General features: G+C 43.7%; 1 protein-coding gene across 1 annotated transcript; it reads left to right on the top strand.

The window, feature by feature from the left end:
- Nucleotides 1–142,430: 142,430 nt before the first annotated feature.
- On the top strand, nucleotides 142,431–277,779 carry LOC124711578 (UDP-glycosyltransferase UGT5-like). Its single transcript, XM_047241724.1, has 6 exons — nucleotides 142,431–142,666; nucleotides 193,108–193,348; nucleotides 209,186–209,763; nucleotides 240,440–240,662; nucleotides 252,594–252,813; nucleotides 276,190–277,779. Exons 2-6 carry the CDS (start codon nucleotides 193,108–193,110, stop codon nucleotides 276,488–276,490), a joined length of 1,563 nt encoding a protein of 520 aa, XP_047097680.1. The 5' UTR covers nucleotides 142,431–142,666; the 3' UTR covers nucleotides 276,491–277,779.
- Nucleotides 277,780–283,450: the final 5,671 nt, after the last annotated feature.

Here is a 283,450-nt window from a genome sequence, read left to right as displayed (position 1 = left end):
CTTACTGCTAAAATACAAATATCGAATTATTTTTTTACGCGAATGACCACAATCACGGCTGAATGACTTACACGCCAGAAACGGCAATTATATAAAAAATTCAGAAACCTGCTGCAAAACAGCAAATGCAAGCAAAGGTCAAACAAGCAACTGACCACCAAACGGGTGAAAAAAGATGATGGTAACCTTGTAACACATCCCTTACACTGCTAGATTTATTCCATAAGGCGGACGGAACTACACATACATAACCTTTAATGTAGGCATTACAAGGCATGGTAATAAATAATACAATAATAAAACAAGGGACCAATCACAGACGGTACTCCAGGAATCGACCTCTGAGAAAGTCTGGCAACAAACACTTTCGCAAGCGATGAGATAGGTATCTAAGAGTTGCATTCACTTCACAAGATGGTAACTCAGACTAGTGGCAGAGTAACGAATGACTAATGATAATCTTGCTGAAGCAACCTGACGTCCGATAAACCAAATGCAAAGATGGAACAATACCCCAAATCCGGAACCAGCGGTCTGCACTAAGTCCCCAGAATACTGTGTTTAGAGCGCTGGAGCGAGAAAGGAACCACTACCAGATTTCAGTCAGATTCCACAAACCCGAAAATCTGAACAAACAAGTCATAGTACAGAACACCAGACAAACTAGCAGTAACTCGATTTGCATGCGAGGCAGAACCGAAATGTAACCAACCAAAAATCAGCAACCACACGTCATTGCGGAAACAATCGCAAAGTGAGCCAAAGCCAAGTACCAAATGAGTGACATCAAATTCATTAGGTACACAAACGCATACTGAACTTACTGTGACAACTCTGACGACGGTTGGCAGAATGAAACAATTCTCTTCACTGCTTTATTAATTCACAGTTGAGTTACCACACCGTCTAATCACTGAGCCAAGTGCTTTTAACACAGTGCGGTCTTCAAGTACTAATCGATACGCAGATCCACCAAACTCCACATGACGGCATGATGATAATCTGTCACATCATGACATACGTACTACGGGGCCCTACGGGTGACTGACTCTGCTCTACCTGGATTGAAATGCACTCATCTTAAAGCTTGCTGGATCCAGTTTACGACGAGGTCGTGCACCCTCGTGACCATAGCCCGTCCATCCAGCAGTCCATGCGTGCCGCCAGCAGTCCCGGCGTGTTCTCGTACTGCACGGACCTGGTTCCTCCTGAGTCCCTAACCGAACTGGCCCATTCACAGGACCCAGAAAAACACGACGTCGCCCCAAAAATAGGGCAACAGTAACTACATATCGATAACCGTCGCTGCTGCCACTAACGGACAGGCAACGCTTGCGAAACGAGTGGCGCCAGTCAAGAAGAGAAGAAGACAAACAACCGCAACCATGCCAACTGGAGGATACGGTCTCGCCTCCAACAGAGGGCGGAAACCTACAAACAGCACCAACGCGAGCCGCGGCACGGCTCACATACATAGATAATTTTAGTCTGATAATATAAGCATTACCAGTTTTCTACAAACGGGTTCCACATAATAAGACGCACTTTGAATGCCGTGTGGCCAATATTTAGGCACATCACAGGCTTCATAGGCTGCTGCCATATTTTGTTAGAGTGCGTGTGCCGTAGTTGGACACAGCTTGCAGATGAGGAAATGATCCATGATTAGCTCTTCTCCGCATTCATACTGGGTGGAGTCACAAGAAAATCGCGTTATTCAGATTGGTCTTACACCTACCGACTCCTAATCTTAGCCTGTTGGGCGTTAATCCATGTCAGCCAGCGTTCTTCACAGCCAGAAGGCAGATTATCACATGGCACCATCCATTCTGTGATGTTGTGGTCACGGTTACGTCAGGAATTTAATCTAAATATTGAAGGTTGTTCAGTGAGGGCTCTGCAGTTTTGAGGAAGCTTCGGTCACAACGTCGTGCGCTCTAACGGGCGACATAGCGACACAGAGAACGATAGTATTACTATAACCTTATTGTAAGAGACACGAAATGTGTCCTAAACCAAATACGAGAGTTGACTGACTTCTTAGTGGGTTAAATTTCAGTGTTGGATGTTCGGCCACCTTCTTGCCATCTTCGACTGTTTCCGGCCCGACGTCGTCTCGGCAACTGTTACATAAAACTTTTAAATTAATTAAAAATGGAATTGGTAAAAGATATTTGTAGGGGTATTTGTCCCTTATTCGACATCAGTGGCAGCTCAATATTTTGCTTTAATTTTTTATTGACAAATTCCATTCTGGTGACCATACTGCAAGAGTATTCCGCCGTCTGGATAGTATTTCTCCCTATGAGGACGAGTGGCGTTCACCTCACTATGCTCTGTGAATGAACCATCAGCTGCACAGGTGATGCCTGTGCATGAATACTCCAGATTATTATTACTTGGAATAAAATGACTAAAGTGCACGAAATGTCCAGAATGATGTGACGGGAACTGTCACAGTACCGTTGGCATTAGAAGTCACAGTCTACGTACACGTAACTTACATTACGTACAGCGTTGGAAACCCTCTATGACGGACCTCAACAGCGTTGTAGTGGAATAGGAACACAGTACGATGATTTCCATGTCAAAGTGGGAAAAATAACCAGTATTCACCTGCTAGTCAAAAACAGCATGGGAGAGCAAGGCGAAGATTCTCAACCTATCTCATAGATAGCTTTAACGTCAATGAAATGTTATTAGGATATGTTGCTACCCACTGTCATCGCCGTCGTTGGGATAGCTTGCGTGCGTCAGCATACTGATAGCCGTACCGCAGGTACAACCAAAGCTGATGTGTATCTGTTGAGGGACCAGACACACGTGTGATTCCGAAGAGGGCAACAGACTTTTCAGACTTGCAGAGAAACAGATTCGCCTTGTAACACTAACCAAAACGGTCTTGCTGTGCTGCTACTGCGAACGGCTGGTTACAAGATGATGGCATCTGGTAAAATATTCTAAGATAAAATCTCCGGGCGGGAACTACTCAGGAGGATGTCGTTATCAGGAGAAACAAAACTGGCGTTCTGCGGATTGCACAGATAGGTTAGAAATTTTAAAAAGGGAAATGGGCAGGTTGAATTTAGATACAGTTGGAAACAGTAAAGTTCGGTTGCAGGAGGAACAGGACTTCTTATCAGGGGAGTACAGGTTTATAAATACAAAATTAAATGGACGTAATGCAAGAGTACATTTAATAATGAGCAATTAAATAGGAATTCAAGTAAGCTAGTATGAACTACACAGTGAACGCATTATCGTAGCCAAGATAGACAAAAGGCCCATACTCACCATATTAGTACAAGTTTATATATCAAATAACTGCGCAGACGACGAAGAAACTGAAGAAATGTATGATGAGATAAAGTATTCAGATATATAAGGGGGGCGGAAATTTGTGATGAGGCATTGCACTTCGATAGTAAAAAAAAAGAAGAGAAGGAAAAGTTGCAGGTGAATTTGGACTGGGGAGAAGGAATGAAAGAGGAAACCGCTTGATAGAATTTAGCACACAGCATAATTTAATTATAGCTAACGTTTGGTTTAATGATCATTAAAAAGGCTGAATACGTTTCAGGTTGATTATACACTCCTGGAAATTGAAATAAGAACACCGTGAATTCATTGTCCCAGGAAGGGGAAACTTTATTGACACATTCCTGGCGTCAGATACATCACATGATCACACTGACAGAACCACAGACACATAGACACAGGCAACAGAGCATGCACAATGTCGGCACTAGTACAGTGTATCTCCACCTTTCGCAGCAATGCAGGCTGCTATTCTCCCGTGGAGACGATCGTAGAGATGCTGGATGTAGTCCTGTGGAACGGCTTGCCATGCCATTTCCACCTGGCGCCTCAGTTGGACCAGCGTTCGTGCTGGACGTGCAGACCGCGTGAGACGACGCTTCATCCAGTCCCAAACATGCTCAATGGGGGACAGATCCGGAGATCTTGCTGGCCAGGGTAGTTGACTTACACCTTCTAGAGCACGTTGGGTGGCACGGGATACATGCGGACGTGCATTGTCCTGTTGGAACAGCAAGTTCCCTTGCCGGTCTAGGAATGGTAGAACGATGGGTTCGATGACGGTTTGGATGTACCGTGCACTATTCAGTGTCCCCTCGACGATCACCAGTGGTGTACGGCCAGTGTAGGAGATCGCTCCCCACACCATGATGCCGGGTGTTGGCCCTGTGTGCCTCGGTCGTATGCAGTCCTGATTGTGGCGCTCACCTGCACGGCGCCAAACACGCATACGACCATCATTGGCACCAAGGCAGAAGCGACTCTCATCGCTGAAGACGACACGTCTCCATTCGTCCCTCCATTCACGCCTGTCGCGACACCACTGGAGGCGGGCTGCACGATGTTGCGGCGTGAGCGGAAGACGGCCTAACGGTGTGCGGGACCGTAGCCCAGCTTCATGGAGACGGTTGCGAATGGTCCTCGCCCATACCCCAGGAGCAACAGTGTCCCTAATTTGCTGGGAAGTGGCGGTGCGGTCCCCTACGGCACTGCGTAGGATCCTACGGTCTTGGCGTGCATCCGTGCGTCGCTGCGGTCCGGTCCCAGGTCGACGGGCACGTGCACCTTCCGCCGACCACTGGCGACAACATTGATGTACTGTGGAGACCTCACGCCCCACGTGTTGAGCAATTCGGCGGTACGTCCACCCGGCCTCCCGCATGCCCACTATACGCCCTCGCTCAAAGTCTGTCAACTGCACATACGGTTCAGTCCACGCTGTCGCGGCATGCTACCAGTGTTAAAGACTGCGATGGAGCTCCGTATGCCACGGCAAACTGGCTGACACTGACGGCGGCGGTGCACAAATGCTGCGCAGCTAGCGCCATTCGACGGCCAACACCGCGGTTCCTGGTGTGTCCGCTGTGCCGTGCGTGTGATCATTGCTTGTACAGCCCTCTCGCAGTGTCCGGAGCAAGTATGGTGGGTCTGACACACCGGTGTCAATGTGTTCTTTTTTCCATTTCCAGGAGTGTATAAGGGTAAGACAGAGATTTCGGAACCAGATTTTAAAGTCTAAGACATTTCCAGGGGAAGATGTGGGCTATGAGCACTATTTATTGGTCATTATCTGTAGATTAAAACGAAGAAAATGAGAAAAGATAGGAAATTAAGGAGATGGGAATTAGAATAAGTGAAAGAAACAGAGATTGCTGAGAGTTTCTGAGGGAACATTAGGCAACTATTTACTTGAAGATGGGAAAGGAATATAGTAGAAGACGAGTTGGTAGCTATGAGAAATCAAATAGTAAAGGCAGCAGAGAATGAACTAGATAAAAAGAAAAGGCCTAATAGAAAACCCTAACTGATTATACGAGAAAATATAAGAATACGGCAAATTATACAGGCGAAGTGGAATACAAACGTGTAAAAAATAAGATTGAGAGGAAGTGCAAAATTACTTAGCAGGAGTGTCTAGAGGAGAAATGTAAGGATTTAGAAGTAGGGGAAAGATAGACACCGCCTGCATACAAATTAAGGAGGTTTTTGTCAAGCTCTCAGATGGAAAACCAGTCCTAAGCAAAAAAGGGACAGCTCAAACGCGGAAAGAGTATACTCGGGTCTATACAAGGAAGATGAAGACAGTACTTATAGAAATGGAAGTAGGTGAAGATGAGATGGAAGGTATGATACTGTGAGAAGAATTTGACAGAAACTTGAAATATCTAATTCGAAACAATGCCCCTAGAGTAGATGACATTCCGTCAGAACTATTGACAGTCTTGGAAGAGCCACCCATGACAAAACTCTTCCATCTGGAGTGCAGGATGTATGAGACAGGAAAATTACCCTCAGCCTTCAAGAAGAACGTAATGTTTCCAGTTCCAAAGAAAAGAGGTGCTTACATGTGTGAATATTACTTTTTAATAGGTCGTGGCTGCATAATACTGACACAAATTTTGTACAGAAGAAAGGAAAAACTGGTAGAAGCCGACTTGGAGAAGATCAGTTTGGATTCCGGAGAAATGTAGGAACACGGGAGACAATACTGACCCTACGAATTATCTTAGAAGATAGATTAAGGAAAGGCATATGAACGTTTATGTTGTGTCTAGACAAGACAGCCTAGACACAATGAGAGGAAGCCAAAAGGAACGCGCTACGCTCACGCAGATGGGCGTGAGGTCTGAAACAGGATACGTAATGAATGCTATAAAGAAAAGTACGTAGCTTCTGGAATACTTAACTTTAATCCATCCTTTTGGTACATCTCGAGATTGTGGCGATACAAGTGAGACTCTTTAGATACATGCAATGTTACTAATGGCGCCTTGCTAGGTCGTAGCCATTGACTTAGCTGAAGGCTATTCTAACTATCTGCTCGGCAAATGAGCGAGGCTTCGTCAGTGTAGTCGCTAGCAAAGTCGTCCGTACAACTGGGGCGAGTGCTAGTAAGTCTCTCGAGACCTGCCTTGTGGTGGCGCTCGGTCTGCGATCCCTGACAGTGGCGACACGCGGGTCCGACATGTACTAATGGACCGCGGCCGATTTAAAGCTACCACCTAGCAAGTGTGGTGTCTGGCGGTGACACCACATTCCTCCCCCGCAAATCGGTGAACGGTCGTGTTATAAGGCTTCCGCCCGCCGTGGGGAGGACCCCATGTTGACGTATGCGATGAGGTGGGGAGCCTAACAACAGGCGAGGCTGTGCCACCCGCACCCGGACATTCGGCCCGAGGGGATCTAGGAAACGCCTGAAAACCTAGTCCAGGGTGCACGTCAACATGCGGTGTATGCGCCCGTAAAGAGACAGGAGGGGCCGAAGAGTCGACCTCCATTGCGTCGGGGTATCCGACGCGCGATGACGTCATGTGGTCCGGAGCGGGCAAGAGTTCCATGGTGGAGGACAGCTGGTCACGGGATGCGATCGGCGACGCGTGACCCAGGGAGGCGCTTGGCGGCTGCAGCGAAGCGTCCACTGCGGGCGGCGCCGGTTGGAGGACAGGCGGCGGCGGCGGAGGCGGCAGCGGCGCGTCGCCATGGGGCAAAATGGAAGGCATCGTCGGTAACACCTGGGGATGAGGCGAGCCAGTAGATGGGTCCCCAGGGCGCTGACCTGACGGCAGCGTCGCTGAAAGCAGACGGGGAGCGGCAGAACCCGTGCGACGACAGAGGCGCAGCTGATTGAGATGCCGACGCACCTCACCAGAGGCCCCCAAAACCAAATTCATCGCGCGGCCAAGGCAGCGAAGAATGCGCCCTGCGAGCCAACGCCGTGAACCGCGAAAGTTGCGATAGAATACAACGTCGCCTGGAGCAAAAGCAGGAGTCTGCCGCTGCACAGGAACCTGATGCGGCGGATGCAGCAAAGACATCAAGGTTCGATGAGGACGACCGTGGAGCAACTCAGCCGGCGAGCGACCATCTCGGGGCTGAGAGCGATACGAAGACAAAAAGAACAACAACGCGTCCTCCCGAGAATGCGACTCTTTCAACTTCAACATCTGTGACTTGAAAGTCCGGACCAATCGTTCAGCGGCACCGTTTGACTGAGGCGAAAACGGCGCGGATGTCAGATGTTGAATACCACTGGCCTGGCAGAATGACTGAAATTCTGCGGACATGAATTGTGGGCCGTTGTCGGAAACAATAGTCTGCGGAAGACCTTCAATGCAAAAGATAGCAGACAACGCCTGGATGGTGGCAGATGACGTCATGGAAGACATCCGGACAACAAAAGGAAAATTACTGAAGGCATCTACCACAACCAACCATCTAGCATTCCAGAATGGACCAGCAAAATCGATGTGCAAGCGTTGCCAAGGGGAAGTGGCTTTTGGCCATGCAAAGACTTTCCGCGGCGGTGCGGATTGTTGTTCGGCACACGCCATGCAAGAAGAACACATATTCGTAATCGCAGCATCGATTCCGAACCAAGTACAGTGCTGACGAGCAAGTTGTTTCGTTCGCACTATACCCCAATGTCCTTGGTGAAGAAGCTGTAAGACAGAGGACTGTAACGAACGTGGGACCACGACTCTGGACTGATCATTATCAGAACGCAACAACTAAACACCACGTCGTACAAAAAGTCTCTCCTTGTGAGCAAAAAATCGGCGAACCAACGGATCCTCGATCCTAGACTTTGACAAAGGCCATTGCGTAACAACAAAACGCAAAACGGTAGCAAGGACCGGGTCAGCAGCTGTGGCTGTAGCTACACGACGAAAATCAATCGGAAACGATTCGACCACGTCATCGGTTTCCGAATCAACGAACATGCAAGCAAGTTCGGAAGAATCGAATGCTCTATCCTCAGCAACAGGCAAACGGGACAACGCATCGGCGTTTCCGTGCTTAGCAGTGGACCGATACAAGATATCGTAGCGGTACTGCGAGAGGAAAATAGACCAGCGAACGAATTTCTGGGCTGTACGCGGAGGTACAGGCTTGTTCGGATGAAAAAGCGATGCCAAAGGTTTGTGGTCCGTGATGACGGTAAAGTGACGACCATACAAGAAATCATGGAACTTAGTAACACCAAACACGAGAGCCAAAGCTTCTTTCTCTATCCGTGAAAAATTTCTTTGCGCAGACGAGAGCAATTTGGACGCAAAGGCAATAGGGCGATCATGCGACCCATCTCTGTGTGCAAGCACAGCACCGATCCCGAAATCCGATGCATCTACCATCAACAAAAGGGGTTTCTGGGGATCGAATGGCGTAAGGCAAGTATTAGAAAGCAACGCCGATTTCAACTGGCGAAAGGCGCGTTCGCATTCCGTCGTCCAGACGAACGGAACACCTTTATGGCGTAAGTGATGAAGCGGAGCTGAAATGGAAGAGGCATTGCGCAGAAAGCGATGATAATAGTTAATTTTACCCAACACACTCTGTAGCTGCTTCAAATTCTGCGGCGAAGGCAAGTCTTGTATGGCACGGAGGTGCTCTGGACTGGGATGTATGCCTTTTGCATTTATGACATGTCCCAGATATGGTAAGTCACGAGCAAAACACACATTTGTCCTTCCGCAAGCGAAGACCATTTTGTCGCAACACTTGAAATAATGTTCGTAGGTGTGCTAAATGCTCATCTGCTGTCTTTCCGGACATCGCAATATCGTCCAGATAGTTCGCTGCAGTAGGGACCGACACACAAACAGTTTGTAAATATTACTGAAACAATGCAGGGGCGGATGCACACCCGAATGGCAGTCTTTTGAATCGGTACAAACCAAGATGCGTGTTAACCACCAAGACGCGCTGGGATTCTTCGTCCACTGGTATTTGCAAGTACGCATCTGCTAGGTCCAACTTCGAAAAATATTCACCCGGGCACAGTTTATCAAAAAGATCTTCCGGGCGGGTTAATGGAAAAGTTGCAATCACCAGTTGTGGATTCACAGTGGCCTTGAAGTCCACACAAAGTCTCAATTTTCCGGAAGGTTTTGGCAAAATTACTAAGGGTGTGGCCCAGAGAGAAGCCTGCACACGTTCGATTACACCTTGTGATTCTAAATCGTGTAATGTTCTTGCGACCTCATCACGCAATGCATGGGGAACATTGCGCGCTCTGAGAAATTTCGGTTGCGCGTGTACTTTCAGTTCCAAATGTGCTTCATAGTTCGTAGCGCAACCAAGGCCCGCTGCAAAAATGTCTGCAAATTCTTCACACAGACGAGAAACACTGTCTGAAGGCACAGTCTGATTCACTGATAGGACCTGATTTACGATAGACATGTTAAACAACTGAAATAAATCTAAACCAAACAAGTTCACTGCAGAAGAAGAATGAAGAACGTAAAATGACAAAAGTTTTGTTTATCCCTTATACACTCCTGGAAATTGAAATAAGAACACCGTGAATTCATTGTCCCAGGAAGGGGAAACTTTATTGACACATTCCTGGGGTCAGATACATCACATGATCACACTGACAGAACCACAGGCACATAGACACAGGCAACAGAGCATGCACAATGTCGGCACTAGTACAGTGTATATCCACCTTTCGCAGCAATGCGGGCTGCTATTCTCCCATGGAGACGATCGTAGAGATGTTGGATGTAGTCCTGTGGAACGGCTTGCCATGCCATTTCCACCTGGCGCCTCAGTTGGACCAGCGTTCGTGCTGGACGTGCAGACTGCGTGAGACGACGCTTCATCCAGTCCCAAACATGCTCAATGGGGGACAGATCCGGAGATCTTGCTGGCCAGGGTAGTTGACTTACACCTTCTAGAGCACGTTGGGTGGCATGGGATACATGCGGACGTGCATTGTCCAGTTGGAACAGCAAGTTCCCTTGCCGGTCTAGGAATGGTAGAACGATGGGTTCGATGACGGTTTGGATGTACCGTGCACTATTCAGTGTCCCCTCGACGATCACCAGTGGTGTACGGCCAGTGTAGGAGATCGCTCCCCACACCATGATGCCGGGTGTTGGCCCTGTGTGCCTCGGTCGTATGCAGTCCTGATTGTGGCGCTCACCTGCACGGCGCCAAACACGCATACGACCATCATTGGCACCAAGGCAGAAGCGACTCTCATCGCTGAAGACGACACGTCTCCATTCGTCCCTCCATTCACGCCTGTCGCGACACCACTGGAGGCGGGCTGCACGATGTTGGGGCGTGAGCGGAAGACGGCCTAACGGTGTGCGGGACCGTAGCCCAGCTTCATGGAGACGGTTGCGAATGGTCCTCGCCGATACCCCAGAAGCAACATGGTCCCTAATTTGCTGGGAAGTGGCGGTGCAGTCCCCTACGGCACTGCGTAGGATCCTACGGTCTTGGCGTGCATCCGTGCGTCGCTGTGGTCCGGTCCCAGGTCGACGGGCACGTGCACCTTCCGCCGACCACTGGCGACAACATCGATGTACTGTGGAGACCTCACGCCCCACGTGTTGAGCAATTCGGCGGTACTTCCACCCGGCCTCCCGCATGCCCACTATACGCCCTCGCTCAAAGTCCGTCAACTGCACATACGGTTCATGTCCACGCTGTCGCGGCATGCTACCAGTGTTAAAGACTGCGATGGAGCTCCGTATGCCACGGCAGACTGGCTGACACTGACGGCGGCGGTGCACAAATGCTGCGCAGCTAGCGCCATTCGACGGCCAACACCGCGGTTCCTGGTGTGTCCGCTGTGCCGTGCGTGTGATCATTGCTTGTACAGCCCTCTCGCAGTGTCCGGAGCAAGTATGGTGGGTCTGACACACCGGTGTCAATGTGTTCTTTTTTCCATTTCCAGGAGTGTATGTTGCAAGAAGGCTGCACTGTCCTAACACAGGGATATTCTGACCTGAATAACTATTTAACTTAACATTTGCGGCACGCAATGGAGGTTTGCCCAGTTGTTTGTACGTGTCATGATTGATCAATGAAACAGCAGATCCGGTATCGAGCTGGAATGCTATCACGTGGCCATGAATGTCCAAATCTACAAAAAGTTTATTGTCCTGCTGACGACAAGAGCGACTGTCTCGTGCAAGTTGAACTGACACTGGTACAGAAGCACTTGCGACTTGACGTAATTTCCTGCGACGTCGACACACACTATTTGTGGGACGAATACAGTCACTGTTAGAGACAGTGGCACTGGACGAAGGGGAATTAACTACATGAATGTCCATGGGCGAAGGTTCACGAGCCTGAGTATTCTTGGTTCGATTCCGGAGCGAAGCAAAGGGCCTGGAATGGTTGTGAGTGTCTGATCTGAGCTTTTTCTGTCAAACGCTTTGAACATGTCCTGTCTTATTACAGAAAAAGCAAATAGCTTGGCGTGCCGGGCAATTTTCACGCGAATGTCTAGTAGCACACCGCGGGCATGATTTCACTGCATTTGTATGCTGGCGCAGCACACCTGGTTTAGAGCGTGGCGGCAGCTGCGTGGACGTGTGCGAGGGCAGTTTACCGGACCGTGCAGCGCGCCCGGCGGGCCGGTTAATGTTACACACGGCTGGCGAAGTTGCAAATGATTCCTGAGCAAAGTCAAGCGTGTCTTGTCTATCCAATATGTCTATCACTTGTTGAAGGGAGGGATTGACGAGTTTCAAAATCTATTCCCGTATGCGAACATCAGAAACGTTCTGTGCTATTGCATCACGTACCATAGTATCTGAATAAGGGAGTCCACATTCACACTCAAAAGCACAATCCCTTGTAAGGCCTTGCAATGTTGCAACCCACTCCCTATTAGTCTGACCGGCCGTACGTTTCGTACGAAAGAAAGTATACCTCTTTGCAACTACATTAACTGTTTCCTTGAAATAGGCATCTAAAGCAGACAAAATCTCTTCGTAGGACAGAGTTGCTACGTCGCGTCGGGGAAATAATTTCACTATCACACGGTACGTTTGCACCCCTACACACGCCAATAAATGAGGCTGCCGCTCGTTACCTTGAATTCTGTAGGCGGCGAGATGAAATCGAAACTGGCGTGACCACTCCGTCCGTGTGTCCTTAGCAGGTTCATAGGGACGAAAGGGGGTGCAACTGCATGTTGTGGCTGCAGTAGCGGTGAAGCGGCGGCGGCCGCATCGTTTTGCAGTGCACGTTGACCCTGGACGAGCTGTCCAAGGGCATCCAATAACGCCTGCGTCTGCTGATTCTGCAAGCGATAAAATTCGGACAGTACATCTGGCGAAGCCATGACACAAGTAAATGTAAGCAATTAGAAAGAACAAGACCCTTTCCGTTGACTCGTCGCCAAAAATGTTGTGTCTAGACAAGACAGCCTAGACACAATGAGAGGAAGCCGAAAGGAACGCGCTACGCTCACGCAGATGGGCGTGAGGTCTGAAACAGGATACGTAATGAATGCTATAAAGAAAAGTTCGTAGCTTCTGGAATACTTAACTTTAATCCATCCTTTTGGTACATCTGGAGATTGTGGCGATACAAGTGAGACTCTTTAGATACATGCAATGTTACTAATGGCGCCTTGCTAGGTCGTAGCCATTGACTTAGCTGAAGGCTATTCTAACTATCTGCTCGGCAAATGAGCGAGGCTTCGTCGGTGTAGTCGCTAGCAAAGTCATCCGTACAACTGGGGCGAGTGCTCGTCAGTCTCTCGAGACCTGCCTTGTGGTGGCGCTCAGTCTGCGATCCCTGACAGTGGCGACACGCGGGTCCGACATGTACTAATGGACCGCGGCCGATTTAAGCTACCACCTAGCAAGTGTGGTGTCTGGCGGTGACACCACAGTTTATAGCACTTGTAGACTTAGAGAAAATGAATGTTAATTGCAGTACTCGATTTGAAATTCTGAAGGTAACAGGAATAAAATGCAGGGAGCTAAAGGCTGTTTAGAAATTATACAGAAATCAGGCAGCAGTTATAACAGCTGAGAAGACTGAAAGGAAAGAGGTGCTTTAGAACAGCCTATCCCCGAAGTTGTTCAATATGTACAAATTAAGCTGTAAAGAAAACTGAAGAAAGATCTGGGAAAGGAATTAAATTCCAGGGAGTTGAAGTGAATATTTTTTAGTTTGTCGATGACAATGTAATTCTGTCAGAGACAGCAAGCGACTTGAAAGAGCAGCTGAACGGGATGGACAGTGTCTTTAAAGGAAGATGTAGGGTGACGATCAGCAAAATCAGAACAAGAATAATGGAAAGAAGGCAGTTAAATCAGGTGACACTGAGGGAATAAGATTAGGAAACGAAACAAAGTAGTAGATGAGTTTTGTTGTTTGGGCAGCAAAATAACTGGTGATGGCCGAAGTAGAGAGGATATAAAATACAGACTGGTAATGGCAGGAAAAGCTAATTTGCTAATGTGGAATATAGTTTTAAGTGTTAGAAAGTTTTTTTTTCTGAAAGCATTTGTACGGAGTGTAGCAATTGTATGAATCTAAAACATGGACGATAAACAGTGTAGGCAAGAAGAGAATAGGAGCTTTTTGAAATGTGCTGCTATAGAAGAATGCTGAAGATTAGGTGGGTAGATCACATAGTTGATGGGGAGGTACTGAATAAAATTGGGGAGAACAGAAATTTGTAGCACAGTCTGACTAAACGAAGGGATAGCTTGATAGGACACTCTGAGACCCCAACGGATCACCAATTTAGTACTGGATAGAAGTGTGGGAGATAAAAATTGTAGCTGGATACCAATAGATGTATACAGTAAACAGACTCAGAAGAATGTAAGCTGCACTAGTCATCCGAAGCCGGTCGGAGTGGCCGAGCGGTTCTAGGCGCTACAGTCTGGAACCGCGCGACCGCTACGGTCGCAGGTTCGAATCCTGCCTCGGGCATGTGTGTGTGTGATGTCCTTAGGATAAGTAGGTTTAAGTAGTTCTAAGTTCTAGGGGACTGATGACCACAGCAGTTAAGTCACATAGTGCTCAGAGCCATTTGAACCATCATCCGAAGATGGAGAGGATTGCACAGGATAGAACAGCATGAAGATCTGCATCAAACCGGTACTCGGATTGAAGAAGAAAACATGTTGCCACATGTACTATAACGCGATCTCTGAAGTACGTTTGGCGATTTCTTTGCATAAACTGGAATACCGTACGTCATAAAATTCTTCGCTTATCGACATTATACATGTCGGGAGACAGATATATGATACAGCCGAGTGATTTGGACTGTTTTTCCACTCTAAGACTTTCATGTACGTCTTAGCTCGAACCGTTGAGATTGGTCCTATTATAATCCGCTCACTTAGCTTTAAAATCAGTTCTGTCTTTTATCTTGTACTTTCGGCTGAAGATAGCGTGAATTGATCCGAAACCAGTCCCACTCTTCGAACGTAAAGCCAACGCCTCACATATAGAGAGCGGTATTCAGTTCAAAGATGTGTCCTCTAGTACTTATCAACTTCGTAACCATTTTTCCTCCACTCTGCCCCTGTTGTGCTAGCCCCATCTCGCTTCGTCAGCTGACCTGCACCGAGCTGTCCGTCTGCGTTACAGGATTATTGAAGTACGGGGCAATCTAATGAATCTAATATCCATGGAAGAAAAATAAAGAAACCATTTATTGTTTTGAAAGTAATCTGTCCGGAACCAAGTGGCTGCTACGGTCGCAGGTTCGAATTCTGCCTCGGGCATGGATGTGTGTGATGTCATTAGGTTAGTCAGGTTTAAATAGTTCTTAGTTTAGGGGACTGATGACCTCAGATGTTAAGTCCCATAGTGCTTAGAGCCATTTGAACCATTTGAAAGTTATTTGCTCACACTCTTATCCTGTTGCTAGACAAGACGCTCATTGCGTTCCTTCAAAAATGCGGTTGCTACGGAACCACGATTGTATATAGTGTGTAGCAGTCGATGGCCACTTCGTTGTTCTCAAAAATGTGGAGATCGTACGGTAGAGGCTAGGGCTGTATGAAGGATGTGTGAGGGTTACGAAGTCAAGCTACTGCAACGTAGCCATGAACATACAGTTACGACGATTGCTATACAATAGTATGCAATTTGCATACATTTCTACGTTTATACTGTGGCCACGTGACCGCCTCTCAAAATAACTTTGGGACTGAAGAAGACGACTGCGAGAAAACTACTAGATGTACAGAAAACAGACGTATCAGAGGACAGAGCAGCTCATCAACGTTTTAACTCACGTACAGGTGTACGATTATACAAGATGTAATGGGCGCAACTGTAGCTATTTATGTTGGTGACAGGATGGTGTACTGAACGACATTACATCAGCATTTCTCCCATTCTCAGACTAACAACTGTAGTTGTTACAAGTCATAAGTTTTTAGGTTGGTTGGTACCTCCAAGTATGTGGGCAAGAGCGAGCCATTAATGTTTATTTTCCCCTGGGAATCAGATCAGATGGTGAAGCGTGGACGTGTGGATGCAAAACGGTCAGTCTGTACTGATAGGCGTAGTCCACTTAGTAGTGACGCAGCTTCATTTTGACTTGGTAACAGGTGGTTTGTGGCGTTCATCCTGCTAATATTTATAGAGCAGGTGCTGCCACTCAAAGTTTTTGTTATATAGATCAGGCACTGCCAGTGCAGGTATGTTTGTGTTCAAATCATAAATTTCTGTTACATTTGAAGTTTTTATTGTAATACCACTTTTACATTCACTGTACACTGACAGCTACGTACTGTTTTTGTAGCCTCAGTGAACCAGGCTTGAAAATAACCTGTAAGGGTTCGAAATTAGTCGTCTAATAAATATCTGCTACTGTTGAAAGAATCATTAAGAAACGCTTTAAGGAATTTAAATGAAATTGCTGTCCTCTGTCAACGAAATGTTGAAACTAAAGAGCAGTCATTACAATCTGAGAATATAAAATGAATTTTTCTGATTAGATATTTTGCTGTATACGACAGTAATCACTCAGTTTACACACTGCCTGGACAACAGTTTCCTTATTTGGTGTGGCACCCTATGTATAAAATGAAGCCTTCTAATCGTCACAGTGGTGATCACATAGGCGCTGTAGAGGTCGGAGGCAGCGAGCGTACACTATCTACAACAGAACCATGCCTAGCAAAATACTAAGCTGCGATGAGTTCTTTTTCTTTCTTAATCATCAGATACACTGATAAGCCAAAACATTACGACCACTGCCCACAGCGACGTTGAAAGCCGCCTGGTGGCATTGAGGCCACGTGGCGCGTAATGAAAGTACGTAAGAGGAACAGACACGGAATGGGGACCACCCTAGCGAAGGCATGGGCTGCAAATGGGGAAATCCAGTGAGATAACCGAGTTTGACAAAGGGTAGATTATTAATATGCAAAGCTTGTGAATGATGTAATGTTGTTGCATTAATTTGTTCTGAAAGCGGTGCTGATATTCAAGACCATAAAAGTGGGTTAAAAGCTGTGAGCTATCTGAGGAAGTTAACCCTGCATTACTGCGCAACTGTTTCACCAGGTGTCCAGTCTAGCTTACCAAAGTCCCAGCCAGACTAACATTAATTATAATCTTTTAGTACTCATCTTACGATAACCGGTGTTATATATATATATATATATATATATATATATATATATATATATAAGACAATTTAAATAAAAAGAAATAAATCAGTTTATATTTGGACATTTAACATTGATCATTGTTCTGTTAAAATTTCAGCATATCAAACTTGATTCATAATTAAACTGGTGCCTTATTTAGGATTGTGAAAATGTGAGTTTGTAATCTTACGGAACACATCAAATAGGGAGCCAAGATTGGGAGACTACATACAACACCGCATTCATAAACTAATACACGAAGAACGTTGAAACATATGCAAGAGGAAACTAACCACAACCAACCGATTCAATTTTCACCCAAAGAAGTTACGTTCGTAGCGCAATCCTGTCCGTCATGAAATTACCACACACTGGTATATTAAATTCATACTAACTCTCTGTGAAATCTTCCCGAAAAGAATAGCTGAGGGCTACTTTGATGCTTACACCACGTGGTCAACTTGGTTTACACGAAGAGTGTAACTCCACAATAATTTTGGTAATTAAAATAAATTACATCGAACGCGATTTACAAAAGAAAAACCACGAACTGGTTACTATCGTCTTACTATTAACCTGATGGGTCAAACAATTGTATAAGCCCGTGGTACTGGTCTCACAAAGTACACCGCATGTGGGTTGAACATAAAGAAAAGTTGCTATATTGAAAAATATTGTCAAGACGAGACGTTATAATCTCACGCACATTCGCATTTAAGATTTATGAGTTACTGATCAACACGTGGTTCCACTTTACTCACAAAGTAGAGACAAAGCAACTACTGGAAGATATTCTGAACTTCACACTCGAATTACACTGCGTTGCAATTTAAGATAACATAAGATATTTTAGATCTAAACCTGAAATAAACGTGATTAAATTTTCAGTTAGGCTGAACTTAAGAAATCCATTGTCCTACGGACTTAGCAGACACGCGCTTAGCCGGAGATCTTACCACTTCAGACGCTCGCCGCGGACGGACTGACCTGCGCTCCTACCGAGCATGCTTAACAGATAGAAACGGAAGTGACCAGAGAGGCAGCTTCATATACCAACATGACAAGGGACGGACAGGACCATACTAAGAATAGAAACCTCTCTGCTTTTAGAAAGCGTAGCTACCTGTTCCGAAGTTGGTCCTACTGTTCTCTAGCAGACAGGCTTGTCTGCTACCATCAAGCATGCAACTAGAAATACATTTGCTCATTCATCCTCTCACACAGAAGGGAAGGGGGATGACAGTATCTTATCATATACAGTATATAATAGAAAGCGGATGTAGGTTCCGTATGAGACTGTGTGACATGAATTACATATAAACTGTGTTTTAAAGTGTAGTAGTGTGATAGATCCTTCTTGTTTATGTGTAAAAGTAACACGTTTCACTGCTCAGTCTCCTCCCAGATAGTCAGAAACACCACAGTAAATTTAGAAGAGGAATTTATGCCGTAAATGACAACAGATTTAAGGAATTAACATGAAAGGAATCCAACAGAGACCTTTCAATGAGCATACCGAAAACATCGAATCTGGTCCAATGTTCATGTGCTACTGTCGTGAGCATCTACAAAAAGAGTAGTAAGAACAGTGAAACTACTACTAGGCGCTAAATGGTTGGGCGTACACGACTCTTCACAGAACGTAGAGTTCGGAGACTCGTATGGTCTGTAAAGTAGAATAGATGATGATCTGTGGTATCTCTGCCGAAACAGCACAATGCTGGTGCACGCACAAGTGTTTCGGAGCACACCGTTCATCGTACATTGTTGAACATGGAGCTTCGCAGCGGACCACCTCTACATGTTGACCCAGCGGCATCGCCAGTTATGCCTGCAGTGGGCACGGGACCATAGGGATTCGACTGTCTATCAATAGAAACGTGTCAGTTCTTCGGGTGAATCACATTTTTGCTACATTGGGTGGATGGTCGTCTCCACAAATGGCGTTATCAAGGCAAACGTCAGCTCGAAACGTGCAGCGCACCATACTGTTGTATTATGCTATGGGAGACATTCTCCTGCGCTGGCACATGACCTGTGGTAGTAATCGAAGACACGTTGACACCTGCGAACCACCTGCATCCCTTCATATTTGATGTCTTTCCCGACGGCGACATTTTTCTGCAGTATAATTGTCCGGTCTCGGATCCAGAACCGTGCTACAGTTGTTTGCGGAGGTGATGGTGAACTAACGTTGACATCACGGTGACCTATCGGGTGCCATCGCCGCGTATGCAAATCAGTGACCCCTTATTTACGGAAATTACTTGACCTGTGCATTGACATCATGCCACGTACCTCCGCAAACCTACCACCAAACTGTCGGATACCTGATACGCTTAATCAGTGATGTATTTCGTTCCAAAGACGGACGAACAAGCTATTAAGCAGGTGTTTAATACTTTGGCTCATCAGTATAAAGGTATTCTGATTTTTAGTGGAACTTCATTGTCACAAATCAACTGCAATTTTCTCAAAAGCAGTAAATATTCCAATATTCAAAACAAGAACGGCTGTCATTATGAGCAACTCGGAAGAAGATACCATTAGTGTAGGGTAGCAACTTAAATTACTGAATAAAGGAAATTATTCCGCTCCAGGTTGTATACCAGTTACATTAGATTCAGATGATGAAATGGTTCCGTTGTTAGCAATCATTTACAACCGCTCATTCGGAAGAAATATTCGTAACTCAACAAGGGTAGGTTGTGTAGATCACGCCAGCACAACAGGAAAGCAAATAGGAGTATTCCGGTGAATTTGAAGGTCCATATCATCGACATACATTTTAGTAGCATTTTAGAACATATACTGTGCTGTAACAGTACGAAATACCTCAAAGAAAACCATTTATTGACACACAACGAGTAGGGAATTAGAAAATGCTATTCTTATGAAATTCACACGAAGTATTGAGTGGTATCAATATTTCAATATTTCCAGAAAGCTTTTGACAGCGTTCCTTACAAGCGACTTCTACTCAAATTTAGTTCTTATCGACTGTCGCGCGGCAGTGGGATTCGGTTCGTCATTTCCTGTCAGAAAGGTCTCGGTTCACAATTACTGACGAGAAGTCATCAAGTGAAATCGAAGTTATATACAGACATCAAAAGAAGGTTTGCATCACCTCGGTTCCGAGAGTTCGGAAACCTGTACAGAACACTGGAATAAAAGTCAACATAAATATCAATTCCACCCGTTTTATTGATCATGAAAACCACACATTGCATGTTTTACCACCATACAGTGAGACATTCAGAAGTGGTGATCCAGATTGTTGTACACACCGGTGCCTCTAATACCCAGTAGTACGTCCTCTTCCATTGATGTCCGCCTGTATTCGTCGTGGCATAGTATCCACAAGTTCATCAAGGCACTGTTGGTCCAGATTGTCCCACACATCAACGGCGATTCGGCGTAGATCCCGCAGAGTGGTTGGTGGGTCACCTCGTCCATAAACAGCCCATTCCAATCAATCCCAGGCATGTTCGATAGGGTTCATGTCTGCAGAACATGCTGGCCACACTAGTCGAACGATGTCGTTATCCTGAAGGAAGTCATTCTCAAGATGTGCACGATGAGGGCGCGAATTGTCGTCCACGAAGACAAATGCCTCGCCAATATCCTGCAGATATGGTTGCAGATCGGTCGGGGTATGGCATTCACGTATCGTACAGCCATTATGGCGGCTTCAATGACCACCAGCAGCGTACGTCGGCCCCACATAATGTTACTCCAAAACAGCAGGGAACCTTCACCTTGCTGCACTCGCTGGACAGTGTGTCTAAGGCGTTCAGCCCGACCGGGTTGCCTCCAAATACGTCTCCGACGATTGTCTGGTTGAAGGCATATGCGACACTCATCGGTGAAGAGAACGTGATGCCAATCCTTAGCGGTCCGTTCGGCATGTTGTTGGGCCCATCTGTACCGCGCTGCATGGTGTCGTGGTTGCAAAGAAGGGCCTCGCCATGAACGTCGGGAATGTAGTTGCGTACCATGCAGCCTATTGAGCACAGTTTGAGTCGTAACACGCCGTCTTGTGGCTGCAAGAAAAGCATTATTGAGCAGAGTGGCGTTTCTGTCAGGGTTCCTCCGAGCCATGATCCGTAGGTAGCAATCATCCACTGCAGTAGTAGCCCTTGGGTGGCCTGAGCGAGGCGTGTCGTCGACAGTTCCTGTCTCTCTGTATGTCCTCCATGTCAGAACAACATTGCTTTGGTTCACTCCGAGACGCCTGGACACTTCCCTTGTTGAGAGCCCTTCCTGGCACAAAGTAACAATGCGGACGTCACCGAACTGCGGTATTGACCGTCTAGGCATGGTTGAACTATGGACAACACGAGCCGTGTGCCTCCTTCCTGGTTGAATGATTGGAACTCGTCGGTTGTCGGACGGTCTCCGTCTAATAGGCGGTGCTCATGCATGGTTGTTTACATCTTTGGGCGGATTCAGTGACATCTCCCAACAGTGAAAGGGACTGTGTCTGTGATACAATATCCACAGCCACCGTCTGTCTTCAGGAGTTCTGGGAACAGGGGTGATGCAAAACTTTTTTTGATGTGTGTAAGCATGGGGTTCCACAAGGAAATGTTAAAGACCTTATGCTGTTCTTAGCCCGTACATTTTAGGATAAAATCTGGGCTGCCTTTTACCAACTAATGAAGTCGTCTGATGCCAAAAGAAATTACAGAATGATTTAGACGAATCAGCTGCGTTATGCTAAAGCGGCAGCCGACACTGACCAATAAAAAATTTGAAGTTCTTGACATGAATACAAAAATGCGGTTAAATTTCGGTTACATGATACATCGGACAAATTTGAAGATTGTCATTTCAAATAAATATCTAAGTGTTACAAATAAGAATACCTTAAACTGAAACCATCACCTATAAAATTTTGTGAGGTAGGTGAAACAGACAGCGTTATGTTGGCAGTACACTCGAAGGGTGTGAAAAATCTACGAAAGGGACAACCTACACTACGCTACTCCATCCTATTCTGGTGTCTTACGGCGCGATATGGGATCCTTACCAAAAAGAATTGACTGAGGACGTCGAAAAAGTTAAAAGAAAGGCTGCTTGCTTTGCATTTTCGCGAAATGGGGGACTGAGTGTTACGGAAATGATACGTAGGCTGAGGTAACAATCGTTAAACAAAGGCGTTTTTGATATGACGAGATCTTTTCAAGAAATTACAACGTTCAGCTTTCCACTTCGAAAGCCAAAACAGTACCATCGTGACGAAATAAATCAGATCTCGAGAGTGAAACGACAGAGAATAGTCTGAAACAGGTTCTATTCACCCTCACCAAACGTTTAAGCGTGTATTGTAAAGCAATCATGCAGATAATACGAAGCGCTGTGGAAACGTCTCCGCCTATTTCAGAGGTCCTTCCCCTCTTCCAAGGCAACATGCTTCGCCACTGTGTAAGATGGTATGCCTACTGCAAGGCGCGCATTGTCTATCATTACAGATGCTACACTAAATCTGACAAGGCGACCGCGCCTACTCGTCATAACCAATTTCTTCCAAATCAATGGCATACGCAGATCTTAGACAGAAATGAAAGTGACATAATTGGGAGCTCCAAACGGCCAACTTTTTAGAAAAAAATAGCTCTTTTGTCTTGGGTCGAGCCAAACATGAGCCATTTATGAGTATGTTAACGTAGTTTCCATGTCGCGGCTCGCGCAGCAGAAAGAGTGAAGAATGGTAATTGGAGGGTTGTGACGTCGAGTCATTCCGTTGACTTGTTTTTTCAGTTTTTACAGGACCAACGCCTATTAATCAGGTAAGTCGAGATTTCTCATTCATCGATGTCAACCGAAATACTGTTTCTAATGTCATGTATAATCAAAAATTAAATTCGTATGATCTCTTTCCAGGTAGTCAGTACCAATCACCTATAACGGTAATCTGTACCATCGAGGAACAAAAGTAATTCTCGTGAGACGACTGAATATGAACAAAGAAACCCTCTACTATACAGCGAAATATACTATAAACCTTTCTGGAAAATTACTGCCAACATTCTACGTTTGCCTAAAAGAGAGTATGGGTTCTTTCTGAACCAAGCATTCAAAAAAATGATGGATGATTACGCGTCAAATTATAGGAATAACGTCACTACTTCTACATCTGCGGAACTTACAACGGTCTTATACAAATAATTATGAGTGAGGTGATGATGCTCTAAGTGCAGGAGCACTAACATCTTCTGTTTTCTGAGTCGTGGCGAGGATAAACAAGTCCGCAAACATACGACGAGATATTTTAAGATGGAGGGTTGCCATAACGCATTATCAAAGTAATTCCCTACAAATGAGCCCCGCTAGTACAATCTTGCGAGGTCTATTTTGGTCTTCAGGCAGATAATTTGGTGTAAATGCTACAAAGCGTCTCTCATACCAGCAAGAGACAAAAAGAAAACATGTCCCGCGAAAACTGCACTGCAATATATTCCATTTTACATCATCAGCTATCTTCGCTAATTTTTGGTGGCGAAATGATGCATTTTATGCGTTGGTTCGCTGCCAAACTGCACAATGAGAGAAAAGTTTTTATGATTGTAGAAACTTTATAAAACAACGACATAACTGTGAAAATGCGGCGTTTATAACGTGTGCAAGATGCCGAGAAAATTACTGCTTTCGCCGTTTTTACAATCAGTATCACCCCAGTCTGTAAATTAATAAAAATATCTAATGTAAGTTGCCAGTTTCGCACAAAACGAGGCTGGCAAAGTTTCAGCTCAGCTTAACAACTTTAGTCCGTTCCTGTTTGTTTAGAAAACCTACAGTTTTGTAGCAAAAAATATCGCAGATTTTCCTCCATTAAATGGAGACTGTTCTAGCTCAAAATCACATTTTTGTCTTAATTCATGGCAAATATTACTGCCTTGCAGTTTTATTCTCATCGTGCTTTTGCTAAAATATGTGCATTTTGTGGTGCATAGCAATTTTCAGGAAAGGACGACGCTCATGTCGTTGCGACCTATTACCCATTTACGTGGGGCCCGGGTTGTATGTGTGGTCTCGTGTTATCGAAGTCTTCCGGCTCTTGGCGATTTCTGTGGCTTTATCCCATTCCAAGTCTCTCTCTCTAGCCGCAATTTGGCCATCTGTCTGTGTTACATGAGGGCTTGTCTCGTTACATTCTCAAAAACTATTTATCATTTTTTTGTCTTATGGGACCAAACTGCTGAGGTCATAGGTCCCTAAGCTTACACACTACTTAATATAACTTAACTTAGGCTAAGGACAACACACAACCATTCCCGAGGGAGGACTCGAACATCAGACGGGGGGGGGGGGAGCCACGCCGACCGTGACAAGACGCCACAGACCGATCAGCTAATTTATCATTCGAAGGCCTGTAACTGTTTCCATTAGTTAAAAATTACGTCTACTGTTCAATTTTTATTATTTGCATTTTAAGTTTTGTGCATTAAAAAGGGATAAGATGGAGGTGTTACCAAAATCAGATGCAACAAAATCCAAAAATCCAAAACCGTACATATCACTTACTGTCTGGAACGAATCGCTGTGTGTTTGTTTGTGTGTTAGGGAGGGGGGGGGGAGGGTAAAAACGACATACCAACAAAACGGTTTGGGGTGGGGGATGGAAAAGAAGTGCAGCCCACGACGCGCGAATATCCATATTTTATTCATTCAGTATTCAAGAAAGAGAGCACTTAGCGTCTTGCTAGAAATTTTAGACAAAATTTCTGACCTTTACGAAACTTTTACTTGCTGTGAACCCCCACAAGTTCATGAAAGGAAAAGAGTTTATTACTTAGTACTTTCTCGCTTTCACGCAGTAAATCTGCTGCGTAACCCATGGCGTTTTAATTTGTTACTTCTTTTCTGATATCTGTAATCACCACACATTTTGGAGACAGTATTATCAGATACATAGGTGTAAAATTATAACATTGCACCACTGATAGTTGAGGAGATATGACGTCATAAACACTGAGATTCCTTATAAGCTACAGCATCAATCATGACGTTTAAATTTATTTCTTCTTTGCCACAAACTCTGGCCGCAGCACAATCGCAGACAGTATCCATATATCCTGCTGTGTGCACGTACAACTTTTTATCTCTGTACGACTCATAGATCAGAAGATATGACGTCATAAACATTAATCTGCTTGAAAACGAAAACGTCGGGCGAAGTTTGCTAGAGGGACAGTACAAGTGTATCGCGTGTACAAATATGTGTGACATATGTGTGACATGCACGTAGGTGGGGAAAACCGCCGATAAAAATCTGCTCCTAAACCTCTTGATCGATTTCAACCAAATTTACTGCTGGAAATAATACCATGGGGTAAAAAACAGCAACCTCCGAACGGGGATAAGGTGCAGAGAGAAGATGGCAGCAGGGAATGAACGCAGATAGGACGAAAGAGGAGATAGACAGAGAGAGGAGAGGAAGAAATGGACAGGGAAATGGAAGAGGAAGAGGTGGACAGTGAGGAGGGCGGGAGGAGATGGACAGAGAAAGGAAAGAGATAGGCAGAGAGCTGAGCAGGAGTCGACGGACAGCGAAAGGCGAATAATGAGGTGAGCAGTGTGAGGGGACAAAAGAAGATGGGCAAAGAGAGAGGGTAGGACGTGACAGATTTAGAGGAAGTGAGAAGGAAATAGAGGGCGAGGGGGGAGGAGAAGGACAAGGAAGGAATATATGTCCAGAGAGAGAAAAGCAGATGGCAAGAGAAGGAGATGGATAGAGAGGTGGGAGACGGAGAGGGCTAGAGATGAGCTGAGTGGGAAAAGAAGATAGATTAAGAGAAAGGGTAGTACGAGATAGATTTAGAGGGAGTGAGTTCGAAATAGAGAGTGAGGGGGGGGGGGGAGGGAATGAGGACGAGGAAGTAATAGATGTCCAGAGGGGGAAAAGCAGATGGGAAGAGAAGGAGATGGATAGAAAGGAGGGAGAAGGAGATGGCCAGAGAGAGTGAAAGAAGGAGATGGGCTAATAGGAGATTGGAATAAATACGTACCCAGACAACGCCTCTTCTTTAGGTACTTAATAGTATAGGAATCCAGAGAATCGAATGGGCGACGTGGTGCAACAATACGACGCTGGACTCATATTCAGGTTGGTAGCAGATGGAATCCCATATGGACACAAAGGTTTAGGTTTTTTGATTTCCCTAAGTAGCTTAGGCTGAATGCCGAGAGAGTTCTCATGAAGTGGCACAGCCTATTCTGAACTTGTGCTTCGTTCTTAATACCCTTGCTGCAGAATTTAATTCTCGTAAAAAAAGTAGAGTTCGAGAAAAACAAACATTATCTTTTCCAATCAATGATGAACTTAAACTAATGTGGCAAAACACTATTGCTACTGCTCCACGCAAGACTGAATGCCTGTTTGCTTTGCAGTTCGTGTGGTGGTAAGGAGAGTATGTAAGCGAACCTGAGAAGAATGGAGGATCTTTCTGCGGTATCGGGCGCCGTCCGGTCAGCCACACTTTCAAATACCAGCCGTCAACTGCGCCGCTCGGGCATGGATGTGTGTGAAGTCCTTAGGTTAGTTAGGTTTAAGTAGTTCTAAGTTCTAGGGGCTGATGACCTCAGATGTTAAGTCCCATAGTGCTCAGACCCATTTGAACCATTTTTGTAAACAGCCTTTCGTTCTCTGTAAAAATTGGAAATTTGCGTAAGGCCTTATGAGACCAAACTGCTGAGGTCATCGGTCCCTAAGCTCACACGCTACTTAATCTAACTTAAACTTACTTACGCTAAAGACAACACACATACACATGCCCGAGGCAGGACTCGAACCTCGGACGGGGGGAAACGCGCGAACCACCGTGCCAAGATGTCCCTAGACCGTGCAGCAACGCCGCGTGGCCCGCTTCCTGTATTTTACCCCTCCTACCTCCAGAGTTTCAAAGAGAGTATTCCAGTCAACATTGTCAAAACGTTTTTCTAGTGTCTACAGATGTTATTAACATTGCTTTCCCTTTCCTTAATCTATATTCTATGAGAAGGCGTAGGGCCATGAACGCCTCTCATTTTCCTACATTTCTCCTGAATCCAAACTGATTTTCTCCCAAGGCCAGCTTCCACCAGTTTTTTCCATTCTTCTGCAACTGTGACTTATTAAACTGATATTTCGGTAATTTTCATGTCTGTCAGCAACTAATTTCTTTGAAATTAGAATTATTATATTCTTGTTGAAGTCTGAGGGTATTTCGCCTGTCTCATACATCTCGCTCTCCCAAGGCTATCAGTAGCTCTAACGGAATGTTGTGTACTCCCAGGGACTTGTTTCGAGTTAAGTCTTTCAGTGCTTTGTCAAATTCTTCACGCAGAACCATATCTCCATTCTCATCTTCATTTACGTCCTTTTCCATTTCCATAATGCTGCCCTCGAGTACATCTCCTTGAATATATATATATCCTGCCACCTTTTTGCTTTCCCTTGTTTTCTTAGGAGCTCTTGATATTCATACAGGTGGTTCTCTTTTCTCTAAAGGTCTCTATAATTTTCCGTTAGGCAGCATCTGTCTTACTCGTAGTGATGTATCTCCTACCTTCTTACGTTTGTGCGTAAGCCATTCCTGCTTAGCCTTTTTGCACTTCCTGTCGATCTCATTTCTGAGACGTTTGTATTACTTTCTTTTGCTTCATTTATCGAATTTTTATATTTTCTCCTCTCATCGATTGAATTCAATATATTTTGTGTTAGCTCAGGGTTTCTACTAGCCCTCGTCTTTTTACCTACTTGAGCCCCTGCTGCCATCACCATTTCATCTCTCAAAGCTACCCATTCTTCTTCTACTCTATTCCTTTCCCCCGCTCTTGTCAATCGTTCCCTAATTCTCCCTCTGAAACTCTCTATAAACTCTGGTTCTTTCAGTTTATCCAGGTCCCATCTCCTTAAAATCGTCCCTTTTTGTGGTTTCTTCGGCTTAATCTGCAGGTCATAAACAGTAAATTGTGGTCGGAGTCCACATCTGCTCCTGTAAATGTCTTACTGTTTAAAACGTGGTCCCGAAATCTGTGTCTTACAATTATACAATCAATCTGAAACCTTCCAACGTCTCCAAGTCTCTTCCACGTGTACAACCTTCTTTCATGGTTCTTAAACCAAGCATTATCAATGATTACCTTATGCTTTGTGCAAAATTCTACCTGTCGGCTTCCTCTTTCGTCCTTTCTCCAAGTCCATATTCACCTACTACTTTTCCTTCTCTTCCTTTTTCTCGTGCTGTCAAATTCCCTTAACTATCTGAATAATTTCTTTTATCTCATCATACATTTCCTCAATCTCCTGCTCATCTGCGGAGCTATTTGGCATATAAACGTGTACTGTTGTGGTGGGTGTAGGCTTCGTGCCTATCTTGGCTACAATAATGCATTCCCTATACTGTTCGTGACAGCTTAACGGCGCTCCTATTTTTTATTCTTTATTAAACCTACTCCTGCATTATCCCTATTTAATTTTGTATTTATAGCCTTGTATTTACCTGACTAGAAGTGCTGTTCCTCCTGCCACCGAGTTACAATAATTGCCAGTATATCTAACTTTAACCTATCCATTTCCCTTTTTAAATTTTCTAACCTACCTGCCCGATTAAGGGATCTGACATTCCACGCTCCGATCCGTAGAACGCCAGTTTTCTTTCTCCTAATAATGACGTCCTCTTGAGTAGTCCCCGCCCGGAGATCCGAATGGGGGACTATTTTACCTCCGGAATATTTTACCCAAGAGGACGCCATCATCATTTAATCACTCAGTAAAGCTGCATGTCCTCGGGAAAAATTACGGCTGTAGTTTCCCCTTGTTTTCAGCCGTTCGCAGTACCAGAACAGCAAGGCCATTTTGGTTAGTGTTACAAGGCCAGATCAGTCAATCATCCAGACTGTTGCACCTGCAACTACTGAAAAGGTTGCTGCCCGTCTTCAGGAACCATACGCTTCTCTGACCTCTCAATAGATGCCCCTCCGTTGTGGTTGCACCTACGGTACGGCTGTCTGTATCGCTGAGGCACGCAAGCCTCTTCACTAACGGGTCCGTGGCTCAGGGGGGGGGGGGGGGAGAGGGGGGGGGATCTTTTGTATCTTTACATATATCTACACTCACATCTAGCGTTAGCAGCTGAATGCTGCAGCTTCAGCAACAAATTTATATGTTATTTTTACTCTTTTATATTACAGTATACGTAGAATAAATTGATATGTGAATTCTCTGTTCATGTACGGCATCTGTTACTCGCTCCTGTATTCACTAAAGTATCACACAGTGTGCAAATGTCATTACACCTTATAGCGACGATATAGGCCAAAGACGGGAAAATCCACTACATGAGAGAGGCCGGCGAAGGGAAGATTTTTATGGCACAACGCCTGTGAGCGAGCGTCTGTGGAAAGTGGGGAGTGTAACCGCAAGTACACGACAATGCGTTGGACTTTTCCACAACTCGTCACTGGACCGGGAGACCGGAGGCTTTCCTGCTCTGTGAAGCAGAGTTTGTGGCCATCTGTGTCAGATCTGACGACGAACTACAATGTAGGGACAAATGTTCCGTAGCACACCGTTTGGCGCACATCGCTGAACATCGGACAGCGGAGCAGATGATCCGTACATATATCTTCCTTCAACCAACGACACCGTCGATTAGGATTGCAGGGGCACGGGAGCAGCGAGTTTACATCAATGAAAAATCCCGGTAGGATGAATTACAGTGGAGACTGAGTTAACCGGACCAGTTTTGTTAACCTCAGAAAGATGACCGAAGTCACTCGCATATGTTAAACTTATTAATATCAACAAAAATCAATGTTTGTTAAGAGATTGGAGACAATTTTTCATATGTGCTTACAGGTTTTCTTAAAATCACTAAAATACTGCAACCTTAATAACGAAATACTTAACACAAGTCGTATTTAATTCTGTTTAGCATGTTTGGTAACTGTCATCAGACGTTAACAATTTTTTCTCTTCACATCTGCTAAATCACGAAATCGTTTTAATTAAAGGAAACTCACACCGTATTTCTTTTTTGAACAATTTGAAAGCTGTTCCAAGGGCTTGAAATGCTTCCGCACGACATGGTCTTGCATCATATTCTGCATCTACGCTTTCTCCTGATTCGTCTTCTTGCATTTCCTGCTATTCGTCTACCTGCAATATGTTTACAACAATTTCGTCTTCCAAAATGATCTGTAAACATTCATCATTACCGTCACAAATGAGCCATTCTTTCATTTTATCTGTAAGCAACAACAGCACTGTCTTGCTCTTTGACACGGCGCAGCGGTGTAGCGATTAGCAACGAACTAGAACAATAAAGAAACGCTTGGGGCGCAGATCGCGCGATGCGCGGTCGTGTATTGCCACGGACTGCGCAGCAATGATATTTATTCGCGGTTGACGAACCGGACATTAGCGAATACGTTCAATTGAAGTCCGTTTCTTATTACACCAGGTTGATGGTGGTATCCACATTCGTTGTCAAATCAGGCGCACAGTCTGAAAACACGCACCACGCCACGGACGCATGCTGGAAGGGATGGTGTTATGCTATAGGGACACTTATTTGGGCTTCTATAGTACACGTGCCATCTAGATTGTAAGCCACGTGACTTCATTGCGGACTACGTGCATCCCTTCATCCGTGGTGTCTTTCGCGACGACTGAACCGTGAATGTACTTTCAAGACTTTTTCTTAAGAATTTACTTTATTTACTAGCGAATCATCAAGAACATTAACATATTTAATCACACTATGTGAGCGTGGAAGTAGTTGCCAGTGGGTAACTGATAAAAACAAATCAAATTTCTTTCAACAAATGGAAATTTTATTCCTAAAAACCCTTTTTTTTAACAGATTTAAAATTATATTCAGAAAGCGCCCTCTAAATATCAAGTTACAGTTTATTCAGAGGCAGAAAGAACAAATTTTTGACAGTATGAACAGTATGATCTTTCGGGGTGAGAACCTTACCGCTCCCTTTTGACACGGCCGTAGTCACGACCGCTCACAACAACCTCTGAAAGACTACACTGGTGCAAATCTGCAACACACCAGATTACTTTAAACTAAAATTTTTAACAACTCACACAAGCACATAAACTATGCACCCCGTAGGAGGGATGGAAATGGTACAAAACACTAACATTAAAAGATTAACTTGCCACCGAAGGTGCAACTTGATCTTTTAAAAAAAAACTCTTACAGTGGAAGGGTGGCAACTTTTTATACTAAAATAACCATTTAAATAAAAACCCATGAAATGCAGTCTTACATAAAATATACAAGGTTAGCCAAACATGCTCTACATTACACATATACCGCCTCTAAAGATGATAGGCAAGATAAAAACATATCAGGAATTCGGCCGTTACACTTCAAGCAATAAATTTGCTAACACGGAATCCGATAAACATGACAGAGGCAGCTATTAACGTACGGCAGACTGACCGACAGACAGACAGACAGACAGACAGACGCTAACTGCTTAACAAATGCGGACGGGAGACAGACGAGCAAGCTGGGGACGAGAGACTGACCAAGAAAACAAGTAGAATTTAACAAATAAATGAAACAACATAACACGAATCACTTAACTTCTAATAAACTGCGATGTCTGGCGAAGACCTGGCGCAGCACCCCCAAAACGCTCTCCCGAATCGTCCGCTGGCAGCCGCTTCAATTGACGCAGGAAGGCGCGCCGATCTCCCGTCTCACGGCGTCGCAGCTCGCCACGGCCTGACCGATGTCGTGGGTTGACTCCTGCTGCTCTCGTGTCGGCCGCGAAGCCACTACCCCTCGCTATATGGCGCGGCCCACTGGACTGACGTGGCAACCTCACATGCGCCGACGCTCAAGACGGACACGTCATCTTGTGTCTCACTGCGCGGCCGACCAACCGATCGATCCATTCGCCAATGACCATTGCCTGAACAAACTCGAGCAGACTGGTGGCCTAACACATAATAGCACTCCGGACGACAGACAGACACCGACTGCGCCACACTGACCCGGCTAACCAACTGACCGACTGGCGAGCTCATAGCGCCCTTAAATGCACGTGAACAGGCAACCTTTCTCCTTTCCCAGCAGAGGGAGACACCAATGATGTGATTGCCACAGCGGCGCCACCGCCAGAAACGGAGGGCGACTGCTTCACAGTACGCGCTGCGGCGCGCTCTTCAAAACAGCAATTTTTACCACGGCTCAACGACAAGGGCTTCTTTCAGCAGGAAAACTGTCCGTGCATCAATGCCGGAAGCATGCTGAAGTGGTTTGAGGAGCGTGACAACGAATTCATCTCGACCTGTTGGCCACCAAATTCGCCTGATGTGAACCTGGTGGAACCATAAGGGGCGGCCGCGCGGGGTAGCCGCGCGGTCATAGGCGCCTTGCCACGCTTGGTGCGGCTGCCCCCGTTAGAGGTTCGAGTCCTCCCTCGGGCATGGGTGTGTGTTGTCCTTAGCGTAAGTTAGTTTGTTAGATTAAGTAGAGTGTAAGCCTAAGGACCGATGACCTCAGCAGTTTGGTCCCATAACAACTTGCCACAAATTTCCAATTTCCATCTGGGACGCTATCGTGCGCCAGGTTCGTGGCTACGCGTTCCCGCTGTAACGTACGGGAATTGCGTGCCCTTTGCGAAGACACCTGGTGCTACACACCTCCAGAGAACGACTAAGGACTTGTCAAATCCATGATACTCATAATCACTGCATCATTGCGTTCCATAGGTAAACCAATGCTCTTATAAGCACGTAGTCACAAACTTTTGGTTCATCACCATATAGGAGAATCAATGTTATTCTTACATGCCTTTCAAATCATTTTTCCTCGTTTCCTACACTGAATTACAATTTTTGTGTTAAGCTTGTTCTGTATTTCGTCTTGTGCAGCTCATATTAATCATTTGGAATTTTTCTAATATATCTGCGTGACAACAATTGGTTATGTTCATTTTAAATTTAAAATGTGTGTTTAGAGTACCTTGCAAAATTCTGTGATGGCATGCTCAATATAGAAGGTTCTCTGCTAATAACTGTGTAAGGTGTGGACATGAAGCAGGGTTCAGATGGAGATATATTCATGTATTTAGAGCCTGACTTGTGCATGAGAAGTGCCTCGACATCGTAATGTCGTTAAAAATGGCGAGTACTGCCACCTGAACGCACTTCCAATTGATAGTAAAATAAAATGTAGTAATTACGGAAAAGTTATAATGGCGTTTTCATGATGTATAGTATCAAAATGGTTTAATTAACATTGAGTTACGCACAACACAGTACCAAATTATTCATCATGAGCGGATCGCTAATATTACTTTAAAATTCGCGAGCGCGTTTACAGTGGTTCAAATGGCTCTGAGCACTACGGAACTTAACTTCTGAGGTCATCAGTCCCCTAGAACTCAGAACTACTTAAACCTACCTACCCTAAGGACATCACACTCATCCATGCCCGAGGCAGGACTGTAGCGTCTAGAACGCTCGGCCACCCCGGCCGGCGCGTTTGCAGTGGGGAAGGTGGAAGAGACAAAGGAAACGTAAATGCATTCCTCTCCAATAATTGGGACTCTAAGCTCATTTAAATAGATAACGCCAGAAATAACTGCTAGGATTATCATGTTATGAGCAACGGTTAATTATGCGTTAACCCTGCAAGAGCTGGCGGTTTTCTAGTTTTCCATCCAAAATTGTGGGACATTTTTATTCGATAATTAGAATAGTTGTAAAGATAGAACTATAGAAATGTAACAAAAAATTGACGTTTAACATAAATAATATAGGAAACGCGAAAATTGTGTTCAACTTATAAAATTACAGTAAACTTATTGATATATTTTCTGAGTATTGTATATCTTAAAGCGAAATTCCAAAAGGGAGATCAGGAATTTGATTACAAAACTGTTGCCACGTGTATATGTGTAAGTATTTAAATGAGACTGCAGAATGCGAAGAAGGAGACTCCCGATGTTTCAGACGGGAAAATAGCGACCTCCGTTGTTCCAGAGCGACAGAAAAATGTTTAGTGCGAAAACAGCATCCTACGATGTCCCAGAGCAACAGAGAACTATTCGATGGGAAAATCGCAACTCCCGAAGTACAAACAGAGTAGAAATTAACGTCCGAAGCAATAATTGCGGACCCCGCATAATTTTCTGGAAAGGCGGTTAAAAGGAAGTCAACAGCACGCGTTAGATGTTTATATGAGCAGTACATGAGGGAAAAATATCAAGAGCAATTCATTTGTGAATTAAGAAACAGAAGGTTACGGGCATTAAGGGAATTTATCTAATGGAAAGTTCAAGTATCAAAGTGAGCAAAGCCTAAACATATCTATCACGCAGCTGACAGAATATTGCCTACTGAAATTGGTCTGGCAGTCCATCTGGACCCGAGATACTCTAGATCCACCAGCAGTCATCAGAATTCTCCTCACATAAATGTCTCAACCAGGGGTCCTCGCACCTAACGTTGAAGTCCTTCTTCTTCCGAAACTAAAAACCGAATGCTTACTGCCATTTCCTATCTGAGTTGCACTTTGGCTCTGCCTATGAAATGAGTATGTTCGTTCTCTGGCCAATGGCGTAGCAAGAACAATTGCTGCGCCGTGCAAAAGCGCGATTTTGCAGTTTATCTCTTCTCCAAAGTAATATTTAGTGTCTGTGCAACACCGCAGAGAGAAGCAGAAATCCTGACCCCCCTCCCCCCCTTCCCCCCTCCCCCCGCCGCCTGACAGCAAACTCGAATGGAAAATTACCAGGCACCACCAGAGGGAGAAAGAGGGTAGTGGGAGATAGTGCTTATTTGTGTTCCCTAAGTCCTTCACCAACTTTACTGAGGCATTCGGTCTTCTCTTACAAAACACCTCGATTCTGAACTGTAGTGGGAGTCTCTCCTTCCATTATCTGCATCGAGACATGACTGAGTGCCGTTTTAGGAAATTTAATTGTTTTGCCAAGCCCTCTCCTGTCACAAACGGATTGCGGAACGCTTTCTTTGTTAAGCGTAGAGAGAAAGCTTAACTCTGGCGGTTCGACAAGTGCCGGCAAAGGATTTGTCTTTTGTCCTCGCTGGAACCACCTATATAGCATACGTAACTCGTGGTTATTGACAAGAATGACGTCCCATACAGTGCCACGGCCAGAACCGCTTACACAGTGTTTGGTAGGGCGGGGACGTGTCTCCAGTGACCGATGCGCCCATCCTTCGCAAGGAACTCGCTATCTCGAGGCTGAGGCTAGGAGCCAACGTCTACGGAATTTACACGGTCCCACATTAGCGTGACCACCTGTCAGAAGCCTAAATAACGGCCTGATGCAGTGATGACCTGCAGTAAGCAAGTCAGCGAAGCTCTGGAAGGTACCGACAGGATATGGAGCCATGCCGATTCTAGTGCTGTGGCCAGCTGTGCTATGTTTCCCGGTTGAGAATCCATGACGGGAACAGCCCGATCGAGGTGGTCCCACAGAATGAGGGTTTGGCAAACTCATCCAGGTGTTCTCAGAAAACACACATAACTGCCAGCTGTGCGACATGTAGCATTGTCCTGCTGGTAAATTCCATCATGCCAGGGTAAAAAACAAACTGCTTATAGGGTTGGGCGTGGTCCCAAAGCGTAGATGCATACTTGCGTTGATCCCTTGTGTCTTCCACAAAGATGAGATCACGAAAACATTTCCCAGACCCTAACTCTCCCTCCTACGGCCTGTACCGCTCCGACGATTGTTGCAGGGCCGTACACACCGACGGCCATCTGTCCGATGGAGTAGTAAAACGAGATCTATCTGAAAAGGCCACTTGTCACTACTCACTGGACGTTCAGTCGCGGTATTGTCGTGCAAATTCCAGCATTTGTCGGTCATGAACAGCAGTCAGCATGGATGCCTGAAACAGGTGGCTGCTGCAGAGGCCTGTCCGCAGCAAAGATCGCTGGATGGTCGTTGAGAAGGTGCAGTTGATAGCCCCTTGTTTCACCTGGATGGTCAGTTGCTCAATAGTCGCACGTATATTTCCCCATACACAAGTAACAGACAGAGGGGGATCCTGGCACAATTTTGATATCAAATTGATATGCAAATTAATTAAATTGATCAATTAATAACCCACCACCACCATCCACCCACCCCCAAACACACCCCCTGATGAAGTCATGTGCTTTCCACAGCTGGCACGCGGGTCTCCCCATCCCCCTCCCCATCCTCCTCCCCCTCTCCCTCCCCCATCTCACCTACCCTAATCGAGGGAATTTCGAATTTTGCAGGGAATTTCGTTTTGGCCGGAATTTCTTGGTCCAAGGGCTGTGCTGATGCCCCACCCCAACCTGCACCGGGAACTGGCTGGAAATTAAAAATGGCTGTGTCCTTTCCGGGGCTCTAACCCCAGTCCTTCTGGATAGAAATCCCAAAAGCACACACTGAAACAGTTGAGACGCAAGAGAGTGAAGTTATGTTAGCGTACTTTTTTTAAATTTTGCTACTGAAGTAAAGATCGGTCCTAATTACGTAATTAATCACAAAGATCGCTCCTAATTACACAAATACATCCATAGCGCTACACAGTGAGCGCCTAAACTCACAATGCAGTTCAAATATTGACGATGTCACGCAACTGGTGTTATCCTGCTGGGAAAAAATTTCAATTTACCACTCGAAACTACAGGCAGACACACTCAAGTTCTACCCTTCACCTACAAGCAGGCGGGAAAAAGGCTGGAGTGGAAGGTACTGTCTTTATTTTTTGGTGGGAAATATGTTCACCTGATGAGATGCTGATGTTGGGCAGAGAGGAGTTTAATAAGTGTATTACCTGTAAGCATACAACTGAGGATTGTGTTTATCGCTGTTTGACGTCAAAGTCACTACAGACACCTCCCGCTGCATTTCTCGAGAATCACCCCGCAGCTAATCGAAATTCAGGAAAGCCAACACACTCTATCACAACTAATGAAAAATGCTACGCTGTTCTAATTACACATCCAAACTGTTGTGAACAAAAACCGGCACTGGTAATCAATGGCTGATATTGCAACACACCATGGAAAATGGTCGTCTCAAAAGATTGCAGCAGGAAAGAGGATCGGTGGCTGAACATGTTTTCTCATGTCAATGTGTGTTTACATGTGTGCAGAGACTCGAACTCGGGACCTTTGCCTTTCACGGGCAAGTGGTCTACCAACTGAGCTACATCAGGTAGAGAACTTGCCCACAAAAGGCATAGGTCCCGAGTTCGAATCTCGGTCCGGCACAAAGTTTTAATCTGCCAGAAAGTTTTATATCAGCGCACACTGAGCTGCAGAGTGAAAATCGCATTCTGCATTTAGTGTGTTCTCTTAGCGAGTTCTGAACCTACATCCGCCGCTTCAGTACCTCGCCCCAATAGTACATAAATCCTGATTCCTGAATGTGAGTGTACTCTCCAGTATTCCAGTTACCATATATATTCATTGTTTTTCGGTAATTGCCAGCACGTACAGAATGCTATTCCAGTACCACAGGGGGTTACCGGCTGTTGAACATTGCACGTGTATCTGAGAATTTCTCATTTTTCGTGTCGAACTATTACATTTTCAGTCGTCCCCCCTATTTTGAACCCTTGGTCTGAGCGTAAATCTGCAAGCAAACGTTTACTACTAGACGCATTTAGACTTACGTTATATAAAATAGCATCACCTTAACATATGAGGTTTTCCATCTTAGCGGTCTGCCGAGTGGTGTTGATGATGGTGATAGCGGGAACTCAGTGTATAGGAACTGTTGATGTTTACCGCTGCACTGTGGCACACGATTAATGGATAAATCTGTAGGCTCCGCATCTCTGCTGGGAAAAACATAAGTATCTGATAATAACAATGTCGTTCTTTTACGCAATGCAGATACGTTGGCGCAGATGGGGCCCCATTCTAGTGGTAAAACTTTTTTATAAATAATTTAGGTCATTCAGAGCAAACTGCCTGAGGGAGTCCCCTCGAATTACTAACTAATACTGCTAATACAAATACTCACTTTCAATATTCTTTCGCTTTTGGGAGGCAGAGAGCGGTCCCCACTGATAGCGTTCTTCTCAATACACAGCACAGAGCTCAAATCCTCCCTAAGGGCGAGAGCAAAACAGGGGGCGGAGGACCATGATTCCGACTGATGGAACTATATATACATCCCTCGAATGGCCGACGTTCACTCTTCCGCCCTCCTGACCCTCTTATTCCCCCTCCACAGGGGATACCTTGACATGTGTCATCAGTAATCTTGAGTATGACATTCAGAATTGCGTCAGCTGTAATATAACACCAAATGTCATTTGATGGATATTTCATACGCCCACTCACACCTTATTTAAATTACATACATTATCTTGGGTCATCTTTTAGCTGACTAATAATTTCTGCAAAAAATTCAGCACCTAGTTCGCATACTAATGCTAAATGGGATTAGCAAGCAAAGTACTTGTGGTAACAGACGATTATATGGCACTAATTTACAAACAAAAAATTCTGTGTATAATGTGGAATCATTGCAGAGCGAAGTTAGTGAAGTGAATAAAGACACAGGAATATGCACTACTGGCCATTAAAATTGCTACACCAAGAAGAAATGCAGATGATAAACGGGTATTCATTGGACAAATATATTATACTAGAACTGACATGTGATTACATTTTCACCCATTTTGGGTGCATCGATCCTGAAAAATCAGTACCCAGAACAATCACCATGGCCGTAATAAAGGCCGTGATACGCCTGGGCATTGAGTCAGACAGAGCTTGGATGGCGTCTGCAGGTACAGCTGCACTTGCAGCTTCAACACGATACCACAGTTCATCAAGAATAGTGACTGGCATATTGTGACGAGCCAGTTGCTCGGCAACCATTGACCAGACGTTATCGATTGGTGAGAGATCTGGAGAATGTGCTGGCTGTGGCAGCAGTCGAACATTTTCTGTATCCAGAAAGGCCCGTACAGGACCTGCAGCATGCGGTCGTACATTATCCTGCTGAAATGTAGGGTTTCGCAGGGATCGAATGAAGGGTAGAGCCACAGGTCGTAACACATCTGAATGAAATGTAACGTCCACTGTTCATAAGTGCCGTCAATGCGAACAAGAGGTGACCAAGACGTGTAACCAATGGCACCCTATACCATCACGCCGGCTGACACGCCAGTATGGCGAGTAGGAATACACGCTTCCAATGGGCGTTCACCGCGATGTCGCCAAACACGGATGCGACCATCATGAAGCTGTAAACAGAACCTGGATTCATCCGGAAAAATGATGTTTTGTCATTCGTGCACCCAGGTTCGTCGTTGAGTACACCATCGCAGGTGATGCAGCGTCAAGGGTAACCGCAGCCATGGTCTCCGAGCTGATAGTCCATGCTCCTGCAAACGACGTTGAACTGTCCGTGCAGATGGTTGTCGTCTTGCGAACGTCCCCATCTGTTGACTCAGGGATCGAGACGTGGCTGCACGATCCGTTACAGCCATGCGGGTAAGATGCCTGTCATCTCGACTGCTAGTGATACAAGGCCGTTGGGATCCAGCACGGCGTTCCGTATTACCCTCCCTAACCCACCGATTCCATATTCTGTTAACAATCATTGGATCTCGACGAACGCGATAAACGGCAATCGCGATAGGCTACAATCTGACCTTTATCATAGTCGGTAACGTGATGGTACACATTTCTCCTCCTCACACGAGGCATCACAACAACGTTTCACCAGGCAACGCCAGTCAACTGCTGTTTGTGTATGAGAAATCGGTTGGAACCTTTCCTCATGTCAGCACTTTGTAGGTGTCGCCACCGGCGTCAACCTTGTGTGAATGCTCTGAAAAGCTAAACATTTGCATATCACATAATCTTATTCGGGTCGGTTAAATTTCGCGCCTGTAGCACGTTATCTTCGTGGTGTAGCAATTTTAGTGGCCAGTAGTGTAAAAGTGAATGGGACAAATTCAAATGGCTCCAAGCACTATGGGACTTAACATGTGAGGTCGTCACTCCCCTGGACTTAGAACTACTTAAACCTACCTAACCTAAGAACATCACACACATCCATGCCTAAGGCAGGAGTCGAACTGCGACCGTAACCGTAGCAGCCGCGTACTTCCGGACTGAAGCGTGAATGGGAGAGAAAATACGGTAGATGTGAACAAATGTTTGTGAGAGTGAGGTAAAGGTTCAAAGAGTAGAGGTACCGAGCTGTTATCGATAATATCAAACTCAAACAGACTACGTTACAATTATATTCTAAGACAAAAGAAAGACGCACCGCGAAGGAATTAACAGAATGAGAGAGAAATCGGCATATGTTATCGTATATGCACAAACATGGCTTCCATTCAGTCCTTTGTTTACCGGTCTGGTGTGGCAGTTGGAGACAGCAAAACTAAAGTTGAAGTTTTAAATTTCACGTTCAACGAATCGTTTACGCAGGAGAATCGTACAAACATACTGTTATTTGACCATTGGACAGACTCCCATATGGACGACATACTAATAAGCATGCGTGGCGTAAAGAAGCAACTGAGGGATTTGAAAACAAATAAATCAGCACCTCAGGATGGAATCCCAGTTCGGTTTTACAAGGAGTATTCTTTCGCACGTTACCAAACTTGCATTCATCGTGAATCTCTCGCACGGCATAAAGTCCCAAGCGACTGGAAAAGAGCACAGGTGACTCCAGTACATAAGAAAGACAAAAGAATGGAACCGACGAAATTACAGGCCAATATCCGTAACTTCCGTTCGCTGCAGAATTCTTGAACCTATTGTCAGTTATAATACAATAAACTTTCTTGAGACTAACCGTGGTTTTACAAGGCATCGTTCTTGCGGAACTCAGTGTGCTCTTTTCTCACACGATATACTGAGAACTATGGATAAATGGTTTACATCAGTTTACAGCTTGAACATTTAGCTATTTTTTCTAATCACCATTTCTGTCGATGCATTTTTGTAGACGCTGTAGCATTTTTTGTATGCCCATGTCATAGCAGCCTGCAGCCTTGTTGTTCAGAAAGTTGTGAACCTCTTCTTTCACCTCGTCGTCGGAGCTGAATCGCTTTCCGGGCAAATGTTGTTTTAACTTAGGGAACAGGTGATAGTCCCTGGGCACCAAGTCAGGACTACAGGGTGGGTGGGTGATTATGTTCCACTGAAACCGTTGCAGGAGACGAACGGTTTGCCGAGAGATGTGTGGGCGAGCGTTGTCATGGAGCATGTGTACGGCCTTGCTCAACATTCCTCTACTCCGGTTCTGAACTGCCCGTTTGAGTTTTTTCAGTCTCTCACAGTACCTGTCAGCGTTAATTGTGGTCCCAGTGGGCATAAAGTCGAGCAGCAATACCCCTTTCCGATCCCAAAAAAACGGTTGTCATGACGTTACCGGCAGACTGTGTTTGATTGAATTTCCACGGCTTTGGCGAAGAAGGATGCCGCCACTGGCGTGATTGTTGCTTGGTCTCAGGTGTAAATTGGTATGTCCAGGTTTCGTCACACGCGACAATTGAGTCCAGAAAGTTGTCCTGTTCGGCTGCGAGGCGGGTCCTTAGTCAGCATGCGTGGCACCCATCTTGCACCGACCTTCCGGTACTTCAATGTTTCCGTTAAAATTCTGTGAGCGGTGTTTCGGGAAACCTCAGGAACCAACGTGCAGACATCATGCAGAGTGATCCGCCGATCTTCGCACATGCTTCGATCAACATACTACACTGTCTCCTCAGAAATTGACGGTCTCCCGCTCCTTTGTCCGTCGCGAATTTCGGTCCGATCAGCTGCAAACTCTCTACAACACTTACGAACATTTTTGACGTCCATGCACGACTCAGCATACACTTCCGTCAATTGGCGATGGATTTCAATCGGCGTAGTGGGCTTTGCGTTCAAAAACCGAACAACTGAGCACAATTCGCTCTTGGCGGTTCAGAATGGTTCAAATGGCTCTGAGGACTATGGGACTCAACTTCTGAGGTCATCAGTCCCCTAGAACTTAGAACTACTTAAACCTAACTAACCTAAGGACATCACACACATCCATGCCCGAGGCAGGATTCGAACCTGCGCCGTAGCGGTCGCACGGTTCCGGACTGAAGCACCTAGAACCGCTCGGCCACACAGGCCGGCCTTTCGGCGGTAACATCCAACGGGAGCTCCATTCTCAACGGCTGCCAAGCCAAGACAGAGCGCCTCAGCGCGGCGTGCGCATGTTTACACACACCGCGTGAAGCACTCTTCATAACAGTGTGACCAACTGCTACGCAAACAGAGTTCTGTACTTACAAAAAAATAGGAGACCTTACTTTTGGGATTACCCTCATACATTGCGCCTGGGGATCACAAAGGTAAGATACGAGAAGTCAGGGCTCATACGGAGGCGTACAGACAGTCGTTTCTCCCTAGCTCTATTTGCGAGTGGAACTGGAAGTGAAATGACAAGTTTTTTTTGAAATGTACACTACATTTACATCTACATCTATACAGATACAACGCAAGCCACCGTACGGAGCGTGACGGAGTGTAACCTGCGCCACACAGGTTACACTCCGCCACGCTCCGTACGGTGGCTTGCGTTGTATCTGTATAGAGGTAGATGTAAATGTAGTGTACATTTCAAAAAAAGTTTTGGACCATTTATTCAAGAAAAACAGCTCCATGAATTGAACAAGTTAATACCGCGTTGGTCCACGTCTGATCCTTATGCAAGCAGTTATTCGGCTTGGCATTGATTGCTAGATTTGTTGGCGGTCCTCCTGAGGAATATCAGGTCAATTCTGTCCAACCGGCACGATAGATCGTTAAATCCCGAGTTGGTTGAAGGGCCCTGCCCATAATGCTCTAATCGTAATCAACCGGGGAAGTATCTAGCGATCCTTGGCATACACGAAGCATCAGAAATTCTTGCCGTGTGCGGGCGTGCATTATCTTGCTGAAATGTTAGCCCAGGATGGCGTGCCATGAAGAGTAACAAATCGGGGAGCAGAATATCGCCGACGTATCGCTATGCTGTAGAGGCGCCACGGATGACAATCAAAGGCGTCCTGCTGTGAAATGAAGTGGCAGCCCTGACCTTCACTCCTGATCGTCGGGCAGTTGATCGTTGACAGTCAGGTTGGTATCACTATTATCCAGGGTGTCTCAAGACACGGCTTCGCTGTTCTTCGAGACTCAGATCTAAGCGGGTTTATCACTGAAGACAGTTCTACTCCAGTTCATGAGATTCCAGAATTTTCTGAAAATGTAATCATTTGTTTGTCTGTACATGTACGTCACATCTACTAATTTCCATCTCATTCGGATTTTTATTTTTGGCGCCTGTTTACTACAAGAGGCGTTCAAAACGTTTTGCACAGTCGTCTCTATTTTTTTTTATTTTTTGCACGAGGAGAATGAAATTGTTTGCGAACATGCTTGGAGCATTTAGCTATAAGTTGGTATATAAAAGTATTTTCTTTTATTTACAGGTGAGCTATAAAGGACCGTGAAGTAGATGTCAGGTTGCGACTTTTATTAGAAAAAGCATCAATGGCAACATGATAAAATTTGTCCCTTCAAGAAGGAGCTTCACCATTAATGGAGCAACTATCATTCTTCCATGATGATACTATGGTCGTATTATTATTAATTACAGTAATGGTAGGTTATGCCCTAAGTTACATACTATTTGTTGCCTATACAAACCGAAACATACTTCATTGACATTTAACTGAAACCATCTGAACAGCATTACCAGCAATTACCCTAAGTTTAATTGCTCTCCCATCACTACGACTACTTTATTTACTTGATGATTCACTAGATGATGGAGTTCAAGACCGGCGATGACTCTGCCGCCTCGATTCACTGGAAGTTGCGCCCTGTTTATGGGGAGGACACAGTTGATCGCAGCAGTATCCAGCGGTGGTTGCAGAGATTTAAAGGTGATTTGTCTCTCTACTGGACAATCCACGATGCGGTAGACCATCGGCGGCAGTGAGTGATGTGAATAAGGAGACCATTGATCAAATCATCCTTTCTCTTTCGAGCTGCTCTTTACTTTATTCTAGTAAAAATGTATGATGCAATTTATTTTGATGTTCGCTTCATATACAGCTGATGTCAGAGAGTACAAAGACTCCTCAAATCGAATTGTACCGCAGTAATCGAGTGTCAAAAGTACCACGAGCATTCGAGCAGAATAGGCCGACGTCATAAGGAAATCAGCTGATGGTGTCAATTTTTGGGGGCACGTTTGGTACGATATGGTGATACTAAATAGTCTTGATATCTATCGTACGTCAAGTGGAAATCAAACCAAATTTTTTTATACAGATGTACGGTAAAATTTAAATTGTTGCTGTGGTAAAATAACATATGAAGGATATTACTATGTCCAGTCTCTACGAATCGTGAACCTTGCGTATATGGGATGGCCTTCGCGCCTCTACGATACATAACGAGTTACCGTAGGGGTAACCATATCAGAGTGGCATCTCCGGGGTGGACATGCGAGCATATTGTTCCTGAAGAGGGGCAGTGGCCTTCTCAATAGTTGGCAGGCTGCTTGGGTGATCTCGTCTTGTAGCATTAGTCACTGTGGTCTTGCTATATTGTTACTGTGAGCGGCTGAAAGCAGGCGAACACCACAGGCCTTATACATCGTCCAGTCACATTAATGCGACCACCTTCAAACACCTGAATAATCACATATTGCAGTGTGTGTGTGTGTGTGAGAGAGAGAGAGAGAGTGTGTGTGAATTCCTAAGGGACCAAACTGCTGAGGTCACCACCCCTAGACCTACACACAACCTAAACTAACTTATACTAACTCATGAAACTTTCTATCAGATTAATACTGTGTGCCGGACCGAGACTCGAATTCGGAACCTTTGCCTTTGACGGGCAAGTGCTCTACCAACTGAGCTGCCGAAGTACGACCCATGTCCCGTCCTCACAGCTTCAGTTCTACCAGTACCTCGTCTTCTACCTTCCAAACTTCACAGAAGCTCTTCTGCGAAGCCGGTCGTTGTGGCCGAGCGGTTCTAGGCGTTTCAGTCCGGAATCGCGCTGCTGTTATGGTCGCAGGTTCGGATCCAGCCTCGGGCATGGATGTGTGTGATGTCCTTAAGTTAGTTAGGTTTAAGTTGTTCTAAGTTCTAGGGGACTGATGTTAAGTCCCGTAGTGCACATAGCCATTTTAACCATTTGGCATCTTCTGCAAACCTGCGCAGAAGAGCTTTTGTGAAGTTTGGAAGGTAGGAAACGAGGTACTGGCAGAACTGAAGCTGTGAGAACGGGACTTGAGTCGCGCTTGGGTAGCTTAGTTGGTAGAGCACTTACCTAACAGATCAAAACGAAAATTTCTGTTCCGACACTGACAATGTTGAATGTTTATGGAAAAAGTTCAAGGCAATCGTAAAATGCGTTTTAGACAGGTATGTGCCGAGTAAAACTGCGAGGGACGGGAAAAACCCACCGTGGTTCAACAACAAAGTTAGGAAACTGCTGCGAAAGCAAAGTGAGCTTCAATGCAAGTTTAAACGCAGTCAAAACCTCTCAGACAAACAGAAGCTAAACGATGTCAAAGTTAGCGTAAGGAGGGCTATGCGTGAAGCGTTCAGTGAATTCCAAAGTAAAATTGTATGTACCGACTTGGCAGAAAATTCTAAGAAGTTCTGGTCTTATGTTAAATCAGTAAGTGGATCGAAACAGCATATCCAGACGCTCTGGGATGATGATGGCATTGAAACAGAGGATGACACGCGTAAAGCTGAAATACTAAACACCTTTTTCCAAAGCTGTTTCACAGAGGAAGACCGCACTGCAGTTCCTTCTCTAAATCCTCGCACGAACGAAAAACTGGCTGATATCGAAATAAGTGTCCAAGGAATAGAAAAGAAACTGAATTCACTCAACCGAGGAAAGTCCACTGTACCTGACGGGATACCAATTCGATTCTACACAGGTACGAGAAAGAACTTGCCCCCCTTCTAACAGCCTTGTACCGCAAGTCTCTAGAGGAACGGAAGGTTCCAAATGATTGGAAAAGAGCACAGGTAGTCCGTTTTCAAGAAGCGTCATCGAACAGATGCGCAAAACTATAGGCCTATATCTCTGACATCGATCTGTTGTAGAATTTTGTAACATGTTTTTTCCTCGCCTATCATGTCATTTCTGAAAACCCAGAATTTACTCTGTAGGAATCAACATGGATTCCGGAAACAGCGATCGTGTGAGACCCAACTCGCTTTACTTGTTCATGAGACCCAGAAAATATTAGATCCAGGCACCCAGGTAGATGCCATTTTCCTTGACTTCTGGAAGGCGTTCGATACAGTTCCGCACTGTCGCCTGATAAACAAAGTAAGAGCCTACGGAATATCATACCAGCTGTGTGGCTGGATTGAAGAGTTTTTAGTAAACAGAACACAGCATGTTGTTCTCAATGGAGAGACGTCTACAGACGTTAAAGTAACCTCTGGCGTACCACAGGGGAGTGTTATGGGACCATTGCTTTTCACAATATATGTAAATGACCTAGTAGATAGTGTCGGAAGTTCCATACGGCTTTTCGCGAATGATGCTGTAGTATACAGGGAAGTTGCAGCATTTGAAAATTGTAGCGAAATGCAGGAAGATCTGCAGCGGATAAGCACTTGATGCAGGGAGTGGCAACTGACCCTTAACATAGACAAATGTAATGTATTGAGAATATATAGAAAGAAGGATCCTTTATTGTATGATTATATGATAGCGGAACAAACACTGGGGATATGCGTACGGAACGATTTGAAGTGGAATGATCATATAAAATTGTTGGTAATGTGGGTGCCAGGTTGAGATTCATTGAGAGAGTCCCTAGAAAATGTAGTCCATCAACAAAGGAGGTGGCTTACAAAACACTCGTTCGACCTATACTTGTGTATTGCTCATCAGTGTGGGTTCAGTACCAGGTCGGGTTCACAGAGGAGATAGAGAAGATCCAAAGAAGAGGGGCGCGTTTCGTCACAGGGTTATTTGGTAAGCGTGATAGCGTTACGGAGATGTTTAGCAAACTCAAGTGGCACACTCTGCAAGAGAGGCGCTCTGCATCGCGGTGTAGCTTGCTCGCCAGGTTTCGAGAGGGTGCGTTTCTGGATGAGTTATCGAATATATTGCTTCCCCTACTTATACTTCCCGAGGAGATCACGAATGTAAAATTAGAGAGATTCGAGCGCGCACGGAGGCTTTCCGGCAGTCGTTCTTCCCGCGAACCACACGCGCTGGAACAGGAAAGGGAGGTAATGACAGTGGCACGTAAAGTGCCCTCCACCACACACCGTTGGGTGGCTTGCGGAGTATAAATGTAGATGTAGATGTAGAAGGCAAAGGTCCCGAGATCGAGTCTCGGTCCGGCACACAGTTTTAATCTAATGGGAAGTTTCATATCAGCGCACACTCCGCTGCAGAGTGGAAATCTCTTTCTGTTAAACTAACTCATGCTAAGAACAACACAAACACCCATGCCCGAGGGAGGACTCGAACCTCCAGCGGTAGGGCCGCGCAATCCGTGACATGGAGCGTCAAACCGCGCGGTCACTCCGCGCGGTGTTTTGCAGTGGTGACCGTGCGAGACGTGAAGGAAGAGAGTCAGTGAGGTTCAAGAAGGGATATGGAGCCATGCAGACTCCATTTCCGTGGCCCGCTGCGACAGTTTTCTTCGTCGAAGATCCATGGCGTATGCAGCCCGACCGAGATGATCTCGCTGATTCTCGATTAGGTATAAGCCAGGGATTTGATGACCAGGAGAGTACGGTAAACTCATCCTAGTGCTCTTGGAACCTCGCACGTACACTGCAAGCTGTGTGCCACATTGTATTATCCTGCTGGTAGACGCCATCACGCTGAGGAAAAACAAACTCCATGCGGAGGCGGACATGATTCCCAAGGATAGATGCATAATTGTGTAGATCCGTTGTGCCTTTGAGAATGACGATATCACCCAGGTAAAGCCATGAAAACATTCCCTAGACCATAACGCTCCCTCCTCTGGCCTCGACACTTCCGATGATTGTTGGAATGTGTTTGCTCACAGAGGTTTTACGCCGTACACGCCAGCGGTCATCTATCCGATGCACTCATCTGGAAAGACCGCCTGTCATCTGACGTGCATGCTCTAGCCTTCGTCGTCGATGAACAGTAGTCACCATGGGTGTGAGAACCAGGTGCAACGGTCGCTGAACAGTCGCTGAGCATACATTACCGATTGTCCTTTGGTTCTTCTGGGTGGGCGGTTGATCAACAGATGTACGCACGGCATATTTTAACCACAGCGGCGCGCAACATAAAAATGGCTCTAAGCACTATGGGACTTAACATCTGAGGTCATAACTCCTCTAGACCTAGAACTACTTAAACCTAACTAACCTAAGGACATCACACACATCCATGCCCGAGGCAGGATTCCAACCTGCGACCGTAGCAGCAGAGCGGCTCCTGACTGAAGCACTTAGAACGGCTTGGCCACAGCGGCCGGTGGCAGTTTACCAACTTATTCGTTTCCGAAATGCTTCCATCCAAGGCCCGAAATCATTGGTCATGTCCTTTCGGACATCAGATAACTATAATTCCCACAGTTTCCCCAACAACAGCATTGTTTTCCGCGCCCCGCTCCCCCCCCCCTCCCCCTTACGACACGCTACACGGGTTGTTGCCACAAGCGGGAGCAAAAATTTAACACGACAAAAAAATTCCCCACTGAACTATTTGAGGTAGCTAACCTGGGGTCGGAGAAGCCAGCTTAGAGAGATAATAGAAATAAAATCACATTACTGTATACTTTTACATTCACATTAGTTAACTGCAAATACCATCACTGACACAATGAACGTACCATTTGTACTGTATCTTACAAAATGTGCTGAAACTGACGGTCATCAGCCTCAATGCCAGCATGATATCGGCGAACAAGTTTCTGACACATCCCGAGAAATATCCCTGGTGTGTTTCGAATTACATGACAGGCAGCTACAATTCTAGCAACTAATTCCATCTCCGTACACACAGGGGTCTCATACACAACTGACTTTAGGTATCCTCATAGGATATAATCAAGGGCCGGCCGGAGTGGCCGTGCGGTTCTAGGTGCTACAGTCTGGAGCCGAGCGACCGCTACGGTCGCAGGTTCGAATCCTGCCTCGCGCATAGATGTGTGTGATGTCCTAAGGTTAGTTAGGTTTAATTAGTTCTAAGTTCTAGGCGACTGATGACCTCAGAAGTTAAGTCGCATATTGCTCAGAGCCAATTGAACCATTTGATATAATCAAGGGGATTCAGGTCGGGTGGCCTTGCAGACCTCCGCTTACAATCCAGAGACCAGGAAATACTGTACCGGTACTGCTCCTTCGTTTGTACTGTAGTACGTCTCTGAACAGTATTGAATAATGTCGTTGATTCACAGCACTTTCTGTCGTGGGGCAATGTAAACGCGATACAACAGAGCCACCTTATGGACAAGTAAAGTAAACAAAATCTGAAACATGAGTTCTCAGTAATCAGGCTCGTCTTCCTTGTTTCCTTGCATTAAATGAAGAATGTACAAGTAAATAAACAGTACAGAACGTGTAAACTTGTACGCATGTTAACTGAAAAACCGTAATGCTATACAAAGTGGTAGACAAATTTGCTTCCATATATCCCTAAGCTGGCTTCTCCGATCCAAGGTTCCCTATCTCAAATTGTTCAGCGGAGCATTCTCTATCTCCTGTTACATTTCTGCGCGCTCTTACGGAAAGACCCTGTGTACAGGGTGGTCAGAAATACTGTGAAAAGTTTGTAAGGGTATTGCATGGTAGGTTGTGTTGAATTATAATAGTTAAGAAAAAAATTCGATAAGTTGCGCCACTTCTGGGTTAATAACATTGAAGTTAGCTAGTCCGGCCGTTCCACACGCATATTCAGGTGTACCGCCGGACACAATTAGTGTAAGTTGCTCTCACAGCGTATATGATGGCGCACGAGACCATTCAGCTTTTGGCTCCGGTTCGATCCTTATTACCGTCCCATGTCCGTTTTTTGTACCGCCTTCTTGTTCGGTTTTAGGAAACCAAACTAAGAATAGGTTTGGCGACACCGTTTCTGTCAGGCAGCTTGAATTTTCGATGCGCAACGGCCTGGTTGGCTAACTTAAATAGTAATGGCTTGCAAACGGCACACACAACAATTATTTTTCTTAACAGTTATTTCTCAGTACAAATCTCCTGCAACACACTTGCAAGTTTTTAAGACTGTTTCTGACCACCCTACGTAACCTCCACTGCTAGTATTGCCATCTTCCGTTTGTGATTGGCCACATTAATATGACTGAACCATCTGTTTTCCTAGGACATGTAGTTCTACTGCATTAGTGTGGAGACTTGCATCATATCAGTCTTCACCTGAAGACTACAACACGAAAATTGCTGCATACCTGCTGGAGATTTTCCTACATACTACGTAATTTTCAAGTTGTGCAATTTAAATTCGATAGGGGGATCAAAGATGAAATGAGCTCCATGAAGTGTTCAGAAGATACACTGCTAGAAGTCCGGCGTATCGGGCCGCTCTGAGTATCTGACATACAACCAGCAAACTATTCGTTCTGGGGCAGGTGAGAGCTGTACAAGCAATATCCTAGAATATGTGGTAGGATTATGAAGAATATTCCATATGTTATGGAGTGTTTTCTCTTGCTCGATTTGTTTTTGGATACTGAATGATGTTCTGTATCCCAATTAGCGCAACTCTCTCCGCGATTGGTGTCTAACCTGCTTGAAGATGTCCGATGATCGTCTACATCTACATCTCATCTACACGATTACTGCGCTATTCACACTCAAGTGCCTGGCAGAGGATTCATGAAACCACTGTCACACTATTTTTCTACCGTTCCAACAACGTGCGGTGGGAACGAACACTTAAATTCTTCTTATCTTAATTTACTACAGTGATCATTTCTGTAAACAAAATATTTTCACATTCCAAGGAGAATGTTGGAGATAGAAATTCCATGACTAAAAATGCCTTAGTTTTGATGATTACTGTTCCAACTCGTTTATCATATCCGTGACACTCTCTCCTTTATTTTGCGATGGTAAAAACGAGCTATCCTTCCTTGAAGTTTTTCGTGTTTGTCGTCAGTCTTATCTGGTAAGGATCCCAAACTGCACAGCAGTACTCTAGCGGAGGAAAAGCAAGTGAATTCTAGGCACTCTCTTTAGTAGATCTGTTGCATTTTCTAAGCGCTTTGTCAGTAAAACAGTCTTTTGTGTGCCTTCCCACAACATTATCTATATGATTGATCAAGCTCAAGTTGTCCGTAATCGTAATTTATGGATATTTAGTTGAATTCACAGCCTTTAGATTTGACTAATTTATCACGTAACCGAAATTTAACGGATTCCTTTCAGCAATCGTGTGGATTATTCAGGGTCAATTGTCACTTTTCGCACCATTCATATATTTTCTTAAATCATTTTGCAATTCATTTAGATCGTCTGATGACTTTAATACACAGTAAACGACAGTATCATCTGCAAACAATCTAAGATGGCTGCTCAGATTGTCTGCTAAGCCGTTATCGTATATATAAATTAGGGACATCAGGGGGTCTTTAACATTTCCTTGAGGAGCGCCAGATATCATTTATATTTTTCTCGATGAGTTTCTGTCAATCACTATGGACTGTGATCTTTCTGACAAGAAACCACAAATCCAGTCGCACATCTGAGACGATACTCCATAGCCTAATAATTTGATTACAAGTCTCTTGTAAGGAACGATGTCAAAAGCCTTCTGGAAATCTAGAGAGATGGAATCAATTTGAGGACACCTGTCGATAGCACTCATTACTTCGTAAGAATAACGAGCTGGTTGTGTTTCACAAGGACTATATTTTCTGAATCGGTACTGACAGCGTGTCAACAGATCGTTTGTCTGAAGGTAATTCATAATGTTCGAGAACAGTATATGTTCCAACATCCTACTGCAAATCGACGCCAGTGTTATGGGTCTATAATTAATCCCCATCTATAATTAATCCCATTCCCTTTCTTATGTAATGGCGTGACCTGTGCAACTGTCCGTTTCCTTGGTACAGACAGCAACATCACCAAATACGAACACTGTTTGGCTTTACTTTTTCTCATGGGGGAATTTAACTGCTTTGGCTGAATGTCGTCTATTTTACACCATCAATACCCTGCAGTATCTTCTTGCAATACCTTGTACTTGGGTTTAAATAGCGTTTTTGGAAATTCACATATATACTCAAAGCGGACTCCATTCGATTGTGTTAGCAGTGACATGAGAACATTTGCCTTCTGCAGTTTGATGGACCTACAATTATCACTCTTATGATATTGGGTAGGAGTATTCCCGGCCACGACACCGACTGCGTCAGATTTTGGTGTGCAGCGGGCTTTTATAGAAAATACAAACACTTGTAATAATAATAATAATAATATATGTAGCCACCACAGGGTAATCATCTTTACGAGTCAGCTACAGCGGCTAAACCATACATTATATAATGATGGGGTAGTTAAATAAGAAAAAACAACATAGATTTGTGATTATGTCTATTTTATTTACATTCCAACAATAACAAATAGGCTGCATTACGTCAACAACATCAAAACCAAGTGACTCATTTTTCACAGTATTACCCGAATAACTGTTTCTTGATTGAAGTAATTTCAGCATGCACTCCTCTCAAACTGATGGCAGTTCCTTTAACTTGTTCGTTTGACGCCGTATTGATGCACTGTTCCGTATCATCTGCATGCGCACTATATGTACAGAGATATTTCACGATGTCTTTATACACAGTTTGAAACGCATGGCAGCCCATGGTTCAGTCTTTCCAGCACAAGAGATAGCACTGTCCATAGACCAAACAAGTTTGTAATGGTGGGGTGTTGCAGATAAATGGATCGACCTCCAGATTTCGCCATGAGTGTCACGCCATTGTACAATGGTGTTAACAGAAAGCGTCAGTAAATGTCTGAAGATGGAGAATATTCAGAGGTCAACTGTTGGTTGGTGTAATGATCTGCATGATACAGTCCATCCCATACCACCTCCGTAAACCACACTTTAACACTTCTCATTGCATTTTCAAACTCTAACACAACACGCCAGTCATTGTCATCTGAAGCTTATAACAGAATATTTTAGCGCTTTGAACCACTAGCTGTTAAATTGTAAGTTGAAGTGAAAAGCAGTAAAGCACTGGGAGGAATCAGCAGCTCCTTATCCCTCACATAAACCCTGTTCCCTGCTGTAACACCGGAATTTTCTGGGATGGTGTGTACAACCCAGTACCGGCTCACTCCATGGGTGTAGGACCCACAGAACAGTACATCTGAGAGTCAGAGACTTGCTGGGTGTCTAAATCAATGAGCAGGATGGAAAACGGCAGCCGGTTGTCCTGACACATGTGCTACAGGATCCCACGGCGCTGCTGCCACCGCTGATCTTGACAGGCCAGAGTTCGCTGCAAGTCCCGATGAGTCGATGGTGGCTGTTGCTGCTGTAGAACCACAGAGGCCACTGAACAAAGAAGAAGAAACAATAAGAATGCATAGACAATGACATAGAATTGAACAAAGAAAGGGAACTTGACAAAGAAGAAGAGGAGGAGGAAGAACTGCTACATGCACTAATAGCAGCAATGAACATAATGAGTAAGTACATTTATGCTTCCTCTGTGATAGAGAGGCAGACAAGGATCTCAACTGTTCGCAAGGTTTCATGGTTCTCTTTCATCCAGGGACTGACTGCGACTGGGAGCAGTGAGCTATTGCACCCCTCCCCCATTATCCCCTACGTTATGATCATATGACCAGAAATTAATTACTCAATCAGTTTATTGACTACAGCGGCATTTCTGGATCAATTCTCAGTCAGACATTTGCCTTGGAAAGAGTTTTCACATGATTCCATATTCCGCAGGGAGCAGGTTTGGGGGTTTACCAGGTAAACACTGCTTTGTTTGCAGCTTGGTCCAACCGCGACCGACTGTGCGTGCATACTACAGTAAGAGACCATTCGAGAAAGAGAAACAGAGAGAGAAAGAGTGTACGTGTTTCGACAGGAATTTCTTGGGTATCATACATTAAAAGTTTGCACTACCTGACGCTTTTGTTCATGCTCAGGCATTAGCGCAACACCTGGTCTGTCAGTCACGGGGCCTGAATGGACACATCTTGTTGGACACCATCATCCGAGGTGGCCACTGATGGACAAGTTTATTTGCAGAACCCCAAGTGGATGGCTGATGGTGGACAGTGCGTGCTTCGCGATTGAATGTTTTTTAACTGTTTAATTAATCCTGTGATGACTATTTCATGATGCTATTCCTTGCACAATCGGAATAAAAAAAACGATCGATTTAATTACTTCTTTTTTTTTTGTATTTTACAAGACTTGCATCTTTCCAAACAGCAGAAAATGATGAGCAAGAGAGAGCCAACCCCTACAACCTGAATTTTTTTAAATAAATAAACAGTATATGTTTGGTTACGTAATTGAATTTCCTGTCGTGAGATCCTTCCTCTCCAGGTATGGTGAGGAGTGAGGGACAGGGTTGGGGGATGTACCAGTGTGGGAGAGGTTAATTAATTGATTAATTTACTTAAATACTCAATTAAATTGCTGAAGTGAGAAGGGACTATTCGAATAACTCAGGCCTGAAAGTGTACCTGTATCAGCAAGGGAGAGGGGAAAGGTTGGTTTCCTGAGGGCCTGGGAGGAGGAGGATGAGGAGGGGGAGGGGGAGGGAGAGGGGGAGGGGGAGGGGTACGGAGGGGGGAGGTTTCTTAGAACGACAGATTATCCCCAAGGGGTCGTAATCCACTTAGTAGAACAATATGTTAGGGATCTGTAAGTCAAAAGAGAACAATAAATTTGCTCCTGAATGCAGACAACCAGCACTAACAAATTGTGCTGATACCCCCCTTTGTCCACTGTCATTTGCGACTTCAGTGATTTCAAGTGAGAGGTAATAGGAGAGCAGGGTTGCAGTCCATTCTGTTTTCTGATGAAAGCTGGCTCTGCCTCAGTGCCAGTGATGGCCGTGTGTTTGTTAGGAGGAGACTAGCTGATGGCCTGAAACCAACCTGTCTGCATGCTAGACACACTGCACCTACACCTGGAGTTATGGCCTGCAATGCGATTTCGTATGACAGCAGGAACATCCTCATTGTTGTCCCCAGCAGCCTGACTACCGACTTGTACGTCAGTCTGGTGAGTCGACCTGTTGTGCTGCCACTCATGAACCACACTCCAGGGGCTGATTTCCGACATGATAACGCCCGCCCTCATACCGCTCTTATTACCGAACATACTCTACAGAGTGTTGATATGTTCCCTAGGCCTACTTCATCACCCAATTTGTCTCCAATCGAGTAGATATGGGACGTCATTGGACGACAACTCCACCATCAACCACTATCAGCATTGACTGACCAAGTGCAACAGGCACAGAATTCCATCCCACAAACTGATACCCAGCACCTGTACAATGCTTGCACGTTTGCATAATTGCATTCAACATTCTGGCGATTACACTGGTTTTTAAGGTACCTAAATTTCACATTTGCAATGGCTTTCATTAACCTATGATCTTGCGACGTTAAGTGCTTATTTATGTCACCTAGACACGTGTATTCCTCGAAATTTCATTACTCTACAGTAGTTATTTTTTGATGTCGCGATTTTTTCCTTAGCGTAGTTTGTACATTCACGTGTATGAGGTTGCCATATCATGTACTCTTTTGATGTAAAGTAACGTGTTTTCGAACAAGATTTCAAAACATAGTCGGCAACCGTGAACCCCTCGTCCTCTCTTGTTTTCAATAGCCCTGAATAGAAGGGGCCTGGTTGTGACTCCGCAGTGCAGTTCTTTATGCTGGGGCATTAGGTGGCTGCAGTGGGATACAGCAAGTGAAAGCGCAAATGTTTGAAAGTTATACATCCAAATAGTCATAACTGCATATTATCAGAAATACGGCCGAAATTTTCGTGCAGGATCGATTTCAGGGACCCATATCTTGCAAGTGTGCTTTTTTCTCTTAAAATATGGGGTCAAATTGATGTTTCCTTGTGAGCCTAAATGCAGTACGAGAGCCAATCCATCTTGATGCAGCTGGAAGCGCTCAGTGCACGCCTCTAGTCCTATAATGAATAAAGCACATGCTTTCTCTTGTTTGCAAGGCTGAAGGCTGTATCCTGCAGAAATTCTGCAAGTGTGGTATGAATAAATTTCTTATAGACATCAACTGCATGATTTTTTTAATTTATTGTCTGGAATCACATGGTTGCATACAACCCAGACTCTATAGCTTTCCGAAAATTCATAAGGAGGGTGTATCTTCATAGTTTAGACAAGAAGAGAATATAAGCTTTCGAAATGTGGTGCTACAGAAGAAATCTGAAGATTAGATGGGTAGATCACGTAACTAACGGGGAGGTATTGAATAGAATTGGAGAGACGAGAAATTTGTGGTACAACTTGACTAGAAGAAGGGATAGGTTGGTAGGGCATATTCTGAGACATCAAGGGATCACCAATTTAGTATTGGAGGGCAGCGTGGAGGGTAAAAATCGTAGAGGGAGACCAAGAGATGAATACACTAAACAGATTCAGAAGGATGTAGGTTGCAGTAGGTACTGGGAGATGAACAACTTGCAGGATAGAGTAGTATGGAGAGCTGCATCAAAACAGTCTCTGGACTGAAGACCACAACAACAACATCTTCATAGCCAATAGTAACCAACGTTGGTGAACGTACACGTGATCTAACGAAGCGTCTAGTTTCTTTGCTGCGGCCACTGGTAGGTAAATGATCACATTATATAGGTAACTTGGCAAATTTAATAAACATCCATTTGGATTTTTTAGTGAGTCTTGATGTAGTGTGACCTCATGGAAAAGATAAATTAATACAATTTTTACATGACCTCGTCTCCATTTTGCATTAAATCGACAATGAAATAAAGGAAGATGGTTGTCTGCCTTTCCGGGTCGTTTTGGTTACACAGAAAATTGATGGCTTACTCATTTAGATTTGTACTTACAATCGTCAAACTGTCATCAATAGTCGCAAATTGTGAGTCTTTTTAGAACGCATGCACACAGAGTTCACACAGTCTCCTATCCACATCGTTTGTCTAAGAGGTCACCCACCTAAACACTAAGCTGAGATAAAATGAATATTCTACCCAGTATACTGATATTGCACTATTAGTTAAAGCAAGAAACCAAAAACTAGATAAAGCAGAGAACACAGTAGAAAAATCTCTAGTAGCTTTTCTTCTATTTGTTGGCAATATTTCGTTCAGCATAGCCAGAATCCTCCAGAAATTTCAGATGAAAGTGGTTTTCCGTCCACCGTCTAATAATGCAGACGACCCTCTGTGATCAGAGAAAAACGACTTGTTATTTGTGGAAGGCTGGAATTTAAAAAACATCTTTCCAAGGTGATACTATTAGCGTAGGCCAGAATTCGTGCACCTTGCAAGAAAGCTGCACCGAATATCAACCCTGCACTCGCCAACCCAGTCTGCTGTTGCTGAACGTTCTGTCTCCACCGAGCATTCAACGAAGTATGATAACACAGCAATTATGAACTACTGAAACATCTTTCTAGCGTTCCATCATTAAATAATGCATGGGAAAAAGCATGGAGGAAAATCTTACAGCTGGCCGGGCTCTGATAGCTGTTACCAGATGGTTAATGCTTGCAACTCCGTCATTTCCACGATTACCTGTGAATAAAGATGACACGTAACAACTATGGCTAATTCACCCCTGAGGTAAATGTAATGTGGTGCAATATGGTTTAAATCCAGCTGGTCAAGATGTATTGCGTCGTGATGCGTTGTGACACACACTAGTTGCATGTGTGACATGTGAAACGACAGAGAAGGTGTGTCGGTGATCACGTGAAAGAACGAAGAAACACTTTTTCTCGTCTCCCACGGGCTATGCCTTAAAAGGAAGCGTTGCCTTTCCTGGCTTTTAACTGGATGAAAATTGAAAACAGAGACTACAGTATAACTGGACACCAGGTTTGCGGCCTCATGTCAGTTTTGGGAGTTGAGTTTGACATTCAGTCTTGCCAGTTAAGTTTGTAAGTTTATGTGGTCACTCTGGTACGTACAGTACGACAGTTAGTTTTCTAATTCATTTGTAATCTTAGCTTTGTGATCATGACGAAGTGTAGTGGCTCACATTGCAACATGGCAATAAATTAGTCTGACATTACAAAGTCATTCAGCAGATTTAGAAAATCCTTAATCCTCATTACAGTCACGAAGGACATAATCAACAGGTCTACGACAGTGCAAGGTCTTCTAGGAGAGAAACACAACTACTGCAAGATACGAGGTGAGTGGACAGAATTTTTGCGACGTGTGCTTGAAATGCACAAGTCCAAGCACAACTCCTACGTGAACTGTTAGTCTGTAGTAAACAGTCCACATGGGCGCGTTTTCAAAAGCAATTTCGAGTGGCCATGGTGAACGGGAACTCTGAAGACAACTGACGGTTCCACTGTTCCACCAGTGTTGGCGCTATCCAACGGGTAGTGTGATCAGCCATGACCGCAGTCCTAACACATGTGCGGAATACACACAACGCGATTGTCAACTGCAAGACATAGAAAGTCTTCGTCAGTCTTAGGTGGCTCAGCTGAAGATAACTAGTCGAAACATAGTGGAGCTTAGTAAATGACGACTGGCTGCAAGCCCGAAATATCTTTGAAAAATATGGACCTTCCAGTTATCTGTAGTCCAGTTTGTATAATAATATTAGACTAATGTTGGTATTTAGATTGAATTGTACCATGAGCATCTGACGCACCCCGAGACTATCAGTTTTCAGAGTGCGAATGCCAAATTGGTGCCCCTCCCCCCCCCCCCCCCTGCCCCCCTGCCCCCTTCCCCAATGTTGAAATTAAATTCAGCGGTGAACAAAAAAATGTGGAAACACCAAAAACGCAACACGCTATCATGAATAGTATGTAGCAGCAAAACCGCTGAGATTCATAACGGCTTCCAGTCATTTCGGAATGTTTAATTACAGGTACTGTATGGTTTTCAAGGGAATCTTACGCTACTGCACCTGAAAAATAGTGACAACTTCAGGTGAAGATGATGGAGGTGGATAGCGATTACGCACCTTTCCCTCCAAATTAGGTAAAAAAGGCTTAATAATATTGACGTCTGCTGATTCTGTTGGCCAAGAAAGACGCGAAAACTCACCCTTGTGCTCAGAAAACCTGCCCTGGACGATGCGAACCGTGTGAGTAAGGGCCCTGTCGTCTTAGGACACAGATTCGCAATTGCGAAACAAATATTGTACCATGAGATGGACGTTATCAGTCAAAATGGTCATACAGTCCTGGGAAGTAATGTGACCTTACAGAGTAACCATGCGGCACTTGGAATACCAAGCCCACAGGTAATGTGAATTTGATAATGACACAAAATCTGTCTCTTGTCTCCTGATTATACTGAGTGCAAAAAAGCAGAACATTTGTTTCTAGAATATTCGCGGAGAGAGAACACGAATGGAAGAAGAAGACAGGCAAACTAACGCCGCCTCCTGCTGCTATTGTTTTTGCTACAAAAGAAACATATCTCTGACTCTCGGGTCGGTGAACCAGAACAGAAAGAGTCAGCTGCTGCTGAACACCTCAGAGCAGTTTTTCCTCACCCCCCTCCTCCCCCACCGACCCACCGTGGTCCATAATGTGTGTCTTACAATTCCACATTGCCGCTCTGCACATGTGTGGTGCTTAAAGGGACATTGGCAACGATCCCTGTCTCCTGCTATTATTATTGACACACAGTTTGCCGGCCGTAGTGGCCTTGCGGTTCTAGGCGCTACAGTCTGGAGCCGAGCGACCGCTACAGTCGCAGGTTCGAATCCTGCCTCGGGCATGGATGTGTGTGATGTCCTTAGGTTAGTTAGGTTTAATTAGTTCTAAGTTCTAGGCGACTGATGACCTCAGAAGTTAAGTCGCTTAGTGCTCAATACCATTTTGACACGCAGTTTAGTTTCTGGAACAGATCGAGAGGAAGAAGGATATTGTTTTCTGCATTGTACAGCGGCTATTCATAAAAAATTTTCTTCTTCTTTCCTCTTTTGAGGCTAGATGTTAGCACTTTTGCTGCAGCAGGAATGCTGTGACATGATGAGGAAAAGAAAATGATACTCAATCACACAGAACTAATAAAACGAGATGCTTTTCAGAGAACTGATGTCAGTCGACATTATTCCACCGAGCAGCTTTTCGTTATTGCCATCTCTGCGTAATCAATCTTACTGTGGTACACCGGATAACAGAAGTTTCTTATCACATACACATACACTATGTGATCAAATGTATCCGGACACCCCCAAAAACATACCTTTTTCATATTAGGAGCATTGTGCTGCCACCTACTGCCAGGTACTCCATATCAGCGAACTCAGTAGTCATTAGACATCGTGAGAGAGCAGAAAGCGACGCTCCGCGGAATTCACGGACTACGAATGTGGTCAGGTGATTGGATGTCACTTGTATCATAAGTCTGCAAGCGAAATTTCCACACTCCTAAACATCCCTAGGTCCACTGTTTCCGATGTGATACTGAAGTGGAAACGTGAAAGGACACGTACAGAACAAAACCGTACAGGTCGACCTCGTCCGTTGACTGACAGAGACCGCCGACAGGTGAAGAGGGTCGTAATGTGTAATAGGCAGACATCTATCCAGACCATCACACAGGAATTCCGAATTGCACCAGGATCCACTGCAAGTACTATGGGAGTTTGGCGGGAGGTGAGAAAACTTCGATTTCATGGTCGAGCGGATGCTCATAAGCCACACATCACGCCGGTAAATGCCAAACGACGTCTCGCTTGTTTCAAGGAGCGTAAACATTGGGCGACTGAACAGTGGAAAAACGTTGTGTGGACTGACGAATCACGGTACAGAACGTGGCGATCCGATGGAAGGGTATGGGTATGGCGAATACCCGGTGAACGTTATCTGCCAGTGCGTGTAGAGCCAACAGTAAAATTCGGGGGTGATGGTGCTATGGTGTGGTCGTGTTTGTCATGGAGAGGGCTTGCACGTGTTGATGTTTTGTGTGGCACTACCACAGCACAGGCCTACATTGATGTTTTAAGCACCTTCTGGTTTCCCACTGTTGAAGAGCAATTCGGGGATTTCGATTGCATCTTTCAACACGATCGAGCAAGTGTGCATAATGCGCGGCCTGTGGCAGAGTGGTTACACGACTATAACATCCCCGTAATGGACTGGCCTGCACAGAGTCCTGACCTGAATCCTGTAGAATATCTTTGGGATGTTTTGAAGCGCCGACTTCGTGCCAGGCCTCACCGACCGACATCGATACCTCTCCTCAGTGCAGCACTCCGTGAAGAATGGGCTGCCATACCCCAAGAAACCTTACCCTGCGAGAGTGGAAGCTGTCATCAAGGCTAAGAGTGGGCCAACACCATACTGAATTGCAGCATTACCGATGGAGGGCGCCATGAAGTTGTAAGTCATTTTTACCCAGGTATCCGAATACTTTTGATCAAATAGTGTACAATATCAAGTGTCTTAGCAAGAACTTTACAATGATACCAGCCACAGTAGCAGTAAAAAAAAGAAGATTACATGATGTCACCGTTGACTTTTCTTTCTTTCTTTCTTTACCAGAATGAAGACAGCATTCGTAGATCCTCTAGGATTCAAAGATGGTGCAAATAATATTGTGCTTAAACGAGCGGCTGCTATGCTGGTAGATGGAAGGCATGTTATTGCAGAGGAATGTGTCACTATCGCTCAAGTTGTTGCCTTTAGCAGTCTATCAGAAGAAACTCAGAAGATAAACTGATGACTAACACGTAATCACCATGTGCAGTGACGAACGGACGATGTGTCGTACTTACTGCGAGGAAGACTTTGCGGAAGTTGTGCAAATGCTATGTTTATGTTATGGTAATGGGTCAAAGAAAAGCAGAATGGACATCTGCTTTACTCGGTGTGCATCGTGGAAGAGTAGTAAACATGCGATCTTTCGACTGTCCCTCATTGAAAACTCTGAAAAAATCTTTCAGTTTTCCTGAAGATCGACGTTTGGCAAAGACTAACGCAAGACTTACTATGACGTGGAACTTCGAGAACAATAAAAATTCCTCTTAGAATATATGTGTTTTCGTTCATTTTCTTCTGCTCCTTCATTTTTTTTCCCAGCACTCCAGTCCATATAAGCAAACGTTTGTAAGAAGGCTGTTTAGGTTTTTATGTTGGTAACGCCATGTAGCGCTCTATATGAAAATCACTGACTGTGCTGTGTGTAGTATGTGGCTGGTTTGCATTGTTGTGTTGCTATAGTAGTGTTGGGTAGTTGGCTGTTAACAGCGCAGTTGGAGGTGAGCCGCCAGCAGTGGTGGATGTGAGGAGAGAAATGGCGGAGTTTTGAGAGCGGATGATCTGGATGTGTGTCCATCAGAGGCAGTAAATTTGTAAGACTGGATGTCATGAACTGCTATATATTATGACTTTTGAACATTATTAAGGTAAATATACTGTTTGTTCTCTATCAAAATATTTCATTTGCTTACTATGCCTATCAGTAGTTAGTGCCTTCAGTAGTTAGAATCTTTTATTTAGCTGGCAGTAGTGGCGCTCGCCGTATTACAGTAGTTCGAGTAACGAAGATTTTTGTGAGGTAAGTGATTTGTGAAAGGTATAGTTCACTGTTAGTTAGGGCCATTCTTTTGTAGGGATTATGGAAAGTCAGATTGCGTTGCGCTAAAAATATTGTGTGTCAGTTTAGTGTTGATCAGAATAGGTAAAGAGCGAAATGTCTGAGTACGTTCAGTTCTGCTCAGCTGTTTGAAAATCAAATAATGTAAGAAGTTTATCAGCACAGTAATTCATTCATTTTTCTAAGGGGACGTGTTACGTTTTATAAAAATTTTGTCATTTCAAAGGTATATCCCCTTCCATAAGGAACGGGTTAAGAAGAGAGCGTGATGCAAGCAGCCATTGCTCATGAGCTTCATCGTCTTGCCCGCCGAACATATCCTAGAAGGGCAATCATCACAGAAACCCTTTAACGCAAACTGGTCCACGGAAAACTCCAAAATACAAAAAGTGCAAGAAACCATTCCGAGAACATATCTCTTCGAAGATTACAGTTCTCAGCCGATGGCTGGAGCTTTCTATGTTGAAGAGCTACAAAAAACAAAATATCCGTCAACATATATTATTGAGAAAATTATACGTAAGAAAGGAAGTAATGCTCTGGTAAAGTGGCTTGGATTCAGCAATACACACAGCAGCTGGATTCATTTGCAAAAATTTGAGTAATTCATGTTGCGTGACATTTTACGCCGATTTAGGGGTGTGTGCGTGCGTGCGTGCGTGTGTGTGTGTGTGTGTGTGTGTGTGTGTGTGTTTGTGTGTGTGTGTGTGCCCGCGTGCATCACACGTGCGTAGCGGCCCAGGGCTGCTGTCAAGCTTCCGGAAGGCTGCCAGACTGGGATGTGATGTCATAGATACGTATATAGGGTACGGTGCTAACCTTAGGTGCGTATATACAGCTCGAAAAGTGTGCCAAAACACCCGTTACTATACTACCAATGTGAACTACACACTCGATGTCACCTAATTAAGAAATCCTTCAAGGACATCTCTGCACTTCTAAAGATGCCCAAGACCACTCTTGGTGATGCGCTTATGAAGTGAAACGCGAAGGAACACCAACAGCTAGACTAAGACCAAGCAGACCTCATACTCTGACGGACAGAAACCAACGACCATTGAGGAGTATTGTTGTAAAGTATCACATAAAGTCATCGGAAGATGTGACTAGTGAGTTTCAAGGTGCTATCAGCAGACAGTGTACGTCAGGTTACCTGCCATTCGTACAGCGGATGCACTCAGCTACTGTATGTGACTCATAAATTAGAGAGTCCAGCAATCAGTCGTCCTTTTAAGATTTTTTTTATGCAAATCCAGATTTCGGCTAGTAGCTAGCCATTCTCAATGCGCTATTTTTTATTCTCAGTGCATGTAAGTCCCTGTTGTTCGGGCGTCAGTCATAGTTCTTTGAATACTATTCAGTTCAAAGAACTGTGACTGACGCCCGAACAACAGGGACTTACACCATTGAGAATATAAAAAAAATAGCGCACTGAGAATGGCTAGCGACACTACTGGCCATTAAAATTGCTACACCAACAAGAAATGCAGATGATAAACGGGTATTCATTGGACAAATATATTATACTAGAACTGACATGTGATTACATTTTCACGTAATTTGGGTGCATAGACCCTGAGAAATCAGTGCCCAGAACAACCACCTCTGGCCGTAATAACGGCCTTGATACGCCTGGGCATTGAGTCAAACAGAGCTTGGAAGGCGTGTACAGATACAGTTGCCCATGCAGCTTCAACACGATAGCACAGTTCATCAAGAGTAGTGACTGGCGTATTGTGACGCACCAGTTGCTCGGCCACCATGGACCAGACATTTTCAATTGGTGAGAAATCTGGAGAATGTGCTGGCCAGGGCAGCAGTCGAACATTTTCTGTATCCAGAAAGGCCCGTACAGTACCTGCAACATGCGGTCGTGCATTATCATGCTGAAATGTAGGGTTTCACAGGGATCGAATGAAGGGTAGAGCCACGGGTCGTAACACATCTGAAATGTAACGTCCACTGTTCAAAGTGCCGTCACTGCGAACAAGAGGTGACCGAGACGTTTAACCAATGGCAGCCCATACCATCACGTCGGGTGATACGCCAGTATGGCGATGACGAATACTCGCTTTAATGTACGTTCACCGCGATGTCGCCAAGCACGGATAGGACCATCATGATGCTGTAAACAGAACCTGGATTCATCTGAAAAATGACGTTTTGCCATTCGTGCACCCAGGTTCGTCGTTGAGTACACCATCGCAGGCGCTCCTACCTGTGATGCAGCGTCAAGGGTAACCGCAGCCATGGTCTCCGAGCTGATAGTCCATGCCGCTGCAAACGTCGTCGAACTGTTCGTGCAGATGGTTGTTGCATTGCAAACGTCCCCATCTGTTGACTCAGCGATCGAGATGTGGCTGCACGATCCGTTACAGCCATGCGGATAAGATGCCTATCATCTCGACTACTAGTGATACGAGGCCGTTGGGATCCAGCACGGCGTTCCGTATTACCCTCCTGAACCCACCGACTCCATATTCTGCTAACAGTCATTGGATCTCGACCAACGCGAGCAGCAATGTCGCGATACGATAAATCGCAATCGCGATAGGCTACAATCCGACCTTTATCAAAGTCGGAAACGTGATGGTACGCATTTCTCCTCCTTACACGAGGCATCACAACAACGTTTCACCAAGCAACGGCGGTCAACTGCTGTTTGTATATGAGAAATCGGTTGGAAACTTTTCTCATGTCAGCACGTTGTAGGTGTCGCCACCGGCGCCAACCTTGTGTGAATGCTCTGAAAAGCTAATCATTTGCATATCACAGCATCTTCTTCCTGTCGGTTAAATTTCGCGTCTGTAGCACGTCATCTTCGTGGTGTAGCAATTTTAATGGCCAGTAGTGTACTAGCCGATATCTGGATTCGCTTAATAAAATCTAAAAAGAACGACAGATTGCTGCACTCTGTAATTTATAAGACAGTGTACGTGTTATCTCACCACCACATCTGGAGATGATTGTTTTCCAATTAAACCGATAAGCACAATTGTATCTTTCGATAATGATAAATAGAATTTGTACTTCGTTAACGTACTTGTACTAATTTATGAGAAATCTGGCTCCATAGACCAGCTGCATTTTTACGTATCTGATAAATACTTCCAAACCCGACCTACACAAACCCAACATTCCTATCACTCCATTTCGAATTCAATCATAAATTCACAAAAGTACCTTCAGTCGTATTCGAGAGAAGGACGAGCTTCCCGTGCTTTATTGGTTTTAAGAATTCACTGAAAAAATCTCCTATTAGCATACATTAGCAAACAGAAGGTTATACACTGTACTAAGTGAACTCTGTATGTTGGCATTATCTGTTATAACTGTGTCATTCGTTTTAGTCTCCTTACAACGCACACTTCCCCCTTTCAAACGGGTAAAAGCACTTAAAAGGCCTACCGAAAGTCAACATCATGTTTCAAGGTATTAGATTATGTCCACATGAAAAGTTGTCCTTTTTCGATTAAATAGTTGCTCAACATAATGAAAATACCACCAGTAAATTCGCCCAGAAAGCAGAACTGATTATCGCACAAATAAGATGCTCTGAGACAAACTAAGAAATGACTCATTACAATGTGAAATAAAATTCGTCAGACATACACGTTGTGAATAACCAACTTAGTAAGTGCTGCGCATTGTTTTACTTTTTTAGGCGAATTTTCCGACGTTAATTCTCTCAGAAGTCACCTGTTCTGGAGTTTAAATAATGTCCTAGTTATTGAAACACATTTTACAACAATTTAAATGCGATTATGCCTCCCCTATTACTCTTTTTTAATCACAATGAACATTATATCCGCTATAAATGGTAACTGTCAGACCCGGGTCTTGTGGGGGGGGGGGGGAGGAGAGGGGGAGGGGGAACCGGTGTATCTGCCCCGGGCGGCAATGTCAGGGGGCGCCAAATTTATATTATTAAAGAAAAAGGATCTTGTTTCACAAAACGCCTATCATTCAGCATTCTTTGGTCTACCGATTATTCAAATGATTTTGAAGCGCTTCACAGTTGGTTTTTGAACATTTTTAACACATTCTAAGTTAATTTCTGAATGAATCGTAAGCTGATTTTTGAATGCGTACATAGTGTACGAGATGTCTCTGCCAGGAGAATCCCCACCGCATCTAGAAACAAAAAATTTCGCAGCCGACAAAAGGGGTTGGGGCTATACAAGCTGAGCCGAATAAACCTGACCGTGGCTGTTTGTTTATGTGGGTGATTGGGCGTATGAATGATTAGCGTTGATATAATTAGTAACAAAATCCATATATTCAGACTACCAGAGTGGAAATAAACAACTAACAGAAATAACAAGTTAGAAAGATTACATAATACGTTCCAGATGTATCAAAGAAAATGAAATTTTGACAGAAAATTATTGCTGGTTCCCTACGCTACTAAGGGCCAGATGTACACTCCACAGTTAGTACCCAAGTAAGTTGTATTCTTGGAATAGCGTGGAAAATGCGTTGTACGAACACGTAATAACGCCTAACAGGAGAATCAACGAGAAATCACTGAACTGGTGAATCTGACATGTGAAGTTATCCAGAGAATGAATTTTGAAAACGGCAGGAATAGTTACGGAATTAGTAATGACAAGTTTGTCTGTTACAACGAGAAAAGACGAGAAACGAAGACATCACACAAATTATATATAACAATATGACGATTTCAAACTTATATAAAAATTTCATAGCACTATTTTCGAACTCATGCTTGAGAAACTGGAGCACATAAATGAAATGTGGAACTATTCCCTAATATAAAAATTTCTGCTTGCAGTAGGCCTATAGGCATATGATATTGGTGTGTGTATTGTATATTAAATTGCGGACCTACAAACTACGGAGAGGCTTCGTCCTCCTGTAGAGCTCAGTGGATCACAACCCCACAACAGGCCACAGCAGACCACCCACACTGGTTGCGGTTCGGCCCCCGTCTCACTCATACCAGATGGGTTGCGTGGTAGAGTAATTGTGGTGTACGCGTACGTGGAGACAGTGTTTGCGCATCAATCGCCGACATAGTGTAACTGAGGCGGAATAAGGGGAACCAGCCCGTATTCACCAAGACAGATGGAAAACCGCCTTAAAAACCATCCACATCCACAGGCTGGCCGGCACATCGGACCTCGATACTAATTCGGCAGGCAGATTCGTGCCGAGGACCGGCACGCCTTCCCGCTCGGGAAGTAGCGCGTTAGAACGAGCGGCCAGCTGGGCGGGCTATGATGTTGGTACTTCGTGAATCATATTCTGTCGTGTTATTTATGTAAATCAGATACATGAAAAGGACCATTTGTCCCAAAACAGTCTCGCATATTTGGCATGTGTTACAACTGCTGCAATATTGGAAAGGTCTATTTCGTTTTATCTAGCAGACAGCGACGAAATAGACGTAATCAAATCGAGAAACCACACTAGTCTTGGGTACTGTTCGTATTAACAGTTTTTTCAGTATTAGACGACAACATTTTGATTTTTCGTGTAGCAAAACGTTTCACGAACTTCGATGAGGTAATAGATTCTTAGATTCTTTCACAGAAAGGAAAGCACGCCTTGTAAAGCTGTAACAATAAAAGAGAGAAAAAAATGCTTCCTAACGGTTGAAGAAATGTGCGCTATGCTGATTGGCTCTTGTCTTTACTGGTTTTATGTTTCCTATATTTAATTTTATGTCACATTAAAAAGAAAGTTGTTAGCTAATACGCAATAAAAAGTGAAGGTTTTCAGAAGAGTTCTTATTCTCCCAGTCGCAAATAATCTCACCTAATATTAATTGTGATATTTTTTTTAAAGGTTAGGATGTCCAACCGGCCGACTGGGAGCAGGAGAGATCCACAGGGAATTTCAATTTCCACTGTCCTGGGTGCAGCCTTGATGGCCTCCATTACAAAATATACTTGTTTGAATTGCACAGAGCGAAATACAGTAATGTGCGATAGAAGAATGCTGTGTGAAGAGGCGTGACACCGCACAGTGTTTTATACACTAAACCCTTCAGAAATATGTGCGCTACAAAATGAACATATTTTTGAAAAGTCGGTAGATCAGGGGCTAGTAACTGTACAATATATTTTCCGAAGACTTTTTGGCAAAGTTATTGGAAAGATACCATAAATTATTTAGGACCAGCACACTACTAATTCTAGTCTGTTGCAGCAACATCGGCCACTGTCACCAGTGGAAACTACAGCTTCAAGGGACCCTCGCACGTATGCAATGAATTCATCCTTTCACATCGGTGGAACATCTAGTATGAAAACGAAAACTGGCAGTCACATAGGCAACAAGGCGATTGCGTAAACAAAATAAATTCACCACGTAGCCCAGGTGCACAGACTAATCTTACCTCTGGCCTAACGTGTTATTGGACCTTAATCCACATTTACGGTAACCGGTGCTGGCTTGAATTCAAGTTTACATAACTGACAACGACCTAAGCCACAATCTCGAGTCGTACACCTCAAGAGTAGCAGATAAGGTTACGCCGCCGTACAAGTGTTAAAAGCGGTGTAGGGAATCACTCCTCATCGATATTTTTAAAATCGTGGACCCAGTTTACAGCGAAACCACATATCTTCCTTTCTCACAGAACAGGAAAAGATCTCGCTGCATACTTTTAAAAATAACCTCGATAAAGAAGCCTCACTGCTTCCTATCGTACCTAGCAAACAGATTACAAAGGGTGAAACATCAGACTAGGCTAAACTTTTACTGAAACGCTTATCAGAAACAAAATACATTAATGTAGGAATTCCTCGAGGCAGCGTGTTTGGACCAACATTGTTCCTTATCTTTGTCAGTGACTTTCCCGATAGTGCTTGTCATTGAGAAAAAATTCCTACTTGCTGATGACAGAAATGTTAATGTCACTGAGAAAACATGAGAACTCCTTGCAGAGAAAACAGAAAAAGGGAGACGGGAAGTTTAGTGTTCAATGTCCCGTCGCCATCGAGATCATTAGAGGTGGAGCACAATCTCATAGTGATTCAGGGCTGGGGAGGAAGTCGGCAGTGCCCATTGAAAGGAACCGTCTTGGGATTTGCCAGGATCAATTTAGGGAAGTCACTGAAAACCTAAATCTGGACGATCTGACGCGGATTTCAACTGTCGTCCTCCCAAATACGACTCCATTGTGCTGACCACTGAGCCAGCCCGCTCGGAAAGAAGCCGTATGAAACCCTCAAGCAAATTTAGTTTGCCCAATATGCAATAAAGTTACAGGGTGACAATTATTGAACTATATGAAATAAAATCGTCATCACTTGTGAACAATTTGCTTTAGGACGTTCAACCTGAACGGTTGGGCGTGAGGCATGATGGCAATTGGTGTGCGCATGTATGGTTTGATTTAGCGACGAAGCCCACTTTCTTTTGGATTGGTTCGAAACAAGCAAAATTGCCGCATTTATGTGACTGAGAAGCCGCTTTTCGCGATCGAGAAGTCTCTTCACCCTCAGTGGGTGACTCTGTAGTGTGTAATGATCAGTAATGGAATAATTGGTGCTATATTCCTTGGTGGCACGGTGACAGCCGAACGGTACGTGAAGCTTTTGGAAGATTATTTCATTCCCATTATCCAAAGTGATCCTTATTTCGATAAGATATGGTTCATGCAAGACAGAGCTCGACCCCATCGAACTAGGAGAGTGTTTGATGACCTGGAAGAGCACTTTTGGTACCGCATTTTGGCTCTAGGATACCCAGAGGCCACCGGTAGAGACCTCGATAGGTCGCTACGTTCTCCGGATCTGAACACATTTTACTCCTTTTTGTGGTGCTATATTAAAGACAAGGTGTACAGCAATAATCAAAAAATGATTGCTGAGCTGTAAAAAGCCATTAACTGGACACATTAACTGGACACATGAATATTAAAAGCAAACATTGCTTAATATTAGAAGGAAAAAAATTTACCAAACTTATACGGTTCTGGCAAACACAAAGAGATAGGAAGAACATAGAGACACAAGAGTACACATAAATATAGCGGACTAACACAAAAGGAAATGACAGAATCTGTTTTTCAAGTGTAACTGTGTCAACGTGTAAGTGTAAACGTAAACATTTGATACTGCAGTACTTGTACCGTGCATTTTATACCTCTGTTTCGTTTTCTCGTTTCAAGAATATCTTTCATGCATATCTCCTTTACTTATAACCTTCTAACCAAAATTACTTCATTTCCATCCAACACTTCATCTAATTCTCGCAGACCTCGCTTACTTCAACATTTGTTTTCACTGAAAATCGTATCTAAGAATGCTAACTGTATTTATACTTTCAACCAGTGTTTGTACTTCAATAGTTTTCTCACCTCGCCATTCGTTTCCAAGAAGATCCTACCTAAACATCTCGTTACTATACCCTACTTACAGCTATTCATTTCCTCTTTCAAAAAATATTGTTTCTCATTATACAGTACTATTTGACCAGACCTTTTCCTTATAGATTTTCAACGCATTTCTTCCCAACACGTTTTCTCATATAGCATACCTCCTGTTAAGCTAACTTAAATCTACTGAGCTCAGATACATAAACTAGAGAACGAGCCAATGCAGCAACGCCAAAAAATTAACACAGACAACAATGACAAAAATGCAAATAGGAAAAGCAAACAGCAGCATATCTAAATTATTAAAGCAAATGCAACATCACATCTACATCTACATCTACATCTACATCCATACGCCGCAAGCCACCTGACGTTGTGTGGCGGAGGGTACCTTGAGTACCTCTATCGGTCCTCCCTTCTATTCCAGTCTCGTATTGTTCATGGAAAGAAGGATTGTCGGTATGCTTCTGTGTGGGCTCTAATCTCTCCGATTTTATCCTCATGGTCTCTTCGCGAGATATACGTAGGAGGGAGCAATATACTGCTTGACTCTTCGGTGAAGGTATGTTCTCGAAACTTTAACAAAAGCCCGTACCGAGCTACTGAGCGTCTCTCCTGCAGAGTCTTCCACTGGAGTTTATCTATCATCTCCGTCACGCTTTCGCGATTACTAAATGATCCTGTAACGAAGCGTGCTGCTCTCCGTTGGATCTTCTCTATCTCTTCTATCAACCCTATCTGGTACGGATCCCACACTGCTGAGCAGTATTCAAGCAGTGGGCCAACGAGCGTACTGTAACCTACTTCCTTTGTTTTCGGATTGCATTTCCTTAGGATTCTTCCAATGAATCTCAGTCTGGCATCTGCTTTTCCGACCATCAACTTAATATGATCATTCCATTTTAAATCACTCCTAATGCGTGCTCCCAGATAATTTATGGAATTAACTGCTTCCACTTGGTGACCTGCTATTTTGTAGTTAAATGATAAGGGATCTATCTTTCTATGTATTCGCAGCACGTTACACTTGTCTACATTGAGATTCAATTGCCATTCCCCGCACCATGCGTCAATTCGCTGCAGACCCTCCTGCATTTCAGTATAATTTTCCATTGTTACAACCTCTCGATATACCACTGCATCATCTGCAAAAAGCCTCAGTGAACTTCCGATGTCATCCACAAGGTCAATTATGTATATTGTGAATAGCAACGGTCCTATGACACTCCCCTGCGGCACACCTGAAATCACTCTTACTTCGGAAGACTTCTCTCCATTGAGAATGACATGCTGCGTTCTGTTATCTGGGAACTCTTCAATCGAATCACACAATTGGTCTGATAGTCCATATGCTCTTACTTTGTTCATTAAACGACTGTGGGGAACTGTATCGAACGCCTTGCGGAAGTCAAGAAACACAGCATCTACCTGTGAACCCGTGTCTATGGCCCTCTGAGTCTCGTGGACGAATAGCGCGAGCTGGGTTTCACACGACCGTCTTTTTCGAAACCCGTGCTGATTCCTACAGAGTAGATTTCTATTCTCATTATACTCGAACATAATACGTGTTCCAGAATTCTACAACTGATCGACGTTAGAGATATAGGTCTATAGTTCTGCACTTCTGTTCGACGTCCCTTCTTGAAAACGGGGATGACCTGTGCCCTTTTCCAATCCTTTTGGAACGCTACGCTCTTCTAGAGACCTACGGTACACCGCTGCAAGAAGGGGGGCAAGTTCCTTCGCGTACTCTGTGTAAAATCGAACTGGTATCCCATCAAGTCCAGCGGCCTTTCCTCTTTTGAGTGATTTTAATTGTTTCTCTATCCCTCTGTCGTGTATTTCGATATCTACCATTTTGTCATCTGTGCGACAGTCTAGAGAAGGAGCTACAGTGCAGTGTTACTTAGTACGCAGAGGTTCAACTTCAACGCAGTTATCACGTGGTATACGTCAGATCCCGTAAGGTCCATTGTAAATCAGAAATAATTTGTGACTCAAATGTTAGTTCTTATGTGACCATGAATGAGCTCTAACGAGAACTTTTGGAACAATGTGTGGTTTCTTTGCATTTGTTTTACTGTGTAGTTTTCTCCTTTTATGTGCAGAGGATTTTATATTTTTAATAGCCAAATCAATTACGTCTTTATGTCGAAGTTTACGTGTACTCGGAAAAGGTACAAGCTCTCTGATTCTGTTCGGTGGTTCCTCATTATTCAGTACAAGAACAGGTGGTAAAGCAGTGGAGTCATGAGGCGTTTCGTTCAGTACATTTTGAAATAAGTGTTAGTACCAGTCCCAATACTGATGCTTCCTGTGACAATAAAGTGTGCAAAGATTATTAATTTATTTCAAAATGTATTCAGACGGATTTCAATGTGGAGAGTACAATGAAATTAAAACGGGTTTGATTTTACGATTTCGAAGCATGCGTGACCAAATAGCAGATCTGAATTGTGGTCCGTCACCTGAAATGACCTTGTCAATATGTCCAACTTCAAGTAAGAAATTTTTAAGAAAGGCGTTGGATATAGAACGTCCAGAAGCTTTGCGTAACGGTGTAAAGAAAAAAAATTTGAAGTAAGTTCAGTTGCGATGACAACGTACGAAAACCCATTCATTGTTTTAACAAGGGGTCCCAGAAGATCAACAGCAGCTAATTCTTTTAATCTAGTAGGAATAATAGGAAACAATGGAGCACGATGTGAGATGGTAGACGGTTTAGCTTTTTGACGAAGTATGCAAATAGACATAACTCTCCGAATTCTCATTTCCATGTTGTTAAAATAACAAGTCGTCCGAAGAATATGATAGCATTTTTGTGGACCAAAATGTGCGTAGCTGAAATGAATGTAACAGATGAGCTTAATAACAAAATCGTCAGGAATAAAAAGTACCCATTGCTTATCATAAACAGCGCAGCCTTTGAAGAGTACCAATAATGACGAATCTGCGTGTGTCTTTTCATGCCATTTACTTCTAATATCTTTCCAAATTGGATCTTCGTTTTGCTTACGAGCAATGTCCTTCAAGATGTAGTGACGAAGTTTTCAAAAGCTACTTTTTGAATGTAAAGAACACTGAAATTTTTCTCAAGGTTAGCTTCTGTGTTGCTTTTCTCAAGGCCAGGAGGTGCACGTGAAAGTGTGTCCACAACAATGTTTTATGTGCCAGGAATGTAGATTACTGTGAAACGGAATTCTTGCAGAAACAATGCCCAACGTTTCAGCCTGTCATGATTTAGTTCTGATGACATAAGAAATTGCAGCCTCGATTATCACAATAAACTTTTACATACTTGCCAGAAAGAACGGTGCGAGTCATTGTCTATTATCTCTTCGTTGTCGCCCGTCGCTGCTGGGATTTGGAGGTCTCTTTCCTACAATTTCAACTTATCGAGGGCGTCCTGCCGAATTTGAATTACGCCAGTTCTGATTAAATTCAGGTCCGTTGTCATGACTAAAGCGTCTGTCATCTTGTCGGTAATTTCAGTAATTTCTTTCTTGTCGATTAAGTGGTGGAGAATTTCTCCCGGAATCGTAATTACGAGGTGGATTGGTGCGTCTGATGTCTTTTTTCCTGCCTCGATAATAATTATTCTGGTTCCCATATTGTCTATTTCTTCGGTTGTCTCTGTCATAGTCACTACCACGGAAGTGTGATCTTTTTCTGTAATTATTGTAATTCTGCTAATGATTGTCATACGGGTGGTGTCTGTTTTGGTCGCGATTTGCGTTATGTTATTGTTTCTGTCCTCACGAAATTGTGATGGATGAGACCAGTAACTGTTGTTTTTCCTGTTTTTGCATCATACAATTGTCCGTGTCGATTTCCAGTTCTTGCAAAAATCCCTGAAAAGCTTCGATATCATCTATACAACGTCCAGCCAAGATAATTTTCTTAAGTGTTCAAGCAATTTGTTTGAGCAAATGCGAATAAGTTCCGAGGGGCTATACAGGTTTGACAAAAACTGATTCTTGTGTAACACATCTTCAAAATATTTTACACGGCTGGAAAATTCAGACTGCTCTAAATGCCTCATCATTGTGATCCTTTGTTTTGCTCGATCTTGTGTAGCCTGACACCAATATGCAAAAAGGGAGGCATGATAAAAATCTCCTTCACTGTGACAGTCGCGAATAACCGATCGCATTCTTACAGCTGGCCCATTTTCTAAATAGCCACACATAAATTCTAATCTATGCTCTAATGACCAATTAGGATTAAAAAATGAGAAAATTGATGAAGCCAAGCTTGTGGATGTATGTCATTACGAGAGTTCTTCACTATTTCAAATTTATGCGTTGTGATGAAGAGATTATAGTCAAGTCATCGATGTCGCCGAGTCGCAAAAAGGTGATCGTAACGTCTTGTCGGCGGTTCCACCTCAAGGCTCGGTGTACCCTGCCGACTCCTTTCAAGATCTCCGAAATACCAAGTAATATTACTTTGTGACTTTTCCGTATTTCTAAATCCCTCTTCCCGTGTCGGAACGCGAGTATCCTCTGGAGTATGTAGTTGTTGTATCACTTGTGCCAACTGATCTCGTACTTCCCGTATTTCTATTTTGTACTGAGGATTAATTTGTTTCTGACTCTGTCTAAATTTCCTAATTTCCTCGTACTCCTCTGTGTCAGTAAAGGCTATCGGTCTTGTATCATTCAAATCATCATCTACCTTTGTAGATAAATTTGTTAACGAATCTGAAAGCTCGGCTACTTTTTCCGATAATGTGCTGGGTGTTTTTATGAGCCAAGTTTTAGAGTGTACATTTGTGTCGTAATCGTATCTACTGTGTCACTTAAGTTTTCCTGTTTTTCTACAAGTTGCGAGACCGTATCGGTAGAGGCAACAAAGTCTATTTTAGCCTGCAAGGTGTCGTGATTCTTGTGTACAATGATATGCACTTTTTTTATTGCTGCTTGATGGTTCTGTAATGTGTCTTCATGTCGCGAAAAAATTGGCTAAAATATTTCTCATTTTGAAAAGCAGAAAGTGTGTCTTGACTTATTTGAGAAAAGTGTATTGATGCAAAACCTGAATCTATGGTATTTGCAAGATTTTGATCTGTTATTTCGCATGCCTGAGGCGAACTTTTACCGACCGATCGATCGACAGTAGTTCCCTATTCACAGATTGTTTCAATTTCCACCCCATTATTTGCTCCGTGTCCCTATGCACTATTACCGAATTATTGTCTTGAACATTTGACAATTCGTTACTAGGTGATGCTAACAAGCTACGGTCGTCGTCACTGTCATTTCTCAATTTACTTTGCAGCCTAGCGTTACGCTTTTCATTCGCATGATTGTCACACTACTTTGCACAATAACACACAAACAACAATTTGAGAATAAAAAAAGAGGGAATACTAAAATAGCACTAAAATATCTAATTAGTTGCAAAAGCGAATGCGAGATACTTAGTGCAAATCCACATGCATGCCACAACTACTTTGCTCACGACAGTACAGTACAACAATAAGAAACTACAAATAAAAAAGGGAATTCCATACAAACAATTATGCGCTATTAGTAAACAAAAACTAATTTCTAATCATGCACTAATTATTCAAACTACAAAGAAATCAGAAAATTCTATTGAAGTATCCACTGCTAAGGATCGACAGGTGCAACTACTGACTCTTTTTATCATTTAAACACTGACCTACAGAATTTTCCCTGACAAAGACAACTCAGACTTAACCTATTCATTTATTACCCACAATATACAAGCTGACTGCTATACAGTGACAACATGACTTCCAATAATTAACGCAAAGAATGGCCCTGAATTGCAAGAAATCCTAAAAATAATAATTATTCAAAAAACATGTGATTTAAGAAATGTGAAACTATCTCCAACTCTGTTAATTGCCTAAACTCATTTCAATAACGAACCATTCTTTATTTTATAATCACTTCACAGAAAATTTTCATAACATGAACAACAGCAGTTACAGCAAGCAGCAACTACAGCCGGCTAGATAAAAAGATTCTAACTACTATAGACTCTGAGTACTAGGAGGCATATGGTTAGCAAAAGAAAGATTTTGTTGAAGAGCAAACAATATATTTAGAAAATTTTACCTTATTCATCTGACATCCAGTTCTAAAAATTATATAGTTGTCAATAACTAATAATAAGTACTATCAACAACATCCATCCTCATTTTACATTTCCTTGCGTCTCACTTTCCAATGCATGTCCTACCAACACAGTCTCCACTAAGAAAAACATGTGCCTACACTTCTCTGTCTACACGCTAACTGCTAATCCGTCCAACCACAGAATCTCTTGCCGAGGGCGCAGAGCGCTGTCAGCGATATTAACACAGTCTATAGCGCTGCCAACATACAAACAGGCTACTCACAAAGAGGCAGGCAATATCAGGCGTCCCCTAGGGTTCGATATTAGGTCCTATTCTCTTTTCATGGTTTGTCAATGATGTCTCACCAGTTTAAAATGAGCTTAGGATATAACGTTCAAGCTCAACTCATTCAAAACCCAAGCAGTACTGGTTGGTCGTTTTAGGCTCATTAGCGTGAAATATCGGAAATCGCTGCCAACTTTAACCCTAAATGGGACAAATATCTTCTCTCACCCAGCAAAGAGTCTAGAAGTAGTAACAGATGAAAGACTCAATTGGACTGAGTACATAACTGCAGTGCGCTAAAAGGCATCAGCATCTCTCCACGCCTTACAAAAATATAAAATCTATTCCCTCTTGACCTGAAAAAGAAACTCTTAGAAACGCTTATAACTTTAGTTATTAATTATGGCGATGTTATCTTGCAAGATCTTTCTCAGGAAAGCTCACAGCGCCTGACACTAGTGAAGAATGCGCGTGTTCGTTGTATCTGTGATGTTCGATTCTTTGATCATATTTCACCATCATATGCACAGCTATCCCGGCTGCGTGCAGACAGGTGCAGAGATTTACACCCTCTCAGTCTTTTCTTCTGTCTTATCAATGTATACTGTCCCTCATATCTATCCTCGAACTTAATGCACTTGTCTGAACAACACGGCAGAAACACCTGTTCCTGTCAGAGCAAAATCCGTTCTGATTCACTCCATAATTCAGCCACTTTCACGAAGTTCTTCTCAGGGACTGGGCCACAACACTGGGATAACTTCCTGCATTATGGTAGAGAACTGAATAACATCTCCAGCTTGAAAGATAGCTAATAACATATCTACAAAAGCAACAATAATGATTACCATTGTCACTGAACGCAGTCGTTACTCCCATGCATGCTTCAGATCTTCCTCATTTCCCAGTATTCGAGCTGGTGCAGTCTCCTTAAATTTCCTTTCACAGAATTCGCTATATCATAAAACATCTACTTTGTACACCCCAAGCCTTTATATCTGACACTATCATTATTGTTATTATTGTCATTATTATTATTATTATTAATTATTATTATCACTATAGTGAAAGCAGCAGCAATAGTACAAGTCCTGCCAGTAGTAACGTTTTTAGCTCAGTGTTTTCATTATTGACTCACATTTTCACTATAGAGAATCAATCATTTTAATACTATCTGTCGTATTAAAATTGTCGTTTCTTAGTAAAAAAGGGTACTGTTTGTGCAAAACCCTGCTCCGATGTAAAATGTATGTAGCATGTGCATTGTGTGGTAACCAGTATAGAGAAATGAATGAAAAGTGCAGCATTAGCTTTTTCAGTAAACAACTCCTTTCCAAAACAGTACTTTAAACAAGGAATAAATCGATTGAGGTAGCACTGTTTTGAACAGTCTGGCCATGTATTCGGGAGGGTGATTGCTTCAGTCTCCATACAGCCATCCCGATTTAGATTTTCCAAGGTTTTCCTGAACTACTTCAGACAAGTACTTAGACTGTCCCTACTATAAGCCCACTGTCCCTATCAAACTATCATGTAACTATTTAAATGCCATTTGGATGAATTAAGTATTTTTTTAAACTGTACTACCATGAAATGTCCACTGTTCTTACGGAAGTGACACACCGATGAATGGTTCAAATGACTCTGAGCACTATAGGACTTACCATCTGAGGTCATCAGTCCCCTAGAACTACTTAATCCTAACTAACCTAAAGACATCATACACACCCATGCCCGAGGCAGGATTCGAAACCGCGACCATAGCGGTCCCGCGGTTCCAGACTGAAGCGCCTAAAACCGCTCGTCCACCTCGGCCGGCCACCGATGAATGAAACTACTACTTCCGTCACTACACCTGACCGAAATTTTATGACATACAACATGATCCTTATTTGCCTTCATTTTCATATTGGTACTGGCTTACGTATACGCACGCGGTGCCGATGTATGAAGCATAGGAAAAATACACTCCTGGAAATGGAAAAAAGAACACATTGACACCGGTGTGTCAGACCCACCATACTTGCTCCGGACACTGCGAGAGGGCTGTACAAGCAATGATCACACGCACGGCACAGCGGACAAACCAGGAACCCCGGTGTTGGCCGTCGAATGGTGCTAGCTGCGCAGCATTTGTGCACCGCCGCCGTCAGTGTCAGCCAGTTTGCCGTGGCATACGGAGCTCCATCGCAGTCTTTAACACTGGTAGCATGCCGCGACAGCGTGGACGTGAACCATATGTGCAGTTGATGGACTTTGAGCGAGGGCGTATAGTGGGCATGCGGGAGGCCGGTGGACGTACCGCCGAATTGCTCAACACGTGGGGCGTGAGGTCTCCACAGTACATCGATGTTGTCGCCAGTGGTTGGCGGAAGGCGCACGTGCCCGTCGACCTGGGACCGGACCGCAGCGACGCACGGATGTACGCCAAGACCGTAGGATCCTACGCAGTGCCGTAGGGGACCGCACCGCCACTTCCCAGCAAATTTGGGACACTGTTGCTCCTGGGGTATCGGCGAGGACCATTCGCAACCGTCTCCATGAAGCTGGGCTACCGTCCCGCACACCGTTAGGCCGTCTTCCGCTCACGCCCCAACATCGTGCAGCCCGCCTCCAGTGGTGTCGCGACAGGCGTGAATGGAGGGACGAATGGAGACGTGTCGTCTTCAGCGATGAGAGTCGCTTCTGCCTTGGTGCCAATGATGGTCGTATGCGTGTTGGGCGCCGTGCAGGTGAGCGCCACAATCAGGACTGCATACGACTGAGGCACACAGGGCCAACACCCAGCATCATGGTGTGGGGAGCGATCTCCTACACTGCCCGTACACCACTGGTGATCGTCGAGGGGACACTGAATAGTGCACAGTACATCCAAACCGTCATCGAACCCATCGTTCTACCATTCCTAGACCGGCAAGGGAACTTGCTGTTCCAACAGGACAATGCACGTCCGCATGTATCCCGTGCCACCCAACGTGCTCTAGAAGGTGTAAGTCAACTACCCTGGCCAGCAAGATCTCCGGATCTGTCCCCCATTGAGCATGTTTGGGACTGGATGAAGCGTCGTCTCACGCGGTCTGCACGTCCAGCACGAACGCTGGTCCAACTGAGGCGCCAGGTGGAAATGGCATGGCAAGCCGTTCCACAGGACTACATCCAGCATCTCTACAATCGTCTCCATGGGAGAATAGCAGCCTGCATTGCTGCGAAAGGTGGATATACACTGTACTAGTGCCGACATTGTGCATGCTCTGTTGCCTGTGTCTATGTGCCTGTTGTTCTGTCAGTGTGATCATGTGATGTATCTGACCCCAGGAATGTGTCAATAAAGTTGCCCCTTCCTGGGACAATGAATTCACGGTGTTCTTATTTGAATTTCCAGGAGTGTACAATCATCAGCTGTATATTTTGTCCATCAGTTAATTTCCTTATGTTGCCACTGAGGGAAACTGGCCTCCCGCAAGGTTTTCCCTAATCGCTGAGTTCTGCGCTTCGCCAATATATGACACTGTTGCCATTTTTCTTTCTCAACATTTGTCAGTCACTCGCCTTTTTGTTTCGATATCTGCTACCAGCGGCCTTTTTTTCTCTCAACAATGCCATACTTCTCTTTTGTCTGCCAGTGTCTGCTGATTCCTCTTTGTCGGCTGTAGTGTGTAATCTTGCTGGTCTACATGCTTACTGGCTTTACTTTACTTTACTTGTGGCAAGATCCTTATCGACCATATGCGTACTCTAAGGGCCTTTTCGACCATATGCCTTCTCTATGGTCCTTTCCATTTCTTCTTTCTGCCAAGTGCCCAATTTGTCCATTTGGTGTTGATGCTCATCCTAGCTGTGCCCTCCCACCTAATTCTAGGTCTTCCTGTAGCTCTGGCGGCCACTGTGGCCGAACGGTTTTAGGCACTTCAGTCCGAATTTACCCACTGTCATGTTTGTAAACACAGAGAGACAAGCGGACGCGTAACGATCAAAGTCAACGCTCACACAGAGTATCTCCCAAGTGGCTGTTGCCGTTTCCAAGCTCTTTTAGTGGTGCTGCTAATTTTAGTAGTGCCGTCACTGGGGTCCACACTCAGTTGTGAGAGAAAAGAAGAGCACAAGTAACTGTACACTCATTGCAGAGGACATGGTTTGGCAGTTACTGCCACCAACTGTAAGAATGAATATCCTACTCATATAATAAAACGCACATTGCATATTGTTAAGGGCATTCATAAACTTTTTCATGCTACTCTTAAATGGATAAACGAGTGGGCTTCAGAACAACCTCTTTTGAAAATACTTGAAGCTGTTTGCATCTATTGGCTAGGTATCTATCACACAGTTCATGCTATATTCTTACGGTAGAAGTTCATTATGATGGCATATACACAAGTATGGTGTGCAGTTAGCAAGTTTGGTTGGAGGATATTGTTATAAATGATTAGTTACAATATCATTATTCCTTACCTACAAATAGAAAAACTGGTAGAAGCGGATCTCAGGGAAGATCAGTTTGGATTCCATAGAAATGTTGGAACAAGCGAGGCAATACCAACCCCACGACTTATCTTAGAAGATAATCTAAGGAAAGGCAAACCTACTTTTCTAGCATTTGTAGACTTGGACAAAGCTTTTGACAATGTTGCCTAGAATATTCTCCTTCAAATTGTGAAAGTGGTAGGGGTAAAATACAGGGAGCGAAAGGCTATTTACAATTTGTACAGAAACCAGATGGCAGTTATAAGAGTCGAAGGGCATGAAAGGGAAGCAGTGATTGAGAAGGGAGCGAGACAGGGTTGTAGCCAATCCATCATGTTATTCAATCTGTATATCGAGCAATCAGTAAAGGAAACAAAAGAAAAATTCGGAGCAGGAATTAAAATCCATGGAGAAGTAACAAAAACTTTGAGGTTCGCAGATGACATTGTAATTCTGTCAGAGACAGCAAAGGACTTGGACGAGCAGTTGAACGGAATGTACAGTGTCTTGAAAGGAGGATATAATATGAACATCAACAAAAACCACACGAGGATAATGGAATGTAGTCGAATGAAGTCAGGTGATGCTGAGGGCATTAGATTAGGAAATGACAGACTTAAAAAAGGAGACGAGTTTTGCTATTTGGGGAGCAAAGTAACTGATGATGGTCGAAGTAGAGATGATATAAAATGCAGATTGGCTATGGCGAGGAAAGCGTTTCTGAAGAAGAGAAATTTGTTAACATTGAGTATAGATTTAAGTGTCAGGAAGTCTTTTCTGAAAACATTTGTATAGAGTGAAGCCATGTATGGAAGTACGCTAAATAGTTTAGACAAGAGGAGAATAGAAGTTTTCAAATTGTGGTGCTACAGAAAAATGCTGAAGATTAGATGGGTAGGTCACATAACTAATGAGGAGGTGTTGAATAGGATTGGGAGAAGAGAAGTTTGTGGTACAACTTGACAAGAAGAAGGGATCAGTTGGTAGGACATGTTCTGAGGCATCAAGGGATCACCAATTTAGTATTGGAGGGCAGCGTGGAGGGTAAAAATCGTAGAGGGAGACCAAGAGATGAATACACCAAGCAGATTCAGAAGGATGTAGGTTGCCGTAGGCACTGGGAGATGAAGAAGCTTGCACAGGATAGAGTAGCATGGAGAGCTGCATCAAACCAGTCTCAGGACTGAAGACCACAACAACAACAACATTAAATGGTGTGTCAAACTTAAGTGACATTTTACAAAAACAATGACTCAAAATTTCAACTCCCTATACTTGTTTCTGGAACTATGGAACATTGAAAATATATTAACTGTCTCTGCATTCCAATGACCATAGTGCGCAAAATGAAACATTAAGTAAAATTAAAAGATGACAAGTGGATGCAACAGTAGCTAAAAGTGGGTACAAGGAACAAGAAACAACCTATGGGAAATGCAAGGAAATTTGTGAAAAGTGTGACTAATAGATTTGGGTAATGGCTTAGTGCAAGGCTATCAAAGTGATAGATCCATGTTCATATTTTGAAAGCTTTAAAACTTTTAAGAATTTAGTGATAATGTTTCTAAAGAACTGTGCTTGACTTTACGACTTTAGAATGCTGGTGTGGTCTTTTAAGTATTTTATAAGTATGCTCATAATAAATCAGAAGATTTGTCTTTGATGTTGCTTCTTTTATCTTATGGGCTGTCATCAGCGTGAATCGCTAAGGACACTGACTGAATGGCTGCTGTGAATTTTTGTTTCCACTACCAGTGTATCAAGGTCATTCAGTGCAATGAATAGGTGATGTCAAAAGTAAGAAATAGAATGGGTCAGGATACACTTCAAGCTTTTTTGAAGGTGTCAGCAGAAATGGAAGAGGAACCCACAGAAACTTTCATTGATGATGTTAACAGATATGCTGCAAAAATTCCTGAAAGCATTAGTTGGCTGTAAATGTAAGTTACTGTATGCAACAACATTAGTTTATTGCTGCCCTTAAAATTTTATTCTTTAAGGTGATTAATTAACTTAGGCTAAGACTATCTATTATTTACACACAATTTAATTAAATATTAGAGATTAATGGAAATTTTTAAATATTCATACCACTGCTATTTTTAAAGTGTGATATCACTAAAATTTGGAACCTATAACATTCCCTTCTGCCCCTCCCCCCAGCACTGTCAAAATAATATCTCCCCCCTCCCTCCCCCTCCCCCCGCCCCTGCACAGGAAAGAGAAAAGTGGCTATATTCATCTCTGCCACCATTAACTAACGATAGTATGCTTGAGAATACGTGACCATTGAGCAAATCCACATATAATTAGAGAATGAGTCTAAAACATTTTTCGATAAGAAAAACGCGAAACAGAATCTAAGAATGGGAGGATAGTATCACTCTTCCTGCTCCAAAATCATGTGAATGATGCAAAACATGGCTGTTAACATGACCATTATGAACTGTAATATAGAGGCTCTACAAACTAATATTACGACTGAGATCCAGAAACTGGAGACTGAAATTTAAAATTAGACCTAAACTGGGAATCAGAAGACGGAGTCTTACATTAAAATTGATGAACCGAAATTGGAGACTAGAATCTCTTACCTAGAATATAACTTAACAAACAAGATAGATATGGATTGGGTTATACTGAATTTACGGAGCCGAAGGATTACTGAACTCAACACTTGATTTCCACAGTAAAAGGAGACTAAACGAAAGTGAAGAACCAAGTTACACGTATCAGAGAAAGATTTGATACTGAAATAAGAAGAATAGAAGAAAATGTAGAACCAACCGTCGGGAATAAATTGCAGGGCCTCGTCCTGGTCATAGAGACAGAAATTACAGATGAAACGTAAGTTAACTTTGTGGACCTCAAAGACATCGTGACGAATGTACAGTTTGGTGTTATGCAATTACAAAGCAGTGTAGGTGACGTAACTATACATATTAGTAATGAAGTAGAGTCATCATATACAGAATTGCATAAAAAAGCGATTAATATTCCTATACTTGCGCAAAAATCACAGCTGTTGAGCAGATAGAAGAAATAGAGTCCGCAGACTAAACAGGGAGTGCTACCAATCGATACGAGTGATCAGGAAACAATTAATTCAGCAACTGATGCTATGGCAAGTTGTTGCAAAGAAACGTCGTTTGAACTTAGAGACGTTAAATATTGTGTTCTCGGAGCTCAAGGAGGAGTTTTTAGAGGAATTTTGATTTGTGCAAAAACAGGATATATTGTGGCGTGAGTTCAGTGAGGCAAAAATACTACAGCATTACAGGATGTTTCAAAAAGGACTTTACAACTTTAAAAATTCGTATAAATTTATTGAAAGAAGATATAGAGAGGAGTTTAGTGTTATTTGGTAGGAAAACACATCAAGTTTTTTTTTTTTTTTTACCTTAAAGATTTGGTATGTGGCTTCCATTGGTTATCCTGCACACACCCATCACCAGTCAATTTCTTCCCAAACTCACTGTAGCATTGCAAGGGTAACATGCTCAGTGGTGACGTAAATTCTGCGTCTAAGTTCATGTAGAGCAGCCAGCACAGGAGGTACAACACGATATCATCGATGAATTCCTCTTTTTAAAAAATCGAGTAGAGTCAGGTCTGGGAAACGTGGGGGCCATACAATTGGCACATCATGGCCAATCCATTGACCTGGAAAGCAGTCACTGAGAAAATCCCAGACGTCAGCCAGGTAGTGGTGTGGTGTGCCATCTTGAATGAAGTAAACATTTCGTTCTTGGTCATCCTCATCGATCTGTGGTATCAAAAATTGTTATAACATATCCAGGTACACTACCCAGATGGTTCTCTCATGGAAAGAAAGGGGCCGTGCACTTTGTCCTTGTTCAGTGCACAAAAAGCGTTCAGTTTAGAGCTATCACGAATATGTTTCAATGTTTGATATGAATTTTCGCTGCCCAAAATTCTACAGTTATGAGTGTTAACCTTTACACTTAAGTGAAAAGTTGAGAAATGTTCATCCTCTTGTAATCGATTTAACATATCGGCACAGAATTTCTTGGGAGCAAGTTTATCAGTGTCTTTTATTGCTTATACGATCGTCAGTCTCTACGGTTTCAAAGGCAAACAGTTTCTCAACACATGCAAAACAGTCGCATATGAGATATGCAGTTCACGAGATGCACGCAGGGTTGATTTCGTAGGGCTGTTGACAAAACGTTGTCTCACTCGCTCAATGACGTCGTTAAGTGTGTTTGGATGCCCCGATGATTTCCCAATGTCTTACCGCGCACCCTGTTTCTACAAAACATTTGTGCCACTCATAAATTGTAGGCCTACTAGGAGGATCTTTAGCGTACTTCGATTCTTCAAACCAAAACACACAGCCAGCACGCTCGGGTCCAGTGAAGGCAGCATCTTTAACACAACTGCCACTAGTGCTCCTTACGGTGCGATTCGACATTAGCGAACTACACGAGACAAAACTTGATGTATTTCCCTAAAAATTCATACTACAATCACCTCTGTAGGTACTATGAATTAATTTATATGAATTTTCAAAGTTGTGAAGTCTTTTTTGACTTTGTATGTAGTATCATTAAAGACTACTGTGACTAAAGAGCTTAGAGTATTTAAAACATATACATTGAAAGTCAGAGATAGTGTGGGAATTACGGAAGAAACTGCCTGATGATTTGAAATGCTATATCGGTAGCAATCATAAAACGGCCGACGAGTACTTAAGTAAGGTCAATCAAGAAATTATTCCTTTCTGGCACTGACGGTATAGACTGTTCCGCATCACTGCCTCTCATATCTTGTTCGACTCTCCCATTTTCAACCCGTTACATATTTTCAAAGTTACCCAAACCAAGTGGCATTGTTCGATTCCTCTTCTGGGCAGCACTTATTGTTACCTTCTGCAACAGTATGAACCTTCTTTGGTACTTCCAGACCATCCTCTTCCTAATCCATGATGGCTGTTTCTCTTCCCCTTATAGTACTTAGTTCCGTTTGATCATTTTCAACCTCATCTACCTCCTTATCCATCGATTCTTCTCTAATTGCATGTGTTTGCATCCCAACACATCTTTGGTATATAGATTTTGATTAGATAATACTATTCTCCAAACGCGAAAAATGACTAGAGTAGACTTTCAAAAAGAAGGTAGGTTTTAAAGGACAAAATAAACATGATCCAAGAAAAAAATTAATAGAAACTCACTCCGATTTCCACGTTTACTGAGTAGAGGCGGAAATTCATCCCAATACAAGCGATTCCGAAGACGCATTTCTACTAAAGTCAAGAAAATGTGGAAGATACAATGTAAGTGCAGGATGAAGAGGAAGATTAAATGTATGATTGTGATAGGAATTTTCTAGAAGAGGATGAAGAAGGCAAAGAGATTTATCAATTAGACAATAAATTTCTAGGAGCAGGTCACACAAAAAAATAAATAAAGACAGAGTTACATCAAGAGAACGACACAGCTGAAAACAGTGACGATGACAAGTTTATCTTTCCTCTCGAAGAAATCATAAATTGAAGCAGTAATAAACTGTGTAAGGAAAATAGCAGGATAACTGCATTGTTGTAAGAAGCCATAAATGAAGTTAATGAAACACTGTAAAATACAGAAATAATATTGGACGAATAGAGTGAAGTTGATGACGAAGGGGAAGAAGATAAGCAACAAAGGGAAAAAGTGCTCAAAAATGTAGAAGAGCAGAGAAACAGAAAGCTCCAGATAAAGGACGAGAAGTAAGAATAGGACAGATTCCTTGGCAACACCTGGCTAGTGAAAAGTATTTGTTATGATATAGCGAGAAGAACAGGACTTTAGGAGGATATTAGCTAATATGGGAGATATCCTGAGAGATACATGCAAGGGCTTGGACAGTTATATCGAACTTACCGCTACAAAAACCATCGATATCGAGGAAAATACCTAACAGAATTTGTATAAATAATGAACACATTCAGTCATGAAAGTATGGGTTTTCGCTCCAAATGAAATATTATTATATTTATTGTTTCTGAAATTTAGATTTCAATACTGCATGTAACTATGTGGAGATATTTTATTAATCTGACATTGTTGGGCAAGGTTACTCTGAAATGCATGTAATGAAACTGAAAATCGTCTGTGTATGGAAAGAAATATTTACTGCTGTTTATGTTGACAAATTTTTTGATGTTGATGTTAAAAGAATATTTTGTTGTTATTGTTCTGGTCTTCAGTCCTGAGACTGGTTTGATGCAGCCCTCCATGCTACTCTATCCTGTGCAAGCTTCTCCATCTCCCAGTACCTACTGCAACCTACATCCTTCTGAATCTGCTTAGTGTATTCACCTCCTGGTATCCCTCTACGATTTTTACCTTCCACGCTGCCCTCCAATACTAAATTGGTGACCCCTTGATGCCTCAGAACATGTCCTACCAACCGATCCCTTCTTCTAGTCAAGTTGTGCCACAAACTTCTCTTCTCCCCAATCCTATTCAGTACTTCCTCATTAGTTATGCAATCCACCAATCTAATATTCAGCATTCTTCTGTAGCACCACATTTCGAAAGCTTCTATTCTCTTCTTGTCCAAACTGTTTATCGTCCATGTTTCACTTCCATACATGGCTACACTCCGTACAAATACTTTCAAAAACGACTTCCTGACACTTAAATCTATACTCAATGTTAACAAATTTCTCTTCTTCAGAAATGCTTTCCTTGGCATTGCCAGTCTACATTTTATATCCTCTCTATTTCGACCATCATCAGTTATTTTGCACCCCAAATAGCAAAACTCCTTCACTACTTTAAGTGACTCATTTCCTAATCTAATTCCTTCAGCATCACCCAACTTAATTCGACTACATTCCATTATCCTTGTTTTGCTTATACCCTCCTTTCAAGACACTGTCTATTCCGTTCAACTGCTCTTCCAAGTCCTTTGCTTCTCTGACAGAATTAAAATGTCATCGGTGAACTTCAAAGTTTTTGTTTCTTCTCCATGGATTTTAATACCTACTCCAAATTTTTCTTTTGTTTTCTTCACTGCTTGCTCAATATAGAGATTGAATAACATCGGGGAGAGGCTACAACCCTGCCTCACTCCCTTCCCAACCAGTGCTTCCCTCTCATGTCCCTCGACTCTTATAACTGCCGACTGGTTTCTGTACAAATTGTAAGTAACCTTTCGCTCCCTGTATTTTACCCCTGCCACCTTCAGAATTTGAAAGAGAATATTCCAGTCAACATTGTCAAAAGCTTTCTCTAAGTCTACAAATGCTAGAAAAGTAGGTTTGCCTTTCCTTAATCTAGCTTCTAAGATAAGTCGTAGGGTCAGTATTGCCTCACGTGCTCCCATATTTCTACGGAATCCAAACTGATCTTCCCCGTGGTTGGCTTCTACCAGTTTTTCCATTCGTCTGTAGAGAATTCGCGTTAGTATTTTGCAGCTGTGACTTATTAAACTGATAGTTCGGTAATTTTCACATCTGTCAACACCTGCTTTCTTTGGAAATGGAATTATTATATTCTTCTTGATGTCTGAGGGTATTTCCCCTCTCTCATACATCTTGTCACGAGATGGTCTACTCCTGTGGCCTTGTTTCGACTCAGGTCTTTCAGCACTCTGTCAAACTCTTCATGCAGTATCGTATCTCCCATTTCATCTTCATCTACATCGTCTTCCATTTCCATAATATTGTCCTCAAGTACATCGCCCTTGTATAGACTCTCTATATACTCCTTCCACCGTTCTGCTTTCCCTTCTTTGCTTAGAACTGGGTTTCCATCTGAGCTCCTGATATTCATACAAGTGGTTCTCTTTTCTCCAGAGGTCTCCTTAATTTTCCTGTAAACAGTATCTGTCTTACCCCTAGTGAGATAAGCCTCTACATCCTTACATTTGTCCTCTAGCCATCCCTGCTTAGCCATTTTGCACTTCCTGTTGATCTAATTTTTGAGACGTTTGTATTCGTTTTTGCCCCCTTCATTTAATGCATTTTTATATTTTCTCCTTTCATCAATTAAATTCAATATTTCTTCTGTTATCCAAGGATTTCTACTAGCCTTCGTGTTTTTACCTACTTGATCCTCTGCTGCCTTCACTACTTCATCCCTCAAAGCTACCCATTCTTCTTCCACTGTATTCCTTTCCCCCCTCCTTGTCAATTGTTCCCTTATGCTCTCCCTGAAACTCTGTACAACCTCTGCTTTAGTCAGTTTATCCAGGTCCCATCTCCTTAATTTACCACCTTTTTGTAGTTTCTTCAGTTTTAATCTACAGTTCATAACCAATAGATTGTGGTCAGAGTCCACATCTGCCCCTGGAAATGTCTTACAATTTAAAACCTGGTTCCTACATCTCTGTCTTACCATTATATAATCTATCTGAAACCTGTCTATCTCCAGGCTTCTTCCATGTATACAACCTTCTTTTATGATTCTTGAACCAAGTGTTAGCTATGATTAAGTTGTGCTCTGTGCAAAATTCTACGAGACGGCTACCTCTTTCATTTCTTAGCCCCAATCCATATTCACCTACTACGTTTCCTTCCCTCCCTTTTCGTACTGTCGAATTCCAGTCACCCATGACTATTAAATTTTCGTCTACCTTCACTAACTGAATAATTTCTTTTATTTCATCATACATTTCTTCCATTTCTTCGTCATCTGCAGAGCTAGTCGGCATATAAACTTGTACCACTGTGGTAGGGGTGGGCTTCGTATCTATCTTGGCCACAATAATGCGTTCACTATGCTGTTTGTAGTAGCTTACCCGCATTCCTATTTTCCTATTCATTATTAAACCTACTCCTGCATTACCCCTAATTGATTTTGTGTTTATAACCCTGTAGTCACCTGACCAGAAGTCTTGTTCCTCCTTCCACCGAACTTTACTAATTCCGACTATATCTAACTTTAACCTATCCATTTCCCTTTTTAAATTTTCTAACCTACCTGCCCGATTAAGGAATCTGACATTCCACACTCCGATCCATAGAATGCCAGTTTTCTTTCTCCTGATAATGACATCCTCTTGAGTAGTCCCCACCCGGAGATCCGAATGGGGGACTATTATACCTCCAGAATGTTTTACTCAAGAGGACGCCATCATCATTTAACCATACAGTAAAGCTGCATGCCCTCGGGAAAAATTACGGCCATAGTTTCCCCTTGCTTTCAGCTGTTCGCAGTACCAGCGCAGCAATGCCGTTTTGGTTAGTGTTACAAGACCATATCAGTCAGTCATCCAGACTGTTGCCCCGGCAACTACTGAAAAGGCTGCTGCTCCTCTTCAGGAACCACACGTTTGTCTGGCCTCTCAACAGATACCCCTCCATTGTGGTTGCACCTACGGTACGGCTATCTGTATCGCTGAGGCACGCAAGCCTCCCCACCAATGGCAAGGTCCATGATTCATTGGGGAGGGGGGGGGGAAGAATATTTTATGGATTTGAAATTTTACTGTGTCTAAATATTATGAAAGTAAATTTGCCTATGGAAAGATTCTTAATGCTCTTTTGAAACATAATTTTTACCAGTGATCGTTATTATATAAAAAGAGGCATGATATTTTGTATTACTGCTGTTCTGAAACAGTTGCAGGTAAATTTATCTGGATCACTGTTATTTTGCGTAACTTTTGTGGGATTAGGAAACAAACTTTGGTCTTTACATCAGAGAAAAAGTCAGACTGAAAATAATTGTAATAATAGAAAGAATATCAAAACATTTGAAGTATTTGTAAGTGAAAAAAATAGAAGGTATGAAATTTTTACATTTTTTGCAAGCAGTTACAGCTTCATTACTGTTGTGGTGGCATAGTGATAAAAAGGCTTAATGGAGGATGATGGTTGTCAGATCAAAAGATTATTAATACAGTGAGACTGATGGAAAGATCAATTGTAAAAAGGTTCTTGGTTTAATGTATACAATGTGTTGTTATGAGTGAGGAATATGAATTATATTCAGAGCAGTTTTCTACTTGAAGTACTACTGCTGTTTGAGGAAGCCACGAAGAAATATTTTGTGGTACAGGTATTGTGAAGAGGTTTATGATATTCTGCAATTTAAGGTACGTATTGTGAAGATGTTTATGATGTTCTGTGATGTATATAAGGATAATGATGCTCATAAGGCAGAGAATTTGATGTGTTAGGGACTTATTGGTGCTTCCTCTCATTTATGATGGTATGCTATATATGATTCTGGAGGATGACTCACGTGAATTTATGCTATTTGTTGAAGTAAAATTTTAATTTGTTACTATGTTGTTGATTTCTGTGCAATGCTTGGAATGAGTGTGGCATATTTGTGTTACCTAAATTTCACTTGAGAACTTTATTGTGATGACATAGTTTTGAATACAGGTTGTTACTAGAGTGATTTATGTGAAGCAATAAATATAATGTTGTCACCGACTATAAAAATAAACTTTGAAACTGTGTGACATACTGAATACATAGCTAAACATAAATAGAAATGAATGTTTTATTCAATGTTAAGCAAAATGTGGTAGTAGGTAGTTCTTGTTTACAGATATCAAAGATATGTCATGATCATAATAAATTTAACAATGGCAGAATCAGTCTGGGTGATACATTTTCCATTTCAAATTATACTGTGAGATTACATAAAATAGAAATTGGAACTATATCGTTCTTTTTCTCCATATTATTGTACAGATGAGGGTAATTTTGCATAGGCTGGGTAATTAAGTCAGTTTCTCTATAATGCAAGTTCACTAAAGTCTAACCAATGCATCTGTCTCTACCTTGTCTTTTATACTTGAACCTTTTAAATCACAGTAAACTAGTATCTCAGTATTGTACTTTAACTAATTTCATTACCATATGCTGTCATTATGGCACTCTGTCTCTTGCTGTTCAGAACTAAATATAATCTGCAGTACACAAAATTTATTTGTTATATTTTTGATAATGCTTCATGCATTTTACTTGACAATAAGTACAAAGCCAAGAAAAATATGCTGGTTGATATGGAAAAGGAAAGAAGATTGTAATTACTGTATTTTCATCAAAACACAATAATTCTATTTGACTAAAAACAAGAAGTTAAAAAATATTACAATATGTCCCATCATAAGTTAGAAAATGTAGAGAAATCACTATTTTGATTACACTATATGGTGCATAATGCCTACTTCATCACAGTAGTGTCACTTGTCTTTTCGTGAATCATTCCATTCTTTCACTATCCTGTCCATAAATTATAAGGAACTTTTGTGATTTTCTAGTACTAAGATTTTTTGAACCAAACTATATTTGCCAATATATTGTAAAATCCTGCCTCTAGAAACTAAAAATTCTGAATCATCTCACTCATGAACTCTAACTGTATTTTGTCATATTGTTGCTTAAAATATTCTTTGTAAGTTATATTTCCTCCAGTTTGCTTCGAACACCTGCTTGTTAGAGGCTTAGTCAAATCAACATCTTCAATTCTGTATGATCTTTTGTTATAAGGTTTAATTACTATGACTGCAACAATAACTTTTATAAATGCCACATGGTAATCCCTATCTCAGTCACATAGTTTTGTAATAAATACAGAAGACTTTATACTGATGCATAACATAAAAATTAATTTCTGATACTGTGATAAAGAATCACATACGTAATGATCTTTTACAAATTTAAAACATGTCATTTTGACATGGCATAAAACAAAACTGGGGTTTGAAGCCAAATTATTTAAAATACAGATTTGTGTGTAAATATATGCTTAACAGAAAACTAAGTGCTGTGACTATTTGAATAATTTTAGATGTTGTTATTGATACTTCACGCATTTTGTTATAATATAAAATATAAAGATGTTTGACACTGGTAGAACAGGAAGAGAAAGGAAAGATATTCACAATTTTATTTCATCTAAATAAGAATGTACTTGTTGTAGTTGTCAAGGAACAAGGAATTCAAATAATTTTTGATATTTAATCCATTGTTGATTAAAATTACTTTTAAGAAAATAGTATAGTAAGAAAATATTCATGTTCTTATTTTTGGGTTTGTTGAACATAAAATAATTTGAAATTATGTTAACTTTCATGCATTTGCATAATTAATTAAAAATGGAGTTCATTAATTTTATACCTTAAAACATGACAGCTAACTTTTCCTTTAGGCTACCTTCCATTCGGAAAATGGGTGCACTCAGTGACCATTATGTGGCTTTGAATTGCAGAGTGCAGCAATCAGTTGTCCTTTTTACACAAATTCAAAGAAATGTGAGTGATGCCCGAACAACAGGGACTTACATGAATTGAGAATAGAAAATAGTGCATTGATAATGGCTATGCACTAGCCAAAAATCTGGATCTGCGTAATAAAATCTAAAAGAGGACGACTGACTGCTGCACTCTATAATTTATAAACTTTTCCATTACTGTCATTAGTATCTCATAGCCTATGTATCTAAATTCTCTGTATGACTTGACTATTTTTGTTGTGTACTGACCAATATTGATTGTATTATGTATTTTAGATTATTGCCAAGTTGTGATGAAGTGCTGGACTTTAGGAGTTAGACTTCAAACAAAATTTTCACTAATAAGGTTGCAACTTCAGGAGTTCAATTTCAAACAAAATTTCCAGTAATAAGGTTGCTTAAGTCACATCAGGGTCTTATTTACAATTCTTTTTTCTGCCAAATATTTCATTTTTCAGGCCTTCTCCTTTCACTTCTTACTCTATTGCCTTATTACTGTTGCTATCCTTTCTTTCCTCTTCTACTGATAGGTTTTGGCTGAACTTCTTCAGAAGTACCAGTTTTCCATCATTCTTCCCATCCACTAAATTTGAGGACCACACTTCCCTTAGAGAAAAGTTTGAACAATACTTTACTCTTTAAATCTAAGGGTAGTGGGTAAAATTGATCTTTTGTTATGAAATCTTATACTTCTGTGTTGAAATAGTTGTTTATTTACGAAACACTATCTTATTTTATTCAATATGAACATATTTATTTTAAACTGAGTGTATGTAGATATGTCTGCCAGTTCTCCACCCTAACAAAAGAACTAAGTCACTGGAACAAGCCCATAACACCTATAACAAAAAGAAGAAAAAGAATGTTTGTTAATGGGCGAAACTTGTGATTTGTTGAGTACAAAAATTTATTGTTCATTACACATTATTAAAAAAACAATTTTTTGTTTCAAATATTTTCACTTTCATAATTAAGTTGGACATTTTTGCACACAGAATTTGTCATGGACTGCATGGTTATAGATTTTCAAAAGACTAATGAACTTTTCTGTACACTTAAAAAAAGTTTGATGCAATGGCTCTTTTTGTTACCATATGTACAGTAATGGTTACTTAAAAGTAGTTTTTAAATTTTTAGAATTATGCTATTTCTGAATAATCAGTATGTCATTTTATATACTGTTTATAAAATAAATTTAAATTTTTTATGATTTCCATGAGCTTTAGTCTTAGTAGATAATTCTAGATAAACTTTGCTGCATAAAAATTTCAGTTTCTAAAAAATGTTCATAGAGCTCTTATTAGATGGTTATTCAATGACCATGTATATCACTTGTGTTGTGGTGTCATAACTAAATAATTTTCTACATTTAACATCTTAGTAAATTACAGACATAAATGTAAAAATTTTCCATGGGTTCACATTTTTCATATATGTTCCATAAAATCACACCATCTCATGCACAATGTGTGAGGGAAATTAGAATCTTATGCAATTTCTCTTAATAATGGGAGTTGATGATACCATTTGGTTTTTAGACATAAAATGGTTCAAATGGCTCTGAGCACTATGGGACTCAACTGCGGAGGTCATTAGTCCCCTAGAACTTAGAACTAGTTAAACCTAACTAACCTAAGGACATCACAAACATCCATGCCCGAGGCAGGATTCGAACCTGCGACCGTAGCGGCCTTGCGGTTCCAGACTGCAGCGCCTTTAACCGCACGGCCACTTCGGCCGGCTTTTTAGACATATTTACATCCATTTTCATTTGTAAGGGACCTGAATAATGTTTTTCAACATTTGTGAATGCTACTTACATTCAGGCAAAGCTCTGGCTTACATTTATGTTTTACTAATTATGTAGCAATACCAGCTTGTAATATGAAAACTAGTTTTCATATCACAAAAAACTTACAAGGAACAACCTAATTTTTACTTCTGTTTTGTAAAATCATTTTAACATAATTCATGAGAGATTTCAACAATATTTTCACTAACTTGTTTCATATTATGTTTCATTGACATTGAGGCACAACAATGAAGTTTCCAAAAATGTGTAATTTGCTTTGTTACTCTCATAAATAACTTTTACTGTGATAGTAACTGTAACAATTTTCTATTTGTAAAATATAGAATATTTTGGAATTATGACAAATCTTAAAAGCTCTAGCCTATAAATTGTTAATTTGAGTCATTAGTTTTTCATATTTTTTTGGAACAGAGCCTAATTAATATAATTTGCAGATCTGACACCGAAAGTACCACCAGTATTTCGACAATGCATATAACTACATCAAGCATTTCACTAGGTATCAATGAACAACTATGCATTATCTCTTGTAACATAATTCTGAACTTACTGGGTATAAGTAGTGCTTATGACTTTGTGCTAATTGAACAACAAGAAGTGTAAATAAATGGCAGTTATGTAAAAATTGAACGAAGATACTTCAGCCTATTCTGTTGAAAAAACCCTTGATCTAATCCTTGTTTTAATATGGTTATGCAGACATCAGAACTCTTGGACACTGGCGCCAACTACAAGTTAAGTGAAAGCTTCTAAATCATCATAGACTTTCCTCTTAACTTACTACAAATAATGCTGTAGTAGTGGTACACACTAGCAGGAGATACGTTTGGACTAATTTAGTTTGTCATGGTGTTAAGGGTTCTTTCATAATCTGGAAGAATGTTCTAAAGGAAGTTCCCGAAGATAGCATTGAATATGAAGAAACATAGTGGCAGTCAAATTAAAACAAGCCAGATGAAAAAAAAGTAAGTAAACTATTTATTACTTCAGAAGTTATCGTAATAACTGGTAATACACTTACCCCACAAAAAAAAAGGTGGTCAGTGCCTTCATGAAAAAATTTTCTCAGTTGCCTGTGGAACCATAATTCGACCCAGACGTGCAGATCTTCGTCCAAAGGTAATTGACAGCCACAAATGTCTTTCTTCATGCCTCCAAAAATAGTGAAACAGCATGGGAAGATATTGGGACTATATGGAGGATGTATAAGAGCTTCCCAGCTTGCCTTCGATAGTGTAATCGGAACAACCAGGCTACATGTGGGCCTGCCCAAAGAACCAAACTGGGAAGTACTTGCACATCCTCCATACAGTCCCAACCTCTCCCCATGTGATTTCCATGTTTTTGGAGCCCTGAAGAAATACATTCATGGCTGACGATTTACTTTGGACGAAAATATGCACACCTGGGTACAATCATGTTTCCATAGCCACAAACATTTTTCCATGCAGCCATTAACTATCCTGTCCTGAAATTGGATAAATCTGTTAACAATTGTGGCGATACTCAGCATCTCCCTCTCACTGACGCTGTCTGTATATTATGTCTCCCACTTTCTCCTATTCTCCCATTCATTTACAATATATCCCACTGCCACTATCTCCTCTCACAATACATTGTCTCCTTTTGTCTTTCTTTTCCATTGCCACTGTCTCCACCATATCTCGGCAGGCAAAAAATTCTGGGGCATCCAACGTATTTTTTTTCTTATATCCACATGCTTAATATTTCGGCCCCGTACCTCAGTGTTACAGTTCGCTGGTCTGAAGGGAGAGGGAAAATCCTAATCCCCCCAAGCCTATGTATGCTCTCCACTCACCTGTGCGTTTCATTTTCTCTGTCTCCTCTATGTTGTGCAGCAACTGCTTCTATTTCCACCCATCTCTCTTTCTCTTTTGCTGACGCTGTCTCCCACTGGCCATCAATATCTCCTGTTTCTTTGGTTCGCACTGCTATTGTCTTCATCGATCTCTTTTTCTCTTTCACTGCCACTTTCTCTCTCCCACTCTCAGACACTGACTCCGATCTCTGCCACCATCACTGTCTATCTGCTGTTGTCTTTTACCACAGAAGAGCTTAAATAAGTTCGCCTGCTAAAATTTTTGGTGAGCAGGGCGGAAAGATGACTTCTTTTTCCCTGCTGTAACAGGGTGTGCTGCCTATACAAAACGAATTCTATAGGTCAGTAAAGTTTCATCAGTTTATTAAAATACTTGGATATATTTATATGCTTGGAAACACGTAAACAACAAGTAAGTATACATACTTTAAGGTTAGCATAGAAACATTTGCTTTACATTTTTTCTGGATACTTTGCTTCTCGATTGCAATTCATCGAAAATGCTCAGTTTATGATTTGGATCTTAAAAGATTTAAAATGTTATTAGAAATAGAGCGGTTTTCAAATCTCGACAGCAAAACCTCAGCATCGAATGTTTCATATAAAAAGAAGCAAAAAGAATATCATCTTAAGAAGACATCGTAAAAATTTGGACGTTCTGCCACGAAAAAAAATTATAGAACAGGCCGTCGTCACAACTCGTACTCAAAAATCATGCATTTTCGAGGTTTTCTCAGAAACCGTACAAGAACAAACGGTGCTTTTATAAGGCGCCTAAGATCCATCCTAGACCACACATAATGCAAAAGAACCAACTCATTTGCTCAATTTGCGTGGGCTCGAGGAAGTGTCTTATGAAACTTCCTGGCAGATTAAAACAGTGTTTACTTCGGCCGCTGTAAGTGCCGTTTTCCTTCTAGACCACCATGGCGTACAACTATCGGAAGAAGACATTACGTTTCACATTTTGTTTAGACTTCACCCGACCCAAGGCCCTGGAGGTAGAACGATTCCTTCGCGACGAAGTTAAAATACCACCAACGGAGCTAATTGGTATCCACCTGCCCATAGTGAGCAGTACGGTATACGTCAAAATGATCAACGATGCGGCTTGCGACAAGGTGCATCAAGAGGCAAAACGTGGACCCGTTACCGTCGATCACGCAGATCTCGGCACACGAAAGATAATGATTTTCGAACTGCAGTTCGAACTACCTGCAGACGTCGTCATCGCGGCTCTCCATCCTTATGGCAACGTTCAGGAACATGCCGCCGAACGATGGCTACTATTTCAAACCTATCCCGTTACAAACGGTGTCAGACAGGCACGCATCGAGCTGTAGAAACACGTGCCTTCCTATCTACGTATCGGAGGCTGCCGTGCCATTATAATGTACGACGGCCAACCTCGCACCTGTTACGATTGCGGGAAAGAAGGACATTTACGGTCTGAATGCATTCAACGGCGTGTCGCGCAGCTCCCGTTGTCGAAAGCGCCCGTCACATCCATGATGACCGCCCTACCAGACACTTAACGCAGCGGCTCTCGCCACGTCTACAGTTTTGTCCAGCCCGTCGCTCGGTCCCTCCGATCTGTACATCCCACCGTCCCATTCACCTATGGACGGTGCAGACGTCCCACCTGAGAACCTTGCCGCCGAACAGGCTCCCGCACCGGACGCTGTGGAGACCAGTACTTCTTCACAACACATGTTTGACAATTTCATTGTACCCACCGACGCCTTCAAACCAGGTCGACGCTCCTCCTTGCCGTCGTCCGACACTGAGGAACACGTGCCCAAACAACGGTAGCCACGTAGGCGCAAACGCCGCCACCGTTCACCCAAGGGCTCTCAAAGCGTCGCCACCCAAGACGACGAAGACGACACCCAATCAGCCGACATTTCCACGCAGAGGTCGGCGGACAGCTTTCACGATGAACAAGACGTTTCGCAGGATGGGACCACCATGGAGGTCGCCGCGCACAATGAAACGATGAGTACGCAGGTTGAGACGCCTGTCTCCCCGCCGTCAGCTCCAGATCTCTCTCACAACGATGCAATTCCCATGGACATTGGACAGACCCACGGCACAGGAGCATGGGCCGACGACATTGAGGAAGATACGCCCCCTCCTCCGGATGAATTGCCTCCCCTGGACGAGACTGCCTGTTAACATCAAAAGCGAGGCACTGCAGCAGATGGGACGGGACTTCCTGTCGGTGCCCTCCTCACACTTCCCTTGGTGATGGTAGATGCGCGTCCACCACCACTGAAGCAAACGTACCGATTCGCCACACAGAAAAACATCAATATGATCGGCACTGCACCCAAGCTACAGCTCCTATGTGACATGCTTCTGGCCTCTGACGTAGACGTCGCCCTTGTTCAGGAAATACGTGTTGCCACACTACCACTGGTCTACGGCTACGACTCGTACACGTCCACATGGAATCAGTCAGGACGTGGAATGGCTTTCTACATACGCGAAGGAATCCCACTCGTGGACACGTCAATCCTTCCCTCTGGTCGGGGCATGGCTGTTACCATCTTCGACACACGCGTCATCAATATCTACGTCTGGCTCCACGAACCGTCGGCAGCGGTCTACTTTTTTCGGACCTGACGTGGCGCCCCTGATTTCTGGGCGCTATGATTGCCTGATCATGGGAGACGATTTCAACTACGTCCTCCACCCGCAGGACCAAATTCCTGGTTATTCGCCATGCCCGGCGCTACTCACCTTAATCGAAAATTTTCATCTAGTGGACGTTTGGGAGAAAATTCATGGCTATACCCCCAGTTTTACCCATTATACAGCACATTCTGCGAGCAGACTGGACCGGTTTTATATCTCTGCCCACCTTGACAACGAAGTCTCCCAAGCAGAACGATGGTCCCTTGCATTTTCGGACCATTTCGCCGTCATTTGCTCCCTGGCTTTGCCACCTCAGTCAGTATGGCGCAATAGAGGTTACTGGAAGCTTCATACCTCCCTCCTTAATGATCCACGCTGCCGACAATGTATTGCCACTACATGGGCGTCTTGCGAAAGACGCCTCCCGCAGTACACATCTACGTTTCATTGGTGGCTCAAATGTGCCAAAACTGCGATCAGAAAGGTCTTCATGCAATGTGGCAAGGAAGTAGCAGCATGGCATCGAGACACCACAAATTTTCACTACGACGTCCTTTGTGAGCTCGTTGCGCTCCCTCCATCACCTGAAGCCCATAGGGAACGACAGCGTACTAAAGCTCGTCTCCTCTCTCTCCAACGTGCACGACTGTATGGAGTCAAGGTGCGTTCCCGACGACAGGACCTCCTCCACGATGAAACGCCATCCACAATCCATGCCGCATCCGACCATCGTCGTCGACGTCGACTTTTCGTTCCCAACATCACGACCTCTGACGGTGTTCACCACACAACACATGCGGCAGTGGTGTCTGCCTTTGCTGAACATTATCGCCAATTTTATGACTACGAACTGATGGCAACGCCACTTTCTGATGATCTCCATCCTTCCCCTCATCGGACACTCACCGTAGCGGAGTCCGCCATCACCGCAGAAGAGGTGGTAGATGCGATTAACAAGGCCAACAACAAATCACCAGGACCGGGTGGTCTCCCCGTGGAGTTTTACCAGGCGTTCACCACGTTAATGCTTCCTCACTGGACGGAAATGATTCAGGAACTCTTCACTCCGTCGTTCCCAATTCCACCCGAATTCGTCACTGGCATTCTTCTACCTGTGCCTAAGCCGAAGGGAGGGTCTCATGTCTCTGCATATCGCCCCCTTACATTAACGAATGCAGACTATAAAATCTATGCACGGCTCTTAGCAGCTCGCACACGCAGCGTCTTACCTTCGGCCTTTTCACTGGAGCAGACTGCACATGATTGTGGGGCCACCTTACAAACAGCCCTAGGAGAATGCCGTGACCTTATTGCGCTGGCGGCAGTTTGTCGCCTTCGTGCAACACTTGTATCCATCGATTGCACGAGTGCCTTTGATCGCGTCTGACACCCATTCCTCCTCATGGTGGCTACACGTATGGGGTTCCCATTTTTCTTTGTCGATGCCATTCGCCGGTTACTACTTCCCGCGATCTCGATGGTACAAGTCAATGAGAGACTTGTAGGACCGATTCCTATACGCCGATCTGTGCGTCAAGGATGCCCTATGTCTACTTTACTATATGCCACTGCACTTGAGCTCCTCGTCACTGGTTTACATCTAGACTGCAGGGTCTCACCACTGCGGGGCTTATGCGGACGACCTCATCTTTCTCATTTGCTCCTCCACGGAACTCAATGACGCCATCCAATGGATCCACCGATATGGACACCTTTCGGGTAGCATTCTTAATGTCCGCAAATCGACTATGATGCACATTGGGCGCGGCCTCCCGGTTATGGCGCCGACCCCACTCCCAGTCAGTACCACCCTTCGTAACTCGGGTATCGAATTTACGAGCTCCACACACCGCACAGTGGCCCTCACTTACCGGCGGCTTTTGCTGTCGATGCGGCACCATGTCCGCGGTCAATTGCACCGTAACTTAACCAACTTCAAACGTGTGTCCTATGTCAACATATATGTCGCCCCTAAACTGGTACACGTCGCCCAGATCCTCCCAATGCCGTTATTTCTTGGCCGCTGCAACTAATCAGTCTTTGGATATTTCGTGTCAGCAGGGGCACTTTTCAAAGTCCGCTACAACACTCTAACACTGCCTCCTGCAAAAGGTGGCCTCGGACTCGCCAACGTGCGGACACGATCTTCTGCACTCTGTGTCCACACTCCGTTGCGGCACTGGCAGGGGTGGGTCCCGTCCTTAACACGCAGTCTCTTAGATATCCTCCGACCAGCTTCTCTCGATCCATCGATCAATGTGGCACCTATTTCTCCATTATTGTACCAAGTCGCCAATTGTTTCATAGAACTCAGCTACGTTCGGGCCGATCTTCCAGTCACCCGTCCTTCCCGTGCAAAAGACTTATCGTTTGTTTATGCTGTCCAACCTTTGCGACCCCATGGTGCTACAGCACCCTGACATTAACTGGCGAACGGTTTGGGGGTGTGTGCATGCACCCTTTTTACCGTCTTCTGTATTTGCACTCTGGTATGTTTTAGTCTATGGCAAATTCCCGACTAACAGTCGACTTCATCGCATGGGACTGGCCACCTCCCCGCTCTGCTCTGACTGTCAGCTCGAAGACACCAACGACAACCGTCTTACGTGCCCCCCAAAACGAAACGTTTGGCTCCTCATCCAACGAAGCAGGGGCTCTTACCTCCGTGCCCCACCAATGACGGTAACACCAGATCTTTTGTTATTGCCCCAGACATTTCACTATCCTCTTGCTAAGCACCATACCATAATCTGGTTTCGAGGACAGGCTTTAGAATACCTCTTTCAGAGTGGCCCGCATAAAGTCCTCGACTTCTGGTACAAAGTTGTGACCACGCAAAGCACCCTCACTCGAAAACCATCTTACCGACAAACATTTTCCGGTTATCACTGCAGCGTCTTCCTTGACCCCCTCAAAGTTGGGGTGTGCCATGCTTACCTGTTACATGATGCAACATCCTTATCCACGTTCTCGTGCATCGAAGAAAAAACAAAAAAAGAAGACACAATGTGTTATATATTGTTGTATTTAATATTTTTCTGATATTTTTTTAAACTAAAAATCACTTCTACACTCCTGTAAATTGAAATAAGAACACCGTGAATTCATTGTCCCAGGAAGGGGAAACTTTATTGACACATTCCTGGGGTCACATGCATCACATGATCACACTGACAGAACCACAGGCACATAGACACAGGCAACAGAGCATGCACAATGTCGGCACTAGTACAGTGTATATCCACCTTTCGCAGCAATGCAGGCTGCTATTCTCCCATGGAGACGATCGTAGAGATGCTGGATGTAGTCCTGTGGAACGGCTTGCCATGCCATTTCCACCTGGCGCCTCAGTTGGACCAGCGTTCGTGCTGGACGTGCAGACCGCGTGAGACGACGCTTCATCCAGTCCCAAACATGCTCAATGGGGGACAGATCCGGAGATCTTGCTGGCCAGGGTAGTTGACTTACACCTTCTAGAGCACGTTGGGTGGCACGGGATACATGCGGACGTGCATTGTCCTGTTGGAACAGCAAGTTCCCTTGCCGGTCTAGGAATGGTAGAACGATGGGTTCGATGACGGTTTGGATGTACCGTGCACTATTCAGTGTCCCCTCGACGATCACCAGTGGTGTACGGCCAGTGTAGGAGATCGCTCCCCACACCATGATGCCGGGTGTTGGCCCTGTGTGCCTTGGTCGTATGCAGTCCTGATTGTGGCGCTCACCTGCACGGCGCCAAACACGCATACGACCATCATTGGCACCAAGGCAGAAGCGACTCTCATCGCTGAAGACGACACGTCTCCATTCGTCCCTCCATTCATGCCTGCCGCGACACCACTGGAGGCGGGCTGCACGATGTTGGGGCGTGAGCGGAAGACGGCCTAACAGTGTGCGGGACCGTAGCCCAGCTTCATGGAGACGGTTGCGAATGGTCCTCGCCGATACCCCAGGAGCAACAGTGTCCCTAATTTGCTGGGAAGTGGCGGTGCGGTCCCCTACGGCACTGCGTAGGATCCTACGGTCTTGGCGTGCATCCGTGCGTCGCTGCGGTCCGGTCCCAGGTCGACGGGCACGTGCACCTTCCACCGACCACTGGCGACAACATCGATGTACTGTGGAGACCTCACGCCCCACGTGTTGAGCAATTCGGCGGTACATCCACCCGGCCTCCCGCATGCCCACTATACGCCCTCGCTCAAAGTCCGTCAACTGCACATACGGTTCACGTTCACACTGTCGCGGCATGCTACCAGTGTTAAAGACTGCGATGGAGCTCCGTATGCCACGGCAAACTGGCTGACACTGACGGCGGCGGTGCACAAATGCTGCGCAGCTAGCGCCATTCGACGGACAACACCGCGGTTCCTGGTGTGTCCGCTGTGCCGTGCGTGTGATCATTGCTTGTTCAGCCCTCTCGCAGTGTCCGGAGCAAGTATGGTGGGTCTGACACACCGGTGTCAATGTGTTCTTTTTTCCATTTCCAGGAGTGTATATGTTTAAATTGTACCTTGAAGAACTGTTGCATTGTGCATGTATATGTACTGTTAATTTGTCAAATAAAGATTACTGCAAAAAAAAGTAAGTAGAGCACTACAAGACAAAGGTCCCGAGTTCGAGTTTCCACCCTGTACACTCGACAGCAAAAAAAGTGGGTCACCCCTGAATTCCAACGTGTAGGCTGCACCTGAATGTATGCAACCAACACAGCATATCTGTGTTGCACATAGTCGCAACCCTCCACAGTACAGTCGTTGTAAGCTACACAATGGGTACCGCTAGAGACTACTAGAGAAGACCAGTCTTTATGTCAGTCCTTCCAGATGTAAAGTAACACCACGATAGTACAGAAGAGATCAGACAGTCCTTAACGTTTGTAAACTAAACTTAATTACAATAAGTGACATTTCAAATGTTATGGGACAACTAGTTTTGTCACATAAATCGTTCAGTAATCCTTAGGCACAATTAAATAATTGAGACAGTATATGGATTTACAAAGTTGTATGGCAATTGGAAACAAGTTCTTTGCTGTCTAAAAAGTTTACCCAACACATGCTGAACGTCGTTCAACGTTCAACGGGGAGTGGTTTCGCATCAAATTTATGTAATACTAAGCAGTTAAAAGAAAACGTGATTAACGGCGGCAACCACTCTACGGAAATCCCAACATTAACAGCGAATCACAAGTAATATCATTGTTCACATTACTCATCAACTGTTAATTGTACACGAAGTTGTACTTTAAATGACATGACCAACGTCTCCGTTCTGGATCCGGATGCAAACCCAGAATGTAAAGCCATTGTTAACCAAGCAAAGTTTTGTGCCTTATCGAGATTCGATCACTAGGCAGAAAGAGACGTCAAATATTGACGTTTGCACCAGTATCAGTTATCAATTCTCAACTTGAATGTAAATGTCGATAATGTTTGTACGAAAGCAGGAACCCTAACATAACAATTACCTTCTTGGTGATTAACCTCGAAAGACGTTGTATAGTGTTGCATTGTCAAGGAATAAAGGATACACATGTTTAAAATTGAAATGCCATCATGTAATGCTGGGGACAAGTATGCGAACCCAGCACCTAATCGGATTGTTCAATAAGTACGTCAAATCAGAATGTAGATATCACAGCTTGTCACCAGTAGTGGGGTTGGAACCTTAAATGACGACTGAAGTTGTATTGCCTGACCGGGATTCGAACCCGGCGCCTACCGGCGTCGTTGTCTAACCAGGAACAGACGAGAAATGTCCAATATTGGTTCACCATCAGCGAGATGTGCACACGTTTAACTAGAAATAAGGTGACGAAAGCCTCTATGCTGATTGAGAGTCGAACGCCGCACACATGGTTATGAAGACACGTTAATAATCAACTTCATAATCAGTAGTAGCTAGGAGTAGCATGTTTAGTTGCAAACCTTAAGGCCTTACTCATCCCTAGTAACGTTGTGCCTAATATCTGTGATATCATGATGTTAATTCGCAAGTGGATTGACTGCCGTAAAGAGCAATGTTCTCTAGTAGTCGTGTATCATTGAGACGTAAATGAAGTGCCTCAGCAGAAAGTAATTTCCGTCGTGCACCACGTATTGTTTCAGAGACACTGAGTACATGTTATAAGTGCACAAAACGTGTATTATATACTAAGTATATACTATTATTTGGAGGAGCTGCCGCCAAACCTGTTTACTTTTACATTCCGCTTAGTTGTCGTGGTTGAAAACAGGTTTTCTTAAGGCTACATCTAATGCACAGCGCTTACAAGAAAGTATAGTTTCCTGCGTCATGCTATTGCTAGCTAGGTGAAATATTTTGTGTTAGCTATGTTTAAAATGAATGTATTTTTGAAAGTATTGTTCGTCAAATATTGGAATAAATCGTCAACTGTAGGTGTGCCTGCACATGTTATAGCATAATAGCTGTGGCTGCGTTAGTTTGTACTACAGACTTAGGTTAGGTTAGGTGTAACTTTTGATCCTTCAAGGGGTGATCGTGGCCATGCGGCCCGGGTCTGTACTAGCCGCGGCTCGCGAGCTACGGGCCAGCCAGGCTGGCCGAGGCGAGACGGAAGTGAGCGAGCTGGCGGTGGCGTTGGTGTGCCAACAGCCCGGGACGAGCCAGCACGGCTGCGCCGCATGCCTCTGCCTCTGCCTCTCCGTTTGACTTAAATAACCTCCTCTCCTGGAATCAGTATAAGAGCGGCAAGCAGAAATACACATCAGGCTGTCTGCCGTAATGGCTGTTTTAACAACACTAAAAGGAACCTTACGAAAACTGTGCACTGTATTGTAAGAAATGAAATAAAACTACCCTCGATAACCTTACGACGAAAGTAAGTCTGTTTTAACAAAACTGAGTATCTGTACACAAGTGTGCCTCTATCTGCACGAATTAGTAAAACACTACTCACTTAGATTTCGATTGTGTCTGTGTTTAAATGGTTTGCTGTGTCATACTCAACAGGTATCCAAATGTGGCATTTCTTTAAAGTTATGTATTCTAGAAACCCAAAATTTGCTTGTCAGCAGCGGAAAGAGGCGTTACCTGTTGTGCAGCATTGTAAGTTTTTCACCATTGCACTTTGAACTGAAAGTATTTTCTAGCGATTTGCTAATCAATTTATTTCCTTCATACTTATCACCCTGGCATGGGAGTCTTAAGTGAAGAACATTATTGAATTTCGTATCGTTGACGGTCGATTCGAATTTCTTCAGAGACACTTGTATTGTATAGCAGCTTGGCAGTCAGAAAACCGAGATCTACGACCATTATCACAACTTACTGAGTCGAGCTGCCAAGAGGATTTGATGTGTAAAGGTTTTCTTCTGATTTTGTTACATAATTTTTTCTGGGAATTCGCAGCTACATGAAATAATACACAAAAAAAGCTCGCACGCGCTGCCGCTACCACGGTTAGAACTGACGATTTTCTTAACCGTTGGAACACGACACACGGGCGGTACCACTGGGCTACGGACACACTGCTGCCAATACGCCACTCTCGTCATCGTATTGGTCGCTCTGCCTCATAACGCATCTTGAAAGATATTAAAAGTTGTCACTTATGTGAAGAATAGCATTTCTTTAGCCAAAAAATTGAAATTTCTGTCTCAGTGTCTTAGTTTATGTGAGGATTATATAGCACGAATCATTCAAATGGAAAGGGAATATCAAGTGAATTTAGCGAGTCAGTTCAGTACCAAACGCGGAAGTGACTGCACTGTCACAGTGTTGCCAAATGTCTGTGACGATGTTGCCAATTCTCAGCTGTGCTAGGAACAGCTCTGTAGCGTTATAAGAGGAGAATCCTGTGCTCGTGTCATAGGAGGATTCGGAGAGGAGGCGCGGGGTTTGGTTAATATGCAGCGTTTTCTCCTACCAGCTGTGTCAAACATTCAGGTGTGCAATCTTCCATACGATTACAGTTTCCCAAAAAATATATACGAATAAAGCACTTACCTTGTTACTTTGTTACAAAAGATTATTTCAGTACAATAAAAAGTCTTAGGAAATCAACTTTGCCCACCTGTCACGAAAAGTAAGATAACAAACACTATGCACCTCGAAATCGATTGCATATATGTGCAGTCTTGTGATCATACAAGTAGAATTTCATGAATTGCACGAGAATGTAGAAAAATGTTGGTGTGAATAGAAGCTGTAAGAAACACAATTACCTACTTATTCTGTACCACGTAATAATCAATTCATTTGATAATTCAGAAGAGAAGAAACTAAAAATCATGCCCATTAAGTTAGAAACTAAAGTACAGATGCGGGCACTGTGCAGATCTGTGCTTTTTCATCTTCAGATCTATACAAATAATGTATACTAACCAACGTATTCATTGCTCTCGTAATGTTTCCCTCTTGTTTAGTCTTCTTATGATGAACTGGATCCACACCCATGAGTCTGATTTTTTCTTTGTATCCTTCCATCTACTATCTTTGTGTGTTATTGCTCGGTGTTAAAAAAGCAAAATATTATGCCTGCTCCCACGAGGTATTAAAATGGGGTCGCAAAAAGGCTAACGAATTATAATCAAAATAGAGTGAGACGCCAATTTGTCTGTCGTCATGGTGTTAAGTGGACAGAAATAGTTGGGTGTTATTGGCGTGTTTTCTTATTGAGATTTTCATATTACCCTGACATAAGACGCCGAGATAAATGTGTATATTCTCCGTGACGAAACATCCCACATTCCATTCATCCTGATCCATTTGTTACGTGCATCGGCGGCAATGAGTGATAGGAAAGCTGTTGTGGGGTGACGAATAACAATAACAATGGTAGTAATTACAAATCAATAATCAAGGATGTTTACTGCATTACAGACGATTAACAAAATAACCAAGAATGGCTGAGTGTTTAATTGGCGCACTGAGTAGGTGTTCTTACCACTTTGTTACTGAATTCTGTTCTAGTTGTTTGCAGAGAGAAAACAAGGAACCCCGTAGCCATACATTTTGCTAGTACAACGAGATATTACCTATCAACTATCCTTGCTTTACATCACGAAACGAACATGGCGTCACTGAGCTGATATTTGAAATACATTTCTGTTTTCTCTCTCTCTCTCTTTTTATTTTTATTTTAAATTTTTGAGGAAAGTATCGAGAAGCGCGATAATAAGCAAGTGGGCATATAACCTGTTTACAGTTATTTTCATCGGGATACATAATGCAAAAATACAACTTTTAAGTGTGTGATTGCATAATTCCAGTTATTGACAGTCTATTTGTGAGCTTGCTCGCATTCAGTGGGGTGAAACCTATCACAGAAGCAAGCAAACCACAAATATTTCTTGCACCATGCGCAACACATAAACGAAATCTCGCTGCACTGACGTGTTGTCCGATATATTTCACGGAAAACATATCTGATTCATGTTGCTAAATACAGCTCGATCAGATACCAATTTGGAAGCGTACCAAGTGTATAAAAGTATATCTTGAAATACGCAGAAAGGCCCATAGAGGTATTCGACTGAAACATAGCCATGACCAAAATTGTAACTGGGGTCGACAGCATCGTCGTCTACCACCTTGACAACTCGAACGGTGATAGTGCTCGGCCGGTTACTTACGTTTACTGGTGCCAAAGCTACAGCATGAAAACACAAAAATGTTAATAACCCGAAGATCATTAGTTTTGGAACCCATAGAAAGTAAAGCAGTCATCAGTCGCAAGAGTGGTTTGAACACCACAGTGCTTTAATAGGCACGGTCTTGTTGGAGGTGGTATGCTGTTGCTTTCATCCGACCTTTGAGTTGACTTACCTAGCCAGTTAATAGGAGAACCTACAGTTTTACGTGGCTTTCGGACCACAGTGCAACTCGGAATTTTTCACATCAGCAAACACTGCCCCAGGGGAAATATGTGTAAAACGGCACATAAAAATCGTGGGGCTGGTGAGGGATCGAACCTGAGACCTTCGTATCCGTAGTCGTGCTCTTTATCACCTTGCCACCATGCAGCCAAAACTGTGGTTTCTGCTTGCCATTAAAATTAAGGATCTCTCGTTTGTGCCTGCGTTGGCACTTGCGTGCCCCTTAGGAGACCTTACCTTTGGGATTACCCTCATATACGGGTGTGTAAACGCCTTCCAATGCCCACTCAAGGAAGACAAGGATACCTAGTCTAGCTTCAATATTACAAACACGCCTCAGTTTGTGGATGAACGCAGACTTAGGTTGATAATCATTTTGAATATTTATCAGTACTGTACCCATTGGTGTGAAACTCGTTTTCTACCAATGATTCCCACAGCTACAGGAAAACTACTTTAATACCTCTTGCACAAAATACTTACGCGGTGCTATCAGACGAAAAGATCAACCTGACACAAACTGTGGGAAGTTTGTTTTACTACCTTCGTACCTGGATAAAGAGCATTTCCTATTTGAGATATCTGTGAACGTTGCTGCGTAAGACGATTTAAGAAGAAACTAAATTCCTTCAGCTACGCCAATGTTTAAAGAAATCGTGTTAACGGCACTAAATCGTGGTTTGTAAATCGTTTACCAGCCGTACTCTGCCGTATTTCGCTGGTTCGAAAGCAAAAAGCTTACTGACAAATTTCACAGAAGGAAAAGGGAGACGAAATGTCTCCCACTCGAAGGTCATGTTGTTTTACTTAAATGATTACAAAATCGGGTAAAACGAACAATGAGGTTGTCAGTATAAGCACATTATTGTTGTCAATATGATGTTGCACCGCCCAGGGCCTGTAATGATAAAGGGCCCGTTTAGGTCAGGCATATTGTACACAGAAGTGGAAGAGAGAGCACCACTAAATTCTACAATCCGTATGCATTGCATACACACAGAAATTACTGTTACAGTGTACCTATGGAGCCCAATGAGTGAATTGCATATTTTCCGGTGAGAAAGAGCACTGGCAAACAGTATTCGTTACATTAGGTTACTTAAACTGGTGTCACTTTGAGCTAGAATTTACGCCCAGCGACTAAGTGTAAGGACAATGAGTCGGATGCGGGTTTTGCAAAAGTGAAATACTTTCCTTACATTATGGAAGCGAATATTAAATTTGAACTAACATTGCGAAAATTTTGGACTTGGATAGCTTAGAATGAAAATCTTTGTTTATTGCAAAGGAAAACAATTGATTTTCTAAAACATTCTGTGTCATACACAACTTGAAACGGGTCACGTCGACCAAATCATGTGGAAGAACCGACAGCGACGTATATTGGAAGGCAGTAAGATATCTTGGCTTTTGGTTTGGCCGTATTCGACAGCCATTTCTAGGCTCAAGTAAATGAAGAAAGGCAGCGCGTTTTCGGTATCAAGTAACGTCTTCATCAATTACTTTAGTTTTAATGTGATCTACGAGTAATTGCTGATGTTTGATATTAATATGAAAAGGATTCCGTAGACAGGGAAAGAACATGTTCTTGGGCAACTACTTCTATAATGACCAAAAGGACTTAAATGATCTTCAAGCACATGTGTTCCAGAAGCGGTATGAAGAAACTGATAGTAATAATGACGGTGATAATCGAATTATCCGGTAACTTCACACTTCACAGTGGATTTTCTCGAACTAAGAAATTTCCTGAATTAGTGAAAATTTCAAAATGGCTTCAAATCGAGGCTATGACACCTAGAAGAGTCTTTACATCCTGCTGACATGAGAATATCATAGTCTCCACGTCAGAAGCTTGCTTCTACTTAACCATTTAATAGACTCGCTTTTTTTTTCACCGTGGTTAGTTTAGTAAGCTAAGCACATCATCCATTACAGCACACTCCTGGGGCTGGGAAATGTGGCCACAGTGATCTGGTGGAACGAACTATCACAAGTGCAATGCGTGGGTTCAGGAATTTACTTTTAAGAGGCACAAACAGATTTACTTTATCTCTGGTAACCTCAAGAGAAAGCTGTTATAATCCAGAATCCGCATTAAACATCACGTTCCTTCATTCCAAACTGGGCAGAGCCGGTTTACGTTGGAAAATGACATAGGTGGAGGTCAGGGTAAACAGAAATACTGTCACCAGTAAACTTACTTACACTAGAAAATTTTATTTTATTTGATAAACTGATAGCCGTCTAAAGGAACAGGGCTCTTATTTTACTTGTACTTGATTGAACTAGAGACGTTGAAAAATTTGGTGCTGGGCTGTGATTCGAATTCGCATCTCCTCTTTCGAAGATCTGAATCTCTCGGAACAGTATAGTTCAATCATTTCATTCCTTTTCCCAAGACTGCAGTCTTCTCTAGGTCTCCTCCAAAGGTAAATATGTGGGTCCGAATCCTGATCCAGTACAAAAATATTCATAATTTCATTTCAAGGCCTATCACGTGCACACCAGCCTGCTAGTGAAAATTAACGTGCTTTTTTAATGTCTGTTCATGTTGCCAACAATTTCTGCACAAACAAGCGCACATCTTACTGTTGGTGAGTAAGCAATTGATGCTTAAGCAATATTCGTGGACAATAAAGAAGAACGATAGGAGTGCGGTTCGACTGTCGCTCAGGCACAAAAATTTGTGTCCTTATTGTAGATTAAACACCTAGCAGCTGGCAAGAAAAACCAGTACGTAACATTTGATTTTACTTAGTTAACAATCCGATTACGTCTTGGGTTCGTATCTCCGTCGCAGAACTTCACATCATGCGCTTCATCTTTAAATTCATACACACTCCGTTACTTCTGAATTGAGGTATATCAGACATCTTTCATGGTTAGTTAACAGGGATAAAAGAGTCTTGATAGGAGTCCCTGTTTATTACAAAAACTGTCGTCTTTTTTTTTCGAGTTTAGATTTGGTTACTGATATAGGCGAAAATTTCGGTACTTCATGACTCTTCATGGATAGTCAGCAATATAATATGATTAGATTAGATTAGATTAATACTTGTTCCATAGATCATGAATACGACATTTCGTAATGATGAGGAACGAGTCATTTTAATGAAAGATTTCTTTACATACCAGTATTAAATTTCTTTACAACAATTTTTTACCCTCTCTCTCCCTCCCCCCCTCTCTCTCTCTCTCTCTCTCTCTCTCTCTCTCTCTCTCACACATACACACACACACATTCTCTTTTTATTTTTATTTGTTTGTTGTGCTCGACTATCGGCGAGGCACGAAAACGTTCGTGAATGAGCTTCTTAGTTTTCAGTACAGTAACGAAAGAAATATAAAAACAACTATGAGAGTTACTGGTTAATGATGCTTAGTATCAGTCAGTTCTGAGTATTATTAGTAACTAAGCTCCAGTCCCTAAACCTAGTTACAGAAATGCGAATCAGACGCATTACGTATTCCAGGCCATAGCAGCCGCGTCTTTGAGACGCCAGCTATGGTCACTTCCCAGCCCGCTGTAGGATCACATCGGTTCGTCTTCTTCCTGCGGGTAATGTAACTGAGATTTGGCAACAACGCAAGGTATGTTTGGCAACTTGCATGGGGGCTTAATTAAATAAAATGCAAATATTTTTTAAATTTTTAGTAGCTGTATGTCCGATTACGCTGTGTCTCGTAAACGGTTGGCCCTGACTAGTTTTAGTACGCAATCTGACTGCATAGAACAACAACAAAGAATGAAATGAAAATTTTCGTTAATACAATTAATTAATTAAGTCCCCAGCGACTATAAAACCTACGAAGCCAACAAAGCTCAAGTGTAGCTGTTCTGTGTGTGGAAGTGTGATTCAACGTACACATCTGGCACGGTTCTTCTTCACTAAGACAAGAAATTTTAACTATCATTTATACTGAAGTAATTAAAAAATAGAAATACTATAATTGCGTAAGGAAAGCAGAATTACACTCTAATACAAGAACACAAGCCAGATGCTTTGTTGACTGAACCTGTAATGAAGCATTATTTAAGACATTGAGATAATAAAAAGAAAAGGAAAATTTTTTTTCTTTTACCTTCATATATTGACGAAAAGCACTCTAATCATTACAATATTTCCACACCGACTCGTTACTATCACATCTCAACAATAACTTTTCAGTATCACATCTCAGCAAGCACTGCCTACTACGAGTTCTCCCCAAGCACTTTTCACTAGCACATCTCAACAAGCACTGACTACTACGAGTTCTCCCCAAGCACTGCCAGTGGAGGCGGCTGAATAATACTCTTTGGCGCAATCTCTGGCGCTGTGGCTCAGTGTAGCTACCTTTCAAACTCTGTGATCGACGAGTTACTTCCTGGTGTGCACAGAATTAAGCCTCAAAATTCACTTGATTCCTCGTGTCATTTCCATTGAACAAACTGAGTAGTTATCGCTTGAGGTGTAACGGAAGATTGTAAATTTACGGTTTTCAGTCCAGCAAAGTCATCGAACGTGGATATCGCAACTAATCTCGTCCTGTAAAAAGCGGTTTACGAGTTATAGCCACTATTGGCCTCGTAAGAGGAAGGCGCAAACCATATCTATCCGCTAGCTCTGCGTTGACGTCCTAACCTGTAGAAACGCGACTGTTATGGTTCGCGGTTCCAGCCTCGCTGAATGTAACGTTTTTATGCCTTCTGTGTAAGAGCTGCAAGCAGTCAGATCAAACATCGATAAGCAAATCGTAAGAAAATACTTTCACCTTATGGTGCAATGGTGAAAAACTTACAATGCTGCACAACAGGTAACGCCTCTTTCCGCTGCTGACAAGCAAATTTTGGGTTTCTAGGAATACGCAACTTTATTTATGAAATGCCACGTTTGCATACCTGTTGAGTATGACACAGCATACCATTTAAACACAGACCCAATCGAAATCTAATTGAGTAGAGTTTTACTAATTCGTGCAGATAGAGGCACGCTTGTGTACAGATACTCAGTTTTGTTAAAACAGACTTACTTACGTCGTAAGGTTATCGTGGGTAGTTTTATTTCATTTCTTACAATACAGTGCACAGTTTTCGTAAGGTTTCTTTTAGTGTTGTTAAAACAATACTAAACATGAGAGAGAAATTAATCATCAACGATATATGCGAATTCTCTGATGTTATCTATAACTGTCTGACAATGCACATGCAGTTTATTGATTACGTGCATGTAGAAAACTTGTTCTCAGTTAAAGCTGTCAAACAAGGTTTGAGGAAGAATAAAATGCCACTACTAGACGACAGCTAATGTAGAAAATACTTTTCTGACTATTTTGGCACGATGCGCTCTCCCCATACATAATACAAAAGCTTCGTGCGCATCTGCTGCCTGGCCGTCTATTAAACCTGAAAAGAACAAAATGTCGCAGAAGTTAGCCTTTTTTCCACATGCGACTATTTTGGGTTGAGAAGTGAAGAGAATTATGTTCAAAGTTCCATTAAATTGTTAACTTCAGCAGACAGCAGAATTGCGTTTTAAAAAATGCAGTAGCGAATGTAATAGAACACGCGACGTCTTATCAACAGTGCGCGACGCATACGTCACGCTACTAGCTGTGACGTAGCTACAGCACCTATGGAAGTGAACAACAGTTCCTCCAGAACTTCGGCATTCCACAGTGCTGTTAGATAATGGATATGGCTGGATGTAGACTTCTGAGAGACAGACTGTTACAGCATTTCTTTTGCACTGCACGATGGTTTCAACAAACAGATAGCGCAATAGAGTAGCTCAAATGGAAAGGAACACTTCCTATTTAAATTTCTGCATCCTACACTGTTGGCAGTTCTGTGTAGGTGGCAATTAACGTTATTTTATTTCGGTGATTACAAAATAGAGTCGAATGTATGCACGGGGTAGCCAAGGCAGCTAGTTCTTGTCGATTCGGTCATCCAAGTAAATGAATGTACTGAACATCCTGCAAACCACTAAAGGGAGCCTGTGTGTCAGAATTTTCATCTTGTGTGCCGCAATGGTATTATGATAGAGAAATGAGTCGTAGAGAATAGGGTTTAGTGGTCTGTTGGGCTGATGATAGTTTCATATGATGTTGGTCTCGGTTCGATTCCAACATCTGCCGATGTTTTTTGATAGGGAGAGGCAGATTCTATTCTCTTCTGGCTACGTGAAGAAGGTATAATGGCATTGTGGTCTGAAAATCACATTAAACATGATTTCCTTCTCTACCAAGTAGACGTTAGGTGGAACCACAATAAAGTAAGGAGTTGCGACATGTTGAAACTCTATCACCAGTAAACTTTCTTATACTAGTTATTTATTTCTAGTGACACAACAAACCCTGTGTATGGTCACAGGACACTTATTCCGTCTTTTATTTGAGCTTCTGTATGTCGATAAAATTGGTTCTGAACTGGGAATGCAACTCAGACCGCCCTTAACGCGGAATTTGATCCCTTCGTAACAATACAGCTCGACTACAACTTGTTGTTTGTTCAAAACTGCAGATTGCTCAACACCTCCACATATTGCGCATGAATGGGTTGGAATCCTGGCCCAGCACTAAACTTTTCACTATGTATTATCAAGCTCTTGCATGAGAACACGTATTTGCTGGTGGACAATAATTTTTATTTTTACTGCATTTTCATTCGTTGTCAACACTAACGATATCTGACGTTTTTGACTCCCAGTGAGACACAGACCTATTTGCGAGATCACTGTAAGTTCAAGGATGTTATTTCGAGCTGCTGGTGGAGAAAAATTCGGTAGCTAACGTCTCTTTGTGTGTAGTCAACAACGATATGTGTGGGGTTCGATTCCTAGTCAGCACTGAACTCTTTGTCATATTATTTCTAGTTAAAACATGCTCACATGTTGCTGCTGGTGTAACAAACCCATACGTAACGTTCATTTTCTCTAGAATATAACGGCGATATGTGCCGGGTTGGAGTCCTGGGAAGGAAAAAATTAATGTTTCGTCATTTCAGTTAATACATCTAGCTACTGCCGAGAAAATCCGATATTTGAAAGTTGATTGTGCTTCGATAACAATCCGATTAGGTTCTGGGTTCGAATCCCTGTCCAACACAAAGCTTTACCTCACTGCAGTTCAAGTAAGTTACTTGTGAAGAAGCAGTATTTAACATCTCTCGTAGTTCGTTAACAGGGACGATACATGCTGGGTCGGAATTGGCGACCGTTAAAAACGTTTACGTTATGTAATTTAAAGTTGATATTTGTTAACAGATACTGTCTAAAATCGAGGTATATCACTCTCTTTATGCCTAGTCAGGAATGACTGTTAATTTCCGTCAGTCACGAAATCTTAGTTTGCATGACCTGGGTTTGAATCCATATGCAGAACGAGTCGGTTCGTCGTGTCATTTAAAGTTCATACATATTCTCAACTAGCTGCTCGTGAATAACGTAAATTTTTAAAGACATTTTGTGTTAAATAACAAGTATGATATGTTACTTTGAAGAGGAAATCATGAATACGACGAACTTACTACGTGCATTACATATCTGACGTAATAATGAGAGTGCTAACATTTCAGGTATGTCAGTTATTGCAATAAATGCGAGCTTACAAGCCTTAAGGACAGTCTTATCTGTGATGAGGTGTTCGCTGATATTTTTAGTATCGTGGTATTACTGTACATCCTGAGTTATTGCGATACAGAGCAGTGTTTTCTAGCGGTGACTTGTTGAAACCATTTTCAATAGTCAAACGACTGTATCAAGGAGCGATTAGAGGACCTGCTAGACAACTGCGTTATGTGGGTTGCATGGGAATCAGGCGAAATGCAATTCAGGTCGTTCGGATACTTTTGAGCATGACTGTACTTCGTTAACAATCCGATTAGGTGCTGGGTTCGCATCTCTGTCACAAGCGTTATATGATGGCATTTCAATTTTAAACATGAGCATACCTTGTTCCTTGTGAATGACATCATATTAAACGTCGTTGGGGGTAGTTCCCAGGACGGTAACTGCTATGACACGATTCCCAGTTCAGTGCAAACATTTTCGTCATTTGTTTTCAGGATCTGAATTGATAACTGATACTGCTGGAAACGTCTATACTTCACGTCTCTTTATGCCTAGTGATCCGGTCTCAATAAGGCACAAACAAAGCTTAGCTTAGTTAGCAATGGCTGTAGGTGCTGGGTTTGAATCCAGGTCCAGAACGAGGACGTTGGTCATGTCATTTAAAGTTCAAATTTGTGTACACATAGCTGTTGATGTGTTACAAGAACAATGATATTACTGGCGATTCGCTGTTAATGTTGAGATTTCCTTAGAGCGCTTGTTGCCGTTAATCGCGTTTTTCTACTGTTTCGTCCAATATCCAGTTTCCACAGCCACTCGCCGTTGAGCGACCTTCACCACGTGGATGGAAAACCTTTTAGAGAGCGAAAAACTTTTTCCAATTGCCGTACAGCCTTGTAACTCCATATATTGTCTCAAGTATTTAATTTTGACTAAGTATTACTGTACGATATATATAAAAAAACATTTTCTTAGAACTTTTGGAATGTCACTTGCTGTAATTAAGGTTAGTTTATGAGTGTTATGGGGTGTCTCATCGCTAAGAACGTGTTTTCTAATATGTTTTGTATGACGAAATTAGTTGACGCTTAGACTGACTGCCATAAAGATCTTTGGTCTCTTAGTAGTCTCTTGCAGTACCCATTGTGTGTAGTCAAACGACTGTACCCCACAGGGTTTTGGTGTGTAGAGGACCTGCAACACAGCTACGTTATGTTGGTTGCATTCAGCAGTGACCCACTTTTTTTGCTGTCAAGTGTACAAAGTTTTAATACGTCAGGAAGTTTCATACCAGTGCACACTCCGCTACAGAGCAAAAATTTCATACTGAATTAAGCTATGTTTAGTCTTGACCTTGTACTGTGTGATAGCTACAGTATGCACATTCTTCCCATAGGTATACAAATGGTTGCTAGGTCAAGGGTTATCCAGAACACTAGAACACTCTGTCTCTCTGATGAAAAGAACCAAGTTATAACACTCCTGAAAAATCGCATTTTTGTATGCGGTTTTTTTTGGATTACATTAGCACCGTGCACTGTCAGACACGGACCGATTCGCTTCGCAACACCCGCCTGTAATATTATTAAGCTATTATACCAGAACTCAAAGACTGTTCCAGGTTGCCTATCTAATGGCTTCCAGGGAAAAAATATTATTGGTCGAATTTATACATTTAAGAGTCTGTAATAATTCATTAAGATGTATAGCCTCATGTTAAAAGTGTAACACATTAAGACAAGCATTATGGTTATAGCCTGTGTGGTTGTCTTGAGGAAGCCTAACTGACGATGTCCAAGTACCCTGACTTCAGTCATCTATTATTTGAGAACAGCAGCACCTAGTGACGTCCATCAAGCCTTACACGTAATATTGAAACGTTTACGAAACTTCCTCTTGCTGACAGCTCTCACAAAACAACGAGAGGAAAAAAGTTTATAGCTTACTACATTTTCACTGTTCATGCAGTAGAATACCAGCATCAGACATGACGTTATATTTTATTATTTCTTCCTATCGGCTTTATACGTAACACGTTTTGAAGAGGAGGAGGAGGAGATTATTGTTTAACGTCCCGACATTAGAGAAGAAGCACAAGGTCGGATTAGGGAAGAATAGAGAAGGAAAGCTCGGACTAGGGAAGGATGGAAAAGGAAAGTGTCCCTACCCTTTCGTAGGAACCATCACGACATTTGCCTTAGCGACTCAGGAAAATCACAGAAAACCTAAATCAAGATGGCTGGACGTGGGTGCGTCCTCCCGAATGCGAGTCCAGTGTGCTAACCACTGCGCTGGCCCACTCGGTACAGTTTGCAGACTGTATCCACATGTACCTGCAAGATTATAGACGTCATAAACACTGAGTTGCGTAAAAGCAAGCAACATATACCGAAGAGCCAAAGAAACTGCCTAATATCTTGTAGGGCCCCCGCGAGGACGCAGAAGTGCTGCAACACGACGTGACATGGATTCGACTAATGTCTGAAGTAGTGCTGAAGGGAATTGACACCATAAGTAATGCAGGGCTGTCCATAAATCCGTAAGAGTATGACGGTGGAGATCTCTTCTGAAGGCAACCCGGATATTCTCAATAATGTTTCTGTCTTGGGAGTTTTTTGCCCAGCGGAAGTGTTTAAACTCAGAGGGGTGTTCCTGGAGCCACTCTAAAGCAATTCTGGACGGTTGGGGTGTCGCATTGTCCAGCTGGAATTCCGCAAGTCCATCGGAATGCACAATGAACACGAATGGAGGTACGTGCTGGGACAGGGTGCTTACGTACGTGACACTGTGAAAGTCGTATCTGGACATATGAAGGCTCCCATATCACTCCAACTACACACGCCCCACACCATTATATAGACTCCACCAGCTTCAGCAGTCCCTTGCTGACACGCAGGGCCCATGGATTCGTCACGTTGTCTCCATACCCGTACACGTCCATCCGCTCGATATAATTTGAAACGAGACTCGTCCTAACGGGCAACGTGTTTCCAGTCATCAACTGTCCAATGTCGGTGTTGACGGGCCATGGCACCACGTAAAGTTTTGTGTCGAACAGTCATCAACGGTACACGAGTGGGCCTTCGGCTCCGATATCCCATATCGATGATGTTTCGTTGAATGATTCGCACGCTGACACTTGTTGATGGTCCAACACTGAAAACTGCAGCAGTTTGTGGAAGGACTGCACTTCTGTCATTTTGAACGATTGTCTTCAGTCGTCGTTGGTCGCGTTTTTACAGGATATTTTTCCGACTGCAGTGATGTCGAAGATTTGATGTTTTACCGGATTTCTGATATTCGTGATACACTCGTGAAATGGTCGTACTGGAAAATCCCTAGTTCATCGCTACCTCGGAGATGCTGTATCCCATCGCTCGTGCACCGACTATAACAGCACGTTCAAATTCACTTAAATCTTGAATAATCGATCTAAGAACTGCGCCAAAAACTTGTTGTCTTACACAGACATTGCCGACCGCAGCGCCGTATTCTGCTTGTTTACATATGTCTGTATTTGAATACGCATGCCTATACCAGTTTCGTTGACGCTTCAGTGTATTTACGATGCAATTCAGAGCGTAATATAAACAAGAATTCGTAATCGGAAACACAAAAGTAAATATGGATGACTTTAATCAAAATGGTTCAAATGGCTCTGAGCACTATGGGACTTAACATCTGTGGTCATCAGTCCCCTAGAACTTAGAACTACTTAAACCTAACTAACCTAAGGACATCACACACATCCATGCCCGAGGCAGGATTCGAACCTGCGACCGTAGCAGTCGCGCGGTTCCGGACTGCGCGCCTAGAACCGCTAGACCACCGCGGCCGGCCGACTTTAATCGTCTAGAAAGAAAACGGGATAATAAAGGACTGTTAAACTTCAGCTCTCCAAGTAGACTGGCAGCGAACCAAAGTCTTGTTACAGGAAGTCCCTATAGAAGTTTCATCCCAGCGGCGAGCAGCCGACGGATGGAGTGAATCGGTGCCCGCTCGGAGATCGCAGCCCACAGTACTGCAGCGGTCCTATTTAAAAACTGGACTAAAAAAACGTGGTAGCTCTTTAACTCTCAGACTGAAATTGGTTATGACGACAGATTTTACCGAGTCACTGCGTAGCAGACAGTCCGAAGTGCACAGGGCACACAAACCACAGCGGGTCTACGTCACCGCCTGAGGTACATTGGCACCGACATCTGTCGATTCCGCCGACGACCGACCTCGGCAGAAGATGGATACTTTCCCAAATCATTACGGTAGTACGTGCGCAGTCACAGTGGAGCCGACCTCATCGTCCGAACGTGCAAACCTCGGGCGACAGTCGGTGAAATTCAAATATATTTTCTTCCGTCGAACTGGGCGACGTTCTCGCACGCGAACTAGGGACTGTAAGAAACAGATAAGTTTCGTCCAAGAAAGAAGGAATTTATGGCATCCTACGGATGAAAAATATAATTGGGACATAGTTCTAAATCACTGGGTTGATATCGTAGTTTTGAGGCCACTTTACATACATTAGTGACGCAACAGTGCCATGACCAGCCCGCTATGCCGCCGACATGTTTGATGGTATTGTTGTATGAATTTAAAGTGCAGTTTTCACGCTCGCCCCTTGTGTGGCCGTGACAATGCAAACTACTTTCCTGCCGACTTCCTCAGTTCACGGCCACGGCGCTGTCAGGTCGTTGTGTTGCAGTACAGCAGTTTTCCTTCATAAACATGAATGACGAAAAACTTACTGAATTAGTGCCGAACAATCCTCTGTTGTATGATCACTCCCTCCTCCCTCCCCCCCCCCCCCCCCCCCGCAAATACATGGACACAGAGCTTCCACTGTGGATTAAACTAGGAGCAAAACTAAAAACAAGTAAGTACATAGTGCATATTTCGGATTTTGGATTTTACGTCAATGAATACAGCCAGCTAGGTAAAAGATTGTTGTATCAGAGTGTTGGCTACAGCTGTAACATTTTCTTCCCATATGCTCTGACATCGATGGCAATATAATTACAGCTAGTGTCTACAAGAGGTAACAAAGCTATGGAGAATGTATTTGCGTAATTGGAAAATGTCTTTGTGTAATTAAATAATAGCTATCCATGATAAAATCTTCTCTGGTTGACAGCCGAGTCACTGTGTTGTTTTCCAGCGAGGTTTCAGCAAGTTTCTTACTTTCCATCTTCAAGCGAAGATGCCATCTTCGCCTGACGATGTCAAGTAAGAAACTTGCTGAAACGTCGCTGGAGAACAACACATTGACTCGGCTGTCAACCCGAGAAGATTTTATCATCGAGATCCGCCGAGAAAGCCTGCATTCTCATATAATAGCGATCCAGTTTTAGAAGGAGCCTGAATAGAAACATGTTTCCCATCCACATGACCTATGAAGTTACGAAAAATGCCGCATTTCATAAAAATCTTTAGCGACGTTCTTCCACATTTCTTCTGTCGGAGTAAGCATCAATTCGCCAATCATATTTTCTGTGATTATCTTGCAGGTTTCTCGTCCGATCTTGTCAACCGCACCCTGCTCCATGCGAAAACTTAACGAAATCGTGTCCAGCGCATCTCCAATGACCAAATATCTGAAATAGGTAGACATTAGGGATAAAACAAATAAAGATTTCACAGGTAGTCTTAGAGGTAGTGAATCGGTATCGCGTGAAACGGAATAAAACACTCAAGACTATACAACAGAAACCAATAATGATGAACGTCGATTTCATGTATTTAATTACTAACTGCCAAAGTGTGTGTTAATATTATTATGAAACAACTAATCTCAAGCGAACGGTGAAACGTTTTCTTAGTGTGATGGTTTTTCTCCACTGTGTGTTTCGCTTTTTCGGATAAACTTCAAAGTTGTTCAATAGTAAGCTGAATGAACTTTCTGACGTTCTGAATATTCGTAAAACGTTGCACCATTGTACATCAATTCACTGTAGAGAGTGGTAAATTCCTCTTCTATTGCTCTACTTTTCCACACCTTATTAACCCACTTTTTCGTCGTCTTCATCCGAAATCACAGCAATCAGCATGAGATTGTTGTCCGAGAACTTCGCCATCCCAGCCGCTCAAGCGCACTGGCACAGGCTGGAAGAGACACTGACCACTGTGAATTGACGTCACTGTGGCTTCACGGCAGTGGCGGATACGGAAAAACCTCGAGGAAGCGGCGCTAAAGATATCTTAACCTACCTTTATTTTTGGATTGGGTTATTTATGGGGAATAGAGCAAACAGCGAGGTCATCGGTCTCATCGGGTTAGGGAAGGAAGTCGGCCGTGCGTTTCAAAGGGACCATCCCGGCATTTACGTGGAGCGATTTAGGAAAATCACGAAAAACCTAAATCAGGATAGCCGGACGCGGGATTCAACCGTGGACCTCCCGAATGCGAGCCCACTGTGCTAACCACTGCGCCGTCTCGCTCGGTACCTTTACTTTCGCCGTAACAAAAAATAAAGTTACATGCAAAGTTTAAGGAAGTTTTATTTAAACTTATTATACACATATACAACACAATGCCATCTAATGACATAAAAAAGTTACAATTGTGGTTCTCTTCCTTAAATAATGAATTCTATGGACCTATCCTTCCTGGCAAATTGGTTAATTACATCGTCAATAAGACAATCAATGTCACGGTGAGTGTTCAACAGAGCTAAGCCAGTGATAGGTATGGGAAACTATTGTTACGAGTCTCGTAACAATATTTTTACTAAGAAATTACTATGAATTACTATTATTAATACTTCACAATCAACTGATCACTGTCATTCTCGACTAATCTTCACACTTGCACTTGCTACAAGTAGGTCTTTTTACTTGTTCATTCTTCAGTCTTAATATTTCTGCTTTTGAATGTAAACTAGCTTCCTATACGGCGAATAGTCAGTATTTATAACGCTAGTATCGAAGTATCTCTGAACAAAAAAACAGTAGAATATTCGCGACTTTTCTCGAACAAATGCCAGGCAGAATAACGTATCGAGATCACTAGAATGCCCGCGACTTTTCTCGTAGGTATGCGTTAGCTCTGTGCCAGACAGAAACTATAAAATACGATGACGCGCGTGTTACGTATGAAAGATGCACGGGAGAGTGGCGTGGCGTGCGGACGTGTTCAGCGAGAGCTCCGCTTCTTTTCGTGTTTGTGGAGGGAAAAAGAGGTCCGAGTGTGGTGCAAGTTTGTGCTTCGGTAGCTAAAAGTGTAATCTGTCACGTTGCACATTAAAGACTATTTCGGAGACTGTAGTTTGACCGTGATAGGCCTTTTTTCCCTTGGTAGTTAATGTATTCTTGCGTGCCGTGTGGCAAGTTTCGTCGGCGGAACGGGACGCCACTGTCTTCTCTGTGGGCTGCGACGCGTTGGGCTTCGCGGAGGATGCCGACACCGCGGATTGCGGCGGGTTGACTGCGCGAGCCACAGCTGTTCGCTGCGTCAGCTTCAAATGCCTCTGAGCATTATGGGACTGAACATCTGTGGTCATCAGTCCCCTAGACTTGCAACTGCTTAAACCTAACTAACCTAAGGACGTCACACACATCCATGTCCGAGGCAGGATTCGAACCTGCGACCGTAGCAGCAGTGCGATTCCCGACTGAAGCGCCTAGAACAGCTCGGCCACAGCGGCCAGCGCTGCGTCAGGCGTCCAGACAGCAGCCACCGACTCAGCAGACGCCGTCTGCGGGAAGCTGTCATCAGATATTATCAACTAGCGTGTGGCTTTTATTTCCTGATGATACCGAGTAACAGCGCGGTAAACTGTGGAAAAATCATAGAGCGTACTGCGCTTATTGGAATTGGTAGCACTCTGGTTAGAGAAGAAACTACACTACTGGCCATTAAAATTGCTACACCACGAAGATGACGTGCTACAGACGCGAAATTTAACCGACAGGAAGAAGATGCTGTAATATGCAAATGATTGTCTTCTCAGAGCATTCACAAAAGGTTGGCCCAGTGGCGACACCTACAACGTGTTGATATGAGGAAAGTTTCCAAACGATTTCTCATACACAAACAGCAGTTGACCGGCGTTGCGTGGTGAAACGTTGTTGTGATACCTCGTGTAAGGAGAAGAAATGCGTACCATCACGTTTCCGACTTTGATAAAGGTCGGATTGTAGCCTATCGCGATTGCGATTTATCGTATCGCGACATCGCTGCTCGCGTTGGTCGAGATCCAATGACTGTAAGCAGAATATGGATTGAGTGGGTTCAGTTGGGTATTAGGGAACGCCGTGCTGGATCCCAACGGCCTCGTGTCACTAGCAATCGAGATGACAGGAATCTTTTCCGCATGGCTGTAACGGATCCTGCAGCCACGCCTCGATCCCTGAGTCAACAGATGGGGGCGTTTGCAAGACAACAACCATCTGCCGAAAAGTTCGTCGACGTTTGCAGCAGCATGGACTATCAGCTCGGAGACCATGGCTGCGCTTACCCTTGACGCTGCATCACAGACAGGAGCGCCTGCGATGGTGTACTCAACGACGAACCTGGCTGCACGAATGGCAAAACGTCATTCTTTCGGATGAATCCAGGTTCTATTTACAGCATCATGATGGTCGCATCCGTGTTTGGCGACATCGAGGTGAACGCACATTGGAAGCGTGTATTCGTCATCGCCACACTGGCGTATCACCCGGCGTGTTGGTATGGGGTGCCATTGGTTATACGTCTCGGCCACCTCTTGTTCGCATTGACGGCACTTTGAATAGTGGATGTTACATTTCAGATGTGCTACGACCCGTGGCTCTACCCTTCATTCGATACCTGCGAAACGCTACATTTCAGCGGGATAATCACAATACGCCAGTCACTACTCTTGATGAATTGTGGTATCGTGTAGAGGCTGCATAGGCAGCTGTAGCTGTACACGCCATCAGAGCTCTGTTTGACTCAATGACCAGGCGTATCGAGGCCGTTATTACGGCCAGTGGTATTTGTTCTGTGTACTGATTTCTCAGGATCTATTCACCCAAACTGCGTGAAAATGTAATCACATGTCAGTTGTAGTATAATATATTTGTCCAATGAATACCCGTTTATCATCTACATTTCTTCTTGGTGTAGCAATTTTAATGGCCAGTCGTATACAAGCCTAACGTATCCAGAATTTGGGAATCGGCTGCTGGTCTGGAAATTTCGTCCGGTGCGCGGTCTCTTTGCCTCACTTTGTGAAGAATTTGGGACGTGTGCACCGGCTTGCGACAAAATTAAGATCCAGGTCCGCGAGTATACGCGGACACTGGAGCCGCTGCTACTTTGGAAAATGCCGAACACGCTCCCGGAATCAATGTGAGCCACACATCAGTCGGAGGACGTCGGAACAGTGACGCGACTCCGAAGGGTGGGAGCAATAAGACGAGTGGTATCCAGCGAAGAGTTAATTCCCAAAAGAAAGAAAATGGAAACTATAATGATAAAAGCTGTAGATCACATCTTAGCGGAGTTCCAGAATCAACTAAAACAAAAAAGGGCGTCAGCTACAATTACATCACAGAGACAAAATTTGGGCACTCACACTAGGTCAAGCAACGCTTCGTGGACAAAATGAAGGGCTCAGAACAGAAAACGCCAGACTCAGAAAAGAAATAGCGGTTGCAAACGCACCAGATGCCCAGGAACGCATTCAGCGCATGCAACAAGAAATAGCGGAACTCAAATCCGAAAATCAGAGACTAAAGTCAGGAAATAAACCCCTCTCACTTTCATTTGCAGCGGTTGCGGCTGCTGGTCCCAATGCAAAATCTAAAAGCAAAGTACATAAACGCATTCAACAAACAAAAGCTAAACAGTCCAGCACACTTTTCTTCAAATCAGATACCAACCAATATGCGAGAACCATTAGAGAAACCATCAATAAAACAATCAACCCCAAGCAACAAAAATTAAAAATTAAGTCAATCAGATCAACAGTAAACATTGTTACAACTGAAACAGAATTACAAGTAAACAGCACAGCTTAAGGGCATTAGGTGTGAAGAACTCAATAAGTTCAGACCCCTACTGCCAGTGCACAATGTCTCAACATATTTAACAGATCAGGAATTCTTAAAAGAGCTCTACAAAGTAAACCTGAGTGAACATATACTGAAGACGAGTTCGATAGCGAGGTTAAAATAAAATTTAATACAGGACAAAAGGGCAAAAGGACAGTAAACAATATTGTAGAAGTGTCGGCAAGAGCACGTTACTCATACTTCAACAAGTAAGGGTTTTAATTCATTTTGTACCTTTGTACATTAACAAGTTTGTTGCTGTATAAACATGTTTTAACTGTTGGCGCTCGGTCACCCATCGAAGCGTTGCGATAAGGATCCAGTACACGGGAGATGTGCGAAACCGGGACACAAAAAGGCAGAATGCAGGCGGAGAATCCTGTAATCTGTATACCATTCAAATACAGAACATCCGATAAGGCAGGGGCTCAGACTGTCCTACATATAAACAGCTCTACGAAAGGCAAATAGAGCGCACCGAATACGATGTTCTGTACAACGTCCATTAATAAGGAGAGCTACCATAACTGTAAGAAACCCACCCCCGTAACACACGCAGAAACAGACGTAACTAGTAACACAAACAGGCGAAGATACAAATCGCCGTCGACTAGGATGAGAGTCTGGTGGCGAGCCATTGCCTGGCGGCAACACAAGGGGATATTACAATCCCCAAATGCAGATACTAATACTAATGTAATACCTCAGTTCTGGGAGACAATACAGTTTAGGTACTTCAGCATTACCGACTATATAGACGATACGTGCGTGCAGGGTACAATTGAATATGAATTACCAGACACCTGAAATATCACATGTTTGATTGGGCCATCTTCCAGGCTGGTCTCCTTTTACGAGTTGAACTGGAAGACGAATTACTGCGAGATAGTACAGAGAAATGTAACGACGTCCTTGAACATCCTGAGAATGAAGATGTCACTGAGTTCACAAGAAATCCAACACCCCAGACAAACACAAACAAAAACAACTGCACACTACCTGCGCAACAAGTACAGGGCTATTACAAATGATTGAAGCGATTTCATAAATTCACTGTAGCTCCATTCACTGACATATGGTCACGACACACTACAGATACGTAGGAAAACTCATAAAGTTTTGTTCGGCTGAAGCCGCACTTCAGGTTTCTGCCGCCAGAGCGCTCGAGAGCGCATTGAGACAAAATGGCGACAGGAGCCGAGAAAGCGTATGTCGTGCTTGAAATGCACTCACATCAGTCAGTCATAACAGTGCAACGACACTTCAGCACGAAGTTCAACAAAGATCCACCAACTGCTAACTCCATTCGGCGATGGTATGCGCAGTTTAAAGCTTCTGGATGCCTCTGTAAGGGGAAATCAACGGGTCGGCCTGCAGTGAGCGGAGAAACGGTAGAACGCGTGCGGGCAAGTTTCACACGTAGCCCGCGGAAGTTGACAAATAAGGGAAGCAGGGAGCTAAACGTACCACAGCCGACGGTTTGGAAAATCTTACGGAAAAGGCTAAAGCAGAAGCCTTACCGTTTACAATTGCTACAAGCCCTGACACCCGATGACAAGGTCAAACGCTTTGAATTTTCGGCGCGGTTGCAACAGCTCATGGAAGGGGATGCATTCAGTGCGAGACTTGTTTTCAGTGATGAAGCAACATTTTTTCTTAATGGTGAAGTGAACAGACACAATGTGCGAATCTGGGCGGTAGAGAATCCTCACGCATTCGTGCAGCAAATTCGCAATTCACCAAAAGTTAACGTGTTTTGTGCAATCTCACGGTTTAAAGTTTACAGCCCCTTTTTCTTCTGTGAAAAAAACGTTACAGGACACGTGTATCTGGACATGCTGGAAAATTGGCTCATGCCAAAACTGGAGACCGACAGCGCCGATTTCATCTTTCAACAGGATGCTGCTCCACCACACTTCCATCATGATGTTCGGCATTTCTTAAACAGGAGATTGGAAAACCGATAGATCGGTCGTGGTGGAGATCATGATCAGCAATTCATGTCATGGCCTCCATGCTCTCCCGAATTAACCCCATGCGATTTCTTTCTGTGGGGTTATGTGAAAGATTCAGTATTTAAACCTCCTCTACCAAGAAACGTGCCAGAACTGCAAGCTCGCATCAACGATGCTTTCGAACTCATTGATGGGGACATGCTGCGCGGAGTGTGGGAGGAACTTGATTATCGGCTTGATGTCTGCCGAATCACTAAATGGGCACATATCGAACATTTGTGAATGCCTAAAAAAACTTTTTGAGTTTTTGTGTGTCTGTGCAAAGCATTGTGAAAATATCTCAAATAGTAAAGTTATTGTAGAGCTGTGAAATCGCTTCAATCATTTGTAATAACCCTGTAGAATTAATACAACCAAATGTAGACCCTATATTACACCAGTTCGATTTGTCTACGGGGGTAGCACACAGTCACTACGAAAAACAAAAAAGTAAGGTAGCTGAACAGAAAGAGTGTGCGCTGATATGAAACTTCCTGGCAGATTAAAACTGTGTGCCGAACCGAGACTCGAACTCGGGACCTTTGCCATTCGCAGGCAAGTGCTCTACCAACAGAGCTACCCAAGCACGACTCACGGCCCGTCCTCACAGCTTCACTTCTGCCAGTACTTCGTCTCCTACCTCTCAAACTTCACAGAAGCTCTCCTGTGAACCTTGCAGAACTAGCACTCCTGAAAGAAAGGACATTGCAGAGACATGCCTTAGCCACGGCCTGGGGGATATTACCTGAATGAGATTTTCCATCTGCAACGGAGTGTGTGCTGACATAAAATTCCTGGCAGATTAAAACTGTGTGCCGGACCGAGATTCGAACTCGGGACCTTTGTCTTTTGCGGGAAAGTGCTCTGCCAACTGAGCTACCCAAGCATGACTCACACATCATCCTCACAGCTCCACTTCTGCCAGTACCTCGTCTCCTACCTTACAAACTTTACAGAAGCTCTCCTGTGAAACTTGCGGAACTAGCGTTCCTGAAAAGAATGGATATTACGAAGACATGGCTTAGCCACAGCCTAGGGTATGTTTCCAGAATGATTAAGTGAATCCATGTCTCCGCAATATCCTTTCTTTCAGGAGTGCTAGTTCTGCAAGGTTCGCAGGAGAGCTTCTGTAAAGTTTGGAAGGTAGGAGACGAGGTACTGGCGGAAGTGAAGCTGCGAGGGCGGGGCGTAAGTCGTCCTTGCGTAGCTCAGTTGTTAGAGCTCGAGTCTCGGTCCGGCACACAGTTTTAATCCGCCAGGAAGTTTCATATCAGCGCACACTCCGCTGCAGAGTGAAAATCTCATTGTGGATACAACAGTCACCTTTCACGAACAAATCTCCGGTAGACATCAAAAACAACAAGTCACTATCATGGGAAGTGCTCAGCCAAAACACATCAAACTACACTACCAGAAACCATAAAGGAGGAAAGACATGTTGCACTACAGAACTGTTCGAAATCGGAGCAACAAACAAAGTCAATTACACCAACAAGACACAATCAAGGACCCCAGGCTGAATACCGTTAATCACGTAAACTACGAAAACTTAGAAGCTGACCTACGGCTTAGCAGACTAGAAAATGAGGATTTATTTCGAACAGCTCTTCGCTTTGTAATACGAACTAAGCATGAAAACGGGGATAAAATCTGCTTCCCAATTACAGAACAAACTGACAGGATGATCCTAAGGGTTGAAAATCTGCCAAAGAACCCCAAAGAACTTTGTAAGCTGTTAGGGAGGCATGTGTGAGAAGGGGAGAGCTCCTAAACCTAGATAAAGTATATAAGGACTTCGTGAGAGCACACGAACGTGTGTAGAGTGTTTTTCCTTCACTAGATATCCCTTCTAAAGGTAATACAACTAAACTGCCAGGTCAATACCCTACTAAACATGGAACTAGGTAGGCTCTTAAGAGAAACAAAAGCAGACATCGCCTGCGTTCAGGAGCCTTTTCTGCGAGGCGGGAAGATTTCAGGGCTCCCCTTACATTACATCACAATAGCAGGAACACCAAACGCGAAAGCCGCGATAATAGTAGTTAATAAAAAGCTCACAGTAACATAGATCACCCTGGTTTGCCTCGAACACATTGCCACAGCGGAAATAACAGACGGACAGAATATATGGCCCATGTCTTCTATTTATGCTCAGTACTCGTGCGATACAGAACTTTTCTTAGACAAAATAAAAGACATTGCATGACACTCAGAAAGAAAAAGGCTGCTCATTCTAACCGATACCAACATAAAATCCCTCTTGTAGAACTCAGATAGAACTGACGACAGAGCGCAACTAGTGCTTGACGTGGTAAATGAATGCAACCTTTTCATACTGAATAGGGAGGGTCAGTCACCTACCTACCGTGGAGACGCCGGTGGTGTAGGTATCATAGACGTTTCTGTAGGGAACGCAAAATCTCTTCCACTTGTCAACACATGGAGGGTATTAGATAGAGCCATACACAGCGACCACAATGCAGTCGCCATAACCACGGACATATATGTCAATACGGATAACATGGACTTTGAACAGCAGCGTTTACTCATAGGAGGAGATGACTGGCAAAAAGTTCGAAATATTGTTGAGGCATCGTCATTACACACAGTTCAAGGCAGTATAGATTACAAAACGCATGTACTGACAGAGATCCGACAAAGAGCACAGGAAGCAGCTATACCACGAGCAAAAACTGGTTGGGGATAGAAACAACCGCGGTCGACAGAACTGGCAAGACTAAGGAAGGATTCACGGGGCAAAAGAAAGTACTACCAACAAACAAAGACAGCTTCTGAAAGACAGATAAGACTCGACCTATATCGTGACGCTAAACAGAAATACCAAAAACAACTAAAGACAACAAGGCAAGACTACGGGACCAATATTGTCAAAACCCAGCTGTATAACGACATCTGGGGACAACCGTACATGATAGAAACAGAACGAGTTAAGACACCGACAGTTCCGTCAACACTAAAGCAAGCTGACGGTATAATGACCAGAGGATGGAGACTCACAGCAGAATATCTTCTGAACAGGCACCCCCCAGATGATGACCCCCCATAAGACGAACGACAACACGCTGACCTGAGAGAGAGGATAAGGCAACCGTAAATCAGTGACAGTGTAACCATGCCACTCGCGCAAGAAGTCGCGACGGCAATCAGCAGGCTTAAAAACCGAAAAGTACCCGGCCCAGACAAAATACTTTCAGGAACATTAAAACAAACAGTAACACAGATCACACCTTTGTTACTAATAAGTTCAACGTGGCACTACTAACAGGCAGAATTCCAAACCTCTGGAAAACGGCTAATCTAGTAATAATCAGGAAATCACAAGACAAAGAGCCAGCAGAACCCAAAACGTACCGACCTAACTGCCTCTTAAACACTCTCGACAAGGTACAGGAAAGGCTCCGGCGTGACCGTTGACAATAGCACAGATGCCTCCTCGACCTAACGCCCCATCAATTCGGCTCCAGGGAAGACAGATCAATAGAAGACGCCGTCAATCGAGCACTGACAGTTATAAATATCATCTGCGACAAATACGTGGCCGCCATTCTAATCGACATATCAGGGGCTTTTGACAAGTTGTGGTGTCCGTCCCTCTTCACCAGGTTAAGGTAAATGAGGCTATTGACTTCCCTCTACAATAAAAAAATGGCTCTGAGCACTATTGGACTTAACATCTATGGTCATCAGTCCCCTAGAACTTAGAACTACTTAAATCTAAGTAACCTAAGAACATCACACACATCCATGCCCGAGGCAGGATTCGAAACTGCGACCGTAGCACCTCTACAATAGCCTCCTCGACTACTACATAGGCAGAATGGCGGAGTGGAGGGCTGGTACACGAAAGATTATCAAGAGAATAACAAAGGGATGCAAACAGTGCTCTATTTGCGGACCAATATTCTGGGACATCGCAATCGAGCCCTCGCTGAACACCCTGAGCAGTGACGACAGGGTAAGAGGTGTGGTGGCTTACGCAGAATAATACATAGTGGTGTCAGCCAACTCGGGGGCAGCACTGGAGACAAGAGGTACGCAACTGCTTCAGAAAATTAACAGTTGGTGCAAAGAAAATAAGTAAAAATATCTTCCAACAAAACTGTGTATTTAATGCTTAGTGGGACACTACAGAGGAAGCCAATTCTAAAATTCGAAAATACAAGCATACAGAGGAAGCAAGACACACGTTATCTAGGACTGCATCTTGACGAAAAACAGACTCTCAACCATCATATCAAACTGACGAAGCCTCGAAAATTATGCACAGTCTAGCAAGACTCAACACAACTCAGTACAAATTACCTATTAAGACCACAAGGATCTACCACATTGCGATATTTGAATCCATCGCATGCTTCGCCGCAAGTGCTTGGGCTCACAGACTGAACATACAGACTAACAACACAGTTGCAAGATGAGGTCAACGTAGTGTACTCCTGAGAACGAGCGGAGCCTTCAACACCACGTCACTAGAGGGACTTGGCGTTGAGATGGGGACCTGCCCTATAGACATAACAAAACGTTACTGAGCTGCACTTTACTGGCTTAAGAGGGTCAGGCTCGATGAAGTCATCGAAATTACGGGAACGAACATTATGAACAAAACACAAATGAAACAATGGCGGATTCAAACATGGCAGAGAAAGTGAGACGCATCCGACAAGAATCGCCGAGTACTCTCTTTCTTTCCTGACGAACGCGAAAGATTACAACTGAAACATGTCGACCCAAGCCGGGGAATGGGCCATTTCCTGACGCGCCACAGACCGTATCCGGCACACTTAAACCGCACATTGAGTTAATATCTCTGGAGTGAGCATTCACATCGCAGAACAGATTTTGTGTTGTTGCCGGCCTGGTCTTGTGTTCTCGGGACGTCGTGTGTTTGTCCGTACAGCGCCCTGTATATTTCGAATGTCACTACATCCCTAGTACAGACGGATTCTTTTCGTACGTGTCGTGGATTATTTATACATGTTGCGCAGACATTTTAACATTATCCATTTGATATCGGGAATAAACCAGCTACGTAACTTTTAAGGGCAAGTGATATTGCATTTTGCTTCTTTGCAATAAGTGTCACAATTCAGATGCACTCGATTTTTGGTGGTTTTCGGTATTTTATAGTATTACAGAGCCTGACGTACATTTTTGCACTGATAGTCTTGCAAAACGACTTGACAGTATGCTAGGACTTTTGCAAGTGTCCTAAAAGCACCGACTTTGCCTCGCATTAGCGATTATATCCCTGCTAATTCGTCCTTTTTTCTGCTATTTCTGCGTATTTATTTTCTCGTTTTTGCGACCTAAAGCACTATTTTTCTTAGTGGTGACACTATGAAGTGTTTAGTTAACGCATTTTACGTACTTTCTCCCAGTTCATTAAATAAATAGTAGACTGAGTAAGAAGGGGGAAAAAAAGGCGATCGGAGAATAAATGTAGTGCAAATATTGTTGGTCATGTAACAGTCAACCGATATAACACCATTAAGGGAAGTAGAAAGTGACACAAATGAAAGAGTTTGAGGACACGTTTACTAATATTTTACGCCTCTTAATCAAATGGCGAAAAAAATAAATTGAATGCCAAATACACCAAAGAAGATGAATGTGTACTTTGATTAACTACACTATTGTATTTTTATTTGATTTGTGCAGAAAATTTATTTAAGCTGAATGCAGAAATTGGTAGTAGGGGCTGTGGAAAATTAAAAATAGTTGGAATAGCATCTACCTTCAGCCACACACGTCCAAATTTTTCTCTTTCTAAACATTCCTCTTCGAAGTGTTTTGAACATACTTTGGAATATTTTGTGGGGACAAAATTACTCCTCCTTATTTTCAGAAGCCACATCTTTACTCGTTGTTCATCCTTCGTGAAACTGAAATATAAATCGCACACAATCATTCTCCATGTCCGAGACACACTTAACATGGTCTCCTACTGTAACTTTAGAGTAAACAAAAATGTTTCGACACACATATTATAGGAAGACAATTACAGACTCCCGCTCTATTGAATTTGTCTGTCTCCCGTCTTTCAAATCTATATATATAATCGACAAGTCACTGATAAATTCATGGAGGATAGTATTTGCTGAAACAACTAACCATTCCCTTTCCTGTTCCACTAGCAAATTTACGAGAGGAAGCGATTGTTTGTAAGCTTTTGTACGACCCGTAATATCTATTATATAGTCATAAAATCGTAGAAAAATAGGTCTACAGAATCAAGCCTTAATTATAATGCGTCTCGAAATTTTTAAAATGGCTCTGAGCACTATGGGACTTAACATCTGATGTCATCAGTCCCCTAGAACTTAGAACTACTTAAACCTAACTAACCTAAGGACATCACACACATGCCCTTGGCAGGATTCGAACCTGCGACCGTAGCAGTCACGCGGTTCCAGACTGAAGCGCCTAGCACCTCTCTGCCACAGCGGCCGACACATTCGTAGCAACAACAGTAATTTACCATCGCTATTACACTATCAACAAACGGTGAAAACACAACAAAAACTCTTGATATAATTAACTTCAAACTCTGAGGAAAGCAGACACGCACAGTGAAGTCCCGAAAACACGTGACAATCCTGGTTTAATGTTGACAACATGCGCAGAACGCAATGCTCACTCCAGAGATATTTACTCTATGAAACCGCACGGGACTAACTAACGATGAAGTATGCGTTTGCGGAGAAACTGGGACACCAGGACATATCACACTGCTACGCGACACCCTAGCACAAGTGAGACCTATACAGAACGACAATGACATCGCCAGAATAATACGTAATCCCGATGATTAAAACACAATAAATAGCGTAGCCGATATTGTATCGAACACTCTGCAGCGCCAAACCCCATATGGAAGGAGGTGTAGACAAGCACAAACAACACAACAAACCACATGGGAGGACACAAGCACGACCACAGATTCCGAAACCGAGGAAGGAACGCTAAGCAAATATGACTCAGAAGGGATCAATACGTGAGGGACCCAACCCAACAACGCATGACACTGCAAGCCACAACACAGTCACAAACAACACAACAGGCAGAAACAATCATAAAACAGACACCGACGCCACATTCTAAGACGGTAGTAATAAGGTAACGTCGCTTGGGAGGAGAAGGCTCGAAGAAGTTTTGTTCTGAGGCTCTTCCTCCCCAACGACATACTGCGTAGTGTTTAAAGTATACTGCACACGAGCAGTAATGTATTACTCGTCTTACTGTGTGTAGACAGAAGTCTACAGTATTCAAAGATACAATCAATGAATTTTATATATCAAATATATTTTCTGTATAAAGTATGTAGAAAAATAAAAATGTTATGCATTAAGTTATTTAAGGAATAATGCATTAAAGTAGCAACGAACTACATTCTATTTCTGCTAAAAAATTTACAAACATACTGTAAGTGTATTTTTTCGAGTAAAGCTAGAATTCATGTATCCCGTGTACGAAATGCTCAATCAGTATTTAGTCTGTATAATACCAGGTGTAGGTATCTAAGGTATCACACAGAATGTACCACAGCTACCAACAGTAGGACAAACAAACAGCTGCTGAGTATCATGAAGTGTCCTGACTTGCAACACTCCCCGTAATGTACCAATCCACACAGACACAGTGAACATACATAACCACAAACCATTTCAGATGAGAATAGATCGATGTTCTACCGAGACCCTCTCACCTTCAATTAGCAGAAATAGGCCATTATGAACCAACATGCTACTTAGAGCTGGCCGAAGTGGCCGTGCGGTTAAAGGCGCTGCAGTCTGGAACCGCAAGACCGCTACGGTCGCAGGTTCGAATCCTGCCTCGGGCATGGATGTTTATGATGTCCTTAGGTTAGTTAGGTTTAACTAGTTCTAAGTTATAGGGGACTAATGACCTCAGCAGTTGAGTCCCATAGTGGTCAGAGCCATTTGAACCATTTGCTACTTATACTGTATTACACATCCAAATGCAGTGTAACACTTCCCTCTACCTCTGCAAATTACACTCCTGGAAATGGAAAAAAGAACACATTGACACCGGTGTGTCAGACCCACCATACTTGCTCCGGACACTGCGAGAGGGCTGTACAAGCAATGATCACACGCACGGCACAGCGGACACACCAGGAACCGCGGTGTTGGCCGTCGAATGGCGCTAGCTGCGCAGCATTTGTGCACCGCCGCCATCAGTGTCAGCCAGTTTGCCGTGGCATACGGAGCTCCATCGCAGTCTTTAACACTGGTAGCATGCCGCGACAGCGTGGACGTGAACCGTATGTGCAGTTGACGGCCTTTGAGCGAGGGCGTATAGTGGGCATGCGGGAGGCCGAGTGGACGTACCGCCGAATTGCTCAACACGTGGGGCGTGAGGTCTCCACAGTACATCGATGTTGTCGCCAGTGGTCGGCGGAAGGTGCACGTGCCCGTCGACCTGGGACCGGACCGCAGCGACGCACGGATGCACGCCAAGACCGTAGGATCCTACGCAGTGCCGTAGGGGACCGCACCGCCACTTCCCAGCAAATTAGGGACACTGTTGCTCCTGGGGTATCGGCGAGGACCATTCGCAACCGTCTCCATGAAGCTGGGCTACGGTCCCGCACACCGTTAGGCCGTCTTCCGCTCACGCCCCAACATCGTGCAGCCCGCCTCCAGTGGTGTCGCGACAGGCGTGAATGGAGGGACGAATGGAGACGTGTCGTCTTCAGCGATGAGAGTCGCTTCTGCCTTGGTGCCAATGATGGTCGTATGCGTGTTTGGCGCCGTGCAGGTGAGCGCCACACTCAGGACTGCATACGACCGAGGCACACAGGGCCAACACCCGGCATCATGGTGTGGGGAGCGATCTCCTACACTGGCCGCACACCACTGGTGATCGTCGAGGGGACACTGAATAGTGCACGGTACATCCAAACCGTCATCGAACCCATCGTTCTACCATTCCTAGACCGGCAAGGGAACTTGCTGTTCCAACAGGACAATGCACGTCCGCATGTATCCCGTGCCACCCAACGTGCTCTAGAAGGTGTAAGTCAACTACCCTGGCCAGCAAGATCTCCGGATCTGTCCCCCATTGAGCATGTTTGGGACTGGATGAAGCGGCGTCTCACGCGGTCTGCACGTCCAGCACGAACGCTGGTCCAACTGAGGCGCCAGGTGGAAATGGCATGGCAAGCCGTTCCACAGGACTACATCCAGCATCTCTACGATCGTCTCCATGGGAGAATAGCAGCCTGCATTGCTGCGAAAGGTGGATATACACTGTACTAGTGCCGACATTGTGCATGCTCTGTTGCCTGTGTCTATGTGCCTGTGGTTCTGTCAGTGTGATCATGTGATGTATCTGACCCCAGGAATGTGTCAATAAAGTTTCCCCTTCCTGGGACAATGAATTCACGGTGTTCTTATTTCAATTTCCAGAAGTGTATTTTCAGCCCACTCATTGTATTAAATTTTCTTTTTTTTATTTTTCTTTGGCATTTGCATTATATAAATTATATTCTCATCAACTAAGCAGAAACAAATTATATGGAACAATTTTATCAATTGTTAAGCATCTTTATATATTATGTTCTTTATATTATATAAAAAAAGAAAAAGAAGCATTAACAACTCTACACCAATAAGATTGTTACAATGAGAAGTCTTTGATTTTAGATTTAGAAGCATCCGACCTACCTTACATTTCAAGGCGGTGGATTACTCCATACTGATAATGAAATAAATAAATAAATAGGAAAGTACAACTACTCGATAACTCGATTCAGTCGAGTCGACTGACGAAAGAGATGAACGAATAACTTGCAGGCTAACTAACTGGCGGGTGTGGCGTCGGTGGCAATTTGTGCGGCCCCGCAAGGAGGGGTGAGGGAGGGGGGGCGCGTTTCCCCCCCCCCTCATATGTATCCCCCACTGCGACCATGGCCGGTGCAATCACAGACCGGTCAGGGCACTGGCAGGTGATATGTGTGGAGCGTCCATTAATGGAAACTACGCCATAGGCAAAACCTTTATGAGAAATTTTAGGCGTAAATTATAACGTCAAAAAATTATTATTTTTTTAAATGTGAAATGTGGCATATCTTAAATTACTGTAGTGGATATTTTTTAGGCTGAGATGGGTGACCATTAGCTGTCTATGAATTATAATTCCTATTTACTGATGTTTTTGTGCCTGTAGGGTGGTGATTCTGTTATTCGAGATATTTTGCAAATGTGGCGAATGTGTTTCCCATTTTTTCAGAGCTTTTGGTTTCGGAGTATCTTATTATAAATTTTACTTTTGTCTTTCACACGTACGCTGAAAAGCACTCATCGAAAGTGTGGTGTTACCGCCAGACACCACACTTGCTAGGTGGTAGCCTTTAAATCGGCCGCGGTCCGTCAGTATACGTCGGACCCGCTTGTCGCCACTGTCAGTGATTGCAGACCGAGCGCCGCCACACGGCAGGTCTAGAGAGACTTCATAGCACTCGCCCCAGTTGTACAGCCGACTTTGCTAGCGATGGTTCACTGACAAATTACGCTCTCATTTGCCGAGACGATAGTTAGCATAGCCTTCAGCTACGTCATTTGCTACGACCTAGCAAGGCGCCATTATCATTTGCTATTTATCTTGTGATGCATGTACCATCAGACCGATGTTCACCCATTATGGATTAATGTTAAGTATTCTAGAAGCTACGTACTTTTTTTACTAGACTCAACTCCTTTAACTGTTCCAGACCTCACGCCAACCTGCGTGAGTTTAAACGCGTGCCTTTCGGCTGCCTCATAGTGGCTTGGCTGTCTTGCCAAGTCAAAACAGAAAGTTAATTGACATGTTTCTGGTTCGCTGAAAATGGTTCAAATGGCTCTGAGCACTATGGGACTTAACATCTATGGTCAGCAGTCCCATAGAACTTAGAACTACTTAAAGCTAACTAACCTAAGGACATCACACAACACCCAGTCATCACGAGGCAGAGAAAATCCCTGATCCCGCCGGGAATCGAACCCGGGAACCCGGGCGTGCTGGTTCGCTGAATTTGACGTTGTGTAGAATCTTTGTAATTTTGCTTTTCACATGGAGGCGGCACGACCGTGGGGTTTGGGATTTGTCCGAAATTTTGTGTGGTGAAAGAGGACCCCTAACACCTCACGTGGTTAAAATATTAGGGCGCACTACCCGGAAAATCCCGAGAAAAATCGATCCAAAGTTTCTTAGGTGCCGTATGAGTATAAAATGTTAGACCATTCCCAATTCGCCGTTTGGCCTACATGATTAGCGCTCGGACCATTACGCTAGAGGTCTCATGTTCGATTCCTCCTCCCGCACTTTTTTTATCTTCTGTTGCTTGCAAAATTGCAGTGCATTGTTAGAGGAGAATCGTGAAATTAATTCCCGGGAAGATTCTATAAAAATTCATTCCATAATTCACCATCAGTTACCGTCACCAATATTCCGAGACATGATTCAATATTCCTGGTTTGCCTCAAAATTATCAGAAACTCAAAACATTTTCGTAAATGTTAATTGGGCATGTTTTTGTACAAATTTATTGTAAATGCCCTGTGATTTTAAAAATCCGCTTTTATATGTTGCGCAAGATGTCACAAAAATTATTGCTTTGTTTGTTTTTACGATAATTACCACTGCGGTTCTTGTTTATAATTATTATATGTATAAAAATTGAATGTTTCCCAATCGACTTTGTTATTCTGATTAAAAACCCAATGTTTTTTCTTCATATACTTTACAGTGAAAAATGGAAAACCCACCAGCATGAATTGTGTTGTTGGACATAAAGAAAATAATTTTTATTCAAGAATGTAACTAATTTGTTAAAGATAATGTAGGTTTGGGAAACTTTCTGAATAATTGGCGGAATAACAAAAGAAAATGAAACAGAAGAAAAAAATGTGCCAGAGGAGGAATCGAACCAGAGACCTCTGGCGTAATAGTCCGAGCCCTAAACATCTAAGACAGACGGCGGCTCGGCAATTCACTAACATTTTATACTCATATGGCATCTAAGAAACTTTAGATCGATTTTTCCAGGGATTTTCCGAGTAGTGCGTCCTAATACTTTAACCACGTGAGGTGTTAGGGGTCCTCTTTCACCACCCAAAATTTCGGACAAATCCCCGACCCCACGGTCGTGCCGTCTCCTTGTCAGTATCACCACGAATCATCTCGATTACGTAAAACAACGTTTCTCTCTACAGCTGATATATTCTTAAAACTTCTCTTGTTATTATTCCTGTATTTGAGGAAAGAATGTGCAGTACTAGCCATTTCGTTTCGAGATACATGTAGACCACTCGCATCATTCGGCCCTCTATTACTAGCAAGAATCGCAGTGCAGCACTCCTCTCCGAGCGCGGAGGTGTCGGGGCATTCATCTTCCCCACGGCAGTTGAAATAGATTGTAACCTTCGTCATCCTACCAAAAATTTACGAAGGAAATAGGACGCGCTGTGACCAGGTTGTCGGCCGATGTGACCACGTACTCCGGCTACTGCGTCTGCCGACCGTTGTCGGTGCGACTCTGAACGCCACCTGCCTGAAACTCGCGCAATCTGGCGACTCTGGCTGAGTCACCATCTCCGTGCGCCACACGCGCCGTGCGGTACTACGTCACGAAGACCTCGGGCGTTCGTCAGCTCTTGCGCCGTAAGCGCGCAGAACGGCTGCTGGCGGAGCAGCCGCGGAAGCGCAGATATCAGATCTGCAGCCAGTTCCCACAAGTCAGCGTGCGCCGGTATATCTGTTCGCGACCAGCGACACCTAGTGTGTGTGCGCTGTGGTGCAGTCACAAGCAGGCAGCAAGCGCCGTTTCGTCGTAGGGCCACTGATCACCAGTCAGCTGACGGACACAAGGTAAGACCTGACCTGCTTTTACACAAGTGTGTATATACATTTCAGAAGTACTAATGCTTGACACACGTTACGCAACAACGTGAACTTGACCAAAGTGACGGCATGGCTATGTTTACGCGCGAGGAACAGGAATCATAACAGTGTACACTACAACATCCTTACAAACAGGGCGGGCGGTGCCACGCGCTACTCGTCTACATGCCGATGGTTTGCATAGTAAAAGAATTAAACATTTACAGGCATCTGGAGAATTTCACTTTGACAACATTTATTCACAGTGTAATATGTGAGGCGTTCAGTGCACAAGCGAATAAGAAAGTTCTCAGAAAAACAGACATGATACGGTTGACAACATCGTACGAGAAACCTGCATGATAATTACAGGGAAACGTTTACAGCGTTCTAATGTGTTTGAATCATAAATATATATTTTGTATACTGTATTCCCATACAGAATAAGGGCAAATTTAAGTGGTATTACTTGCTGCATTCAAAAGAAAAGTGAAACTTTGGATTTGATTCTTTTGGGCACCAAATGTATTATTCTCGTATCTTCCCCTTTGTTCTAGTCTTCAGGTTTTATTAAAGAAACAGTTATGAAAATCCCATTTCTGAAATATATAATTATAATTTTGTGCCTTCTCTTTGCTCGTAGAAAATATTTCCCAGCAGGAATGTAATGCAATTTAGATTCACTTTCATCGGCTTGCTCTTGCAGAGCAGAGGAAGTTCTTGTGCCAGTGTTACACGGTAGGGTATTGAAAACATGGTGATGACCAGATGGAATGTACAGTAGTAAATCCTCCACGTCCTTTTCCTTCGCTTTTGTTGTTGACTGACGAGTAGTATAAAGAGGGTCCTGTTGGATGTTACGAAAGTAAGTTATGAGATGCCCATGCTTCTTTAAGTCGATTTCGTCAAATTACACATCAGGGCTCTGATGCTGCTTAAACTTAAGGGTAAATGGGTATTCTATTTCATAATGTAACCACCTCATTGTCAGCCATTTGATCCTTTTTTTTCTGCACGTTATTGAATTCTCGAAGTTTCTCTCAGTGGGAAGTCTCAAAATTTTATTTTGATGAAATAATTAAACGAAACCCTCAGCTGCCAATAGGTGTTTTTGATATACCTCAGTGGGGACAGCTGAAAATGCGTATCCCGACCGGGACTCAAACCCGGGATCTCCTGCTTACATGGCAGACGCTCTATCCATCTGAGCCACCGAGGGCACAGAGGATAGCGCGGCTGCAGGGACTAATCCCTAGCACGCTTCCCGTGAGACCCACATTCCCAACTGTACACAACCTACATTCGTAATGTCCCTAAAGGATATTTGCCTATTCACTCATTACTCGCGCCAACTAAGGTGACGATTCACGTAAGAATTCAGGCAAAGTGTGCGCGTGGTCTCGTTCCTAGGCAACGGCCAAAGACATGCAATGCAGGCCCGCAGCTGTCGACAAAAAACTGGCGTGCGCAAGGTTCTCAAATGTTATTTTATGAACGAGCACAGGTGGTAAACTAGACAAGTGAGACAACCTGTTTGATAATGTCAAGAGATGTTTAACCTCTGAAGCGAGGTACAGGGGGGCGTGCGCCCTGAGACAAGTAGACGTATCGTGTGGTATTCCCCTAACTTGTCAGGTAGCAAGCAACCTGACTGGGAATATGAGACACTAACACGGTAATATACACGAATGTTGCAGATCTAATGCACCTTCTTGTTCAGTTCCAACCATCTTGTGTTTTTACTATTCATGACACGTTCAATTACATCATAATGGCGAAGATGCAGTAGAACGAGTGACTGCATGAGTTTGCAGTTCACATCGTGCGGAAATATGCTCCCAAACTTTCTGGGGGCATGGAGGCGGGTGCAAGTCCTCCGGCGGACGTGGCGGCAGAATTCTCCGCCCAGTTTAAATACTCATCCAGTCGCCAACCCCTTGGGACGTCTGTTTGCTCCAGCGACATACCACAGACTGCACCTAGAATTGTTGAAGATTTACCGTAGTGCTTTTAGGAACGCCTGGTCCAGTTGTCTTTCCTCTGAGTAATTTTAGTTGATCTGTTCTACGAGCACTTGTTTCAAAACGTCATGTCGGCGTCATCCCGATGGCTGAAACAAGTAACTGTACTACCAGCTTCCTCAGCGGAGACTGAATCCAGTCTCAGGCTTATCTGTATCATCTTCCTTTCAGTTCTAATACAATCACTGAGCGACGGTAAAGACAGATTTTGATCTGTCCACTCACTTTACCTATAACCAAAACTAGCTTAGATTTTTCGGGTCTAGTGCAGCAGGGGATACAACCCGTCGGCTTTGGACAATGACGTCACAAGTCGCCAGATAGCAGTTTACCATTTTCGCTTTTGCTGTTATGTTTCAGTTTCGTTTTTTACTGATTGCTTAATAAAGTGGATCTGTTTATTCTATCTTGTGAGATTTTTTTTAAAAAAAGCCAAAAAACACTTTATCAGCCACTGAAGGGAGCTACAACACTAAGAAGAATCGCTTCTCGATTGGCGACTTGTGACGTCAATGTCCAAAGCCGACGGGTTGTATCCCCTGCTGCACTAGTCCCGATTTTTCGGCAGGTCGATTGCTGAACACACTGAACACTTCTCCATACACTTTTGCTTTTCAGTTGAAACATCCCCTTGGAAAAATTAATGAATTACTGTGCCGATAAACCTCTTATGTTATTTGATTGTCAAACAGCTGTGCAAAACTGAATGTACTCAGACATTTCTCTCTTTACTTATTCTGTTCAACACTAAACTGACACACAATATTTTTAGCGCAACGCAATCTGACTTTCAATAATCCCTACAAAAGAATGGCCCTGACTGACAATAACCTATACCTTTCATGAATTACTTACTTACAAAAATCTTCGTTACTCGAATTACTGCAATTCAGTGAGCGCCCATACTGACAGCTAAATAAAAGATTCAAACTATTGAAGTCACTAACTACTGATAGGCACAGTTAGCAAATGAAAGATTTTGATAGAGAACAAACAATGTATTTATCTTAATGTTCAAGTCATCATATATATCAGTTCATGATGTCCAGTATTACCAATTTACTCTTTCTGATGGACACACGTCCAGATCGTCCGCTCTCAAGATTCTGCCATCTCTGTCCCCACATCCACCACTTCTGGCGGCTCACCTCCAACTGCACAACGCTACGCGTTGTTCACATCCAACTGCCCAACACTACAATAGCAAATATTCCAACAATGCCAACCAGCAACAGACTGCACACAGCACAGCCAGTGACTTTCATATAGAGCGCTAAGTGGCGTTACCAACATAAAAACCTGAACAGCCTACTTACACAGTAAAGCTTTGAATTCGTTAAAATCTGAGATGAAGCCCTCTTTAATTTCGTAGGAAGTTCGTAGCATTGTTATTGAACCACCAAGAGTCTGTCACATGTCGTACAATCTTTTTCAGCACGTACATGTCCAAGACACATACACGTCCATGACACAAGCTTTCAGACTATTCCCGTCATTAATTATGGTTGATTCACATCTAAAAATTTTTAGACCATCTTCGACATTTTTTCGTCACTGGCACCAATCACTAGCTTAGCGGAAAATTTAAGTTTATGAATTCTAAACTATTGAGACACTAGTCGCAAGTGCTTCTTATCTACTTTATCCTCAAGCAGTTTGGAAATACTCTCCTTTCTATTACATCCGCCGACACAGTTCTCCTTGGTGTTACCTTTTCTTTCCTGCTGCTACTATTTTTCTGATGAATCATCATCTAGATCAAAGGTTTGCAAATAACTGAATTGCATGGTGCTCAGTACTCCTCTCTATAGTGAGAGATTTATTATTCTTACTGTTATCTTCAGAGCTCTTGCTTGGAAAAGGACACAAGGTATTATTTATCCATTACCGGTGTAAAGAAATCCATGAAAGTTTCTACAACGATGTTACGGAAACTGACAATACTTGGCCACATTTTATTTGCTATATTTTTATTTGCTGCATCCCCTTTCGAGTAACTGGACGGAATAGGTGTGCGGTTAGCACACAATCGGAAGGACGACGGTTCAAATCAGCGTCTGTACATCTAGACATAGGTTTTCCGTGATTTCCCTAAATCTCTCCAGGCAAATGCTGGCATTGTTCCTTTGAAAGAGCGCGGCCGATTTTCTTCCTCAACCTTGAAACATTGCGAGCTTGTGCTCCGGCTCTAATGATCTCGATGTCGACGGGACGTTAAACCCTAATCTTCCTTCCTTCCTTCCTTCTCGAAATAAGCCTATCTTCAACTGACAACTAATATGCTGTTACGACAGATTACTGTATGCTAAATTTCTTCATTAACAGTGTTATTTAACAGTAGTATTATCTGCTGTGACTTGTACGATAATCACACGAGTCACCCTATCTAACGACCTATTTTCATTTTCCTTCTGTCACGAGATCAATAGTTACATACACAAGTGTGTGTTATTAATCTTTCATATATCAGTTTCTTTGACGTGACTGCTATGTGATGTAGATTATGAAGTAAAACCACTCCTTCAAATTCAGAATTGAAATTTTCAGAGGATACTGTGTATCTCTATTAGAGATTCCGCTGCACTGCAGTTCTAATTATCTCTGCAAAGCACTCACGTTTTCCGTGCTACAATTGTACACGTTTCATTCTTCTCGGTCCTGTCCTACGCTGTTTCCAGGGATCTGGGAACAAACGATGAATAGATTTTTAGAAGCAGTTTTTAAGCTATTAATTTATATATTTGGTGCCATTTCTCCAACCTAAGCTAAATATATCTTATTCTCGAAACGTCTTAGTCAATTCACACAATCATTGATAAGCATTTACTTTGTGTGTGGCTTCAGTTATCTATGTAATCGCCTAAAAAGTCGTTATCTCACGTATGACTTACTGGATAATAATTGTATTAAGAGACAGCATCCATATCTCTCAACTTCTAATCTTATTAGACTTTAACTAGTTACTCGTGCATTAGTGAGCCAATAAAAGGTCTATTTTAGTTATCTGCAGAATCCAGACATCTCAGTTAATTATTTTTTTCTGAACCTTTCAGATCTATACTTCATGCCAAACCATGCATTTTTACTGTTATGTCTCCGTCGAATGAACCAAAATTTGGAAACTACACTTCAGCTAAATGTCCTTCTGTCACTTTTATAAATAAATTAATACTGAAGCACAGAAGTGTTGAGTATTAATCGTGATTGTTTACTATGGGGAACAGATTTCGGCCTATAAGAACACCTTCAGGCAACAAACCGGCTCGCATCATAAAAAGATACGAATAGAACGTTCATATTTTCTTTTTTCAAAGTTCATGGCGGGATTCCATTTACTTCCTAAAGAGATTGGTTCAGTATCAGTACATTATAATTTACTCACTGCAATTTTTGAAACGAATCGTCCGGCATAGTGCAGATAACATGGGTAACCGTTCATTCATATTTAGGCACCACGCGAACCTGTCAACAGTTAACACACACCTTGGGTAGTAGAGGTTTCGTACGGCTGCTCACTCTTTTTAGGGTTCCGTATCTTATTTGGTGGAAAAAAGCTGCACTTGTGGGATCAGTTTATCCCTCTTTGTCTTTGTCCGACTGGTGAAAGGGCTTTTCTCTACTTAAGAATTACGTCATCGATTAAGGCCTACGATCGGTTGACGATTTTAAAAGTGAAGTTTCCAAGCCAGTCCAATCAAATAATACGGACATTTATGTCACACAATTTGACACTCGCAAACTCAGACATCAAAACCTGTAGAGTATTTCCCGTTGGCTTAAAATCATAAAATTTGGCAAGAAGCAATATTTCACACAACAAAGGAAAAAAAATCCGAAAACTGTGTATCTGTAACTACATCACACGTCTTTCTTTCATTTGTTATCAGACTAGACCTCTGTCTGTTCGTCTGTTAAGATCCCTTTTTCTCATGAATGTGTGTGTGTGAAATTTGTCACATACTATGGTCTAGTCTCCCTTGGCGGCATAATAAACGTTAGGTCCTAAGTCAATGCATTCAAAAGATACGACCATTTACGTTACATTTTTGATGTTTGCAAACTCGGTCATCAACAGTTACAGGATACTTCCTGTGGACCTAGAATCATTAAATTTGGCAAGTAGCAAGGTTTCATACTGCAACAAAAGGAAATGATCGAAAAAACGTGAACTTGTAATTATAACAGACGAGAAAACTTTCTTGTCTGTCTGTCCGTCTGTCTGTTAAGACCTTTTTTTCTCAGAAATGGATAGACGTTTCACGTTTGAATTTCATGTCGTATACTGAGGTCTGAGGTCCCTTGGTGGTACAATAAAAGTTAGCTTTCAAATCAATGCATTCAAAAGATACGGCCATTTATGTCACATAATTTGATACTCGCCAACTTACTCATTAAAACCTATACCGTACTTCCCCGTCACGTGCAATCATTAAATTTGGCAAGAAGAAACTTTTCACAGTACAAGTAAAGGGGAAAAATCTGATAATTGTTAATTTGTAATTATACCATACGAAAAAAGTATTTTCGTCATTTGCTATTCGACTTCAGACTTGAAATTAAACCATGCTCGAAAGTCTGGGACCGATATGTTGCCATGTCGATGACAGGCAAAAAGAATAGCGTTTATCGATTGAATGGATAAACTGTCCACACACAATTTTGTACGGAACCCTCGGTGCGTGAGTCCTACTCACGTAGCTGGGTGAGTCACCGGAGGAGTGCTATGTGAGAGGCGTTCAACGAATTCGAAAGTAAAGTTCTATGTACTGACTTGGCAGAAAATCCTAAGAAATTTTGGTCTTATGTCAAAGCGGTAGGTGGATCAAAACAAAATGTTCAGACACACTGTGACCAAAATGGTACTGAATCAGAGGATGACAGACTAAAGGCCGAAATACTAAATGTCTTTTTCCAAAGTTGTTTCACAGAGTAAGACTACACTGTAGTTTCTTCTCTATATTGTCCCACAGATGACAAAATAGTAGATATCGAAATAGACGACAGAGGGATAGAGAAACAATTAAAATCGCTCAAAGGAGGAAAGGCTGCTGGACCTGATGGGATACCAGTTCGATTTTACACAGAGTACGCCCCCCTTCTTGCAGCGGTGTACCGTAAGTCTCTAGAAGAGCGTAGCGTTCCAAAAGATTGGAAAAGGGCACAGGTCATCCCCGTCTTCAAGAAGGGACGTCGAACAGATGTGCAGAACTATAGGCCTATATCTCTAACGTCGATCAGTTGTAGAATTTTGGAACACGTATTATGTTCGAGTGTAATGACTTTTCTGGAGACCAGAAATCTACTCTGTAGGAATAAGCATGGGTTTCGAAAAAGACGATCGTGTGAAACCCAGCTCGCGCTATTCGTCCACGAGACTCAGAGGGCCATAGACACGGGTTCACAGATTCCGTGTTTCTTGACTTCCGCAAGGCGTTTGATACGGCTCCCCACAGTCGTTTAATGAACAAAGTAAGAGCATATGGACTATCAGACCAATTGTGTGATTGGATTGAAGAGTTCCTAGATAACAGAACGCAGCATGTCATGCTCAATGGAGAGAAATCTTCCAAGAGTAAGAGTGATTTGAGGTGTGCCGCAGGGGAGTGTCGTAGGACCGTTGCTATTCACAATATACGTAGAAGACCTTGTGGATAACACCGGAAGTTCACTGAGGCATTTTGCGGATGATGCTGCGGTATATCGAGAGGTTGTAACAATTGAAAATTGTACTAAAATGCAGGAGGATCTGCAACGAATTGACACATGGTGCAGGGAATGGCAATTGAATCTCAATGTAGACAAGTATAATGTGCTGCGACTACATAGAAAGGAAGAGCCTTTATCATTTAGCTACAATATAGCAGGTCAGCAACTGGAAGCAGTTAATTCCGTAAATTATCTGGGAGTAGGAGTTAGGAGTGATTTAAAATGGAATGACTATATAACATTAATCGTCGGTAAAGCAGATGCCAGTCTGAGATTCATTGGAAGAATCCTAAGGTAATGCAATCCGGAAACAAAGGAAGTAGGTTACAATACACTTTTTCGCCCATTGCTTGAATATTGCTCACAGGTGTGGTATCCGTACCAGATAAGGTTGATAGAAGAGATAGAGAAGATCCAACGGAGAGCAGCGCGCTTCGTTACAGGATCATTAAGTAATCGCGAAAGCGTTACGGAGATAATAGGTAAACTCCAGTGGAAGACTCTGCAAGAGAGACGCTCAGTAGCTCGGTACGGGCTTTTGTTGAAGTTTCGAGAACGTACGTTCACCGAGGAGTCAAGCAGTATATTGCTCCCTCCTACGTATATCTCGCGAAGAGACCAAGAGGATAAAATCAGAGAGATTAGAGCCCACACAGAGGCATACGGACAATCTTTCTTTCCACGAACAATACAAGACTCGAATAGAAGGGAGAACCGATAGAGGTACTCAAAGTACCCTACGCCACACACCGTCAGGTGGCTTACGGAATATGGATGTAGATGTAGATCTTTGTCGGACTATATACTCACACTTGTCAACCCAAAATTGTGAGCCTGGAATGTACACGAATCAGAATACCCAAAGTTTTTCAACGGAGCACTTTCATCTGCATCTAGAACTGCACTCCGGAAACCGCTATACGATGTGTTCTATCACAGTCTTATTGCTGCATTCACCGGTATTGCGGGATATGAACTGGTACGATGACATTTCAGTGAAAATCCCCCAGGGGATCCACAACTCTTTTGTGGATACGTGTGTAGCGAGCACGGGACCCCGAGCTAATGTGGCCTTCCTTCTTTTCCGGGCTGCATACCCCCCCTTTCCGTATCCTTCCCCATCCCCCATCTTCGCCCCCCCCCCTCACCTCTGGCTCTTTCCTTCCCTTTCTCCCCCTCTGGGAGTATGGTTTGTGCCTACGTCCGGAGACGGACGCTTGTAAATGTACCGCACTCTTCGCCTTCCTTGCTTGTATGTCTTCATCTTTCTTCGTCCTTCTCTTTTCCTTACCTCTTCTCTTTACGTCTTCTCTTTACCCTTTTCTCCGCTGCGGCGTTTGAGACCTCTCTTCTTTCCTTTCCCTGTCTCTTTCTTCCTCCCTGTGCGTGTCTGAAGGCCGACCCACGCACTTCCATGCGTAGCCGGTGACGGGGTAACGCGTAATTCCCCGCCCCGGGTAGACAGGTAGGACACGTACGTACCCCCTGGTAACGGCCAGGCCCAGGGAGGGGTGATTACCCGAGCTGATACCTTCCGAAAGTGCCGATTGGTCCCTCCGTCCGTTTGTCGGGAGGTGTGACCTGAGGTATGAACAATCACCTAAGGCGGGTGTGCCCTCGGTGAGGGCCCCCACAAGGAAGGAGCGCGCCATCGGAGACGCCGGTAATCATGGGGGATTCTTCCGCAATGGTTTCCTCACCTTCCACTATGTCTGCTCACAAACGTAAGTTCACTGAGTCTCAGCCACAGACGGTTCTTCCATCGTTGCCACAGTTCCTTCTTGTTTCTCGGTCTGACGAAGGTCACGACTTTTCCACGGTCAACCCTTTCATTATTCAGAAAGGTGTCGACGCAATTGCGGGTCCTGTAACGTCTTGTTCCAGATTACGGAATGGCACCCTGTTGTTGGAAACACACAGTGCCCTCCAGGCTCAAAAATTGCTGCGTACTTCTCTGGTCCACACCTTTCCTGTCCGGGTGGAACCGCACTGTACCTTAAATTCCTCGCGTGGAGTCGTTTATACACGCTCCCTCGATGGATTGTCTGACGAAGAAATTCAGCACTACCTGTCTGACCAGGGCGTCACAGCTGTTCATCGGGTTATGAAAAGGGTTGACTCGAACATCATTCCAACCCGCACTGTCTTCTTGACATTTGACAAAGTTCAACTCCCATCAAAAATCAAAGCAGGCTATGAGATAATTTCCGTTCGCCCTTATGTCCCAAACCCTATGCGTTGCTATCGATGTCAGCGGTTCAATCACACCAGCCAGTCCTGTTCCAATCCGGCCAAATGTGTTACGTGTGGCAAGGATGCCCATGAGGGTGCTTGTCCACCTCCATCCCCTCGCTGCATCAACTGTATGGGTGACCACGCTGCTTCCTCTCGATATTGCCCCGTTTTTAAGGACGAAAAACTCATCCAGGAAATAAGAGTGAAGGAAAAAGTGTCGACCTTTGCTGCTCGAAAGTTACTCGCCAGTCGACAGCCCACTGTGCCTCAGAAAGGAAAATACAGCACTGTCCTTGCTTCTCCTCGGCCAACAAAGGAGGCGGCCACGCAGACTTGCGACCTCACCTTTAGTACCACGGTCGTCAGATCGGCCAGCGCAAAGATCGCCCGTTCAACCTCACCACTTTCGCCTGCCCACTCAATGGCTCACCCTTCGTCGGGTTCTGCTAAATCTCGAGCCCAAAAGTCAGACGCCAAGTCTTCGAAAAAAGAGCATTCTCGTGAAGAGTTTTTACGTACCGCAACTTCACAACCATCGGTTCCTCCTTCATCTAAACATCATACTTCCAAGAAGGCTACGAAGAAACACAGTTCCTCTCCTTCTCCGCCAAGGCGTGTCCCATCTACAGCACCACCTGGCGGAAATCGCCCTCGGCCATCTTCTGTGTCGCCGAGGCGCACTGCTGGTGGCCGGTCACCTGGCCGATCGTTGGTGGCTGGAGCTGCTCCTGACCAACCTATGGATCAGGATCTTCTGCCTTCGACTGAATGCCATTCCATGCTGTCGGTCGCAAGCTCTGAGCAGTCGTTGAGTTGACAGCACCCTTGATCACGTTCCTCCATTTTCTGTTCACCCTATGTCCATTATCCACTGGAATATCCGCGGCATTCGAGCCAATCGGGATGAATTGTCGATCCTCTTACGATCCTACTCGCCGGTCATCTTCTGTCTTCAGGAAACAAAGCTGCGTCCCCATGACCGCTTTGTTCTCCCTCATTTTCAGTCCGTTCGATATGACCTCCCCTCTGTTGAAGGCACTCCAGCCCATGGAGGACTCATGATTCTGCTCCACGATACTCTCCATTATCACCAAATCCCCTTAAACAGTTCCTTCCAAGCTGTCGCCGTCCGTCTTTCCCTTTCTGGATACACGTTCTCTCTTTGTACGGTATACATTCCATCGTCCACACCAATGGCACGAGCTGATCTCCTTCATCTTCTTGGTCAGCTTCCACCCCCCTATTTGCTGGTTGGGGACTTCAATGCCCACCACCCGCTTTGGGGATCTCCACATCCTTGTCCACGTGGCTCACTATTGCTAGACGTCTTCCACCAAGCGGATCTAGTCTACCTCAACACTGGGGTCCCCACATTTTTGTCTGCCTCCACGACAAATTTATCTCATTTGGACCTTGCGGTCGGTACTGTTCCGCTAGCTCGGCGCTTCGAATGGTTCGCCCTTGATGATACACACTCGAGTGACCACTTTCCATGTGTTCTTAGACTGCAGCATCAACTGCCATATATGCGCTCGCGACGCTGGAAGTTTGCCCAAGCCGATTGGACACTTTTTTCGTCTCTAGCGACATTCGATGACCGTCGCTTTCCCAGCGTCGACGATGAGGTCACACATATTACCGACGTTATTCTCACAGCTGCGGAACGTTCAATACCACGCACCTCCGACTTGCCCCGGCGCCCCCCAGTTCCTTGGTGGAACGAGGCATGCCGTGACGCAATACGTGAGCGGCGACGTGCTCTTCGCATTTTCCGTCACCATCCAACTTTGGCAAACTGTATCCGATATAAGCAGCTCCGTGCGCGATGCCGTCGCGTCATCAGCGATAGCAAGAAGGCAAGCTGGAAATTCTTTATTAGCTCATTTAACACCTTCACTCCCTCCTCGGAAGTTTGGAGTCGGCTTCGACGGTTCTCCGGCGCGCCTAGTTTCTCCCCGGTCTCTGGGCTCACTGTCGCGCATGATACATTAGTGGACCCCGTCGCAATTTCTAACTCATTGGGTCAGCACTTTGCTGAGATTTCGAGCTCTTCAAATTACCCGCCAGCGTTTCTCCCGAAGAAACGTGCAGCGGAAGTGCGACATCTTGCTTTCTCCTCTCAAAATCACGAAAGCTACAATACTGTTTTCTCCATGCGGGAACTCCAACATGCCCTCTCTTCTTCTCGCTCCTCCGCCCCAGGACCGGATGGTATCCATGTCCAAATGTTGCTGCATTTATCAACCCATAGCCTGCGTTACCTCCTTCGCCTTTACAATCGAATTTGGACCGACAGTACCTTTCCCAGGCGATGGCGGGAAGCTATTGTCGTTCCCGTTCCGAAACCTGGAAAGGACAAACATCTCCCCTCTAGCTATCGCCCCATTTCTCTCACGAGTAGTGTCTGTAAGGTTTTGGAGCGTATGGTGAATTACCGTTTAGCTTGGTGGCTGGAATCCCGCAGTCTTCTAACACCTGCCCAATGCGGATTCCGAAAGCATCGTTCTGCAGTTGACTATCTTGTTGCTCTCTCCACTTATATCATGAACAATTTTCTCCGGAAACGCCAAACGGTAGCAATATTTTTTGATCTGGAGAGAGCATACGATACCTGTTGGAGGACAGGCATCCTCGGCACACTGTTCTCTTGGGGCTTTCGAGGCCGGCTGCCCCTTTTCCTTCGCGAATTTATGGCAGAGCGCACATTTAGGGTGCGGGTGAACACTACTCTCTCCCGTACTTTCTCCCAAGAAAACGGGGTACCCCAGGGCTCCGTGCTGAGTGTTGTACTGTTTGCCATCGCCATTAATCCAATTATGGATTGTCTCCTTCCTGATGTCTCGGGCTCCCTCTTTGTGGACCAGCCTGCTTGAAAGACGTCTTCAAGGATGTCTCGATCGCCTCCACTCGTGGAGCATCGAAACCGGCTTCCGTTTCTCACCCAGTAAGACCGTTTGTGTTAATTTTTGGCGACGTAAGGAGTTTCTTCCGCCCTCCTTACATCTAGGTCCTGTCAACCTTCCGTTTTCCGACGTCGCTAAATTCTTGGGTCTTATGTTTGACAGAAAACTGTGCTGGTCCTCCCACGTTTCCTATCTTTCGGCTCGCTGTCTGCGTTCCCTTAACACCCTCCGTGTCCTGAATGGTACCTCCTGGGGAGCGGGCCGAGTGGTCCTTCTCCGCCTCTATCGCGCCTTAGTGCGCTCGAAATTGGATTATGGAAGCATAGTCTACTCCTCTGCTCGGCCGTCTATTCTTCGGCGTCTCGACTCTATCCACCACCGTGGATTACGTTTAGTGTCTGGAGCTTTTTACACCAGCCCTGTGGAAAGCCTTTATGCTGAGACTGCTGAACCTCCGCTGTCCAATCGGCGGGCAGTCCTTCTGAGTCGTTATGCTAGCCATCTGTCTTCCATGCCTGCTAATCCAGCCCATGACCTTTTTTTCGACACTTCCTTTGATGTCGGGTATGCAGGCCGCTCCTCCTCCCTACTACCCCCGGGAGTCCGCTTCCATCAACTGCTCCATTCTCTCTCCTTCCGCTTTCCTAAAACCATCTTGACAACTTGGGGTACAGCACCGCCTTGGCTCCATCCTCGGATCTGCCTGCTCCGTGACCTTTGTCAATTTCCCAAGGATGGTACCCCTACACTTGTCTACCGTCGGGCATTTGCTGCTCTATGTGCACAAATGACGGAAGCCACATTTATTTACACCGACGGCTCGAAAACATCGTTAGGTGTAGGGAGTGCCTATATTGTTGGCGACACCCCAAATCACTTTCGGCTTCCCGACCAGTGTTCGGTTTATACTGCGGAGCTTTACGCTGTTCTCCAGGCTGTCCACTACATCCGCCGCCATCAGCGGATACAGTACGTAATCTGCTCAGATTCTCTCAGCTCTCTCCTAAGTCTCCAAGCTCTTTACCCTGTGCACCCTCTGGTCCACCGGATTCAGGACTGTCTGCGCTTGCTCCACCTGGGGGGCGTCTCAGTGGCGTTCCTCTGGCTCCCAGGACACGCTGGTATCTGTGGGAATGAGGCGGCCGATATAGCGGCCAAGGCTGCAGTCTCTCTTCCTCGGCCAGCTATTCAGTCTCTTCCGTTTACCGATCTACGGAGCGGTTTATGTCGCCAAGTTGCTCGTTTATGGCATGCGCATTGGTCAACACTTCCCCACAATAAATTGCGGGAAGTGAAAGCCCTTCCTTGCGCTTGGACCTCTTCCTCCCGAACGCGTCGTCGGGAGGAGGTAATTTTAGCTAGACTCCGGATAGGGCACTGTCTTTTTAGCCATCGACATCTTTTAAGCGGTGATCCTCCCCCACTCTGTCCCCACTGCTCTCAGCTGTGGACGGTCAGACACCTTTTAATTGAATGCCCCTATTTTAATCCGTTACGCTCCCGTCTACAGCTATCGCCTGATCTATCGTTGATTTTAGCAGATGACACGCGCTCAGCTGACCGCGTTCTACAGTTTATTAGTGACAGTGAAATGACGTCAGTCATTTGATTTTTTTTTGGGGGACAACCAACCCCTTTCTATAGTGGATTTTTAAGCATTCCTTCTGCCTTTAGTTTCTCAAATTTTATGACTTTGTTCCCCTTGCTGCTGATTTTAAATTTCGTTTTTTTCCTGTTTCCTACATCACGGGCTGGGCGCTAATGACCATAGAAGTTTTGCGCCCTAAAACCACAAACAAACAAAAAAAAATTTTCGGTGTAAACCCGAATAACTAATTTTGCCATCAGGTACATTAGGAAAGATAAAACCTTTATTTCAGGTACGGTATATTTATCTGAAACCCTCAAAATAATAAGTTACTGGGATAATTACTTATACGGATAAACGCACTAAACATTACTCTCTCCGCCGAGTTATGAACATTATTTAATTATTTGTTTTCCAACAATATATCGTTTTTTTTCACAGAACAAATTTTTACCAAATTTAGTAGCGAAATTGGAAACGTTCGAAGTTTGGGGTGTGAGCTACTTACTACGGAGCGATAAACTTCTTCGATGGGCTGTTTGAAGTCATTGTCGGTTACTTTGTAGAATGTATCCCTCACACTGCCGTAAACAGAGCAGGTCGGAATGCGCAAGCAAACGAGGTTCATTGTGTGTGGAATAAACATGGCACACACAGCCAATGAAATGTCCTAGTTGAAGAGATCCATCAGCCATTACACACTTACCTGTTGAACAACGACTTCAAGGAACAAGTACAAATAATTAGAGACACCGCGGCGTAAGATAAACACAAGCAAGACGGAAGGGCATGAAAGTGCAATACACCTCGATAACTATGCCAGCAAACGAGGAATTGGCTTATGTTTGTGTCGCAAATACTACACACAGTTTCACAAGTACCTCCTATCATTGACACAGGAAATGAAATGGAAAGATTTCCGTAGGAGAGTTAGTTTCTGCGATTTGGCTGTGAATAATTTCACCCAGGGTGCCTCACAAAGCGTTGCGTTCTCTCATGAATCCACGCTTACGAACTATGATGCAATGAATCCTCATAATACGCATTAATGGGCCACAGAAAACCCTTGGTGGGTACGTCGTCTCAAAGATCCAAAAGCGTGGTCCATTAATACGTCGTGTGGCATCCTCGAAGATGAAATCATCGATACACATTATTTCGCAGGTGTTCGGACAGGTGAAATAAATTTAACTTTTATCGTTGACAGTTTGAGTTCTCTTTTTTGAAATGTCAGTCTGGACATCAGTGATGGTTCGATGTGGAAGCAGACAATGTTACCCAGCTCATACTGCTCACGATGATGTGCAAGAACTGAAAAACAAATTTGCTGAAAGGAGGTTAGGACGCTGTGGTCATCTGGAATGGCCCACACGTTCGCCCAGTTTAACGGAATTAGATTTCTCTTTATGGAGATATATAAGAATCCTGTTTTTCACCAAACACCCCAGATGACTTCAGACAGAGCATCGAGGAAGCCTGTCATTCCGTGACGCCAGTAGCTTCATGTTGCATCCGCACCAAAAACTTAGAACGTTTGTAGCTCCTTAACTAAAACTGACAGAAATTTGAATTAAAATGATTTGTGCATAGTTCGTATAAAGACATCAGCTACACATTAGGGAAAAAATTGACCACGTGCGGGTAGGATATGCGTTCTGAGGGTTCTGTACGTACTTAAGTACGTGTATACATACTTCATCTATTCAGGGAATCGATAATCTCTTATCGACATCGATACTGGCAAGATAATGGGCTCGAAAATTCAAGACTTTCGAATGTGTTTTAATTTTAAGTTTGAAGTCGGGTAACAAATAACAAAAGAAAACTGCTTTTCATGTGCTACAATTACAAATTAACAGGTTTCTGGTTTTTCCTTTACTTATGCTGTCAGTTATTTCTTATTATCCAAGTTATACGTCAAGGGGAAGTGTCCTATAAGTTCTCATGAGTGATTTAGCGAGTATATGTGACATAAGTGGACGTATCTTTTGATTGCGTTGACTTAAAAGTTTAACTTTTGTACACCACCAAGGCATCATAAACTTCAGTACGTGACATAAATTTCAACTTGATATGTCTATCCATTCCTGAGAAAACGGATTTTTAACTGACGGACAGTCAGACATACAGGTGGACAACAGAGATGCTACAAGGGTTCTGTTTTTACCGATTTTCGCACGGAACTCTATAAATAATGTGCCGTTTAAAAACGTATGCTCGTTGTTGTGATTATTTGGAAGATAACTAAATAAACTCTTTTCACAGCTGCTCAGAAAGAGACTGATTCTCACCATTACCTACCGAAATAAATATTTCCGTGACTTATTACTTTGTAAGTTGCCGAGAAACACGCCTTATCTAAAACACAATGTATATAGGACGATGCAATAATTTCGTTACTCGCCTTAGAACCTACGCTTTCGGAATTTTAATAGCAACGCTTTACTAGGCGCAGAATATATGTGCTTTAGCGCCTCCAGCTAGACTTTCGTGAGGATTCGTGTGACACTCTAGCGATGATTTAAAAACTCTATACCGAAATACAAACATCTCTGCATTTTATTCGCCTCTGTCTTTAGTCCAGCTGACGAACAGTACGTAAGTGTCCAGCTCTAACATGACAGAGTATTTTGTGGGTTACGTCTTTCGGCGTGGGGTCCACACGTTTCTTCGGATATTCCACATCTAGATGAAGCGCCTCATTCTTGATTAGATCCGCGCCATTGGACCACCGATGTAGTTGACGCCTTGCGTCATTGCATAAAAATGGTACAAATGGCTCTGAGCACTGTGGGACTTAACATCTGAGATCATCAGTCCCCTAGACTTAGAACTACTTACACCTAAGTAACCTAAGGACATCACACACATCCATGCCCGAGGCAGGATTCGAACCTGCGACCGTAGCGGTCACGCGGTTCCAGAATGAAGCACCTAGAACCGCTCGGCCACCACGGCCGGCGCGTCATTGCAAAAGACGAAAGCGCGACTCCTTAGTTCACACCAAACAGTTTAAACATCTAACGTGTCTCCAGAATCAGATTTTCATTCTGCAGTGGAGTGTGCGCTGATATGAAACTCCCTGGCAGATTAAAACTGTGTGCCGGACCGAGACTCGAACTCGGGATCTTTTCCAAGCTGGCTAGCTCAGTTGGTAGAGCACTTGACCCCGAGAGGCAAAGGTCCCGAGTTAGTCTCGGTCCGGCACACAGTTTTAATCTGCGAGGAATTTTCATCTAACGTGTTGCCACCAGGGCAAAGAAGGGCTGAGGTTAGCTCGCGTCTGTTAAAAAAAAAACTAGTCGAAAATGTAATCGATACTTTATCTGTTCCTTAAAATAAATATGTAAAGGTGTATGTGCGAGGAAAACCGGCTGCGGGGTCTCGGGCGCCTTGTCACGTTTCGCGCGGCTGCTCCCATCAAAGGTTTGAGGTCTCCCTCTGGCATGGTTGTGTGCGTTATCCTTAGCGCAATTTAGTTCAGTTAGATTAAGTAGTGTGTAAGCCTAGGGACCGATGACCTCACCAGATTGCCCCCATAGGAATTTCAAAAGTCTTGCGAGGAAAACCAATAAAGTAAATATTGATTTTAAAAACAAAAAATAATGAACATTTATATTTTTTGGCCTAAAATATGACGCTGACATGTGAGTGAATAGTAATGCTCATGGATAAACGCAAGTAATAAGGCGCGGCACCCTTGTTGCCACACGAACGTCCTATAATACGAGAAAACCGAAGGAGTATTCTTCTCAACCGTAGTTTCGTTCTAAAACGGGCACCCCTTTTATGATTCCGTACTTTAGTCAGTAAAAGAGGAACCCTTATGTGATAACTTTGCTGTCTGCCTGCCTGACTGTTGAAAGCCATTTTTTCTCAGGAACTGATACACGTATCAAGTTTAAATTTACGTCACACACCAAGGTGTATGGTCCCTTCGCGGTGTAATAAAAGTGAGCTCCCAAGTCAATGTAATCAAAAGATACGGCCATTTATGTCACATACTCTGAATTTCGCAAACTCATTCTTAAGAACCCATAGGGTACTTCCCATTGACCTAGAATCTTGAAATCTGGCAAGAAGCAAGGTTTCACAGTACAACTAAAGAAAAAAAACCTAAAGTTGCGAATTTGTGGTTTTATCACACTTTTTTTTTTGCCACTTACCGGACTGTCTGTCCGTCCGTTGTTATCAGAGTCCAAAATTAAAATATCCTCGAAAGTCTTGGAATTCTCAGGACTGATATCTTGCAGTGTCAATGCCGATAACAGGCAAATCTCGTTAAGGTTTTCGATTCCTATAAAGGTAATTAAGTTTTTACTGAACGCCCAGAGCGTGAGTCCCACTCGCACCTGGCCAGTTTCTTCATTTACTAAATTAACATCCACAATAAGCCAACTCAGTTTCGTAGCGGTTATCGTCACTGCCCAAATAACTAGTAACATTCAGAATTCTTCTCTGTTCGTCAGCTAGATAACAGAGGTTTTCCGAAGACAGCTTTGCATATGCTGGTTGTCAGCTACCTAGCTGTCGAAATGTTGTAGGGCGCGTATTCATCCGCCCAGACGCGATCAGTGCGATAGCGAATCCGAGATGGCGGAAGATAGTGGCTTCCTACGAAGGTGTTGCTGCTACGTCCGTGGCTACGGCATGTGTAGGGATGTCAATGACGTCCCCAAATTTCGGGGAATAGTTCCCTTGATGTACAGGCATGTAGAGAAGCTCATGGAACATTGATAACTTCTGCGTATCATCTCATTGTGGATGAGTAAACACCACAACGAATACATAAGATTCGAGACAATCACTAAGTAAAGATGTATTACAGACCTACGGCCAGATGATGTACTGGATCGCAACGAGTGGCGAATACTGATCCAAAACGCGAAACCAGTCAGCAGGGGGCACTGCTAACAACAACAAAAAATCTGCTTCGATATTTTATTTCTATTTTATGTTGATATTTAGTTTTCTGACTGGTTTGATGCAACCTGCCACGACTTCCCCTTTCTCTTCATCTTACAGCAACATATACCCCCTACGTACTCATTTATTTATTGTATGTAATGCAGTATTGGTTTCTTCTACAGTCTTTACCCCCTACCGCTCCCTCAGGAACCGTGGAACTTATTTCTTGATGTTTCAACACATGCTCTACCATCCTCTCTTCCTTCTTGTCTATGATTTCTACGTGTTCCTCTCTTCTACACCTACATCTATATAGATACTCCGCAAGCCACTGTACGGTGCGTGGCGAAGGGTACCCTCTACCACTACTATTATTTTCTTTCCTGTTCCACTCGCAAATGGAGCGAGGCAAAAACGACTGTGTACAGGGTGGTCCATTGATAGTGACCGGGCCAAATATCTTACGAAATAAGCATCAAACGAAAAAACTATAAAGAACGAAACTCGTCTAGCTTGAAGGGGGAAACGAGATGGTGCTATGGTTGGCTCGCTAGATGCCGCTGCCATAGGTCAAACGGATATCAACTGCGTTTTTAAAATAGGAACCCCAATTTTTTATTACATATTCGTATAGTACGTAAAGAAATATGAATGTTTTAGTTGGACCACTTTTTTCGCTTTGTGATAGATGGCGCTGTAATAGTCACAAAGGTGTAAGTACGCGGTATCACGTAACATTCCGCCAGTGCGGACGGTATTTGCTTCGTAATACATCACCCGTGTTATAACGGACCGTTTACCAATTGCGGAAAAGGTCTATATCGTGTTCATGTATGGATATTGTGATCAAAATGTCCAATGGGCGTGTGCTATGTATGCTGCTCGGTATCCTGGACGACATCATCCAAGTGTCCGGACCGTTCGCCGGATAGTTACGTTATTTAAGGAAACAGGAAGCGTTCAGCCACATGTGAAACGTCAACCACGAACTGCAACAAATGATGATGCCCAAGTAGGTGTTTCAGCTGCTGTCGCGGCTAATCCGCACATCAGTAGCAGACAAATTGCGCGAGAATCGGGAATCTCAAAAACGTCGGTATTGAGAATGCTACATAAACATCTATTGCACCCGTACCATATTTCTATGCACCAGGAATTGCATGGCGACGACTTTGAACGTCGTGTACAGTTCTGCCACTGGCCACAAGAGAAATTACGGGACGATGACATTTTTTGCACGCGTTCTGTTTAGCGACGAAGCGTCATTCACCAACAGCGGTAATGTAAACCGGCATAATATGCACTATTGGGCAACGGAAAATCCACGATGGCTGCGACAATTGGAACATCAGCGACCTTGGACGGTTAATGTATGGTGCAGCATTATGGGAGGAAGAATAATTGGCCCCCATTTTATCGATGGAAATCTAAATGGTGCAGTGTATGCTGATTTTCTACGTAACGTCCTACCGATGTTACTACAAGATGTATCAGTGTATGACAGAAGGGTGATGTACTTCCAACATGATGGATGTCCGACACACAGCTCGCGTGCGGTTGAAGCGGTATTGAATAGCATATTTCATGACAGGTGGATTGGTCGACGAAGCACGTTCACCGGATCTGACGTCCCCGGATTTCTTTCTGTGTGGAATGTTGAAGGATATTTGCTATCGTGATCCACCGACAACGCCTGACAACATGCGTCTGCGCATTGTCAATGCATGTGCGAACATTACGGAAGGCCAACTACTCGCTTTTGAGAGGAATGTCGGTACACATATTGCCAAATGCATTGAGGTTGAGGGACATCATTTTCAGCATTTATTGCATTAATTTGGTATTTACAGGTAATTACACTGTAACAGCATGCGTTCTCAGAAATGATAAGTTCAGAAAGGTACATGTATCACATTGGAAAAACCGAAATAAAATGTTCAAACGTACCTGCGTTCTGTATTTTAATTTAAAGAACCTACCTGTTACCAACAATTCGTCTAAAATTGTGAGCCATATGTTTGTGACTATTACAGCGCCATGTATCACAAAGCGAAAAAAGTGGTCCAATTAAAACATTCATATTTCTTTACGTACTACACGAATATGATAAAAAATGGGGGTTCCGATTAAAAAAAAAACCTCAGTTGATATCCGTTTGATCTGTGGCAGCACCATCTAGCGGGCCAACCATAGCGCCATCTGGTTTCCCCCTTCAAGCTAGACAAGTTTCGTTCTTTGTAGTTTTTTCGTTTGATGCTTATTTTGTGAGATATTTGGCCCCGTCGCAATCAATGGACTACCCTTTATATATCTCCGTATGAGCCCCAATTTCCCTCATCTTCGTTGTTCTTACGAAATGTACGTTGACAGCAGTAGAATAGTTCTGCAGTCACCTTAAAATGCCGGTTCTCTAAAATTTCTTACGGTGCTCCTCCAAAAGAACGTCGCATTCCCTTCAGGGATTCTTGTTTAAGTTTCCGAAGCATTTCTGTATAACTTGCGTGTAACAAAACTAGCAGTCTGTCTCTGAATTGCTTCGACGTCTTCTATTAATCCTATCTGTTTCGGAACGCAAACAGTCGAACAGATTTCAGGAATATGTCGCACTACCCCGTCCTATATGCGGTCTCCTTTACAGATGAACCACACTTTCTCGAAATTCTCCCAATAAACCGAAGTCGAACATTCACATACGACAATCCTGACGTGCTCGTTCCACTTCATAACGCTTTGCAACTTTACTTCCAGATGTTTGAACGACGTGATTATGTCAAGCAGGACACTGCTAATTCTGTATTCGAACATTACGCATTTTTCCCTACTCATCCGCATTAACTTAATTTTTTCTACATTTAGAGCTAGATGCCATTCATCACATTAGCTAAAAATTTTGACTAAGTCATCTTGTATCCTCCTGCAGTCACTCAACGACAACATCTTCCTGCACACCAGAGTTATCTGCAAACAACCGCAGACTGCTGCCCAGCCTGTTCGCCAGATCATTTGTATATGCACAAAAAACGGCGGTGCTCTACACTTCACTGACGCACTCCTGACAACACCTTTCTCTCTAATGAACACTCGCCGTCGAGGACAACGTACTGTGTTCTATCACTTATCAAGTCTTCGAGCCATTCACATTTCTGGGAAACTTTCAAACATGTTTGTTCCTTCGTTAATTGTCTGCAGTGGGGCACTATGTCAAATGTTTTCCTCGGGAATCTATAAATATGGAAGCTACCTGTTACACTTCGTAGTTCGCAGTATATCATATGAGGAAAGGGCAAGCTGAGTTTCGTACGAGCGATGCTTCCTAGAACCATGCTGATTCGTGGACATACGCTTTTCGATCTCAAGGAAATTTATTAGCTTCGAACTGAAAATATAAATTCTGCAGCAAATCGATGTTACGGATATTGGGTTGTAATTTTACGGGTCCGTTCTTTTACCCGTATTATGCACAGGAGTCGACTGCGCTTTTTTTCAGTCGCTTGGGACTTTGCGCTGGAAGAGAGATTGGCGCTAAATGGCAGCCAAGAAAGGGGCCAGTGCCGTAGAGCACTCGTTGTAAAAGAGGACTGGATTTCCATGCAGACCTGGTGACTTATTTGTTCTCAAATCTTTGAATAATTTCTCTGCGCCAGGGATGCCTAGTACTATGTCGTCCGTACGGGAGTTTGTGCGATGGTCAAACGATGGTATGTATGTACGATTCTCTTGCATGAACGATAGCCGCGCGTGGTAGCCGCACGGTCTGAGGCGAATTGTCACGGTCCGCGTGACTTACCCCGTCGGAGGTTCGAGTCCTCCCTCGGGCATGGGTGTGTGTGTTGTCCATAGCGCAAGTTAAAGTTAGATTAAGTAATGTGTAAGCTTAGAGACCGATGACCTAAGCAGTTTGGTGCCATAAGATCTTACCACAAATTTACAATTTATTTACATGAACGATTTCTCAAACGCGAAAATATTTCTGCTTTCCTTTTGCTATCTTCTGCTGCCTCACCAGACTGGTCAGCGAGTGACTGGAAGGACGCCTTAGACCCGCTTTGCGATATTACATTGGACGATTTCTCGGACAGATCTTTTTTGCGGAGGAGTGACGGAGAAACTTCTCATTTCCTACCAGTCCACCTTATTTTCAGCCTTCATTTATAGCTCTACATTTCAAACGCTTCGATTGTCTTCTTTTCCGATTTTCCCGCAGTCCATGATCCCCGTCTGCACAATTCCGCGTCTCCTCCTAAAAATTAAGGTCAATGTTTCACCCTAATAGACTTATTTTGGGTAGCAATCCCATCATTGCCTGTATTAGTCTGCTTTTAATGTTCTTTCATTCGCGTACTCGTTTGTCGCCAATTCCTTCAGTTTACTCTGAATTCTTAGCGTGTGCACAGTTGACTGTACACTGCATTCAAAAGGTTGGGCAATACCTATTCACTTTCACTGCGAATAGCAATGTCATGACCGAATCTCATGTTTGATGTTCTTTCACTCCGAATTTTAAAGCCCTTCCTGATTCTTCCTTTAATTTCCATCGTGTTTTTTTGACGCACTGATAGCTCAGTAGCGGAGAGACACTACATCACTGTCTCGTACGCTCTATGCTTCGTTGTTCTTCTTACATTCTTACTTTTCCATCTTGGATCTTGTACGTGTTGTACACTGCTTGACAACTGCTAAGGATCAACTGACACTTGCTAAGAAACAACTGCCAGTTCCTACGGAAAAACCAAAAGCTGCTACGGAACGTCCAACCAATGATAGTAAAAGGAAATGTAGAGGGCCGGACGTGTTAACTGCAGCGATGCCTCTGCACGAACGCTCTGTATGCCTGCGACAGTTCATGCAGGACCGTGCTTAACCAAGGTGTTGTGAAACTGATTGGTGCGACATAGCGTGTGGTACGCCAGCGTGTCTGCAAGACACCGTTTGAGTGCTTACGAACGTGGACGAGCAGTCGGAGGTTCAAATGGCTCTGAGCACTATGGGACTTAACTTCTGAGGTCATCAGTCCCCTAGAACTTAGATCCACTTAAACCTAACTATCCTAAGGACATCACACACATCCAAGCCCGTAGCGGTCGCGCGGTTCCAGACTGTAGCGCCTAGAACCGCTCGGCCACTCCGGCCGGCAGCAGTCGCAGGCTCGAAGCCAGTCGAGGTATCACTGCTGTAGCCACAGTAGCTCCGTCCGAACAGGCCTCGGAAGGTCCATTGGTAGCGACCCACCGCCGTGTCATCCTCGCCCGATAGGCGTCAATGGGTGCAGATATGGAGGGGCATGTTGTCTGCGCACTGTTATCCCAGTCGTTGTCAATTCGTGACCGGAGCCGCTACTTGTCAATCTAGTGCAATCTAGTGAATCCTCAGTTGGCCTCAGTTGGCCTCAGGGGCTGAGTGCACCCCCCCCCCCCCCCCCGCCTCTTCCCAACAGCGCTCGGCAGACCTGAACGGGCATCCTTCCAAGTGCTAGGCAAGCCCAACAGCGCTCAAGTTCGGTGATGTGACGGTAACTGGTGTTACCACTGTGGCAAGGCCATTGATGGCCACAGTACTTGATGTGTCCAAAAGTGTGATCTCACGATTAAAAAAGGCCGCTGTAAACATTCTGGTAGTCGTATGCGATCCACTGCACTAGATGATGACCGATACGTAACCCTAGTGGCGAAAAGCAATGGGCATCTCATCCTTAGGCAGATAGCTACAGGTCTCGCGACCGCCACCGATAAATGCATCTATACCAGAACAATTTTGCGGTGGTGAGATCAGGCTGGTTTGCATGCTCGAAAGCCTGTTAAATGCATCCAACTTAAACCATCGTCGAGAAAGCCTTAGTTAGTATAGAGAGCATTCAGTTTGAAGTTAGCAGCAGTGGTTCGGAGTGATGTTCTCAGACGAACCCAGCTTCACTGTGACAAGTGATTCTGGGCACCAGTTAGTGTGGAGAGAGGGTAGCGCGTTACCCACCACAGAATGTTCATAAACGCCATCGGTTTGGCCTTTGCTTTATGGTGTGGGCAGGCACTGTGCACTAAAACCGAACACCGCTGCATATTTCTGCGCGAGGTACCATTACAGCACAGCGCTATTGCAGGGCAATTATTGTGGATAACGTCCATCTGTTTAGGGATACGGTAAGTCCCGACCTTTTATTTACCCGCCCAACAGAAGTGCTGAAGTGTCGGACACACTGGAAAGTGTAGCCAGCCTGAATAACAGGCACAAAATGTCCATTAGTACCCGAGGAGGGCGTATTCTTACTCGGAGCCCTATATCGACCTTTATGTTCGGAGTCTAAAGTCTGTCAAAATTGAGCGTTATTATGTACGATATCCTGCTTTCCCATATGGTGAAATCTGTACCATTTTTGTTATAAATGCACCATTCCACCTCTACTACGTACGTACTGTGTTTCATGTCATTCATCGTTGCCTGTGATTATTCCTGCCCAAAGATGTCTTCCTTACCAATTACACAAGCAGTGTACAGTAGGGCCTACATGAATTATCCCGAAAATTTCGTTCGTCTCACACGATTGTAGATTATCGAATGCTTGTGTAGGTTGACAGATCCTAAGAATGTTTCTTTCCTTACGTCTTGCTTTCATTTTCAACATATCTGGAAGTCTCACTCGTGCGTTTACCTTTCCTAAAGCCAAACTGCCCATCTAATACATACCCAAAAGTCGTTTCCATTCTTTTGTGTCCTATTCTTGTTAACACCTACATCTAAATCATACTCCGCAAGCCACCTAATGGTGTGTGGCGAAGGGTACATTCGGTACCTCTATCTGATCCCTCCAACCCTGTTCCTCTCGTGAAAAGTGCGTGGGAAGAATGATTGTCGGTAAGCCTTTGTATTGACTCTAATTTCTCGAATTTTCTCCTCGTGGTCAATACGCGATATGTATGTGGGGGGAAGCAATATTTTGTCTGGCCGGACGCGGTAGCCGTGCGGTTCTAGGCGCTTCATTGCGGAACCGCGAGACTGCTACGGCCGCAGGTTCGAATCCTGCCTCGGGCATGGATGTGTGTGATGTCCTTAGGTTAGTTAGGTTTAAGTAGTTCTAAGTTCTAGGGGACTGATGACCTCAGAAGTTAAGTTCCATAGTGCTCAGAGCCATTTGAATCATTTTGTCCGACTCCCCCTGAAAAGTGCTGTCCCGAAATTCCAATAGTAAATCTCTCCGTGATGCACAACGTCTTTCATGTAACGTCTGCCAGTGGAGTTTAGCATCTCTGTAACGCTCTCTCGCCAGGTAAACGATCCCGTGACGAAACGCGCCGCTCTTCGTTGGATCTTCTCTGTCTCCTCTATCAGTCCTGCCTGATAGGGATCCCAGATAGATGAACAATACTCTAGAATCTGGTGAACAAGCGCCTTATAAGCCACTTCTTTCGTGGATGCGTTACATTTCCTCAAGATTATTCCAACCAATCTGAGTCTTGTCTGCTTTTCCAACTATTTGTTTCATATGGTCATTCCACTTAAGGTCTCTCTGGATAGTTACGCCTAGATATTTTACAGCAGACGCTGTCTCCAGATATTTGTCATCAATAGTGTAACTGTACAGTAGTGAATTTCTTTTCCTATGTATGCGAAATATGTTACATTTATTTACGTTCAGGGTCAACTGCCAGTCTACACCATTAATCAGTTCTCTGCAGATCGTTCAGTAAGTTGTTGCTATCTTCTGGCGTTGCTACTTTGGCATAAACAACTGCATCATTTGCGAATAACCTTGAAGAGCATCCGACGCTTTCTACTAGATCACGTTGGCTACATGAGACATTAAGCTGGTTGAGCGTAAGTTCTCTGCACATATCTGCGCTTGCTATCTTCGGGACTGTGTGGATGATATTTACAGAATATAGCCGACAAATTACGACTCACCTATAACCGATTATGGCCCCAAAGATTAGACACTGGTGAAGTTTACTTCCTATGATAAGCGTAGCATGTGGTGCGGGCATCAAGGTCAGATATTGCACATTCTCACCTGTTAACTCTCTTTTCATAAAATGTCCGATTTCTTATCAATTACGAAGAATATTTCAAGTGAAATATTAGAATACGGATACGAGACGTTAAATAATGAAGCAAAATTTTCAGACATTTCTGGAAAAACGACGTTTGCTATTGTGCTATTGATATGGAAGATCTGGTAACTGTATTGAAAGCTAAAAAATCATTTCGGAAAAGTGACTGACGTAGACACTATTAATGCTCAGTTACGTATGGAGGAGAATTTCTTCACAACAGACAGTTGTTCCATACTATCTGTCGGAGGTATAGAAAGTTCGATATGTAAGATAATACCGCTAAAATCTTGTAGAATATTACAGCAGCCTCATATGTGTTTCCATTAATAATGCATAAAATATTCTTCCAAAAACCGATGGAACGGCCAGTTAATGCATAGAATACTGACAGAAAATTTGCAACACAAAGCAGGAGCTGTGCGACAAAAACGAAAGCGTTTTAGACGTGTTTCTACATCTGAAAGATTTCTATTCCAAATTCGCGCCAGTCGTATAAAAGGGGCGCTAGATGGCGCCACTATGAAGATGAAATCGGGTTTGCTTTAAATACAAGATGTAAAGATCGTGAGCGACTGCCAGAGCGGATATTTCTCCTCCCGCCGCCCCTCCTGAGTCCCTGCACCCTTCCCTCGACTGCTTCCCTTCCCGGCCCTCTTTGGCGGGCCCCCCACCTGTCTCTCCCCATCTCCTCCCCTCCCTCCCTTCTTCCCTTTTCCCCGATCTCCTCCCCTCCCTCCCTTCTTCCCTTTTCCCCCATCTCCTCCCCTCCCTCCCTTCTTCCCTTTTCCCCCATCTCCTCCCCTCCCTCCCTTCTTCCCTTTTCCCCCAACTCCTCCCCTCCCTCCCTTCTTCCCTTTTCCCCCAACTCCTCCCCTCCCTCCCTTCTTCCCTTTTCCCCCATCTCCTCCCCTCCCTCCCTTCTTCCCTTTTCACCCATCTCCTCCCCTCCCTCCCTTCTTCCCTTTTCCCCCATCTCCTTCCCTCCCTCCCTCCCTCCTTTCTTCCCATCTCCTCCATCTACTCCTTCCCTTTTCACCCATCTCCTCCCTTCCCTCCCTCCCTTCTTCCCCTTTCCTCCATCTCCTCCCCTCCCTCCCTTCTTCCCCTCTCCTCCATCTCCTCCCCTCCCTCCCTTCTTCCCCTCTCCTCCATTTCCTCCCCTCTCTTCCTCCCTTCTTCTCTTCTCCACCATCTCCTCCCCTGCCTCCATTCTTCCCCATCTCCTCCCCTGCCTCCATTCTTCCCCATCTCCTCCCCTGCCTCCCTTCTTCCCCATCTCCTCCCCTGCCTCCCTTCTTCCCCATCTCCTCCCCTCCCTCCCTTCTTCCCTTCTCCTCCATCTCCTACCCTCCCTCCCTCCCTTCTTCTCTTCTCCTCCATCTCCTACCCTCCCTCCCTCCCTTCTTCCCTTCTCCTCCATCTCCTCCCCTGCCTCCCTTCTTCCCTTTTCCCCCATCTCCTCCTCTCCCTCCATCCCGTCTTCCCTCCTCCCTTGTTTGTATGCCCCTGGCAGATCCTCTGTTCGCTCATCATCGTCATTGTACTACGTCGGTGTTTGATACTGTTCCCCTGTGCGTCAAGAGCTGTGATTTTAATTGTGTGCTGGACTTGTACATAGTGTTATTGTCAGTGATTATGTGCTACGCCGTCCGTCGATACTTTTATGATCCTGTGTGTGGTTTTGTTTTGTGTGCGCTCATTTTTTACGGTTTTTATCTCATTTATACAGTCGCCCCCTTTTTTGTCTGTTCTCTTCCATGATGTTCCCCCTTTTTTATATCTATGTACCCCATATTCTCTCCTTTGTTACTTTAAATGTCTTCTATTGTATGATTGTCTTTCAGGTGAAGAGCAGCGTATATGATGCTGCCAGACCACCCCAGATGGGGCATTGAAACACAATAAAGGAAAAAAAACGTCGTGTGCGTTAGTTATCTTTGAGAAAAGCTGATGTTAGTCGAGAATGGCTTTAAGCCGAGAAAGACACCTTTCTCAGCACCTCACTGAGTTTGAAAGACTTGATGCAATAATTTACCAACAGCCCCAACAACCGTATGTATTGTAGAATTTTTTTATGAGCTTCTTATGTGCTACCAGTTTCGGCTATCTTCAGGCCCCACACGTCATAGTCGTACAATCTGTGTCGCCTGGCCACCAAGAGCTGTTGCATGGCGATTTGATTCAGAGATCCAGTTACATGGCTCCTTCCGCATATAGCGATTTTACGACTATGACGCGTGGGGCCTGAAGATGGCATCAATGTAAAGCCGAAACTGGCAGCACATAGGAAGTTCATAAAATAAATTTCTACAATACATACGGCTGTTGGTAAATTATTGCATCAAGAAATACGTGCCAGTCGTTGTCCCGCAGTCCATAATGGATAACAAAGGAGTTTGAAAGAGGTCGTATAATAGGGCTACAAGAAACTGGATGTTTCTTCTGCGATACTGCAGAAAGACTTGGCAGAATGTAGCATCTGTGCACGATTGTTGGCAGCGATGGTCACAGGGATCTAGTACGATTGCAAGGTGGTCATACCGAGAGGGAAGGCCATCGTGTTCGACATACGGCTCTGGCGCATAGTACTGCAGCTGCAGCAGCAGTCCTAGCAGGAGTTGGCACCACATTGAGACAAACGGTTGGTTCAAAGACAGGTCTGAGCCAGACGCCCTGTAACGTGCATTCCACTGACCCCCAAAACACCGCCATTTGCGACTTCAGTGGTGTCAAGCGAGAGCTTATTAAAGAGCAGGGTGGAGGTCTGTTGTGTTTTCTGATGAAAGATGGTTCTGCCTCGGTTTCAATGATGGCTGTGTGTTGGTTAGGACGAGGCGAGTTGAGGACCTGCAACCAACCTGTCTACGTGCTAGGCACACCGGACCTGCACCTGCAGCTATTGTCTGGGGTGCGATTTCGTATGACAGCAGGAGCACTATCGCGGTTATCCCACTCAGTCTGAGTGCAAACTTGTACATCAACCTGGCGATCGACTTGTAGTGCTGCCTTTCATGAACAGAACTCCAGGGGGTGTTCTCCACGTACCGCTGTTGTAACCCAACACGTACAGAATGTCGACACGTTGCCTTTGCCTGTTAGGTCACCAGATCTGTCTCCAGTGGAGCACATATGGGGTCCCTCCCACCGGAGGTTAGAGTCCTCCCTCGGGTATGGGTGTGTGTGTTGTTCTTAGCATAAGTTAGTATAAGTAGTGTGTAAGTCTAGGGACCGATGACCTCAGCAGTTTGGTCCCTTAGGAATTCATAAACATTTGAATATATTTTGACCACATATGGGACATCATCGCACAACTTCAGCGTCATTCATAAACAGCATTAACCGTCCATTTATTAACCGAGTAAGTGCAGCAGCCATGGAATTCCAAGGCGCACACTGACGTCTGGCACCCGCACAACACAATGTATGCACGTTTGCAAGCAGCATTCTGGCGGTTACACCTGTTATTAATGTGCCAGCATGTCACATTTTCAATGGCTTGTCTTGTGCTCACATTCACCTGTGACTTGCAATGTTAATCAGTTAACTATGTTACCTAGACAAATATCTTCCAGAAATTTTAGTACTCTACTTTATTTTTTGGTATTAAGTTTTTTTCCGTCTATGTATTGATCCTACCAAAAATTATCGAACAACAAAAGGATTTCAGACGCGATTTTGAGAACTTGTTTCACAGTTTTATTTCATGGCAGAAGCGTTGTAGACTGTAGTGAACTACACAGGGTATCTATTGTTACTAATAGTGTGGTTGAAAAATACTACAATGACAAATATGTGTACACACTTCACTCAACTCTACCTCTATGACGACATGCTATGCTAGGTATATATATATATATATATATATATATATATATATATATATATATACGTGATCACTCTGCTGTTCACAACAAATTGCCTGACAGAGGGTTCAATGAACCACACCTTCAAGCTAGCGTCCCATTTTCGAACAGCGCGTGGGAAAAAGAGCACTTACATTTTTCTGTGCGGGCCCTGATTTCTCTTATTTTATCGTTATGATCATTTCTCCTTATGTAGGTGGGTGCCATAGAATGTTTTTGCAATAGGAGGAGAAAACTGGTGATTGAAATTTCACGAGAAGATCCCGTCGCAATGAAAAATGCCTTTGTTTTAAAGATTGCCGCTCCAATTCACGTATTATGTCTGTGGCACTATATCCCCTATTTCGCGATAGTACAAAGCGAACTGCCCTTTTTTGTACTTTTTCGGTGTCATCCATCAGTCGCACCTGATGCGGATCCCACACCCACACAGCAGTACTCCAGAATAGGGCGGACAAGCGTGGTGTAAACAGTTTCTCTAGTAGACCTGTTGCACCTTCTAAGTGTTCCGCCAATGAAATGCAGTCTTTGGTTTGCTCTACCCACAACATTATCTATATGATGGTTCCAATTTAGGTTATTTGTAATTGTGATCCCTAAGTATTTACTTGAATTTACAGCCTTCAGATTTGTGACTTATAGCGTAATCTGATCAAAAGTATCCAGACATGAATTAATGAACGTTAATATGGGGAGCGTCCGCCTCATCTTTTCTTCAGCTCTACTCGAAACGTCCAACTGACTAATTCACGTGGTAATTTTATTACAGTGGGAGGAGGAATATCTGAATACTAACGGAAACTTTGTGAAATTTTGCTACGTAACGATGAAGTAGATGAATTCAATTCATTTGTCTTACATCAAACACTCAAGTGGCCGTAGGAAGATTTCATATTTAGTGTAATCGAACTGCGTATTCCTGGTAGGTACACGCAGCATGTCACCTTGGATGGGGTCACCGGCAGATGTTAACGTACACTGTCTGACCAAACGTAGCGAGAGGGAATAGAACACACTCCATCCGAGGAAGCACGAGAAAGTGTTCAACCGTTCCTTCGACATCGACTTGTATCAAGGATAAGGAGTCCTTGAGGTTTTGCCTTCATCGGATTGGTAGGTATCACATGTTCAGAAGTGTAGACATCTTTTAGTGAGCACTAATACTGAGTGTGTCCACCTTTACCGTTTGTGATGTCCTGATCTAGGGTGCGAACAACTTTCAATGGTGTCAACATGTTTGTGGAATAATGACAGTCCATTTTTCGTCAAGAGTCGAAAACATAATGGGTAGCGATGTTAGGGAGAAGTCGACGTTTTAACCCTTGGCAAAAGGGTACCATTGGGTTCACGTCGTGATTCATGCAAGGTCAGTTTTTTCTGGAATATTATTGCCCACAAACCACTGCGTCGTGGACGTTGCTTTATGACGGCGTACAATGTCATGTTGATGCAGTCAGTCATCGTTTCCGAACTGTTCACCTATTGCACACAGTACACAATACTGTGAAATGTGTTCGTCTCCTTCTGGATTTCGCGTTTACTTAAACACAATAAGGGGACTACAGCCACCCACGAAAAAACACCCCCCATGTCGTAACACCATTTCCTCTGCACGCTGTTGACACCGCACATGACAGGTAACGTTCTCCAGGGACTCACCTAGCCTCAACTCTTCTATCGGATTGCCGCAGAGTATAACGTGATAAATCACTCCAAATTACTCAAGAGTCCTTTCCCCTTCCTCCATCCTTCCGGCCCTCTTCTTCTACCCCTCCTTGGTCCCTCCCTCAATTGTGGCTTTGCTTTGATTTGTCCTGCGACGCCAAGTCCTCCGTTCCACCTGCCAGTCTTCGTCAACAATTCATGGCTCTTCTTGCTTCGTTTCGCGATGCAGATGTAGTCTACACCGATGGTCGATGGTTCTGTGGCCGATGGACGCACTGGGTTTGCTTTCATCCACGGCGACTACGTTGAGCAGCATTTCCTGCCTTGCGGGAGCAGTGTTTTCACTGCGGAGCTGGTTGCTCTTTATCGTGCACTCGCTCACATTTCCTCCTACCCTGGGGAGTCATGTGTCATATGCAGTGACTGCCTGAGTTGATTGCAAGCACGACCGGTGTTTTTCTCGGGACCATTTAGTGCGCGGTATTCAAGATGCTGTTTGCTCTCGCCGAGTGTGGTCGTTCAGCGACGTTTGTGTGGACCCCGGACCACATTGGCATTCCAGGAGACGAACGTGTCGATCGGTTGGCCAAGCAGGCCACCACTTCGCCACCCCTGGAGCTTGGTCTCGTGGAAAGAGACCTCCGGTCAGCTCTACATCGCAAGGTCCGCGATGTCTGGAGTTCTGAATGGTCTGTCTTGAACACGCCAAATAAGCTCCGCATGGTAAAGTCGTCCACGGCCGTATGGAATTAATCCTTGAGGAGCACGCGTAGGGACTCAGTTGTTCTCTGCCGTCTCCGCATTGGACACAAGCGGTTGACCCACAGTTCTCTCCTTCGCCGTGAGAACCCGCCCAAGTGTCGCTGTGATGCGGGGCTGACAGTGGTCCAGCTTCTGATGGACTGCCCCCTTTTAGCCCCCTTGCGGCAGTCCTTTAATTTACCAGCTGCACTTCCTTTAATTCTAGGTGGCGATGCCTCTGTAGCTGACACAGTTTTACGTTTTATCCGTGCAGCTGGGGTTTATCACTCACTCTAGTGTGGGCGCTCTCGCATGATTTCTCAGGTTACACCCACTCCAGCGACTTTTAATTGTGACGTGGATACCAAAATAGTGTCTTTTATGGTAACAAGTTGTGTTGGTACCTCTATCAACGCTTTCCAGCTGGAGGTTCTTCGTTTGTAGTTGAATGGTTGACCTTTTACCTGATCCATCAACCACTGTAGTTTGTTTTACTCAACTATTTGCTCTGCTCCTTTTAAGTGTCCTCTATTTTGTGTTATTGCGGTGTTCATTTTAGCTCTACTCCTTGGTGTTCCCTCCCTCTGTGTGCAGAGGTTACGGTTTTACTGTATAGGCCTTTTATAAGTATGTCTGTTTGGAACAGGGGACTGAAGACCTCGATGTTTAGCCCCCATCAAACCTCAAAACCAACCAACCAATTTACACCTTTTCAGTCATCCAGTGTCCAGTGCCGTCACTCTTTGCGCTAACACTAGTATTGTTTAACAGTCGCTACAGAAATGTGTAGCTTATGAGGATCTGCTCGACAATTTTATCCGGTTGTTTTGGCTCCCTGCGCATAGTAATAGCTCTAACTGCTGGTACCATTTTGGAACTCACGAGTCATTCCTTATGATGATTTCACGCGATTTTGTACAACCTGCCTCCACAGTCCCTGTCCATCAGTACATGCGGTCTGCCTGATCATGGTTTAGCTTTGGTTGTTCCTTCACGTTTCCACTTCACAATCACATCACCAACGAGAGATTTGGGGTAGCGTTAGAAGTTAAATTTCCCTGGTGGATGTGTTACTCAGCTGACAACCAATGACTAGTCCACGTTCTAAGTCACTGCAGCGACCCACACCACTGTTACTGCTTCTTTACTCCTCTTATACTGGTGCATCCGCTTCTCATAACATTTAATGGTCAGTTCCGCATTACCTAAGGATGTCCGGATACTTTTGATCACATGCTGAACGCCATTAATATGGAAGGTCTGACAACTGTATTGAAAGCTAGAAAATCATTTCGCATAGTAACAGTGTAGACACTGCTAATGTTGAGATAAATATGGACGATAATTTCTTCACAGCAGACAGCTGCAATGCTATACCATCCGCTGGAGGCGTAGAAACTGCACTGAATTAGAGATAATACAGCTGCCAATATAAAGGTAAACGAAGTCTTCGTCGTCCTGACGAACTGTATCTCATAATTAACAACAGAACGAAAACAAATCATAAGTTCGGTGAGAAACAAGAGAACTGTGTAAAAGAAAATACTTGTCCTACGAAAGATTATCGAGCAACGAAGGGCTTTTAGTCATGATTTTCAGATTTTCAGAAACCGTTTCACGATTTCATGGGAGAATCGCAATGCACTGTAGAGGGTAATAATTATATCTCGTAACATCGTTTAAAAACGTACTACACTCTCAAATGTCTCTAGACACTCCACTCAATTCGACTTGTATGACGTCCTGCTGTTGCAGTAGGATATGTAAATGAAGGCAGAATCATTGCCGACATGTTAATTATATATTCATAGAAAAAAATCAATGGAGGGAACTGAGTGTGTTTTAACGGATAACGGCTGTAGGTGGCCACACGTTCGCTCATTCTACCGCACGTTGGGAGAAGAACGGAGGGGAGGAATGTTCTGGGCTAACGACGAGGTCGCAAAAACGGAGCAAAAGCTCTGATCATTTCAGACTCAGACAGAAAGTCGCTCGATCCTTTGCAAAAGAGCTTTTTATCTAAAACTAATCTTGATGTCTGAGTTTTATGACCGCTCCTAGGTGTGATCGTATCTTTCTTTTGTTACCCAGTGACTCATCGGCATTGCTGTTGTTATATTGTTTCTTTCTCGCTCAATATCGTCTACAGCTTCTGTCCGCTGCAGATTCCTGTTTAGTCGTCTTTGATGCAGGTCATCGTAAAACAAGTACTCTATAAAAATCGTCATTTGCTCGTTATTTGAGTATCTTTCTGTTCTTCTCCCATTTTGTAAATATATATATATATATATATATATATATATATATATATATATATATATATATATATATACCTCTTACTCTTCCCTCTAGTTTGCCGTTGATTATTGGACAATCTATAATAGCTGACAACGTAAATTAGTGGTTGTCTTTTTTTTTTTTTTTTCGAGTGAGTATGTTTGTTAATTTTAATCTGTTACAAACAGCATAAAACTTCCCGTTTCTCCCCAACTATTCCCACTAGTCAGATGGGGATCTCTCCTAGCTGCCGTTTACATTCCACGGAGGTATTCTTCGGTGTTTACTGTATTTATCTAAAATCGCATAGACGATATTAGAAAAATCTGTGGACTTGTCAGTTTTTCCCTCTTCAGGTGCCCAGATTCTTAATTACTACCAATTTCTTCTTCCTGCTGGATGGCCAATACTGTGTTTTTGTCGCTAACCTAGTTAACGTCTTATGTCTAGCGGTTCTAGGCGCGCAGTCCGGAACCGCGTGACTGCTACGGTCGCAGCTTCGAATCCTGCCTCGGGCATGGATGTTTGTGATGTCCTTAGGTTAGTTAGGTTTAATTAGTTCTAAGTTCTAGGGGACTGATGACCACAGATGTTAAGTCCCATAGTGCTCAGAGCCATTTGAACCAAAGTCTTATACTTTTCTCCTCAGTTTTTTATGGGTGTAAATTGCTAAACCATTCCTGGCTCTCTTGTAGAGCTGGTCCGAGGGTGCATTTTTATTCCATTGCAATTTATTTCTTTCTCAGTTATAGCAGTGATGTCTATTTTAATATTCTTCAACAGTTTAACTCGTTCTTCCTCTTTATTTCTTTTCTAACGTTCCAGGTGGCTACTTTGTGTCCTCGAGATATTTTTTTGCTTGTACTTTTTCGTAGTTTTGTTCGAAATACACAGAAGCGCCAAAGAAACAGGTATAGGCATGCATATTCAAATACATACATATGTAAACTAGCAGAATACGGCGCTGCTGTCGGAAACGCCTATGTAAGACAACAAGTGTCTGGCGCAGTTGTTAGATCGGTTACTGCTGATACAATGGCAGGTTATCAAGATTTAAGTGAGTTTCAGCGTGGTGTTAGTCGGCGCACCAGCGATGGGACACATCATCTCCGAGGTAGCAATGATATGGGGATTTATCCGTACGACCATTTCACAAGTGTACCGTAAATATCAGAAATCCGGTAAAACATCAAATCTCAGACATCGCTTTGGCCGGAAAAAGATCCTACAAGAACGGGGCCAACGACGACTCAAGAGAATCGTCCAACATGACAGAAGTGCAACTCTTCCGAAAACTGCTGCAGATTTTAATTCCGGGCCATCAACAAGTGTCGCTGTGTGAACCATTGAACGAAATATTTTCGATATGGGCTTTCGGAGCCGAAGGCCCACTCCTGAACTCTTGATGACTGCACGACACAAGTCTACCTTTCGCCTGGGCATTTGGCTGTTGACTGGAAACATGTTGCCTGGTCGGACAAGTCTCGTTTCAGATTGTACGGGTATGGAGACAACCTCATGAATCTATGGAGCCTGCATGTCAACAGGAGACTGTTAAAGCTGATGGAGGCTCTGTAATGGTGCGGGGCGTGTACAGTTGGAGTTATACGGGACCCCTGATACATATAGATAGAACTCTGACAGGTGACACGTACGTAAGCATCCTGTCTGATCAACTGCATCCATTCATGTGCATTATGCATTCCCACGGACTTGGGGAATTCCAGCAGGACAGTGCCACACCCTACACGTCCAAAATTGCTGTAGAGCGGATCCTGAGTTTAACACTTCCGCTGGCCACCAAACACCCCAGACATGAACTTTACTGAACATATCTGGGATGCCTTGCAACGAGCTAGTCAGAAGAGATCTCCACTTCCTCGTTGTCTTACGGATTTTTGGGCAGCCCTGCAGGATTCATGGCGACAGTTCCCTCCAGCACTACTTCAGACATTAGTCGAGTCCATGCCACGCGATGTTGCGGCACTTCTGCGTGCACGTGAGGGTCCTAGACGATATTAGGCATACGTACCGGTTTCTTTGGCTCTTCAGCGTATATGCGTCGGGTTGCATTCCATGTCTTGTTTTGGTACATTGGTAAGGGACGTTCATGCGAAGGACATTTGAAGTCGGAAACTTCGTAATAGGGCACTGCTCACAGTGGCACATGTAGCTGCACATCTTTGATACCCCAAACAAAACGGAAATTGAACAGTAGCTGACTGGATGAGCAGTGTCTGGAAAAGTCACAATTTTGCTCTTTTCAAATAATGTTAGGCGTCAGGTACACTGTGAGGTATTTAATCCACAGTGCGTGGCGGCTGTAGTTAACGCCACAGGTGGCATTGTTATTTTGGGGGTGTCATTCATACCATCGTAAGTATCCACTTATTCAGGTTACAGCGAACATGAACGAGCATATTCCAACATTCGTGGTGAACAAGTATTGGTCTGAATTCCACGCCTTCATGATGAGAAGGCCGTAGACAGTCCCGTCTTTAAAGATAACAGCCGCTTTCATAATGCTGAATGCATACGTTCCTGGTTTGAGGAATATTCAATCAATCGCACTTCGACTTCCCTGTTATTGTATTGATGAAGCTGTCAGTTGTACTCAGGTGATTCACGGGAAAAGGTTCCCTGCTTGATTATGTCCATATGATGGGAATTAAGAGTTTCAAGACTGGATGGTAGTGGGAGCTAGATGTATGGGACATTCCATTGTAGAAATCTTTAGGAAGTTCAGTGTTCCGAGATCTACAGTGCCAAGAGAGGGCCGGGAATACCAAATTTCAGGCATTACATCTCACCACAGACAATGAAGTGGCGTTTTCGTAAAGTTTTCAGTTGTAACAGAAAAGCAAAAGTCCCTGAATAACCGATGAAATCAATGTTGGACCTACGACGAACATATGCACTAGGAGAATCTGGCGAAATTTGGCGTTAATGGGCCATGACAGCAGACGACCATCGGCAGTGCCTTTGCTAACAGCACGACATCGCTTGCAGCTCGTCCCCTTGGCTTGTAATGCCGGTTGGGCCCTAAATGACTAGAAAACTGTGGCCTGGTCAGATGAGTGCCGATTTCTGCTAGTAAGAGCTGATGGTAGGGTTCGAGTGTGGCGCTGATCACACGAGCCATCGAACCAAGTCATCAAGACACTGTGCAAGCTGGTGGTGACTCCATAATGGCGAGGCCTGTGCTTACATGGAATGGACTAGGTCCTCTGGCCTAGCTGAACAGATGACTGATTGGAAATGGTTATGTTCGGTTACATGCAGACCAAATACGATGCGATTTTTATGGATGACAGTATGCCATGTCACCGTGCCATAATTGTTCACGATTGGTTTGAAGAACAATCTGGATAATTCGAGTGAATGATTTGGCCACACGGATTGCTCGACATGAACCCCATCCATCATTTATAGGATATAATCGAGAGGTGAGTTAGTGCACAAAATCTTTCACCGGCAACACTTTCACTGTTATGGACAGCTATAGAGGCATCATCACTCGAAATTTTTGCAGGAGGCATCCAAATACTTGTTGAGTCCATGCAACATAGAGTTGCTACACTATGCTAGGCAAAAACAGTGTGACTTCAGTACACTGGCTTCCATTCTTCCCATTATAGTCCCATGGCTGACGACTTTGAGAATGGTGATGACGTGGTCGCTTCCTAGACGATGACCCATTCCCTCTTAGTGAAGTGTGAATGAGAGGAGCAATGATGAACTTGTTGGACGAGAGTAGGTTGTACGATCTTGCTGTTATAGTCTAGCACTGACAGGTCTCTCACGAAGCTATGTTTTGTGTGACTGTGGACTGTTTAAGAGGGAAATTAAATCACGCAATGTAAGCATATCCAATTGTAAATTTGTTCTGTAGGAGGAAGACTGGTGTCTGGAAAGAGTTTGGGGCTGTAATTACATTTCAAATGTAATTCATAGAAAGTTCCTTAAATACTAACAAATAAAAAAATTTACAAGAGTCCGCAAAATTTTTTATGGACACACACACACACACACACACACACATATATATATATATATATATATATATATATATATATATATATATATATATGGTTATAATAGAGGGAAACATTCCACGTAGGAAATATATATCTAAAAACAACGATGATGTGACTTACCAAATGAAAGTGCTGGCAGGTCGACAGACACACAAACAAACACAAACATACACACAAAATTCAAGCTTTCGCAACAAACTGTTGCCTCATCAGGAAAGAGGGAAGGAGAGGGAAAGACGAAAGGATGTGGGTTTTAAGGGAGAGGGTAAGGAGTCATTCCAATCCCGGGAGCGGAAAGACTTACCTTAGGGGGAAAAAAGGACGGGTATACACTCGCACACACACACACACACACACACACACACACACACACATATCCATCCACACACATACAGACACAAGCAGACATATTTAAAGACCTGGCTAAGGTAATGAGGAAAGAGGTTTTAGGTAGGGTGGCAGGTGATCGGCGTGAAAGGAAGTGCTCCATCGCAGCGAGGCCCTGGACGTGCGGGATATTTGTGTATAAGGAAGTGGCATCAATGGTTACAAGGATGGTTTCTGGGGGTAACGGATTGGGTAAGGGTTCCAGGCGTTCGAGAAAGTGGTTGGTGTCTTTTATGTAGGATGGGAGATTGCACGTAATGGGTTGAAGGTGTTGGTCTACGTAGGCAGAGATACGTTCTGTGGGGGCTTGGTAACCAGCTACAATGGGTCAGCCAGGATGATTGGGTTTGTGAATTTTAGGAAGAAGGTAGAAGGTAGGGGTGCGGGGTGTCGGTGGGGTCAGGAGGTTGATGGAGTCAGGTGAAAGGTTTTGTAGGGGGCCTAAGGTTCTGAGGATTCCCTGAAGCTCCGCCTGGACATCAGGAATAGGATTACCATGGCAAAGTTTGTATGTGGTGTTGTCTGAAAGCTGACACAGTCCCTCAGCCACATACTCCCGACGATCAAGTACCACGGTCGTGGAACCCTTGTCCGCCGGAAGAATGATGATGGACCGGTCAGCCTTCAGATCACGGATAGCCTGGGCTTCAGCAGTGGTGATGTTGGGAGTAGGATTAAGGTTTTTTATGAAGGATTGAGAGGCAAGGCTGGAAGTCAGAAATTCCTGGAAGGTTTGGAGAGGGTGATTTTGAGGAAGAGGAGGTGGGTCCCGCTGTGACGGAGGACGGAACTGTTCCAGGCAGGGTTCAATTTGGATAGTGTCTGTATATGTGTGGATGGATATGTGTGTGTGTGTGTGTGTGCAAGTGTATACCCGTCCTTTTTTCCCCCTAAGGTAAGTCTTTCCGCTCCCGGGATTGGAATGACTCCTTACCCTCTCCCTTAAAACCCACATCCTTTCGTCTTTCCCTCTCCTTTCCTCTTTCCTGATGAGGCAACAGTTTGTTGCGAAAGCTTGAATTTTGTGTGTATGTTTGTGTTTGTTTGTTTGTGTGTCTGTCGACCTGCCAGCACTTTCATTTGGTAAGTCACATCATCTTTGTTTTTAGATATATATATATATATATATATATATATATATATATATATATTTATTTATTTATTTATTTATTTATTTATTTATTTATTTATTTATTTATTTATTTATTTATTTATTGCACGCATGCATAGATGCTTTCTTATACAGGGTAAATCACCTAAAACTTGCACCGCAAATATTGCGGAAGTGGAAAGTGCTACTGACTTGTGGTTTCCACAGAATGGATTGGAAGTCACTGGCTCGTACCGTTAGCCAATAAAGAAATTGTGATAATACAAAGTTTATTTTTTGTGAAAACATACTTTTTTAAGCAAAAGAATGCCTATTGACCTTAACAAGCTAAAAGTAAGTTAAATTAAAATGTCGGTGGCTTTTCTTGCACGATTCTAGTGCTAGTCGTTTGAGACCCTATTTCGGAAATTTTCCACGTAAATAGCTGGTTGTGCCATTGAGTGCGTAGTTGCTAGATACAATGTTATGTTTGCTTACAGTAAGCCTGTGTGTTCCTTGCGTGCATTGCAACTTGTTAATCAGTTAGCATATGACAGTCCAAGCAGCAGACCGTGAGTATACGATAGGCTTTACAGTGCCGACGTGCTAATGGTGTATGGATAGTGTAGGAAGAATGCAGTCCGTCGTTGCATGGTTTATGTGGCAAGACATCCCAATAGACAGCAACCATCTCGGCACTCGTTTACCAGCATCTTCAATCAGTTACGTGACAGTGGTAGTGTAGCATGTAACAACGTGACAGAAGGAAACTAGTCTCGACAGAAGAGGGGGAAATTAATGTTCTTGCTGGTGTTGGAGTTGATCCACGCATTTGCTCCAGCATAATCAAACAAGGAAGTGGTATGAGTCAGGCCTATCACATCTCTCTCCATCAGGAGCTGTATGGAAACGATTATGAGAATAGTTCTGGACATTTAAACAAGATACTCCATGTGTCCCATGTATCTTTACCAATCATAACCAGGTAAACCGGCGAAACATGCATTATTTGTCTGTTGACAATGCCCGTTGACTTCATCAGGTGGACATCAGAGTCCAAGGAGCGTAAATGTACTTTGTTGGATAGTGAACCATCAGTTCGTAGAACCTTGTTTCATACATACAACACTAAGTGCACACAAGTATTGCAGCCCCCTAACAGACCATCTTCCATAGATGCTAGAAGACATTCCTCTGCAAACTACACTCCTGGAAATGGAAAAAAGAACACATTGACACCGGTGTGTCAGACCCACCATACTTGCTCCGGACACTGCGAGAGGGCTGTACAAGCAATGATCACACGCACGGCACAGCGGACACACCAGGAACCGCGGTGTTGGCCGTCGAATGGCGCTAGCTGCGCAGCATTTGTGCACCGCCGCCGTCAGTGTCAGCCAGTTTGCCGTGGCATACGGAGATCCATCGCAGTCTTTAACACTGGTACCATGCCGCGACAGCGTGGACGTGAACCGTATGTGCAGTTGACGGACTTTGAGCGAGGGCGTATAGTGGGCATGCAGGAGGCCGGGTGGACGTACCGCCGAATTGCTCAACACGTGAGGCGTGAGGTCTCCACAGTACATCGATGTTGTCGCCAGTGGTCGGCGGAAGGTGCACGTGCCCGTCGACCTGGGACCGGACCGCAGCGACGCACGGATGCACGCCAAGACCGTAGGATCCTACACAGTGCCGTAGGGGACCGCACCGCCACTTCCCAGCAAATTAGGGACACTGTTGCTCCTGGGGTATCGGCGAGGACCATTCGCAACCGTCTCCATGAAGCTGGGCTGCGGTCCCGCACACCGTTATGCCGTCTTCCGCTCACGCCCCAACATCGTGCAGCCCGCCTCCAGTGGTGTCGCGACAGGCGTGAATGGAGGGACGAATGGAGACGTGTCGTCTTCAGCGATGAGAGTCGCTTCTGCCTTGGTGCCAATGATGGTCGTATGCGTGTTTGGCGCCGTGCAGGTGAGCGCCACAATCAGGACTGCATACGACCGAGGCACACAGGGCCAACACCCGGCATCATGATGTGGGGAGCGATCTCCTACACTGGCCGTACACCATTGGTGATCGTCGAGGGGACACTGAATAGTGCACGGTACATCCAAACCGTCATCGAACCCATCGTTCTACCATTTCTAGACCGGCAAGGGAACTTGCTGTTCCAACAGGACAATGCACGTCCGCATGTATCCCGTGCCACCCTACGTGCTCTAGAAGGTGTAAGTCAACTACCCTGGCCAGCAAGATCTCCGGATCTGTCCCCCATTGAGCATGTTTGGGACTGGATGAAGCGTCGTCTCACGTGGTCTGCACGTCCAGCACGAACGCTGGTCCAACTGAGGCGCCAGGTGGAAATGGCATGGCAAGCCGTTCCACAGGACTACATCCAGCATCTCTACGATCGTCTCCATGGGAGAATAGCAGCCTGCATTGCTGCGAAAGGTGGATATACACTGTACTAGTGCCGACATTGTGCATGCTCTGTTGCCTGTGTCTATGTGCCTGTGGTTCTGTCAGTGTGATCATGTGATGTATCTGACCCCAGGAATGTGTCAATAAAGTTTCCCCTTCCTGGGACAATGAATTCACGGTGTTCTTATTTCAATTTCCAGGAGTGTAGGAGGAACCTGTGGTACCAACATGATGGCTGTCCAGCCTGCAGTGCATGTAGTACTACAGCATGTCTACACGAATTGTTTCCATACATTGGCTTGGACGCAGAGGACCTGTACCTTTGCAGGCCCTTTCCCCAGATTTGACGCCTCTGGCTCTTTTTTTGTGGGGAAAGCTGAAAGATACTGTTTACAAGACATACGAACTACACCCAATGATATGTAATTATGTATTACTGTAGCCTATTCGGACATCTCCACTGAAACGCAAGCACGTGTGCAGTAGCAGTCATTCTACACCAGACTAAAAGCGTGTTTTTTCCACCGCCGGCGTCATTTTAAACACAACCTTCGATGACTAGTTGACTCGTTACTTGTCAGAAGCCACGTAACTAGTGTATGCACTTGTGTTGTTCTTCAGTTTGATATATCGCAGGAACTGTAAAAGTGTCAGTGTCTGAACTTTCAAAATACAGTATTTCGTTAACTACTCACACTAGAGCCCTGCAACAAACACCTCTGACATTCTGATTTACCCATCTTTTCATTTTAAAAATGTATGTTTGCACAAAAGAGTAGACTTTCTAAACATTACTACAGTCTGTTGATTGACAATACGAGCCTCTGACTATCAATCCATACTGTGGAAACTGCACATCAACAGCGCTTTCCATTTCCTCAATATTCGAGGTGCAACTTTTAGGTGATTCACCCTTTATACAAGCACATACATATTTCCCTATATGCATGTATATATACACTTAAGTATATACGTGGGTTGGAGCTTAAATAGTGGCAACATTTCTGTGGAGACACTATGCAATGGAATCAACTATTGTCGCTGATAGCACACCTACTTTACCTCCAAGCAAATGGACTCTCCCGTCCCACGTAAATGGCGTGCGCACAATTGAGGGAAACAATCACTTGTGACCGAGCGGTCTAACGTAAAAGTGTCACTATGTTTTCGAAACAGGAACAACGGAGTTGGATCAAGATAGAATACGCCAGAGGTCGTACAGCACGACAGTGTCAAAAAGTCCTTCAAGAGGCGTGCGGGGAATCGGCATTGGCGCACAGAACAGTCACACGTTGGGTAAAAGCCTTCAGAGAAAGGTGGCAAACTGTGGCACACATGCATCGGGAAAGTTGTCCTAGCGTCTCTGAAGAAGTGCATGCTGTTGTTGCGTTAGTGGACAGTGATCGATGTCATACGATTCGTGAGCTTGCCCACGAAACCGGATTAGCGCATACGACTGTGCTTCGCGTCCTGAAGGAACGCCCGGGCATGCGAAAAATTGCATCGCGATGGATTTCGCATGAATTGACGGAAACTCGGTTATGGATGCGTTACGACGCTGCTCAGACGCACTTGGAGCGCTATGAGCGCGAAGGAGAGGCTTTCTTACTCCGCATCGTAACACTGGATGAGACATGGGCCACATCGTACGAGCCAAAACTGAAACGCGTATACAACGAATGGCGTCATTATGGGTCGCCGCGAAAGTCGAAAGTGCGTCAGAGCCCCAGTATGGTGAAAGTTATGGTGTTACTCTAACACATTACGTTCCTCCACGGCAGACCGTCAATGCACAGTATTACTGTTCGTATTTGGAACATCACCTGCGACCAGCTTTGCGAAACAAGCGGCGACACTTTCTGCGCAATCACCCACTATTTTGCACGACAATGCGCGGGCGCATACAACCCAAGCTGTGGCTGCTCCATTCGGTCGATGGGACTGGGAAGTACTGTACCATCCACGATACTTCCCGGACTTCTTGTGACTTTGATTTGATTCCGAAGATGAAGGAACCACTTCGTGGCATTCGCTTCAGAACAGTTCCAGAGATTCGACAGGCAGTAGACGGCTCCATTCGCACCACCAACAGAACAGGCTCTAACGGTATACTACGCCTTCCACATCGCTGGCAGCGGCTTCTACACAACGCTGGTCACTACTTTGAAGGACAGTAACAGGTAAAAATGGAAATGATCGAATGGCGTCAGTGGCTGGGAGTTCCCAGGCGGGAAGATCGGCCGCCAAGTGCAAGTATTACTGAGTGCGACGCCACATTGGGTGACTTGCGCGTCGGCAGTGGGGATGAAGTGATGATGACAGCACAACACCCAGTCCCTGAGGGGAGAAAATCTCCTACCCCAGCCGGGGATCGAACCTGGGCCCCCGTGGGTGGCATTCCAACGCGCTGACCCCTCAGCTAATGGGGCGGACTACTGTAACAGGTGCAAACATGTAACTCTTTTGCATCGGTTTTGAATAAATAGTTGCCACTATTTAAGTTCCAACCGTCGTACATCTACGGGACAAACATAATTACATACATATACTTACATATAGGCATATACAAACATACGTATAAACAGAGCTATATTCACTGCTATCCGATCTGTCAGTGTATTGACAAATCCTTAACAATTGTGTGTATAGTGACAAAGCTGCGTGTCCACGTATATACTTGGAAACTTGTGTACTTTCTGTCCTTTCTACACTGATATTGTCTTCTTGTGCCCAGTAAGACTCGCTCGACGAGTTTTCAGTTAAATTCGCAGCAGCTGAGACAGGACGAGTCGAATTTTCGAGTGTATGGAAACAGCGACATCGGAGATGGCGTCAGAGGATCCGCTGGCGACTTTAAAGCGAATATAGAGACCTCATTTCTGATCTCCATTCGCTGTATGTGGTCTGGTGTTTGAGCTGCTTCTGCTGGCTATGACACGTCTGACACATCTTGTGCTCTCTCACCCTCCTGAGCTGCGGCCATTATCACGTCCAGAGTCGGTGTTACACGATATGAGCATGATTATTCGTGGCGGTAACGAATTTTTTGCGCGGTGTGCTTGTCATACTTGTTACACACAACTGAGCGACGAAACTGCGGTATCACGTATCGATACCACCCTGTGGGCCTCATGCAAGTTTGACTGGCGCTGATAGCAGTAGTGTAGGATCTGGCGGACGCAATAGTGCATGCGTGGTCAGCCGCGGCTCCAGTGGCTCCATGCCTCGAGCGCCCTCCGGCGCCGCAATATAGGACGGTCGGTGGCAGTGCGTCAGTCCATTCGCGCTCAGAGCCCCTTCCCAATGTAATACCACGCAGAAGCCGCCTGATCAGGGCTCTGTCTTTGTAGTTCGTGCTTTACTAGAGACAGACTCTTCCTTGTGGACTTTTTCCCTCGCTCTCGTCTGGTGATGGCTATCCAGTAGTCTCTCCATACTCTTGCCCGTTGCGGCCGCTCTGTGGTCTTTGTGTGGTCCCCAGGTCATTTCGGCATCCCGGAAAATGAACGTGTTGACACGCTGGCCAAACAGGCTGTCGGTGCAGCAGCCTTGGAGATTGGCCTTTCGGAGAGTGGCCTCAGGTCAGTTTTGCGGCAGAAGGTACTTCGCACCTGGGGTGAAGAATGGCGCACCCCTCCTTCACCCAACAAACTTCGGGCTGTCAAGTAGGCTACCGGAGCGTGGCGCTCCTCCTTTCGGGTCTCTCGTAAGGACTCCGTTGTCCTCAGCCGGCTGCGCATTGGCCATACCTGGATAACGCACAGCTATTTATTGCGCTGCGATGCCCCACCTTTATGTCGTAGCGGGTCAGCTTTGACGGTGGTCTACATCTTGTTGGACTGCCCGCTTTTAACTTCGCTCAGGCAGACGTTTGCGCTGCCTGATACGCTTCCTGCAGTTTTATCAGAGGACACTGCGATGGCAGATTTAGTTTCAAGTTGTATTCGTGCAGGGGGCTTTTATCGCTTGATCTAAGTGTTTGTCCTTTTTTTTGTGTTGAGTCTGGCCTTTGGCCTACGATTTTAGACTGGGGTTTTTAGTGCGTTTCTTGGTGGTTGGCTTTTCCTTTTTTGTTTCTATGCTCGGCCAACGACTGCCACACTTGGTGTGACTTTAATTCCTTTTTTCTGGACTCTGTCTGTGTCTTTCTTGTCCTGTGTCGTCTTTTGTCATTTCCATTGTGTGTTCGTATTCTTTGTGGGTGTGTAAAGTTCGTGGAAAAAGGGACCGATGGCCGTAGTAGTCTGGTCCCTTGAGTCCCACAAACCAACCAACCTTGTGGACTTTGAACTGGACTCCAATTCAAAGAAAATGGTTCTAAGCACTATGGGACTTAACAGCTGATGTCATCAGTCCCCTAGACTTAGAGCTACTTAAACCTAACTAACCTAAGCACATCACACACATCCACGCCCGAGGCACGATTCGAACCTCCGACTGTAGCAGCAGCGCAGTTCCGGACTGAAGCGCCTAGAACCGCTCGGCCACAACGGCCGGCGACTCCAGTTCCTGCAACAGTATTTGTAATTAGTCTCGGAGAATTAGAAGTTAATTAAATGTCCTGTTTGATGCGTTACCTTGTTCAGTAATCATGTCTGCTCCTATCCAGTTTTTCTGCGATGACAGTTGCCGCACTACTCTGCAGCCCACCTCAGCAGTGTACTCATCCAATCGCGAATCCCATGGGACCCTTCTTTGCTCCAGCGACATACCACAGACTGCAGCTAGAATTGGCGAAGATTTACCGTAGTGGCCGGCCGCGGTGACCGAGCAGTTCTAGGCGCTTCAGTCGGGAACTGCGCGACTGCTACGGTCGCAGGTTCGAATCGCGCCTTAGGTTAGTTAGGTTCAAGTAGTTCTAAGTTCTGGGGGGGCCGTGCGGTTAAAGGCGCTGCAGTCTGGAACCGCAAGACCGCTACGGTCGCAGGTTCGAATCCTGCCTCGGGCATGGATGTTTGTGATGCCCTTAGGTTAGTTAGGTTCAAGTAGTTCTAAGTTCTAGGGAACTAATGACCTCAGCAGTTGAGTCCCATAGTGCTCAGAGCCATTTGAACCATTTTAAGTTCTGGGGGACTGATGACCTCAGATGTTAAGTCCCATAGTACTGAGAGCCATTTGAACCATTTTACCGTAGTGCTTTTAGGAACGGCAGGTCCAATTGTCTTTTCTCTGTTGAGTGATCGTAGTTGATCTGTTCTACGAGCACTTATTTCAAAACGTCATGTCGGTGCACCGCGATGGCTGAAGCAAGTAATTGTACTACCAGCTTCTTCAGCAGAGACTGAATCCAGTCCCAGGCTTAGCTGTATCATCTTCCTTTCAGTTGTAATAGGCTACAATCACTGAGCGACCGTAAAGACAGATTTTGATCTGCCCACTGACTTTACCTATAACCAAATCAAGTTTGGATTTTTCGTCAAGTCGGTTGCTGGACACAATGAAAACTTCTCCATACGCTAATTTTGATTCTGTTCATCTTTTGTTTGTCAGTAAAGCTTTGAATTCGTTAAAACCTGAAATGAAACCCTCTTTAACTTCGTAGGAAGTTCGTAGCATTGCTATTGAACCATCAAGAGTCTGTCGCATGTCACACAATCTTTCTCAGCAAATACCTGTCAAAGACACATTGTAGCTTTCAGACTATTCCCGCCATTAATTATGGTTGGTTCACATCTAAAAAATTTTAGACTGTCTTGGACATTTTTTCGTCACTCGTACCAATCACTAGTTAACGAAAATTTAAGTTTATGAATTTTAAACTACTAAGACACTTCTTGATGCAATAATGTACCAACAGCCGTATGATTTGTGGAAGTTTTTTATTTTATGAACTTCTATGTGCTACCAGTTTCGGCATTAGATTGATGCCATCGTCAGGCCCCACTCGTTATAGTCGTAAAATCGCTACACACGGAAGGAGCCATATAACTAGATCCGTGAATCAATCGTCCTGCAACAGCTCTTGGTGTCGCCTGGCCATTTTACGACTATGACGAGTGGGGCCTGAAGATGGCATCAATGTAATGCCGAAACTGGTAGCACATAGAATTTCATAAAATCAAATAAACTTCTAAATATCATACGGCTGTTGGTAAATTATTGCATCAAGAAGTTCAAGCCAGCCGTCGTCCCACGATCCATAATGGATCAACGAAGATTATTAAGAGACTAGTAGCAAATGCTTATCTACTTTATCCTCAAGCAATTTTGAAATACTCTCCTTTCTATTACATTTGCCGACACAGCTCTCCTTGGAGTTAACTTTTCTTTCCTGCTGATACTATTTTTGTGATGAATCACCATCTAGATCCAAGGTCTGCAAGTAACTGAATTGCACCTCTCCTTACCGTTGTGTACACAACACAAATTCTTTCTCAGTGAAGAATTCCGCAGATTACACTGCTGTAAGACATTAGTGAATGAAAATATGAAAAGAAAGTTTCTTGATGTTATCACTCACGAGCTGTGAACTGGATACTGATAGCGTGTCCCACTTGGAGAACGCAGTGAGAGAGAAAGGAATTTGGCCGTCCCTTGTGTTGCAGATGGCCTCGCTGTTGCGGCAGCTGCTGCTGGTGGCCTCGTTTCTGTCTGCGGCACACGGGGCGCGCATCCTCCACGTCGTTCCGATCCCGGCGTGGAGCCACTGGCACATCTTCCGGGCGCTCATGTGGGAGCTGGCTGACAGGGGACACCACGTCACCATCATCACGCCGCTCGCCGAGAAGGAGCCTCACCGCAACTGGACTATGGTTCCTGTCGCGGCCAACCTAGACATCATGCCTAGTAAGTGGTTCACACCTCCAAGCAACTGGGATTCCATTTACTACTCCTTCTTATTGTTACATGAAGTAGTAGCTCTTATCACCTACCGCTTCATTGCGATCTATCTTCTACTTGGCAAGTCAATGCTTCTCTTTCCTGTTCAGGAGGCCCCCCTGCGGGTCCGGGGATTAGAATTGGCCCGAGGTATTCCTGCCTGTCGTAAGAGGCGACTGAAAGGAGTCCCACCCCCTCAAGGGAGTCGTTAGCGCCTGAGTCCGGAGACGGACGGTTCCACGACCTCTATTTGCGGTCATTTTGCTTTTTCACTTCTCGTTTCTTCCTTCCTTTGGTTGGTTCCTTTCTTTGCTCTTATCCACCTCACTGTCTTCCTTACTCTTTCCCTTGTCTTCTTCTCCTTGCCATCTCATTGCCTTCTTCTCCTTGCCATCTCATTGCCTTCTTCTCCTTGCCTTCTCATTGCCTTCTCCTCCTTGCCTTCTCTGGTCTCCGCCTCGGCGTTTGAGACAGTCTGTCCTCTCTCCCTCTCTCTTCTTTTTCCTCTTCTTCCTTCCTCCCTGTGCGTGCCTGAAGGCCGACCCAAGCGTTCGCACGCGTAGCCGGTGACGGGGTAACGCGTAATTCCCCGCCCTGGGTAGACATGTAAGGCACGCACGTACCCCCTGGTAAAGGCCAGGCCCAGGGAGGGGTGATTGCCTGAGCTGATACCTTCTGACCATGCCGATTGGTCCCTCCGTCTGTTTCTCGGGAGGTGTGACCTGAGGTGTAAACATTCACCTAAGGCGGGAGTGCCCTCTGAGAGGGTCCCCACAAGGAAGGAGCACGCCATCGGAGACGCTGGCAATCGTGGTGGATTCCTCCGCAATGGATTTCACTCCATCTCTCTCGACTTCTGCCCAAAAACGGAAACTTGACCAGCCACCAGTGACAAAAGTACTACCGCCTGCCCCACAGCTCCTCGTCGTTTCTCGATCTGAGGACGGAAAGGATTTTTCCTCTGTCAACCCTTTCGTTATCCAGAAGGGCGTAGATGCCATAGCCGGATCTGTCAAATCTTGTACCAGGTTGCGTAACGGTACCTTATTACTAGAAACTGAGAGCGCCTTTCAGGCACAAAAACTGCTTCGGGCCACACTCCTGTGCACGTTCCCTGTCCGGGTGGAGGCTCACCGAACTTTGAATTCGTCTCGTGGTGTGGTCTATACTAGATACCTCGACGGATTGACTGACGAGGAGATTCAATCTTTCCTCGCTGAGCAGGGTGTGACGGCTGTCCGTAGGGTCATGAAAAAGGTCAACAATGACCTTGTACCGACCCGGACACTTTTCTTGACCTTTGATAGTGTTAAGCTGCCATCGCGCATCAAGGCGGGCTACGAGGTTATTTCTGTTCGCCCCTATGTCCCGACACTTACGCGCTGCTACCAGTATCAGCGTTTCAATCACACTCGACAGTCTTGTTCCAATGCGGCTAAATGTGTCACTTGTGGCAGGGATGCCCATGAGGGTGACTGTCCACCTCCGTCTTCTCGTTGTGTGAACTGTCAGGGAGACCATGCCGCATCCTCCCTCGACTGTCCTGTCTATAAGGAAGAACGCTGTATCCAAGAAATTCGGGTCAAAGAGAAAGTGTCCACCTCGGCTGCTCGCAAGCTATTGGCTAGTAGGAAGCCCACGCTGCTCCCAGCGGGGAAATACAGTACTGTCCTCGCCTCTCCTCGGACTACCAGGGAGGTGGCAACCCAGATATGCGATCTGACCTTCAGCACCACGGTCGTCCGTTCGGCCAGTGCTAAGATCGCGCGGTCGACGTCTCCTCTTCCTCCCATCACCCCACAGACACCAGCCCCTTCATCAGCTTCTGCTAAGAAGAAGACTCCGAAGTCAGATGCACGGGCCTTCAAGAAGGAACCGTCCCGTGCAGACTTCCTACGTACCTCGACCTCCCAGCCTTCGACCGGTACTTCCACCAAACGACCTTCCAAGAAGGCTCATAGGAAGCACAGTTCTCCTTCTCCGCCACGGCGCATTTCTTCTCCTGCGCCACCCAGCGGTTGCCGCCCCAGGCCGTCAACCGTTTCGCCTGGCCGCACCGCTGGTAGCCGAACATCTGGCCGTTCACCGGCGGAGGAAGCTCCCCCTCCCGGCCATCTTCCCAAGATGGCCGATGAACCTATAGACCCAATGGACGATGACTGTCCGCCTACTGATGGCGGCGGCAGTGCTCGCTCGAAGCCAGGCCCTCAGCGGCTTTCGAGGTGACCCCTTCTTTCATCTTCCTTTTTTTCTTACGATGGCACTTATTCACTGGAATATTCGCAGCATTCGCTCCAACCGAGAGGACTTGAAGTTGCTGCTCCGCTTGCACCGTCCGCTCGTCGTAGCCCTCCAGGAAACGAAGCTACGCCCATGCGATCAAATTGCCTTGGCACACTACACCTCTGTACGTTTTGACCTACCCCCTTTGGTAGGTATCCCGGCTCATGGCGGGGTTATGTTGCTGGTCCGGGATGATATTTACTACGATCCCATCACGTTGCACACCGGCCTGCAGGCAGTTGCCATCCGCATTACTCTCCCCACTTTTACATTTTCCATTTGTACCGTTTACACTCCATCGTCTTCTGCCGTTACCAGGGCAGACTTACTGCTCTGCTACCTGCACCATTTTTGTTAACTGGAGACTTCAATGCCCACCATCCCCTTTGGGGCTCTCCAGCATCCTGCCCGAGGGGCTCCCTGTTAGCAGACCTTTTCAACCAGCTCAATCTTGTCTGCCTCAATATTGACGCCCCTACTTTTCTTTCGGACACATCTCACACCTATTCCCATTTAGACCTCTCTATATGTACTCCCCAACTTGCACGCCGGTTTGAGTGGTATGCACTTTCTGATACATATTCGAGCGACCACTTCCCATGTGTTATCCATCTCCTGCAGCATACCCCCTCTCCGTGCTCATCTAGTTGGACCATCTCCAAAGCAGACTGGGGGCTCTTCTCTTCCAGGGCGACCTTTCCGGATCAAACCTTCACAAGCTGCGATAGTCAGGTCGCACACCTCACGGAAGTCATTCTCACTGCTGCTGAATATTCCATCCCTCACCGTACTTCTTCTCCACGTCGCGTACCGGTCCCCTGGTGGACCGCAGCATGTAGAGACGCTTTACGTGCTCGTCGACGTGCTTTACGCACCTTTAAACGCCAACCTACTGTGGCGAATTGTATCAATTATAAACGATTACGTGCACAGTGTCGTCGTATTATTAAAGAAAGCAAGAAAGCCAGCTGGGCTGCTTTCACAAGCACCTTCAACAGTTTTACTCCTTCTTCTGTTGTCTGGGGTAGCCTGCGCCGGCTATCTGGCACTAAGGTCCACTCACCAGTTTCTGGCTTGACGGTCGCGAATGACGTCCTTGTGGCCCCTGAGGCTGTCTCCAACGCCTTCGGCCGCTTTTTCGCAGAGGTTTCGAGCTCCGCTCATTACCACCCTGCCTTCCTCCCCCGCAAACAGGCAGAGGAGGCTAGGCCACCTAACTTCCGCTCCTCGAATCGTGAAAGTTATAATGCCCCATTCACCATGCGGGAACTCGAAAACGCACTTGGCCGATCACGGTCCTCCGCTCCAGGGCCTGATTCTATTCATATTCAGATGCTGAAGAACCTTTCTCCTGCGGGTAAAGGTTTTCTTCTTTGTACTTTCAATCGCATCTGGATTGAGGGCCATGTTCCCGCATGCTGGCGCGAATCTATTGTTGTCCCGATTCCTAAGCCGGGGAAGGACAAGCACTTGCCTTCCAGTTATCGACCCATCTCGCTTACCAGCTGTGTCTGTAAAGTGATGGAGCGAATGGTTAACTCTCGATTGGTTTGGCTGCTCGAGTCTCGACGCCTACTTACCAATGTACAATGTAGATTTCGTAGGCGCCGCTCTGCTGTTGACCATCTGGTTACCTTGTCGACCTTCATTATGAATAACTTCTTGCGGAAGCGCCCGACCGCGGCTGTGTTCTTTGATTTGCAGAAGGCTTACGACACCTGTTGGAGGGCGGGCATTCTCCGCACCATGCATACATGGGGCCTTCGCGGTCGCCTCCCTCTTTTTATTCGTTCCTTTTTAATGGATCGACAGTTCAGGGTACGTGTGGGTTCTGTCCTGTCAGACACCTTTCGCCAGGAGAATGGGGTGCCACAGGACTCAGTTTTGAGCGTCGCTCTCTTCGCCATAGCGATCAATCCAATAATGGATTGCCTCCCAGTTGATGTATCAGGCTCCCTTTTCGTGGACGATTTTACCATCTATTGCAGCGCGCAGCGTACGTGTTTCCTGGAGCGCTGTCTTCAGCGTTCTCTTGACCGTCTTTACTCCTGGAGTGTCGCCAATGGCTTCCGTTTTTCTGCCGAGAAGACGGTCTGTATTAACTTCTGGCGCTACAAAGAGTTTCTCCCACCGTCCTTACGACTCGGTCCCGTTGCTCTCCCATTCGTGGAGACAACAAAATTTTTAGGTCTTACATTTGACAGGAAACTTAGTTGGTCTCCACATGTGTCATATTTGGCTGCCCGTTGTACCCGTTCTCTAAATGTCCTCCGTGTTCTCAGTGGTATGTCGTGGGGAGCGGATCGAACCGTCCTACTTCGCCTATATCGGTCGATCGTCCGCTCCAAGCTGGATTATGGGAACTTCGTATACTCCTCTGCACGGCCATCCATCTTACGCCGCCTCAACTCCATACAACATCGGGGTTTACGACTTGCGATCGGAGCGTTTTATACTAGTCCTGTCGAGAGTCTTCATGCTGACGCTGGTGAGTTGCCACTCACCTACCGGCGCGATATACTGCTTTGTCGGTATGCCTGTCGGCTACTGGCAATGCCCGACCACCCGTCTTATCGTTCCTTTTTTGATGACTCTCTCGACAGTCAATACGGGTTGTATGTCTCTGCCCTGCTACCCCCTGGAGTTCGCTTTCGTCGCCTCCTTCAACACCTTAATTTTTCACTCCCTGTAACCTTTGAGTGGGCGAGAGCCACACGCCACCTTGGCTCCAGGCTCAGGTTCGCGTCCACCTTGACCTCTGCTCGCTCCCGAAGGAGGTTACCCCCGGTTCAGTCTACCACTCCCGTTTTGTCGAACTTCGTTCGAAGTTCGTTAATATGACCTTCATTTATACAGATGGCTCCAAGAACAATGACGGGGTCGGGTGTTCTTTTATTGTCGGGGCACAAAGTTTCAAATACCGGCTCCATGGCCATTGTTCGGTCTTCACAGCTGAGCTCTTTGCCCTCTACCAGGCTGTTCTTTACATCTGCCGCCACCGACATTCTGCATATGTCATCTGCTCCGATTCCCTGAGCGCTATCCAGAGCCTCAGTGATCCGTACCCGGTTCACCCTTTCGTGCACCGGATACAACGCTCTCTTCAGCAGCCATGTCGGTATCCCTGGGAACGAAGCTGCAGATGCCGCGGCCAAGGCTGCGGTCCTCCAGCCTCGGACAGCTTCTTGTTGTGTCCCTTCGTCAGATTGTAGCAGGGTCATTTGTCGGCGCATTTTATCACTGTGGCATGCCGATTGGGCTGCACTTACAGACAAGCAGCTTCGGGCCTTGAAACCTCTTCCCGTGGCTTGGACGTCCTCCTCACGCCCTTCTCGGCGGGAGGAGGTAGTTTTGGCCCGGTTACGAATTGGACACTGCCGGTTCAGCCATCGCCATCTGCTGACGGCTGCGCCGGCGCCCTTCTGCCCATGTGGGCAATTGTTGACGGTCCGCCACATTTTAACGTCCTGTCCGGATTTTAACACCCTGCGTCTTGATCTTGGCCTGCCATGTACTGTAGAAGCCATTTTAGCGGATGACCCACGAGCAGCTGCTCGCGTTCTTCATTTTATCAATTTGACAACTCTCTCAAAGGACATTTGATTATGCTGTTTTCTTTTTTTAATCCTATGCCTGTCAGTCTGTCTTTTATCGTGTTTTCCGTTTCGTTGCTGTTTTAAACTTGTGACTCGCGGTGCATTCCTAACGTAGTCTGGGCGCTAATGACAGTTGAAGTTGTGCGCCCTAAAACCACAAAAAGAACTGTTCAGGAGGGAGGAGGGGCTGTTACCTGCTTCCCAATAACTGAACAGGTCCGTGACCCGACTCATATGCAATGGAAGTGCTTTTATCATCTCACCACATCTAGCTTGGAAGACATGGCTACAACTATATGTTCACTGCATTTCCGCTAAATTTTGATAACTGCAAGCATCTACATAAATACTCGGAAATCCACCATACGGTGCGTGGCGGAGGGTACCTCGTACCACAACTAGCATCTTCTCTCCCTGTTCCACTCTCAAACAGAACGAGGGAAAAATGACTACCTATATGCCTCTGTACGAGCCCTAATCAAGCACTGCAGCAAAACGTGTGTGTCGCTACATCAGAAGTCTAACAATGTAACTTATTTGCAGCCACGGTCTGACTGCAATCAGAGGTGAACTATTTGTTGATCTGAACTTCCATCCATACTAATGGCCATTACAAGGACTGGCGAACCACTCTGTCTATTCCACAAGTCTGGCAGCAGCTGCGGCATTTGTCCAACAATATCTTTCAGTAAATTGCTTATTGGTAACAAGTATTTTGATTCTTCTATAAATGATAAGGCGAAGATTTAGATATAGTTACAATAGTAACTCTTGTTTGCAGCATCATATCTTAATATGACTGCATATTTCCTTTGTGTTTGTTGGCTTTAACTTTCAGTTAATATTTTCTTTGCTTCTTCAAACCTAACGAGTTACAAGCACTCTGTACAACAGACCCATAATTAATACAAGGCCGGCCGGAGTGGCCGAGCTGTTCTAGGCGCTACAGTCTGGAACTGCGCGACCGCTACGGTCGCAGGTTAGAATCCTGCCTCGGGCATGGATGTGTGTGATGTCCTTAGGTTAGTTAGGTTTAAGTAGTTCTAAGTTCTAGGGGACTGATGACCTCAGATGTTAAGTCCCATACTGCTCAGAGCCATTTGAACCATTTCAATTAATACAATATGAATAAAGCGCCAATTCCCAATATGATATGGCAACTGAGATAAATACACTACTGGCCATTAAAATTGCTACACCACGAAGATGGCGTGCTACAGACGCGAAATTAAACCGACAGGAAGAAGATGCTGTGATATGCAAATGATCACCTTTTCAGAGCATTCACACAAGGCTGGCGCCGGTAGCGACACCTACAACTTGCTGGCATGAGGAAAGTTTCCAACAGATTTCTCATACACAAACAGCAGTTGACCGGCGTTGCCTGGTGAAACGTTGTTCTGATGCCTCGTGTAAGGAGGAGAAATGCGTACCATCACGTTTCCGACTTTGATAAAGGTCGGATTGTAGCCTATCGCGATTCCGTTTTATCGTATTGCGACAATGCTGCTTGCGTTGCTCGGGATCCAATGACTGTTAGCAGAATATGGAATTGGTGGGTTCAGGAGCGCAATACGGAACGCCGTGCTGGATCCCAACGGCCTCCTATCACTAGCAGTCGAGATGAGAGGCATCTTATCCTCATGGCTGTAACGGATCGTGCAGCCACGTCTCAATCCTTGAGTCAACAGATGGGGACGTTCGCAAGACAACAACCATCTGCACGAACAGTTCGACGACGTTTGCTGCGGCATGGACTATCAGCTCGGAGACCATGGCTGCGCTTACCCTTGACGCTACATCACAGACAGGAGCGCCTGCGACGGTGTACTCAACGACGAACCTGGGTGCACGAATGGCAAAACGTCATTTTTTTTCGGATGAATCCAGGTTCTGTTTACAGCATCATGATGGTCGCATCCGTGTTTGGCGACATCGCGGTAAACGCACATTGGAAGCATGTATCCGTCATCGCCATACTGGCGTATCACCCGGCGCGATGGTATGGTGTGCCACTGGTTACACGTCTCGGTCACCTCTTGTTCACATTGACGACCCTTTGAACAGTGGACGTTACATTTCAGATGTGTTACGACCCGTGGCTCTACCCTTCATTCGATCCCTGCGAATACCCACATTCCAGCGGGATAATGCACGACCGCATGTTGCAGGTCCTGTACGGGCCTTTCTGGATACAGAAAATGTTGGACTGCTGCCCTGGCCAGCACCTTCTTCAGATCTCTCACCAACTGAAAACGTCTGGTCAATGGTGATCAAGCAACTGACTCGTCACATTACGCCAGTCACTTACTCTTGATGAATTGTGGTATCGTGTTGAAGCTGCATGGGCAGTAGTACCTGTACACGCCATCCATGCTCTGTTTCACTCAATGCCTAGGCGTATCAAGGCCGTTATTACGGCCAGAGGTGGTTGTTCTGTGTGCTGATTTCTCAGGATCTATGTACCCAAATTGCGTGAAAATGTAATCACATATCAGTTCTAGTATAATATATTTGTCCAATGAATACCCGTTTATCATCTGCATTTCTTCTCGGTGTAGTAATTTTAATGGCCAGTAGTGTAAAAAATATCGAGTTATCCCTGACAGGATAGATTTCACAGATCTTCAGTGACTGTTTAATTATTTTTGTCATTTCGTATATGGCCTCACAGGCTGAATGAAGTGCACTGCAAATTTTTTCGTCACAATAAAGACTGCAAAAGTCACTGCTACTTTAAGTTGGAAGCGTTGCGTCTGTAGTCAACGATGCTAGTCACTAGAACCTGACCCATTTGAAGCTTTATAAGAGCCTTCGTAGAGAAATAGTAATTTACTTGAAATATAAGAGGCTATCACAAACGTTCCTTTAGAGGGTGCTGCTGTAGCATATATGCAACGTACCATCACTCCTATGCGATTATATAATGGCCGACATGTGGGCAAGAGGACAGTTTGGCATTTGTAACTTTCCGATGTGCGTGCGGTAAATCCGGCAAAATGCAACCACAAAGGACCAATGTGCTGTTATTCTTTTCTTGGCTGCCGAAGAACAAACACCGGTTGACAGAATGAAGAATATATGTGGGGTAGTATGTGTGTCGAAAACCACTGTTGTGGAATGGTGCGCGAAGTTCCACGCTCGTAGCAGTTCGACACTAGACGCCAGTTGATCTGGGAGGCCAGCATCATCATTATGGATAACACCAAGCGTTTGGTTGATGATGCGATTAGGGTGGAATTCAATGTCGACAATGCATCGGTATCATCCATCGTGTCCTCGTACCAACAACTTCAAGAGCCAGCATTCAGCTGGAACGTTGATGCTCCCTTTGTTCTTTGATCAGCAGGGTCCATTGCTTATTAATTTCAAGGAGTCTGGTGTGTCCGTCACTAGGAACCAATACTGCACGATGCTGGAGAAAGTACGACTTGCAATTATGGTGAAACAGTCGGGAAAACCGCGACTAAGGGTTCTGCTGCTTCACGATATGACAAATGTTGTAACGCAAAGGTTACGCCAACTCAAGTGCGAGAAACTGGAGCATCCGCCCTATGGTCCTGATCTCTACCCACACGATTATCACGCCTTCAGTCTAAAAACAGGCCCTGAAGGATCGACGATAGCGGTCGTACGCGGATGTGCAGCATGCACTTAAGGACTTCTTCACTCATCAGGACACGCTGTTTTACCAAACGGGGATCTTCAACTTGATGTGTCAGTGAGATGATTACCTAAATTCTAACAGCGATTTTACCTGATTGGTATACGGATTCTGAAAGGAAACTTCTTGACGGATTCTGAAAGGAAACTTCTTGATCGCCTATTATATCAAGTATTTGCACAGTTGAACTCATGAGAAATTGATCTGAATATAGTGTTGGAGAGACACCATTGCTGCCGAATCGGGGAATGAAATACAATGGAATTTCGTCACTTGTGGTACTGGCCATTAGCGTGGTAGTACAGTGCAAGATTAGTAATCCAAGTTATAACATAAAGTGTGACTGCAGTGAGTCGTGTGTCCCTGTCGTATGAGACATTCCATCTTCGAGGATGTGTAGGCACTAGACTTTTCATACGCAACAGTATCACGGGTGTACCATAACTCGATTCCGGACACAGTCCCTGCTGTGTATAATACATCTCACTGGACGGGTCGGTGTCGACTGTTGTTGATTGCAACATTGGATGATGGGCCACTAGTAAAGCCCAGATTAAATGATGGGCAACCACAGCCACTGACCGTGCTCTTCTACCTTATTTTAAGAGGCGTTGCTACTGCACCACATCGTCCACTACTGACCCACACACGCTCATAGGGGTGTCTCTGCAAATACGTGACTGACTAGAGAAATATTTGACTAACAGAACCCATTACAGCCGATGTCCCACACAAAAGAAAGTGAAATCGGGTGTGCCCTTAAGGAAGCGTGGTAAGACCCTAATGTTTTCACCATACGTACACTGTCAGATAGGATCAGCAGCTCTATGAGACTGTTCGTTGACGACACTATTGTGTACAGTAAATTATCATCGTTTCACGATAGTAGGGATCTGCAGAAAGATTAGAACAAAATTTTCACTTTGTGTGATGAATGGCAGCTTTCTTTAAATGTGGATGAATGAAAGACAGTTCCTATTGCCCAGAGAAATAACCCAAAAATAAAAGGCCGATTACAAGATACGTTGTGAACATCTGAAGCAAGTCACATCGTAAATTTAGGGGTAATAGTAAGAAGTAATACAGAATTAGATTTGCCAGGTCTAAAAATAGAAAAACCAGATTTGGCTTTTTATTTAGCCTGACGTTTTGCATTAGAAGTCGGACTACCTACACTACCGTTTGTGAAAAGTGCAACACCGAGAAGGAATTACTCAAATGGCGCCACACTTGGTGGAAGTGGTGCCGGATGTGCAAGAAATATGTGATACGTTTTGCAGCGAGATGGGGTACACGTAGGCCGAGCAGAGCCCTCTCGTGTCGGTGCGACAGGGGCGGTGTTGCGCCTAGTGTAGTCGGTGCAGAGCTGTCACACAAGGTGGAAACAATACAGCGAGAGCCTCGTCTCCGTCAATGGGAGCCATAATCATCGGGCTTCGGGAAACAGGATTGTCATACCGTGACATTTCGGCTCGCACAAAGCATGCTGCTACGACAGTAATGCGTATTTGGAAGCAGTGGGTAGAGGAAGGTCGTACGCAGCGACGAACGGTAACTGCACCAGGGAACATGACCACAGCACGGGATGACCGTCATCTTGTCCGTATAGCGATTACGGACCGTACAGAGTCATCCAAAGTGTTGGCACTGCAACAGGTGTGAACTTGTCTGCATCGACGGTTCGTCTCCGTCTGCTGCAGGTTGGACTGGTTGCACGCATGTCGTTACGTCGGCTTCCATTGTCCAGAAACCACAAACTCCTCCGACTGCAACTGGAACGTGAACAACGCCACTGTGGTGCTGAGTGGCAATATGTAATCTTTACGGATGAGTCCAGCTTCAACGTGTCCTACAGTGATGGCCGCATACGTGTCCGGCGATACCGTGGTGAGCGCAACTTGGAGGGCTGCATTGTGGAGCGGCATAGCGGACCAACACCAGGTGTGATGGTTTGGGGCGCCATTGGTTACAACAACCGATCTCGCGTCGTACGTATTGCGGGCACTTTGGACACTAACCGGTACCTAACGGAGGTTGTGGAGCCTGAGGTACTCCCCCTGATTCAGGCATCTCCACAGGCCACATTTCAACAGGACAATGCCCAGCCACATATTGCGAGGAATGTACCTTCGAAGAGCGACGTGTACCATTGCTTCCCTGCCTTCACGTTCGCCAGACATATCGCGCATCTACCATGTCTGGGATATGGTTGGTCGGCACTTGGTGCGTCACGGTCCTCCAGTAACTGGTGTCACGGATTTGTGGGCTCAGATAAAAACTGCGGAGGGAAACCCCTCAGGAACGCATTCAGAACCCTATTGATTCAATGCCACGGTGTATAGCAGCTCTAATTGCAGCGCATGGTGGCTCAAAAATGGCTCAAATGGCTCTGAGCACTATGGGACTTAACTTCTGAGGTCATAAGTCCTCTAGAACTTAGAACTACTTAAGTCAACTTTCCTAAATACATCACACACATCCATGCCCGAGGCAGGATTCGAACCTGCGACCGTAGCGGTCGAGCAGTTCCAGACTAAAACGCTTAGAACCGCTCGGCCACTCTGGCCGGCCGTTTATTAATAATCAGTAACTGTCGGTTCTTTTGTGTGCTCAACCTTCAAAAAGAACCAGATCCGTAAAAAGTCTTACAATTTGTCGATTATGATACCAGCTAAGTGCTGAGTCTCCTAGTTGCTGAGTATTCTCTGTAAGAGAAATTTAAACCAAAATAAAATGAGTTCTTCATTAATAAAAGTAAACAATTATCTATTCTTCTGGGAAATTATTCGATGACATATTCAGTACCTCTGATCACATCTACTAAACTCAAAGAAATAACAATAATAATCTTTAGTTAAGTATTAACATTTCTCATTTGAATCCATTTGATCCAGAACGTTAGTTTTCTTGCGATTCACTTTGTGGAGCTATTGACAGGTTAATTTTAAATTACACAAAAATCATCATATTTGTGATTGTGTCGGTTTGCAGTTTATTGGACTCCTTTGTTGACTGCGAGTTTAGGAAAGAGAACACCCCATCTACTTTGGCCTTACGGCCTGAACTGCAAAACAGTAGACTGCCAGTTTCAAAAATTCCGAAGGGAAGTCTTCGTTATATTGTGATTTAAGATAAACTGGCCACTTTTCATACACCAAAACTTTTAAAATCTGGATCTCCTTTTTTGCGTGAATTTCGTAACATTCTACCACTGATCAAAGAATTTTCTGTCGTCCAACTTTTTGTCCGCCTCGGTAGCGTCGTTCCAGCTTTGCGTGTCGGACGAGTAGATTCTACCTGTTCCCGCCTCTATCGTAGAGCTGCGAGAGCTTCCTTGTTTGTCCTCAGTATCGTGAGAGTCGTTGTGGGCGTCACACCATTGTTTCTCAGCGTCTCTTGTTTGTGGCTTGTGCATACGATCGTGGTAACTACAGGACAGGTTCAAGCAGCTTACTTGGATTCTGAATCCGAAGTGTTTTATGTAAAGTTTCTGTACCTGCTTCAGATTGACAGGCTCCTTTTGAGGATAAGTCCCTTTCACTCATTGCAGTGGCTGTAACAATAAGGTTCTCCTGGCGAAAACGGAGATGAAATATAGGAATGTTACGGTGTTTAAGCTCCGCCAAAGTTGTTGACAGTTTCCTCAAGACTGTTCTGCTTCCGTTTGCGGACATACGGAATATACGGTGGGAATGCTGATGCGCTCAGCACGATTTACTAGTCTATAATGGATTTCAATCCGTGGGCATAATGATCAACCGTAATATCCACTCCCATTTACAGTTGTATGGATATCAGATACATATAATTCACGTAGGACGAAAAGTAACCTGTTTTGTATGTAATGAAAGTGGACAACTCCGCACAAATTGCCCTCGTCGTATCACTGTCTTAAAATCCATTTATGAACATCGTAAAAGCGCCAGGTATTTTCCAATCTTTTTACTGGTATTCAAGCATTTGTCGTAGCGAATGGACAACTTACTCTGTAGATCACCATCCGACGGGGCTTACCACAGAGAAGTCCCCTCGCCATATTTCTTCAGTCTTGTCCCTAGAACCTCTGCTTCGCCGTATTGGCAATCAATTAGGTGACTGGAAGATATTAGGAGAAACCTTCTCAGCACGAACGTATGGGGATGATGTGGTATTGCTACGTCATATCGACGACGTATCCTTGGTCAGGGACATAATGGATTCCTCTTGTTCTGTCTCTGGGGCCCCATTAATGAACGGAAACCTATCCTGTTACCACTGCGGGGTTTTCATCAAGTTTTTTTGTCATGGCCTGTGGCCCATAGATCTTTGGGCTGCATTTGGCGATAGGTGGCGAATCGAATTCAAGTGTCAGTTCCCTTAGTCTTCTTCACGAAACGCGGAGATTCCTACATTTTCAGCAAAGTCTACTACGTTGCACAAATATTCCCGCTCCCAGAGATGATGGCACGAAAATGGATGGAACTGTCGTCGTTTCCTCTGGAAAAGTCATTTTTCGATTTCGATATGAAGTGGTTGCGAAGTCCCGTCCCAATATCAGAGAGAACGCTTCAACATTGTTTACACCGTGTAATGTTTCAACATGTACTCATTCTATTAGATCTCGCTGATTTTCGTGTCTTCGACCGGCCAGTCTGCCTCTCCCTGCCGATGTTGGCCGGATCGAATCTAAATTGTGACACATACGTGAATTTTATGTTATAATAAGTTTTCTGGGAGTCGACATTTCATCATTAACACGCCTTACAACTACATTTTTGCTTTTTCGTGGAGTACAACAATCCTTCTCCCCAGTTGAAATGGCCACGCCATTAATATCATGGAAGAAGTATGGTTTCACGTTAGTGTCTTCCTGTTCTCCCGATGAGTCACTTCACCGTGGTATAGGGTCACTCACAATCATATCCCGACTAACGAACGCCTCCATTGCATTTGTCTATGCGACGCGTATCATCAGCCTGATACATCACCCAAAAGACTTCTCTTGTGGACGAGAACGCTGGCACTGAATCCGCCGCCATCTGACCTTCCTTAACAAATCAACTGAAGCTGCCTTCTCGGTTGAACTTCTTCAGAGTACAGACTTCTCCGTTTTCCCCCGGACGAAGACTACTTCGATCGTATGGCTTCCCTGACACTATGCCCACTATGTAGTCGCGTGTGATAACCGTACGAACCCCGTGTTTTTCGCCAAGATATGATGAACGATCACTGGACGTGGCAGAGGCTCTCATGTTTTCACGCTTTATTTGAAAATCGTCAAGGAAATGGATAGCTTTTTTCTTATTTCTCTTAAGCCTTCCTAAAGAAAAAAATGCTTTCTTTTGAATTCCACAATTGTGGAATTTATCTCTATCAATAACTAAATAAAGAAAAAAATATAAAAATAAACAATGAAATACAAAAGCCAACCTAGTACCATTTCCATGTGAGGTGACAGACGCGGGGGAGGGGAAAGGGAGTCAGATATTTACTCTGCTAGAGTACTGGATTTTCTCAGTCCTTACGTACGTATCATCATAAACGACATTCCACAGTTGGAATGACTGTATGGGCGCATCCAGAAAACCAATAAAAACTACGTTTTTTCTGGTCAAAAATCTAAAATTTCTACTTCTTGTCCCCATTTTCCAACATAAGTCAATGTCGTCCACTAAACGTGCTGTAATTCGCTGTTAAATTCATATCTCAGGGGTTTTAAGCCGTCTTTAGAACTCATGTACATGAAATTTATTTGTAGCTGCGAATATGGGCAACCATCGGCTGTTCGAGTATAATGGAATGAGCACAATTAAAATTTGTGACCAACCGGGATTCCACTCTAGATTTTCCGCTTGTCGCGAGCGGTCACCTTACCATTAGGCTATCCGAGCACAGCTCACGGACACACTTAAGCTTCTGTGTGTCTACAACCTGCACTCGCACATCCATTATGTATATTCCTGACAAGTACTATGCAATGTTCCTTTCGATATGCATGTGTTTTCCGGCTGGTAGGCCCACCAGCCCCCATCGTTAACCCAATGGGTTGATTCGATTTTCAACGAACCCTCTTCCCTGTGTTCTGGAAGATGCTCAGCTAATCGGACGAGTTTTCTTTTTTTACTTTTGCTGTAGTAAGTTTGACTGTTCAATTATATTTTGTCCCATTTATTTCTGTGCGTTACAGTTTCTGTGAGTTATTGTTGTCTTTATTCCGTTTGAGCTAATATATACCCATTTTTAGAGTTGAAATTTTGATACTTGCTGCATTGTTCGCTTTAGGTGTCGGGGTGGACATCTTTGACTACGGCAAGGACAAAATCGACATAATGAGCAGGCTGTTCCGCTACGGAGAACGCGCCTGCGAGCGGCTGATGGAGGAGGAGGCAGTACAACGGCTGCTCAAGTCGAAGACCGAGCACTTCGACCTGCTGATCAACGAGCTGTTCTTCAACGACTGCTTCCTGGTGCTGGCCCACAAGTTCCAGGTGCCCATCGTGGGGCTGTGCCCATTAGAGGGCGCGCCCTGGATGGACGACATGGTGGGCAACCCGACACCGCTGGCCTACCTGCCCAACATCTTCCTGGACTACGGCCGGCTCGACTCGCTGCTGGACCGCGCTGGCAACGCCGCCTTCAGCCTGCTGACCAAGCTGTACCGGCGCTACGTCTACCTGCCCAGGGTGGACGCCATTGTGCGACGCCACGTGCCGGACGCTCCCAGCATCGCCCAGCTGGAGCAGACCACGGCGCTCGTACTGCTCAACTCGCACGTCGCCTTCAACGTGCCGAGGCCGATGGTCCCCGGAGTCGTCACTTACGGAGGAATGCAGCTGAAGCCTCCCAAGAAACTACCACAGGTAATTCTCCTTCCACAAATCAACTGCAGTCAACGATTTTCTCTGCTTTTCTTCAGTTGAAACTTCAGGGCTGAGAGGCCGTGGTCTATGTACAAAATTTCCACCTGACGTTTCGTCTCCATCTGCGGGAGACATCTTCTGAGGTCATCCGGCTACTGCCACTGAGGCTCCAGGTACTCTCGCATTTATAGAGCGCATAGAGGGCACCACCATTCGTCACCTGATGCCGACGGTATGCCTGTCATTGGAAGGCGTCGTCATACTCGATTAAGAGTAGTCGATTGTCATACTGCTGGCGCAACGTCGACATCCATATTTTGTCCAACTTTAAAACTTCTTTTCTATTAAACTTGTTATGGTGTTTGTGAATTTATATTGCTTCTCTATACATGATAATGGGATGTTCGTGCTAGAACGCTTATCTCATTAAATTTAGTTTCGTGATTCCCATCTCGAAAAACATGCTCAGCTACGGCCGATTTTTCGATGTGCCCTAAGCGACAGTTTCTTTTATGTTCTGCTAAGCGGGTGTTTACACTTCTTTTCGTTGTTTCAATATATACTTGTCCACAACTGCATGTAATTTTGTATACCCCAGGTATTGCTAGGGGATGTCTGGCGTCTTAGGCAGTTCTTAAATATTCCTTAATCTTCTTCGTGTGTCTGAAGATTGTTTCGATCCCATACTTGGCCAGCACTTTCCCGATACGGTCCGTGACCTTATTAATGAACGGTAGGAAAACTTTTCCAGTAGGTGACCGTTGTTGCTCTGGACTTCTGGATTCTTTTCTTCTTTGATGGAGGGCTCGATTAATTTCCTTGCTGGTATATCCGCTTTTCATGAAGGCTGACCGTAGGTGATTCAGTTCATCTTGTAAGTAAGCCAGCTCGCAGATTTTGTTGGCTCTGTCCACCATGGTTTCATGACACCTCTTTTTTGACTAGGATAATGGTTAGATTCCTTGTGGAGGTGTCGTTCCGTGTGAGTGTTCTTTCTATATACCTTGTGGCCGAGCGTCCCAGCCACCTGTTTAATTACCGACACATCCAGGAAATTGTGTTGACCGTTGGTCTCTTTCTCCATCGTAAATTGTATCTTCGGGTTAATGCCGTTCTGGTGCACCAAGAAGACATCCAACTCTTCTTCACCATGAGTCCACACTACAAATGTCATCAACATAGCGGTACCATTTAGCTGGCTTTTTACTGGCAGTCTGCAGCGATCGCTGTTCGAAGATCTCCGTAAATAAATTGGCAACAGCTGGGCTGAGAGGGTTTCCCATCGCCACCCCGTCGATCTGTTCGTAAAACTCGTTGTTATACTGGAAATAAGTTGTCGTCAGGCAGTGATTAAATAAAGCCACTATGTCAGTGGTAAAAATATCTGCTATATATGAAATAGCTTCGTTTACAGGCACCATGGTAAACAATGACACTACATCGAAGCTCACATGAATATCACTTGGGCTGACGTTAATCTCCCTCAGTTTTTCAATGAAATGCGCCGAGTTTTTAATGTAACTGTCCGCTCTGCCTATCTGTGGCTGCAGCAAGCAGGCGAGATATCTGGCCACCTCTTGTGTTGGAGATCCTACGGCACTCACAATCGGTCTCAACGGGACCTGTGGTTTATGTACCTTTGGGAGTCCATAAAGTCTGGGTGCATAAGCTTCCGTTTTGCAGAGATGTTTTTTATCATCCGAAGAAAGAGAAGATTGTTTCACCAGTTGATTGGTATTTCTCAAAATTTTGGTTGTAGGATCCTTCTGAAGCTTTTTGTACGTAGTGGGATCCAAAAGGTCACTAATCTTCTTGTGATAATCTTCGGTGTTCAGCAAAACCGTAGCATTTCCTTTATCAGCTGCAAGTACAATAATGCTCTTATTCGCATTGATCTCCCTCAGTGCCCTCCTTTCCGCTTGAGACAAATTGCTGGTAGGTGGTTTCGCTTGGCGTAATATTCTGGCTGTTTCAGTCCTGATTTCATCCGCGGATGGTAGTGAAAATAATTACAATGACATATGGAGAACAGACAATAACAAACAAGGACGACAACGACTGGTAAAACAAGGCGAAATCGTAATCCTAAACAGAGGTCCATAATCACAGCATTTCCATGTCCAACAACTAGGTTTGAAGGCAGGGTGGACTGAAGACATACAGGCACGACCAAAAACGGCTGTCAAAGTCTACAGCGGCGACGATCTACGTATAATAGACGGTTAGTTGCTGGTTACATGTGAGAGGCATGGTGCCCCTTGCAGTATCCTGATCATGGCGTTGCGTATACATGCTGCGCTGCACTGTTGAGCTGACTGTCTATAGTAATAGTAAGCGCTGGATGCAGTTCATACTCATTTCTCTTTAACGTCGTCGTCGACGTCGTCGTCGTCGTCGTCGTCTTCGTCGTTGTAGTCTTCATCTCTAGTTCTGGTCTAATGGAGTCTCGCTACTAGTCTCTTCAATTCGGTGTTAACTATTGCAACTTACATCCCCTTTAAACTGTTTACTACAGCCAAGCTTTGGTGTCTTTCTACCTCCCACACTTCTGTTACCAAATTGACGATTGCTAGATGCCTCAGGATGTGTTCTGTCAAACAAACCCTTCATTTAGTGAAGTTGTGTCATCAGCTCATTCGTTACCTTATATACGTCTGTAATCTTCCTTTTTCTTCTATAGGTACAAATTTCAAAAGTTTCTACTCCCATCTCGTCTGCACTATTTATCGTCCACATTTCATTTCCACACATGATTGTGGTGATAAGTTGCTATTGGACCAAACTGCTGACGTCATCAGTCGCTAGGCTTACACATTACTTAATCTAACTTAAACTAACTTTAGCCACGTGGCTATGCCTCGCGGCTTTCCGTACATAACTACACCCCTGGCAAGTACAGCAAGGGCAGCCATGACGACTACCCAAAAGTTTGACCGTTTTTTGTGGCTAATTTGCAGTCAGTCCAGAAATTCCAAAATCAGGTGTGTACAGTCCGACTATTTTTTTAATCTGGCTGAATTTTTTCGTTCTCGTTGCACAAAACATCAATAATCCGAAAAACACTCAAAGTTCCCATTGCGCCCAACGGGGTTGAGGAAAAACGACCACATAGCGAAAATGGGTTAAATAAACCGAGAAAACCAGTCGTAACTTTTAAAAAGATTATATACAGATAAAAAATAACTTCTTTACAATACAAATTACCCTGCTTAGAGTAAAAAATTAATTACATAATATTATATTACACAATGAAGTAATAAGTATTATCATGTTTTTAAGAAGAAATCATATTACTATCGAGAAAAAGTTGTTGTTGTTGTTGTTGTTGTGGTGGTCTTCAGTCCTGAGACTGGTTTGATGCAGCTCTCCATGCTACTCTATCCAGTGCAAGCTTCTTCATCTCCCAGTACCTACTGCAACCTACATCCTTCTGAATCTGCTTAGTGTATTCATCTCTTGGTCTCCCTCTACGATTTTTACCCTCCACGCTGCCCTCAAATACTAAATTGGCAATCCCTTGATGCCTCAGAACATGTCCTACCAACCGATCCCTTCTTCTGGTCAAGTTGTGCCACAAACTTCTCTTCTCCCCAATCCTATTCAATACTTCCTCATTAGTTATGTGATCTACCCATCTAATCTTCAGCATTCTTCTGTAGCACCACATTTCAAAAGCTTCTATTATCTTCTTGTCCAAACTATTTACCGTCCATGTTTCACTTCCATACATGGCTACACTCCATACAAATACTTTCAGAAATAACTTCCTGACACTTAAATCTATACTCGATGTTAACAGATTTCTCTTCTTCAGAAACGCTTTCCTTGCCATTGCCAGTCTACATTTTATATCCTCTCTACTTCGTCCATCATCAGTTATTTTGCTCCCCAAATAGCAAAACACCTTTACTACTTTAAGTGTCTCATTTCCTAATCTAATACCCTCAGCATCACCCGACTTAACTCGACTACATTCCATTATCCTCGTTTTGCTTTTGTTGATGTTCATCTTATATCCTCCCTTCAAGACACCATCCATTCCGTTCAACTGCTCTTCCAAGTCCTCTGCTGTCTCTGACAGAATTACAATGTCATCGGCGAACCTCAAAGTTTTTATTTCTTCTCCATGGATTTTAATACCTACTCCAAATTTTTCTTTTGTTTCCTTTACTGCTTGCTCAATATAGAGATTGAATAACATCGGGGAGAGGCTACAACCCTGTCTTACTCCCTTCCCAACCACTGCTTCCCTTTCATGTCCCTCAACTCTTATAACTGCCATCTGGTTTCTGTACAAGTTGTAAATAGCCTTTCGCTCCCCGTATTTTACCCCTGCCACCTTTAGAATTTGAAAGAGAGTATTCCAGTCAACATTGTCAAAAGCTTTCTCTAAGTCTACAAATGCTAGAAACGTAGGTTTGCCTTTCCTTAATCTTTCTTGTAAGATAAGTCGTAAGGTCAGTATTGCCTCACGTGTTCCAGTATTTCTACGGAATCCAAACTGATCTTCCCCGAGGTCAGCTTCTACTAGTTTTTCCATTCGTCTGTAAAGAATACGTGTTAGTACTTTGCAGCTGTGGCTTATTAAACTGATTGTTCGGTAATTTTCACATCTGTCAACACCTGCTTTCTTTGGGATTGGAATTATTATATTCTTCTTGAAGTCTGAGGGTATTTCGCCTGTTTCATACATCTTGCTCACCAGATGGTAGAGTTTTGTCAGGACTGGCTCTCCCAAGGCTGTCAGTAGTTCCAATGGAATGTTGTCTACTCCGGGGGCCTTGTTTCGACTCAGGTCCTTCAGTGCTCTGTCAAACTCTTCACGCAGTATCGTATCTCCCATTTCATCTTCATCTACATCCTCTTCCATTTCTATAATATTGTCCTCAAGTGCATCGCCCTTGTATAGACCCTCTATATACTCCTTCCACCTTTCTGCTTTCCCTTCTTTGCTTAGAACTGGGTTTCCATCTGAGCTCTTGATGTTCATACATGTGGTTCTCTTATCTCCAAAGGTCTCTTTAGTTTTCCTGTAGGCAGTATCTATCTTACCCCTAGTGAGAGAAGCCTCTACATCCTTACATTTGTCCCCTAGCCATCCCTGCTTAGCCATTTTGCACTTCCTGTCGATCTCATTTTTGAGACGTTTGTATTCCTTTTTGCCTGCTTCATTTACTGCATTTTTATATTTTCTCCTTTCATCAATTAAATTCAATATTTCTTTTGTTACCCAAGGATTTCTACTAACCCTCTTGTTTTTACCTACTTGATCGTCTGCTGCCTTCACTACTTCATCCCTCAGAGCTACCCATTCTTCTTCTACTGAATTTCTTTCCCCCATTCCTTTCAATTGTTCCCTTATGCTCTCCCTGAAACTCTGTACAACCTCAGGTTCTTTCAGTTTATCCAGGTCCCATCTCCTTAAATTCCCACCTTTTTGCAGATTCTTCAGTTTTAATCTACAGGTCATAACCAATAGATTGTGGTCAGAGTCCACATCTGCCTCTGGAAATGTCTTACAATTTAAAACCTGGTTCCTAAATCTCTGTCTTACCATTATATAATCTATCTGATACCTTTCAGTATCTCCAGGGTTCTTCCATGTATACAACCTTCTATCATGATTCTTAAACCAAGTGTTAGCTATGATTAAGTTGTGCTCTGTGCAAATTTCTATCAGGCGGCTTCCTCTTTCATTTCTTAGTCCCAATCCATATTCACCCACTACGCTTCCTTCTCTCCCTTTTCCTACACTCGAATTCCAGTCACCCATGACTATTAAATTTTCGTCTCCCTTCACTATCTGAATAATTTCTTTTATTTCATCATACATTTCTTCCATTTCTTCGTCATCTGCAGAGCTAGTTGGCATATAAACTTGTACTTCTGTAGTAGGTGTGGGCTTCGTATCTATCTTGGCCACAATAATGCGTTCACTATGCTGTTTGTAGTAGCTTACCCGAATTCCTATTTTCCTATTCATTATTAAACCTACTCCTGCATTACCCCTATTTGACTTTGTGTTTATAACCCTGTAGTCACCTGACCAGAAGTCTTGTTCCTCCTGCCACCGAACTTCACTAATTCCCACAATATCTAACTTTAACCTATCCATTTCCCTTTTTAAATTTTCTAACCTACCTGCCCGATTAAGGGATCTGATATTCCACGCTCCGATCCGTAGAACGCCAGTTTTCTTTCTCCTGATAACGACATCCTCCTGAGTAGTCCCCGCCCGGAGATCCGAATGGGGGACTATTTTACCTCCGGAATATTTTACCCAAGAGGACGCCATCATCATTTAATCATACAGTAAAGCTGCATGCCCTCGGGAAAAATTACGGCTGTAGTTTCCCCTTGCTTTCACTGTTCGCAGTACCAGCACAGCAAGGCCGTTTTGGTTATTGTTACAAGGGCAGATCAGTCAATCATCCAGACTGTTGCCCTTGCAACTACTGAAAAGGCTGCTGCCCCTCTTCAGTAACCACACGTTTGTCTGGCCTCTCAACAGATACCCCTCCGTTGTGGTTGTGCCTACGGTACGGCTATCTGTATCGCTGAGGCACGCAAGCCTCCCCACCAACGGCAAGGTCCATGGTTCATGGGGGAGGGGGGTGGGGGGGGGAGAAAAAGTAAAGTGACTCAAAACGTTTTATGCACAGTTCTCACACCCACACACACTTTTGTGCTCACTAATAGCTGCAAACTCTTTGTGGGTCCACACTGCACATCCTTCGCACTTGATCTCAATGTCAGTGTTGGAAGCCTTTTTCAGAAACCAGTGATCCATCCCCTAACAGCTATTCTTGTCACAGTTTGGATCCTGACTATCGGAATACTTAACTGTCAGGCTGAAAAACCTTCTCTCCGACAAAAGGAGATGTAGTAAATTTCCTTCCCTTGTTTTGAGGAAAAAATTGACTGAAATCCTCCAAATATCTTCATATTGTCAGTAGAACATAGCGTTCACTTCAAAAGTCTTCTCTTCAACGTATCCCTTGGAGCTTTTTTGAAAGCCATGCCGCCTCTTCGTGTCACATGGATTTTATGATTGATTATCTACTTTGCACTAATACTCTGGTGTGCAAAACATCAGAATGAAAGTAATTGCTGTATACGTGTTATTTTAAAGTAACATAGCTCTATTGAAGTTGAACCAGACACAGAAAAAATAGCTACCGTATGGTACAAAAGGTAACTGAATGAAATACACGATGAGACGAACAGAAATGACACTTCTATTCAATGACATAATGGTCCCCTGCCCTTAAAATACGACGATCCTGGCAAGCTGCGGCGGCGCGGTTCTTTCCGTCCCTTTACGACGAACCTGCACCTACCTGTGAACATTGTCTCAGCAGATCATCAGTAGGAAAGCCGAGTGAAACCTACTGTACTTCGACGTGAACCAGGCTGCAATTAAAATCACTACTCTATGTTTCGGGAGAAACACGAAATGAAAGGTTGGAAATTTTGTACTCAATTAATATATTCTGAAACTTAGGTGAACAAGTATCACTGCCAAGCCCGTGCTAGTCTTAACACAGTCACTCACAATCCCTTTCACTCACGTTAGCAAGTTTATGGTGTTGCATTTCCAGAAAACGTAATAGCTACAAAAAAAGCTGATTGTTTTAGATCGATAATGCTCGCCAATTATTAAGTCTGGCGGTACCAAACGCAGTCAAAGTTTTTAGCCACCGTCCTGCTCAATACGCCACGCGGAATATACGTCTTTTTTCGTCACAAAATTGACTTAAAAAATCCGAAATTTCTACACACACATCGGAATAATTATGCCGTCACTTTCCAACACTTCTGATGTATGAAACACTGCTAGATCTGGCAATTTATCATTTCCATTTGAACTACTCTTGCACACGTCCGATCACTTTCATGGCTAGGCTTCGACTCCTCTCTAGAATACTCTGTCTTCTCTATGAGCAGAGAAAGGCGCGCGAAGAATATTGCTTTACCATTGGTCAGTTTACTCAACAGCCATTAGCAAAACAACATTCTCCCGCGTCAGTCCGCACTTTTCATTCATAACCAATCGCAAAATAGTAAACCTAATGACTGCACTTTTTACCGACGTAATTATCTAATATGCTGATGTTTTGTTTATCCATAAAGTTATTTACTACTGTTATTTATACCTGAATTAAATTTCCCTTTACCATAAACTTACTTTGCAAATCTATTCTACAAAAATCCCCTTTGTCCATATCCATACTTCTTCGAAATGTTCTCACACTATATCCTATTACATAACTCGTTAAACAATTATCATCATATTAACATTAATCCACACTCACGCATCATTCATACTGCTAAAACACATTTATAACATTTTACATACACAAAAAGACAATAACACTTTCTGAAAATACTAGAACAGTTTATGAAGAACATTCTATTACTTTTGTGCACTCTAATAGGCACAATCGAAACTAAAATCACAGTCCCCCTATCCAATACTGTCCTCTATCGGAAGATACATAAACTACGTGCGCGTCCAGTCTCGCATCACCATCTGTCACTATCCTGATAATACGGCGCTACGCCTCAAAGCGTCTGCGCTCCGTGAACGCTCAGAACCTCGTCTATAGGTGTGAAAATGTTCATGTGACCACTGATTCTAGCATCGTTGAATAACTGGCACAGCACGTCTAACTTAGGTGGCAGCTCTACGGAAGGACCATCCCACCACTCAGAAGGCCACATTTTGACCCCTTTCAAACTCGTTCACTTGGCTGTAGGAAGCACGAGTGCGTCTCCTTGCCGTATTTACCTGCTTCGATCTCACGTTTTTACCGCACTGAGCCTTCTGGTTGTGAGCGTTCCCTACTAAAGTGTAGACACAGACGGCACTCCGGTAGCCACGCCATTACGCTACCTCTTGGATGGAGACGTTGAAATCATTAACAGTAAATCTAATACACCCCATGTGGCACATGTCGTCATCGGATCAAAATCGACGTGGTCTTACCAGGTGTCCTAATTTCTTTCCGGAAATTTGGTATTAAATTATACTCTCATACTCGTACTAATGTTAAATACACACTACTGGCCATTAAAATTGCTACACCACGAATATGACGTGCTACAGATGCGAAATTTAGCCGACAGGAAGATGCTGTGATATACAAATGATTAGCTTTTCAGAGCATTCACACAAGGTTGGCGCCGGTGCTGACACAACGTACTGACATGAGGGAAGTTTCCAATCGATTTCTCATATACAAACAGCAGTTGACCGGCGTTGCCTGGTGAAACATTGTTGTGATGCCTCGTGTAAGGAGGAGAAATGCGTACCATCACGTTTCCGACTTTGATAAAAGTCGGATTCTAGCCTATCGCGACTGCGATTTATCGTATCGCGACATTGCTGCTCGCGTTGGTCGAGATCCAATGACTGTTAGCAGAATATGGAATCGGTGGGTTCAGCAGGGCAATACGGAACTCCGTGCTGGATCCCAACGGCAGTCGAGATGACAGGCATCTTATTCGCATGGCTGTAACGGATCGTGCAGCCACATCTCGGTCCCTGAGTCAACAGATGGGGACGTTTGCAAGACAACAACCATCTGCACGAACAGTTCGACGAAGTTTGCATCACACACAGGAGCGCCCGCGATGGTGCACTCAACGACGAACCTGGGCGCACGAATGGCAAAACGTCGTTTTTCCGGATGAATCCAGGTTCTGTTTACAGCATCATGATAATCGCATCCTTATTTGGCGACATCGCGGTGAACGCACATTGGAAGCTTGTATTCGTCATCGCCATACTGGCGTATCACCCTGCGTAATGGTATGGGGTGCCACTGGTTACACGTCTCGGTCACCTCTTATTCACATTGACGGCACTTTGAACAATGGACGTTACATTTCAGATGTGTTACGACCCGTGGGTCTACCCTTCATTCGATCCCTGCGAAACCCTACATTTCACCATGATAATGCACGACCGCATGATGCAGGTCCTGTACGGGCCCTTCTAGATACAGAAAATGTTCGACTGCTGCCCTGGCCAGCACATTCTTCAGCTCTCTCACCAATTGAAAACGTCTGGTAAATGGTAGCCGAGCAACTGGCTCGCCACAATACGCCAGTCACTACTCTTGATGAACTGTAGTGTCGTGTTGAAGCTGCATGGGCAGCTGCACCTGTACACGCCATCCAAGCTCTGTTTGGCTCAATGCCCAGGCGTATCAAGGCCGTTATTACGGCCAGAGGTGGTTGTTCTGGGTACTGACTTCTCAGGATCTACGCACCCAAATTGCGTGAAAATGTAATCACATGTCAGTTCTAGTATAATATATTTGTTCAATGAATACCCGCGTATCATCTGCATTTCTTCTTGGCGTAGCAATTTTAATGGCCAGTAATGTAAGCGTATTGACCTTAGTACATTAATAAAGTTGTTTTATTGCCTATCAGTCAGCAAGGTTCATTAGTTTGTTCTGACAGGTTCGTACTAATTTAAGGGATGGTACATGCCTCGGCGATATACACACTCTAGGCGGTAAAACGGCCTACTGGCTGAGGTTCTTACAATCACTTCTTTCAGTGGTTCGCAAAACTGCTTACCAGTTTCTCTCTTAGATAAAACCACTTGAACATTAAAAGGTAGGCCGTACTTGACGACATTAACGAGGAGGGAATAAGTCAGCGTCTGCTCAAACACAGAAACTTGCAGGAGCAACCGGAACAGCGGTTCGCAAGTATGGGTAAATTGAAAGACACTTGACGTCATGGTTCACATAGATTTTCAAAGAATTTTTTGTGTAAGTTGGAAACGTAATTTCACTTTTAATCAGCAGCGTCTCAAGGTCCACGTGTGGTAGAGAAGGGGCAGCACGAATTACCACAGGTTTATTTGATCCGTCGGAAAGTGTGACAGAGATACTGAAGAAACTGAAGTGGCAGGGTCGTGAAGATAGACGTGAATTATCCCTCTGCTAACAGAGTTTAGAGATTCAGGTTTAAATGATGGCTCTAAGAACATACTACAATTACGTATGTGTCGCTCACAATGGGATCGTGAGGATAAGATTACAATAATTACAGCAAACACAGAGGCATTCAAACATGATTGTTCCCGCGCTCAATACCTGACTGGAACGAGAAGAAAGCCTAATAACTGGTACATTAAGGCTCACTCTCCGCCACACACTTTATGGTGGTTTGCGTAATATAGATGTAGATGTAGTAGAACTCAAGTTCTGAAAACATTACGAATGAATGGAAATGTTAAATATTTTCTCGCTTGCTCGGAAGTGTAACTATCCATCCCTAAAATGAGCATTTGTTATTCGTAACAATATTGACTTAGGTGTCAGCAGCCTTTGGAAATAAAAAAAGAGATACTTCCGGATTATATTTTTGATTGATGGTGCATTTCATAGCGCCTCAATGAGCGCCGAAATACGACCGCATTTTAATGTGCTTCTCGCCTCTATGTACACATTCACAATCGTTCCCAAGCACATCATGTTGAAACACACCAGCCCCCTGCCAGCGCTGCAGCGGTGAAGTTGCAGAAAATCTCAGAGATTCAAGAGTAGTGTGTTAGTGTGGCTCAGCAGACGCGAGCCGACGCACGTGTTTGCACCGGGCATGTGGTGTTAACTGTTGCGTATTGTGTACTGGGCGGAGCAGCAAGGTCACACACCGCGCTCGCTAGCGTCGGACATCAGCAACGTGCTCGGAGCTCGACCAAGCCTTGCTGTGTTCATCACAAGAATAAATCCGATGTAAACATAACACCATGTATTCTTGCGCGTTTGCTAGAATCTAATTGTTTCGTTTCACATGGAGCGGAAGCCATGCTGTCTAGAGCAAGTGCGATAACAAGGATACGCTGTTTGGTGTTGCGTTACGCGACAGCTTCACCGCGCATTTAACTTGGACAACACTGGTCAACCAGCTGGTCTAACCAGCCTGCAGTGTGTGAGCAGTTGCAGCTAAACACGTAGAAAGAGACGCACAGAGAAAGAATATAGCATCGAACGTCAATTACTTTTTAAAGAGAATGAAACGATATTCGGCAAAACTCTAGCGATAACGCGCGCTTCTTAGCGAACCAGAAGGAACGAATAACATTCTCTGGTTCTTAGCTAACGTAGTTGTTACTGTTGTGGTCTTCAGTCCTGAGACTGGTTTGATGCAGCTCTCCATGCTACTCTGTCCTGTGCAAGCTTCTTCACCTCCCAGTACATACTGCATCCTACATCCTTCTGAATCTGCTTAGTGTATTCATCTCTTGGTCTCCCTCTACGATTTTTACTCTCCACGCTGCCCTCCAATGCTAAATTTGTGATCCCTTGATGTCTCAGAACAAGTCCTACCAACCGATCCCTTCTTCTAGTCAAGTTGTGCCACAAACTTTTCTTCTCCCCAATCCTATTCAATACTTCCTCATTAGTTATATGGTCTACCCACCTTATCTTCAACATTCTTCTGTAGCACCACATTTCGAAAGCTTCTATTCTCTTCTTGTCTAAACTATTTATCGTCCATGTTTCACTCCCATACATGGCTACGCTCTATACAATTACTATCAGAAATTACTTCCTGACACTTAAACCTATACTCGATGTTAACAAATTTCTCTTCTTCAGAAGCGCTTTCCTTGCCATTGCCAGTCTACATTTTATATCCTCTCTACTTCGTCCATCGTTAGTTATTTTGCTCCCCAAATACTCCTCTACTTCTTTAAATGTCTAATTTCCTAATCTAACTCCCTCAGTATCACCCAACTTAATTGAACTACATTCCATTATCCTCGTTTTGCTTTTGTTGATGTTCATCTTATATCCTCCTTTCAAGACACTGTCCATTCCGTTCAACTGCTCTTCCAAGTCCTTTGCTGTCTCTGACAGAATTACAATGTCATCGGCGAACCTGAAAGCTTTTATTTCTTCTCTCTGGATTTTAATACCTACTCCAAATTTTTCTTTTGTTTCCTTTACTACTTGCTCAATATACAGATTGATTATCATCGGGGAGAGACTACACCCCTGTCTCACTCCCTTCCCAACCACAGCTTCCCTTTCATGCCCCTCGACTCTTATAACTGCCATCTGCTTTGTGTACAAATTGTAAATAGCCTTTCGCTCCCTGTATTTTACCTCTGCCACCTTCAGAATTTGAAAGAGAGTATTCCAGTCAACATTGTCAAAAGCTATGCTAGAAACGTAGGTTTGCCTTTCCTTAATCTTTCTTCGAAGATAAGTCGTAATGTCAGTAATGCCTCACGTGTTCCAACGTTTCTACGGAATCCAAACTGATCTTCCCGGACGTCGGCTTCTACCAGTTTTTCCATTCGGCTGTAAAGAATTCGCGTTAGTATTTTGCAGCTGTGACTTATTAAACTGATAGATCGGTAATTTTCACATCTGTCAACACCTGCTTTCTTTGGGATTGGAATTATTATAGTCTTCTTGAAGTCTGAGGGTATTTCGCCTGTCTCATACATCTTGCTCACCAGATGGTAGAGTTTTGTCATGACTGGCTCTCCCAAGGCCATCAGTAGTTCTAATGGAATGTTGTCTACTCCCGGGGCCTGTTTCAGGTGTTTCAGTGCTCTGTCAAACTCTTCACGCAGTATCGTATCTCCCATTTCATCTTCATCTACATCCTCTTCCATTTCCATAATATTGTCCTCAAGTACAACGCCCTTGTATAGACACTCTATATACTTCTTCCGTCTTTCTGCTTTCCCTTCTTTGCTTAGAGCTGGGTTTCCATCTGAGCTCTTGATATTCATACAAGTGACTCCCTTTTCTCCAAAGGTCTCTTTAATTTTCCTGTAGGCTGTATCTATCTTACCCCTAGTGAGATAAGCCTCTACGTCCTTACAGTTGTCCTCTAGCCATCGCTGCTTAGCCATTTTGCACTTCCTGTCGATCTCATTTTTGAGACGTTTGTATTCCTTTTTTCCAGCTTCATTTACTGCATTTTTATATTTTCTCCTTTCATCAATTAAATTCAATATTTCTTCTGTTACCGAATCATTTCTACTAGCCCTCGTCTTTCTACGTACTTGATCCTCTGCTGCCTTCACTAGTTAATCCCTCAGAGCTACCCATTCTTCTCCTACTGTATTTCTTTCCCCCTTTCCTGTCAATTGTTCCCTTACGCTCTCCTTGAAACTCTGCACCACCTCTGGTTTAGTCAGTTTATCCAGGTCCCATCTCCTTAAATTCCAACCTTTTTTGCAGTTTCTTCAGTTTTAATCTACAGGTCATTACCAATAGATTGTGGTCAGAGTCCACATCTGATCCTGGAAATGTCTTACAATATAAAACCTGGTTCCTAAATCTCTGTCTTACCATTATATAATCTGATACCTTTTAGTATCTCCAGGGTTCTTCCATGCATAGAACCTTCTTTTAACATTCTTGAAACAAGTGTTAGCTATGATTAAGTTATGCTCTGTGCAAAATTCTACCAGACGGCTTCCTCTTTAATTTCTTACCCCCAATCCATATTCAACTACTACGTTTCCTTCTCTCCCTTTTGCTACTCTCGAATTCCAGTCACCCATGACTATTAAATTTTCGTCTCCTTTCACTACCTGAATAATTTCTTTTATCTCATCATACATTCCTCAATTTCTTCATCTGCAGAGCTAGTTGGCATATAAACTTGTAGTACTGTAGTAGGCGTGGGTTTCGTGTCTATCTTGGCCACTATAATACGTTCACTATGCTGTTTGTAGTAGCTTACCCGCACTCCTATTTTTTTTATTCATTATTAAACCTACTCCTGCATTACCCCTACTTGATTTTGTATTTATAACCCTGAATGTTGAAAATTAGGTGGACTGATAAGGTAAGGAATGAGGAGGTTCTACGCAGAATCGGAGAGGAAAGGAATATGTGGAAAACACTGATAAGGAGAAGGGACAGTATGATAGGACATCTGCTAAGACACGAGGGAATGACTTCCATGGTACTAGAGGGAGCTGTAGAGGGCAAAAACTGTAGATGAAGACAGAGATTGGAATACGTCAAGCAAATAATTGAGGACGTAGGTTGCAAGTGCTACTCTGAGATGAAGAGGTTAGCACAGGAAAGGAATTTGTGGCAGGCCGCATCAAACCAGTCAGTAGACTGATGACAAAAAAAAAAAAAAAAAACCTGTATTCACCTGACCAGAAATCTTGTTCGTCCTGCCACCGAACTTCACTAATTCCCACTATATCTAACTTTAACCTATCCATTTCCCTTTTTCTAACCTTCCTGCCCGATTAAGGGATCTGACATTCCAAGCTCCGATCCGTAGAACGCCAGTTTTCTTTCTCCTGATAATTACGTCCTCTTGAGTAGTCCCCGCCCGGAGATCCGAGTGGGGGACTATTTTACCTCCGGAATATTTTACCCAAGAGGACGCCATCATCTTTTAATCATACAGTAAAGCTGGATGCCTTCGGGAAAAATTACCGCTGTAGTTTCCGCTTGCTTTCAGCCGTTTGCAGTACCAGCACAGCAAGGCCGTTTTGGTTAGTGTTACATGGCCAGATCAGTCAATCATCCAGACTGTTGCCCCTGCGACTACTGAAAATGCTGCTGCCCCTCTTCAGGAGTAGTACTGTTATTAAAAACAAGACTGACGAAAATTGCTATTTCAAACTTGGGACAGTTTTTGTGAGCGAGCTGTGTGTGACACGAGAGCATATTGCACAAGGGCGGCCATACTGTAGTTTGTATGGGGGAGGGAGGGGGGTTGCACCTGGAGGGCTCGTGTATTTTTAATATTTTGTAATACGAATGGCGACACGTAAGCAGACATAAAAATATTTCGTATCCATGTTAAAAAAACTGTAATACCGACTTTTAAATCGTTTTCCTTTCACTGAGAGCCAGGGAGGACTGCGGCCTCCTCCACCTTGCCCTTGGTATTGCAGGGACTCTACCGTACAGTTAAATAACGAAGCCACTGGAGATATTACAGTCAGTCGACTGTTAGTCTGCGAACTCCATCCATATGCGTATCCGTGAAACACATTTCAGTACCGAAACTGACATCTGCGACGTTGATAACGAATCCGTCAACAACAGAATCCACGAAGCCAGCCAAGCGCCACATCTTCTCCTTTCCTTTTGACATAGCCTACCGTTCTTCATCCCGCCAGCGTTCGCCAGTGACGTGTGGCAACGCTTCGTGCATTAGCTACAGAACTTCTGACAACTAAATCTTAATATATCTCGCAAAAAATCCCTTAACTTGGCTCCAAATCAGTCTTATTGGATTCATATTGTAATGGCACAGTGGCAACTGTAAAAATGCTGCATTTGTATGGTGTGATCTGTTCTCTTTGCTCTATTCGTGTTTCTACGACGCTCATCACTCATAAAAAATTGACGTAGTCCATAGAAAGAGTATTTCATTTTTCATTTCTGTCGTGAAAATTTGTTTCCTTAAACAAGATTCATTATCAGTCTTCTATAAAATATCTATAATTGAAAATGTACATTCGCAGCCAAAATTAGAATTTTTCGAAAAATATCTGCCTTAATTACAAACAACAAGACATGCATTTTTCATAAAAATGATAATATATGTGTGTGTTCATTAACAAATATTCGATGATTTTTTATTTAAAGATGTAGATACCCCACAGAGAATTGAAAAAACAGGAAAAACCAAGCAAGAGCTGAACTACCGACCCATGGACTGTACCAGATTACCATTCTCCAACACAATAGATTTTTAAAAAAAGAGAGAGAGAAGAGGGAAAGAAACGTAGTAGATGGCCCAGCCATAGTAGGCTGGTGGAGACAGCCTGGGGAAGGGCTGAAACCCGAGACCTGGCCACGATGTCTCTCACATTCCGTCCTTGAACGCCACCTCCGATTTTATTTTCATTCATTTCTTTTTCTTTCTTTCTTTATTTTTTTATTTTATTTTATTTTTGCTTATTTATTTACTTTGTTTTTCAGCTCTAAAATTTGGTTCAAATGGCTCTAAGCACTATGAGACTAACATCTGAAGTCATCAGTCCCCTAGAACTTAGAACTACTTAAACCTAAGTAACCTAATGACATAACACACATCCACGCCCGAGGCAAGATTCGAACCTGCGACCGTAGGTTCCGTACTGAAGCGCCTAGAACCGCTTGGCCACAAGGGCCGGCCAAAAATTTTGGATATAATTGTAAAACAAATTGTTAGTAAAAACCCATTGTAAACAAATGAAATAAGGTAAATCATCCCAACATGAAATAATTTTAAAAAAATCACTTTTACTTCATGCGTCCATCGTCCAACATACAAGTGAACTCAAAACATCTAAAACCAAATAAGAAAATGGAATCCTCTACAATTACGTTATTTGTTGCTTAAACAACACACGGTCAAGGGAAATTAAAAAATGATGAATAAACAAACCCTGTACGCCATTCTACACGCGCTTCCCATCTGCAGACAATGTTCATTGGTACCGATTCGATAACCATTTTGCCTCGTGTCAAGGTCCATTTCGGGATTCTTCTTATGCCCCAACTGCGAGGGGAATTTATAAACACACTGCGCAAGTAATTTGCGAAGAGTTATTGATGGCGAGGAGTGTGCTCAAGGGTGCTATGACTATCTTGGAGATATTCCAAATAGTCAAGAACCATCTTCTCAGGATGGTAGAATAAGTAGGAAATAAACATACTTTTAAAGCATGAGACTGCATGAGACTTCGCGATCGAGAAGTAACTATCCTCGGGCCAAAGGAGGGGCTGGGGGTGGGGCATGAAGGTAACAGGCGAGGATCGTCTGTACCTGTGTCCATACATCAAAATCTGATTCACATGATAAACAGTGTTCGTCAGTGTCTGGGAAATGGCACTGTGGGCTGAGGGAAGAATAACGTGCTACCTGTGACGCGTCACGTGCTTCCGGTTGACCACATGGTTGCTCGAACCCGTGTGGAGAAGAACGGCTATTGGAGTGGTCTCCACACCGCAGGCCATAGTGCGGCCGGGCGTTTACTCTCAAACACATTGCGAGGGATGTATCTCAGCAGCAAACGACAGGTATCTCTCGCCTTCAGAACTCGAGTGGTGGGCACATCAGAGTGCGCGTAACTATATTCCAGTGTGAATGCCGAGATGTGGAAAGGAGCGATGTGCACAGTCGTAACTGGTGGCAGGATCGACGCCGATATCAATTCCTCCAATAGACTGCCTGAAAGTGAAGTATGGTGACGAGTCCTCACAATTGTGCGTGAATATATGGCTGCAGTCCGCGCTCGTACATTTATAAATCCCAGTCTACCTTCATGCGAAGGATGAGTGAGAGTGGCGTAGCAGACTTTAAACAGCAATCCGGTGCCATCGCCTCGTGAAAGTTAAAATACTGGACACACTGTAGGAGCCCCATGTGTCGAAGTAGGTTCTGGTGGACTCCTGTGGTATCGCCTACAGTAGATGTCTATAGTTCTTGATTGCTGTGCGGCGCACATCTCGTGTAAATGTAACGCCCAAATATCTTATAACATTCACCTGCGGGAGGGCAGCCAAGCAGCTCTCCTGGGGACCTTTCCAATATGCATCGCCGCCAATTTGGCTACGTTCATGTGGTTTCTCGCCGCCAGCCCATAAAACTTGATGCATTCAAGCACGGGGGCACCTCGTCGGATCATCAGCGGAAGGTCATAAGCACACGCTCTGTCATGGGATGTGTGGCCCCTCAACGAAATCCCCGAAGTCTGAGTTTCAGAGTTCCTATCAGCAGTTCCAGTGCGACTGCGTCAAAAATCAAGGAGAGTGAGAATTCTTGTCGAACCCAACGCTGGATTGGCTAGAGACCCACAGTCCGTCCACTTCCTAGTACATGGGATGGTGTTCTGTGTAAGAGGCGTAAAATTACGTCGAGGTGGTCAGATCGAAAGCCCATGCGGGTAGGACCCATGTAAGAATCTTACGGTGCACTCGTCGAAAGTGTGTTCGAAGTCAGTTGAGATCACAGCAGCTCGAGGATGACAGCTATCAAATCCTCCATTCAGTTATGTACCCCGTTCTTGAGAAAAGTGACTTATCTGTATTAATTACAGTTCCTCGGAAAACTTCAAAGCCGATTGTTTCCGTCAACTTGTAAAAACATTAGGAACATTCTGTTTCTCGCCACTTCAACGGTGATCCACGTGCGTGTTTCGCTACGGACCAGAAAGGAACATCAGCCATTTTCACACTGCGTAGTAACAGCGCTATAATCAGTGCACAACAGTACAGAGACTACCACTGTACACGATTTTACAAATAAAAACTACAAAGCAAATGCCTGATTAAGAAACACGTTGATGGCTTCTAATAAATTAGAATGTCTTAAAGTTTCGTCTATCTTAACAACAACATATCTAATACTTAAGTAGGACCTATTGCCAACAGTGTAACAACACCGGTATACTTGGGCTAGCTACGGTTACTGACCAACCATCGCGTTTGTGTTTGTTTACATTAGTTTTATTCCTATGGTGAACAAAAGTATAGCACGAGATAACGGTGGCATCTAACAACAGAAAGAGACCACTTTTCCAGGTCAGAGGCGACTTCATATCACGGCACCAGATTGTGCATGAGGATGTTTGCTAGGAAGCCAGGAATGGAGATGTTGTGGGCTTCCGGGTGGTCCAGATAAGCACAGATATTTTAGCTCAGATCTACCCATTAGTGTTAATTCAATCAAGACTACGATTAGGGGTGTAAATGGCCCTGGGGTCTCAATCCCCCACCTCGTAGGGTTAGTCATTCTGACTGAGAATCAGGAACAGGTATTGGAAAGTGGAAAAGATACGTGTAGTTGTCAAACGTTTTCGTTTAAGAGCCAGTATTGACACCGAATGGCGACACTTTGGGCCGCTTAGAAGAAGGGGCAAGCAAGACGTGGGTGTAAGTGGCCACTCAAAGATGGATTAAATTCACATAAACCATGGTTACTGATGGAAGCTTACACATTTTAAAATTACGCATTACAGGGTGTCACACCAAATATTTAAAGTGAAAAAGAAAAATTTTTCTCGTGTCTTACGTAGTGACCCATTTTACGTACTTAAACGGGTACTGAAGCCACTGTCATCGCAACAGAAACCCATGTTTATTTTTTTTAATTTCGGGGCACATTTTCTAGTAATTAATTCAAAAGTGTCATAAACGGATAGTAAGCTGGATGATAGCTTTGTATATGAAGGGGTTTACAAGCCAGTTTTATCTGTCGTATTATGCGTGCTTCTAGGAAGTAACTAACTTTCACTGTTGTGGGCAGTATGGCTACCTCTCCCGACAAGTAGTGGGGCCACTTTTCCCGACTGGAAGCCGTGTATGCATTAGTGATGCACACAAGAAACTATCAAACCGCAGTAAATAACAAGGACAATTTGGAAGCAAAGGAACTTGTTTAAACTTTGAACGGTAAAAAATTAAAAGCCACCATACACATGAGGTAACAAGAACAATGTAAATGACTTACCTTACATCAAACGACTCAAAAATCTCACTGACAACAATGACGATGTACCGGGTGATTCAAAAGTCGGTATAAATTTGAAAACTGAATAAATCACGGAATAATGTGGATAGAGGTGTACAAATTGACACACATGCTTGGAATGACAGGGGTTTTTATTAGAACCAAAAAATACAAACGTTCAAAAATGTCCGACAGATGGCGCTTCATCTGACCAGAATAGCAATAATTAGCATAACAAAGTAAGACAGAGCAAAGATGATGATCTTTACAGGAAATTCTCAGTATGTCCACCATCATTCCTCAACAGTAGCTGTAGTCCAGGAATAATGTTGTGAACAGCACTGTAAAGCATGTCCGGAGTTATGGTGAGGCATTGGGGTCCGATGTTGTCTTTCAGCATCCCTAGAGATGTCGGTCGATCACGATACACTTGCGACTTCAGGTAACCCCAAAGCTAATAATCGCACGGACTGAGATCTGGGGACGTGGGAGGCCAAGCATGACGAAAGTGGCGGCTGAGCACACGATCACCACCAAACGACGAGCGCAAGAGATCTTTCACGCTTCTAGCAATATGGGGTGGAGCGCCATCCTGCATAAACATCGTACGTTCCAGCAGGTGTTCATCAGCCAGACTGGGGGTGATGCGATTCTGTAACGTATCGGCGTACCTCTCACCCGTCACAGTAGCAGTTTTGCTGTCCAGCGCCATCTGTCGGACATTTTGTGAACTTGGGGTTTTATTAGAATAAAAAAAAAACCAAAGTCATTCCAAGCATGTGTGTCAATTTTTACCTCTCTATCTACATTATTTCGTAGTTTATTAAGTTTTCAAATTTATACTGAGTTTTTGATCACCCAGTATATTAGAGCTAATTCGACACCTTCGTGGCAGATATCAGCGCTGTTCGGCGCAAAACATACAAAATTGCCACTTCTCTCTTCCTGTCCGCTTTACCACACCGTCCCCTGCCGATCTTACTATTAATTGGTAATCTACATAAATATGTTATAATAATTAATTAAACAGGTGTTACAAAATGAGACACGATCACAAACATTTATAAAATGCTTTGAATGTCATTTTCCTTTTACTCTTTGCATTGCATTACAACAGCCCACCGGCCAGGGTAGCCGAGAGCGCTAACGCGCTGCTTGATGGACTCGGATGGGCGCGCCGGCCACGGATCGTATCCGCCCGGCGGATTAACGACGTAGTGCCGGTGTGCCGACCAGCCTGGCTGTGGTTTTTAGGCGGTTTTCCGCAACCCCCTATATGAATTCCGGGCTGGTCCCCACGTTCCGCCTCAGTTACACGACTCGCGGAGATTTGCAACACATTCGCACTATTACGGTACGGGGTGGCGGTAGGAAGGGCATCCGGCCACCCCTTAAACTTACCATGTCACATCCGATTAACCATGGCCGACCCTGCGTAAACTATGGGGCAAGGCTCAGACAAAGAAAGAAAGAAAGAAAGAATTGCATTACAACAGCCTAAATTTGATTTCATGTCACTTGCTACCAACATGTACCTCATTTGAAGATGACCGTCTCTATAATGTGCATTCACGAATCCTTGTTGCTTCCGTATGACATCTTTACAATAGTAGCTGATCGGTGTTAGCAGCACACGCTCGTGAGTTGTCGGCACTGGAAGACAAACAATAAAATATTCCATCTTTCGCTTCTGTTAACCCTGCAGTGGTCGCGCTAAATACATCTCTACCCCTGACGTGAGCGGCAAACTTTACTTATTCACGGCAGAATTAACAAACATCAACTAAAATTAAGCACATCCTAAAATATTACTGTCTCTCCAAGTATCTTTCACTGTCATTGAGCAAGGAAAAACGCTCTTAAGAATTAACGTTAGTTGACGTTACTCGATTCGGATGTTAGGTGGTTGATGCGTGTTATAAAATACAGCTGAGAACCACGGCCCCCGATCCGTAGTTCGACAACCGCTGTGCTACCGTAGCTAGTCGAGGGCCATCAAGCGAGAGAGTGAAGCCACCGACTGCGGTCCCTGGCGCGACATTTCAGGCACGATGTGACCCATCTATGCACAATTATTGGCCGAGAATCGTGAAGAATGTCCACCTTAAGGTGTCCCTTCTTCAGCAGTCCTACCGTGGTAGCAATGACAGCTCAGCAACAAGTGCTGAAATCGCGGACCGTCTCTAAAATTTCTTAGCTCTCGGCGAGTACCGGGAACCTTTCAAGGAAATAAACTGGTCTTAGTAAAAATCTTTAAAAGTTACACTCTCTGTCATTTCCAAACAGGTGGTCCTTGCACACTTGTACACTTCTATGTATTCTTTCCAACTTTCATCTTTCTCTTCTTTGCTTTGTGTTGGTTTCCCATCTGAGCTTTTGATATTCATATAGCTGCTTTTTTTCTTCTCCAACCGTCTCTTCATATTTCCTCCAGGCGGTGTCTCCCTTTCCTCTAGTTAATCCTTCTGCATTCTTACACTTGACCTCTGGCCATTCCCACTTAGCAATTTTGCATTTCCTGTCAATCTCATTTTGCTGCATTTTTATATTTGATGCTGTGATCAGTTAAATGAAGTATCTCCTGAGATATCCAAGAATTTCTACCCGGCCTTGTCTTTTCACCTATTTGATACTGTGTTATTTCACTATTTCATCTCTAAAAGGCACGCATTCGTCTTCTGCTGTATTCCTTTCCCCGCTTGTAGTTATTCGTTGATTATGCTCCCTCTGAAACTTTCAACAACCTCTGGTTCTTTCAGTTTATCCAGGTCCCATCTCCTTCATTTCTAACCGTTTTGCAAATTTCTTGTGTTTTTATATGCATTTCATAACCAATAAATTGTGGTCAGAGACCACATCTGCCTTTGGAAATGTCTTACAATTTAAAATCTAGTTTCGAAATCTGTATTATTATATAATCAATCTTAAATCAAGAATTAGGAATGTTTAAATTATGTTCTGTGCAAAATTCTAATAGGTGGTTTCCTCTGTCATTCCTTCCCCCAGTCCAAATTCACTTACTATTTATCTTTCTTTTCCTTTTCCTATTATAGAATTCCTATCCTCCATCACAATTAAGTTTTGCTCTACTTTAACCATCTGAATAATTTCTTTTTTCTCATCATACGTTTCTTCCGTTCTTCCATCTGCGGACTTAGTTGGCATTTAAACACGTACATCTGTTGTCATCGTGTCTATCGAAGCTACGATAATGCTTCCACTATGCTGTTCGTTGTAGCCAACTTGCTTTCCTATTTTCTTATTCGTTATTACTCCTACTCTTACATTACCCCTATATGATTTTGTGTTTATAGCCCTGTGCTCACCTGTTCAGAAGTCCTGTTCATCCTGCTAACCAATTTAACTAATCCATACTATATCTAATTTCAGCCTGTTCGCTTCTCTTTTTAAATTTTCTAATCTACCTAGGCGATTAAACGATCTAACATTCTACGCACCTATCTGTACAGAGCCAGTTTTGCTTTTTCTGACGACAACATGCTCCTGAGTAGTCCCCACCTGCAGAGCTGCTTTCCTTCCGGACTATTTTACCCACGAGGAAGCCATCATAATTTAACCATACACTACAGCTGTATGTCCTCGAGAAAGATAGCAGCTGTAGTTTCCTTTTTCTTTCAGCTGTTCGCAGTACCGTCACAGGAAAACCATGTTGATTGACCTTGCAAGGACAGATAAGTCAGTCATCCAGCGCGTGTAACTACTGAAAAGGTTGCTGCCACTCTTCAGGAATCACACGTTTGTCTGTCCTCTCAACAGATACCCCATGTCGTGGTTGCAACTATGATACGACTATCTGTACCGTTGAAGCATGCGAGCCACTCGCACTATAGCAATGTCCACGAATCATGGGGGATGGGGGGGGGGGGGGGGGGGGGAGAGGGGCGGAATAATTACAGTAAATTCATTCGAAAAGTCTGAAGTCTTTCTTTGGTATTGAAGTCGAGTCTTCTACTACACATTATATGCTTGCTTGGAGAAGGCAGACGCTTTTCGGGCGAGGTAAAATGGTGCAATTGTTCAAAGTCACGACCAACAGTATCAGTGCACGCATGTCAGTGGTATATAAAACTACTCCGCACACTCTCAAATACTTCTGTTGCATGTTCTAAAATGGGGCAATATAGTCAGTGTCCTAACAATCAGTTCCTCTTCTGTTACTGCAAGGTTCACGCACGATGACGACTTTACGGAATACCATCGGAACAAAGACATGGCAGTGAGATCTGGCTATCACGCTAGCTGTCTGAAAGGACCTGCTCTTCCAATACAACAACGGGAGTGTGTTGTTGTTCAAACCTTTCCCATAGCTTTCTCAATAACAGACAGCTGCTGAAATTTAAAAACAGAAAAAAGTTGTATAAATACAAAGACATCGTCTGCAAATTATTTACGTACTGTACATTCATTATTATCATTATCACTATCATTATCATCACTATCATCACCACTATCATCAAGAAGATCAGATCGCCGCCTCCAAGTGTCTACATTACTAAACAGCTAAAATGGTTACAGAATTCATTTGCATGGTGCCTATCTAAAGGCTTCCAGGGACAATGACATTTGGTTTTCGGTATTTCTTATAATCATTGACGGAATTTAAAATTCTGCCATAATCTACTCATTGTGAGGCACATCATTATCTCAAAGTGACACACAATATGACAGTCAGGAACTGTGTATATGCCCTGAGGCAGTGCAACTCTCAGCACGCAAATTACCCAGATTACATGAACCCAGTGTTTGAGAATGACAGCACTTGGCGACTTTGAGCAAATTTTTAACATAATTTGGAAGCTTCTTTAAAACATTTCCTCGCGGATAACATCCCCCCCCCCCCCAATCCCCACCAAAAAATGAAGGAAGGTAGAAAGTTTTTCGACTCCTACGTTTTCACTGCTCATGCGGTAGAACTTCAGCATCACCCATTACGTTCTAATTTATTACTTCTTTACTGCTAACTCTATCCGCAACACATCCTTCAGCCAGCATCCAAAACAACTCTGATCAGCCAGAACAATACAACTGCCCATCGCGATGCTGGATGGCGCATGGTGGCGTGGTGGACACATTTCGCGGCAGAGTCCGTGCAGGATTTTAAGATGTGCTTCATTTTAATTGACGCTGTTGATTTCTGTGGTGAGCTAAGTGCAGCTGGCCGCTTACCAGTAAGGACAGACGTAGGGCAAAACGCATTCTTGTACTTAAACATGTGTAAGGTTTTGAGGACAGAACAACTGTGTTAGCTGTAAATATTTTGGTTTAATGTTGCAATCTTTTCACAGAGATACACTTATTTACACAGTTTACAATGTGACAATTTTATGACAGTTATCAAACGAACCCGCATCCCGTCCTCAGAAACTGAAATAACATCCTGTCCTCAGAAACTGAAATAATCCTAAACACAACAATAGTAAATTTTAACTAGAAGTTTCTTTCCAAAATCATTCTTACGACTACATCATGATGTTGGCCAGTACTATGATAAATTATCCAATTCCGGTTCAAAGTTCGGTACTATTCAGGACGACAATCAAGTCTACAGAGGATGGTTAGTTTTGTGACAAATAGAGCAAAAGATTACCCAAGGTCGCTCGAGTTTACAGTGGACGCAAGCTAGTGAACCAACAAGTTTACACCTCTGCTCGTGGTATTTACCTTAGCTGCGATGAGCTGTCGCCTGAATAGCTTCTCTCGTCCTCTGAAATTCCTATAAAGTCTAAGTCTTTGGTGATTTTTCCAGCAGGAACTCTCCATATGTTTCTTGTTATGCGAGAAAACATGTAGTCATCCCTAGTCTTGGAATACGGCGATGTGCATGCGCATGGCTGGAGCAGTGTGCGTATTAAAATGTCCTCTCAGGCCTCACAAGAACAATTAACTAACTGGCTGGTTCGCAGTGTTCACACAAATTTGTCCTCTGTGTCATACAAAGCGTTATGCACCCTGCTCTGCACTTGATGCCAGTTCAGAGAAGAGTCCCCAAAACTTCTGCTCCTGTCTTTCTCGTAGCCGATCTGTCTCCCCTACTGGGTTCTTTCGTTTTCCACGTCATGGTATTTTTCAACCAATAGGAGCATTCCTCTTAGTTTTATGGAAACTATGCCAATCACAAGGGCCCTGCCATTAAACTGCGTCGAAATCTTGGCCCTTTACTCCTTCCTAGTTCGTTTCCGCCAATCAGACGTTTTGTGCCTGCTCCAGACGCCTAAAAGTTACATGTGTACACCACGTGTGTGCCACTCACTGTTCACATGATAAACTGTGTCACTGGATTTGTTCGTATCCTTTAGGAAATCCAAAACGCAGTTTTCTAAAGCTTATTTCTGTCCTACTCCTGGTGGCCCGTTACTTGCTCTCCAGTATGTGTCACCTGTCCGGCCGCGGACTCCCACCGTGGGACGCCCCCTAAGCGGTTGTTTTCGCGGTGCTTCCCGTGGTGCGGCCTCTGCTTCTGCCCGCACCTCCTTCCACACAAAACGTTTCCTCTCGCTGCTTGTATCACCTTCTGCTCATTGACATCCATAATATAGGAGCGGTGTGTTAACACCATCTATTGAGTGTCATCCCCATTGCATTACATACTTACAGGCAAATATGCTCATTACCACCAAAGTAAGTTAGGTGTCATATTCACCTTCCCATTACGATGTATAAGACTCTTATGCAAGGTTCGGAATTGACCTTCATTTATTCTGCCACCTTATACATGTATGTCTCCTAAAGTACACTACTGGCCATTAAAATTGCTACACCAAGAAGAAATGCAGATGATAAAAAGGTATTCATTAGACAAATATATTATACTAGAACTGATATGTGATTACATTTTCACGCAGTTTGGGTGCATAGATCCTGAGAAATCAGTATCCAGAACGACGACCTCTCGCAGTAATAACTGCCTTGATACGCCTGGACATTGAGTCAAACAGAGCTTGGATGGCGTGTACAGGTACAGCTGCCCATGCAGCTTCAACACGATACCACAGTTCATCAAGAGTAGTGACTGGCGTATTGTGACGAACCAGTTGCTCGTCCACCATTGACCAGACGTTTACAGTTGGTGAGAGATCTGGAGAATGTGCTGGCCAGGGCAGCAGTCAAACATTTTCTGTATTCAGAAAGGCCTGTACAGGATCTGCAACATGCGGTCGTGCATTATCCTGTTGAAATGTAGGGTTTCGTAGCGATCGAATGAAGGGTAGAGCCACGGGTCGTAACACATCTGAAATGTAACATCCACTGTTCAAAGTGCCGTCAGTGCGAACAACAGGTGACAGAGACGTGTAACCAATGGCACCCCATACCATGCCACTGTGCATTCACCGCGATGTCGCCAAACACGGTTGCGACCATCATGATGCTGTAAACAGAACCTGGATTCATCCGAAAAAATGGCGTTTTGCCATTCGTGCACCAAGGTTCGTCGTCGAGTACACCATCGCAGGCGCTCCTGTCTGTGATGCAGCGTTCAGGGTAACCGCAGCCACGGTCTCCGAGCTGATAGCCCATGTTGCTGCAAACAACGTCGAACTGTTCATGCAGATGGTTGTTGTCTGGCAAACGTTGACTCACGGATCGAGACATGGCTGCACGATCCGTTACAGCCATGCGGATAAGATGCCTGTCATCTCGTCTGCTAGTGATAAGAGGCCGTTGGGATCCAGCACGGTGTTCCATATTACCCTCCTGAACCCACCGATTCCATATTCTGCTAACAGTCATTGGATCTCGACCAACGCGGGCAGCAATGTCGCGATAAGATAAACCGCAATCGTAATAGGCTACAATCCGACCTTTATCAAAGTCGGAAACGTGATGGTACGCATTTCTCCTCTTTACACGAGGCATTACAACAACGTTTAACCAGGCAACGCCGGTTAACTGCTGTTTGTGTATGAGAAATCGGTTGGAAACGTTCCTCATGTCAGCACGTTGTAGGTGTCGCCACCGGCGCCAACCTTGTGTGAATGCTCTGAAAAAGTAATCATTTGCAATCACACCATCTTCTTCCTGTCGGTTAAATTTCACGTCTGTAGCACGTTATCTTCGTGGTGTAGCTAATTTAATGGCCTGTAGTGTATTACAGCTAAAACAGCAAATCTTGAGACTATTGTATACAACGAAATGGTTGATATTCCGTGCAATTTTTGTTTTAAAATGCACATCGACGTACATTTTATTAGGATTTGAGTTTTTTATTACTACTGTTTCTATAATGTACCTTTTCTCGTAAACTAATCAAGCAATGAAACGAATTTTACAGTACACATCTGCATAAGAGGCTAATAAAACAAGTGGAACAGATTTTTTCAGGTAATTGTTTTGATATCAAGTTTTCGGCTATGTTTCACCTGGGACAGCTCTGTTTCTCTCAAATTTTAAAGGAGAACTTTCCTCATAGTTAAGATAACTGAAAAATGTTGCAAGGCATTATTCAGAAAGTAATTCTTAAGTCTATTCCCTGCAGGCACTTAATCCTAGTTACATTTCCACTATTTAACACTAGACAGGCTCACATGCAACTGTCTTTACAATAATTGAGGGCACAAATACTTTTTTTGGACAACGCATCCATATAAGGTGACTTTAGCTCTCATTTGTATTCTGTTTTTTCCAAGTACACATTTTTCAGTCGTTCAGGATTGACTAGGTATCTGAAAGTTACTTTTATAACATCTAAGATAGCAGGTATCAAACCATGTTTGTGGGTATATGCTTTCCACTGGCTTCTTTCTTAAGATATTTGCACCACAATATGTCACGAACGGAATGTTGAGAATTATCATCTGTAGAAAGTTTGTGAAGGAACCTTGCCCACACTGTTCGCTGCACTGCTTTCACACTATGTAAGTTATCCCTGATAGCTTTTCCATAATATATTTGTAAAGCGTGAATTTCCTTATCTGTCACTCTGTTAAAACCTCCCAGTGACTTTCCATCTTATAAAAACCACGTTGTAAACATAGGAACAAGCAAAGATAATCTTTCTCGTAGCCTTCTAGACTCATCTCTAGTTCGTTTCGATTACGCGAACGAAAAATTAAGACACAAAAAATTTCTAGTTTAGAGAAGGTGTGGATCACACCATAGCAAGTGACGACTTGTAGGCTATTTCTAACCAGAATTAGATTATGAAAGTTTGCGGTATTGTTCTTAAAGAATCGATTTAATAAATTACGCAATGAAAAAATTCGGATTTTTTCGCAATTTTGCCGTACATCTGCCCTTAAGGACAGAGGGGTACGTAACTCGACCACTGCCGCATAAGAGGATGTGAGAGAGGGAATGTCTTATTGTTTGTCTTCCGGCACTGACAACTCACTGGCGAGCGCGATTCGTTGCGATCAGCTGCTAAGGCGCAAGTCATAGTTCGGACGTAACATGGATTCGTGAATGCGCATTATGGAGACGCTCATTGTCAAATGCAGTATGTATTTCTAGTAAAAAATATCAACTTAAACTAAGGCTGCTGTAAAACAACGCGATGAACAGAAGAAAAGTGGTATTCAAAACTTACAGTAAGAATTTATCGTTGTTCACCTTGCATAATACACTAAAATACGATTAGATGTACTATTATCAATCAATCTGAAACAAAGAAAGATTTATTATTTTTAAACATCCCCTAAGAATAGGGCATTTCGGTGTAGACACGCTGCAGATCATGGAGAGGATCCCTGTTCAAATTCTTAGAGCGAACGTGCAAAGAAGAATCGGGCAACATGTTACTTTTTCCACACCCTTCTAGCGAAATGACAAGAAAATGGGAGGAATTAGAGTTAATAGAGAGGTTACCGACAGTAACTTCTTCGCACATTTCATTTGCGGAAAATGGCACTAGTACGAAAGTACCTCCCGCCACGGATCGTAAGACGGCTTGCAGTGTGTGGATGTGGATGTAGACGGACGTCCTGTGTTTCGGCTTATTGTTTAATAGAGATTTTATGATATTTTTCCTTAGATTCTTGTTAAATGTTCTTTTCATTTGTCCCTGTTATTATTTAATAAATCCGATAAAATATGTTTAATTTTTGCCTGATATCCTCATTTCTCTGTCTTGTTCTACATTACAAATTATACCTAACCTTATATATCATAACTACTTTTATCGCCGAAAGTATTGAATTTAGAATACATGATACGATTTTATAACTACATTTCTACCGTAATTATTTTCCTACAGGACCTGCAAAAGTTTCTCGATGACGCTCCAGACGGCGTGATATACTTCAGCCTTGGCAGCTACATCAAAGGCACCGACCTGAGGCCGCAGGCCAAAAAGGCTTTCATTGAAGTCTTCTCCCGCATTAAGCAGAGGGTCCTTTGGAAGTTCGAAGACGACAATCTGCCTGGGAAGCCGGACAACGTCATGATTTCCAAGTGGCTGCCGCAGGCTGACATACTCGGTAAGTACATTTCGGAAGATTGATAAGATGCTAGATTAAGAGGTCGTATAGAGTATAAAACTAAAAACTCAGAAGGAAATGACTGTACAGGCCTGATTCACTTAGACAGCATTCCTCTGGATTACCGAAAGCTTGTCACTTTAAAGCGATTGATTTCGCTTCAAATTTTCCTGTGACTGTAAAATTTGTGATCATTTTCACAGTTCACACAAGGATCTGGAGAAAACGACAGATACTGAAAAAAGGAAATAGAGATTACTAGCACACATGTAATTCAGTTTTTCTTCTAGTTTGCAAAGAAGAAGCTGAAAGACGCCAAACGATCTGGAGACACCTTCCTGCAGTCACAACGATTTGCATCAGTTGGACCTCTCGAGAGGCAGATCACTCAGATTCATATGCGGCAATGAAATTGTTGCGCAATGGAAGAAGGAGACGAAAAGTGTGGCTCCGAAAAATAAGTCCTGGATGTTGGTTGTTGAAGAAAGCATTAATGATCTCAATAACAGGGAGGTTCCTCAATCTAATAAAATAAAATATCGGTCCACACTGACTGAATTTCATTACAAAATATGTGTCCAATAAACAATACGAAGTTTCAGACCGAGCGAGGTGGTGCAGTGGTTAGAACCCTGATACGTCTAGATGCGACCCTGATAGGTCACGCGTACATAAGCATCTTGTCTGATCACCTGCATCCATTCATGTTCACTGTGCATTCCGATGGACATGGGCAATTACGACACCCCACACGTCCAGAATTGCTACAGAGTTTCTCCAGGAACACTCTTCTGCGCTTAAACACTTCCACTGTCTACCAAGCTTCCTATACATGAACATTACTGAGCATATCTGGGACGCCTAGCAACTTGCCGTTCAGAAGACATTTACGGATTTATGATTTTTGTACAGCCCTGCAGGATTCATGGTGTCGGTCAGTTCACTCCAGCAGTACTTCAGACATTAGTCGAGTCCATGCCACGTCGTGTTGGGGCACTTCTGCATGCTCGTGGGAACCCTTCCACAATATTAGTCAGGTGTACCAGTTTCTTCGGCTCTTCAGTGCAAATAAAATAAGGGAAATTAGAGCTCGCACGGAAAAGTATAGGTTTTCGTTTATTCCGAGCGCTATTAAAGATTATAATGATAGAGAATTATTCTGAAGGTAGTTCGATGAACCCTCAGCCAGACACTTAAGTGTGATTTTCGGAGTATCATTGCAAATGCAGGTGTACGTGTAGAAGTCGAAAACCGTGGCATCCATCGATAACGTATTCCAGTACAAAATTCAGCTAAATTAAATTACCTACAGAAAGGTCCTGCTGACTTTTCTATATAGTCTGCGTGTGGCGAACGAGAGAACGTGAAAATCACGCAAGTTGTTTTTGAAAGTGTTGTGGGTTGCATAAAACCCATAGTTAGGGGCAGCTGACTAACCCTGTATAAGCATATCAGAGCAAGAAAGAGTACACAGCAGTTACATAGTTGATTACTTCGATATATTCGTAAGTACTCAGGACATGGTTTTCAATTGTGTTAAGGATAATTAGCTACAGATGGAAAATCTTATCGAAGAGAACAGTATTAATCGAACATGGAAACAATGTAGGGTGGATATATCACTTCCTTCGTGACGTACCAGCAATAATATGACCATGGGCTAACATTTGTCATTAGGTGCCGTCGCACGGATAGACCATACGCGCCTCTGAACAACGAATGTGCGAACAGGGGAAGGGCGAACAATTTAATTTCGTTCGTGCTAGCTGTATGGATCATTTTGAGTCTTGGTTATTACCAGTAGCCTTATACAACTGACGGTTAGACGATGCAGTAGCGGTGCTAACCGACAGGGACTTTCTCTCACTGAATGGACGCCTTCCTCTTAAATGATGATGGTCAAGCTGCATGGAAATGACTAAACGAGACACTGAATGAGTTGGGGAGCCGGCTTCATCCATCATCGCTGAAATGTCGCCCACAGCTCATGGAAACTGGATGCATATTATGGTCACATTACCTGGTACGCCATAGATGTTTCTATGATCATTCTGTCTGTAATAGAGTGTGATACGTTGGTGCGTTTTGTTGATGGAAGCTCTGAGATACAAAGGGCGATCAAAAAGTTCCCATTTGAGGGTGATGCTGCAGCATATATGCAACGAAGTGCGACTCCGATGCGGGTCTACAAGCATCGAAATGCTGGTAAGGGATTAGTGTGGCATTCGTGTCTTTCCGATCTGTTTTGATGCAGGCGGCACCTGTACCCTTATTGTATGGCTTGAGATCTTCGCTGTCACTGTACGCAAAAATCAAAATCGTTTGCCTTTTATTGGCAGTGTTACGCATCACATTCTCAGTTGACTCCTGAGACGGATGTGAGTACCAGTGTCTCAGTGTTTTTATTGAGGTACACAGATGGCAGTTGTCATTTTTGGACGTTGTATTCCACCAAGCACACTGACTGCGACATCTTAATGCAATGAAAGTTGCAAGGGCTGTCTGTTTGATCCAGGAAGTATAGACCATCGGTCCGTTGTTGCAGATGTCAATGCCTCTCCATGTGTCATCCATAGGTTGTGGATACGCTATAGCGAGACAGCACACAAGACGAGCTGCACAAAGCCGCCGGAGCATTACAACAACACGTGAAGACCGACATCTGGACATCTCTGCATTGCAGCGTCGTAGGGATAACGTCAGAGCACTGGAGCCGCTTTGTCCTATCTGACTGTAATGCCGTTTGATCCAGACGTCCTGTTACAGTATCCCGCTTGACACGACATCATCTTGTAGCTCGCCTTCAGTTCTGCCAATTTCCTAAGTCCAGATATCCTCTGATGACAGGTGATGATCGTGTTCATGTGTGGAAACCCGTGTTGGGCGGTACCTGCCAAATGTTGCCCAGGAAATCGACAGATTTCGAAGGTTCTGTGATGCTGTGGAGAGGCTTCAGTTGTAGACAGCCATACGAATCTTGTCGTTGTCCATGGTTGCCTTACCGCCAGGCAGTACGTCGAACATATGCTGTTGGATAATGTGGTGTTTGCTACATAAGATGGTGGCCCAGGAATTCCTTCCAGGGCCAGGGCCTATGCAGCAGACGTCAGCAGCGATTTCTCGCGAGGTCTGGACATTGAAGTAATGGAAAGACCGGCGGTGAGTCCCGACCTAAACGCGTCATGCATATGTGGGTCATGCTTGACATATGTGTTCGTGGTTGTCCTGTTCCACCACAGACGCTCAAAGAACTCTCATGGGCTCTCGTTGAAGAATGAGAACGAATACCATAGCGTCACTCCTGTAGACTTCCATGGAGCATACTACGTAGGCGTCGGGAAGTGGTAAACGTTCAGGAGGGGCATACACGTTATTGAAGCTCTCAAATTTGAATGAAAACAACCCATTATGACAGGATAAATGGTTGTTTTCACTTTTCTTTCGACACCTGTAGGACATGTCAGTTTATATAAAACAATCGAGTATGTAATGATGTATTGTTGTGTACTTAATTTGCGAAAGATGAAGGTATAATTTGGTAACACACTAAGTTCTCAATCATCGCTCAAAGGAGAATGGCAGGCACCCAAATTCATGTTCTCCTAATTCTTGCAAGCAGTGTAAATTTGTTCGTACGATTTTCGATTGCTTTTTTATTTGATTGGTTTGGGGAAGAGACCAAACAGCGAGGTCATCGATCTCATTGGAGTAGGGAAGGAAGTCGACCGTGCCCTTTCAAAGGAATCATCCCGGCATTTGCCTGGAGCGATTTAGGGAAATCACGGAAAACCTAAATCAGTAGGGCCGGACGCGGGATTGAACCGTCGTCCTCTCGAGTGCGAGTCCAGTGTGCTAACCACTGCGCCACTTCGCTCGGTTACGATTTTCGAACCACAAGTTTTGTCCACATACATAACACGTCTGTTGCGTACCGTGCACAGCAAATCTGCAGTCTGCAAAAAATGTAACTCTTGGGGTGGATACATTCCTAGGTTCTGTAAAAAAAAAAAAAAAATGCGTCAATTGTCACTTTTTCTGTATCCAAAACCGATGTCATTTAAAGCCCCATACCCAGTTTCGTATTGCAGTTGGGCAGGATCACTCATTAACTACAGACGAATACTCAGTGTTAAGGGATACGAAAGGAACGCTTACTTTAATGATAAACTCCGTGTGGACATATGTCCTATTCCTGATTTTTTTTCAGACATGAAACACATTTAATGTACATTTAAATTTGTGATTAAGTGGGGCTTTACAGCTGTCAAATATTTGTAAAACTCATTGTAGGTGACTATCAGTTGTTTATTTCTATGTGCAGTGCTACCGATTTTGATCATTGGATTATTATCACGCCGAAGCGAAGCGTGACCAGCTTGTCACCAAAACATTGAAGTAAACAACTTGGGTAGAAAATCATAACTTCTGTCACATTAAATAATCTCCAAAAGACACAGATATGTAGCAGACTCAAACAAGACGATCGTGTATGATCGTTCTGTGTGTGCCTCCAACAATCTGTCTCTCTTACAGATTATTTGCTGTAACAGAAGCTATGTTTTTCTACCTACATCGAAGTTGTTCTTCCACTTTTGAAGATTATTTATTTTAAAAGAAGATACATTTTTCTAGCTATATCGAAGTTGTTTACTTCAAATGTCATAGTGTCAAGATGGTTACCCTTTGCTTTGGCACGATAGTGGTCTGATGATCGAAACTAGTAGCATTGAGCATAAAAATAAACAGCTGATGGTAATCTACAATGAAGTTTCATAAATAATGTACATTTGTGTTTGGGCTAGCTGCGCGCACATGTCTTACATACGCGGTGTCTTTAACGTTTTATTCTAGTATAACCTGACTAGTTGCTTTGAACCTCTTTGTTGAGGATGTCTTTCTGCCATTAGACGCCGGCCGGTGTGGTCGAGCGGTTCTAGTCACTTTAGTCTGGAACCGCGCGACCGCTACCGTCGCAGGTTCGAATCATGCCTCGGGCATGGATGTGTGTGATGTCCTTAGGTTTAAGTAGTTCTAAGTTCTAAGGGACTGATGACCTCAGATGTTAAGTCTCATAGTCCTAGAGCCATATGAACCATTTTGCCATTAGACCCGCCCGTTGGGATGCGCTATTGTCTACAGTGTGTTGAAAGGGAAACAGTGTGAAGGACTGAGTGTATGAGAGAGAAGTAATGGTTAACTGTTTTGAATACACAGGCTAAAATGCCACACATCTACGCTAATGAAGACCATGCGTGCATGATGAACGTTTACGGCTTTTTCGATGATAGTATTCCTGCTGCTATCGAAGAATACCTCTGGCGCTTACCGACACGCCGAATACCTGATCATAGAGTGTTTGCCAGAGTTTTCAGCACACGGCGCGGAGCGGGTATTCTTCGAGGTTCCGATTCTCTTCTGAATGTGTAGTTAAACAGGCTGTACAAGGAACAGCAACACATTGTTGCAATGGGGCAGCGCAATTATGATACAAACACATAGCGACTTTCTCAGTTTATCTTTGTGAAATGTTTGTTATGTTTACTAATTGCAGTTTGTGTGTACGTGTATAAACCTGGCAACGTATCGAATAATACAATAATATAGAAAGTAAATAACAATTTTCATTAAATGTGTTCTATTCAGAAACAATAAAAATGTGGACATATGTCCAAATGAAGCTTTTTGCTTCAAATGAGAGTTCCTATCCTCCTTGAATATTGACGCTTCGTCCTGGAACACGCTGTGAGTAAAGCAGAACGAGTTCACAGAAAACAAACCAAAAACACGAGAGCAGCGAAGTGTGGCGGTAGCTGACACGGCAACACTGCAGAGCGGGATGAGGCGTAGCCGACGACCTTGAGATGTCTGCTTTCGTGCCCGCAGAACTTCGAAGACGGAAAGAGAGATTGGAACGATCCATTTGCCCATGCCAAAGAGCTGCTGTGGCATCACGCGAAGTCACACTCGTCGCTGTGGCCAGAATTCCATGCGCTCTTGGCAGTGTATGGCGTACAAGACAAATTACACGACGCACCGCTCTGTCGTTTTAATCGGAATCTCTCTTGATTTCGTCTTCATTGATACATTTCCCTTACCACGATGAGTCTTATTTAAGTGAAAATTTATATGCATTGATCCTCTAAAAGTAAACCTGCCCTCAAGGTTTGCTGGAACTTCTTAGTGATTTTCTGAACCTACTATATTCCCTTGTCCTGTTACGACCTTCGAAATAAATTATTCAGCTCGTTATAGTTCAATGTTCGGCAAATATACAGTTCATTTCCAGAGGTGAAGGAAACGATAAGTAGCATAAAAATACTGGGTCCACCTGAATATAGAATCCAGAAGCTTTATTCGCTCTCCACCATGTCCAGTACCGGGAGCGAGATATTGAACATTTACCAGATATCAGAAGAAGCAGACGAGGGACGAAGTCTGGGAAAACTCTTATTTAAAGGGTAGGCAACAGGGTCAGCAACTATGACAGTCAGAATACATACGGCCTAATCTTCCTTCTATGATGAATTAACTCATTTATTCTGTGGTTGGTTAAGATCTCGCCTATTAGCGAACACTGGTACTCATGTGAATGTTTTTTGCGTGGACCAGGTTAAGGCCATCAACAGACTCTCATTTATCAGTGTATTCCTGTACTATTGTCTATCAGTGGCATCTGAGTGACATTTACTCAGTGAAATAAACTTGTGTTAGGAACGACTCGAAACTGCAATTTATTTATTTATTTATTTATTTACTTACATAGTTTACGCCCATATTGGGACACTAAAATCAAACATAATACAATAGAGTCTACAATGATTAAGTTTAGGTCTTAGGAGTCGGCAATTTCTTCGTTTCCCAAAACTTCACTCGCTGTGATCTGGCTGCTCGTTCTTCTGCAGATATGACATACTTCTTCCGTTCTGATGGTTTGAATGTCAGCCGTGTGTATTTGTTCTTCAAAAGCAGTTTCTCTTCTCTGTGTTGAATTTGGTGTGTGATGATGTTCAGTTCATCCAGATCACTCTGTGCTTCTTTAAACCAGATGTTTTTGGTTTTACTGTTCCAGAAGTATTCTAAAAGTTGCTTCAGGATTCTAGTATTTGGTAGGCGAGATATGTGGCTGAAAAATGCAATCCTTCTTTTCCGCATTGTATCAATAATGGATTCACTTTCTTTATACACTACTGAACTGGGCAAAAGTCTGCACTGCCCATTAACTTGATGTTTCTTACTGATAATTGTTCGGAGTATTCTTCTATCAACTTTCTGCAATTTGTCAGTTGTTGCTTGAGTATTTAACCTGAATAGTGTTTCACTTGCATACGTTGCTTCCGGTTTAACGACGGAGGAGTAATGTCGAAATTTAGCATTTATTGAGAGAGATCGTTTTCTGTAGGTTTGCTACGTGGTTCTACGCTCTCGCTGAAGTTTTAATGTTCTACTATCTATTGATGCTGTTTCATTAACATTCCAGGTAATAATCTCACCAAGATATTTAAACGTTTTCACTAATTTGATTTTTTCATCAATACAGATTATGATATGGGATGTGTCAACTGCGAAGCTGGGCTTCATTTCTGTTTTCTCAAACGAAATTTGCAATCCGACCTTTGCCGCTAATCCTTCTAGTTGTTCTATCTGAACCTTTGCTTCATCAATATTGTTTGCTAACTGCGCCAAATCATCTGCAAATGCAAGGCAGTTAAGTCGAATCTTCCTTCCAATTGTAACAGATGGTGGGCATGTCTTGTTCCATTCACGCATGGTTTTCTCCAGCACACAATTGAACAATAATGGAGCCAGTCCATCGCCTTGTCGATGGGCAGTATGGATCTCAAAAGGTTCAGAGAATTCATTTCATAACCTCACTCTAGCTTTAGTGTTTCGAAGGGTGACTGCAACGAGGTTGACAAGTTTCTGATGTAAACCAAATTCTTTAAGAATTGACAGTAGAGATTCACGATGGATACTATCATAGGCTTTTTTAAAATCGACAAACAAAATCACTAGGTTCTTGTCCCTGACCCTTCACTTATAGTAAATTGTACCTATAGCTTCACACCAAGGCAATTCATTAAAGTTCATGAAATCGCATGTGCACTACCTGCCTGCTCCTCCTCCGCCTCCTCCTCCTCCTCCTCCTCCTCCTCCTCCTCCTCCTCCTCCCTCTCTAAAAAATAAATATTTATTTCCTCATGAAACGTTATAAATAAGATATCTCTTTTTCAAACCGTCAGTTCAGTTCATAGAAATAGTAGTAGAAATAGCAATAATTTACATAAAGATTTAACGCAATTTATACAGTCTAGTCAAATTGATATGACCACTGCCTATGTTCCACGTCAACGTTCAACAAGCATTCACAGACGGCATGTGGCAGCAATGGCAATGGAGGATAAAAGAAGTATCTCAGTGGCTACAGAAAACAGTGCGGTCGTTGTCGTAACGTGGGAAAGGACCGATTTATCTGATGTGCAAATGTGCATGATCATTGGCTTTTGGGCCATTGGTGGAAGCGTTTCCAAATTGGCTAAGTTCTTAAACTGTTTGCGTGCCACCGTAGTTAAACTACACCGTGCATGGCAAAATGTCACTATCCACAACCGGCACCGTGGCAACTGCAGTGAACCATGAACCATAGATGACACGAGTGAATGACGGCTGTGGACGGGCGAAAAGATGTGCATCTGCTGAGCAACTGACCGTTCAGATGAACCAAAGCGCTGCTACCAGCGTCTCCTCAACGACCATTCAGCAAACGGTACATGCATCCAAGCTGACTGTTGTTCATCGGCGACGAAGGCTGAAATTTTCATGCCAGTACCGCACTCGATGTCCATTGAATGGCGATAGGTGGCCTTCTCAGACGAATTTCGTTTTATGCTACGTGGCCGGTGATGTGTACTGCCCTGCAACAGTCGTCGGAAGCGTCCAGATCAGTGATGATGATGAGGTCCCATATTCCGAGGAGTGTAAGGGACGATGCGGGAGACCCGCACCGCTGTACTAGGCATCGTCCTAGTGGAGGTGGTTTGCCATTGCCTTCCTCCGACCGTAATGGGGATGAATGATGATGATAAAGACGACACAGTCATCACGAGGCAGGAAAAAATCCCTGACCCGGCCGAGAATCGAACCCGGGACACCGTGCGCGGGAAGTGAAAACACTACCGCAAGACCACAAGCTGCGGACCAGGTCAGAGCAGGGAGCGTTATGATTTGGGGAATGTTTTCATGGCATTCCCTGGGTGACCTCGTCATTCTGGAAGGCTCAATGGATCCACCCAAGTATGCGTCTATTCTTGGGGACTAAGTGCACCCATCCATGTAGTCTGTTTTTTCCTCGGCACAATGGTATCTACCAGAAGGGAATGCAATGTGTCACATGGCTGGCAGTGTAGGGGTCCGGTTCTAAAAGCACTAGGACGACTTTACAGCACTTCCCTCACACCAAACTCTGCAGATGAAAACCCAGTCGAGAATATGTGGCACCACGTCGATCAAGCTGCTCGTGCCATTGATCCCCTCAACTGTAAATCTAGCGCAGCTCGCTACGGCACTGGGATCAGCATGCCTTCACATCCCTGTCGATATTTTCCTGAAACTCATTCACTCTCTCCCTGAATGTCCGCTCTGCAAAGAGTGGTATTTCAACCTTTTGACTTGTGAGTTTATTCATTGTTCAGGAACACAAATTTTCAGTAACTTGTTAACAACCATAAAAAGTTCAACTGGTGAGAAGTTCAGTTCACTAGAACCTTAAAGGATTTATTGATTTCAAAGTCGTTCTATCCGAAGGCTGAATTCCCTGTAAGAACAAGTTGACGTATATGTTATTAATAGTACAAAATATAGTGAGGGCTCCGTCAAATCTTCAGTGTAAAAGTGCTATCTGTATTAATAAGAGATGTAAGCAGCTTTCTGTTTCATGATACATATCCACAAAAGCCTAAGAATAGTCTTATGAACTTCAGCGCGTATATCTCTATATGTCTGTTACAAGTTTGGTATTATCGAACAAATGAAAGGTTTCAGGTTTTTTAGTTACTCTACATCTACATGGATACTCCGCAAGTCACATTTAAGTTCCTGGCAGAGGGTTCATCGAACCACCTTCACAATTATCTATTACTCCATTCTCGTATAGCGCGCGGAAAGAACGAACACCTATGTCTTTCCGTATGAGTTCTGATTTCCCTTATTTTATGGTGGAGATCGTTTCTCCCTATGTAGGTCTGTGTCAACAAAATATTTCGCATTCGGAGGAGAAAGTTGGTGATTCGAATTTCGTGAGAAGAATCCGTCGCAACGAAAGACACCTTTCTTTTAATGATGTCCAGTCCAAATCCTGTATCATTTCTGTGACACTCTCCCATATTTCGTGATAATACAAAACGTGCGGCCCTTCTTTGAACTTTTTCGATGTACTCAGTCAGTCCTATCTGGTAAGGATCCCACACCGCACAGCAGTATTCTAAAAGAGGACAGACAAGCGTAGTGTAGGCAGTGTCCTTAGTAGGTCTGTTACATTTTCTAAGTGTCCTCCCAATTACACGCAGTCTTTGGTTAGCCTTCCCCACAACATTTTCTGTGTGTTCCTTCCAATTTAAGGTGTTCGTAATTGTAATACCTAGGTATTTAGTTGAATTTACGGCTTTTAGATTATAACCAAAGTTTAACGAATTCCTTTTAGCACTGATGTGGATGACCTCACACTTTTCGTTATTTTGGGTCAACTGCCACTTTTCACACCATTCACGTATCTTTTCTAAATCGTTTTGCAATTTGTTTTGATCTTCTGGTTACTTTATTAGTTGATAAACGACAGCGTCATCTGTAAACAACCTATGACGGCTGCTCAGATTGTCTCCCAAATCGTTAATATAGATAAGGAACAGCAAATGGCCTATAACACTACCTTGGGGAACTCCAGAAATCACTTCTGTTTTACTCTATGACTTTCCGTCAATTACTACGAACTGTGACCTCTGACAGGAAATCACAAATCCTGTCACATAACTGAGACGATATTCGATAAGCACGCAATTCCATTACAAGCCGCTTGTTTGGTACAGTGTCAAAAGCCTTCCGGAAATCCAAAAATACGGAATCGATCTGAAAACCCTTGTCAATAGCACTCAACACTTCATGTGAATGAATAGCTAGTTGTGTTTCACAGGAACGATGTTTTCTAAATGCATGTTGACTGTGTGTCAGTAGACACTTTTCTTCGGGGGAATACATCATGTTTGAACACAATATGTGATCCAAAATCCTGCTGCATATCGACGTTAATCATATGGGCCTGTAATTTAGTGGATTACTCCTGTTACCATTCTTGAATATTGGTGTGACCTGTGCAACTTTCCAGTCTTTGGGTACGGATCTTTCGTCGAGCGAACGGTTGTATATGATTAGGTATGGAGCTAATGCATCAGCATAGTCCAAAAGGAACCTAATTGGTATCCATTCTGGACTAGAGGACTTGCTTTTATTAAGTGAGTTAAGTTGCTTCACTACTACGAGGATATTTACTTCTACGTTATACCTGTTATACCTGTTCTTGATTTGAATTCTGGAATATTTACTTAGTCTTCTTTTGGGAAGGTATTTATTCTACAACCTAGGAACAATTTCACTCAGGGTTAGAACATTAGCGTTTCCATTTTTGTAAATATGTATTACATGTTCCTATGTTATGAGATGTTCCACATTCTTGACGATTTTCTCACTGTGTATCTATGGGCAGATATATCAAACCTAACAAACATTTTCATGTGTACAATACAACACTATTAAACAGCAATAAACGAAAACACATTTTACTCTGCAGTCATAGCGCATAAAAAACTGCAGCTGATTGTTTTTAACGACTCTCGTTTAGTAACGTTTAGATTCTTGCACTTAATCTATGCTCTTGTCTTGCAGCACATAAGAACGTACGGTTGTTCATGACGCACGGCGGCATCAACAGCATTCAAGAGGCGCTGTACCACGGTGTTCCACTCATAGGATTCCCTGTGTTTGGAGACCAGAACTGCAACATGAACCGCGTGGAGTGGATCGGACTTGGAATCAAAATACCAATCTCAAACGTGTCCGTGGAATCACTCACTTGGGCTATAAAAGAAGTCTTGGAAGTGCCAAGGTATGGATGTCGTTCTTTGCAATTTAATTCCACATTCTACATCCTCAGCTTGCATTTTTCTACGATTAGCATAAAAATGCTTACTTAGTGAAGTATTTTGTAGTTAAATAATTCAGGGTCATAACGGACATCACGTAGAGTGTAAACACCGAATTTAATTGCCAATGACTTCAGATTTCGGAAGTATGTATACTCTTACCAAATGCAAAAAAGGCCTTAACAGTATTTGAGTGCTGCTCTGACAACGAAATATAAACAGTAATATGGTTCAAATGGCTCTGAGCACTACGGGACTCAACTGCCGATGTTAGTCCCCTAGAACTTAGAACTAGTTAAACCTAACTAACCTAAGGACATCACACACATCCATGCCCGAGGCAGGATTCGAGCCTGCGACCGTAGCGGTCTTGCGGTTCCAGACTGCAGCGCCTTTAACGGCACGGCCACTTCGGCCGGCAACAATAATATGGTCATGAGCTATAGTCTGAAACGAATCTGATCACTAGGAAATGTTGCACAAGACAGATACAAGCTGCAAAGGATCTACACTCCATTGAGTGTTGCATTGCGAAGTCCACCTATAAATTTCACAAAAATTTTTAAAAAATTCATGAAGTCGTAGATATATCTCGACCTACCTTCATTATTCAGATTTGCAAGTGGCACTTGAAGAGGTTAGTCTCAGAAAATTTTCAACAACTTCATCGTTTCAACTTTTCTACTGTGCGTGAGTGAAAGCTTCCATACCAACATGCGCGTGTTCATTTCTGAATAAATGGTATCGGCGACATCTCGATCCTCATTTTTTCTGATGGGTCTGATTCGCGATATCCAGAACGTGTGCCATTATACATCAGGAAACCTCGTCAGTACGGTATGTTCAGCATCCGTAACATATTGTGTGGTTTTTTGTACGGCATTTGTGAGACTTAATATTAATAATCAACAGCCTCAGTTGCACCGTTTACCTAGAATTTACCTAGGTTTCAGTCGGGATAACATAACCTTCTTCAGAATAACAGTAACTACCGTTTGTCCATAGTGGACATCGTCAAGCTAAAACTATAAATCCATAAATTATCGTCAGACTATAAAACTTACCTGGAACTGCTTCGGCCCCACTACGCGACCGCCATGCGGCAGACACTAGTGCTGTACTGGAACTGACCGTAGCGTCATGAGGCCCGCCTAGGCGGACACAGTACCTTGCGCCTGCGCGTAAACTGTTTGATAGTTACCTGTTGCGACAAGACGTGAACTTAACTCCTGACGTTGAATTTACTAGTAAAGTGAAATAAAAGGTATAGCTGAGGAAAAGGGCGTTTATATTAACCTGTGCAGAACGTATATAGATCGACTGTCTTAACATTTATAAAGTATTCATTGGTCATGATATGAGGAAGAAATCATGTGCTTACAAGGTATGACCTATCGAGGAAAATTTTTGTGCTTAAGCACGAAGTTTAATCACCTAAAAAGAACTTAGGAGTGCGAAGGATAATATAAAGCCAACATCGTCATTATTACGACTAGGACTAGAAATTTTTGAGACGTAATTGTTAAGCACTTGCTTAGCTGTTGTTACAACGCATGAACGTCCTACTGACTTAGCACACAAATGGTCATGGTTGAACTTATGAACAAGTCTATATCTAATCTGTAACATACGGCAATACGAGCCGTATAAAATAGATGGTCATTATTCAAGATCAGTATATTTGACCTGAAATGGCCTAGAATCAAGTCAATAGGACGTTCATGCGTTGTAACCACAGCTAAGCAAGTGCTTAACAATTACGTCTCAAAAATTTCTAGATCTAGTCGTAATAATGGCGATGTTGGCTTTATATTATCCTTCGCACTCCTAAGTTCTTTTTAGGTGATTAAACTTCGTGCTTAAGCACAAAAATTTTCCTCGATAGGTCATGATTTCTCCCTCATATCATGACCAATGAATACTTTATAAATGTTAAGACAGTCGATCTATGTACGTTCTGCACAGGTTAATATAAACGCCCTTTTCCTCAGCTATAGCTTTTATTCCACTTTACTAGTAAATTCAACGTCAGGAGTTAAGTTCACGTCTTGCGGCAACAAGTAACTATCAAACAGTTTATGCGCAGGCGCAAGGTATTTTGTCCGCCTAGGCGGGCCTCATGACACTACGGTCAGTTCCAGTACAGTACTCCTGTCTGCCGCATCGCGGTCGCATAGTGGGGCCGAGGCAGTTCCAGGTAAGTTTTATAGTCTGACGATAATTTATGGATTTGTAGTTTCAGCTTGACGATTTCCACTATGGAAAGAAGGTAGTTACTGTTATTCTGAAGAAGGTTGGGTTACCCCTACTGAAACGTAGGTAAATTCCAGGTAAACGGTGCAACTGAGGCTGTTGATTATTAAAATTAATATTTATACAGTTGCTGACAGGGCCACGAAATGTTGAAGTATTTATCGGACTGTTTCATATTGGTTACTGTAATATACAGTACGGATATAGCTGCACTGCAATCCCTTTCCCTCTACGTCTCAAGACATGAGAGGGCAATTTCTGCATTCATAAAGCAACTCGGAAACAGTAGAGATGGCGCAATTAATGGCATCTAATATATTATGTGACCATCACGTTTCGTGGATTCATTGAGATTTTTGATGAGTTTCCAAGGTAGATGTTGACAGCGAGTAGAACAGTCTCCCTATAGGGAACAGTCATTGAAGGTGCAGGCCTTCCTGAAACAGGTCTTCAGAGTGAATTCCAGCCATCGTCAACACGCCTGGGATAGAACCCGTACAAAATAACATGCCTCACAGAAAGGAATACCCATTCTCAGCGTTGTGCGAGTCTATCCTTCTATTCCGAAGGTTTACTGTGGTCTCTTGAGCTGTGTGGTTCACCTGTTAGAAGCGGCCAGCTGAGTTGTTTGTGTGCTGATTTCCTTATTCGGCTCTCTAGTTAGGGAGTACTGAGTTACTGGTCGTACTGAGAGAAACTCTTAATAGGCCTACAAACGTTTTCTGTCTTTCTGGCTGCAGCTTAGTTCTGCATATGCGTAGTCTGCACCTTCTTATCTCCACTCAATGCTATGGCCTCTGCGAGCAGACCGTCCACCACTACTATTGTCCCCTCCCATAGCACCCCATCTGTGCAGTTAAGAGCCAAGTTACTTCGTGCACAGTCTGTACGTGGTTTGCTGGACTAGGCACCTGAACGACACCATCGCCTCCTCGTACATGCATATCATCTCAGCAGTGGGGATGAGGGCTGTCACCCAGCGTATGGCACAACAAAAGATTGGAAGGTCCATCCTAATGGCTTCAAGTCTATTAAGAATCATCCATAGTGACGCACACAGTATTTACATAAACGTCGAAATCCGATTTTGCGTGAACCGATTTGCCAATATAACTTCTGATTGGTCATGTTAATACTCAAATATCGATTCTGAAAATGCCAGTTTGCCCGTCCAATATCAGATCACAGAATCTAAATTCTGTCTACGTAAACACCCTACTGCATTCGTTGTTGCTGGATTTTTCTTTATTTTATTTCATTGTCCTCTGTGTTAGATTTCCTTACTTGCTGTATGATTTATAGCGGAAGTGTCATAGACATTAACACAACATTCAAGTAAGTAAATGACCAAGTAGTCATCATAGTTTAACAAACTAGAATTATTATTTATATTCAGTGTTGTTAAGAACATCAACATCCGAAGGAAGTTTGTTGCATTTTATCGAGCTTCTGTAGTAGACGGTTTGTTTCCACAGTCACAGTATGGTGATGGTATGACGTGTATTCCATTGAGCTGTTCTGGTAGCAGCTGTAGTTGGATTTCACTTCGACGATGGTCATCATCATAAACTGGCTCTTGTTCTATTTGAAAGCGAAGTTACGTCTCATATCATACATTTCAGAGTACCATTGTAGTTCGGTAAACATGGGTGGATTAACCTGTACCGAACATTTCTTGAGCAGATCTTCGGTTCCCACAGCTTGTTCCAGTCGCTTCTGCCCATGTCTGTGAGTACAGTAATCACGGTTGTAGCTCCGTCAGCGCAGACCGCCATTCTACAATGACGATATCAACAAAGTTCTCTCTCGTCAGGAGAAACGTGTTCGTCGCCAGGGTAACCACGTTGAGAAATAAATTTGTATAAATATGTAAAAATAAAGATATGCAATGTTAATAACGTCCGTTTTATTTAACAAGCTGTAAGAGTTTTCGCATAAAAAATTAGGAGGAATTACTTTTCACCACATCCTTGTACAACAATAAATACCACTCACATGACCTTTCTATTGTCAGAAATTTCATTTATTTCTAATTTTTTCAAGTGCAATTTCGTCTCTAATTGGCATATTTTTCTTGCTCTATTCTGTCCCTTGACAAGTTCGATAATTTTTGCTAATAGGCACGAGACATCGGACGTAAAGAGCAAAACTAACAGGGAGTATGCCATTCAGTTTTCTCAACGATTCACATACCCATTTTTTCCTATGTTGTCGTCGTACTTAGACATCTTGCCTTCTTGAAATCACGATTCTAAATGAAATACTGGTCTGACTGTTGATGATGTGATAGTAGCTTTAGTATATTGAAGAATTAACATTTCGTATTGTTAGTAAATAATGAAAGTGCTGAGGCTACTTATGTATTGGCTGTGTCAGGAAATATTACACACGAGGGCTTGAAAGCGGAGATTTACGGACAGAACCAGCCAGAGAAAGCCCTTCCCTCTTTCCGAGGGACGAGTTTCTAAACTACCTGATGGTGTACGAAAAACACTGGTAAATCCTGCTGTCCATATACGCGGTCAAGTCACATCAATGTGACCACCGCCTACATTCGATGCCGGTACGCGGAAAACTACGCAGTCGTAGTCGTAATACGGATACCGAGCGATTTATCTGACGTCCAAAAAGGGCATCATTAGCTTTCGGGTCAAGGGTGGGAGCATTTCCGAAACAGCTAAGTTTGTAAACTGTTCGGGTTCCGCCGTGGTCGAAGTATACGATGCATCGTGAATGGCAAAATGCCGCTATCCAAAACCAGCACCGACGTAGCTGTGGTGCACCAAAGGTTTGAACGATGGCTGCGAAGATGCGTACGGGCGAATAGGTGTGCAGCTGTTGAGAAACTGACCACCCAGATGAACCAAGGAGTACCAACAGTGTCTCCTCGACGGCCGTTCAGTGAATGAATGTTGCTGCGTATGGGCCTACACAGCAGGAGTCTTGGTTCATGAACCATTGGTGACTACTGTTCATCGGCGACGAAGGCTGGAATTTGCACGCCATTACCACAACTGGACGTCCGCCGACTGGCGACAGGTGGACTTTACAGATGAATCACGTTCTGTGCGCCATCGGAAAGATGGCGGTTGGCGTGTACGGCGTGAAACGTGTGAAAGCGAACACCCTGCAACAATCGTGGGGAGAGTCCAGGCCAGAGGAGGGAGCGTTATGGTCTGGGGAATGTTTTCGCGGGGTCCCCCGGGTTACGTCGTCGTTCTCGGATCAACACAAGTACGCATCTATACTTCAGGAACATACAGTGTGTTTTTCCTCAGCACAACGGCATCTACCAGCAGTACAATGCAAAGTGTAACACAGTTCGCAGTGTATGTGCGTCTTTCGAAGGCCACCAGGATGAGTTTAGCGTACACCCTTGTGAACCAAAGTCATCGAATTTAAACCTAGTCAACAATCTCTGGGGCCACCGGGCTGTACGTACCACAGATTCTCAACCGAAAGCCTAGCGTAGCTGTTGGTGACACTGGAGTCGTCATGACTCCACATCTCTGCCGCTACCTTCAAGAACCTCGCTGGTTCTCTTTCTGTACGCCTCACAGCGGACTGCGCTGCAGGAGGTGGTCGTTATTCAGGCTTTTGTCAGGTGGTGACATTAATGTCACTGGACAGTACATCCGCAATTCTCCGACATTCGTCTGTTGTAAATTTCCGTTTCGACGACATGAGTTATACATTGTGCTCTGAAATGCTTCTGGATGCACTAGCATTTAACGCTATCGTCAGATCTGCCACAAATCGCCGCCTATCCTGCTTTACAGAGCCGGCAAGCCTCTGACCACCACGTTCTATGACGACGCGTGGACGTCTAACCTTATCGCCTACTCGTGGATGCATTGTCCCTCAATCGCTTTCCATAGACGTTCATGGCAGCAGAATGCGGACAGCGTACAAGGTTCGGCGTTTCCCGGATGCTTCGTTCCCATGCATCTGGTAATAAGCATCTGCCATTTGTCGCCTATGTCAGTGGATTTCTTCATGTGTGACCTGTATCCTCACTAGAATCGCTGTTCTCCACCAAACGCATTCCTTTGTGATGAAGGCCAGCCGCTGTGGCCGAGCAATTCTTGGCGCTTCAGTCTGGAACTGCGCTGCTGCTACGATCGCAGGTTCGATTCTTGCCTTGGGCATGGATGTGTGTGATGTCCTTAGGTTAGTTAGGTGTAAGTAGTTCTAAATCTAGGGGACTGATGACCTCAGATGTTAAGTCCCATAATGCTTAGAGCCATTTGAACCTTCAGTGTTACTATTTCCCTAAAATCGGTGGGAGAGCCTCTGGCTGTAGTGTTAGATAATTGTAGGAAGAAACATCAGTGACAATGGAAGTTTGACTAAAGACACAATCTAAGGCTGGATCCAACTTCGGCGCCAAAGCGTTGTTCCAATATATGGATTGATTAAATGGGTTTGGAACCGAGATTGTTCGTTCGTTCGTCGTCGTATTTATTTCCAAGTTCAGTTTTTCTAAATGTCTCAAGAACAGTGGAGGAACATTATTCACCCTCACATCTGCAAATGCTCTAGTCTCTGTCTTTGCGTAAGACAAGTTTACGTTGGGTCTATGGGAATTCCACTGAATGTTGCTCCATTGTGTGGGCACTGTCCCATAAATATTGGCCAATGTTGGTGCCATCTCTGCCGGCCGAAGTGGCCGCGCGGTTAAAGGCGCTGCAGTCTGGAACCGCAAGACCGCTACGGTCGCAGGTTCGAATCCTGCCTCGGGCATGGATGTTTGTGATGTCCTTAGGTTAGTTAGGTTTAACTAGTTCTAAGTTCTAGGGGACTAATGACCTCAGCAGTTGAGTCCCATAGTGCTCAGAGCCATTTCTTGGTGCCATCTCTGTCACCAATGTGTGCACGAAGGGTAACATATACAGTCGCGATCCTCACTGCTGTGGCAATTGTTACTGTCCGACAGTTGGAAGGGCACTAGCACCGCTAATGGCGAGAAAGCCAGCCATAAAATTTATGCTTGTTTTTAGTTATTTTTCTGGCTAATTAACGAAATAGCTAAAATATTTTTGCGTTCAAAGCAGTAGTAAATTAGCAGGAATGATAGTGAAATTTTATGCGCGTTATGCTGTCCCTTACGATCATGGCTGTCAAGGAGGGGAAGAAAGCCAATGTGCACTCCGTGTGCATACCGGGTGGAGTCATTACAGACGTGGAGCGGGTCCTTTGGGATGAGCTGAAGAGCACAGGGTGCAACCAACTGCAGGTGGTGGCTCACGTCGGTAACCAATGATGTGTGTCGCGTTGGATCGAAAGAGGTTCTCTCTGGTTTCGAGGGGTTAACAGAAGTGGTAAAGGGTGCCAGTCTTGCTTGCGAGATGAAAGCATGGTCGACAGGACCGATTGCGGGCCTCTGGTACAGAGCCAAGTGGAGGGTCTGAATCAGAGGCTCAGACGGTTCTGCGACTGTGTAGTCTGCGCCATAGGGTGGTTGGCTTACGGGTTCCGGTGAATAGATCAGGAGTCCACTACATGCAGGGCGCGGCTATATGAGTAGCAGAGGCTGTGTGGCGTGGACTGGCCAGCTTGTTAGGCTAGAGTTTCTCGGGGAAATACAAAAAGGGCTTCAGTCACGAAGGGTGCAGGTCGAACACAGGAAGAACGTAGATATAGGAGCCATCGGTGTAACCGTTGTAAAGTGTCGTAGTTATGTTGGGAAAGTACCAAAGCTCCAAGAACTAATGCTCAAATCGTTATAAGCACTGAAAGCCTGCTAAAGCCGCAGATAAGTTCAGCTGAAATTTTTGCGAAGAACCCACGTTCCGAAAGGATAGGCTAAACACAGTTGCCAGTGGCGTTTTTGTTGCTGTTAGAAGTAGTTTATCTTGTTGCGAAAATGAAGTAGATAGTTCCTGTGAGTTAGTATGGGCAGAGGTCATTCTTAGCAACCTGAATAAAGTAATTTGATGCTTTTACCGACGTCCCAACTCAGATGATACAATTGCTGAGAGATTCAAAGACAACTTCAGTTTAATTTCAAACTCGTATCCGACTCATACAATTATGGTTGGTGGAGACTTTAATTTACCTCGACATGTTGGCGAAAATACATGTTTAAATCCAGAGGTACGCATAAAACATCATCCGAAATTGAGCTAAATGCATTCTCTGCAAATTATTTCAATCAGTTAGTTCATGAGCCGACGCGAATAGTAAGACTGTCAAAACACAATTCACCTCTTAGCAGAGGTGAATGTATAATGCCACATACCTCCGCAAGCCTAGCAACAGACTATCGGATCCCTGATACGCAGAATCAGTGCTGTATTTCGTTACGAAGACGGACAAAGAAGCTGTTAAGCAGGTGGTCATAAAGTTTTGGATCATCAGTGTATTTCAGGCATGAGCAACACATATTTCTGATGTTATCTGTTCTTATTGTGAAACACTTCCTTGACACGTAACAATTTTCTATGGAGTCTAATGATTCGCACATTCTTACATTACACTCGACTTTCGAATACGCGAAATGTTTTGCAAATTAAGTTTCTTTTGCGTCAAAACCTAATATGTTGAAGATTCCTGTCGCCTGTAGCTCGATAGAGCAACAATTTTGGAACTGATTTCTTCAGTGTCGGAAAAAAGCTTCATTGCATTTTAAGTTTTATTGTCGCTTCAGTGTGGTTTTCCATTCAGTTGCAGTTATGATGGCTTATTTGGTACTCTGAATATAAGAGCTATTGCGTTCCATATAATTCTCCTACGTTTCATATTCACAGATTTGGCTGGAAGTGTAGTGACAGAAACTTCCCGTTATTGGGTTGATAAACGACGTCTTTCTGCAAAACGCCAGGTTGAAAAATGGCTCTGAGCACTATGGGACTTAACATTTGTGGCCATCAGTCCCCTAGAACTTAGAACTACTTAAACCTAACTAACCTAAGGACATCACACACATCCATGCCCGAAGCAGGATTCGAACCTGCGACCGTAGCGGTCGAGCGGTTCCAGACTGTAGAGCCTAGAACCGCTCTGCCACTCCGGCCGGCAAACCGCCAGGTGTTCTGCTGCATGCCAACTATTTTTTGTTCTTAAAAGAAAACATTCTTCAGTAATATCTGAACTTTATAAGACAATGGTAAATAAGATGTCCCATAATGTACACAGCCCTTGGCCCTTAGGGAACTAAAAAAAACACAATTGCTGTGTGTTCTTTTTCTGCCACTACATAGTCCCTACAGTAAAAATTATGTTACAAATCCAGATAAGCGATACTATTCGCAATCATTCACAAGTAGTAAAGGAAACCAAGAATGAGCCACACGGGATTAGCCGAGCGGTCTCAAGCGCTGCAGTCATGGACTGTACGGCTGGTCCCGGCAGAGGTTTGAGTCCTCCCTTGGGCATGGATGTGTGTGTTTGTCCTTAGGATAATGTAGCTTAAGTAGTGTGTAAGCTTAGGAACTGATGACCTTAGCAGTTAAGGGGAGCCGGAGGTGGTCAAATAAAAAAAAATACGATTTTTTATTTTTTTTTTTTGCTACCGAAAATTAATTGAAACATTCTTCTTTAATGTAAACTTTGAATTATTGTTCTTTTCGCCCTAGAAGTGGAGTTGTAACCATTTTCCCCCAAACCTGCAGAGGAAATGGGCAGCCGCTGAATGCATCAACACCCTCTCGTGACATCCTGGCGAACTGCTTGGGATTTTCTCGGCCTGTTACGCATACAGCGAGTGTGCAAGGGTTGGCTACATTGTTTTCTGTGACAAATGAAGCGCTAAGAGCGCGTAACATCGTCTCTCTGCTTTTTAGTGTTTCGAATTAGTTCAGTGTTGCGCCTGTTGTTGGTAGTATTATACTTCTTGTGTAAAGCGTTGTTCTGGTTACGATGCAACGTGTTAGTAACCATGTATATAAGAAGAGGAAGAACGTATGGAAAAGAAAATTAACACTAATACCAAGTTGCGATACTACAATTACTGAAACAGTGCGTTCTTCTGCTAAGCAACACATGGCCGGCCATAGCCCTGTGACATCTTCTAGCAAGAAGCTGACTGGTGGACGTGACAGATTTCGTGAATATGTTAGTGCTTCGGCTTCGAAGGCTCAAACAAACTTTGGGTTCAAGTAAGGTCAGTGATGGAAAGACAATAGAAGGGAGAGGCAGGTTTACTGATGAGGTGATTGAACGTCTACAGAGATACTATGGGTATGCTATAAGGCAAAATACTAGTAATGTAAGTGACATGCGAAAAGCAGTGTGGGCATTGTTCCTTCATACTGCCTCTTCCAATGAATACCCTCAACACAGCCTGTGCCCAAAAGATTCCTGGTGCAAATACAATGAAAAAAAGGACTATGATCACAAACATGGTTTGCCAGCAGCTGTGATAAATGCAATAAAACTAATTTTTCATGACTTAGCACAGCCAGAATTGTTACACAAATGTCTACGCGGAAATACGCAGAATCCTAATGAGAGCGTAAACAATTTGATTTGGAAAGTGATTCCTAAAAGGGTGTTTGTAAGCATAAAAGCACTGCACTTTGGCATTTATGATGCAATAGCAACCTACAACCAAGGGAACAGTGTGAAGTGTGAAGTTCTGAAGGCATTAGGATTTACAGCTGGGGTGAACACTGTACGAGCACTAAGAAATATTGACAGAGAAAGGATAAGAGGAGCAGAAAGAAGAGAAAGGCATATGAAGTATGATGGAACAACGGGCCAGATAAGAAGACAGAAGAGGAAGCTTTTGGAGGATGAAGAAGAAGACCCTGATAATCTATCCTATAGTGCAGGAATGTATTGAGAAACTTGGATAGCCATTTCCCGTAAACTAGAATTTTTCGAATATAAGGAACATTTTCTCAAAATCCACTCAAGCTAGAGAGATGAAACTTTTATACAGCACTCCTAGTGGTCAAACTTACATTGTAACACAGCCATATGGCAATATGTTCAGTAGTTTCATTTCAGTTTAATTATAAAGCAATTATTTGTAAAAAAATTTGGGTCATTAATAAAAAAATAATTGGAAGGAAACTAGAAAAGATACTCCAAAATCCCTCTGTCATAACTGCAATACTAAACCACTCTATATGTAAAAAAATTCAAATTTTTATATTTGGTAGTTTATTCATAAATGTTCCTCAAACTTAGTGATTTTAACATGGGCAGCATAGGGACCTCCGGCTCCCCTTAAGTCCCATCAGATTTCACACACAATTGAACAAACCAAGAATGAAGTTTCGAAGGGAATGATACTTCAAGGAGAAGTAGTTGAAACCATGAGATCCGACGAGAACGTTGTCTGTCCGAGACGGCAAAGGACTAGGGAGAGTCGTTGAATGGAATTGTTAGTCTCTCGAAAAAGAGATTATAAGGTGAAGATCAACAAAACAAAGACAATGGATTGTAGCCGAATTCAGCCGTACGATGATGAGAAAATTAGATTAGGAAATGAGACACCGAAAGTAGGATATGAAATACCTACTCGGGAGTGATAACCCTCGATGGCTGAAGTAGAGAGGACATAAAAGGCAGAGTGGCTATAGCAAGAATAACATTTCTTAAAAATAGAACAACCTGTTAACATGAAATGTAAGTTTAATTGTTAGAGTGTCTCCCCTGGAAGTTCTTGCCTGGAGCTTGAACAGGACTGAGCTGTGGACGGTCAACAGCTCAGGCAAGAAGAGAACAGAGGCCTTTGTTCTATGGTGCAATGGGAGAATGCTGAAAATTAGGTTGGTAAATAAAATAAGTAATGATGTGCTAAATCGAATTGGAGAGAAAAGAAAGTTACGGCACAAACTGACGTATAGAAAGGATCCATTAATAGGACTCGTCGTTAGTTTGTTTATGGAAGTAAGTGCGCTTGTGGGTGGTGGTGGTGGTGGTGGTGGTGGTGGTGGTGGTGGTGGTGGTGGTGGTGGTAGGGTGGGTGGCAAAAAACGTAGCGGGTGACCCAAGGCTTACTATAATAAGCAGATTCAAATGAATCCTACGTTGCAATATTTATGCTGAGATAGAGATTTTCACTGGGTAGACTTCTTCGGACTGAAACCGCAATAAACAAGGCGATTGCTCGTGAAAACCAGAATTATCCAGTTTCGATTTCCAAAGGGATATAAATTTTCATTTATCACAACGTAGGCACGAGGCAATGATTTTCATAGTAAGCTTGAATCACTTACTAATCCGAAACAAAGGATTGTAATTTCCTAGTTACTTCCTATTCTGGTAACAAAACTCTAGTTTGGAAGTAAATTTCCCGAGTCATTTACAGGCAGTGAAAGTCGGAAACATCCACTCGGTCTGTGGAACTGGAATAAAGACTGTATTCTGTGCTACTGATCAGTGCGGATGCTAGGTACACCTTCAACATAACAGCAACGTTCTCTTTGCGGTGACCTAACATTGAAACTAATAACTAGTTCAGAATATAGCATTTATTAAGAGTTGAAAATCTCGACTGGGAATGTTTCTGTCCTTCATGAACCTTATCAGTGCTCTACTGCCCGTCAGGAACAAAACGGTTTACAGTGATTTCTTGCCTTTTCATTTTGTCACATCATTTTCTTCCCTATAATGCTTAGCTTTTAAGCGTTAGTGTATTGATGTTGGACGGTTATGTTCGAAGCTGTCAGTCGCAATATTCTCCCCAGGACGTAGCAGATTATCTTTACCCATAGGAGAATGTACTTCCAAATCCAAAAGTATGGACCCTCATCAGCTGTGAAATATTTCAGAACAAAAGAAAATTGGTGCCAGACAGTGACTCGAACCGAGATTTCCAGAATGTCGCAAGCGGTCGCCTTAACCACTTTTTGTTTTTTGCGTTTTGTTCGTTGTATTTGGTCGAAGCGACTGTCATATGACATCCATTGAAGTTCGTTGTTAATCTTTTCACTCAGTTTTTTTTACTGCAGCGACACGCCAGGTCTCTGACCGAACACGCTGAGCTATCTGCCCACGCTTCCAGCAGCGACTTAAACCTTCGTTTGTCCTGGTGTCTACTCTCCCTTGTGCTCGCACTGCCCTGAGAGGACAAACGCCGGGGGAGACCTCTCAGTATCGTGTTGGACCTCCTTTTGCGTGGCGTAGTGAAGCAGCTCGACGTGTCATGGGCTCAACAAGCCGTTGGAAGTCCGTCCCCTGCAGAAGTACGAAGTCATGCTGCCTCTGTAGACATCCATAATTGCGAAAGTGATGCCGTTGCAGGAATTTGTGCATGAACTGGTCTCTCGACTATGTCCTATAAATTTTCGATGGGATTCGTGTCGGGTGTTCTGGGTGGCCAAATCATTCGTTCGAACTGTTCAGAATGTTCAAGCAAATGGTGAACAACTGTGGCGCTGTTGCATAGTGCATTGTCATCCATAATAATTACATCGTTGTTTGGGAACATGTAGTCCGTGAATGGTAGCAAATAATCTTAAAGTAGCCGAACGCAGCTGTTCGCAGACAATGTACCAGAGACCCAGTCCATCCCATGTAGACACAGCCCACACCATTATGGAGCTTGCACAGTGCCTTGTTGACGACCTTGATCCATGGCTTCGTGGGGTCTCGGCCGCACTCGAGCCCTTCTCTCAGCTGATACCAGGACTCATCCGACTACACCACCGTCTCCTGGTCGTCTAGCGTACAGTCAATGTGGTCCACGAGGCCAGGAGAGGCGCTGCAGGTGATGTGCTGTTAGCAAAGGCACTCGCGTCGGTCATCTGGTGCCACAGCCCATTAACATTAGATTAGATTAATACTAGTTCAATGGATCATGAATACGATATTTCGTAATGATGTGGAACAAGTCAAATTTTCCAATACATGACATAATTAAGTTAATTTAACAACATACTTAAGTTAATATAACAACTTTTTATTTTTTTTGTTTTTTATTTTTATTTTATTTTTATTTTTTTAAATAATTTTTTTGTTTGTTTCTTTTTCCCCTTAATTTATATCTAAAAATTCCTCTATGGGTAGGAGTTGTCATTCAGAAATTATTTTAATTTCTTTTAAATACTTGTTGGTTATCTGCCAGACCTTTGATACTATTTGGTAAGTGACCAAAGACTTTAGTGGCAGCATAATTCACCCCTTTCTGTGCCAAAGCTAGATTTAATCTTGAATAGTGAAGATCATCCTTTCTCCTAGTATTGTAGTTATGCACACTGCTATTACTTTTGAATTGGGTTTGCTTGTTAATAACAAATTTCATAACAGAGTATATATACTGAGAAGCTACTGTGAATATCCCTAGATCCTTAAATAAATGTCTGCAGGATGATCTTGGGTGAACTCCAGCTATTATTCCGATTACACACTTTTGTGCAATGAATACTTTATTCCTCAGTGATGAATTACCCCAAAATATGATACCACATGAAAGCATTGAGTGAAAATAGGCGTAGTAAGCTAATTTACTAAGATGATTATCACCAAAATTTGCAATGACCCTTATTGCATAAGTAGCTGAACTCAAACGTTTCAGCAGATCATCAATGTGTTTCTTCCAATTTAATCTCTCATCAATGGACACACCTAAAAATTTGGAATATTCTACCTTAGCTATATGCTTCTGATTAAGGTCTATATTTATTAATGGCATCATACCATTCACCGTACGGAACTGTATGTACTGTGTCTTATCAACATTCAGTGAGAGTCCGTTTACAAGGAACCACTTAGTAATTTTCTGAAAGACAGTACTGACAATTTCATCAGTTAATTCTTGTTTGTCAGGTGTGATTACTATACTTGTATCATCAGCAAAGAGAACTAACTTTGCCTCTTCATGAATATAGACTGGCAAGTCATTATTATATATTAAGAACAACAAAGGACCCAAGACTGACCCTTGTGGAACCCCATTCATGATAGTTCCCCAGTTTGAGGAATGTGCTGATCTTTGCATATTATGAGAACTGCTTATTTCAACTTTCTGCACTCATCCAGTTAGGTACGAATTGAACCATTTGTGCACTGTCCCACTCATGCCACAATATTTGAGCTTGTCTAGCAGAATTTCATGATTTACACAATCAGAGGCCTTTGAGAGATCACAAAAAATCCCAATGGGTGGTGTTTGGTTATTCAGATCATTCAAAATTTCATCAGTGAAAGCATATATGGCATTTTCTGTTGAAAAACCTTTCTGGAAACCAAACTGACATTTTGTTAGTACTTCATTTTTACAGATATGTGAAGCTACTCTTGAATACATTACTTTCTCAATAATTTTGGATAAAGCTGTTAGAAGGGAGATTGGACGGTAATTGTTGACATCAGATCTATCCCGCTTTTTATGCAAAGGTATAACAATAGCATATTTCAGTCTATCAGGGAAAATGCCCTGTTCCAGAGAGCTATTACACAGGTGGCTGAGAATCTTACTTATCTGTTGAGAACAAGCTTTTAGTATTTTGCCGGAAATGCCATCAATTCCACGTGAGTTTTTGCTTTTAAGCAAGTTTGTTATTTTCCTAATTTCAGAGGGAGAAGTGGATGAGATTTCAATTGTATCAAATTGCGTAGGTATGGCCTCTTCCATTAACAGCCTTGCATCTTCTAATGAACACCTGGATCCTACTATATCCACAACATTTAGAAAATGATTATTAAAAATATTTTCAACTTCTGACTTTTTGTTCGTAAAGTTTTCATTCGATTTGATGGTAATACTGTCTTCCTGTGCCCCTGGTTGACCTGTTTCTCTTTTAATAATATTCCAAATTGTTTTAATTTTATTATCAGAGTTGCTGATTTCAGACATGATACACATACTTCTGGATTTTTTAATAACTTTTCTTAATATAACACAGTAGTTTTTAAAATGTTTGATAGTTTCTGGGTCACTACTCTTTCTTACTGTGAGATACATTTCCCTTTTCCGGTTACAAGATATTTTTATACCCTTAGTAAGCCATAGTTTGTTACAAGGTTTCTTACGAGTATATTTAACTATTTTCTTGGGGAAGCAGTTTTCAAATGCATTTACAAAAATGTCATAAAATAAATTATATTTTAAATTGGCATCAGGTTCACGGTACACCTCATCCCAGTCTAACTGCTGTAGGCTTTCCCTGAAATTTGCAATTCTTAAATCGTTGACTGAACGTACTACTTTGGAGGACTGTTTATTATTGCTGAATGGATCTATGTCATATATTGTAACTAGCTGTGCACGATGATCAGAAAGACCATTCTCAACAGGCTGAGCATATATCTGGTTAAACTTATCTTGGTCTATAAAGAAGTTATCTGTCAGTAAGCTGCTATCCTTTACCACCCGAGTAGGAAAATCAATAATGGGTGTCAAATTGAAAGAACCGAGTAATACTTCAAGGTCATTTTTCCTATTACCCTCTTTCAGACAATCTACATTGAAGTCCCCACAAATAATAATTTGCTTCCCCCTGTCTGGCAGATAGCACAACAAGGAGTCCAAATTTTTTCAGAAATAGATGAAAATTTCCTGATGGGGACCTATATACAGTTACAATTATAAATGTGCCTTTATTTAATTTAAGCTCACAGGCACATGCTTCTATATGTTTCTCTACACAAAACTTTTTTGTTTCTATACTTTTTGCACAATGATAACTTTTGACATATATGGCAACTCCTCCTTTCTCCACATTTTCTCTCATTACATGTGCAGAGAGCTTATATCCACTTACATTTACCTTATCCATATCAGTAACAATGTGATGCTCAGACAGGCATAGTATATCTATTTCACCCTCAGCTTCTAAATCTTCTAAACAAACCAGAAGCTCATCTATTTTATTCTTTAAACTCCCAATATTTTGATGAAATATACTTATATTATTTTTAATTATACTTTTATGAGAACCCTTCCTTATTCTAACATTTGCAGTACTCTCCTGTCTGAGTTTCTCATTGTGCTTAGGCCTAGTTCCTATACCAGTGGTCACATGGTGTTCAGAGAGGCAGATTATGTCAACTGGGTTCGGTAGCTTTAATTCATCAATGCAATTACCTAGGACTGAGATACAACTTGGTGGAGATAAAATTTCTGGTGATTGGTGAAAATTTATAACTGACAGCTGTGATTGGTGATCCAATGTGCTAGAATTGTGCTGTTTAATTTCTTTCCTAAACTGAAGATTTGTTTCAATCCTGACCCCTCGTAGAACTTGACATCTTTCTGTCTTGCCTACCCTAAAAAAGGTGCTGCTCCAACACCTGTAGCCACTGGTGTTTTACCATTCATGGCAGTGCCTCCCCCCCTTAAATTTCCTGCTATTACCCCAGCCAGTTTCCCCTTCCCTTTCCTGTTGAGATGTAGGCCGTCCCTGGTATAGTCCCACCCACTGAGAGAATCAACAGGAACCACACCAATATGAGCCCCTGCACCCGACCCAAGCAGCCGTTCCAGCTCCAAATTAACTCTCCCAACAGAAGAGTTCAAATGAGGCCGGTCATTGCGTCTCAGGACAGATACAAATTCAACATTGGTGTGTCTCGATGCCGACACAATCTTTACCAGGTCACACTCTTTACTGTACCCAGGATCTCTGTCGAAGCTGTTCCCTGGCCCTCCCACAATAACACGGTGTCTTCCCTGGTAAATCCTTTACAGAGTGAACCTAAATCCTCTGTCACCTGATCCAGACTAGTACTTGGTTTGAAAAAATTTGTGACCTAGTTTTCTGGTCCTAATTCCTCCTGCAGAAGTTGGCCTACACCTCTGGCATGAGAACTGCCTAACAACAAAACTTTCTTCCTTTTCGATGACTTTCCTACATTCTTTTTCAATTTCCTATTGAAAGTTTATTGTGTCCTGTCTACACCTACCTCTGCTTGAGGCTTATCAGTTTCTAACTGAAGCAACAGGTCAAAATTATTTTTGTCATTCACCACAAAACTGTCAGACTTAGTGCTAGGCCTGTTCCTTCTGTTACCTGTTGCCACTTCCCACTGTCCTAATTGATACGGTCATCGTCCGTTCCACATCGATTTCTGCGGTTGTTTCACGCAGTGTTGTTTGTCTGCTAGCAGTAACAACTGTACGCAAACGCCGCTGCTCTCGGTCGTTAAGTGAAGACCATCGGCCACTGCGTTCTCCATGTCGTTGTTGTTGTGGTCTTCAGTCCTGAGACTGGTTTGATGCAGCTCTCCATGCTACTCTATCCTGTGCAAGCTTCTTCATCTCCCAGCACCTACTGCAACCTACATCCTTCTGAATCTGCTTACTGTATTCATCTCTTGGTCTCCCTCTACGATTTTTACCGTCCATGCTGCCCTCCAATACTAAAATGGTGATCCCTTGATGCCTCAGAACATGTCCTAGCAACCGATCCCTTCTTCTGGTCAAGTTGTGCCACAAACTTCTCTTCTCCCCAATCCTATTCAATACTTACTCATTAGTTATGTGATCTACCCATCTAATCTTCAGCATTCTTCTGTGGCACCACATTTCGAAAGCTTCTATTCTCTTCTTGTCTAAACTATTTATCGTCCATGTTTCACTTCCATACATGGCTACACTACATACAAATACTTTCAGAAATGACTTCCTGACAGTTAAATCTATACTCGATGTCAACAAATCTCTCTTCTTCAGAAACGCTTTCCTTGCCATTGCTAGTCTACATTTTATATACTCTCTATTTCGACCATCATCAGTTATTTTGCTCCCCAAATAGCAAAACTCCTTTACTACTTTAAGTGTCTCATTTCCTAATCTAATTCCCTCAGCATCACCCGACTTAATTCGACTACATTCCATTATATTCGTTTTGCTTTTGTTGATGTTCATCTTATATCCTCCTTTCCAGACACTGCCCATTCCGTTCAACTGCTCTTCCAAGTCCTTTGCTGTCTCTGACAGAATTACAATGTCAGCAGCAAACCTCAAAGTTTTTATTTCTTCTCCATGGATTTTAAAACCTACTCCGAATTCTTCTTTTGTTTCCTTTACTGCTTGCTCAATATGCAGACTGGATAACATCGGGGAGAGGCTACAACCCTGTCTTACTCCCTTCCTAACCACTGCTTGCCTTTCATGTCCCTCGTCTCATAACTGCCATCTGGTTTCTGTACAAATTGTAAATAGCCTTTCGCTCCCTGTATTTTACCCCTGCCACCTTTAGAATTTGAAAGAGAGTATTCCAGTCAACATTGTCAAAAGCTTTCTCTAAGTCTACAAATGCTAGAAACGTAGGTTTGCCTTTCCTTAATCTTTCTTCTAAGATAAGTCATAAGGTCAGTATTGCCTTACGGGTTCCAGTATTTCTATGGAATCCAAATTAATCTTCCCCGAGGTCGGCTTCTACAAGTTTCTCCATTCGTCTGTGTTATATCCTAGCCAGTAATGCCACCCGAGCCCGCTGCCAAAAGGTTGGCAGCATCAAAGTCCGGACGCCGTCCGCATAAGCAGCGCCAGCGAGACAGGAAATCGCCGCAAGTCTGCGCGCGCCACCGCTGGCTTCTGGCTTCTTAAGCGCTGGAGTCGCGAGCGCTAGGACAGTTCTGTATTCGCCGCTTAGTTGTATACTCGCCACCGAATTATGTACTTGCTAGTCAGTCGTGTGTTCATCGCAGCAGAGTTATTGTTTGTCGTCAGCCGACGCTGACCTAGCCGCTCCGACTCGAACTAGACAGATTTCTGTAGACACGGAGTTCACTACTGTGTTGCTGTATCTTCGTTAATAAAGATAAGTACCGACTTTTATTTAATCAGAGTGTTCGGGTTTTCATCTTTCTGTTCACTGTTCCAGCGGACCGGTCGGCCCGCTATTAAAAGTGTGGCGGTGACTTCGTAAGCCGTTTCCACAGCGAATTGTTTGTGGCTACGAACGCCGCCACAAAAGTCTGTAAAGAGTTTGTGTTAGTATTTTGCAGCTGTGGCTTATTAAACTGATAGTTCGGTAATTTTCACATCTGTCAACACCTCCTTTCTTTGGGATTGGAATTATTATATTCTTCTTGAAGTCTGAGGGTATTTCGCCTGTTTCATACATCTTGCTCACCAGATAGTAGAGTTTTGTCAGGACTGGCTCTCCCAAGGCCGTCAGTAGTTCCAATGGAATGTTGTCTACTCCGGGGGCCTTGTTTCGACCCAGGTCTTTCAGTGCTCTGTCAAACTCTTCACGCAGTATCGTATCTACCATTTCACCTTCATCTACATCCTCTTCCATTTCCATAATATTGTCCTCAAGTACATCGCCCTTGTATAGACCCTCTATATACTCCTTCCACCTTTCTGCTTTCCCTTCTTTGCTTAGAACTGGGTTTCCATCTGAGCTCTTGATATTCATAGAAGTGGCTCCCTTTTCTCCAAAGGTCTCTTTAATTTTCCTGTAGGCAGTATCCATTTTACCCCTAGTGAGATAAGCCTCTACATCCTTACATTTGTCCTCTAGCCATCCCTCATTAGCCATTTTGCACTTCCTGCCGATCTCATTTTTGAGATGTTTGTATTCCTTTTTGCCTGCTTCATTTAGTGTATTTTTATATTTTCTCCTTTCATCAATTAAATTCAATATTTCTTCTGTTACCCAAGGATTTCTACTAGCCCTCGTCTTTTTACCTACTTGGTCCTCTGCTGCCTATACTACTTCATCCCTCAAAGCTACCCATTCTTCTTCTACTGTATTTCTTTCTCCCATTCCTGTCAATTTTTCACTTATGCTCTCCGTAAAACTCTGTACAACCTCTGGTTCTTTCAGTTTATCCAGGTCCCATCTCCTTAAATTCCCACCTTTTTGCAGTTCCTTCAGTTTTAATCTACAGGTCATAACCAATAGATTGTGGTCAGAGTCCACATCTGCCCCTGGAAAAGTCTTACAATTTAAAACCTGGTTCCTAAATCTCTGTCTTACCACTATATAATCTATCTGATACCTTTTAGTATCTCCAGGGTTCTTCCATGGTGAGAGATAATGCATGAGATTTGGTATTCTCGACAGATTCTTGACGTTGTAGAACCACGTTCAAAGTCTGTTAATCCTTTCGTGCGGCCATAATCACATCGGAAACCTTCTCGCATGAATCACCTAAACTCTGCCAATGCACTACCCTTTTATACGAGAGGCGTTTGTAAAGTCAGTGCAAAGTCCGAGAGATGGCACCACCGGCGCGTCTCGAGGTCATGTTTAGTTAGAAGCACCTTCGGAATGAATGCACACCAAGTTTCAGCCATATTTGTCTATTTCTTTGTGTTTGGCATTCGTGTGAATGAAGGAAGTCGAGTGACCGACACAAAATGAACGAAAAAGAATTTCGTGTGGTGATTAAATATTACTTAATGAAAGGCAAAACACCTCAGGAGACTAAAGAGAAGCTAGATAAACATTACGGCGACTCTGCACCTTCCATTAGAACAGTTTATAAGTGGTTCCAAAATTTTCGGTGTGGCCATTTGGGCACAAGTGATGCTGAAGGTTCTGGACGCCCTGTCGAGGTTACGACTCCAGAAATCGTTGATAAAATCCATGATATGGTGATAGATGACAGAAGAATTGAGGTGTGTGACAATGCTATTGCTGTGGTCATTTCGAATGAATGGGTTCATAATATTTTGCATAAACATTTGGACATGAGAAAGCTATCCACAAGATGGGTTCCGCGACTGATCACACTTGAACAAAAACATAATCATGTGAAGTATTACAAGGATGGTTTGCAGCTGTTCAGGAAGAATCCGCAGGACTTTAAGCGTCATTTCGTCACTGTGGATGAAACATGGATACATTACTATACTCCTGAGACCGAAGAACAATACAAACAATGGGCTACCAAGGGAGAATCTACACCAAAAAAGGCGAAGACCATTCCTTCGGCCGGAAAGGTTATGACGACTGTCTTTTGGGATTCGCATAGCATAATCCTCATCGACTATCTGGAAAAGGGTAAAACTATTACAGGTGCATATTATTCATCGTGATTGGACCATTTGAAAACCGAGATGCAGGAAAAACGCCGGCGATTAGACCGCAAAAAAGTCACATCCACCCTATTCTCCAGACTTGGCTCCCTCGGACTGTATTTGTTCCCCAATTTGAAGAAATGGCTGGCGGGACACAGATTTTATTCAAATGAGGAGGTGATTGCAGCAACTAATAGCTATTTTGCAGACTTGGACAATTCCTTTTATTCGGAAGGGGTTAACAAATTAGAACAGCGTTGGACAAACTGTATAAGTCTAAAAGGGGACTATGTCGAAAATTAAGAGGTTTACCCCAAACGCGGAAGTAGTTTTTATTTTTGCACTGACTTTTCAAACGCCCCTCTACCTTGGGTAAGGGACACTACCGCTGTCTGTATATATGCATATGGCCATCACATGACTTTCGTAATCTGAATAAATGATGACTAACTGAAATCCTCAGCTGCCGACGGGTGTTGTTCATATACCTCGATGTGGACAGCTGAACATGTGTGCCCCGACCGGGACTCGAACCCAGGATCTCCTGCTTACATGGCAGACGTTCTATCCATCTGAGCCACCGAGGACACAGATGAATAGCGCGACTGCAGGGACTTATCCCTTGCACGCTTCCCGTGAGACTCACATTCCCAACTGTCTACAATTCTACCTATGTAATGTACCTTATAGACATTTGCCCATTCACTCATTACTCGCGCACGCTTTGGCGATTCCCGTAAGAGGGAACTGTTCTTTGAGAACAGTTACTGTCTTCATATATTTCGTAATCTGAGTGTATATTGCCATGATTCCTGCACAGAGTGAGGCCTGTTTTCTCTCGTGCAGGAATCACAGTAATATAGCCTGAGCACAATGGAGAACACACACCAGGACAAAAAGATTTGGGTCTCTCCTTGAAGCGCGCTCGGATAGCCAAAGTGGTTAAGGCGACCACTCACGACAAGTGGGTTATCTGGGTTAGAGTTCCAGTCTGACAGAAATTTTCATTTGTTCTGAAATATTGTACAGCTGATGAGGAACCATGATCGGAATTTGATAGTCAGTGCAGTGTCTCAACGCTGTATTGCAGTTTGCCGATGTGGCTATAGAAACCAGTAGAATTGCTACACTCATACACAGCTCTGAATACGAGAAACCTACCTGTTACTGCCTTAGCGCTGACTAAGCTCACACAATAATTCTTACTTTCCAGTTACCGAGAAACGGCACAGCAACGCTCTCGAGTATTGCGAGACAACCCGAGGCCGCTGAAGGAGGAAGCCGCCTACTGGGTAGAGTACGTGCTGAGGCACAGAGGGGCCCCCCACCTGCGCTCGGCGGCCCTGGACCTCACCTGGTACCAGTACCTGCTGCTCGACGTCATCGCCTTCATTGTGCTCGTTGTCGTCGGTGTGTTGGTAGCACTGCTTCTGGTACTGAGGTATCTCCTGAGGTTATTTCGGAAGCCAGTCCCGAAAAAGACGAAGGCAAAAAGTTCTAAAAAAAGGGACTAATTTCTCACATCCTTCCCGTCAAAACTTCAAGTGATCTCTGTCCTTGAAAAGTGATATTCTCTTACATCGTTGAATCTTCTCATTTCATTTCTAAGCGTCCCTTGTCTCCTCCTCCTCTCATTCGCTAATTTTCACTGCCTGCTGCTGAATAAAGTCTCTTATTCTTTCTTGGTCGACCTATTTTGCTGTTTCCAGTGACTTTCTTTTCCTCTTCTTTCGGATTCCTCGGCTATTTCTCCTTTTATTTCCATATCTTCTCCCTGTCAGATGTCGCTTCCACATTCTAAAGTTTGTCCTGATTACTGATAAGGACTGAATACACGCCTTTTTCCGAGCACTTTGTTGTCGGCGCCTTCAGCGAAATGGTGTCCCATTAAAACTTCTAGATTTACTAACCAGTTAAAGTGCGCACTAACGGTAAACATAAGAAAATTTTTTGGTCATAAATATACCAGTGAATTACCCCACTTCATAACGTATGACGGACGAGTTACGTTTTCACAGCTAGCGAAGATAGCAATTCGTAGTGCCCCCCCCCCCTTTCCCCCCATCATCGTAGTCTACACAACCCTTGCAACATAGCATTTCATTCTGTCTTTCTTCTATATTGTTTGCAGCTGTATCCCTGTGTGGTTCCCATTTTTCCTCTTTACCCGTTATTTACTCACATTATTTATCTTGCCTTGTTCACATTTTTGAGTCCATTGTCATACCTCTTTCCAAAGACCGAGCATCAAAGTTCTTATATTACCTTCTCTCCCTTGTCTCCCTCTATCAAAAGTTGCGAAAGCGTTTTTTAATTATTATTATTACACATGAATACTCAACTTGTTTAGTATATTTCCTTACGGCATTATTCAGAGAAGTAGTATGCTACAAAAACTACGGTCGCAGGTTTGAATCCTGCCTCGGGCATGGATGTGTGTGATGTCCTTAGGTTAGTTAGGTTTAAGTAGTTCTAAATTCTAGGGGACTGATGACCTAAGATGTTAAGTCCCATAGTGCTCAGAGCCATTTGAACCATTTTTTGCTACAGAAACTACCAGATGTTCCGAGCAGTCAGAATGTTTGCTAATGTCAAAGTGGAGTGAGTATTATTGTAATTTATGGTATCTTACGAAGTGCAAATGTTTGAGACTTGAGAAGTGTGAATCATTTTGTATAACACCACAGTGTGTAAACTAGTTATTACTTTTGCTCTCTTATATGCATTCTGTGCTCAATTTTGCAGTATGAGTCTGTGTGTGGAAATAAAGAGATCAAACACTTTGTGTGTAGCTGTATCATAATAGTGTGCGAGTCTCATTCTCACGCAATCCACAAAATATAAATACAGCATAGTTTATTCCAAGCATCCCTACAGAAAGGGAATAAATGGCGAACAATGTTCTTAAAAGTATCATCGACCTGTTTTTGCGAATGGTCTCGACCTCAATTTTAAAAGACACAACATATTCACTTCTGCACATCTGGGGGTACTACATCAGTCTCAAGAGTAACATGTGATAATGAAGAAGAAATAGGGTAAAACTGCAAAATTCCTAGGTGCTAATATTGATGCAAATTTAAACTAGGAAAAAGCGCATTTTGGAACACTTAAAACAACTTGGTTCAGCCACAGATGCACTTTGAATGACTGCAAATCTTGGGAAGAGAGAAATCGGTTAGTAGATACATTTTGCATGTTTTCATCAATACTGTCATATGGAATAATGTTCTAGTGCAATCATCATTAAGAAACTAAGTCTTCGTTGCTTAAAAACATGCTATAAGAATTGGTGCACGAACACGATCATCTTGCAGACACCAGAAGGGAAAATTAAATTTATTACTTCACACTAAGCTGTCTTTAGCACAAAAAGGGGTACACAACGCTGCAACTAAAATTTTTGGAAACTTAACCAGTGATACAAAACGTTTGATACAGAGCAAAGTAAAATTTGAAAACTAACTGAAAAAGTTTCTCCTCGACAACTCCTTCTGTTCCGTAGAAGAATTTCTGTTATCGTAATGTGTAAAAGGTGGTAGGCAAGAGTTAACTAACATCTGTATATTTTTTTAAAAAATTCAGCGTGTATCCATGTTTACAAATTAATGTGCGATATAAATATAAAATTATTCGTTCCATACCATTACGATATATCATGCAAATTATCCATAAAACATGAAATTAACTAAGTGAACTGTAATTTTGGTTGAAATTCACTAGCTGCGGGTGTTAGTGTCAAGCAGAAAAAGTATAAATGCGGCTCTTTGGCGGAGATTGTTGACGACTGAGAAGCTAGCAGACAAATTTCAAGAAATATGTTTATTTTATTGCACACTCATTGTGTCTTAACATTCAGAGATGACACTCTTCTGCTCTTCAGCTGAACTATTTTAACGATTTAAATTCTGCATCGGATCGTGATTCCAACTTCGAACCTGAATTTCTGCATTTGGTTAGCAGCGTGCCAATTGCATAGTCTGTACTTCAAAAGTGCAGAGGACAACAACTCACATTGCAGAGAAACAAATCTCCAGCGCATAGCTTTAAACAAGTGATTAGCTATCTATTTATATGTAGTAGTGTATTTCTGTAATAACTTCAACATGGTGCAAAGTTTAAGAATGTGTGACCCAAAATGTACCTATATAGGTGATCAAATGTTATTTTTCCATATATTTAGAAACTTTTAATTTGTGGGAGCTTAAAACATGTATGGAGGAACCCATAAAAAAACTTTTCACAACTGCTGATTAAGTTTACCGTTAAGTAGGTGGGCTCATAAAGAAGGTGCACTGTCAATTTGTGCAGTGCTTAAAGAATATCGATAAAACCTGGTATCAACCTCAAACTTTTCTGGAACACACACCACATAATTTTTCCTCCATATTCAGCTCAAGGGGATTATATTGATATTGATGATGATGATGATGATATACGTGTGAGATAAGTTGAAATGTTTTTATATTAATTGCATAATTATCTTGACAAAATATCAATAAACGTTATATCGACTTTTTCCTTTTCACGTAGCCATTCATACTTTATGATGAAACAAGCAAAGACCTTCATTCGATTTACACAATATCATAAAAGTAGTCGTCTTGCGATACAAAAGATACACTCTGAAAAGAGCTCTTGATTGTGCTGAGTCTCAGCAGTGTAAAATTAGTACTGTCCTCTACTAAGAGCTCTCACAAACTTCATGGAATCAGTTGAGTGAACGTCTTAGCCCGAAGGACAGGGTTGTGTTTTTGTGCAAGTTGGGTAAGTCTTGTTACTCAAATATCAAAGTTCCTAGAGAGCATAACTTTTGGAACTGAAAATAAACATATTTTTGTTTATAGGAAATTATTCTATTTTACAAAGTAAATTTATACAATTTTAAAGCCTGAAAGTTATTACTGTAGTTTCGAAACCACGTAATTCAAACATTGCGATGGAGCACATTTACACACTGTTTTACATTGCCATCGCTTCCGATATCCCAGTTATGGTGACTTAAGACAACAGTAGTTGGAAAACACCTAAAGCAACGAAGGCACATGAGAATAAATGGTTCAAATTGCTAAAAAAGCTATTTGAACCTAATAAATCTCAAGCTGGATGAATTAATGTTATGAGAGCAAGGACTGATAAGGATCAGAAACTGCCAAAATCAAGAACAACTTCGTCATTAGTGTTCCGCCTAAAGGCAGGTTTACACATGGTAACTCTCCGTGCTTTGCTGTCTTCTGCCATCCTCTTCAGGTCCACGTAATTGCTGTTTCCCTTTATGTCGTCTGTCCTCTTGTGTGTCACCCTTCCTCTGAATATCCTCCCACAAACTAGTCTTTCCAAAGTGTCTTTTAGCAAGCATTCCCGTCTCAGTGAATGTCCCATTCTGTTCTTCTTCCTTGTCCTTAGAAGCTGCAGCAGTTTGATAAAGAGAAAGAAAATTTCCTTCCTATTTACTGCTTGAAACGATACAATAAATCAAAACCAAACCAAGAATGAGTCCAATGCCATAGATGTAAAAGGTGGGCTGCTGGCGATTGTGCCACAGGAAACCACGTTTTTTGTGTGCATGAGTCGCAACTCGGACAGTGGCGATGAACAGGCCTTTAATTAACACTGAAATTAAGTAGGCCACATTATGCTAACAGGCGGAAGTTCGACAAAAAATTGTTTACTGTCTGTAAAATTGTTGTGTTCCGCCATGCCAATTGGAGTAAAATTGTAATTTCGTTTACTGTCAACAAAACAAATTCTGAAAAGCTTGGTAGTATGTTTTGTTTACTCGTTATTGTGTTCCACTGAATGATATATGTAAACAAGCGCCCATAGGTGCATAAATCTGCCCCATACCCAGAGCACGCTTATGACTTTACCCTGTATAAAAATATATTGCAGTCATAAAAGTAATGTTCAGTTGCAAGCATATGCAAGGTAATCAGCCCCGAAGACAATCGCCTGTTGGCGGACATTTTGCCCCCACCAGCAGCCAGACGGATGCAGTGCTTCCCCACAACTGCGAGGTCTTTTGTGTAGAAATCTTGTGCTGGTAGCAAGTGTTTATTAGGCCCCGCAATACAGTGTAGTGAGTGAAAGTGTTTCAGATGAAATGGTGAAATGTGAGTATTCACGTATGATTCATGGCTTGCATATGGAATCAGCACATGCAGTAAGCAGATTATTTCAAGAGAAATTTCATGATGTTCAAATTCCTAACTGAAGTACAATTCGTTGATTGGTAAATAAATTTGATAAATTCTGATAAATGCAGTTCTTGACAGGAAACAGACAGTATTCACAGGAGAAACTTCGAATAACAACGGGCATTCTCTGGAAAGGCCTAGAAAATCAGTTTGATGATTTTGTCACCTAGTGGGAATTTCGTATGGCTCTGTTCAAACGGCTACAAAGTTAATGAAGTTGCAGCCCTGTAAAATAACTGCAGTGCAAGAACTTAAACCTGGTAATCCTACAAAAAGGTTATGGTTTGTGAATGGGATTTGAAAGGGATACATGAAGGAGCAATTAACCATCACCTAACTTTTTCAGTCAAATAATGGTTCCACCTAAGTAGATACGTAAATTCACGACGTAACAGTTTTTAGAATTCAGGAAAGCCTAACGTAATACACAAGGCACTCCTGTATGATCAAAAAGTACGAATGTAGTGCGCTATTAGCGGTAAAAGATAGGCTTTCTTTTTTTTTTTTTTTTTTTTTTTTTTTCAAAAATCCAATTAAGCGTGGAGATACGTGGAAAACATTTTGCTGTCTTATTCTGACTAATTAACTCACAGAGAATGTGCTTTCTTGACTTTCGAGCAGGACTCTGCGATGGCGCATATTCCGTCTTTCATTATGGGAAATTAATGGCGTGTTTCAAGAGAGTTATCGTTAGTAACAAATAGCCTCCTTATTTACCCAATTTACCGAGTTCCCTAATCCAATGAGACCGATGACCTCGCAGTTTGGTCTCCTCCCCCAAATCATCCCATTTACCCAATTTAAGCTCCTGCTATTTTCATCTCTCGGGGAGGGGTCATTAAAAGAGGAAGTCTACAAATCTACTCTACACACATTAGATGTGCTTAAAACTAGCACTCACCAAGAAATTACTGCTATTTCCCGAAAGGAATGGCAGAATGTAAAGTGGAATTTCCTAACATCTGTCAGAAATGCTTGATGAGGGAAGCAGTTCCAGCATATTCTTCCTTAATATACATGTGTAGTTTACTTACCTTTGTAAGTATTTGTTATGTTTGTTAGAGATAACTTACACGAAAACCATACTACATTTGTGTATAGGTATGAGCAGTACTTGTTTTGTGGGACCCACTCGTGATGATGTGGCTGTTTTACACATTGTATATGAAACGGACGAATGGGAAAGAAAGAGTGGGTGGAAAACTGGTGATTTCAAGCTACGCGGGTTACTGCGGGAATTCAGTGGCGAAAGTTGAAAATTTTTACTGGACTAGGACACAAACCCAGATGTACTGCTTCTCATGAGCAGTTGCCTTAACTGCTTCAGCCAGCCGAATTCAGTCCCTGATCGACCGAAATTTCCAATGTATAACTCGATGCAATGCACCACCCCTTGTCCATTAACCCCTACTCACAAACTGTTGATTCTCATACGAGTTTGGTCGATATTAATGCATCTGCACTGAGGCAAATATGCAACCGTCACGCTGTCACAGAAACGTATATACACACACCAAAAAAAGTTTTGCATCATCCTGGTTCTCAGAACTCCTGGAGATAGACGTTGACTGTGGATATTCTATCAACGACACAGTCCCTTTGACTGTTCGGAGGTGTCACTAAACCCACCCAAACACCGAATCGCCGTTGAGGAATGGGACAATCTGGACCAACAGTAACTTGATGAACTTGTGGATAATATGCCACGACTAATACAGGCATGCATCAATGCAAGAGGACGTACTACTGGGTATTAGAGGTACCGGTGTGTACAGCAATGTGGACCACCACTTCTGAAGGTCTCGCTGATGGTACAACTTGCAAGGGTGGAAATGATGTTTATGTTGATCTCTATTCCAATTTTCTCCACAGGTTCCGGAACTATTGAAACTGAAGTCATGCAAAACTTTTTTTTGTGTGTGTAGATATCCGAGTAAGGGTTTAATGGGGAAGGGACACTGCATTGCAACAAGCGATAAGTTGGAACTTTTGGTCAGTGAGGGACTTTGTCCGGATGGCCAAAGCGGTTAAGGCAACCGCTCATGAGAAGCGGTTAATCTGGGTTCGAGTCCCAGTCTGGCACAAATTATCAACTTTCGCCATTGCATTTTCCAAGTTCCGTGTGCTGCCGGAAGTTTCCAACCCACTGTTTCCCTTTCCTTCCCACCCTTTCCCTTTCCTTCCTACGGCTGGGGTGGCCGAGCTGTTCTAGGCGCTACAGTCTGGAACTGCGCGACCGCTACGGACGCAGGTTCGAATCATGCCTCGGGCATGGAT

This window comes from Schistocerca piceifrons, chromosome 8, assembly GCF_021461385.2.
Source record: "Schistocerca piceifrons isolate TAMUIC-IGC-003096 chromosome 8, iqSchPice1.1, whole genome shotgun sequence".
Taxonomy (NCBI): Eukaryota; Metazoa; Arthropoda; class Insecta; order Orthoptera; family Acrididae; genus Schistocerca; species Schistocerca piceifrons.
This window is presented reverse-complemented; position numbering and strand designations above follow the sequence as displayed.

What these genes read in the sequence shown, in the direction of transcription:
- LOC124711578 (XM_047241724.1), top strand. Translation starts at nt 193,108, where the DNA reads ATGGCCTCGCTGTTGCGGCAGCTGCTGCTGGTGGCCTCGTTTCTGTCT. An exon ending in CAACCTAGACATCATGCCTA is followed by an intron (nt 193,349 to 209,185) that starts GTAAGTGGTTCA and finishes TGTTCGCTTTAG; the next exon opens with GTGTCGGGGTGGACATCTTT. An exon ending in GCCGCAGGCTGACATACTCG is followed by an intron (nt 240,663 to 252,593) that starts GTAAGTACATTT and finishes CTTGTCTTGCAG; the next exon opens with CACATAAGAACGTACGGTTG.